The sequence below is a fragment of the Varroa destructor genome, unplaced genomic scaffold (assembly GCF_002443255.2).
Source record: "Varroa destructor unplaced genomic scaffold, Vdes_3.0 BEIS01000007.1, whole genome shotgun sequence".
Taxonomy (NCBI): Eukaryota; Metazoa; Arthropoda; class Arachnida; order Mesostigmata; family Varroidae; genus Varroa; species Varroa destructor.
In genome coordinates, this window is record NW_019211460.1 from 33394982 (window position 1) to 33683339 (window position 288358).

The following is a 288358-nucleotide window of genomic DNA, read 5'->3' on the forward strand; positions in this document are numbered from 1 at the left end:
CTCTTCAACAGAAAACAAATAGAAGATAAATTTATTGACCTGTCGTCTGCCTACCGCTGTCTTCGTTTCGTTATTCCCCTGTGTATAGGTGATTTCATGTTAGACAATCTCAGGACGACAGATTAGCTCAGAGTGCGCTATCTGTCGATCTCACTTTTCCTCTTTTTCATTAATGTTACTTTTTTCGGTAGCCGGATTAATTTCCCTTACAAGTGAACATTAGATTGTGTCAAATTGCTCCCTGATGACAGAAGTCATCCTCTTACAGCTAACGTGTTTCATATTTGCTAGCTTGCAGATAACTTGAAGTTCGGCTATTGACAATTATCTAGGCTAAAGAAAGATGCCCTACGGAATATTGCTAGGTGCCAACGGCGCAGATGTAGTGGTCGTGCCGTTGTGTAAACACCCGGAGTTCGATCGCATCAAAACAATGGGAACGGATCAGTGAGCGACAGCGTCAGGTAAAAACTGAGACAGGCAGTTAGTCAGTGAGAAGCAATTTGTGTGTAGATCCTCTATTCGTGCGAGATTGCGAAAAAGATAGCGTAGAACCAGTCGCACGTACGAGAAAGGAGCAGCACGCTAGTCATGCCATCCAGACCTCGTTTACGGACGCGTGCTATACCTATGTAAAATGGCCCAGTACGTAAAACATCTCAGGGTAGATGTATTGGTTTAGATAGGGCTCAATGTGATAGAGTCATGAACAGCACAACTACGGCCATCTATGCTGCATGCAGGAATGACAAACAGAAGAAAGCGGAGGTGAAAAGTCGATCGATCAGGCGACGACTAGTGGATAGGGAGGGAGAAAAAGCTCGGAACGAAAAAGTTAGGGAGAGGTAGATAAAGATAGAGAAAAGACAACGAAAAAAAGGAAGAGGTTCGACGGGTAAGATAGCGCGAGGGCGGGACATACATAAACACACACTCACCATATACATAGACACGAACAGGGAGAACGGACACAGAAACATAAAGTACACACACAGTTCTATGATTGGTGTTCGATACGAAAGCAACCCAGCTAAAGTGACGGACGTGCGAATCGACAAATGCTGCGCACCAATTTTCTGTTGAGCTACATAGACGCTTTAACTAAATGAAACCGGCAAGACAAACAACCACTTTTCATAGTAATTGCTCTTTATACTGAGACTATTTCGGTAGCCAACTATTGTTACGGCGAATGAGTTAACAGAAACGCGCAAAACGGACTGTCCTGCGGCGTGCAATGCGGTTTGCAATGCCTACGCCTATCACTACACGCGCATTGGATACATGTGATAGGGAAAACGTCTTCAGCAAATTGTCAAATCTATAGTCCTTGCCACGATGCCTTGCGTGGTTAGAGATGGTCGCGGCGAAGACCGATTTGCAACCGTAGCTCAGCCGCTGGCGATGAAGACGTATGGGAGAAAGCGAAATTAGCACTTTATACTAGTCGAATGTCTGCGGTGGTCTGACACTTGGATTTCAGGCTATTCACGACGACTACATTATCGGTACCGATATCCGGAAGAGTCGGGTGTTGTTTCAGGTTCAGTAACAACAACAGCAGCAGCAGCAGCAGCAGCAGCAGCAGCGTGGAAAGGGCAGTACGCTGCGGGTTATAACCGTTACAAGCCATTAAAGAAGGGCGTGTGCTTCTCTATGCCTGACGACGTCAACCGTGACGATTTGGGTGGATGGGCTTGACTGAAGTGGACAAGCTCTCCTGAGCCGAGAGTAACGGGCTAAAGGCCAAGTGTTGTGCTTTAGCCAGCTGAAACACGCGCTTGTCTGAACTGAGAAGCAAATAGTTCGTATTCATGACCGCGTGGTACCGCCAAGTGCAATTTCTTCTCGCTGTCGTTATGATCTTCAGTTTCGTTGCTACCGTTGCAGTGGCAGCGGGAGTCTGCAGTGAAGAGGCTCATTGACTAGAAGGTAAGTTTTCTTACGGCCAGGTGGCCTCAATGTGTTGCTGCCGCGGCGTGGCGTTCGCTATGTGCCTTTTTGTTTCTGCGGGCCCTTTGTCCCCCTTTTGCGTGTTGCTTGTTGCGTTCGGTCTCTTAAAGCAGGACTCAAGTTGAGGGCCTGTTGACTAGAGTACTTCGTTAATTGGTTATCATCGCGTGCATGTTGTTGCCAGTAACAAAAAAGGTGATTGCTAAAAATCGGCCTCGTCGGCATCCACTGGCAGTGTTGATGTTAAGCACCAAGCGGAGTGGCCACCACCATGTGAAGGGTCCTTCAGGCGCCGGTTGTTTGGCAGACCATCTGGGCAGGAACATTAGCCAGGCTGACGGAGGACCAAGGGCGGAGGGTGCTGGTGGATGGACAATCACGATTGCGATCTTACTCAACTCATTAACGCTACTTACAATTACAGCTGTTGCTGAGATGCTCTTGCGCACGTGAGTGCAGCGCGGGGTAGCTTTGCTGTTGTCGGAAGTACAACGTAGAGTGACAATGTAAGTGCTACTTTCATGTTACATCAACTTAAGTGCAGCCAAGTATAGCGGACAGAGGGAGAGATGAATGCTCAGTGAGTGAGTAAGTGCACAATGATCTCAGAGGATTATGGCAACAACTCCGGCAGCAATATAAACAAACAGGGACTATCACTATTACGATGATGGTACACTAACAACAACACGTAAAAAACGTAAGCAGTCTGACTTGAATGGTTTATGCTTGTGTAATTGGAGTTTTTTTTTACGATTTTCATGGTTACAGGCGTACATTTAATAAAGAAATATTCATCACAGAAAAAAATTAATTTCGTTGTATATTTGCGTGCTATTTTAAGGCCTTCACGTGCTGTTGATATGACTGATTTAATAACCTAGTTGCGTGACTATCCCAAGAACCTGCCCATATTTTCTGGTTTAAGCTATATTAAAAGACAAAATCTGAGAGAAAAGGTTGGTATGAACAAATAAACATAAGACACGTACGTTTCATCCGAGAAAATCTACGGATTGTTTATACCAAGGGAATTATCGTATAAGAAGTTAGCTTGTTTATATGAATTCGCCGGCAACGCTGATGATGCCGCCTAACCCACATTACACTTACTAGGCGAGCGAATCAGTGCCTTGTTCCCAAAACAACGCATTCAGCGTACAGAAATACAATGGGAAACGTTGGCTCGCTTAGCCAGTTTGGTTGCGTCCTCTATTCTGTGATTAAAAAACAGTGATTTTCGAGACTGTCACAACTTTGTCTGATCGCACTCGTCATGTCTAATGGTATGATATTATCATCGAATCCATCATTTAACCACTTTAAATCGCAGACTTTTCAACTCGAACCGACGTCCTAATCGTTCGAGCGGTTTCTTTCTCGGCCTTCGATTAGTTTCTGAATGTCTAGAAAGACTCAATAAACCCGCATCGCTTTCTTCGTTGTAGGTCTGGAAAAAATTGAGAATCTTCATCGTGATCTTTCAAATAAGGTCTGCAAACTGCATAACTGCATAGCGATTAAATCGATTTATTTCCGCTTGACGTAAGGGTAAGCACCTATATATGGTTCCTGGTGTTAGTACTCCTATATTAGATAATATTGTCACTCGCCTGTTTCTACTTGCTGTATACACGCGAGTTTTACAAGAATAAGTTTTCTCAGCAATAACTAGACACACCATTGCCTTTTGTACATTCATTTACGTGTTTCCCATATTTCAAAAAAAAAAAAAAAAATCAAAAATTGTTTCCAACTCATGAGTGGAATATGTCTATTAGACATATGTTGTATATTTGTCTCTACTGGTTCGTTACTTTTAGGATAACTATTTTTGTTTGCTTCTGTTGCATACAGACGGGAAAAGCTAATACTTATTGTGATTGCACCAGAACCGTCTAATACGTTTTCCTTGGAGAAACGTAGCTTTCCTCGACAGCTGTTGCCGATTATTGACGTATACTAATATAAACTTATCGATCTACTGAGACTTGCGTAATCAGTGCAAAGAAATTTTGTGAGGAATTTTTTTTTTATCTACTAGAGTTACTCCCCTACACAGCGCTGGCACTCTAGCGCCTTTAGACAGCCATGTGCTTAGCATTTGTGTGTTCATATGTAATCTCTATCTATGGCTTTTCGAAGTAAATTGATGGCAGACATGGAGTTTCTTTCATGGAGGACTCTGTGACCACACGGACTTAGATCTGGAAAGTAAGCTTGTTGAACCTAATGTTGAGTATTCCTTCGCTCAGTCCGGGCAATGATATTTAGCGAAGTAATCGACTAAATAGGCTGCGTGGCTTCCGTGCGTGCCCTGCTAACGATCCACAAGTCTTTTGAGGTAGCGGAATATATTAATTGCTTGATCTTCGGCAGATGTAGCAGGTGTCCCTGATGTTTAGTTTAAGTGCTACCATTACCTCACGCATGAACCTATTCGACACTGGCGCCGAACTCGATTTGTTTTTCGAAACGATGCCATGATATCTGATGGCTAACTGTAAAGACTGGATCGTACCTCGTCTAGGTGAGTCTATACGGTTCAGGCAGGTGTTTCGTTGTATCAGGGTTTCGCAAATGCACGTACAATGTAGCAGACGAATTTTTAGCTGATTTAACGTTCGTTCACGGGAATTCTCTTTTAGTTTACGAATTTTCAGTGTCTGGGTTATGAATCTGTGGTACGTTTCGTGTGAAATACCAGTTTTTCGTTGTGGCGATACCTTCCTGTCGACATTCCAGTTTCCATTCTTAGAATGGCGAGTTGCGTCGTCTAAAAGCGTGTAGCTTAGAAGCTGTTTAGCTTCAAGATCCGTTGGATTCGCTGGTAACACTCTAATAAAACAAATTTCTCCGGTATTGCCACTAGCGAAAACGAATGGTATTCATTACATATTACACAATGCATTTTAAAGACGTAAAGCTTTGAGAAAAAAGAATATTCGGCGGGCCTTTTTCTCTGAGAATCCCGGCCTCGTGTTTATTTAAGGAGTATCTGTGGCATCCCTGGACATTTAATGCTATTACCAGCACAAGCTATGCCGATCTCAAAAAAGTTACGGGAGACCTAATCCCTATATTTCTATTCTATCAATGTAGACTAGCATTGACACACGTTACATTTCTTATGATTGTTATGTTATCCATTGTCTGGTATGGGATCTAACTGTCATTCACTTCCATAGCTTCCATTTTTAGCTAGAGCTCCGCAGCAGCAGTTGGTTAAAGTATAGCTATTCCTATATTTCCCCATATACGCCTTGACCAAATTCAATGGACGAAAAAAAAACGAATTAATTACAAATGCTATTTAATGTATGTCGATGGTACAGCCTAAACTAGTGACCCCGAGCTTAACAACTAAGAAATTTTTGGAGGAGTATAAAACAGTGCCATTGTCTGTGTAATCCCTACCATGAATTATAATGAATAATACATAATGAAATTAGATTCCATTTGGGTTCTTAAGCGACGTGGTGACTGGAGATGGTGTAGCGCTCATTCGTAACTCTGCATACGGTGTTCCCGTCGAGCAAATTTTCGATAATTTTCCTTTCTGTACAAGACGTTCCTGGGATACGATCGTTTTGTGATCGATAGAATAGAATACGCTTCGTTAATAGCTATCCCGTCGTTGGTGTTGGGAGTACAACATTACATGGCAAAATTTTTAGTCGTCACTGTCCCAGGTTGCGTGGGTATACCCTATACAGCGTTTCAGGTGGCCATACGTGAGACAGCCGAGACTTAGTAAGTGGTTTTCACTCACGGAAGGATATGAAAAGATATGTCTATTGAAAATAGAAACAATTCGACCTATAACTGTATAGGTCGAATAGTATAAGTCCGTTTTGTCGTCCGATTTCGACACTTTGAAGATTGTCTTGCTCGTAACAAGCTGGTTTGTATAAGGTCAGCGATACCGCCGTTAATAATATACGAACACTCGGTCGCTTTGATTCAGACAATTTTTCTATCGCATTTGCCTTCATAAAATAGTTTTTTTTTGCTGAGGACTGTATATTATTTCAGCGCTAGACATAAATATTCCTATAAACGGAATGTTCTACGCACTTGCCAAATTATCATCATTATGTACTTGTTGTTATCCACTGGTGATTAAAAAGGTTATCATTCAAAATTCCCCCCTAATTCACCAGTAGCGTTACCATGCCTATCCCGTTAGGAGCGCGTTAAAATGGAATTCTATCTTTGGTAGACATTACATTTTAGGATAGCATGCCCGCACCCGCTTAATTTTTTGCCTTCAACGGTTTGACGAATTTAGCCTTGGTAATATGGTGGTGCGTGAGTAATGAGGCAGGATTGGTCGTTTGCCTTTGGCCGAGCAGTCCGCTTCCAAGGACTCTCCAACTCGAATCCAGTCACTAAAATAGCGATGCTATAAATCGTCGGGTATCATTTTCCCTAGCTATTGGGTAGTCTAGGCTCCTTTTTTGATTGGCCGACGTTGCCCGCTGCTAAGCATCGATTGGCCTAAAATCGATCCCCCTGCTGGCCGTGTGGTCTTTTCCACGCGCGCTGGCGCCTTTATTATTGGTCCTGGCCTATAGCTGGATGATGACAATGATGGCCGCGAAGGAAGCATGTTGCAGAAAACTAGCCTCGTTCGTCCGTCCGTCCGCCCGCTCGTAGTGTTAGTACCTCGATCTCATTGTTGATGCAAACATGGCCGAACGTTGGTTGGCGACCGGCCATCCGTTGCCGCTGCTGCATCAGAGCCATTTGAATGTGGTCAACGCCGATGAGGAAAGGCGGGAAAAGATCAACGTAGCAACATTTTCACTAAGTAAACTGATGGCAGAGTTGAGCGCCGTGAGAGTGCGGAGGAATGATCAAGTAGTCAGGGAAAAAGGAGGGTGTAACTGCTTTTGTTGCTGCTGCTCCTTTACAGGAGCAGCAGCCACAGCACCAGAATCTCGCAGCCGTTGTATTGGCCATTGGTAGCAGCCGCTGCATTTCGAGTGGGTACTTGAGATTTGTCGGTATAGAAGCAACAGCACATCCTGACTTGGCGGGTCGCGTCTGCTCAACGTTCTCGTCTCGTCGCTCGCTAGACCGTCACTTATGCGTTCTACTAGCGTCCGCAAGGTTCATTGCCGGTTGAGCAACTGTAACTTGTTTCAGAAGCAACAGCAGTAGCAGTTGGCGACGTCGCCAGCCGTAACAGCGTACGAATGGTGTTCGTCAGTCTCCAAGACACTGCAGCCAATCTGCCTGCGCGGCATGGAAGATTTGTCCTTTAGCAACAGGGACGAGCAAAGGCGGCTGGCCAGCGGAAATGGTCGTCAAGAAGTGGCAGGCAGGCAGGCAGACAGACAGACGGACAAATAGATACATACGAAGAAGGACAGTCAATAGCGGCTATCAATATACTATGTAAATACCCCAACTGTCTGTAGGCTTGCTAACTGTTAATGCAAAGGACTATGACGACGTCGATGATAGTAATGAAGGTAATAACAAGAATATACCATTGCTGTTGTAATTTTTGTTTTGCTGCTGTGATGATTATTCCTCTTCTCAAAATCATTTAATCCCTCGTAATCTTCGTTGCCCGATAAAGCGCGTGTCTACGCGAGCGATAACACGGATTCGAGACCGTGTTTCTGTCATTCGAATAATTTACATGTGTGCAACTTGGGACTTATTTATAATTTCCTAATGCAGAGCTGCAGATTCTTCACGCTACTCATGGTTTACCATAGCAACATAACTCGATGCAAGCGCAAACGCGGCAGTCCCATTGCAGCGGGAAAAAAACAGGCAAGTCGCAAAAGAGGAACTGTCCCAACTAGAAATAAATGATTACAGAAAAGTCCACTCAAGAGCGTATTGCCCTGCATTCGTGCACTCTAGCCAGTCGGCCTTATCAGATCATGCATTACTGGAGCTGTACCTAACAACAGCTTTATTTTTTTTGAAAGTCCACGTGGCAAGCAGCATCGGCAATCGACATTACGAAGAACGCTCATTCGTGCTCAGTTCTGGCTGTGCCTCTGTATGTAAGCAGTACAGATTCCGTGAAGATAACGACAATTATTCGGCGGTAAAAAAAAGTAGCCACTCGGTTCTTCTTACCTGTGCACTCACCCTCGTCGACCTGCTCCTCTCTCTATGCTTCTTAACTTTCTATGGGTGGTCTTGAAATACCTTAAACGATATGAAAACCGAACGCGAAACGACTTCTTCAAGTGTCCAACGGTAAGTGAATCTATCGTCTACTGAGTTCCCCATCAGTTTCCCGCCGTTTTTCCCCAATGCTCAATCAATCACGGCACTATCCTGCATTGGCACCATCAGCAATCCCTGCGGCGCAACCCATACCAGTCTCAACTCTGAGTACGTAAAGGGTCTTTGCTGGCTGTCTTCCTTCCTACCTTCCCGCCGGTCTGTCCACCTGTCTGTTTGCCTGCCGAAATCGCAAAGACCACTGAGTAATGCCAACAGAGCGCACCTGTGTTACGTCAGGCTTCAGATTATTTAGCGTTGGCTAAAGCTAAACGGATATTTCCAGCTGGATCGTACACGCCGCCACTGGAGTTGTGCTGGAGGATGTTCGCATGTGGGTACCTCTTTCTTGAAGTGGATACAATAACATGGAGTGGTCGTTAAAGCAAAGAAGTGGAATTCGTGTCTATGTTACTGTGCCTTACTGCTAAGTAAGTGCCCCCTGAGGGCTTAGGCCCACACACTTCTGGAATCAAGCACCTTATCCGTCATCAGCTGTAACCGTAGCTATAGCCACTTCTTCCGTAGGACCACGGTCGCATACACGTTGCGCTCGAAGCTAGAGAATTTATGAACGCGTAGATTGTTACAATCGATGGGTGGTACCCTCCAGACTTTTGAGAAGAACGAATGGTCTTCTCGATTTTTGAGAGTACCTCTTTGCCTATTCAGTGCTCTTCTTAACTGCAACGCTAGTGTAACAATGGAACTATTTCGATTGCTACTAGAACCATCATTAATAGCAATAGGCTACGATACGGAACTCCGTTCTGACACTCAACATTTATTTACTTACATCAAGACGTGCTTAGCATCCACTAAGAAATTCAATGGCTGATCTGCTTTCTTGTAGATATTTTCACTATAATCATCATTGTTGTTGATTACTGCAAGATGTCGGTCTTTAGTTAACCGATTAAATTGAAAACTTCCACAATACTAACAGTAAGATTATGTCGACTTGGTTCTGTCGCATAGTGATCATCGTACCAACCTGCAGAGAATGTCAGAGAATATTTTGATCCTTTTAAAACGCGTCGATCGAGACACCCAGAGCAAATGTGTTCACATGTCGAAACGAATATATATATATCTCGCTGTAGATATTCCGCGAAATCAATCATATAGCACTTATCAACATCAGACATCGCCACAAGTTGCAATAGCAGGCGTTGTTATATTGACGCTGTTGGCGTTCGATGCTGGTGGAGCAAACAGAGATATCGCCCCCGGTTTCACCCTGGTTCATTCTCTGTCAGTATGAGAGAAACGGAAGCCTGAGACAAGCTCGACTACATCTGGTACGTGATGTCGTTGGATGCCAAATGCCCGTCTGTTCCTCTTGTCCCCCCCATAAAGTCTGCGTTTCTAATTTGCCTCTACACACGCCAATGTATAGATGGAAAGTGGCTGGGTGGGTGTGGGGTGTATGCCCGGCAGTAGCGGCTACGACAATATTAACAACAACAACAACAACAAAGGCAGACTTTCGTCGCGAATGCATTCCTTTCCTTTTGCCTTTATGGGATCACCATTGCAAACGGCCGCCGTTGTTATAATTAGCAACCATTGAAGATATTGCTTGGAATCGTTTCACGCGTTTGTTTGTATGCAACTATTTCTGGCATTCTCTACTGCAGTCTCTTTTCGAGCCCAGTGACACGAAATCTAATAATAATGCTTTATTTATGAACCGATCGAAAGGTCTTAGTTATTTGTGAAATTTGCTGGCAGTGGAGATACGATGTGTTCTTAGCGCATAGCCATACAGAGGAAATAGGTATACAGGAAGTTGCGACGACACTCGAGATTTCTGTTCACGAAGAATGTCTGTTTATCTTCATAGAGTGTGTCAGTGAACAAGTGTTCCGCATCGGCGCCGGCTTCGTCGCCATTATCGCTCCGCGCCATGTTTACGCCCTCAGCGTCGTTCAATGTCAAGGATCTTTTGTCATACCCTATGGAGGCTGCTGATCCGTTGAGCGGTGCCTCGTTGCCACATGGCTTGCCTCCGTACCAAAGCTGCTATACACCTGGAACTCATTCACCGCCTGGCCAAACCCATGCACCGCAGACGTGGATTCCACAGACGCAATTCGGCTGGTCAACAGAATACAAGTAAGTGAATCCCATTTCGGACACATATACTTCGCATGGCAATCTTTTTGTTTTTGTATAAACAACGAAACTTACTAAACCAATATTCACTTGACGACAATAAGCATTACAAATGATTGAGGTGTTGATAAAGAAAACCTTGCTTTGAGGATGTTCAATAAGGCGTAGGACTTAACGTTTTGCCTACTTAAATACTTTGCCTAAATAACAGCCGCCAATGTTCGTCGACTCGACTCAGTCGTACACGTACATGAAAGTTTTCGTCAATAACACGTGCATAACCCAGTGTCAATATCGCCGAAATAATCTTAATAGCGCATTTTCCTTAATTTTAGTTTGTGTACCATATGGTTGCTGGGTTTGTTTTTTCCGTTTTTCCTTTTCTTTTATCGGCAGTGATCGTAAAGAATTTTTTTGCGTATTCACTCGATTCAGAATCAATTGTTTAAGATGTCAAAGAGAACACAAGTATATTGTGTGTTTATAACGTACCTTTTCTGCGTATTTATGTATATATGGTCATAGAGTGATGAAAATAAGGTTTATTTTTCATAATAATATAATTTTTCATATAATAATAATAATAAATAATCCTCAAAATTTTTGATGGATCTTGTTTTGAATTCTAAATTTTCTAAATGTGATTAAGAACAATATATAAAAAGAACCAACTGACTTTTTTATTCTGTAATCTTTTTTATCCTACTCCAGGGGGTACACGCATCCTATAGAAGATCCGTTAACGGGCCACGAGCTTCCTCTGGAGCGTTTAGAGGCGTCGTCGCATGAGGAACTTGGCCAAGGGATCAAGGACGAAGTAGAAGATGATAGTCAGCAGCATCGCAGTAAGTTTTATCAACTTAAATCAATGCTGTATCGAATTGCTAGATACAACGTTGATTCTTGCAACTCAACGTTAAGTCGTTTCAAACTAATAAATACGAACTAGATATTTGCCAAATGGGGAATCAGCAGGCAATTCATTGTGATAATAACCATAATTAATAATAAGAAAAAATAATCATAAAAAATTGTGACAATATATATTAGTTAGAAGACCCAGTATAAGCGGAGATAGTTCTTGTTAAAGTTATCCGTGTATTGATCGTTGAGCCCGAACATTTTTTTTTTTAATTCTTTCTCATTTTTTCATTCCGAACATTTCTTTCAGAAACGAAGCGAAAACCGCGTATTTTGTTCACACAAGCACAAGTGCATCAACTGGAACAGCGTTTTAAACAACAGAAATATTTGACGGCACAGGAGCGCGAGCTTCTGGCACAAGCTCTAAAACTGACATCAACCCAGGTGAAGATATGGTTTCAGAATAGACGTTACAAAAGTAAAAAACAACGTGAAAGTCAACAGATTGCTTCAGGAAGACAACAGTTCCCTCGCAAGGTACGTCTGTAGCACTTTAACGCGACTTCTCATTGGGCAGATGACAAAAGGAGATTCGGTGTCACAGGTGTAGCTACTTAATATAAATAATATGGACATCTTAATATAATTAAGATGTCCATAGACTTTCAGCTCTACATAATATTATGAGGCATCGAAAAAATAGGGGCTAACTGATTGTAAGTCAAAAATATGTCAATATACGAAGCACCTGCAGACTAAGCCACCTAAGCGTTCAAGCGCTCACGCCGATTTACCAAAATTGCTAGTATATGGTAAGCTGAGTATGAAAAAAAAAAAAGAAGTAAATCCTCGTGTGCAATGGAAAAACAGTAATGTGATATATGAATTGGATTGATAGTTTTTTGGTTATCGTATTTACGAAGTTATCCTACTACATTTGGTACGTATATAGGACAAGGATTAATCATACTAAAGGCTGTCCTAGTAGAGCACTCAGCTTGAACAAAAGATGCAAGGCATTACAAATATTTTAATTAAGTAAATAAGTAATTGATAATATGGTACTTAATTTTCGTCGAAGCTTGTGGGAGCAATATTTACTACATCTTGTGTTCCTCCAGATACGCAGTTACTACGTTACATCTTTAACTTTATTTGTAGTTAGGCATCGATTGTTTTTGATTCTCAGGTGACAATTCCTGTTTTGGTCCGGGACGGTCGACCGGCTTCTCCTGGCGGCCCCATACAAGATTACGGATATCCCGAACTATCATCAACCGTGATACTTCCGCCACCTTCATGTCATCCCGACGGGATGATCTTTGGAGTAGGTGTGGCGCATCCTCACCCTGGACCAACCGGAGACCCACGATGGGGAGCACCACAGCCGTCCAGCTCGCAGAGGCCCCCGCCACCTCCACCAATGTTTCAGCAGGATCCAGCTGGTTATGCGACGCCGGTCAGCGCTCATTTTATGGCTGGGCCGCCAACTGGTCTCGAACCTCATCCGCTTGCTCCACCTCCACCGCCGGTACCACCGCAAAATAACGCTTCTTTATGAGTGGCCAATTAGCCAGTCTTTTCAACTCAAGTTTGTCAACATAACTACTGTGGGCGGATAAAAACTTCCAAGTTGGGTTTACAAAAACACTTGAACGGAGGCACGCTACGACATGAGAGTTTATAGTTATAGGTCCACCCTTTCTAATTGCAAGTTTTTTTTCCCTGCAATCCATTCCTTGTACATTGAAGATGTTCCCATTTAATAGAATGAATATACCATGCTAAACGACTATTTATACGACTGAATGAAAATCGTATCTATTATTATTACTGCACATATTTAGGCGCGTTGTACTTAGATTACGATTGTAGGGGAAAAAGGATCATAATATGTTAATAAGCGACTGGTGTGGGTTACAAGGAGAGCATTTATACTATATGGCTCATGTATATTCAGCTCCATGCTGAAACTAAAGGCTGAAATTAAAATAGTGCATATGTTTTTTTGTATCATAAAACAGTAGTGTAGATTACATTTGTCAGTCCAAGCAAGGTTAGTAACTGGTAATTCGTGCCTTCAGGACGCGAAGGTAATATTAAAAAGGGCAACACGCACATTTAATTTTGGCATTGACGGACGAATAGGATTCATTCAAAGACCGTCGCGCCATCGAGCTATTGTAATATGCCTAATTACTGTTATGAATGATTTACCTATTTTAATCTTGGGCACTTTGTTTAAACTATTATTAAATTTATTATAAAAACACCATCGCCATTTCTACATAGAAGTGAAACAAACGTTAAAGCATCAAATCTCAAACATCCACCATTGAAACAACATAACATCAGACAAAACACGCACGCAACTAGGCCTACATCTATATATATATATGGAAGTATTAGATGGTGGAAAATGTCTACATGTGCATTTTGGACTTCGGTACGTACGTATTAATACTCAGCACGCTGATTCACCGCATTGAAATGCCTACACTAGTAAGGCGTATATTACGTTTATTGTACCTTTTAGACTTTGTCGAACAAAGTGTATCCACCATAAAGATGAAGTTCCTAGACTGACGTTCCTTTTTACGTACAGCTTACCAAAGAGCGTTGTAAAAATAACCAGCTGCAAACTTTTAAATAGCACGTATTTTATCAACGGTTGCATAATGCATACCGGAAAACCGTGGGACCGTCGGTTACAATATTATATTTGTGAGATTCTAAGAAAACTGTATGCAATACTATGCTATTAAGTGAAAGCTTTCTTAAAATAAAGCCATACAAATTGGTCGTTTTTTTTTTTTAAATTAAGCTGCTATATTGAACGTTTTACCCGCTGATACGGATATCAATTTACTTGAAGGACCCTTTTCCCCACCTAATTCTAGGGCCTCCTAATTTCTAAAGAGGATGCTTATTTTTTTTGAGTTAGTTTGTACACGAACAGACATGTACATATGCGACGCATGTAATATTAATTTCCTAATCAGTATAGTCGGCTTCGGTGAGTGGTATTACTGTTTATTGCTGGAGGGAAAATCCATTTATTAATATAGTACCTTGTTTACACATATTCTTCTGTACTATTATCGCATTGAAATAGTGTACAGTGTACATACAATGAAATAATAATACGCATCCCAGATCTCACTACCATGAAACAAATATACGTTCATTTAACTAAAGTGGAATCATAATATATAAAGTAGCTTTTTTCTTTCAAATAAAGTGGAACTATTAGTAAGTACGTGACTGTTCATTTTAGTATCTCCCGATCACTGTTGAACTTTTGAAGGTGAAGATCATGCTTCCAGAATTCACGGAATATCTCGGCCTAAATTAAGGATTAGGTTTTTATTGTCTGATATTTTAGGAGTTGTTACCATCAGCGAGTAGGGGTTTGCATTGTAGACGCTATATCTAAAAACAGACAACTTTAGCCGACAAAATTTTCTATGACGGGGCTGAAAGGTATCCCTTGCACGCGCATTTGCAATACCAACAGGCTTTACGAAAGCTGCAATACCGAATCAAATTCAGTTCCATATAGGAGTGAGGATAAAGATAAGTGAGGTCTGTTCTATGGACGTGCGGCTTACGACGCAAAAGACGAATAGGGCGTTACAAGCTGATCTTAAGTCAACTCGGCTCTATTCAATGGTTATGAGCCGACGAGTACAATGGTTCTATAGGAAAAAGCGTTGCGAAGACTGAACATTTTTTGTTAGATTGAAAAAATCTAAAGGTAACTACTGGCCAAGTGAGAAGGTTGCATGAATCTCTACCCCACGACATAAAGCAAAAGCTATTCAAAGTTGTTCCTTTTTTTCTCTGATAATAAAAAAAAAAAAAGAAGAAAAGAGCTTCTTTGAGCCGTTTATGACAATACCAAAAGATCTTACTAATGGGTAAATGTCAATGATCACCCAAACCATTTGCCCAAAGCGGAACGTTTTATGACCAATGAGTGAAGGGCGATACAGCTATACTTTATCATTATAGCATACTAAGCCTTTTCGTATGCCAAATCGCTTAAGATCGATTGCGAAAAAACTTATATTTGGTTTCTGAGAAAAAAAAAACATAGTGCAAAACGTATCACTATTATCGAACTGCTCAGCTCATTAGAGCTGACTTGTTCGCATGACAATGGCTGTATTATTTAATTATGCTGTTCGCAAAATATATACCCAGAGCAGATTGGAATGAGGATTCTAGCCGAATAGGTATAATTTAGAGACCAGCGAGATGAATAAACAAAAAGGCGTACTCACTCTCGCTCTCGAAATAAACACATATCGATGCACTTAGATGAACATAGATAAATAACAATGTATCTATCGTTAGCTATGTATTTTCATATAGGCTGACATTCGACTTGCCATCGGGTCAGGTATCAACGATACTGAGAAAAAGCTCTTCTACATTGAATAGGGAAACACGTCGCCAGAAATTTCTATTATTTGGTTGACCATACAAAATAAACCCCGTGGAATATTCGGTATCAAGTCAGACAATCTGCTATTTTTAGGTTAACAAAAGTTTTTTTTTCTTAGAACAAAAGCAATCAACTTAGAATGACAGAGACAGAACGATGCTTCGATGAACCCACATTTTCGTTTGAAACGGTAAACTCGAAGACGCCGGTCTTTACACGATCTTTAAGGGTTCCGAAACACAAGAATTCAAGATAAGGATCAGATTGACAAAGCCTAAAATTAATCAAAAAAAAAAGGCATTAAAAACTATTTCCGATGATCCCGGAATGTTTGAGCTAATATTAGGGACAAGATCATGTATCGCCTACAGAAGAAATTACAAACGTTGTTTTACTTGGTGCGGCATTTTTGAGCGGGATCCAAATGAGTCTAAACGAACTCAATGGTTCTATTATCGGTTACTGCCAAAGTCCCCCCGCCCTAATGCTTTTATGCAGTCGGAGTCTTCGATTGAAACTGTAAACGATGTAAATGTTAGTTGGAAAAAAAAGAAAGGACATTTATCAGTAACGTCTCTATGTGCATACGAAGAAAACGTTATCGAAATGTTATCTCTTCTTATTTGAATGCGGCCCCGTTTATTCCGAGCACCCTGTGCTCGTGACGTGACAATAACGAGAAACAACAATAGTTGGCCGTTGCTGGTTGCGACACAAAAATATGAAACAGATAAATTGTGCCATATATGCATTATAAACAAAAGCGTACGCTTGAATCAGTACGTACAATGTGGTACGTTGCGTGAAGGCGATCATGAATTGTATTGCTTAACGGTCAGTATAACGTGCATACGTTAGGTGCACGTATTTTATCATGATCCCGCCGAGCAGTGGGGAAAGGAGTGAAAATGCACACTATTCGATACACGCTCACTCAAAAGCGATCTGCATAAATTATATAAAAACTAGGCTAAGCAAAGGAGCGTGCACAGCAACAGAAGAGGTCGATCGATTTGTCAAATGTGATAGATTTAGAATTTTCGCTTATAAACGGATGAATGAAGCAGAGTCGATTATGGATCTGTATGAACGAGCATCTCTAGGATTGTCCTATTTGTCTGTGTGTTTACGTACCCTCTTTTAGAATATTCAATTGACCTTTATATTACATCTTATCTTCTATATCGCTTGGCTTGAAAAACAATTTATTATTGACTCATTGAATTATACAGCCATCGAGCTGATGCCTTCATCGGTGCGAACGAGAACGGCGACTATCGACGAGCACCGAACGAAATCACGCACCAGGTACCAGAGAGAATAAGAAACGTAAAGCACAAGTATATCGTAGAACCACTGAAATAACTGATCGCACAATAATATTAAGGGCATGCGTAAGTAAGCGTATGATAGATGTACACGTGGGGCTGCGAACAATTCGGATTTCTGATTCAGGAAATGCTGTGGAACGCTCTATCAGAAATTAGAAATAGGTATGTCAGAGCGTGAGACATAAATTTCTTAGCTGAACAATAACGCTTAATGATAACACTATGTAGCGTCATGAATTGGCATTCTACCGTTCACATCATTACCTTCCTACAAATGCTCATCAATTGAAGACGTATTCGAATTCATTTGATCCAGTTGCAAAGGAACGACAGGCGAAGGAACCTTTATTTCTACTACCCAGAAAGGACGTGCGTCGACCCGGCGAGTGAGGGAACGAATCATCACGAGAGGTTCAGGACACCTTAGCGCTGTACAGAGTATTTAGACAATTGTTTTAAGCTAACTAGAATTCCATGTACAGAACGCACCGATGGACAGTTCGAGGTCCTACAACGATTGCAATAGGAATATGTATGTAGAGATTGTCCAGATCTCAGAAAACGATCGTGTGTGTGTTAAAGCTCGTATAATCGTAACCGCGCTACCGATATAATGGCGTCTCGCATGTTGAAAGTGAGCAGACGTAGTACTACACATCACTACTAGGACAAGTTACATTTACTGGCGCAAATTAACGTCGAGGCAGAAAATCCATCATTGCGTTTATTTTCCTTTCCGATATGCCAGGTAGTGTCCGAAATGGAGCGCTGTAATTCGAATTGTCTGAACAATACGAACGCAAAGGCGCCACGGGACAAAACGCAACGACCGCAACAACAGCCGACGTGAGGTCGTTACCACCAAACGTACGAATTATCTAGGAGTACACAAAACATAGAACAAAACTGCTGTGAAGCATCAGCAATTACTGGAAGAGAAAATTGCTTCTTATCCTACTATAACCGATATAATTAAGGAGCAATAATTATAATTATTATTAGTATTGAACGGTGTGACGCGCAAGGGACGCGTCACAGTTTTCGATCTTATAGATAATTAATCTGTCAAAATGATTACGCTCTAACCGCACCTAAATCAAACAATAAATAGACAGGGAAGCGAAATCGATTTATAAATAGGTTTGATAAAAGATCTATTTGAATTGATTGTTTTGTCATTTCTAGACGCTGTATATATGGGTATAATTGTTCAGAACAACAATACAATGAGCAGTGATATACAACAGCACTATATATACGAATATAATCAGATCATCAGAAGATTGCTTGTACGGTCTATTTTAGCGTCAAACGACCTGGACCCTAGGCTAGGAAGCAGCCGATCAGGGCACCTCGCTATTACACACTCTATATGTATGGGCCTTTTTTTCTATTAAGTTCTGGACTATGCTTTTCTAGATAGGCACATAGGCCGTTTTTACTAATAAGTTAAAACGAGCGTGATACCTGCTATAGGTGGTAACCTCGTTGTTTTTGGAGGGTCTTTCCTGCTTCGACTTGTGAATAGGTGGCAAGGCAGCAACAAAGGTTCGAATGATAGAAGGGCGAATAACGCAACGTGAACGTGTAGATTTTGCGCCAGGGCAAGGTTAGCTAACGTTTAGAGGAACTGAAGAAAATGATGGTACATCAGTCGAAGTGAACCCGATGAAAATCGTTTGGGCTGGTTCACTCAGTCGAATGCGAGCATGCAGATACGGCCTCGTTAATGGCTGCGCTTTCGAAGCGTACACGTGCATTTCAAGCTATCGTCTGCTTGTCACGTAAAACAATCACAATCATTGCCATGCGCCGACCTGCTAATTACACGTATGCCGACTCGAGAAGAGGACTTCATCACGTACAACCATCGCTACTGGTAACAAATCATTCACGCGCCAAATTTTCTAACAACCGGCCCATTCGACCCAATATGTCACTTAATTATCACTTGACGAGATTCCTGGACTAAACGATCATTCAGCTAACTGCGGATCGACAAACAGATGGCCTAATCACGTTTATGCAGTGATGTAATTGTTGGCCAAAATACGCCGTGGAGGTCGCGGCCTTATTGTAAGGCTCAAGTTTTGTTTTCATGTCGCTCCAGCGTGCGTGCAGCATTATTGCTCACGATTGCATACGTAAGATCGTCTGCTACATCTAAAAACGTTTAGATATAATGATAACACAATATCTAGATACGGCTAAGAGCCGTCCTACAATACACAATGTTTGCCTCAAAAACCACCACTATTTCATTGTAACTTGTTATCGTTTCCTATGTTCTTTTAATAAACAGGGCCTGTAGATATGAAATTTTACCCATTAAATGGTTTTGTTGCTAAGTCTACTAAATTTCCGATCTTTACGCTACATCCTAGTAGTACACCATGTCTGACGCCAGTATCTGTATGCTAATATGAACTGACCTTAGAGGCGTTATTTGTCGAAGAGCACTACGAAGGTACACCTTACCATACATCGTTACCATTCTGCTCGGTTAACGTGTTGCTGGGCGTCCCAGTCCTATGGTCTACTATACAATACCGGCATAAAGTTCGTTTCTCTTTAGCCGGACTTGTCAGTGTTCCTGTTTCGTCGCTCGGACTAAGAAGGACACCAGTAGCAACCGGCTAATATCTATTCCTGATCCGAATGGCTGCGGTACCATGTCGAATTTGTCTCAGGTAATGAGTACCGTTGTAGACCCTTCTTGGACTTCAATTCACTTCACTGAGCTACTTGACTTCAAAGTGGTCTCGAGTAGTTCAGTGACGCACTTTCCAAATACGAAACGAATCTCGTTGAAACGCAGCGTATTATTACAAGCAGCTTTTCTCTACCCAACAAGCGACTGCAACGATCGACGAAACTGCAATGCTGGCACAGAACAGAACAGCGAACTCTTACTACATACCGTCATGATCGAGTAAAATGTGTTACTCTCATAGGCACCTACTAGTCTAGTAGGCTTAGTGGGCCTGATTGTTGTTGGCCTGAGTTGGATACAGGGACGGTAGGGGGCGCGGACCTCACACCTACTGCCGACTTCATCGTCGTGAGGTTTGACTTCGTTCCGCCGAGGTGCTGAAGATTTGGATGTCTTTGATTGGTGAAGGCGCGCCTGCTTTCCTTGTCAGCTTGGAATTGCAGCAGGCAGCAAGCGAGCGAGCGACCGACCGACCTATAAAGTGTGACCAATCTTCAATCAGGACTTCACATTGTCGCTTGTGAAGACCGCGGCGGCAGCAGCAGCACCAGCAGCAAGGACGGCAACTCGCCGACACGATCTCTTAATTTCGTCATTCAGGCTGTCATTCTTTCCGCTAATTCTCTGCATTTCCGCGCGGCCGACAATGGCCTGTTACACATTCACCTCCGGCGGGCCACCCGCCCGCGCTCCGTCCAGCTCACTCGTTAGTTGTAAGTGTGAAGGTGAGTGGCCAGATCTACTCTAGATCTTTCTGTGAGGTCTCAATTCGCTGAACTTCAAAAGAAGAGAACGAAAGACACCGCGTCCTCGTGTTCGGAGACCATCAATAACGTCGTCACTTCATCTGGTGCTCCCGTCTCGTATCGTCTCGTCTCACCTTAGAGGCAGAGGTGTGAGCGGAGGCGCGATTGCGAAACCCAAATAACATCGAGAAATGCGACAAGAGCCTATCAAGGGAAGAGAACGAGGGGTTAGTCAGAAACAACTGGGGACGACGCCAGCTCTTGAGCTACAGAGAGCTAGTGCCTCGACTCGAGTTACATGTCTTACGATAGGCCTCCGCAACTCACTGCAACCAAGTCAGCGTCAGTTTAGGGGAATAACACGCAGAAGGCGAGCTTTTTACGGAGGTTTTCAGACACTTTTTGCACACGGAAGACTGACTGGTTAACTGATACGCGATTATATAAGCTATTGAGACGCTTTTCGGGGGGCTTCTATTTTCTGTCGCTCTCTTAGAGGGTCCGTCTATTTCCGTGCTTTTCGTCAACATTACCTTCTTGGTAGTGTTCGCGCCACGATCATCTAATTGCCATCAGCGTCGCTATTATTATTATTATTATTATCACGTAGACGCTAAAGCTGCTACTCTCCATCTATCTTATACATCGAAGTTTCATTCGCAAAGCTTCTTTCGCGTGACACTGACGACAGCTATCCGGCTTCAGTTGAAAGACCCGACTGGTCATAGTATCAACCGAGGAGCAGTTACGGCTTAAAGCGACACCGTAGTCTAATACCGAGTTATTACGTTAAAATTACGAGCTGCAAAGGGCTAATTCCGTCATTGGCAGAGACGGCTGCTCCCGCCGCTGCAGAGAGGGATTTGATGTGATTCGTCGATTCGATCGCCCGCCTACACGTTACTATGCCCCTTAAGACAACTACAAATTTGTGACGTGGCCTTCATCAGTGGCTTTAACGATACACATCAGCCAGTCGACACAGACAACGCGCTTACAAAGCAAAGTGAGGCTATTTTTTTTGCCGTGGGTGCCGCAGCTGCGAATGTTGTACGGACGGTGATATTTGTTCAATTGGAACTGTTCTCTGTGGCGCAGGTGTCCACCTACAGACATCTATGTATCAGATCTTAAATAATGTACATTTGTCGATAAATATTGGATTATCGAAAAACCATTGGTCCTTTCTCTAGTTATATCGCTTCAGAGTCATAAATCTCAGGCAATAGGAGCCACGTCGGGTTGGCGTTAGCCTCATTCGAAGGCTGAGATTTGTTCAGACCGTTGGAATGGCCGTATTCAGACCTATCAAGAAATAGTGTCTTGAAGATGGGTAAATTTTCTGCAAAAATTTGTTACAGTTTACAACTTTATTACCCGACACATAAATATATGCCGTTTATGGTCAAGCTGTACCATGAAAAGAAAGGGGCCAAAAATGGCTTTGTCATAAATTTCGTTCTGGAAATTTTGACGTGAAAAATGCTCCTCGTAACGGTCAACCAATTATGGAAACAGTTGACGAAATTATCGGGAAAATCGGGTGAGACCGCCACGCGAGTAGCCATCACTCTGGCAACGAACCGAACGTCTACCGGCAGACGGTTCTCAATCAGTTGGAAGAAAGCTGGCTATAAAAAAAGCTCGATGTTTAGGTACCACGCGAATCGATGCAAAAAAAAAAAAGAATTTATTCGATCATAATTTCATCCGCATGACTGTACAGAAACAAAATGGAGCTAGCTCTAAGGTTGTTAATGAAGGTGGCTATCTGTTCAACACGCGATTGGCGGAATTCAGGTGAAGTCGTGCATGTGAGTTACGACTGCCTGACAAAACGATCAATGCAGACCTCTGCTGTGAATAACTAACATTGGAAAACGACGACTAAAACTAGGGAACAGAGAAAGCGTCGTCCTTCGCCCAGACAGTGCCAGACCAGGCACATAGCTAGTTTCTCAATTGAGGGAACTTAAACGGGACCTTTTGAGGTACCCATCTGGACCTTGCATTATCAAATGGTATGAAGACTCCTTCAGTGGTGTTAGCTTTGTTTCTAACAAGGAAAGACAAAAATCTAGTTTGTCTCCTAGAAACCACGGGAGTGGTGGGATTCTGGTGCTGCCAGAAAAATGGCAAAGAGTCACCGATTCCAACGGCGCATATTTAGTTTATTACGATAAATTTAAAAAATATTGTCTTTAATTTTAACTTAAAAACGGACAACAACCCAGCATAATGGTGCAAGGCATATCATTAGGATCCCATGCAATCGCGAACATAATCGGAGAGCTCTTAGTTAGCATTAGCCGTAGACTTGGTAATTATATACATTTTTTTTAAAAACACTTCATAGTACCTACCATAGAACCAGTAGTCCTTAATAAGCATCAGAGATTATGCTGAACCAAAAACACTGTTGCTGCAATAATGGCTTCTCCAGTATATATATATATATATATATATATATATATACATATAAGCGATAGTCGAGTGAGGCAAAGATTCGATCACAACATTGCTATGCTATTTATTGACGAGGAAAGCAGGTACGGTAAAGACTCGTCGTATGACGACACTCGCTTGAGGATTATTAGGTTAGAAGGGCGTAACCGTTTGCACAAACAGGATAAGCGTGTATCTTATTCAGTTTGGTTTCTAATAGTTCAAACATAGATCCAGTCGGGGAAGCTGTATATTTCATAGGATGGGGAAAAGGAGTTTGCATAAACTATCTAACCATCTTGAACACCGCCGCTCCCACATAAGTGGTGCGAGGCTTCATCCAGCATAGCTAGGTTGTTGATGTCTATCAACTTCCTTAGTGCATTCGCATGAGCACCCGTTTTACGTTGAAGTTCAGCACCGGATGGCTTCTCGTCGCAGGTGTTTCTTCCATAAATCCACGGCAAGGAAAAAGAAACTCGTTTCTGGTTCGACTCACAAAGGTACAATTGACCGACACGGTTGACGAGTAGCTGGTAACATCCTCACACAGTCCACATGCAGGTACCTATATACTATATTTGAGAAGGTTCCGTTAGACCACAAAGCACTATGATCTATTTCGCACCTAAATGCCCATTTCGCAGCAGATGGAAAAACTGGGTAGGGAGTGATAGAATGTTATAGACAGAAGCGTCTGCCTGTCGTGCGTATTGTGTTTCTTCGTTCCGAGACGGACTTAATGTTGCCGGAGGACGGCTGCATCAGCCCCTAAAGGCGTCTATCTTTCTGACCAGCGATGTGTGCGATCGAGCCCCCTAATTGACTTAAACTGTTGCTGTGCGAGACCTGGACACTAATGCAGGCTGCGAAGTCGCACGCTATGAAGTCGGCTGCCGAATAACATCATCTCTCATTGAGAATTAACGGAGAAATAAGAGCGATGAATGAATGCTCTTACAGCCAAGTTCCTGCCTTGACATGATACCGTAGCAATGTTAATGTTGTTGTCGTCAGCGGCAACGTCGATGCACAAAAATACCACTTCGTGTTTGTATTGTCGTCGTCGTCGCTGTCGTTATTCTAGCCTCTATGTAAATGCATTGCTGTTTTTGACCAACTGTCGTTGACCGAATCGCTTCTAGAGAAAGAAGACGGGGAGTTATAAGGAGTGTCTGCAGGAACGACCGTAGAGGAGATCGCGCGTAGGCGTGGGTCTAACTAAACGTTTTGAACGACTGGATATTTTGTGTAACGGACGGAATTTCCCAAAAAACCTGATGTGTATTGACGCATGCGATAGGCTCAGGCTCAGGGTGTATCTGTGTGCTGCCCAGACGACACCACTTCTCAGTGCAGGCTAGCATCACATCCCTGAGACCGCCGCGTTCGCAATACAACTGGCAACACGTACATTTACACACGAACAGATGATACATTTACGCATGTACACGTAAACTTTGGCTGGATAAAGCTTTAGGCACATTCAACGACCACTTCAGGTGTTGAACAGCGTATGTCACATCTACGGATCTGATTTAACACGCACGCGTTGAGGCTTATTGTAGCGCTTCAGTGAGCGCCCGACATATCTCAGTAGCGACCTTCTCTTATTTCCCACAGTTATTTTAAGGCAGCAGTAATTCGAACCAGCACCCCGTGAGTTGCTAGAACTTCTGAAGGCAGAAAGAGTAATAGCAATGAAGCCTGCTTTAGTGTTGAGCGTTTGCTCTGATAAACAGAAACGAAGCTGGCAAGTACAATATAACATTTAGAGTTAGATTTAATGACGAGAATCAGTCACATAGATCGGGAACAAGTTCTGTGTAGACGTGAACACTACGTACATAAGTAGATGACCATGCTATTCCAGAATGAAGAGAAAACGCTATAACTGGATGCGGGGATATCTATTTTTTTTTCTATTCTGTACTCACTGCAACGCCGTATGTTTATTACCATACTGTGTTTTCTTGTTGCACTGCCTAAGCGACTATTAGGAACGGGGATAGAAAGCGATTATCATCTTTGCTGACGCTTCATATGAAGTGCCTTCGTTCCGCTTAATAAACCTTTGTCAATATCAATAACATGCTGGGTGATAACACACGTACGGTTCATTCACGGGTCAACAATGCCCCTATTAACTGAAGTGTTTTTATAGATGACCTGCAGAGAGAGTAACTAACAAAGTTCAGAATGTCTAAGTGACTGTTCTTATCATAGTACCCTACAAGGTAAGCAGAATTTCCCTGGTTAGACTGAGAGCAATAAGCGACGTTTTCAGGTAGCGAACAAGGCACGAAAATACAGTGATGACGGGTTCGTTACACAGAGGGGCAATTATGTTTTCGTCTTAGTATCTTCGGACTATTGTTATTTAGTATTGTTTTTACTGCTAATCCGGACAACACGTATGCATTATCGGCAAAGGCTACCTTCCGTCAACGTTCCGCGTTATGACACGAGCGAGCCATCTAACTGTTCCTGCTTCACAGAAGGTTTCCACTAGTCACCTTGTTTATTTTCTTTCGTTGTGCTGTGCTTGTTCTATTAGATGCGGGCAACATACTCGAATGTTTCATAGTACGTGGTGGCGGGTTCGATTTCCATAGACATGATCGAAAGCTGCTATGGCCGTCAAATAATAGAAATACATTCTTGTTAAGCCGCGTCGCGTCCCCAGGCGATTTCGAGTGGGGTTGTTTGTAAGATTAAATATTACATCTAAGATGTGAACAACAGTAGTTTGCTAAACCGTCGAATCGAGATACTTTTTCCTAATCAGGTGAAGAGGTTCGTACACAGGATTGTGTCTTTATAGCTTCTCAGATAGCTTATAGAGGATGATACTTCAGGGATAGATAATAAGCGACAGCGTTAACAAGGCAGGCATACAAGAACACCAAGGAGCGCCGACCAATCTGGGGCTGGCGAGTTCGATGGCGGCGAAGTGAACGGCACAGGAAAGGGTGGGGGATGGGGGGGGGGGGGCTGTTCAAGTGAATAACTTGTTTTCTATCACACACCCATTTTACTCGTTAGGCCTAGGGGGTGGGGGGTACTCACAAGCAACTTACATACGCACACTGCAGATAGTCACCTCCAGTGAGGCGAACCTCACAGGAACGCACGTAGCATATGTCAGTTCCAAATTTCCCTTGGACTTTATAAATGCGTGTGTGCGTCCATGCCTTTCTTTTCTCAAGGCGGAGCGCTATCCTTTTCGACACCACTAACATAACGCTAACCGCCGCCTATTTCTTCCCGCTCCCCGAACCTCATCAACTTATCTCGAAACGACTGGGCAATGATTCACCATGATCTGCGGATTGATGAAGATCCCAGACGTTAGACTAGCAAACCAAGGCGCACGTTGCCGGGACACGGTCGAGACTCCATTCGGTTCAAGCGAACAGAACCCACCTGGACAGAATTTTCGGCGGACCGAAGACCGGGCCGTACATTTCGGGTGCGAGTGAAGGATAGTAACAAAAGCAGCGATCGAGTGGGGAGTAAGCGTAAGCGACCATCAGCAACTTCTTCTTCTGTAAAGGCTGTGCTCGACACGCCCTTTCTGTACACCTCGACGGCGTCTTAGCCAAGAAAGGAGCGTCGAACAACCCATTGACTTTCATCTTTGCCGAAATTGTCCCGTTTAAACGCATTGTCGCACGTAACAGCCAATTGTTTTGTTCATCCCGCTGTCGACATAAACCAGCTGGGCCAGACACTCGACTGTTGATCTGGAATGAGAGAGCTTCGCACTGGAGTTAATCGAGTTAGGACGATCGTTTTGTGTCGTTTAAGCGGGTCGCCGGTGAAAATGTTGTTGTTATTGGGTGATTACAATGGCCTTAGTGATCCAACATCTCGGTGTCGGCGAGAGTTCCCTCAGTAGACTCGTCACGCCGCTAGGGGACGCCATGCCTCAGAATGGCCGGCAGCCAATCAGTGGGCAGTGAGAGACGAGGGCAACACTCAGGTCAGGGCTATCGTCAAATGTTCTATCTACCCTCATTGGATCGGTATCACGCAATGGTCGGCCGTTACGGCGCCGTCAGCTCGAGCGTTTAACGAAAGAGGGCAAGAAAAGTGCAAACTATTAACTGCTGAGCGATAATAACTCATATGAACAGCGTAACCTCAAAAATGGCCATCACTATGAAGAGTCGAAACGTCGTTAACTAATCACGAGGGTATCAAGTGATTTTTCAGTGGCATTCGGTTTGCTGTAGGGAGTAGATGTCGTTCCTAAAAGTAACTGGGTCCTGACCGAGCCTTCGCATCAACCCTCATTAGAAACCCGTCATGGTTGAATGCTGAATCTGTTGCCTCATTAACTTCAAAAACGATGTGCTTAATTGAACATTTTGATAAAATTAAAATTGACTATAAACGATGACGAGTAATTTAGGAGACGAGCTATTTGATTTTGAGCCAAACTCGAAACCAACATAGCTATACTATGCAGTAGTAGACCTTTAGTTTTGCGAAGCAGATACGATAGGTTTCGCAATACAGATGGTCGTCTCAACGTTCATTTAGGAGTACGTACCACGTCCTTCGTATAAGATGCTAAAGTACGCAACTATTGCGCTAAATAATATAAACATCTGACGGCGATAACAAATTATAGCAGAACTGTTGTACATATTAAAACGAAGCGTCCCATTTCCCTGGATCATCTAATAAACAGCGTCAAAACAAACGAAATTCATCTGGACAAATTCCAGTTAATGGGCTTAGTGAAATATCGATTCGGGTTTTGAATAAATTTGCTATTGAAACTTTAGCACTAGTTTGTGAAGGTACGTATAGTAGTGCATGTAGTCGGTCCTCATCTCTGTCTTTTCATCTCGCGAGACAAACGCCTTTGAGCTTAGGTAGTTCGGTTCGCCCGGTCGAATCGTCTGCAGCTTTACTTGCTCAGCCGCCCATTTGCTGCTCCCGTACACACACGTATGTACATGCATGTATGTAGACATAGAATTTGTACTCGTCTTACTTGACATCAGCGCCGTTGCTCGCGGTTTCTGTTCTATCGTTTTGGAGGAAATGGCGCGCGAAAAAATATGTCATTTTTTGACAAAAGACGTCGCCAATGAAAAAGACGATGGCTGAAAGCAGCACCAACAGCCCGTTAGCTGGCACCAGTATGAGAAGGAGCGGAAACGTTGTCGAACGGACCCACGACAAGTGGCGGCGGCGGCGGCGGCAGCGACTGCAAACGACGAAAAGCAACGAAGCTAACTGAAGGAAAAATGAAGATCCTCGTAGCGTGTGCGCCAAATGATGAAGACAACCACTATTAGATGAATATATATATATATATATAAAGATGAGAACGATTTTGCTCTTGCAGCGACGCCGCTACAACAGCACTGTCAATGACGATGTCGACGAACAGAGGGGAACAGACGCAGCTGGAGAACAGGAAAAGGATACGATATACATATATATGAGAGAGAGAGAGAGAGAGAGAGAGAGAGAGAGGAGAGAGGCGGAGGATGAAAAATAATTTGGGAAGGGGATGACGGACAAAATCACTTCTTCTTCTTCTTGTCGTCGCCGCCGCCGCCGCCGTCGCCGCCGCCGCCGTCGCTTCAACGCCTCATCATCCTTCGAAGGCGACGACAAAGCATTCAGGGCGGATAACTGTGCTAGTAGTGCTATTCCTGAGTGACAGTAATTGTACTCGTGCTAGTATAGCAATATTAATAATAGCGTAGTAGTCATTATAACAACAGTAACAGCAGCAATGATGAATAATCGTGAATGAACGAATGGATGTTGCTAGTGCCGTCCGTGGCCTCTTATAAGCCACGATCTAACGCTGAAAAGGACGAGAAGGGATAGGGCGATGGGAGCGTGACTGATACAGGCAGCCGCAGCCGATGGATGGCAAGGCAATACGAGATGGGAGCAAGGTGGAAGGAAGAAGACGAAGGAAAATGAGTTAGGTCCCTGGTTGGCCGTTGCAGGCCAATTTCTGCTTGTCATCATCGTCACCGCAGCTATAGTGGTATGCTTTCGCAAATAATACGATGGCTGCCGCCATCGTCAGCGTAGCAGCAATAGCTCGGGTGACGGTCGCTGCTGCGCATCGTGTGAAGTATGAAAGAAAAGCGTTGCGCTCCGGTGGAATGAAGTGACGTGGAGAGGGATCGAGCGGGAAAAAAGCGGCACTGCAGAATGAATTGGTATATGAGTGCCTAGCTTGGTGCGGGCCTGTGCCTAAGTGTTTCGATGCGTTCCGATTTTTCGAACCGTCAACGACAAAAACGACGGCGACCAACGAACGAACGACAAGCGCCATTTTTCGTCGAAAGAGTTTAATTCCATTAGTGGTTGCTCTCGTCGTTGCCGTGTCTGCCGCCGGCCGCGACCCATCATCACGACGCACAACGAACAGCGGCAGCAGTAGCGCCACACTTTTTACGCACGATCCAGGCGACCAGCCTGCAGACGCATTGGCAATGATCGTTTAGGGGGTGGTGGACAGTGGCAATGGCAACAGCAGCGGTAACGGCCACAAAATGGTGAAAACTGCGAGCGAGCGGTCAAGAAGGTAACGGCAGCAGCATAGGCAGAGACGATCACTGGACAAAACGAGTAGTTAAAGAAGAGTTTACTGTAAAATAACGCTTAAAAGAGGGAAAGTAGAGGACAAAAAAAGGGACGCTGGAAAAGTTACGAGGCAAAAGCAATGAGGGCCGAGGTTAGAGCAGACGATAGTGGAAAATAAAGCATAAGAAGCTGTTTGTTCGGTCGATGAAAAGAAGTAAGGCGGACTATCATCAAACTGAAACGACAATACACGACGAAAAATTAGAAATGCGCTGAGCAAAAAGCTGCTGGAGGCGAAAACCTATGAGATCTTAGCCGATGTGGGGTTATAGCTATTAGAGCTACCGTCTGGCATGAGCGTCGACCTGAATGACATGCATTTATCATCCTTGTAAAATGATGATAATTTAGGTTGACTCCTTCGCTTAACATCTAGAAGTTTTTGGCTGCCAGACCGCTTTTAAATACGATACGACGCGGTACAACTCTCGAGATATATTCGGCAAATGTTTATCAGTTGCATTTAACTACGCGTCATTGTGGTAGCACTAGTTATGAAAACGAGTGTAGGTTATAATAGGTACGTTTAGGTAGAAAAACTGTCGCTTCCGGTGCACCCGCATATAGTCACAAGAAGGCCATAGAACGATCGGTATAGCGTCGCTTCGTTTTCGAGCCGATTACGAAATAATCTTCTTTATCATTACTAAAGACTAGCTATAACAAAATAATTCTATATGTAAACGTGTGGGCTTTGCGGAGGCCATTATTGCGCATGATGAGCTTTTATATATCTATATTCAAGTGATTTATATTGTTCGAAAATGTAAATGTTGCTCCACCAAACTATGGTAAACAAGCCACCATTATCGGATCACCTGCATGTTCTAGAGAGGTATAGGAAAGAAACTCTTCACTCATACATGACACGACGCTAGCTGATTTCATTATTTGAGCCCCCAGTTGTTAGTTTGTCAATATATCAGTATCGCCCTGCAACGATCCCAGCCAGCTAACTTTACTATATCTCCTTCGCGCGTGAAAAACCGCTGAAGTTTGCAATATTTAAGCGTCATTTATCGGTACCTAAATACTAACAAACAGGAGTTGAATTGAAGTACAGTTCGATATACCACCGCTGATAGACCTCAATATGCGTGCCTTTAGCAACCCCACTAAAACGCGCTTCCAATACAACGGCAGTCTGAACTTTTGATCGGATAGACAGACCATCGACGGTCGTAAAATCTACACCGTCAGCCAATATGGCATAAAGTTTAACCTTTTAGTCTATGTTCGATATTTTACTTTATTGTTTTTTTGGTACAGACGTTACGACTCTGGTTGGTCGTCCATGGTACCATGGCCATGTTTCGTAGCTCAATCTCGTCCAACTACCCTAAACGTAAAACGTATAACTAACGTAAGCTAAACAGCGCTAAAATGTTGTTTTTGCTACTGCTGATGCGGTGGATTGGATGGCGGCGGGAATAGGCGGAGTGGGCCGAACAGAAAAGCGAGAAAAAAGCTATTTAACCAGCGTAAATACGCCTGTTCAGCGATGGTGATAGCGAGTAGCGGTTGCTCATACCTGACCAAAAAGGTTTGAGAGGCATCTGAACGATATCGAAGCTCACGTTTAGGTGGGACGAGACGGATAGAGTTCGTAGCCTGAATAAAAAATGGTAATCGAAACATTGTGTGTGCCGTGTGTACCACTGATACTATGGTTTTTCCGCTGATGATTCGCTATTTCAATAGGCCTAAGTAAAGGACGGCGGTACTTTTCAAAAGGGAACGACCGGACCCACGAGCTTCCCGAGGTACGTACGGCATCGCGCCAAAGCGCCTGACAATTCGAACAGAGTAGCCGACAAATGAACTTCGCACGTTCAAATGTGAAGAACGGCTACGCTGAAAACGCTGAGGTTGCCGGTGGTTTGAAGTTTCTGAGCGGCTGGCTGGGCTGTTTTGCCCACTTTCCCGTACCCCTCTACCTCATGGCGGATTTTTTCTTTTCCTTCATTGTTTTCTTTTTCTTCGTTGCTCCTTTACTGTTGTTGCCTTTATTTCGAGGACGAAGGGACTTAAAGCCGATGTGTGACGCACGCACAGCTGCGGCTGCGGCTGCGGGAAATTTCGTTGAAAATTGACCCTTCCGTATGTGAGTGTACGAAAATCTGTACACTGACTCACAATGTCTTGACAGTGAGAGAGGGAGAACGAAGAAGCAGACAGGCGGAGCGCAGGTAAAACAGAATCAAAATTGAAGCATTGAATTGAGCGAACAACGCAAACGTCAGTTGTCGCTTATGTACGCACACAACCGCTTATGAGGGACAACCGATTGCCAAAGCCGCCAAAGAGAAGTAGTTTTTCCATTCAATAGTAGTGGAGCCTTCACCCTTACGTACCTATTTTTCTTTCTTTTGCTCTTTCTTCAATTGGCTTCGCCTGTGTGTGTGCGTGCGTGCGTGCGGGTCTACGTATATGCGGATGACACCAACGTAGAAATGTAGCAACGAAAGCCAATCTTGAACACAATGAGATTATTGGTCTCGTGCGTAGGAACGCCCTCTTAATGTCATCCCCAATCGGAGCGAAGTCGATGCGACCCGAAGGGATACGGTGCGCAACGGCTATCGGCGAATGATTGGAGAACCACCGCCGAAGTCGCGACGGCAATCGTTTTAAGTTGTCGATTTGGATCAGTCGGCGCAGCGATCGGTAAGACGTATTTGGTGGTGGCGCTGCTGCTGTTGTTGTGGCATCGTCTCATTTCGAACTCCGCGAAGTTGCCTTTGCCGGCAACTTAAAAGAGACGGCCAGCAATCGCCGCAGAATATACACAGCAGACGAAAATTGAGAATGGCAATAATATGTTGTGAATACGGCGCCAATGCACGTAACGGCCGCTGCCAGTAACAATGAGCACTGCTACATTAATAACAATGATGATATTGCGTAACCTTTTCATCGCTGCTGCTCTCCTGCCAATGGGCACTCCGATCTGTGGTATGAGCGGCACGCTCTCCCCATGTGGATACTACTGATTCAGTTGGATTATAATTTTACCTGCGGTCGCTGCAGGCCAGGGACAAAATCTCTGATTGAACCTGTTACGGTACTATTGCAAAATAAATTGGGGACACGTGGATGTGAGATGTGGCCATCCGGTTAAACGAAAGATGGTATCGCTGATCACTATACGACTTCGATCATTTTTAACGATGATTAGACGGATCAGTTTTCTGGCGGTGTTTAGAACTGATGGTAACAACAGCTGACGGAACAGACCGGCCGGTAGTTATATGTCGGTATCGTTCAGTTTGCACTTGAAGAGAATTGGATTCTTCTCAAAGATTCTCTCATTGTTTGCCCGATTTTTTGTTGTGGCTATTCAGGTCGGTGTCGTCAATACCCTCGTCCTATGATGAGGCAGACAGCTCTAGTTCAGTTTTCTGTCATTTTCTCTTTTCTATTCGTCGCGCTCTCTCTGGTCTCTTAGTCCGAAGACGAGCCTTCTTACTTCGATACAGAGCGACAACAATAGCTGCTACTAATAAATGCGTGCGTGCGTGCGTTCGTTTGTGGGTGTGTATGTATGTATGTATGTTTGTACATATATCTTGATGCTCTGACATCAGCGGCCCCGAATCACCAAATTCCAAGTGGAACTATGCGTGTGACTCGTGAGCTGGCTGACCATTAAGACGTTTCGAGTAGTGATAATGAGTTAAAGCATCCCCAATATGAGGCTGATATCAACGTCTACGATAGGCAATGATAGCGAGATATTATCGATATCAACGTCTATCCACATACGTAACAGTGCATGATGTTCGGGTTTTAAATCGTTCAAGTGCTGGTGACCGCCGACAGTCTTCGAAGGCAAAGTAAAGTATAGTCCACCTCGTTTCAAATTTGGCTTCAACATTTCGCCGCTAAAAAGTCCTTTGATGTCCGTTACAGTAACATTGTTCCAAATTAACAACAAAAACGAAAGACGGTGATAGGATTTTTGTTACGCACGAACGCCATCTCGATAGAGGTAAACAAAAGTCAGCTAATTTGGAAAGGTAGCGCAGTAGGCTGAAGTAATTTATCTGACATGTTCTCGAAATACATCTACAGATCTAGGTAGAAGTCTGATTTTCATAACCGACTCGCTAGGTCAGCAACAGACACTGTCTATTTCAGATACTGTCTCTGTATTATCAGTTAATATATATTTCTAAGATCTAAGTAAGGTCCAACTAATTGGCTAATTAGGGGAATAATAAATCGACTGAGCAATTGGTCTCCGTACCGTAAGAAGCCATCATAAAATAAACAAAAGGTAATGAAAAATTGAAACAGTCATTCTCGGTCACACTCGAGCACGAGCAGTCTTATGGAATTAATAACCGATAAGCCTACAATTAGGCAGCAAAAAAGCCAGCAAATAGAATGATGATCGACGGTGAAGGTCAATGATATTTTTTGTTTTTACCTAAGGAGTATTCAAATCGCTCTTGATGCGACCGAAACGGTAAAAAGCTAAACCTAGATTGCTTGAAACGAGCGAGCCGTGCTCCTGTCCGTCCCTTAATAGAGGAGAAATAGAAGAAGGCCATATAGGTGATTTATCACTTTTTACCTTCACAGTCAGGACGCATCAGAGGATTGCCCGCCGCCATTATTACCGCAGTATTAACAGGAAAGAACGAATAACACATTCTCCATTATCAGTGCATTGAGAGAAATTTACTTTTTAACGTCAAATCCGAGCGTCTTTGGGTCGAAAGTTCCCTGTGACCCATACACTCGCCACCTATTGAACATAGTTAAAATGGCTGGAGAACTATTCTGCGCGGTTCAACAGGGCATTATTACACGTAAAACATTAAATAGTAATCATATACTTCCTGAGATCGATTCTTTCTCGTTGTCGGACTATCTGGATTATATGACTATGTCTCCGTTTCGTACCATACGGCTAAATACAACATGATGTCGCACAAAGGAGGATAAGGTTCCACAATGTCTCAGTGAGCCTTTTAATCTATGCTTTGCTCCTCTGAACCTTATTTCCAGTATCCATATGCATATTTAGCTTCGTCTTTTTGGTCGTCTGTCTAGGGGACCGAAACAAAAAAAAAAAAAAAAAGGTGGAAAAGGGCAATTCCGCTCGTTCCTGTGGTACTTCTGGCCGTCTTGCAGCCAGCCCCAGTTACCTGCCATTTAATCCCCGTCGTCGATTTGGCAATATATATTGCGTGTGATGCCTTCTGTCATCTCAGTGATCGCACCAATATCAACCGGGCTGCGCTGCTACTGTGGGAACTAATAAAAATTAACCAATATGTGTCTATGATTCCATCAATGTTGCAAGTGCAACCCCGACATAGTCATTAGTGTAATGGCTTTCTCCGTTCGCATCTATCGCTGAAAATTGACTTCACGCTTTAATCTATAATTTGTGAGAACGGATAGAGGGAAGGGGAACAAGCCGCGGTAAGACGACCAATGAAATGCTCGTTTTACCATTGCAGACAATCGACGACGATGGCGGAAACAACAACAAAAACAATGGCAACAACAACGAACCTTGTTCACTTTCTACTCCTGAATCGTTGCCGCGCAAGGCCAAATCCTTTGGACCACCGCAGTGGTTCGGTTGAAAGGAGAGAGAGAGCAGTTGTGTATCATAAGATTTAATGGCTTGTTAGAGCTTGGGCTGGCTAATGGTAAACGACAGACAAATGAGCACTGGACGGCGATGGGGCCAATTAAAGTTAGCTAGGTAGCCGGTTTGCTTATACTAGTAAACGCTGTACCAGCCAGACGTGACTAAGTATTAATGGGGGAAAAAAAAACAAAAAGTATAAAAATGTACACCAGTGCCGTATTTCATAGCATAATTAGAGAAAATAATAGTGCAACTGTTTGGACAAGTCGTTATCATTTGCAGTTTGATAAATCGAACCCGCCAGAATGAAAAAACAACAAAATTAGTGCAAAGATAAAAGACTGCGTTAAAGTACTAAGCAAACGAGTAGACGGCCCTAATCATATCGATAACAGCAGGTCCTACTTCGAAAATCTACCGACAAAAATGGCTCAACTTTTTGTGGCAGGCCTTCCAAATGAGAGAGTCCTATTTCTCTACAGCGGCTGTAGCATAGCAATATACGTCAAGCAATACGTAATAGATTCCTGAATTTTTGTGCGAAGCGGCCGGTGTGCAAATCTTCTAGACAAATTAATCTCAATGACATTACGACTCGATGCTGTATCCTGGGATTGGGTCAGAGCATTACATCTCAGTACATTGTCGTTCTCAGGCAACGGTACTACTTTATGTGACTTGCGATAGGCTTTTTTTAAATGGTTTGCAATAGATAGAAGGTTCGTTTTCCGACACCTTAGCGTCACGTTTTTGAGGTAGACCCATGAGAATGTCAAACGCTGTGCTTGATAGATATTCCTTTCATCCTTTTATTGTAAAAGGATGTAGCGACAAATTCTTAATACGAGAGAGCTTGTTAGTTATGTATAATTTTTTTACGCAATGGCCTCCGATTCGATCAGCGAAAGTCCTATCCGTGTACACGCAGGAGATTTTCCAATTTCGGTTTCCCTGCAATTTCGTATACTTGAGATGTGACGAAAAGTGGAATCGATGCGAGATGCTATCTGAGAGACCTATTCATGCGTATAGCTTCCGGATACCCGAATATTTAACGAAAATTTAAACTATTGGAGACGTGAAAATCTTCAGGGTTCCTGCGATTTTTCTATCGTTCATTTCAAAATTATTTCATGTTTTTTAAACGATATCCTGTTTACCATATTAAACGTGGCGCACCTCCAGTCCTTGGTGTGGTTATAGATCGTCGTTAATAGGGAAAGCAGGCTGCTTTAACTTTTACGTTTTTTTTTTTCAAATAAGTTACACGAATAAGAATACACACGAAACTTCTGGGCCACGGGTGCACAGCGTTCCGACTTCTCTCTATACTTAGCGTTCGATATCGATATAGAACTGTTACACAGGGATCTTTGATTATGACTGCCCAAACAACGAATACCTAGTTCAGTCAAGTTAGAACTGATATATATGGGTGGATCACTTCTAATTAAAGTTTGTGTGACATAAAAAAAAATATACGTATGATTAGCGCAATAGAATTTATATTAACTAGATTGAAAATTTATGTTGAAGAGTGGAAAATTACATAATCTTTAAGCTAGTGGAAAGCATCTTAAGATATACATAACTTCTATATCGAACATGGAGAATATTTGAAACTAATTTTTTGACTAAGTATCCTAAATGGACACCTCAAGGACTATACGCAACTATCTATTTTACTGTGCTTCCCTGTGTAGGTAAATTGAGCACGATTGCAGCGTTGATCACACCATTTAGATAATTGTCGGTTTTATTATAACATTGCTGTATCAGGCCTGTTAAGCCTTCAAAGATCAGTGTTAGAGATTACCCACCTAACCACAAGCCTTATTGTTTTTTTTTAGCTATTTAAAGAATTGAGAAGCGGTAAAAGGTAACAGACATCATGCAGCGTATTTAGTATAAGAAGAAAATTGCTAAGCTGTTACTAGCAAAGTTTGAAGCTCGGCCATTTCTCAATTGGTTGATGTTTTTCTAATATACCTTACAGACACTCTCCTGCACTTTTTTCATACACTTGTCGTAGCATTCTAGCAAAGTCTGGACATTCATATACATACTATTTGCGATACTCTGTCGTTAGCTGCTTAGAATGTTTTGATAGCGAGATATGTTTGCCTACCGATTGGCTTCTGGGGCATGGAAAGCTCCGTAATCACAAAAAAACCTAAAGTTGAATTTAATGTTAGATATTCTCTGGTTCGATTCAGAAAGTAATCGAAACATGATGACGAGGTTTCGCATGGTCATCAAGTAAATAGACTGCGTGCCTTTGATTGCCGTGCCAACAGTCCATAAGTCCTTTAAGAGATTCGAGATCCCCCCGCCCGCCTGTTCCAGTTCTGGCGAGTACCTCATAACAAACGTCAATGATGTTTATTGTAAATACCACTATCTCGTTATATTAGAATATACTTGACACCGCCATCGAACTCGAAACCTTTAAAGAGCGACGGTATTCTCTCGCCTGACCCTCTCCAGCTAACGGCAAAGATTAAAACATGCCTCGTCTCAAACGACCCCAGACGCGGTTTTCGCTGACTAAAATTCCGCAGATTGTATATGGAAAACAACCATACGCATTTCCAGCTGGCCTGGTGTCAAAAGGGATCAATTGTTCACTCAGTTTCCGCATTTAGGTTGTAATTCTGTAACGCATTACGTGTGGAATGCAATTCTTGGCTGATAGAGCTGCTTTTGCGAAAAGCCTTCCTGATTGCGTCAGTGTGTTCCCGTTCTTCAGGTCCCAACAGCTCGTTACCTTCAACGCTTCAATCTCTGTCCTTTAAACGCTTACACCATTTAGATACTACGCTTTTACATAAGACTCCCTAGCCCAATGTCAACACTCGACGAATTTCCACAGCCGTGTAGCTGTCAATAAGCAAAAACGTTACCACTAAGTGTTGATTTTCGAAACTAACAGATATTTTGCTTTTTGAACTCGTGTATTCTGGGGTAATCTCAACCGGTCTTTAATCATGAATTTCTAGAAGGCTGAACCATTCGGCAGCAAAATTTCGTCTGCTAACGGCGCGTAGTTCAAAAGTTGTTTAGTCCGTCGAATTTGCTTGCAACTTCCTAATACATAGCTTTAGTGCAAATTCGCTTTCATTTTTTGTCTTTATATACAGAGATCGCATGGAACTTCCCACTGTCTGAGTATACTTTTTTAGAATAGAATTTTTTTTAGGATCCTTAAAATGATAAAAACAAATGATTCTTTCGAAACCTACAATTCTGTAGCTGTCAGAAAATGCGCCCGTCGGTTTCGATATTATCGAATATAAAGCGCGTTTATATGTTCTCTGTGTTACGAGCCGTACAAAGCGCACATGTTCCAGATCTTCTTCACATTAATATGGCTGTATTATATAACTAGTAACTGGCAGCGAGCAGTTTCTTCTTCCGTCAGCGTCTGCGCGCTTATGTTTCACTACATCAGCCGTACTTGTTAACTACTATCCGTAATTGCAAAGTAAAGGAGCGTCATGTAACAGTTTAGCCAATTCAGTTGCTCGATTTCTACTTTTCCCATCGCCTGCCTTGTTTCTCTCTCTATTCATCTTACAACAGGACTTTGCCGCGGGTCATTCCTTAGGACTCATTTGCCATCTCGCATACACTTCACTCTACATAAGCATATATATATATTTTTTTCTTCTTAATCCGTGCTCTCTGCCCACACACATACATAGCCAATATTTTTACCGCACGCGATACCGCCCAAGTTCTGCCATCCACAGCAATCATCGTTGATCTGGTAGTGACTCCCAGCCGACATCAGTAATAACAACTACGTACTCGATCGAAGCACAACCAGACTTCTATGCGACGCCGTAGATACGGTGCCGGTAGAATACTTATACAGTGCCGACGTCCGATTTAACACCAGCAGCTGTATACAAGTATATAATCAGCCAGCCGGTAAATACATACCGATATAACAACAAAAACATACATCACATTTGTTCGCTCTCCGTCGCTGTTGCTTGCGTCCATTTAAAGGTGCCATGACAATTGTTCTTCTGCGTCCGTCTGAAATTGATCAGCAAATCGTTCAGTCGGCCCATAGCCACAACAAACGAACAGGACTGCCGCACAGTCATTTCTCGATGGCCAGCATTACGCTGATATAGTTACGGCACAACAATCTGTATAATTGTTACAAGTGTAACTTTCGTTGCTATAATCAACGTGGCAGAGTTTTTATTTTACATAGAGGAGACGGTAGGCAATGGTGTGAATTATACCGCACCTTTTTGTTCTAAGGGGAAACCTTTTATTCTACCGTATAAGAGACGGAAAAATCATGCCAGCTCCATAATGGTATCAGCTAAAATTCTAAAGCCTAAAAAAGTCAGGCTGTCACATTGTTTATATATATATATATATATATAAACATACTTTTTTTGAGACCAATGTATCTAAAATAGTACTGATTAATTTTGACTTTCATGCAACAATTTTAACATACGCTATTGACATTGAAATTATTACGGTTTCTGGCAGCAGGCCTGTCGTCCAATATTTTCTCAAATCCACTTAATACACTCTCCTGCCTGTGTCATGTGGCCACAGATGTGAATTGCTAAAGCACAATTTAACAACATCAATGAACTTTCAGTGAAAAAAACACAATCGTGAGCCTATGGAAACTATACGAGATTATAGGAATACATTTAAACAATTCCAACAACATAGAATTATGCTAAGATCCACAATGTATGGTCTATGTATAAAAATACAAAACGTACATTATTAGTTCATTTCTGTAAAACTTCTTGTAGCTCGCTCGAATTCCCTAACAGAACAATAGCGTTATACGATGAAATGGATTTTTCGCGGGCATTTGGTTTGAGCTTGCGCCCTTTGTGTACACTACCTATTTGATCGGCTTGCCTCGTTCTCTGTGGTACGGCACAGACAGACCGAAGAAACCCAAAAATACAGTAGATTTAAGTAGAAATCATATTGTGTAAATTTTGCATGAGACTATAATGATTCATGTGAAAGTCAATTCAGTTACGAAGGGGGCTTCGTCACTAACGGTCAACGATGATTTACGCTCACTACGTATTGTTATACGCTTTACCGAAATCAACTTGAGGAACTAACGACACGGAACACGAACACAAGCTGTCTCGTCAGCACAATTACGTAATTGTTATGATGTACGTATCGAGTCTAGATATATTATACTGCTGCTATCCCTACCTGTAATGGCCACCCGATTTTAAACGACCTACAAGTTTTTCTTGCTTAATGTACCCATCGCTCTCTGTTCTTGTGAAACGCCTCCGGTCTCAAGGTTAAGATATAGCATATTTTTCCTCGGATATGGAATCGAATCTGCCATGGCCGATAGTCGAAGTTTGGTGCAGCAATCGATCTAAAATATAGTATAGTAAAGCAAAGGAACATTTTTCTAAGTTACAAAAGATGCTTACTAGTGACATGCATGGACGAAGTAATACGCGAGACAAATCTGGTATACGCTTCTTTTGCAGCTCCCGAAGGCAGATAGTTTGTTACGTGCACTTATTTTGTAATGCAGTGGAGCTAGCAGAGATGAGTTAAGCAACCTGAAGTTTCTGGATACGATTCTCACTAGAGGACCACTATCCAAGTTAGAAAGTCTATATTGCGGCTTTCGAGTATTCATTTTTTGATGTTTGCCCGAATGAAGGAAATTTCGAACCGACAACATGGCTATATTGGGAAGCATCCTTCGTTCGTCCCGCTAGACGCACCTGATTCGTTTTCGTGTCTTGTATTTCCGTAAAGCTGCCGTACAATATACCCTATAATGAAAAATACCTTTATCGGACGATTTGTTACGGCATCATCTGATGAAGATAAGCTACTAACAAACCACAACTACTCTAGTGAACGCCTTTAGCTGACCTGCATCAAACTAATTTGATAGTTCTAAAATATGGAAGCGTACCTTTCGGAAATCTCTAGACAAGATATACAAATAATAAAAGCGTGTTCTATTTTGAGATTCAATTAAAGTAACTACTGCGTTTGTGTCGTTATTTCACGCAGCTGCTGCTGCTGCTGCTGCTCCGCCGCCTATGAATCTTGAGCACTCTTCTGGGCCAGGGGTCGACGAATTGAGTGATCACTTTAAAAAAATGGCCGGCAGCTCTGTAATCCTCGATCGATCAGGATCAGGATCTTATCAGATCGACATGACAACCTACAAAAACGACCAGGTTTAATATTTATTGCGCACACTCAAAACTATCCAAAGCCCGTAGCGTACCCTCTATTGACATCGCAGAATCTAATAAGGACATAAAAATCTATTTGTTAGGTCCCGTCGAAAGGAAATTCGGCACGAATTTAAAACCTGTATACGACATAACAGCAACTATTTTTAGCACTGTTACGTGATTCACGAACATTTACAGTTTCGTCGCTCCGTGGCCTCGATCGACCTAGGCATCGTAGTACCAAGACTTTATTTCATCAATAGGCAATCAAAATGCCACATTGAGGTAACGATTCTGTATTACCTGTATGTATTTGATGCGACATATGTGATCCACCACGAATCGCTGGCGTCTGCATTTGTGTAATGGTTAATAGTGAGTTATGAGGGCACCTGTGTATCATTTTGTGGGGTATTCGCAGATCGCCAGCCATCGCGAAGTTCGCGTCGACAAAAAGCAGCATGAGCAAAGGTCCGGCTCCCCAGCGAACGGAATCGCCTCGTTGTTTAAGCTTCTCCCGCGTCTCGTAATTTCGTTTCTGTCGCCCGTTATCGGACAAGTCGAGTAATTAGTCTATATGAATTGATTGAATAGTTCCACAATGACGATGAACCCGGTGCTGGCGATGCGATAGCTGGCCTTCGAACGACGCTGATAGCTATGACACTAGAAAACGGCTGCAACGTTAATGAGATAGACAATGATTGGATTTTTCATAAATTAACGCGTCAAGTCATGAGTAGGGTGATTGCCTATTTGCCCACTTGCCGAAATGCCACAAAACAAAAGCCTTACAACCTAGGTGGAGTTGAAAACAAGCAGACAACAAGCGGCGAAGGGTGGAACACAAGTTAGATCAGAAGTTAGTCTAGTCGTTGGCTAAAGAAGATCTACATGGTAAATAGCCGAGCAGACATAAAGTCCAAACGAACACTTTAATTAACGAGTGAGGTCCTTTACTTAGGGGACGTTGCTGGTGATAAATTTACATACACGCTATAATCGTGCACGTTCATAGATACATGTTGCGTACAATGTTCTTATATAACTAGTTAACTGATGGAGTGCAATGCCATGGTACTTCTCTCATCCGTCGGCTACCGAAAACGGTTTGTCGTTCCGACCTTCCCTTTCATGAGTCAATTATAGAAAATACTTTATGGCTGTAGTAGCTATATTTATACTCGTATGCACATGACTTTTACTTCACGTTATTTACGGAGGCCACTTCGTTCGTCTTCGTGCTCACTCGTCGCCGTTACGATTGCTATTAGGCGAATTTCTGTCACTGCTAGTACGGTACTCGCGATGGACCGTCGGTGATACGTCTGTAACTGGATCTGGTGCTTCTGATACACTGTGCCTTCCCCCGGTGCAGAGTTACCAATGATAAAAGTACCATTTTCGATTTTCTTTACCTCGGCGACGGCGATGCCGACAAATTACCGGAATAAAGGAAGGCGACGGACGCGAACAAGTCGAGCGGCGGAAAGGCTATCGAAATGCCGGTAGTAGAATGGGTAGACGGTCTTATTTCGTTTATCTTGCCATTTGCGCCTTTGACTATCCGTCGCTTCGTCGTCAATAATAATAATGCTAATAAATAACTAACTCAATAATGGTAACGATGACGGCAGCGAAGATACACGAAGATCAGGCCGATTCTGTCGTCCTGCTGTTGATGATTTTGATAATGTATGTAACCAATCATTAATCATCATAATTAAAACACATACATATAGATAGATATCCGTTAGAAGATGAAGCGCCTCAACCACGGTTCGTCTCAGCCGAATTCATTTGCCTCTTTATCCATCGATCCTTCCGTCGTTGGTGTGTCCTTTCCACGTGTATCCGACTGACTGTGAGCAGCATCGCGGAGTCAGCGGCAGACGGCGGACGATTCATAGCACCAAGCGCTTCAGTGCGTCTTCAACAGCTTCATCAAGTACAGGCAAGCAAGTCGCAGGCTTCATACTTCTCTGCATAGAAGGCAGTATCAGACAACTGTGCCAGTTTGGTAGCAATACAACTGACGAGCTTGAGTAACAACAATGACACATTAGTAATAACGGCCACAACAACGGACCGACTGGAGAAGAGGATTAATGGAGATCCGATTTATCGCGGCGAACGTCTGGGGTGCCCCACATCTGACGCGCAGAAAGGGATACGGAAGAGCATACGCTGCTGCGTTTACCATAACTCTACGACAACGCATTCAGATGAGGACCTATTTGAGATTGGATCATTCTTAACAGACTTCAATTGAAGACTTGGCTGCGAGGTTGGTCTGGAGTTGCATACGCTAAGAAAGCAAGAACTCTGTTGTTCAAAGTATGAGTATCTTACAAACTCTATCGTATCGTGTCGGAGGCGCGTTTTTTGGTACGACATGGGCTACTTGCACGTTGACTGAAAATATCGATTTAACAATGGCCGGCCAACTTGAGAAAACATCGAGGCAGCACTGTAGAATAGCGAGTGTCTCCAACAAGCGCTGGTCCACATGTCACAACTCATGAGTAACGGCACAATCGAGTACACATAAGTGCGTATAATTCAAAGACAATGGGATCAGATTCTGGCGGCTTGTTCACACAATGTGTCAAAAGGAGAATGAGATGGAACGATGAAAACAACAGAACTAATATGAATTAATATCTAAAGAAAAAAAAATAATAACAGAACGTGTGATCTGCTGCTAAACTATGGCGACTGAGTGTCGTCCGTGTTTTAACCTATTACCTCTGAAACAAAGTGGCGGTTTCGAGAATGACGACGGCAGTCTCTTGCTGACATGGTTTGTTTCCTTTCAGTAGATGCAGACCTGAAAGTCGACTAACGGATGCAAGAGACGTCATCATCGAACCCGAAATATAAAATCGTAAAGATGTTTATTAGCAAGACTCGTAATTAAAATAACCGTCAAATAGAAGTCCCTTTCTCTCTCGGATGTCTGGGCACCCCCATGAATAGTTCAACAGCTAACAAATCTAAGTATCAGTTCAGGACGTTCGTCCTTCTCACAAGCGTTACGTGCTAAATCCGTTTCAACGGTCAGCCCTGTCGTCTGATCGGCGCTTCGAAACAATCAGAATTTTTCTCGAGTCTGCACTGCTAGACGTATAATTGCCATGTCCAGCTTGCTATATAGACCCGCTGCTCGTTACCAAAGACGTTTGGGCCATTATTATCGTCAGTGGCGTCCTGATCATTACTATGGGTATATCTATTGTGATTATGGTTTGTAACATTGCCGTCGTAACATGCTGGTTACCAAGACCAGTGTTATTAAAATGGACGTGCACTTTATTTATAATATTTGTTATTTATTTGGTTCAGCTTGCTATTACAGTACGGGTAGTAATAAACTTAATAACGATCTTGTAGCGATATTGTTTGCGTTGATGAAAATTGAGATAATGTTATCCGAATTGATTGACGATGGCTGGTTGGCAGCGAACCGATTGATGGCAACTGGTTGTCATCGTCACGATCGCTGCGTCACAGCTGGCCTGGTTACGGTTCGCCCTGGACACGTAGATTGTCTTCATCGCCATAGTCCAGCCCTGTTCCTTAACAGCGGACTTATCCACAGCAGCTGTGCTAGTACGATTATAAATTGTTAAATCGTACGTGAGCTAGCCACCGCGCTATCATTATCACGATCGCCATCAGCAGCAGCAGCTCGACCGACATCACGGGGTCGACGTGGCACCATCAAATGAACTAACGTGGAGAACTAAACTTTTTCAAGGGGACCTTTCTTTTTAGCCGGGTCCGCGGTGATTCACTGGTGCGGGTGGATCCGGCACCGCGAAATTCAGGCCCAGGCAGCAGCAGAAACAACAAGAGTATTGCCGACAGCAGCAGAAGGAGTACGCATCCTAGGAGTATGAATTGAGACAGATCCCTTTCGTTGTAAGTGAGTCTGATGAAGCTTGGGCGCGTGTGATCCAAACATGCCTACCGGTCAAGTATGCGGTAATGGAAAATCCATCGGCAAAGATTCGCCAAGATCCTGACGCAATTTTGATATGTCTCTGCACAAACGACTGTTGATGTCTCTTTTGATGATCTTGCGTCCATATACGGATCGTAACGACACGAAGCTTTCGACTGCCGCGGCTTAAAACAAAGCACCCGATATAGCTAACCTTTGCGGGGACGATGCAGTCGTTCTGCGCAGTATCCCCGTAATGGTAATCGTAGCGGGAGTGCGCTTTTACTATTTCCGCCGCCTTTTGCGCGTTAATGGCGCTTGTTACTGGGAGCGATAGTCGTGGTGATGATAGCGATAATGATTACATTGATGCTGCTGTTATTTTTACTCGACGCGTTCATTTGCCTTACGCAAAGAGGACTTAATTGGCCGTGGACGCTCTTCGAGTGTCCATGCCATGTAGTGTTTTTTTTTTCGAGAAAGAAGGAAGGAGGCGAAGTGTGATGGATCGGAGACGCGAGGCTGGGGCGGGACTGCTCAAGTTCGTTTTCTCCCTCCCCCAACGAATGCTTCAAATAAGATCGATCGAGAAGCAGCATCACTTCCATGTTCAGAGAGAAAAACTGCTTTTTTTCTTATCTTGCGAGACGATAGGTCGTCTCTTTCAGTAGGTGCACGGGCCCGCCAGCTGATCATTGATCTACAGCCACCCGCGCCATTGCCGTTACCACTAGCACCACCTTTGCTGATCTTCTATGTTTTGCTGAACTTCTTCTTTTTGCCCCAATCGAACCCCTTCCCCTTTTGTCCGATTCTGCAGTCCAATTAACAGCTCGGGAATTGATGACACCACCTAGTTAACGTCTGCCTTTATACATGTATCCACATTATAGTAGCTTGTAGCCATAGCCGCCAAACAGACTGATTTGCACTTTGAGTAGATATGGACAATAACTGAATGCTGCCGCTGCACAAGACGATGGTATGCAGTGCCGTCAGGGCCCTTACCGATCAAGGTACACGCTCAAAAAAGTATAACACAAATACCTTCCAGTAGCAGAAAATATTCAAGTTAACTGTTAATCATACAGGGTGGGAACCGTTGCTCAGGTTGAATAGAAAGATGCTGAACAGAATCGTCTCCTGCAAGCATATATCATTCATTTAAGTGCACAATAGTTAGACACAATTTTTAACAGAAAATGCGTCTTCATAGGGCTGGCCTATTTCGAGAAGGCGGATAGTTGCGCAGGTCAAGATGTTAGTCGATCTGTGCAGGCACGTAACGATGACGATGATGATGATGATCGCTGTTTTGGAGGCTTAATTTAAATGCGTTCGTCCGATCTGTTTAGCTAGGTCTGTGCTCAATTGTGTCTGAGCTGGCGTTTGTCTCTGTGTGTATCTCTAATTGGAGTGAGTGTGGGTACTTTTGAGTGCGCGAACAGGGATCAAATTCGCTAACTTTAATGGTGATCAAAAAAGGTGCATACTTCTTTAGGCAGAGGTTTAGTTAATGGGCTGTTCGTGGCCTTTGGATGATTAATGAGCATTTAGTGAGGCGCAAAAGGCATACAATGATTACATGCCGTGGGCAGATGATTGATGTCTTATTTTTGCCTTAGGATGGCCTGTAATAAGTACACACGCATTTAAGGGTACAATCAAGTTTCAGAGACAAAGTAGATGCGTAATTTTTGCGTATCGAATACACTTCGATAGAGGTTTCTGTTTTTCTATTATTTGGATGGAGCGTAGTCAATGTGCTGCTATACGGTGATTCCCGCAAGCTCAATTCCGGCTTTGCAAAATAGGAAGGTAACGATTAAACATTTAGTTGACTTTTTCAGAGTATCTGAAGTGGTAATGTTTGTTTCATAGACGCATGATACTATCGAAGTGAACGCTCTGGTTGCGGTATCGCCAAATAGATTTTTGACTCTGAAATGGTTATCATTATAGTACGTACAAAAAACACTTAGTTTCTAATAATAATTATTATTTCTTCAATGTGTCTTTAATCGATGTTAATTTATTGCAAAATCATTCCATTTGTCCTGTCGTATTCTCTCACTAACCGCATGGGCATATAACGATCAAGTTTATATCGCCTCCAGATGTCTACTATGACAAACGTCGCTACTTCTTACGTCTATAGTCGTTTCAGCCCTCCTCGTAGAAATAGTTAACGCCCGATGATCGATGACGGAAAGCGTCAGGTAGAAAACGTGTTGTCTTCCGCTATTGCAATCCATTCTTTTGCCCGTTCGTGCTATGTGCATGCCTCCTGCAATGGTGACAAGTCGATGATTGTGAAGAAAAGAAGAAAAAAAAAGCTACAACGACGTCCGGTCGCGTTATTGTTGACCGTCGGCGTCGCTGCGGGATTACATGATGCTACTTAATAGCAAGACCGCTTACAGGCACGACGTGCGGCTGTCGCGGGCAGTAAAATGCCGTCATAAGTATTGGCATTGACATGGCAGGCGCCACTCCGTTTAGTGGACAGAACGAAAAAAAGTGTAGGACGGGCGGTTCCTGCTCAGCAGCAACGGTCGCTTCGACCGTTCGGCTCCGAAGGCATCGACTGGTACAGCCGAACGTGCAAATCAAAGGGGACTAAAAGGGGTAAAAATAAAACGCCTTAAAGATAGAAAGTAAATGTACGCGCGAGGCAGAAGGCGAATCAAGTGATGAATATGCCAGGGGAATAATAATGAATACTGGTGCTGCTGCCATGTAATACCAATGACCTGTCACCCAGACCGATAGGAATGGTTATTCTGTGATTATAATATGTCTCCTACATTACTCCGGTAGTGCACTCCTGCTATTAATCCTCCTATTCCGGGCCATTGGTTCTCACCTGTTGGCATTCCTTCGACATTTTTTTTTGCTCTCGTCGCTTATTAGCGGCAGCAAGGATCATTTGGCCAAAGAAGAGTAGTAGTAGTAGTAGTAATAGTACCTTAAAGTTTCTCGATTCTTCCCCGATAAGAATGATCAAACAGAGTATAGAAATATACAAGGCGTATTCCGACGGCTGTGGTGTGCCGTTGAAATCTTCAGCTTGAAAGCGAGACGGGTTAGAAGAAGGCCGGAGCGCTACTTAGAACGCAGACGAAGTCTGGACAAAGAAATGAGAGAAGATCATGGGACATGGCAGCCGTTTTTTTCCATTTTAATTGAAAGTAGCTTACTGCCCCGGTGGCTTTGTAAACGAGTTCATATGTACGGGTATAGATATGGATGTTCTCAGTCAGTTTCCTGTCGAAAGTTACATCCATATAATGTTTGAACCTATCTTCCTCCGGAATGAGAAACCCATACTTGAAAAGTAGAACTTTAGATTCGTCTATTTTCACCGTTGTTTCAGCGTTTGAGAATAGTCGAAGGGTATGAAACCTGGCGGTTCTATCAGCGGAGAGCAACTAAGTCGATCTAACAAACAGTTCTATTTCATTCTGTTGAATTAAGTTAGTTAACGCTGTTTGTCAGTATTGTGTCAACACTGTGCTCTATAGTCACGTTTTTGTAACATCATTCTGATATTGTTCTGAAGGTATCGCGTCTGTGCCTCGCTCTTATTTCGGTCGCTTCTACTGTGACAAACTCAAAATCGCAATGATACAGGAGTTCGCTCTGAGTTACTCCCCCGATTTTATCATTTTCGACGTCTGTTTGTAACTTCGTGCAAAGAACGGCAGCTAAACTGATCGGGCCTCGACACGTTTTCGTCCTGCTTCACACCTTTTCCTTCGTTTCACTTTGCAACGAACTTTTCGTTTTCTCCTGCTCTGCCGTTGTCCTGTGCCGGTTGCATGACTGTGTTTGATCTTCGCTAAACTTTATTTTTGCTCGCACATTTAACTGCCTGCCATTAAGCAATCCCTCACAGACAGACGTTTTTCAGTATTTTTGCTGAAGAACTGGTATGCTTGAGTTGTTTCACAGTGTAGCTCTTCGTCTGTTGCTCTATTGCACGTTGGCTTCTGCTCCCTGGGTCGTTTGTACACAAGTCTGAAGATCTGACTGGGTGATCTGCGCGCCCGCCCGCCTGCCTGTATGGCCAGCACACACGCTTTCGCATAGATGTGTTATCTAATTGTTTTAGATTAGAGGCCAATTAGCACGAATCGAGCTAAGCGAGAAGTAACCGCCACAGCACGAGGCGCCTATAATCAAGTGCGAGCTATGTAATGTAAAACTGACGAATGACTGCGGCGACAAGCCTATTGCTTTGCTTCGGGCATAGGACTGGCAGAAGCTTTTTCATCGGCGACACAGGTCCTTTTGTTGTGATGCGCGATCAACACGACAATCTGTTCCTTTTCAGAGATCCGCCAATGTTAACGTTTACATTGCTGTCCCTATCCTGCCATTTCCGCGTCGACCTCAGACGACGCCGAGCACGTCGCACAGCCATATATACGGTAGTGTTTTTTTGTTCACAATGGTGCCAATAGAATAGATTCATTCTGTTCTCTTTTCCCTAGATAGGATCAAACATGTTTTTATAAGTTGGACGCCATAGGTGGCCTATGCAATTTAAACTTTGGCGCTTCGAATGCCGAGAGCTATGACAAGCGTGCATTAGTTTATATACGTACAGGCTATAACGAAGACTTAGCTAGGATTATTAGAATATTGACTCAACGACGCGTAGCTTCACCCATTTTCACGGGTGTTACAACTGTCCTTTATTTGTCATATTTATATTCTATTTATCAACAAGTTTCGTAGCCGTGTTCTCTGCATTTTGCCAAGAACAAATATACTGAATTAATTTAATTATCTTAGCTTTGCTTTTTATCTAGTAGGAAATGTATATGCAATGTTTTATGGACAAAATTTTATAGCCTGCTTTGTTTTCCCGACATCGATATTTATCTCCGGGTGTCAGCATTATTTCAGCTAATTTTTAAATGTGCGTTACTTCTGGCCAACCCTGTCGTTTTTTTCCTTCGGTCTTCGTGTAGAAGCTGTAAAAAATAAAACAGAAAAAACGCATTGCTGCAAGTTTCAACAAAAAGGGTCCGCGTGTCTGCAGCGCTAATAGACGAAGTTGACTATTATGGCACCCTGCTCATAAAAGTAATGCTGGCAGAGACGAATTACGTAATTAGAGTAAATATTCTCCGGTTCAATCTCCACGAAAAAGGGGTTTTTTTTTTTCTAGGGGAAGCTTAAAGTTTATTATAACACAGTAAAGTTGCTGCTTTTCGGCTTATTTGCACCAAGTTAGTTGAACGGGCAACAAGCACGGGGACGTCGGGGGTAATTAGAGATTAGTCTACGTTACTAAAAGACTGCGTCCTTTCCTGTTTTAGAACTTATAGAAATGTCTTTTTATGTTCTGTTTGTGCCATGTATTTTTTCATTTTGAAAAAAAAAACTATATTTTTGTGGATGTTGTCCCTATACAGTTCTTTCTGAAAACGAAACTGTATAATAGTACGGTTGAAAAGGACCACTAGTCCGAGAAAAAGTAACCCCAGTTAGGTTTTACCTCATCCTCCATTGTTAACTATAATAATAACTATTCAATGGTTGACTTCACATTAAACTCTTTGGCCTCATGGGTCCCCCTTACAATCCTGACTACATATCTTTAATAACCAGTGCAAATTAGGGCCTTATCCTTTCGTTAATCGGGGACATTATTTGGACAAAAATAAAAATGCTTGCGCGGATTCGCCCATGTGCCTGCCAAGAAGCTCAGGACTTCTTCGAAGTGAGTCAAAGGGTATAGCTAAATAATAAGTCTAACAGCATAAATTAGTTAGATTAGTACCGCCGCGTTGAATCCCGCATTAGGATAGCTTCGGCATGAAAGAAATACTCTGAATAGAGTATTGATGAATCTCCACATATCTGCAAAAACCTCCGCTTGCTACATGGTGGCTCGTATCTCGGACAGGACAACTGTCGTCGTCAGATATGGTCAAAGTGTCTAAGACATTCAGCCTATTTTTCAACTTACAATACATTGGTATTGATACCATCGTAGGATCGTGTTATGTTAAAGTGCAAAGTCTTACTGCATTACTTTTGCGTATCCGGAAGATCTAAGAGCGTGCCACCAATTAATGCTACTATACTTACGACATTACGCTTGGCTACTCCCTAAGACTTCCTCCTTTTTATGGCATTGACACCGCTGGGAGTGACGTAGGGGTCCGTGTAAATAAACCTGTTACCGTCCTAAAATCATAAACACAATCGTGGGCCATGCCTTCATCTTAAACCGTATTTTGCTTCGGACTTACCGCCTTTTGGCGTAATTCTGTCGCTTTCTTCCTCCATAATGCTTTTCCTGGCCCTTCGTGGCGTTAGTGTCGGCAATTCGGTAACTCTGCATTGCTATGCTCGACGGCCATTAATTACAGTATGAGGTCACAGCGACAGCTTGTGATGTTCCAACTGTTTGAATGTTGGCCGCTCAGAAGGCTCGAAACATCGCCTGCCTGATGCCGCTAGCTATATAAGATGGCTGCAATGAAGCCTGATATATGGACAATCATGAGAAAGAAAAATAGGCTCATTATGAAATTGTGGTTCTCTATACGTGAGGTTTTCTCTAATATATGCATGCTTGTACAGGGCTTGAAAAATTGCTTGTACGACGAACCGTTCTTATGGACAGATTTCTACCCTTAGTAATGTATTATTATTCTCAGTGCAACCGCTATGTACTATGCTTGGGTCTCGTCTGTAGACTGATGGTGTAAACTTGTGGAGTGTTAAGTTATAATGGCATAATTTTATGTAATGAAAATTCAACTTAAATACCTTTATTAGCTATATTCTATTATTGCAGGTTGCGTTCATTGTTTCACCTTCGGCGAGTATTTTATAGCAGTGGGTGCCGCTGATCTCCACTCTTAGCTCAAATTCGAAGCTACCCGATACTGTCATCAAACTCAAATTGATAATAAAGAATGAATCGTGTCTCGTTTACGGCGACGGCCATCACGAGACGGATTTTTTCATTGATGAAAGCTCTTCAAATTTTATGTTTCGAACTAGCTTAGAATCAATTCACAGGAGACCCATTTTCGACGCAATTTGCTGATTTTCAGCATTTGGGTCCTAATTTTGTTATACGTTACATGTTCAATGCTAATTTTGAGTGACAGGACATGTCTTGCTGTCATGGAAGGTCTCCTCGGTTGCGGCGATGCGTTTTTCGTGTCCGCTCACTTCCTCATTGCTCTTCAACATCAAAAGCTCCGTTCCTGATGTGCCTGCACAATGGACGCACCGTGCATACACTTAAGATCTTCTTGCCTAATATGTTTATTAATTTTCAATGGATTTCCATGTCGGCATGGCTTTCGAACGACTAAAGCCTGAACGAGAAGCGTACTTCTAAAAAATGTTTTTTTCCCTTTTGAGCTCGTTCCTTTTGCAGTAAACGCAACCGATCTTACTTACAGGCTTCCAGAGACTAAAGTATTTGCTAGTTAAATTTCATCTATTAGCGGGGCACAGTTCCAGTCTTAACGTCCGCCTGATGCGCTTATAACAATTAAACATTTAGCTACATCGACATTTTGAAGTCGTTAATATTAGTTGGCGCAGTATAAAACTTATCGAAGTTTGCAGTGTTAGACCAAAGTAACATCTCGAACTGTTGCTGAAAGGGTAAGTAATAGAAATACAAGAAAATACTTTGACGAGACCATACAGGGTTAAAAATAGGGTATTTCAGCTCATACGTCCCTAGGAAATTCACAAAATGTGGCCAGCTACTTCTCGAACCCGACATTTTAGGGAAAACTGCTGACGAAGCCTACTGCAGGAGGATCTATTCATTCGTGATCTAGCGAAGTAGTCGAAGGAATAAATTTTTTTCAAAATTCCCTTTCTTGTCCACATCTTCACTATTCGCACACCGCTAAACGCCATTCAAACGTGCTCTCTCTTTCTTTTATACCTTCTGTAACTCCATAGTGGAGTGAATTGAATTCTACCTCGATTTCAGGCTCAAGAGTGGATATTCCGAATGCAAAAAGTGGGTTTTCGACACCTTCGCTATTTGCCCTTTTGCCGAGGTCAAAAGGCCAAAGCAGCCTAGAATGTGCCACGGACGGCGACTGAGGTACCTGCACAAAGGAGGTTTGCGAAGTTGAATAGTCGCGTCTTCGTTAAACAAGAGGATGCATTCATCCTCGGTCGGCCATTTGTAGTTGATAGAGACCATCTAAAGGCTTATTTGAACGGAGACAGCCGGCAAACAACTTATGACCGAGAAGATGACCTCGACTCGTATGACTATCGGCGGACAGCTTGAATCAATTAGCTCAAAAATTGGGATCTTGAGTGTCCCATACACTAAATGAGGAGTACAGGAGAATCTTTTTTTTTTTCGCACCGTCTTGACTCGCGCCAGACGGCCTGCGACCGCAAGAACAGTTTTTGCAGAGAGTTGCTACGGCTAACGAATGGGCGTATTTTATCCACATAGGTATGATGCAGAGAAAGGAATGGACAGCTCTTGGAGACATGCCGAAACCCAGATATTTGAGCTAAATTGAGCTAAATCTCCCTCAGAAAAAAACAACACTTGCTGGGACTTGAAAAGTTGTATACTGAGAAATTCTGAAGAAAAATAGAACGGTCAACAAGGATACTTATTTAGTTTACTTCTGTCAAACGAACAGGACTATCCAGTAGAAAAGATCTAATTGATAGAGGAAAGTTGTTCTTCTCTAGTTGTCTGGAAGTCGTTTAAGCTACCCTGTAAGAGCTCGACTAGGAGGTTCTTTCGGACTCCAAAACTCGCATCTATAGGCTACACCCTTACGCAATTATACGCGAGAGAAGTTCGTAATAATAGATTTAATGAAAATAAAGAGAGTTTGAAAACCTGGTTAAACGAATTCTTCAACATCGGATTTGAACATTTTCAGCGAGATGGAATAAACATATAATTAAATTGGTTTAGATATTGCAGAGGGTCTTGGAGAGTAGTGGCGGATATATGATAAATCAATGGGTTGCTAGGACTGAGTTAAACGCTGCGTTTTTAGGTGAAAAGAGCCGTCACCACCTATGTTTCAACATGTTACAATATTTCCTGCTGTTTATGACAAGACAGCGCTCTTTTTAGGCCAATTCTGCGGGGCCTTAATCTATAATAGAGGAAACATTTCCAGATTAAATGACGAATCGTAGTTGTAATTGCAGAAGCGTAGATGGAAGGACCGCTTTTTCAATTTGTCACTATTCGGAAAAACACTACACGTATGACAATTGACAATAATCTAAGCAAAGGTTAATATTTATACTAGCGATTTACAAAGTTCTGTGGTACTCCGAAGATTCGAGGTGTGTATCATGAATGACTGTTTCAATCTGGTCATACCGATTAAACATGTGGCAAAAAGCTGACGCTCATTGTCAGTCAATCTATCAGGTTTATCAAGTAACGACAATGTTCTGCTACCCGCCAAGCAAACATATCCGTCAAGTTTACCATCTATGCACGAGGAAGCTCGCATTACTCCGGACGATATTGAAAACTAAATTTGAGAAGTAAAAGCCGTATTAGAGCAGTGGATTCTGCTATCTCCTCCACAAACCGACGCTGAGTGTCAGCAAACCCCGCAATGATGAGTAGTCATTCTTAGGGCATATTTTATTGCTTATTTTACCATGGAAAGGATCATTTGCGCATCGAAGCCTGTTGACGTTTCTGTTGTCATTGTTCATATTGGGTTTTCTGTTATCATCGGCGCTATCGGCTGGATTCTTTTCGTCATTGAGTTACCGCCGCATCGGTTCCTTGTCGTCTGGGCATCTACCCTGCTCAATCATGATTTCCTTTGTTTAGCCGGCCGCCTTTTCGTCACACGACGATGTTCAGCGCGTTCCACGCGGCCTTCAGATACTACCGACGTGATACTCTGTGAGTGCAGATCCCCCCAGCTCCCTCAAGACCACTGCCCGTCACTATTCACCTTCAGCGGCTCTGAGGATTTAAGTTATGCTCCACTAGTGTAACAGCTCTCCTTTCTCTTTCTGTCGCTTATCTGTCTTGTTCGTTTCAACTTTTGATCTCTCAGTCCGATGGTTTCGGCTGAGTTCTTTTGCCGTCCGTCGCCTACGATACCCAATTGTTGTTGTTGTTGTTGTCACCTTCGCCGAGTGACTTCGTCATTTCGTCGGATCAAGCGGACGGACAGACATACCTATACGCCGGCAAGTTATCGCCTCGTAATCTCATTTTGTCAAGGTGGAAGAGGGAGAGGAGGAGGCCGGCATGCTGACGACCGGCGCCATCTTTACAATCCTTCAGTAGTTTGTGCTGTTGCCGCTGCTGCTGGTGGCGCCGTTGATCTGCCTCGGTGCTCGCTGTTTCACCATTTTATGCTGTGATGTGGCTTTTGCTGTTTCGATGGCTGGTCGATAGTCAACCGGTCTGAAGTTGTAGCCGGCGAAGTCACCGGCATAGCAGTGGCCGGAGAAGACGAAAAACGAGGCAGACAAAGCTACTTGTCATCGAGTCGCGATTACTACTACTACTACTACTACTACTACTATTATGACGACGACGATTACGGTTGCAGCCTTGACTTCACTTACGTTAATATCGACAGCATCGGCAGAAGGTAAGGAACGCGTTAGCAGTGACACCTCGTACCCGTAATAGACAAGCCAGTCCTCGATCGGATCTCAACCAGTCAGAGAGATGATTTGTATTGACCTGAAGACTATGGCGTATGAATGCATTCCGTTGCTGATTTCGAGTTCCAAAAGGGAAATCAGTAGTAAACAGTAAACGATCGTCAGGGGAGTAAAGGACGACGAGAGGGCATGTAGCGGTAAGTAGCGCTAGCAGCAGTAGCAAGCACCATCCATTAGTAAACATATTAGATTCTTCTTTTTCTTCCCCTATTATTCTTCGTGTCGCAGTTGTAAGATAGAGGCTAATAGAGGAACATTCCACTGTTGGCTCGTATTGCCTCTGAGAGGATTCTTTTCCTCGTCAATCGAAATATGTATGCCTATATGCACAGATTTTGTAATACATACGGCAGCTAATGCCTATATATATATATATATATATAGTCAAAGATCAGGTATGTATCTAGGCTTTGTGTGTAGGCTCGTCTAAGCCGCGTCACCTGTGTGAGTGAGCGCATGCGTTGAGTATGTCACGATTTCTTATTTTTTTTTAGCAGACGCTGAAACCGACAAGCGGAATTTTTCAAAGGTAACAACACGCATACCTATGTAAGCTATGCAGACTAAGGGTGTTACTTCATCCAAGCTCGCATGTAAATAGTACCATAGCAAGAGAGCAGATCTGCTGCTTCTATTTTTTGATGTTTGTGTCAGACTGTTACCGGGCTGCATTTAATTACGCACTATGCCATTGCTGGCAGCGTTGTTTTTTTTTGATGGAACACTTGATCAACAAGGAGCGCTTACCACTCATCGTCTTTGTTACAGGCTGTGCCATCGTATGGCGTTGCCGACAGAAGAAATCGGTGGGGGAGGAGCTGGTCGTTGTATGGCAACTGCAAACAGCCGGAGAACAATTTGTATCAATTTTTGGTAGATCTACAACTGACAGTTCTATATATACATAGATGTTGCTCTTGCGTGTATATGGAAATGTGTAAATTTACGCGTGTATCTATAATAAATTGTAATAACATAACCGCTAGAATATTAAGAATATCACCACAATAAGATAGTAAGCTAGGCAAGCCATATAATACACATACATATATATATATATATATATATATATATATAGTGATATGCACAATGGGACGATAGTTTGGTCCACCTACCTCAATAAGATATCGACCAATGGCCAATTTCTCTTACAACGTTTCGGATAAACTCAATATTATGGAGGTTGAGGCCAAATTTCCGCCATAAAATAAAACAAATGCTTTCGCTATGAGACAGAAACCTAATTCTGAAATAGACTAAAAATAAACCTTAAGTGTGTAGTTTTTCCATAGTCAACCAAGACAGCAAGACGATAGCTTAGCAGTATCGACTGCTTCAAAGCAATACCAAAACAAGCCTTGGAAACATAGCGTACGTAGATAGATAAGCGTAAAATAGATAAATCTCAGACCCGCAGAAGGTCAATTCACATTGTCATAGTGCAAGCTACATTCTTACAGATATTTATGATGATTCGAAATTTGTCGCGCCTGAATAATTGTGCACCCTTCTCGTTGTATGGCAGGCATATTAATACATCTGCATAAATTGTCTCATTATATCATACATGCAATAGTATTTTTTTCAAATAAACTAATATGGTCAGGAACTAAGCTACGAAACATTCCGATTCAAACCCAGTTAACGCTCGATACTCCTCATTAACTCTTTATTTCTGTGGACTAGGACTTGTAATAGCGCCACCGGCAATCTAATAAATTTGTGAGATAACAGATATTTCCGTACAGAAGCTTTTGCTGCTATCATTGTCGGCTCCACCGCCATTGACGTTAGAGTCGTATTGTCAATAGACGTACTGGTAAAAGCTTCATAGACATAGAAGTTCCTCGTTTCATCGTCTGCTTTTCATCTATTTATTATTCCTTCGTTGCTCCGCTTTTTCGGATCTTCATAGAGCGGCCAACATTATGACCAATTTTGCTCTCCTACTGGTTTCATGTTTGCTTGTATTTCTGACAAATGGCCTAAATTTCACTTCGTATATCTCAATACGTGTCTGTTTTGCTTGAGTCCGCTGTAAGCGTCTGATAGCGGCAACGAAAGACAGTGTCGGACCTGACTACGCCTGCATAGGAGTTGATTCAGTTCCAACTTGAAATTCGGCCAACCTCGCCACTATTACAATGGTTCAACCCTGATCATCCCAATTGCCGCCTGTTCGTCTTAGGCCTGCATGGGTCTGTACGGATGGGAGGTTTATAACCACTAGGGCGTACGGAAAGCACAGGATACAATGGTCGTAGGTACTCAAGGTGAATTGACAGAGCGGGATATGGCTGCAACATTAAGTTACGATTGCATTTGCTCGTCCCTTTAAACGTAGTCCGCTCGCGAAATTTTTCAGGTTGGGGTTACATTGTGGCTGTTGATACTGCATGGGGATTCTGGCGATACGTAGCTCCGATTAAGAAGTAGGTATCGTCGCAGGGTGAGAATTTTGCTTTGGTTTCCTCGAGCTCTATTATGCGCGTTATTAAAGGATCGTTAGTGAACCTAAAATTACTAACGAGTACTGTTAAATCCTTAGTCAAGATATCCGTTTGGGCTTTAATCGAAGTAGAGTGCAAGGAAGAATTGAGCAGGTGAATTAATGACGGTTTACTTTTTTTGCTGTTGGCATACTGTTATCTCGCTCGTTCATTGTTCGACGCTAAAGCTTTGAACACCACTTAACCTACTCCATCGGCCTTGAGCCCTGCATGTGAAGATAAATTACTAAAGATGTCGCCGTCTGTGGCTATAGAGCACTATGTTCGCTTAAGCCCAGTGAAGTGCTTGACATGGATTTGCCGCTGCGCATATACGCGGCATACAGTCAACGCTCTCAATATCACACATCCATAGATGTGCGTAGACTATTGGCTTAGGCCTGTGAAAGCGTAGTACGTCTGTGTTGAAGATGTACTCGTAAGTGGTCTGTGCTCAGTCCGCAGTATCGATCCTAAGGAGAGAGGAGTTTGCATCATCAATGACCCTGAAGTGAGCAGCCCCCTGAAGTGGTCTGACGAGTCGGCAGTCTTTGACTCGGCCTCTTACAATTGACAGATTCAGAGTACAGCTAGTATCGTAGTGACGATATTGAAGCTCTGTGTGAGGTAGAGACTTTGTTCTGCCACCGAAGAGGCACGTTGGTTAAACGTGAGTGTATTCGTTTGGTTGTTTGAGACAATGGTAAGGGTCGAAGGAGAGAAGTCGGTTGACAGTTGAGCACCTTGACGCTACTCTTCTTTTTTCATTATTAATCATAAACATTTCTGCTTTACAGTTAAAGGGAAGAGGCGCATTGATAAAATGTACACATCAGTAGGCCTCCTTCTGTCACAGACGGAGAGAAGCCGGCAGGCGTACAACATGGACACGCATGCAGATAGGGATAGACACACATCGAATAGCGATCTGCTATAGATATGAGTCCTGTTGATGAAGGTAACGAAGTTAACGGCTGCAGTGAAGGCCGTCTTTGTCGTCGTCAGCTTCATCATGGTATCTAGTCAGCTTGATGCTCAAGCAAGGCACACGTTCCTGTGTCTCGACTATAAGGAAGTAAAGAAGAAATAAAAATGTTTGTGCACGGCCTGCGTTTTTCTCGTTCCCTTTGAAGTTCGCGCCGTCGCCATTGTCGTTGTCATCGTGTTGATTGTCCTTTGAAAAACGAAGAATCAGAAAGAAGAGCCAATAACAGCGACGCGCAACAGAAGCTCAATACGATGCCGGACGGTCCCCAGTAGATTTCCTTTTGAGGAGAGTGATCCACGTGCGTTCGTCTACCTCCTTCAGACGTTGTAAGCCAAACTAACGACCGATTGCTGACCTGATCGAAACAGACAGACAGACAGAATTACATACACACAGACCCACACAGATGAGACTCGCGTCCCACACTCAGACAAAGAATCAAGATGCGTCTCACTCGATTGAATAGCTTGTTGGCGCCTTACGATGATGTCCACTCCGTCAAACGTTCTTTCTTCTTCAGTAACACACGTAGAAACAGTCAGATACGTACAAATAGCGAGAAGTACGCAAGACCCAACTTTACACATAGATACAATCCTTCGCGAAGTTCCAACAGCTAACTGAAGAAACTATTCCTCTTTCTTTCTTTCATTTTGTGCTCGGAGTCTAGTTTCAGCTCTGACACACTCGCAGACAACGGCGTTGATCCCGACGTATCGGCACCCGACGATCCAGCCTACAACAAACACGATTCGTTATTTTCGAGACTTAAGACACATCAAGCAAACGGCATCTGTCAGCTAAAGTCACCACGAGGGCCTGCTTATCCTTTAAATGCTTCATTTTCATCGGCAGCTTTGGCAAAAACGCCTTGATGGGACAGAGTACGCCGTGGTGGTGAGTCAGTAACAAAGGCATACGCACCTATACGGATACACAGCTAGTAGATGTAGTAATATACGAATCGAACAGAGGGAACCAAAGAAGAAGGCCGAAAAATTGAAAGGCGGATAAAAGCAAGTGTGCCGATAGTTGATAGCCAATAACTCGTCATCACACGTCATACATTTGGCGGCCATTCAAGTGCCAATTCAATTATACGTTGAACCCCTCGGATCAGTTAATTTGGATTTAAACAGCGGAAACTAGAACACGAATGATAGAAAAATGGTATAGCTAAAGAAAAGGCATATACATGTCCCACATCAAATCTTCCAAAGGCGGTGCAGAGAATTAATGTTTCCTTAGCCGGGAGTCGTTCTTGCAGCCCCAGACGACTTGTTTCGCAAGTATGATTTATTGGATGGCACTAATAGAGGATACGTAACTTATATGTAATTGAATAAGCACACGCATCTACGTACGGCTATTCCCTTAGCAGTTGAAATAACGAAGTGTCTATGTAAACGTAACCGGAACGAAGAAAGATCTTACATAGGAAATATATTCAGGAAAACAGAACGCCGAATTCCGTCAGAGGTCAATGGTTAATCATGCCTGGCGTGGTTGATGAAGCAAAAAAGCCCTTCCGAAACTCGACGATTAAGTCGGCATGTACGACTGTCGCTGATGGGTCACACACACAATCACAATATAATACGTTTCCCTATTCTACGTTCATCCCTCACTGTCTCTTCAGTGTGTTTACTCCGCATGATACAGCTAGTGGAACAATAGATGTAAAACGACTAACCGGAGGAAATAAAGCCTTGTCCTTCTTATCTCCATCTGGCATGACTGCAGAAATAAATTTCAGTACTGTCAAAGATATATCAATCAATCAATCGCTATAATAGTTTTATCCAAGTGTGTCAGGAAAATATCATGGTTATTAATCACGTTCCGCCGTCATGATCATAAGTACCGCCACTCGGTGCAGTAATTAGCAGCGACAGCAGTATCATCGGACGGGGCCTACACGGTCATCAGTGTAGTTGCTATATTGCCGAGGAGACCCTTCGCTGGATTTGTTCTCCGTTCAATAGTGATCGGTAGGCAGCCTTGATCACGATCTAACTGACAAAACCGGCGCTTTGTTTATCCGCGTCGTATCACGTCATGGCTGCTCACTCCTTTCGTTGACCAGGCCATTTTCGTCCATTCATTGTCGATCTATCGGTTATCTGAGCAGAACTTGGCCTTCAGCTGATTGTCAGCTCAGGCTTGTGATGACCATCACGAGAACATAAGTACATTCTTGCTTTTATGTCCATCCAACTAACTACAGTTGATCTCACAGCCAGTCTGAATAGGCTCGCGGTGACGAGGTGAAATTGCTCCCAGATGTCTTGTCTGGCTATCGAAAGGTCTGTATAGCATAACACGCCTGGCGGGGCCTATTTCAAAACCTCACAGACCAAGTCTCCTGAAGCGTATTCCAACAAAGTTGCACTGGCCTAACGTAACGTGAAGGACGAGGAGTAGTCGGCTTACCACAACGGCAAGGGATCGAATGGACCGGTGATGTAAGCGACTGTCCTCAGCGGCGCTCGTTTTTTACAATCGTATGGTATCCCGCTCTGTATACAACTCAGTACGAAATATGTAGGATTAGCTGTTTCAGAAAAGCGTGTACGTTTTTTTTGTGAATGTGAAACTTATGGTTCGCTATCGCTTGCAGCAGGTAACAGATGTGCCGCACCAAAGTGTACCGTCTTCTCAACGATATAGGAAAAGGAGCACCCAATTTGCGGGTGTATATGCGCACAGACAAATGAAAGCATAAGGTACGAATAGGTTCGGTCAAGGGGCGCGTCGACAAAAATGGCATTGGTAACTATAATCGGTTCACTCACCAGCCACTAGTTTTACGACTATGTCCAGCAACATCTTTGAGCAGCGACGACGCCGTCATCCACCATGTGCTTGCTCATCGTATGGTAAGTAGTTGAATTTGCCTAGGCAAGAACGGGTCAGGAATCGTTTGGGTTGGCATTGCTGCTGGCTGTAAAGCGCTAAGACCAAGGGTTCTCGTTCTCCGATCTCCGTCATCCTGAACGTATTTTCTCCCGTTGTCAGCTAAAACGCGACTGCCGCTGTAGCTGGCGTCAGCTTTAGCGCTGTTGGCCTGCGGTGGTCGAATCATCATGACGGATCTACGTGATGCATGTCGCTTGCGGCCATTTACATTCATTTATTAAGATTTCGTTGAATCATTCGAGCTATCAGCCACCGGATAGCACCGTCGCGATCTTATTATGCCATGACTTCACCCTGAAATTGGGTCCATGACCGTATTCAGCCCTACGAACCATTCGAGACATCGGCGAACCAAGCAACTCAGCGAGAACACGGGAAAAGGGCCAAATAACTTAATTTAAATTCGACGCTGACATCATCATCGTGTCCCTTTTTGTTCTTTTTTTTTTTTCTGAACTCTTGCTGGACTAAAAGGACGGAAAATTTATTAATTCTTGTTACAGAAGGTAGGCTTTTGTGTTCAGTATACTTGCATAGCATTTGTAGGAGTTATTTGTTTCTGTACGATCGTAAGAATTGTTGACTCAGCGTTTATTAGGAGTAGATTAAATTTAAAAAAACAGTCCAAAAAAGATCCTATAAAAGAATGACACACGGGTAACCCATAATGGTTGTCTAATCTACATTTCCCACTCTTAATTCAGTATCCGAGTCATATGTTATAAATCCAATAGTTCCTTTTAGTTTATCGGGATCACAGCCGCATTCAAAAGCAGATGCGTACATTCTGTGTCGTCCGTCTTGGTCTTGCTGTACATGGAAGAGTACTCTCTATCATCGTCCCCGATGTTTAATGTTAATGTAGTTGAATGAAGGGAAGGGCAGGAAAGCAAAAGGTCTAAACTTGCGCCTTTATAGTTTACTGTTACCAGCAGTTCGACATAACTACGCAGTCGGCGATCGTTATAATATGACGTCTTTTTTCATAACTCATCGTTGCTGGAAAAATCATATAGAAGATATACCAGCTCTCGAGCATAATCTTAAGTATACTTGTGCGCGTTTTCACGAATAGAATCTAGATATTTCCTTGTTTGTTATATGTTTGTAGCAGTTTGCAGTTGGCCTTAGCAGACGTTCACGTTGACGCTATTTGATCGTTCCGGTTTCTTTCGCCGCTACCAGTTGACATTACAGACAGAAGTTCGCAGCAAAGAGGTACGTTTATAGACGTAATCTTGTCGATATCAATGTCGATTAGGCTACTAATTTTATACATCGGGGAAAGATACAAAAAGCCTATACTTGAGTTACTGCTGGATTGACAACTGTGTTGCACTATCGTTGCTCCCATCTCTGTTGATCTCTACGACACCAATAATTTCCATCAATTCGACCAACATGGGCTTACGAAGCTATATGTTATGGTCCTGTTGGCCATGTCCTCACTGTCGTGTTGCGTGCGCGTGACGTGCGATCTTTCGACCTCGCACTTCCCTGCAGCAACAGATGCCGCCGCCGGTCACCCGCTGATACTGCTATAACCAGCTTTTCGCCTGCCGGTTGATGAGGCCAGTTCGTTGTGTACGGCTGATCGAGAAATGGCGCGTACAAGGCACGATAGCACAGCAGCGACCGTAGTAGCAACCTAGTTCACGCCTCATAGTGGCTGCGCGTCTGCTGCCGACCACTTCGGCCCTCCACTTTTCAGTAGGCATCGGAGTCAGGGCATCCGCGAAAGCTCCAAAAGCAGCAACGACAACGAGAACATAGGTACCAGAATCGGGATGGGCATGCGGCGATTCTTCTGCCATCGATGCTTCCTACCAGACGCCGACCTGTTTTGCGCCTTCGTTATGGTCGTGTATTTGCGGGGAGGTGGAAAACAAGTTTGACATGATAAGGACGGCGATAGTTTCAGCTGAGCATCCAACCAACAAGCACTTGAATGCGTCGGACTCTTATTCCATCGAGTTGATGTAGTGACTGACGTTCCGCCTCCTTTAGGGGCAAATGACGGCCTTCATTGCAGACCGCGTGCGGTTGCTGGACTGGCCAACTTTGCATGGAGATACCTCGGGTTCTCGTAAAATATAGCTTGGCTGCGAACGTACAGACGCATAGCGTCGGCGCCGATCGGCATTAGCGACCACTGTAGCCGCCATGAGCGGTCTCTGTTACTTGGGGAGGCACACTTATTTTCTACCACTGAACCGTAGCTGGCTAACAAAAGCAGCAAACGTTGATGGGCAAATCACTGCATGGAGAGAACGAATGGTTATCTTTGACAGAACAATGCTAAGATTAGCTTGAATTTGTACATATTTATATTTGGACCATGTTTCTATAAGTGGTTATAGCCGAACTACTGTGATCAGCGTGATATGGTAGATGACTGGAATTTTTTTTTTCAATATACTACCCTATCGTCGTCATTTTGTGAGCCTGATCGTTCAGTCGATAGAGCAACCCATCCCAGATAGGTACACGTTGCCTCAGGTTGTGTAGCAGCTAATGCTCTCAATAAAGAATCGTTCAGGTGAGCCTTAATTAAATTCAATGATATCTAATGGCAAATATGTAATTTAATGAAGCCGAAGCTTTTCGAAAGCGTCGCGCCATCTAGCGGGCTGTGCATCATCACTAGTACGCGTCTAGAAGTAATCAGATGTTAGGCCGATGTGTGTCAGGCGCTTCCGTCACGAAATTTCAGCCGAGAGAGGTGAACGCTGGCACGTCGTCATTTACGTATTGGATAATGCGTCCGTTAACTGGCTAGGCAACCATAATTGATGTCCGGTCACGCCTGTTCACCCCTTTATTGGCTAACCTTTGATTTACAATTATCGATTATAATTACTATTTCATATTATAACGTTTGTTGTTGCGGTTGTCGCTGATGATCAATGGATCATTAGTGTGTGCGCGGAGCCAATTATCAAGCGTGTTTTTTTTTTGCCATTGATGTGTGTGTATAATAGATAAGCGGGATATACGAACCGGGAACAAGTATCACTAAGCAGAAACACACTCTATTAGGCAGGGGGCAACTGCGTTCGTGCAACGCACGATTATTAGCGAGTGAAGAGTCGACCGAAATACGGAGCGCGCCGAACGGACCATTCGCACGGGCATAAAATTAACTCCGTTTTTGTTGTTTTGGTCGTCAGAACATTGACGACAGTGGCGGCCGCTGGCACAAACTGCGCAAACCTCGTAGTGCCCTACAAACATATTGATTACGTCCAGTGCAAAACAATCGACGGTGAGCACCTTCATTTCCGGCTAGCTTGTTTCGTATGCGACCTTACTAGTTGCCAATGCTATCCAGCCATATGACAGTAGATGTTACGTACACGTAACGTCTAATAGTAATCATCAATATGAAGTTTAATCTTATCTCGATTCCGGATCCATATCCATTGGTATCTGCGTTATCGGTGGAATCTCTTCATTGCAAAATGTGTGACTAACCTTAACGATCTAGCCAAACGCCCGCTAGACCGCACTCGCAAAATATACTAACAAGACGTAAATAGTTATTATCAATACGTATGAATAACGTAGTCATAGACGAAGTAGAACGTTTACACGTACGTTTAACTTCTACCCACACAGCTTAATACGAGCGATAGTAACGTAACAGGTCTTAAAGGTTGGTCTATAATTTTTTTAATGAAGCATTTAAATATGTTTCATATCTTTGAAATTGTAATCAAAGCTAGCAGAAATGTTCTGCTAGGGTGTATGGCCAGGAAAAATATTGTCTGGCATCATATTTTTGTAGAAAACCTGGAAGTGTCTATGGCATAAGCTTTCGTATCGGAGTGCTTCGTTCAACTACTGCTCGTCATTAAAATGTATTATTTTCCCTAGTATAGCTTTTTTAGAAGACATTTATGAATTTTTTCGCGCTTTTCTTTGTTCGTGAATTATGCCCTTCACTTAACTAATGAAGAGGTAAACATTTTGATTTATCGTTGTCACGCCAACGCGATGATCGAAGGCACGTTGCGAAGTTGAAGTTTCTTGTCCGACATCACAGTCTGCTGGATGCTACTCAATTTCCAATTGGACCGTACGATATGCACAAAAGGCAATCACCTAAACCCCTGGATAGTTAAAGAAGCCTATTAGATCAGGTCTTGCTCTACCCGCTTACATTCATCATCTATTCCTTGTCTAAGAGAGTAACACGACGAAGCACGATCTTGACACGTTGAGCGTCTCTTTTACTCTTTCAGGAGAGCAGCAAAGGGCCTTGATATTCGTTCGTATTGTTATCGAAATGCTTTAAGCACGATTGATGCATTAGAGAACGCGAATTGCACGAACAGCGTGGAGTGTAAAGGATGCACGAAATGCACGTTACTATTAGGATGAACCCACTTTTATTATTTCGTTTTTTGTCAGCGTCTTCGTTGCGTGCGGTCCATATAGTGTCGCTTCCGTCTACGGAACGGAAACGAAAGAGGAAAATTTAAATGAAAATGTACAATTGAACTCAGCCATGTTCGTGGGTGTGTTGCGTTAGGTTATTGAGTCAAAGTCAATGTCTCTATATTGTATTAGCTCGTGTAAACCTCTCGCAAGCGATACGTTGCTAGAACTTGGCTTCACTTCGACTTAGTGAAGAAGGCGTCGTCTCATCACCCACCAGGATTGCTAATCTAAAAAAGAAGTTATCAACTTTAACACGATTTTGGGTACTGTTAGAAAGGTTAGCTTAAGTTGATATTATTAATTTCAATATTATTTCATGCAATAGTGAATAATAATATTTTAACTAATTTCACTTAAATATGAGTCTATGGATTGTCTCGAACATTTGTCGAACGATAGCATTGATATATTATCTTTTTTTCTAAATAATTTTGCGAAGCATATCCTCTTGGTGTAAACAATGGCATTGAAATCGGCACAGTTTGCGATCCGCTTAATAAAATCTGCTTTTACGAAAGCCAGCCAACTCGTCGATATGATTACCACCACATCCTATCTAAATATAGTCGTATTATATGACATCGAGGGGTAGCGCACGCAGATGCTCTAACTATCTCATTTGTTTTACTTACATGTATCCTTCTGTTCATATAAAGCGCTATGCCCAGACTCTCCTCCTCTAGAAATCCCATCCTTTGTGTTTACGATGGCGGGACATGTCGTGGCAGTGGCGCCAACAGCAGCCTTTGTTGGCCTGAGACATCCAGCTTTCCTGACACAGCGGTTCGTGTCGCCAGCCATCAACGACCCATGGCCGACGTCGTCAGGATCAAAAGGCCATGAGCCCGACTCATCTAGCGCTTCGCTTCCTGCACGACCAGGAATATAGATCACATATCTACTCTTTTGCTGCTTCAGCCTTGTTTCTCTTCCTCTTGCCACCTTTCTGGCGTGACATCTCGTGATCGTTTTACCTTACCTAGATAGCTGGATCCTTTTTGAGGGTAAATACTCATTACTCGGTAGGAACAGGGCAACCGAAGCTAAATCTACCGCTTCGATGGAATATTGTTGTACGTCCTTATATATACTCGGTTGTGATATGTATATATACGCCAGTTACTAGTCGGCACAGTGGTCTACATCAGACGCACTTATGAGGGCAGCTAGGTTCCATGAATATCCATAGCCTTAATGGCGGCTTACCAATCGGCTCAATATGGATCATGCAGACCCGCGCTGGCCAGTACACCCTATTCGCGAGCTGTCCATCTATAACGACTCCGGGAACAATATTTATAAAACAGAGCTGGCAGCGGCCGGAGCTAGGACAAAGAAAAGGAGATGCTGAAGGCCTGATAGGGTACGGTAAGCCTCTGCCACCGGGGCCATCGCTACATCGACTCGGCTTGCGTAATTCGTTTGCTCCACCCGATTGACTGCGTGATAACTGTCCTATTTACGCGATCTGTCTAAATCTAGTACCTCTACACGGACGAGTCAACGGTAATAAGCTGGGACTATTTTATTGAAATATATGTTCACAATTTCAATTGGTTGTACAAGGAAAATGTCCGCTGCACTCGTCTAGTGTTCTACGATTACAAAGAAGCGATTTTCCTTCCAATTAGTAAATGACTAGAGAGTATCAGTCAAGTAGCTCAAGCTGAGTTAATTAAGGAATTTGCCAGCTCGCATTAAAATTACCAACCTTCAGATGTTTAGGGAAAACATAATTTTAATTAGAATTTCATCCAGTCCTCTTTGTGTTCCAAAGCCTATATATATATATATATATATATATATATATAATTTCATCAAATTGTATATTAACAGCCCCTTTTCTAAAGGTTCCTTATGAGCACTGACTTCTAAATGGCAAAGTAGCAATAACGGCTCGCGTGACTCTTGCTACACTTCGACCAACGAGTGTTTTTTTTGCTATGCTCAGCATTGACTCATTAACACTTGATAGTCCGTACTGCGCCAATAGATGCGTTGTTCTGTTCCGGCCAAGGGATTAACTTGGTAAATCACACTTTTTCTAATTTCGTGCAGCTTTGCCCGATACAGTGGCTTACCTCAGCAGCTCTCCTTAAATTTAAACTTTCTTTGCCGGAAGGAAATACAAGACATCTGGCACCCAGTAGTAGATGACGTTCACACGAAGTAGGAATTATAGGCCAAGTTTCTATGACGAGATACAGGTGCATGGATAAGCTGATACTTCCTTACCAAATTCGGCCTGTTTAATCGAAGTAATTTCCGAGCATAATATTTCACTTCGAATCAATAAAGTTGACTCAACTTGTTATCATTACAGTTTAAATGTATCCACAAGTTAACATCATCATTGTACACGAGAGCGTATAGATGGCAGGGTCGCGTGTACCTCCTCGGAAGCTTGTTTTTGTACGATTCACCAATCAGTCCGTACACGTATTTTCCGCACACGTATTTTTCAGATTCACTCAAATAGTGCTTAGTTCTGAAGCAGCTGATCAGCCCAACAAACATCAGAAATGATCGATCATCTGGACGCCAAGTTTCAGATGTCGGGTGGAACGGATGCGTCTGCTCTCTCGTGCAGAAACAAGATTCTAGTGCCGTGTTACAAGAAGCCAGATTGTATTATCATTCGACACAGATAAGATGATAATTGACATATGGATAAAAATGTATTTTTGTTTATCTATACGCATATACATATATATACACACACACACACACACACACACTCGTTACTCTACTTGAGTAGTAAGCTAACTTTTCGGTTAGCTTTTCGGTTCGGTCGGTTAGCCTTGCAATGGGCAACTCGTCACGTTCATGACGTCTTCTTCGTACGTGCTAGTGGTCTTTTCATTACCTAGGCGGCGCTGTTACAACAGACATCTCACATTAAATACGTCAATCTAATTACAGCAGTAGACCGAAAAATTCGACTTTCGTGGAAGAATCTTAATTTTGCTGTCCAATTTTGTATCTTCATCTAATATGGTTTGTGTGATGATATTTCGTGCTCCTCACGAACGCTGCTTCTTCCTTTTAGTTCCCTGTAGATCTATCAGAAGGCGCTGGTATATCTCATGTTGAAATCTTCCTCTGTTCTATTTTGCTGTGATCTCTTGGTTGGTCGCCTGGATAGCGGCCCTTTGAAGTTATCGACGCCGTTTCGGCACGAAGCCTATTTTAAATACGTATAATATTATATTGTACTAGAAAGATTATCGAACGCTAATTTTAGCGTTATGCCACGGCTGAATAGAGTACCACACCTTAATTATCTTGCCTTCTAAAAACTAGAACGAAAAAACGCCAGTGGACGTTGTAACACTGCAGACGTTAATAGACGAAACACTACCTGTGATTCAATACACGCAAAATTGTATAAAATCAACCAAGTTATTATTAGATGCGTTAGAACTTGATTCGTAGTATTTCATAGAGTATCTGTTTCACTGTCTTCGTGGTTTTGTTACAAACGTAGATCCTTAAAGATGACAACAGTCATAATTATCGGGCGGGAAAGTAATAGCTTAAATTATACGATTAACGAAAATTGTAAAAGCAGTTTCTTCATTAACCGCTTCATTTTGCTATAAATATAGAATTTTACTTTGCACACCAGTTTTAAGTAGACTATGATCAGGGAGCACGATAAGATCACGCTGGTTGATCGAGAGCTGTACGCCCTGTACTGCTGAGACCCTGTACGCCAACTATCGCAAGAATGGCCGTTGGCAAAGACCGCTGTCCTACATGTATTCGTAGGATATACCTATCGAATGCACGTACTTCTAAGCATCTAGTTGTTCTAAAAAGCTTCGCAGTAGGGACGCGCCCGTGTCGGACTAGCGGATTCTATTCAACGAAAGTCCTTGAAGACCAATACGAGTATTGCCTTCCTCTCACTGCCTATCGGCCCTTAACCTTGTGCTATATGTGTTATATTGATACATGTGCTATACGCCGAAGAGATCACACATATTTATATTATCGAGCTAAGATATGTCAATCTTTGCGTTTCAACGAAACGTCAAATCTGATAGATGTCACCTTGACTCGTAACAGGTCCATCGCACTTTTACTGAGATACGTACGCAAATGCCTTTTCGAATTATGTAAGAATGCAATTTTGGCTGAACAGTACAGGCTTCTGTGCTCAAGCACATCGACATAGTATTAAAATAAAGCTATTCCTTCACCTCTTTGACGCGGTCTTCACTCATCACGAAGTTGCTAATCGACCGTCTGTCCAAGGACGGAGCCTCTACTTAGGCAAGGTTAACCAACGGGACCAGCTGGACTTGCCTTCGCTGTAGGGTTATGTTTTTGGATCCTGTTTATCGTTTGTCGTTTCCTTATCATGTTCTTTTTCTTCTAGGTTCGCTATTTTCGCTAGATAACGATCAGACAGAGGATGTTAGTGTAATTTTAGTACTTGTCGCCCTTGATGATGTATATAAGAGAAAACCAAATGAGAGAAATACGTTATCGTTATAATGAGCACGACAACGATCACCATCATGGACGACGACGGGCGGCCCCACATCAAGAAATTGAACAACGTTCAACCGGACGCACTCAGTGATGATTAGGACATTATCTTCCACGCCAGTTCGTTAGATGACATCGGCAGTAATGGCTGTTAGTTATTAGTTAATTTCACCACCCCACGATACTGCTGGCCGAACTAATATCGAACTATCTAACAGCGGCTCTAGCAGAAACGGTAGTTCCTTTTATGTGCGCGTATCACAATAGCTACCTAGCTATATCTACATAAATGAACACCTAGAGACAGCTATCCTATCGTGGCTATCAAGCAGAGGTCCCGCGAAAGGTCGGGAAAAAAATCCGCTCGGAATTTTGCAGTAGTAGATTTTCGACAGCAACTTCAGTGCGTGTAAGTTTGTCCGTCTCTACAATCGACCTACAATGATCGACGCGTCACGCCTAAGTTGGCCTTATTTACTCCGAGCTAGGGTTCGATAGGGTGTTATTCGTTTGCCGGAATCGACCGAACGTCAATCTATTGCATAATATAATAATAATGCAATAATAATAATAGTATAGTATAGAGGCAGAGGTGTATATATGCCTTTTTGTACTGTTCCTGCTATCGTCGTTGAGTGGAGTTTGCTCGGGAGTGTCGCGACTTGTCGCCATTAGGCAGTTGTTGCCATGGCTATCGAACTACCAGCGCTATCGTGCGTCGGCTATTGTCACAATCCTCGCGTCGTGGCCACTGTAATTGCACCAACTGAACAACCTACCCTAGGACTGATAATCGAACCGAGCTTCGCAGACCGGTTATTAGCAAGGCCTACTAATTCGGCTGGGGCTTTCTTCACTATCGGTTAGTAGCGAGATCAGTGGCCCATTGATTACCACGATAGGCAACACAGTAACATAGCGTTCCGCAACTAACGCGTGAAGGATGACGTAAGCACAAGGGTCAAATGATGGGGGTAATTCCTCTTTCGAACATTTTGCCAGTTAGCTACGTAGGGCATGCTTGATATTGATCTAGAAATATTTTAATTAAGTACTAGTTAGCCTAAGCTGATCGAAGAAAAGTCCGGTTTTGGAGAAAGCGATTAGACTATAAATGCTATAGACGCAAATATACCCGCTGTACCCTGCTTATGTACGATGTGCAGACGAGACGATCTAATTAAGATGGTAGGGCTCTTATTAGATATGAAAAGGTGCCAAGCGATGAAATAGATCTTTGTATTCAAATAACTAGGACATGCTGCCTGACGTATTTCATTAAGTGTTCTTAAATGCTTCATCTTTAGCACTGCCATTACGCTGTTTTATAATATCTAACCTTATATCATATCATAGAGCCTCACCTAAAGCGTGCAGCATGTGTGTAAACGACCGCAGTGTCAATAAAAATCAAATTATCCCTCCTACCCTTCTCATCGTTGAGGAGCTTCTGTTGATCGCTTCGACGGTATGCCAGAAACTAGCGTACTATGTTGTTGTATTCAATGCAATTATACCGGCGACAGCTTAATTAGCTTCAGTCTTCCCTTCCATAACTCTAATCTTGTCACCTAGACGCACACGTAAACCAGCCGAAGCACGCTGCTACCTTTCCCTATTTATATTACACCTACGATCTAGTAACAGACAAACCCAGCACTTGGCTTTGGGCTCGACGACGAATAGACTTGTCATCTTAATAATGCCGTTAGTACTGCTTTGGTGGGGAAGAATCAATTGCGCTACTTGCGCAGAGCCATTCGATATCGCAGCGTAAAGCGACTCTATCCTGTTGGATAGTGTCGAGCCAGTGTCCGTATCGCACCATCCGCCAAGCAGCGATTCAAAACGGCAGTATGTATGGTAAATTAGCGAATCAACTACGCCAGCAGCTGTGCTGAAGACAGCCCTATACGATTCACTATTTATATGACACTATATGGTTTCGGGCGGAAACACTTAAACTTTTCTAAGGCTTTCGCTCGTCTCTGTTCATACATACCCGCGCTAGGACTACACACACACGTTCAGACCGATCGGTCACCAGCGGCCCTATCTGTCGGTCTGTTTATCCTCGTGCGTCTGGCGCTGTTTCTCACTAGCTTGGCGTGAAGAGGTGAAAAAGAAGAGGAAAGATAGACAGCGACTCCGAGAGAGGACAACACTTAGTTGGAACTTAACTCAAAATCGGCCAACAGCAGAAATAATGTAGGTATTGCCTTTGCTGGTCCGTCAGGCATTCGCGTCAAGCTGACATCACTGCGGTGGTGTCGTGTCTGTAAAAGAAAAAAGCTTCAGACGAAAATGGGCCACATGGCAGAACTAAACTTATGAAAGTAACTTAGAACGTATAGAGGCGTCAAGCCTTGCCTCTTTGATGCGTATCAGTTATGGGTAATCGAATGGGTGTAAGCTGGGCTGTGCGACAATCCGATGCTAACATTCACAGTTTATCCAGGTATTTGACACAAATGCTGTTTTAGTCGTCTAAATATTTCAGTTTGTTCACTTAGCTAAGTGTCGGCCCCGTCAAGTTTCGTAAGGGTCGCGTGGACCGAAAGATGATATAAATCAAGCCTTATAATATTGTCTCGACTTACTTCGCTAGAACTGGAACGACTTCACACGAACTTCAACTCTTTTCTAGGGCCTCCGGTTATTTTCATTACTTTGGGGTACGGTGACGGCAAAACAAGTCGGGAAGATCAAGGCCCACAGGGTCAAATCAGTAGAAAATAATTACCGTGCCTTTTATTTACTCATGTAGAATATGATGTAACGCTACTAGAAGCAGATTATTTCGTGCAACCCTATAAAACAACTTATTCTCACAAACACCTAAATGTTAATAATATCAAACAATATTTAGACAGGGTCCGAACGCCATATCTTTCGTGTAAAAGTTGAACGCTTTATCGTATTGCCCGGACTGCTTCGAATCGTGAGCTACCATCGCTAATAATAGGCGGAGCGACACGTGAGGATAGCCAGGCTTTCACCAAAAGATTGTAGCCCAGTATATGCATACGTATATATAGCCTATTTGTACGTACATAAGATTCGCGGGACGTCTGGAAGGGAAACGTCTTGCGTGGTTTCAACACAAAAAATCTGTTCTCGTAAACGGGCACGTGCGGTGGCAGATACACTCCAACAGACGATAAACTCACAAACTTGACAGTATTACGGAGCTCCACCGGTAACTTACATACAGTATTGAATATACTTAATGTTAAGCCCAATTGGTACTTGTGAAGTAAATGTAATAGAATATAATGCGAACACGGACATTCTTTGAAGGGGAGCGAGGGGTAGGGGCTCTGTTCTTCTCGTGCCTAACCTGAAAGGCCCGGGTTTATCCCCCAACTAATATTCAATGATATTTTGAATTAAAATCAGCTTATTGCTACTGATTAGTCAAATAAGTTATGTTTTTTACCAAATAATTAGCTTTCATCGGCTAACGGGGTTCTTTATGTTAGGCAACTTGACTACTTGCAAAAATATATGTAAGGCGTTTGGTGGTTCAAATACTGTTAAAAGCTACATTTACTGAGCAACGCTATCTGAGAAATCGTCGTTGTTTGTAAGAGAAGAACAATAGATACTTTTGAATGATATATAAATGCCGCTTACTCTCATAATATCAAGTATAAGATGTGTTAGTTGTTCTTTACTAAGTACATTATACAGCTAGCAGCTCCCCAAATAAACTTTACTAAGTGCTTGCACTCGAAATAAGTTCAGCCCATGTTTTTCTAACGCTGAACGTACAACCATATCATACATTTTAGAGATAACGTTTCTTAATCTCAACTTCACTCGATTTATAGTTGGTGATCAAATAGGCTCTCAGGCAAATAGCAAAAAGTTCCCACCTTAAAATGTTCAATAATATTGCCTAAGTCTTGTTATGTTCCTACCTAGGAATGAGGGCACTATTTTATCTTTAATATGACTGTTGACATTGAACATTTATTTAGCGCGTAATATCGTAATATTTAAACCATCAGGACTTTACAGGGAACCTTTTTTTCGGCTGGCGTACCTTCTGTGTTTTTGTTGTTTGTCGTTCCGTACTAACTTCGCTAGTATTCTGTAAACCCTTTCTAATCCTTTGTTAAAATCTCTCTCTCTCTCTCTCGCTGCCTTGTTCCCATTCCCGTTGTTTCCTCATCGCGTTAGGTGTAAAAACAAGGACGACTTAATGAGTCATCCAACTCTATCATCAAAGTGAGAGCGCGAGCTATTGGCCGTAGCTGAATGCCGTTCACACTGTTACGTTGTTTTGCCGGCCTGGCCGCTCCGAGTCTCTCGCATCACCTCAATGATCGGGCAGGCCGTGGCGCACACTACTGAAAAACACAGCCCATGGGGGCCGCATAGATTGCGGAGAGAATAAGGAGAATCGAGTTTGGCCGTCCAATTTTCGTCGACATCTTCCATCACACTTTCTCCCTTTTCGTGTCTGCTTGACATTCGTAATATGTTCGTTCCTTTTTATGCGCGCGTTGTTGCTGTTTCGAAGCGTACTTCTCGTCTGTTTTCATCCATTGTTATTTAGTTCCGTTCGTTAAAGCTAGATGGCCAACCAGACCGGTACTATTTTCATCATTTATTTTCTATGTATATTAAGATTATCCTTAGTATTACCCTTATCGTTACCGCAACATCATCATTCATAATATATCATCATTAATTATCCGTTTATGTTGTCTCTACTTTAGTATCATCATCATCGTTACCATAGTCATTTGCAGTGTTGTCGTTCTTGTTGTGTCTCCTAGTATTTAAACTTTAAATTGTTATTCTCAAGTCTGCTTTACCTTACTATTAATTATTATCATTTTCATTGTTATTATTATTATTTACTCATTTATTACTTATATCACAGAAAGGAAAATAAAACTGTGCAACAGCCTACGTGATTGACGGCTGTCTTCAATCTAGCGATCGATCCTCGAAGAGTGATATTGTATTGGTATTTAGTTGTGGGCCCCTTCTGCTGCTATCTCCCAACCTAGTACACATTAGATTACATTTACCTTGTATTCATTTCGCAACCTTTGTTTCTTCTTCTTCGACGTATGCCTTTCGATGCCTTTAATATCCCTTCACCCCACCTTTTCCTCTTTCATCCCCGCCCCCCTTACGTCTTCCTCCCTGCTGCCCGCCTGCTTGGCTCAAACTTATGGCAACAACTTTTCTCGACGGAAGGGGTCGGTTGGGAAGTGTTAGTTTTACAATGGCATAAGCCGCTCGGGTTTGCGCGCCTCTCCCGAGGGAGGCCACAGCGGCGGAGTGGTATCTATTATGAAAGTGTGGTGTATACATATAGTGCAGCTTCGGAGTAGAACTGTGTGTTTTAGGCCGTATGCGGACGCTTTGAGCCTATTTGTTTGTTATATTGATCCAGGGGCTTTTTTTCTTGTGACGCTTACGGAGCTGCCCACTGGTTTTCCGTTTGCAACTAACATAGTGTAAATATCATCTCTAGCTTGTCGAATGGCCCTGGGAAAGTCATAATGCGCTTAATGAGTGACTTACTTTCGTTTGTGTGTGTGTGTGCGTGTGTGTGTGTGTGTTTGTTTGTTTGTTTGTTTGTCGATAAATGAGAATAGGTGTATGCAATTCATAAGTTATGATTATGGTAGGTTGTGAATCGGCGACGTGAAATTGTTGTTTATTCATCAATAATAATTAATGATTAGGGGTGGATTATGTAGCGCCTTATTGTTTCAGTGTTGTAGGAACTTGGGATTGCGCTTCGACATACTTCTTTCACATATATTCAGCAGTAGAAGTTATGCTCATTCATTATACAGAAATCCACCTTCAATCCGCATTGTTTCGTTTATATGGTCGCCATTTGTCTTGCTCTTTCAATTACTATATATAATACTTGGTGTATTATATAATGGGCACTCCCAATACAATGCTTCTAGCAGCCGTTGATAGTTGGCTCCCACGGATGAATTTCATTTGAATAACTTGTTTCTGATCTCGCCGATAGTCCGACAGACTTCATTCACTGCTCGACCCAAAGTCTGGCTTACCCATTCCAATATCGAACGCAATGACTGTTCTCCGCATTATCTGAGGGCTCTGTCTTCCTTCGTGCATGTATTTAGTAGGAACCGAGAAGTATCGACATCGATTGCACTGAGACGCCGCTCCGTTGCGCATGTTCCCTTCGAGCAGTGCCTTACTCCGGGGCATTATAACACGTTTCGCCTACACAGCCTCCGAGGTACCAAATGAGGTCAAAGCATCAAAGAGAAACAGCTCATGCCGGAGGCGGGCTAACAAAAAGAATTGTTTTTACTGTTTTTATTATTATGATCATCATCAGTAGTAGCAGCATCGTCGTCGTCGTCGTCGTCGTCGTCATCACCGTCTTTATTATTTGGTTTATGAAGTAGTTTATGGCCGTTGGTATCTCTGTCTCTTACGGGACGCTGCTATGTGCAAGACAGGGGTTTCCTTTTGTTAACCCAGGTCTTTTGCTGCATGATTTCCATACTCGTTACCCAACGGCCAGCAACTGTTGGGTCCGGGGGGGGGGGGGGGGGTAGATGAGACTTCCACCCATTCATAGATAAATACAACCGAGCACCTTGAGATTCAGTGATTATGCTGCGAACTCTCGCCATTGGGATGCCTGTTCACGCGTTGTTTCAGGACAAATTAGGTATGAGGCACAGGTGACAGGGTAGACTCTCGATTTTCGCTGTCCATTTTTGCCACTGGCTAACTTCCAGATCAACTTTGGGACATTTTTCTGGATACTACCTTCTCCATCTCCGCGTGTTTTTGTGGGTAGTTCGCTTTTACGAGCTCACAATTAAAATAGAACAGATCTTTTTTTTATTTTTGCATCGTATTGTCAATGATAATTATTCTCATCATCGTGTTGTCCGTAATAATCAGATCATCGAGTTCATAGACGAGTTCTTCCTGCGCTATGAATCATAATATTTTTCTATCTATTATTGTTGCTTTCTATGTACAAGTGCGTTCATACACGTATTTTTGTTTTTGCTTCTTGTTACTGTTGCCGTATCGATTCCTCGCGCAGAGAGCTGCTTCTTCCGTGGTGTTGTGTGCTATCTTTCTATGCCCGCTCCAATATAATGAGTTATATATATATATATATAATAAGCGTAATCATAATAATATTGTTGTATTTGGATCACTATCATACATACTTTAGTCAGTATGACTAATACTCGAGAGTTATTTATACGCAAAATACCGAGTTCGTCAGAAGGCCCGCCTTAGGTCGTGGCGCTAGAGTCACTATGCTGAATTCCCTCCTATCGTATCGACAATCCTAAGACGCTCTCTTTCTATAACTTTCTTGTTCAGTTCATAACGGGGTGCAACGTAAGTCTGTCGTTCGCTCTGTCTAACGTTGAAACGTTGAGAAACCATCGCCGTCTTGTATCATCATTATGACCACCATCGTCATCATGGCGATGCTGATGGTGCTAGTGCGACCGCAGAGTTAGCATGATTGTGTCACTCGCTACCTCCTTCTTCTCTATCATCTAGCGTTATTGGCCTTGCGGCGATTCCTCTGGGTTCGCATCCTTTTGTCCCTGGCCAAAAACCGGATGGCCTGAATGAACGTTTATGTTCGACTATCGCCAGCGATACAGATTGCGTTGCTCGTTTTCAGTCTGCCTGCCGATAGTTGTGATAGCAGGCGCAATGTCAGGCGCTATTGCTTCTTCATGCATGTGTTATAATAGTATATCTAAGCGCATGCATGCATAGCGCTATAAAGGAAGCTGTTTCTGTGGCTGCCGCCGCCGCCGCCGCCGCCGCGTACCGGGTTCTGGTACGGTGTGGCGGCAGCCGCCTTTCGTCTGGCTAATAACGGGCGTTTAGCCTGACACATTGGAGGGGCGGGCGCTCCGGGGGCCCCAGCGACATCATCGCCAACATCAAGAACACCTCCGCCACCACTACTACTACGAATGCAGCCGCTGCGGCGTCGTCAGCGAACCGACGTCTGAATTGGGAAAGAGGAGCCACACAGACACGGTCAGCGTCAACTAACAGAAAACGAGACAAGCATACACACAAAGGGAGCAAAATAGAAGAGGAAGATGAAGTGGGAACCGAGCCAATGAAAGGAAAAAAGAACCAAATCTGTGGGCCAGTGAGCCGCGCACTCACACACGACCACGAGAACGTATACAAACCACTGAACCCGCCTAAACGATCCTGCCTCTCCCTGTTGCCGAGCCACTCGTAGTGCCATTGCTGAGCGTATGTTCAGCTCCAGGTGCCAATCGAGAAGAGTCGCACAAACTGAGCTAAGAACATAAGAGTAAGAGATATACATATATGTGTATATATGTATAACAACTAGACACAACTCCCTATGCCGAAGTGGCAAAGCATAGAATGTTGGTTTAGCAGGCAGATATAATGCCGCGTTACTGATATTAGCGTCGTGGTCGCCATCTTTTCTTTCCTCAGCGTGTGCTCGACGTTTCGGTTCCGCAGGCGCCAGCGAGATGAGTAGGGAAGAACAACATGAAGAGGGAGGAATGACCAAATGCAACATAAACGGGGGTGACAGACGACGTCGCGAGCCAGCTCGACCTGTCGTCCGCTTCGGCGGTGATAAATGTAAACAACGCATCACACGACACAAATGTTTGCCACATTCAAAATTGACAATTTTAACTACGACTATAATCCTGATCAGTAAAACTGCGAACAACAATAACAAAGGCGATAAGTTAATATTAAATCAGTTTGGTAAACTGAAGATCCGCAGAGAAAAGCAGCTCGAGCACATGCGAAATAACTGACAGAGTGGGGTCATGGAGCTCTGCCGGGGGATTTTACGCATCGTCAAAATGAGCATCAGGTCGAATTAATGGGGGGCGTGCACGTTTAAGCAAATACAGGACAGTTCGACAAATGTATGGAAAACGCCCACATGTACAGTGTGCCACGTACATACGTACACGTACATGCATAACATTCCTGAAAGACAAAGGGAGAGGCCATACACGAATCGATTTATTCCAATCGTGCTATCTGTGTATCTCAATCCGAATACAAATCACAATCGTCCAACTAGTGAATTGGGCGCTATCAAAGGTTGCCTACCCTTTCGCTGCCCAGTCGATTGGTGTGGTTAAATCTACAAGTTTGACGAGGGCAAGCTATGATGAAATAATGGAAATATGGTTGGCCAACGGAAGTACTAACGTTGTCATTTGCCTCTTGTTTGATGCTTTGCCGATACGATAACGCGGCCATCTGAGTGTGGACACTTCAAATGCACCGTGAAGAAGAGTGCTGCGTTTGTCAGAAGTTGGCCGTGTGGCTGCTGCCGTAAGAGCGGCGAATCAAATAGCAGTGTAAAGAGGCGACCTCACTGATCACGAGTCGGTCATGGGCGGCACTTCGCGACGATGAAAGCCGTCAACACGGACAAAAAAAAAATAGGCAGACAATTCAGTTACAGAAGAAAAGGAAAAAGTCGCTGAATAGCCACTGCAGCAGAGACGGCAAGAAGACAAAGGCGGCGGTAACGACGGTAGGTCCAACAAAATTGATGCGACGACAAATTTGACTTTCGTGCGCTGCGCATTTACAACAGAGACAAACGGCGCCTGAAGAAGCCACGGTGGTCGCGATCAGGGGCAGTAGCTGCTTACAATAAGGATAGAGGGCAGGCTCTCTAGCTCTGTTGTAATTTGTACAAGGAACGACAACAGAGAGATAACGACGAGGAAGGAGAAGGGCGAGAAAAGAAAAACTCATCTCTAAACAAAAATTTGACAAAAAAAAAAACAGCAACACTTGCGGTATAAAGAGACAGTTGTGAATGAAGAGGAAGCGATAAGCTGAAGTATGTGAGTGGGGGCACCGAAAGCTTCACGGCCTCGTGCGGAAAAGCTAAGATAGGAAAAATGCAGTGGCGGAAACAAATGTAACAGCTGGACTATCGTTTGCAGTGGACTTGATTTTGTCAACGAGAGACTCGACCAACGGGTTACGTAAAAATGATTCCCGCAATTCAATAAGATATGCTATCATCTTCCAGAAGATGAGAGATCAGACACACCAGATCGCTACTGAGAATAGTTATGATCGTCGTTGGCGGATTGACGCCGTACGTATACGCTCCATTGGCTTATATCATCTATATTTGGGCGGTGGAGCGGCTTTTATCTCATAGAAGCGGATAATTGTTACACAATGAAGACGAGTAATCAGTTAATATCAAACCTGAACGCTTCATGGAAATCGGCTTACCCTAAATCTAACCATTCGACGGTGTTCTATGTGTTTATGTGTTTACATAGATAACGGAGTGATACAGCGGAAGAAGCGTGCCTCCCATAGCGAAGACAGACGACCGGAATCGAGATTGAATAAATACCTTTTGTAGGCATAGTACATAGGGTTCGAGATAATAATACTAGTTATAATCTGAATACTATTTCACAGTTTATATACAAAGGTTGGTTTCGATTCGTGATGAAGATGATGATCCGCGAGGACGAGTTTCTTACTAAAGTTGGAGAGTGGCGTCTTCATTGACTTTATTTTATTTTACTTTACATTGTCTTTATGGATTTTGCATTTTTTTTTTGAAGGTATCGATCATTGTTGTCTTCTTTCACTAAAATCAAGTGTTACACCATTAGTTAATTTTTTGGCGATTAGTCGTACGACACGTGTTCGTTGTGTAGATATCCGATCTAGATCTATGTTGTTCTTCTCCATATGCAAGACATTGATGGGTTATATCTACTCATCGATCAATCGGGCGCTCGTCGAAATAGTTCCTATGTATCCACGGAGGCTTCGTTGTCGAATGTCGCTTTGCCGATTTATTTCATACATGCATTATAAATTCTTCAAAAGCAATGTCGATAACAGTTCCTCACCAACTACTACAATGACTTGATCCAATCGTTCATCACTCAACGACGTCAGTGACTCATTTCCAACGTTATCCCGATTGATACCGCTCATCCCGTAGATCTAACGCGTATCACGTCCCGCTGTTGTATCAGGTCCATCGTCGTCATCATCATTCTTCTGCTTCTGCTAATAGCCATAGCACGAGCTTGTTGGTTCTGCTTCCATCAAATATGTGTATCGCTTCCATACATATATATATATATATATATATCGTTTTTCTCTCTTTATGTATATATAATAACAGACTGCTGCAAACCGCCTAGGGTCGGGGAGGAGACTGACTGAGCTCGTGTATCGACGGCGGTGAACTGACGGCTCTCTGGTCCGCTTCCGCAGCGGCAGCGGCTGCGGCCGCAGCGGCGGCTGCCTGCGCCGCCCGAAGTGCTGCTGTCGCTGCTGCTGCTGATGACGGCGTAGGGGCTACGCTGCCGGGCACCGCGAGCAGAGGTCCACCAGGGCCAACGGCCATTAAAGGTCCGGCAACCCCGGCTACGCTTGCACCCGCTGCTCCTGCTCCTATTGGATGTCCATGCTGTTGCGCAGCTTGGGCCTGCGCTTGTGCCACTGCCGAGGCAACTGCCGCTGCCTGGTGGAGGGCCTCCTTGCTAAAGTTGCAGCCCATTTCCTGAATGTTCTCGAGGAGGCTCTTGTGCAGAGAGTGCATTTTCGCTGCGTCCATATCCTTTTTCAGCTCCTCCATGTCCCTTTTCAGCTTGGCGCGTCGGTTCTGGAACCACGTAATCACCTGTGCATTGGTCAGACCCAACGATAACGCGATCTCATCACGGTCCGCTGGCGACAGGTACTTCTGGTAGAGGAATCGCTTCTCCAACTCGAAGATCTGATGATTCGTAAACGCCGTCCGAGACTTCCGCTTCTTTTTCGGCTGTGATGATCTTCCGCCGTACATGCCGTTCGGGTCCCGGACACCTTCTGCAAAATTGACACGGACAAGAACGCAGAAACAAAGGAAACACAATAAAGAATACAGTGTTGAATTTTTCTTGTTGTACATGTTGCGGCTGCTGTTAATGTGTTGGGTGACGGACGCCACCTACCATGACGAACATGTTCAGTCTTCGCTGAATAACATAGAATGTCTAACAACGCAATGAACAGGTTTAAGAAGACTCATGTGCTACAGAAAGATGATGCGGAAAACTCTCACGACAGAGGTCGCAACGACATGATCTCATAGTTTAATAGCACAAGCTAAAATTTGTTGTAATTATCGCTAGAATTGTTTCGGTGTGTTTTGACAGTACCGGACAGGGCGCATTTAGGATACAGGCCAAGCTAGATTCACCGTGACCTTAGACAATACGAACAGACAAGGAATCAGTTACCAGCGGCAGGACGTATAAACTGGATGAGGACAGGTCGTTTACTAGATGCGCTGGTGTTAAGACGACTAAGCATAGGTGAGCGACAAAACGATGGTAGTTCTTACATTACGGAAGATGCTCTCGACAAGAACACTTACTACAAAATGAGTACTAGGTACTGCATAGCCGCACACTCGAGGACATAGACGTGTCTATATTCTCGAATGTGCGGTTGTGCATATATATATATGCGCGTATGTAGTAGCAGAGGAACGCGGTTTGCACAGCCTGCTGCTATGGCCAGAGTCGGTTGTAACCTAAAAGGCAGTGTGTGCACTAAGAGCAACTAGGTGCTAGGCGTTACTCTACCCCCCAGCTTTGTCTCCTCACGGAGTCCCCGTTTGTCGTTTTTCCTTTGAATGGCTTTGTGTGTCAATACAACATTTGCAGCACTTATGGCAGCCAGATATACGATCGTTATGCTACATTAATCGGACGAATACGACGCGACCTGCGATACACATGTGGTTTACATTTGTCGCTCGCTAGCTGCTGCTCTTCACCCTCATCCCTACACCAGCCCAACTATTCTATCCATCCCTCTCTCTCAGAGACACTTCTTGTCAGAGAAGCTGTCAACTGTTTAGTTAGAAACTACTGTTATAGGCGACTACTATGTAACGGCGCCGATCATGGCTTCCAGAAAATAAAAAATGTATTAGCTTCTTACAGCTATGGTCGTGTAACGTTGTTTTTGCTCGAGATAAAGAGCCTATCGGTGCACAGTCCCACATGTACCTAAGAAATGTACACGCGAAGTATTTATTGAACTAATAGCACATGATCCTATGGTTGACAAATTTGTCGTAATCTGATTAAATCGTGTGTCGGCAAATGCGTGCGACAAGATAAGCTTCTGTGCTTCATATACCTACGGATCGAACCTGTACAGGTCAGCTCAATGCGGTAGGATCGACGGAACGACCTATCTAATAACCGCGCTCACGACGAAATTCGGTAATACAGTTTAAGTCGTATTAAAGTCACTTTGCAATTGAGCGGATCTGCAATTGTGTGTATAATATGCAGGAAATGCGACTACTGTTACATTAATATTGTCGGTTATTGCTGAGGTCGGGATTCACGGGCCTGAAGTCGCGTGCGCAAAGCGGAGCAAACCCGCCCCACGAAACGGACGTGACGGGGAGGCTTTGGACCCGCCTCCTTATCTCGTTACCTTGGCCATTTCACTACCATCATCATCATCACCATAACCGCCGTCGTTCGTTGTGAGATCGACTCGAATCGAGGTTACTACAAGTCTGCGTTAATATAAATGTATTTGATCGAGGCGTTTGCGTACGCCGCATTGCTCGTCGTGGCGACGACCCATTACTATCGTCTATAATGGATGAACTCGGTTATGAAAGTAGCCCCTCCTCTCGAAAGTCACGGCTGGGTCGGTGGAGCGTTGAGTACAAAATGGAACCAACAAAATCGTAGCAGAGTAACGCCAGCCGCAATAGCAACAGCCTCAGCGAAAACGGTCAAATCATTTTCCGTTCTTAGTAGCAACGACGAATGATCGTCGTCGCCCGATAGCTATTGCCCCCTTCACAAACGATTACTAGTGCTACCAGTTTGTAGGCGACGATGATGTTTTGACGCACCAATCAGCACGGAGCGATCTATGAGCGAGAGGTAGCGGCGTCGCCAAGCGAATGGTCGTCATCATAACAACAGTCGCTATGGCAGGCAACGCCGAAGAACTAGAACTGACTGAGTAAGCGAGCGAAAAAGCATATGACTATTATGCGACGACAACGGCGCTCGGTTATCTGGCAAGCGCACAGGAGCTCCTGCCGGAGACGTCGCCAGCAGCAGTCTTTCCTCCATACTTTCGCATCGTGAAGTGGCAAAGTGGAGACGAGGCACGTCATCGCCGACTGCCAAGCATCTCTTGCGTTGACCCATACAATTGAGACTGACGCGTAGATACATATATATAGCGAGTGCTGGCATCGTTAACGATAACGCTTATGGTATGCACGTTTTAGTTCGCTGCTATTCAACAACAGAGTGACAACGGCGTTATTTATTTGTCTGCTGCTGCTGCTGCTGCTGCTGCTGCTGCTGTCGTTTGACAGACTCCCGCCTTCGCGCCGTAAAGCGCTCAGTTACAGCTGGCTCTGTATGGAAGCCTTTGCAACGATGACAAAACGAGGAGCCAGCCAATCAGCCCTCATGTCGCAACGATTTACTCTCCCAACAACGACAACAACAACGCTAATAACTCAACAGTAAAAAGCAAGCCGACACATAATATGAATCCCGGTCATTTTAGCGTTCGTCGAACGTTGCTTAGAAGGTGACAAAAAAATCGACAGTGTGACAACCAACTCCCAGGATCACTCGTTGTATGGAAATACCAAGGAAGCGCCGCTGAGAGAAGAGGAAAGCAGAAGTTGGAAAAACATAACCACTGGAAGAAGAAGAACTAGCTGCCAGCGCCTGACAATTGTTAGCCCGATGTTGCTGAAGACGGACCGACAAATGAACGGATAGACAACAGAATAGCAGATTACAGCCATTTGAAAAAGTGCAACGCATTGCCATTGACGAGGAACAGAAATCTGCGCATTGTACAGACAGCGGCGGAAGTCAACGGAATGGCCATCGATATAATAGCCATTACGTCGCCACCTTTACGTAAAAGGGCGACGATTTTTCCGCATATTCTTTATTAGTGTCTGTTGCATCAATAATTGGTAACAGCTTGATGAAATGAACTCTTGTCGACCTTACCAACGAGACAACGGGATGGGTGCGAGCTTGCCATTTCGGGCACAACCGTGCGTACTGCTATGCCGTGCGACACGCTATATATATATATATATATATATATATATATATATATATATATATATGGTAAATAATAGATAACTCGACGCTATCCAATATGTTGTTTATCATTATCAGCGCCGTAAACATGGCACGCGTTAATTTTAGCGACACTGGCTGGACAATGCAAATCTTTCTCTTTGTCGCCAACAAACAAACTATCTGCTGTTTCCTCATACGTCCCCGTCGACTAATTTGGCGCACGGCAACAACATACAACAAGTAACGCCCGAACGCTTCTTGGTACAAAACGGTACGCGCGGCCCGAGACAGCCCAGCACGTAACGTAGCCTCGTACAAGTATCTCCAGCAAAATGAAAAACCCACCAAGTAGCAAGTGGTAGGCTTGCTTCCCGCGCCAAAATGGCCTAAGCTGGATTGTGATTAATTGGGATTTAATTAGTTAATTAAAGCAACGAGCGTGTGTGCTGCGTTCGCTACAGAGTGACTTCTACAAAACCTAGAATTAAAAATAACGACAGAAGTTACTACGTCGACGATGACGATTTTTCTGTTATCAATATTATTGCTATAATTCAATACTATTACCGTCATAATTATGCCCAGTGAAAACTCTGTGCAAAACGTACCACCTACGGTACCTCATTATACTTATTCAAATAGCTCTCAGACATTGTACTTTTCTACGTACGCTTCCGAGTCGTCGACCGATGGTCGATTCAGTCACATAAGATCCCGACCAGCCTCGCCTTCCGAGTCGAGTTCGAAAGACACCACTAACAAGAACGGGGGCTAATCCTCGCTTCTAAATTGTTACTTCTGTTCTTGAGGCCTGTGTAAGTTCGTCGTCAATGGTCCAGTGACTTGCCATCCTGCGTATTGCTAAACAGCTGCTGCTGCTGCTGCTGCAGCAGCTGTTTAGCATATACGCAAAACACAAGGAAAAAATACGTTGCGACGGTCGCGTGGTCATCGGACGATCGGCGGTTATACCCAGAAAGTAACTCTCGTTCGATTGCTGGTTATCTTCTTTCCTTCTTTGTTCGTTCCTATCAGAAACGCTCGACTAATTGCTGAGTCAATATTCAGCATAGTCTCTGCGCTGACGGCAACATTGCTTTATTAGGCAGCAGAGTGTCCTTTACTTCGGGCCCTTTCAATCAAATACTACTAATAATAATAGTAAGCGGCATTTTTGGCCAGCGGCCTGCGCCAAAAGTCACGCTTCCTTCAGGAGTGATGCTGCGTTCTGTGCAATCCTCGAAAAAAACGCAACGATATGATATCGCAGTGTCTGTTTGGATATTGCTATTATATATATATATATATATATATATATATATATATATACTGTGGTCTGCCTTGTCAACAAGGATTGTCTAAAACACCGAACCGCGCAACGACAGCTGATAAGTTCTTTTCAATGCATTTATTGTGTACATCGACACGTTACAACCGTAATGTCCATCCGTTTGAGGTAACACGTGGATATCTGCTTGAATATGGCATTCTGTTTTCCCTAATTCTTATGTATGGACAAATTCAATACGTAGTTGTAACGTAGTACTAGACACACAAAACACTGCGTAGACACGGACGTGAAGATCTTTACAGCATAACCATGACAGCGGCTACGGAGCGATTCTTGTCGATATTCCTATTTCATGATTATTCCCGTTCCCGGATGCCCCCGAAATACCTCATCAGTATCTGCGCGCGTCCGATCGGACCAACTAAGCTCCGCCTCTTCGACGATAGTTGGCGTGACAAGCAAAAATCAACTGCTGTCAAGTGTGTGTTCAGGATCGACTCCTAAAGGAGTCCGACCGACTGACGAATCAATCGATCGTGCACGTGATGAAAAGCCGCATATGAAATGCGGGTGGAGTACGGTTGATAGTACGTTATCAGACCGCACCAGCGGATACCACGAACGGGATATGCTTACCAGTACCAATACATAGGGAAACCACCAGCTCCCGTGACTAATAATAAATTTTATTGTACATCAGTTGAATAAATGATTTTCAAGCGTCATGACGTCCTCGATCGCGCAGGTAGCCAACCAATTAGTGAACGACGGAACAGCAGAACATAAATAACAGCGGTGCTGGAAAAGAGTACAATCTTATCTATGGTATGTTTTTTACGTATGACCTTTTGATTCCTCTAAGATTTATCAGTGAATGGAATTATCATCAACCCGAACAACATTAGCAACAACGATAACCATAACAAGCCGACATCTGATTTACCGAGGCGTAACAGAGATTGATAGTATTTCCCAGCACGCCGATGTGAGATGATGGTCACAACTAAAGTTCAACGAGAATTGAGATTCAAATCTAGTCTAATGAGGTTCAGACCAACAACGGCCAAAGTAGAGGTGATAGCGCCGCCTGACTTCACGGCAAGCCCTTCGCCAGAATTCTCGCCGGCGCCGACGCGTCTATCACGGCTATTACGTACTGTTAACAGCACAAATATACCACGAACATACAGAATCGCTATAGTGACTCTATCAGCGTTACCAGTGCCTCGATCCATTCATCCACCCACTAAAAGTGCGCGCAGAAAGCGACTCTGCACCATTACTAGAATCGCTAATTTCATTGCAGAGAAAGCTCCCGCAACGCGTATCCGTCGGCGCGACATCGGCGCATCTGTGTTAGCGCCTTCACATGTCCTAATTTACTTTCGGCGCCACCATGGCTACAATTATAGACCTGCACCAGCAGCAAGAACAGTTTACGTCATCGTGTCGGTAGCCCCAGCAACCTCTAGCGATTACAGCGCCACCTAAGCTAAAACCACCCACATCATCATTAAACCTCCATTATATCTCCGCAGTGATGAGCGGTCCAATAATCAACGATTTGAACGGCTTTGTCAGCAGCCAACAGCCCGACCGAGCTAATTCGGCCCATCCGTGACCAGTGTCAGCATCAAACCTTTCTTCAGCACCACATCTTTCCTTGTCTTGCCCCTTTTGCTTGCCGTTTTGCTGTTATTCGATGTACCACGGCCACATACGACGAAAATATCGTGTCGCGTATCTACCGTATAGTCAATTCGGTTGCTAAGGCATTTTCCTGTGAAACCGAGCTGGTGGCCAGCCGGCCAGCCGGCCGGCCGGCCACCATTCGTCCAGTCAGCCGCCAATGGCCAAAGATCGCAGTTCGCAACCGCTAACAATAAAACTTTTGCCGCTGCTGTGGCTGTTACCAGCGACGCAATATGACCGCTGCTGTAGCCTTCGGCGTCTGGCCACGGCAGTTCCGCGCCTCCCGCAAAGCAGAGCACGGCGCATTGGACGGCCGCTTAGCGAAGAAAAGCGAAATCTAACAGCAGTGGACTGCATTTGTTCGCTGTTGAAGAAGCTGTTCCTGTAAAGCGTCTATATCTCTTTTGCCTGTTTCGCTCTGCCTCCCTTCTGCACTGGGCCGGCGAGGCTATCGATGAGCATTAGCGTCATGCAGTGGCGGCAATAGCAGCAGCAGAATTAGCATCAGCGTGAGCAGTTCTTAAGGGTCATCTTCTTCCTCTGGGCCAACGGCGCGCAGGTTGCCTGCAGCGCGCAGGTTGCTTCCGCGCGATTGAACCGCCCGACAGGCTGATGAAGACGACGCTATCGTGACGATGGCTAAACAACGAAGGTACTTCGACAACTTCGGTGGTCGCTGTCAACATTCGACCACTTCACCCCGACGATTATTGTATTAGCTACAATCCCTGCCGCTACCGCCGCTGTTGTGGCTGTGTCTAGCAGCGATTCTCCTTCTGGCAGTACGAACAGCGGCCTTTGGTGCGGCAGTTAAGTGAAAATTCTATTCGGCTATAGCTATAGCTGCCTTTCTTTATCCTCTCGACATCTCTATATTAGTCTTTACGCGCGCACACACACAAATATCTGTATCCCTGTGTAGATTCTCTTGTAAGGGTATTTCGTATGTCGTTTGCTTGTGCGTTTGTCTTTTCATTGTTCTTTGGCTGGCTAACAGCTTTAACAGCAGACGCGCAGAGAAGCGTGGAATGGCACTATGGACTGAAGTAAGTGCGGGACGAATCGTAACTTGGATATGGTCGTCGACAACGAAAAAAAAGAGGTTGGTTTTCAGATCGGCTGGGCTGACTTTGATCAATGGGCTCGTGTGAGCACCTGCGCATACTTTCCACCTGAGTACTTCTTTGATATCTGCCTTACCTTATATTCTGTTTGCAAAACTAGATAATAGCTCGTCACCATTCGAAGGGCAACGACGTAACCCTCTGGCACCTAAAACACTTTCTCGTTTTCGCTGGTCAGACCGCTCGTTAATCATCGCAAACAACGCCTAAACAATGACTTTACACTTGGGCTGGAAAAGTTCGGTAGCCTTAGTGGGAATGGGTTACGTTACGAGACCAGCCTTCACCAGTTCATTCAGTTAACCAATAAGCTTAAAGAAATAGCCCATGATAGGCAAACGACAGATGTTTCTGTTATATACTATCGTAGCCCCCTCCCAGGTCCATACATTCAGTTGAACTGCATAGTCGTTTAACTTCTCCCCTTCTCTGTCTAGCTTCCCTTGTTCTCGCCAGGTACCAACTGGCTTCCTGGAGCAATAGCGTTCCTTAACTCCCGAGGTGTGCTAAGTATACAAAGGTCTGCCTTTTAAGAACGTTTGTGCCTTACACAGGAACACACACGCACGACTCAGTGTGGCGCGATATTACTCGACACATCATCAAGCGATTTACAGGAATCGATCTCGGCCGATTGTCAACAGACGCAACGACAAATGCTGGAACTAGCGCTTCCAAGGCGAGAATAACTTCAGGGCCTTTTGCAAGTGCCAAAGCATTCCGATTGCAGCTAAGTCACCAGGTCGGAAGTATTTGCGCACACGACCAAGTTCCTATCGTAGAGATGTTAGAGGATCAACAACGGCTTGCATTAGTCAACTTCCTCAACCTCAACTTACCCTTGAGTAGCGTTAGTATGTTGAATTCTGTTCAACTTTCTTTCTTTCCAGTTTTTTCACTAGTCGTTGGCAACTGAGCTGTGTTCGCTTGAGCTGCGCGCCGCCGCTCCGGGTCGTCGTATGACGACAAGTTAAGGCTCTCAGTCATAATTTGTCGCACAGTCGGATGGCCACTGAACAGAGCCACATTGAGGAACGCCTCCTTTGGCGCGCTCCTCTGGCTACCTCTAGCGGGAAGCAGGAATCAGAGCAGGGTTCTCCCAACACCAAACACTGCAGCGCGACTGCCATTACTTGTACGACCCGTTGTGCCACTACCCGTCGTAGTGGTGCTACGAACTAGTTTCACGGGGTAGTGGAGAAGACGGCGGAGAGGTGACAACAGGGACTATGGTGAAGCGAGTGAACACACGAATGAATGAGCCGAAGAGGTGTCCCTGTTATTCTATGCCGCACTCCCGCCATATACCTCCTTCCTGCGGACCGAGCGGGATAGTAGTAGTGGTAGCGATAGTAGGTGGACTCGAATCGGTCGGTCGCTCCCCCTTGTCGTAGCAGCACAATAAATGAGAACGATTAGACACACCGCCAGCCACAACCAGACGGGTAAAGCACACTGTGCGTGTAAGTGTGCTGTTTGGCTATCCCATCAACTACATACCATGCCACAGTACGATGTGTTTGTCCGCGTATAGGGCATGTGACCGTGTGCACAGGACAATGTGCACTACGTAATGAAGTTGGAAGGGCCCGAGTAAGTAGAGGAGATCGTAGGGTACGACCATGTTACATGTTATATAGACACAACATGAACAACCTGATACATTGGGTTGGATCGGTTTAAATAAATATGAAACCCGAACATGTGATAGAATAGCATTTTATACAACAGCACAATGTCCTTGTTTTAGGCCTCGCGAGTGTACGAACTGAGTAGGTATTACACTGGGTCAATTGAACCGTTGCCTAGTTCACTAGATACTGCTATGTATGTGCTATACATACATATGGCGTCCACCTTCGTTTCGATATAATACGATATCTGTTTATTCGGAAATCGTCCATTTCAATTCATGCGGTGCTATAGAGACGAGCCGTGTCCAGCGTCGCGTGTTCAACACTCACGCAGATGCTATATCCATTTCTGCTTAAGTATTTAACTGTCCAAATAAACAGCAAATCTCACAAAATTCTAAGTTGAAGATGATCTATGAACAGACACACGTACATACTCAATCAGAGAACGAGCCGCTAGGGAAATATAGGTCGAATTAGTACATGTGGAATAAATGAATTACTGAAAATCGACTGCTGAACGGTCCCGGGTGTGTAGAACAACACCCGGGATCATCACCTAGGGACAGGCTCTATGGCAGTGATGAAGCAGCAAGCGCGGTCCTACAACGCCTGCTGGTGTTATTGTTGCTAGCAAACCCAACTTGTAGCGTTCTCTGTTGAGTAGTTGTTACAATATTACGGTCGTTCTTTCTATAGATACTGCTCAATAGGTGTCGAGATAAGTTAACAAAAGACCTTTTTTCCGACGACGAGAGCAAACGCAAAGAATATGGTATGAATTTGTGTGCTTAACATCATTACAAGACTCAATGGCGTCACTACAGCCACTGCTTAAGTGGCTGTTAACGGATAAACAATCGATAGCTGCATCTTGGACCAAACACAAGTTTAAGGTAAACGATAAAAAAACATTACGCTACGTTTCCTTTATTAACAAATTTGTAGAAACAACAATTGGCTGTTTTCTATCTGGATTTGCTTCCAGATGTATCTATTCGAAGTACTAATTAATGCAGCTGTGGTTGAACTGCGTCCGATCTATAAAACGCTATTGATAACTTAAACATGGATCCAACTTACTAATCAACAACCCACTTTAAACGACTTTATTAAGGGTGCAGCAATCTCTCAACACCATTTAACAATGTATTCTGTCTGTAATGTATGCAGGGACGCGTCATGCCTTACTTGATTCTGTCTTTATTTCAGTTTTTCTTTATTGTACAGCAGCAAAAGCTAATTTAATTACTAGCTATCATTCACAATCTAAAGCTTGATGGAAAATAAACCTCAGTTTTTATCATCTGGACATATCTTTACTTAGTAGTGTCCATAATATGATTTGCACGCTCGGGCGATTCGCTCCTGGCGGATTGAACACATATGAATAGATAGCAATATATGCTGCTAATCCTGCTGCCATTGTTGGATCGCTAGTGCTGTCCGATGTGCTACTTCGTGGGGCAGGGAGGGGTAAGCTGGTGGGGTCTTGTGCCCGTCGCTAGTCGTTTCCGAAGCGACCAGTCGGAAAATACGGTCCCGCCTCCCTCTCGACTTCACACAATGAGGAGGCACCCATGCCCACGCTGTCGCCGGTGCCTCCCGATGCTGCTGATCTAACAGAGAACGCCAGCCTATTGCTGGTGACTGCTGCCGTATAGGTCCAAACCAATCCCACTGCTGGTAACATCGTCTACAGTGAAGAGAAGTCAGGCGTCTCGCAGCAAACCCCTCCTGCCTTCGAATAGTGTTATGTGATGCACAGTATGAGTCCTGAAGCATTGCCCAGATGCCGCTCGAGGGATACTGCAGCGCAAAAGGAGTGTGTATATGACTTGACGGTTAGCATTAGGCGAGTGATGCGCTAGTTGAATTACGTTCAAATTATTCTCCTTACCGCCGTTGACTTTACCGTCGTCGGCGTCGTCAATACTGGTCTGTTCGTCGGTCGTCGTATGAATGAAAGAACGACTAGTCGTGTTGTTGTTGTCGGCAACGACGACGTGCAGGCAGCCGGTGCAACAGCATCATCCTGCTGAAGGCTGAACGCGAAATATAGACCCAACAATTTTAGGCATTCGGTTACCCGAATGGTCGGGTCGACTCAACCACAAAGCGGCCAGGTCGCCTCAAGGAAAAATATTGGAAAAAGCCCTACGTCAGAGAAAGATTCGGTAGCAAGTCCCGCGACCGACCCGAGCCATTGCGACGGCATGCGATTGGAAATGTGCGTGAGGTGGACCACAATATTGTCCTACACAAATACACACGCAGACAGGCGGTCAGAGAGCTGCAATGCGATAGCAAAATCGTCTGCATCATTGCCGACGAAAATCATTCACTCTTCAACACGGACGCCGATGACAGCCGTAGCAATAAAGTGAATGAAATAGATACACTGCGACCGCTGCCGCGACGGCCCAGTCGGACTAAGTCAGCATGAGCGCGGCCTAGCGCCGGTTCAATAGCACTACACTTTTTTAAAATTATCCTATTATCTATTGCCAAAATAAGGCGCTGTGAGTTCGCGGGAATTTGAATCCGCCCATTGGCTACGAGTCAACGCCTACTGAACTAACAGATCCGATGGCAGCAGCTGTCCGGTTGTGGGAGGGCGCGTCCTCATCTTAATGCAGCAGAAATAGCAACGGCAATAGCGACAACGGTGACAAGGGGAAGCAACAACGGTGGCTACTGTAGAGGCCCGTAATTTGGCTTGGGGCATTTTGTTGCACACAGTAGATCGTAGTGGGACTGGGCAATCACTTAGTGAAATAACTGAATCGTGGCTTGCTTGTTGAGCAGCGGGGCTTGCCACGATGAATACAAGCGATTAACTCAATGAGTTTGTCGGCGGCACCGAGTCCAACCTCTTTAAGTGGACCTACGCAGCAGCACAGACAGTACGGTATCCCTTATACGGCAAAGCCTTAGGCGCCCACCTCTTCAGTCCAGCTAACAGTCGCGCAGATCAGTGTCCATCTGTCTGGGCCTACGCAGTCCGCTTGTCCATTCGTTCCTCATTGTCTAATATCCAGCCAACGAACCAGCCTGAAAGCTGGAATTGATCTAGCAGAGTGGGGTCCTGTTTTTTAAGAAGTTTTCGTTCCCCCTTGCTTCGAACGATGGTCACGTTACCATTGTTTAACCGTATTCAGCCACGTCCGTTGACATCCTAAATGATTCCTAAACCTTCCATGCATACCCTGACGATAGGTGTACACGAAGAAACATATCCCATCGTTAACCTAAACCGACAACGACGTTAAAACGCGATAAGCAATCGACGAGCGCGATGTCGACACAAGCAAACGGCGGTATAATGCATATATATATGAAGTTCTAATGATTCTCAGTTCCTGTTGTTTGTTTGTACGTTTTCCGTTGGCGAACCTTTGCATTTGTTACTTTGCTGGCCACAGCGTTCCTATTCTAGTTCACCTGACAACCCATTAACAACTACCACGAAAAGCCTCACTACAGAGGTTCTTTCGAAATGGCGTTCATAATTAGTAAAGAACACATTCCTCCGCCTTATTGCACTGTCGCTCTATAGATTCAGTTAATGGTTAGCCAGAGACCTTGCAGAGCGTTGCTGTCTTCTAGGTAAGAAAAGACGCCATATTTTTTATTATATGTTGTCTAAATCTGGCCTGCCCTTCCTGACGTTGCATCAATTGACTCGGTAACCTCGCTGCAAAGCAATGGGAACCCCCTGGGAGTTGTATCCTTGGCCTCTGGTTCCTGACTGCGACAGACGTAGGCGGGGGGTAAATGTGGGAACCGTGCGTATGGTATATAGTATGGTTACAGAATGGCTCTGCAATGGGGCAATTCTATATATCAGGGTACCAGTAGGCGCCCTGCTGCAAACTGGAAGGGTATCACAGGCTGTGCCCTCTCCCATTCGTTCGGCGCTATACTCACTGGGGCCGCCCTCCCACCGCCCAAGCGAAAGGAGAGCTGTGCCCACCCACCCACCCTTCGAACAGCGCTTGCTTTGACTCAGCAGCTCGATCCCGATACGGCTAGGATACTGCTATGTGTGGGTCACTCACCAGCCATCTTGTTCCCTCCGAGCTGCTAGTAGTCCCCGGTGGCTTCTTTCTGCTTCAAGCAGTAAGGCAGACAGCGGCATGCAGACAGACAAAAAGGGAAGGAGCGATAATCCAGTGTTGGGAGGCGCAGGTCCCCTGTCGCTGGAACGGCGACTGGCCGCCCGAACGGGCTCATTATCTCGTCCCCTCCTCGCACACTGCTATTCCTTGTCCCTTTTTGGTCCCTTCGCTCACTCAGCGGCAGGAATCACTCGCTCGGCTTGGTCGGGCCTTTGCCTGCTCGTTCTTCGCTGCTGGTTCGCTCACAGATCTGATACCCCAGCGACCTGCAGACTTAATACACTCGAAGAAGTTGCTCTTTTGGCTCTAAGAAGACTGCACCATTTTAGCTATGCGCTCGAATAGCTTCAAGACTTGCAATTAGATTGAGGCTAATGCACTGCTAGTAATAGTAATGTACAATACGAGTTTATAACGATTGCAGTAATACGATAAGAAGGGAAACATCAGCGATTTTAGGCGGCGCCAAAATCGGGAAATAAAAGCAAGCACCAACGAACCTGGGACAGTAACAATGAAAAACCAGGCAGGCAAACTAGCCTAGACGTTACGTCGGGAGTAAACGTTGCGTGCTGATTACGGTATTCAATCTCGGAAGAGAGAGAGAGAGAGAGAGAGAGAGAGAGAGAGCGCAGCACAAAGTTGTTTGAAAAAAATCGTTTGGTTCTTTGATTGGACATCTACTCTATGAAGAAATAAGCATAAATTAGACTGAACACGATGAAAGGTGTGCCAAATAAGCTTGGTAGCCGGAACGATGAAAAACAGTTGAAGGCGTGGATTACGGATAAATAAATCTATTTACATAGCGAGCTCGTAGCATCTTCTAGTGATAAGCGCGTATTGGTTGTGATGGCAATAGGGTGATCATATAGATTTTTGTTGTTATGTAGTAGTTCTAGGAAACTACCTGAGTAACCTATTTTAAACAAAACCAACTGTCTGTGAAGAATTATACACTTTTAGTGAACTCTAAGACAACCTATTGATTCGATCTATAAATGATATAATCTGTAAAGATCGACCCTGTACACTATTGATTCATTTATATCTTCTAGCAGAATCCTTAATATTTCAAGTTTTACCTCTGGTATTGCCATTAAGGCCTTTAGTTATGGTATGGGTGTATTGGGACATCGAGTTCTGTCGAGATGAGCTAATCTTAAAAGCGTCGGCATAAACCATGATTGCCATTAGATGTGCCATGCGACGATTACATCACCTGTTATAGATGAGACATCATTCCAATACAGGTCATATTATATAATATACTACTTTTTGTTATCCGGTGGCTATTTGAAGAGGCTGCATTTTCAACAAATCAAGTAGTCCTAGCATAATCCCACTCCCGTGTAGGGAGCAAACCGATAGGTTACTTGTTTATGTATATCTATATATGCATAGGCGTTTGGAGCACCAAATAAGCGCACAGAGTCCCAAGCGAGTAATGAAATGGTGAAAGTAGCACGAAGTTTAGAAGAAGTAGAACCCTACTGCAGCCACACTGACGATGTCATCGCATACGACAATAATCATCCTTCACATATGCTTGGTCTCTTCGTTTGTCCATACGACATATACATATGAAGGATAAACGCAGTTTCTCTCGTTTATTTGCAACATCGTGCCGCGTATCAAGCACCGTGGCATTCGTTCCCTAGTGCTGTCTTCAGTATTCGCTACAGACAGAAGTCGCTGCGGTGAGTGAAAAAGGCACAATGGACCTGAGCGTATACGTAGTTGGGCGACGACGTAGGGGAGGTTTGCCTTAAACTCTCGTCCTGACGTCCTCGACGCTGTCCTGGTGCGCCCTCGTGGCGGTCTACCCATGGTATCGGCGATTGCCGCTGGCACTTCCGCTATCGCTGATGCCTGTGTCTGCTGACTGAGAGACTGACTGAAACTGGGTGGGCCTTAGCGGCTGTTGGACATTAGCGGTGCATTTAGCAAATGAGGCTCTCGCTCGGCCTGATGAACGGCCATCCCCAGCCAACACTGGCTGGCCGAAACGGCCAACTATTACTACCTGGCTGCTAGTCGTAATAGTAGCAGTAACAGCTGTAGTGAGCTAAACCAACCAACCAACCAGGAACTCTGCACGAGCTATCCTCTTGCGTGGCCATGTCGTCGTCGCTGCACGTCCGCGGCACGAACAATCAAGGGTAGTAATTCAATTAGAGCTTGGCCTAGGCGGCAACAACTGCGTCAACAAGAACCAACGACTACAACACAAACTGCACGTTAGCCGCCGCTGCTGTCCGCCGCCGCCACCACCATACGGCAAACCAACAGCAGAGCAGGCGAACAGCGCTAGCTCGCGATAGACCATCGTAAGCCGCCGCCCACTAGATCATCATCGTTGCGAGTCTCTTCCATTTCCCGTTCGGTGTCGTCCGTCCGACCAACAAAGCGACGTCGTCATTCTCAGAGACATTCTCATAACGATTACCACCATCATCATTAAAGTCCCCGTCCATATCTTCGTCCCTCCTTCCCCCTCCGTTCCTCCACGACCATCGTCATCATCACAAGCGTCATCAGCAGTAGCTGGATGGTCGTCATAATCATGATCCAACCGCCATTAAGGTTTGAGCCACTTCTAGAGTGGCATCGCCGCAGCTCACCAGCCGGAGCAGTCAAGAGACAACACCTCCATCAGCATTAGCAGCGCGTCACTATTACTGAAATGGTGACTGTTGGTGACGGTGTTGATGCTGGCGGTAGTGGCGGCCGACGTAGGCAGGGATCGCGGCGACAGCGACTGAAACGATGGCGCGGCGTCAACTGCTACGAAAGCAACACGATGATGCTAGTGATGACGTTTGTGAACCATCGGCGTTGGGGTGATCTCACATTCTCCTCCGGCCCCTAAAACTAAGTCTTTCCAAGACCGGAAAACATCGGCCTGATCATCTTCCCAGTTCAGAGATGAACGCGTCGAAGAATGATAATGATCGTCAAACATGAAAGGCGTAACAACAAAAGTTTACAGCGCGGGAAGCATAATGCCAACATAAAGAACCACCATAGGCTGGCGATGCGAGCATGGCAGCTTATGTGAGTGCTTGGCTCCTCCTCATAAGTACTGCGAAGTTCGCAGCTTGTTAAAGACGAACGTCAGAAGCAACAGCAGTATCAGTTTATTAGTTAGTAAGTATTATTAGTATTAAACATGGTCGTTATGAGACACTATCACTATCAGTGAAACGTTACTTCGGTCTATTCGATAGTTCAGCATATATGATTCGCGCCTTCGTTCGTCCATTTGTCAGTCGATCGTTCGAGATTCATAGCGTTCGTATGAAATACCCTTATGATCGGTGTTCATGCCGTACGCACTCATATATTATTGAATTCCGAGCTGCAGACCTTAGTGGATTCTACTGATCTGACGCGAGCAGATCTAACAGAGATATCCATTTGAGTGGGCTAGAGTTGAGCAAGCATGAAATGCTGCTGAGTAGTACAGAATGGCTCTTTCTCTTTTTGCCGCTGACGGAGTTTATGGCCAGCAGACGTTGGCGCCACTCGGTGACGCTCGGCTACTGCGGATAATAGATAAAACGGTGTATTTGCTCGCACTTTTCGGTAAGTCAGGCCAAGGCGATTTCGGTGGCCCCTGTAAACAGTTTATCGACGACCAGTGGGTTGCCCCCAATCGCTTGGTCGAACGAGCGACCAACTATCGTCGGATCATAAAATGAGATCAGCGTAAATCATAGGCTAGATAGATTCAAGTAAGTGGCAAGGAGAAGCAACGTGACGAGGAAATGGCTATGAATTTGTTCGCTGCATTATGATCCATAGGGAAGAACAAGGAATACACTGAGGGTCGTTGTGGGATACAACGAATAATCATAATAATAATCATCGTCGTCATCATAAAGGAACCAAAGCAGTCCTTGTCTGCAGTCATTTTGCTGTTTTTAGGCCTTTTTTTAGCGCAGCTTGCAATCGGACGATTGAAATCAACAGGCTTGTTCGCTTACCAGGCCCTTCTGACTTGAAGGGCAGTCTTTGCGGAAATGGGTCGAAGATTTGCGTTTAGCTTTCTAATGGGAGACGAGACGCGAAAGAAAGAAGACAAAAGAAAATTAGTGGCTTGGCGAAAGTTGTACCCACACTTATTGAATGCGGGATAAACAGGGAAGAAGCATAACATTGCACAGAACGTGCGACACAAAAACATAACTAGGGCTTTCCTTGGGGTACCAACCGACGTGTCTAATTGTTTTCTTAACGTTCGGTGTGCTCGATAGGTGAACAGTCTGTTTCAGAAGGCGTCTTATATCGATTCGTTGAGGGAACGCTGGTATCCGCTGGTAGCCGACAGCCTGTTGTCCTTAGGTATAGGCCTTACCAGAAGTCTGCTAACGTATGAATATACATTCTCTCTCCAATTAACTTCCATGCAGTAGGTGCGTATCACATAAGTGTATAATATGTGTTTATTGTGCCTAGGTGCCAGTTCGCAGTATCCAACAAATATTCGAACATTATATTCATACAAACCTAAGCAGTTTGACTGATCGGACCATTGTCGTGACCGTAGAACTCATAGAATATATTGCCAGTTAACTGTTGTCTGTTAGAGTAACTTGGAGAAGTATGCCAGCGATGCCTGAAGCTGTCCCGATATGCCTGAAATAATTCAAGCAATAGTACATAGGTGCAGAGACAAGACGGCAGACGCCCACGGCGCATAGGATATGTTAGTAGAATGAGCTCTACTAACCGCCTATATCCACTAGGTTCTGCAGTGACGGACAGGACGACTCCGCCTGCCAAAGACTCTGTTCTATAACGCGCTGACGACCTTGCCGGTGGCTGTATACGCTAGTGCATCGGCTATGGCAGAGTGATCGTCTGCGAAGGGGTTCATAGCCGCTGTCGAAGAGGTGCTGCAACAATTTGTACTCATTCCAACATCATCATATTGAATGATAGAAAAGACCACTCCGTCTGCTAGCTGCCGCAGCTCACAGTGAGGCCATCGGGTGCCTGATACTCACTCGCTCATGCGGTACCGCCACAAAACCAACGAGCGTCAGCACTGAGACTGCAGCAACAGTAACTAGACATCGGCGGAATGGGTAAATTAGCATAGGGCGTTTTTACTAGCATCGTGCGTATCGCATTTGTAAAAACAATGCATGTACTTATAAACTCTATGCCGCGCGTATTTTCCTATACTACATCTGCACATGGCATTTCGCACATATCATCAAAAAACACTGTCACATCAAACCCACCAGTCAAACTACCCATATACCTTCCATTCACTGCATTGTCCACTGTTATTAAATGTCTATAAACCTGGTCGCAGTTGAAAACGACATTAACGACATGTATCGATTGAGGTGCCGAACTTGCTGGCTTAATCCCTTTCTTGCATTAGGAAATTAAGCATGTGTTGCGAGAATTATTGAGGTATTGTTAACGCCCGCCGATCGGTGCAGCTTGGGCTTCATCTAATTGGCTTTCAATGCTACGGCCCCTTTTCTTCTCTGGCCACCTAATTGAGAACGCTGCTAGTGTCGACTACAGAAGCGGACGAGCGAAGGCATAAACGAAGGTAACGGAACCTAAGTAATTTCTCGCCTGGCGAATCAACAATTGAGAAGTCGGCTCGTTTGTGAGGGTGAACCCCCGAACGCCGCGGCAACAGCAGCAACATCAACAATAACAACAACAAGTCAAAGACTGAGCCTCAAAGGCACAGGCCGCCATGGATGACGGCACTAGAGGTTCTGCACGAACTATCCTACAAGTAAACGAAATTAACAGACGTTCGTCGATCTAGTATCCCAGACGCCACAACCAGAAGCGGTCAACAATGACGAGCTGAATGTAATATCCACTAGCGACTCTTCAGAAACATCTATTAAGTAGGTGAACATGCGAGCTCTAGTTACCACTTAAACCTGTGCAAGTGTGAGAGTGACTATCCGTTACTCTGTCGAGCAGCCAGACAAGATCGAACGACACCTCGGACATCATTTAACCTTATACATTGCCGTGAAGTGCAATACGACTGATACATTGGGTTCCATGTAGCTATTCTTCTTTCTAGTAATAAATACGTACGTCTGTATATATGAAGAGCAAGTTTAGTCCCCTCTACGTGCTCTGCTGCTCGTATCGTCTTTTTAGATATTTGCATACTTAGTCCAGTCGTATGGAGAATTCTCGCTAGGGGATCAACAAATGGACGGTGGAGTCATAAGTTGTCCAATGAGAGCCACGATGAGGTGACTGTTCTATCAGTTTCACAGCAAAGAAAAATACGATATACTCAAGATGAGAACAAATGATGGCCAGTGTAAAACAACCTGCTAATGAAGTTTCGTATGAGCAACAGTGCAGATCACTTGCTGGTCTACGGTTTTCTCAATGCAATAAAGTTTCCTAACAAACGAAGATGAAATGCGTGAATTCCACGTCGACGCTTATGAGAAACATATAGTGATTGATAGGAGGGAAGCTTACCAGTTAGCATTAGAACCCCAAAACCGTCATGATCTTTCAAGTTCAGTCTAAGTTTGAAAAAAAGCGTGCTTTCAAAATGGGAGCTTTTCTTAAGTCATAAAGAATTACTGGCAATGCCGCCAACTCTTCCATCACAGTATTCACTAGAGCATTTATGAACACACTGGCAAACATGGACAATATAATGGAGCAAAATCTCATGTTAAAGACTCTTGTAGCGTGTATATATATACATGTTGATTTTTTATTGAATCAGCAGCGTAGAAACGAATTAAGGCTGTTATCGTTACATTGTAGAAATATCCGATGTCTTTCTGATCTGTACCCAATCATTAAAAGCTCTCACGGCTCCGGAGATCGTCGTACCTTCGAAGTTTCCTAGAACATCAACCTCCTGCTGCTGATCCGAGTTGAACGAGGCTGGTGATGACGAAGAGGACTTACCTGCAAAGAGATAACGTTGTAAGAGTTCACAGGTCACCCTGGAACATCCATCGCATGGGATAGCATCTTTCAAGAGGAAAGTCGCTGCCATCAATAGCATTGCACTATCAATACCTACATCTTTTCCAATACGATAACATAACATTTACTGCGTTATCAACAGCCAAATAGGTCTCTTGCATACATATGTTTGGCTGCAAATAACGATACATACATAAAGTGTTGCCCGTTTTTTAGCTCTTTTTTTTCTTAGCTTTAAGGGCCTATATCTCAGACGGTATGAGTCGCGTAGGCGTCGTTTGAAAGCTGAGATTTTGCAACAGTAGACATATTGGTGCCTCTATTTATACTTAAGGCAAAGGGCCTTGAAGATGGGTGAAATGTCTGTGAAAATTTGCTCTACTTTACGTCAAAGGCGCACTACCGACTAGGTCCATAGAAAGACATTTGTACTGTTTATGGTCAAGATGCGTTATCGGAAGAAACGATCCAAAGATAGTCGTGTTGGAAACTTCGATGTGAAAGATGCTCCTCGTAATGGTCAGGCAATTGCGCAAAAAGTTGATGAAATTATTGAGAAATTTGAGTGAAGTCGACCCGTGAGTAGCTACGACATCGCCAGCCGATCAGACAGCCAGCGTTAAATAGCTTTAAACCTGTTGATGTTTCATTGTCATATGAACTGACGCAAAAAACGTTGTTTGATCGTATTCCCATCTGCGAAACGCTCCACGAACGCAACGAGTTCGAGTCATTTCTAAAGCCGTTGGCCGCAAGTGGTGAAAAGTAGGCTACATGTGCCAATAAACATGTGCGTGTGCTGCAATCTGCGGCCAAGTCCAGATTGACGCCAAAAAAAAAGGCCTTCGGTAGGAATGGGAAGGGATCGTGCACTGCAGCCGTCTCGAAAAATGATAAAGTCGGCTCGTTACTGCCAATAAATCGACAAGATCATAACAAGCCATTGAGAACAATCAACCGGAACTAGTGAGTGAATAGGACAATACGCCACGACAACGACATCTTTATCTAGCCAGCGAGAACTGAGAAAGTTTGATTAAGAAACTTCGATGCATCTGCCGTATAGCTCGGATCCTGTATCGTTATGGTGTATCATTGATGGTGTTAATTTAATTTCAATAGAGGGATGCAGAAAGGTCTCGCTAATATTTTTGGTTCAGCAACTATACGAGTCCTACAACGATACGAGCGAAGTAGGACCAGAAATGCGGCGGCAGGTCATCGATCAAAAGGGCGCATATTCGGTTTAGTGATATTGTTTTACGACATGAATATGCATTGGCCTCGATTTTGACCTGAAAACGGCGGGAATACTTTTTTTTCGCAACCCAATTTATAGTGATGGCTATTTGTTCTACTACAAGCCACCCGTCAACCAGCAGTCTGTTGCCCCCAATAAATGTGGAATTGTCGTTCGAGGTAGAACACTAGCTTCCGCTAATGGATACGTAGCTGGACACAATGCTCTGCCGCTGTAAAGTGTACAATATGCTATAGATATATTGAATGCCGATTTATTCGAGACTAAATATAGCCTCCTACCATTACACTAGCATTAAGCGTTGTTTTTTCCATTGCTTACTCGTATTCGAACTACATATATAGATCGTTTGCCTTTTCTCCTTCGGGCTGGACGCCGTCCAGCGGCGGTGACGGCGCTGCAGGACAGGCATCCATTTCCCCCCCGTTGTCTCTTTTCCATAAGTATCAAACACTTTGTCTATTCCAGCTACCATTGTCATCGCATCAGCATTGTCCGATAGCCAATAGCGGAGTTGTTGAGTGTTAGCTATCCGACCGACTCGATGGTTGTTAGATTGAAACAAAAACGACGTTTGTTGCTTTTAACAAAGCAGCATTATCGAGAATTGTTTGACGATTACGGTCGATTGACGTCGTCGTCGTCATTAGATTCCTGAGCCAATAGCCCCCAGCCTCCCCAATGATTGGCTGTCCGACAACCACAGACCACTCTATAGTAGTGCGCCTAGTCGGCGCAGCAGCAACCGCCGCCGCTGCTGCCGTCGACTAATAAGAGGCCGACGGTATTGTTGTAACAGCAACAACCAACTGACCTGTCTTCTATTGCCGATGCAGAAAGCGTCCGCATTTCTGGTTACGGTTGCCTCTGCCACGTTTCTGCGCCCTCGGAGAAGATGAATGACGGATCAGTTCATCGTATCATCTGGTGCGTCTGACGTTGGATGTTGCGTGGTAAGAAGAACGGACTTTCATAATTTATAGAACGTAGCAGACGTTATCGAGGTGTTATTGAGATGTTGTTCAACGTGCTTCTCTCACATAATCTGTGTATAAGGAGGCACATTATTTCGAGCTACAGCAGGATCTGTGTGCATGGTAGCTTTATAAAGTCGGCAAGTGAACCAATTTAAACGGTGTTTTACGGTAAAATAACGAGGTGGACAAGGGAGGTTTTGAATTGGCTTGCGAGGCCACGTCCGAGAGACTTCAACTTTATTAAATGTAATACAATAATACTCGGTGAACGTCTGTAGTACATTGCTCGAACAGACGGACGCACTGACGATGAATAACTATAGTCAAAGAAAGTCTGCCTAATCAAGCTCTATTCGCTCGGTTAGCCACGCAATACAATAATCTGTATCGAGCCCTAAATCAATCAAAGCTGCAGATCGAATATTAGTTGGTACGTGGCCTTTCTTCTGCACCCATTTTGAGATACCATTCGGTAATATATGTTAATTCCAACGGGGAGAATTAACGCAGATCAAACAGCTTTATCTTAAGGAGGGTCGTTAGTTGCCTGCTAGGCCATCGGCATTATATAGCCAGAACGGCAGAATCGGTCGCAAAACCTAATCTTCGCCTGTTTTTGCTCGCGGCCTGGTTTGTGCCCACTTTAAATCGCGTCCGTCGGTAATGACTGACTAATGGGCGGTTTTTTTAAGACGGAAAAGCCAAAGGACAGATGGGGTTCAATCAAAGCCGATTTATTCAACCCATTGAGAGCTGTTGTTGGCTTCATTCAGGCAGCTATAACGCTATGCGTAGTAGTAGCAGCAGCAGCAGCAGCAGCAGCAGTAGCAATAAAAGTGGCGGTGATGGTAAGCGGCGGACTCCTGTGTCGGCTTCTGCCGATTTGGCGTCCACGTTCAATTCACCGCGAGGCAAAACGACGTCCGTCGGCGACCGCAGCGGTTGCTGGGATGATCAGAATCTTTTAGTTCATCGGCGCATTGTTGATGTTGTTCTTGTTGTTGTTATCGTCACGAGCGACCAGAGCGTGCATCAGAGCGCATCGGTTCGCTCTGGCTCTCCAGGGGCCGATCCAGCGGCCACAGTATGAGTGCCACAACGATATATCGATTCAGTATCGCCATTATCATCAGCTTGCTCGGATCATAATATGATCGACTTCGTCGCTTGCTACCAAGATCAACAATTGGCATCGTACGGCAAAGTGCAGCGGCAGCGGCGTCAACGGCATTAAACGGCAATCATCGCGTCAATGATGAGCTTTACGATCCAATTTGAACATAATGAGAATGACGACGTCAACACAATTGTGCAGATGTGTGCATCTAATTATGTGGCGTACTAATTTTCCTCTATACTTTATTTGTCCGCCTTTTCTTCTTTCGATGTCTAGTCCTAACGACGATGCTTGTTCTCATTTATCCGTTCGTCTCTACTACAGGTAATCAGGTAGACAATCAGTTCGATCGTCAGCTGGAGCATAGGTCCTGTAGCGGGAATTACCAGTTAAGACGCTGCATGCGTATAATAAATACGCTAGTTTACATGGTTTCTATTACTAGCAGCGGTTACTCTACAACAAGCGTAGCCAGAATACAGTGAAGCTTCTGCGGTGGCTCCTGTCGAGGGCTGATCGGGCCGCAATTAGTAAAAGGAGAGGGCTGGTTTGCTTTAGCGCCCCTCTCTCCGCTGGCGGGCTTTGTCCTCCAAGTTGCCTAATAGTTTCATGGGAAAGACCTATTCCAGTTGTCTCCGACCGAAAGGCATTTGAGTGTCTGCGAGTACACGTCTAATGGTATAGCAGTTGAGTCTCGGTCGGTTGCAAACTGTGTACCTACAATAAGGGCATTCGTTTCACCATTCAGAGAAAAGCAAGCTTGTTGGTTGCCAAATTCTCCATCGCCGTTGCGGTGGTAAGCTCTTTTCGCGTGGCCTGTCCTCTCTTATAGCCCCCTATGCCATTCTGCCCCGTCGTCGAGCTGTTGGCGTAAATGACATTGCCATTCGCTGAATGGGTAGCGCTAGAGGAGGTATTTGCAAACAGAGTCCCTACGCCAGACTGTGTGCCGGCTTGGGACCATAGTCTAAACCATTGTCGGATCGCACCGTACAATAGTAGTTTTATAATAACTGTTAGAGGCATCTCCGTTGCAACTTCGACCAAGCTTTTGCTACCCAGTTGACATCGCAGATAGCTCTATGGTGACGATTAGAACGCAGCGGATGCTGCGTTGTACACCCCAACGACATGTACCATAGACTAGCGAAGCGGGGCTCGGGCTACTGGAGTTCGTTAGCGGACCAACTACTGCCTGCACACATGGACGTGCCCGTCTCGACAAGTTTTCTCCGAAACGGTGGCGAAACTGAGCTTACTACGCGTTTTGTGAAAGTCGCCGCTCAGACGCCCAGTTAGAAATCCTGATGTAGGTGCTTCATTGCGCGCAGAATCCCCGCTGTTGTTTCATCAGCATCATCTAGGAATTTTTGAATATGCAAATACAAATATCTATGATTTCCTGTACAAAACACCGCATCGTTTGGTTCTCAGGCGCTTCTTGAGACAAACGCATTTTGCGTGAGGCCATTATATAGCAAGAACTACAATGACAGAAGCCGACGTTCTTGATGCTACGTGATTATTGCAGATTTAAATATGACAGATTATCTATAATTGAGCTAAAACTCTATTGAAAAGCCTTAAGCTGATATGGACATATATATTTGCATATAAATAGATGTTGGTCAGGTAGTAGAGGTTCGCCGATCAGAGACAACCCGCAAAATCCACTGCTGCCTGACAACGGGTTGCCGGCAGCGGCACGGAAGCAGCTTGATAGATGTACTGGCGCTGCGGCTGCCGCCATCGCCATATCCAGCCGGTAGTTTTATGGTATGATGTATCAAAGAGATAGCCTGCCGTGACGCTCTGATAGCTCTCCGAGGCGCGAAGTCGAAGCGCTGAGCGAGGCCAGGCAGTGCCGCGCGGCATGGCCGTTCGGCCAGTCGGCTCCGCCTCTCCTATTTAGCTCACATACAGGTCATCCGCCATCTCTAGACCGCAACAACAACGTCACTCATAGAAGCACCCCAGTAACAGCGGCAATAAGAGTAAGAATAACACCAATAACAGTAACTGCAGCTTCGCCTTCGGCCTCCGTCCAAAGCCATCGAGGCCAAAAACCATTTTGTACCCATCCTCTTGACTACTGCTGTTATTACTAACACCGCTAGCAGCACAACTGCCGCTGTCGCTCCTGCTGGCCGACCGTCGGGGCGTCTACCCAGCGCCGTCAGCAAGAGTAGCAGCAACAGACTCGAGCGGCATCAACAGTAACATCTGGAAGGCAGGCGCAGACGACAGAGCAGCATGCGGCGCGCTGCGGCAGCAGCAAGTGCTTGAGCGAAAAAGCCGATCCGGATAGAGCAGAAGAGCCCAATTGGGCCAAGCGTCGAGCATCGTTGTCCGACGGCGGAGAAGGTATCCAAAGGCGTCACAAGCTAATTACCTTCGACAGCAGGGGTCCGAAGTCAACCTGACAACCGGTCGCGGCATCTCCTTTGCGTGAGTGTTCGCCGCTGGTCATTTGCTTACTAGATTTCGATGATGACACGGTGCGATGTGGCGTCATTTCGAGAGTAGCAAATGGTCGCGTTTATGAATATAAATACGGTTGTAGCAGTAGCAGAAGACATACAAGCGTATATACTGGTAGGGTTCAAAGGCGAAGAGCCCATGACGACAGGGGGCGAGGTGGACGACTTTCTTCTGTCGAATAGACGGACCGGCTGGTTCCGATAGGTTCATGCGACAAAACGCAAGCAGAACAAACGAAGTGAATAGCAAAAACTATGAGATTATTATGTCTCACTCCTTTGCCGCACTTTCCATGTTCCGTCTGCTGCTGTGTCAGCCCCCAATATGGACATCTCACGGTCAAGCGCTTGCTTTGTGTCAAATTACTAATTGACGCAATTTGTCAAAGAAATGTATACTAGGGGTTCTGATCAGTGTATTTCAGCCTTCTCTTCGTTATAACTACTGTCCGCATCTGGAATATCTCAATAATTGGCTGAGTTTTCGTATCATGGACAGTGCCTATGTCCGATCGGCTGGACTAATTTCGAAAAATAACAGGGTGTTTCCTCATTGCTTGCTGCCAGTTCTATAGCATGCATTTAAAATGTCTTGCGTATGTGTGTGTGTGTGTGTGTGTGTGTGCGTGTGTTTGTGTACAATATCGTGATTAGCCCCTGAAGAAGAAGAAGAAAGAGAAAGAAAAGCCCTTTCACAGCGGCGGACGCACCGGAGGATCACTATTTTGAAAAACGATCCGCTGTAGCATTTCGAAATAAAGCATTTACTCCAAGTAGCACTAGCTATCGTAGTTGTAATTATGATAGTAGAAATCCGGATTGAGTACTAATAGCACTGTCAATACGTATACGTAAGATGATCAAAAACGTATTCTATAGCAATAGTACGTAACAGCCGATCGACTTGTGTAGGTATCGAAGTCGCTGGGTGATACCCAGCTAATCTCTCTTCAGGCGTTTATTTTCTATATCGCTGCTATTGGCTTCCTTTTCAGCCGGTTTGACGTGGCACTTTTACTTTTTTTGAGGCCCAGCAACAACAATAAAAAATATCATAGTTATTCGTACGTCGCCGTGGCCGAGTCATCGTTTGAATGATCAAAACGCAGAGAAGCCGCCTGACGACGACGCGAAGCAGCCTCAGCCATCGCCGCAATGCCTCCCCTTATCGGGGCAAAGCGACTAATTGAGTCATAGATCCGGCGAAGCAGTCGGTCGGCCGGTCGACAGTCCTTTCAGCTAGCCGCCGTACAGGCCACAGGGTGGGAAAAGGCTGTGTCTGCTGCTCCTACTTGGAAATATAGCGGTGGTCACTCTAGCGGAATAGAACGAAGACCAACTATCGTTCGCAGCTCGATCTGTCTTCACCTACCTCACGAAGTTCGCTTTTACAGGCGGTAGCATACATCCATGGTGTGATATGTACGTTTACACAATACATTACAGCATGCATGGTTCTGAAGTTTTCTACATCGGCGCATTGTAGAAGGAAAAAAAATGTGATCAATTTTTGTAGCTAGTACACGTAAAAGAGACATTTGTCTAATAAACGTACGCGTGAGGCGGTTGAAAACTTTTAAGAAATTTCATGCCATTAGAAGTCGATTCAGCTGCCATTTTTTACTATCAGCAACGATGAATCGTGTTTCTTTGCCTAATTCTCCCGTGTACGTTGAGATTGTTTTGCCTTGTTTAGTCGGATTTCAATCAGAGTCCTCTAGCCGCAGGCGAAGACAACAGTGCGACATGTGACGTACCCCAGGTCCGTACGCCCACACATGCAAAACGCCAGTATATAAAATGCACCCTATCGATCCCCATCCGCTCCTTTCCTCAACGCCCTTTTCTACCCTGTCTCATTTAAGTGTCTATCGTAGTGTCCCGGCAACCTAAGACCTTCCTTGGTCCTTTTTAACTTGACAAAAGTCAAAAAGGACCAAGGAAGTGTCATGTGTCGATAGTCATGTATTGCCATAGACACTACGACTGCGGCAATGTTGCTTCGTGTCCTCTTCCGTTCTCCCATGGCAAATTGACAGCGACCGCAGTGAAGGCAACGATGAGCCGCTGGCGACTTAAAATTAGTTGAGCATTGCATCCTTATAGTCGGTCTATTTCTTTTAACGTAGCGCTTCGTGCGGCCGTTTGTTTCCGTTCATTGTTGTTGTCGTGTATTTTAAGGATCATCTCAGATAGGCCTTATGGCGGCAACGTTACCTCTGTCCAAATACCTACCGCTGCCGCCATCATCTGATCAATAACAATAAACCGTCAACATAAACTCATCATAGTTGTGTAGTCATCGTATATCTGTCGTTGCAGAACAGCAGCAGCAGCAGCAGTAGCGCACAGAAACAGACAGAACGATAAAGCAACGCACACAGATTCTAGACAGAAGAAAAGGGGGCCAGCAGAAGCCGGCCCGGGCCTCTCGACCGCTCTCCGGCGACTGTGGCAACTGCCGCCGCCGCCGCCGCTAGTGGCTTCAGTTGTGTTTCGGCGCTAGTGAAAATCGAATAGTTTTCAGAGACTTCGGAGTGTCTTCAGTTCAAAGACGCCGCGCGCGCTGCCTGAAGAACAGAGCTCTTCTGATCTTCGTTTGGCAGCGACAATCATTGCAATGGAGTAGGCGACGTTTCACCTTTTTGACGTCACAGACATAGCAGCAGGTTCGCTTACAGAGACTAAGGTTGAGATGGATAGGCCGAACACAGACATCGGTTAGGTGTATGCTTGCTCACGTGAAGGCGTCTAGTTCTTCGTATCAACCGGCGGCACCTTTCGCACCAAATTGACCCGCTACTGCTGCCGAGCCGCTTCACCCAGAAACAGTAGCCATAGTTTATTATGGCAATATTTCTTTGGCGCGCGGGAAAGCTGCGATGCTTTTTGAAAAACGCTGAAGCTCCCGTTTCGATGAACCCAACTTGTTGTTGTTGCTGTCGCCGTTGTTTTTGTGTTGTTATTTCGTTCTTTTAAAAGTGCTTCATTTTTCTCCACCAACGACTATGATTCTTCTTTAGCAACTACCTTTGTTTCGAGAGAATTCGAGCAGAGATTGGGAAATGACGACGACAACTTGCCCCGGAATCGTCGCGTCAACGATATTTAGATCGTAATAGACGGACATAGAAATACTGTGAAGGAATAATAGCTAGAATGGCATTTGATAGAATCTATTTGGTTTGTAGCATTATGGAATGCTCGACATGTTTGTTAGCTATACCCGCCTGGGCCAGTCAGAAGAGTCCGAGCTAAAAGCGAACACATCACTTTGTCATTCCCCCCAACGCTACTATTTCGCTTGCCTCTAAATCTATCTAGGGCAACTATCCGTAAAATTCTAATCGGTACTCGAGCTGCCACAGTAGCACTGCTGTGCCAATAGATTACGCTAAGGAAAAAAGCTGTTACACATACAAGTATATTGGGACACCATCGCTTCTCGTAAGCGTTCCGTTTTCGCTCTTCCTCGTCGCCACGATGACAGTGAGGTGAGATCTGAAGCTTTACGTAACCCATTTGGCGAGAAAACATCTTTTTCTCTTACTGTACCGGCCCTTTCCTAGACCCCCTTACGAGCGCATGCTTGCAAATTCCCAGAGCGGACAAGCTGAAATTACGCTAGCAAAGACTCGTTCGTCCCTTCTGTGTCCTGTGACATGACGCCAGATAACTGGCGACTTGCCCCTAACAAGCCCCTTGACCTCGCTGAAGATAATCGGTCTAAACAGTCAGAATTCCTTTAATTTGACAAAGTGGTACGCACCCATGATACGTAGAGACTACATCTCATTTCCAGGTCGTTTGAACTGCTTTTAATACTATACTGATAGCTTATCGTCCTCTAATTTCCTACCCTCGCCAACCATCGTTAACACGGCACTCTGATTTCCTTTCTAGCCGACGTCGTTAAAACGAAATCAGAGAACAACATATGCTTTGTGGGGGGTGTGCATGTTAGACGGTGGTACTACGAAGCCTTGATTTAGGAGTTGGCATTTGAGTCAATTGCAATCGTCGACATCTTGTCGTTGTCGCTGTCGCATGTATCGATACGATGAATCGGTTGTTCTCGTCTAGGGACCACTATTTCACGTAGCGAGTGTACTGATGACGGTAGTAGTATAGCTGAAAAGTGTCCCTCCACCCATCCAACGACCAATAACAGCCACTGAGCTTCTACTAACAGTAAGCCACACATGAAAAACGACGGGAAGTAGAAACCCACAGTCGTGGAGTAGGTGGGGGCAAGCTTCGGTTGAATTTGCTCTTCGCACTCTAGGATCTCCTATCGGAAAACGTTTAAAGGGTGATTACTACTGGGACGAGGCTATCGACTGGTGCGCGACTATCGATTTCCATAGTTCAGATTTTCTCCATTGTTCCTATACTCGGACAACGGCAGACACCCGATCGGTCTCTAGCGACCGATGGCCCTTATCTCAGACGCGTATTCATACGAGTTAGGGGAACAGCCGAAGGTCGTCGAATCTCGTGAGCTCTGCTTTCTTATAAGATTTGAATGTCACCGATCGCAGCACAGTTCCTTCCACTGGCGGGATTCACTGTAGTGTCCGACAATTAGGAGCCTGTCGCCTTTGGCCGAGTTAGCTGCCATTCAGCATTTCTAATTTCAACTTACGTGCTACCGAGCGCAGTGTTAGTAGTGACGATAGCACCTGCTTTGCATCTCGCCTGTGTTTTACCTTATCATCACATAACTGTTACTAAAATAAGGGCTGTTTGGCCGTTCTGCGACATGAGCACATTGTGCATAGATAGAGCTAAGTGCATACGAAGACGCATTTATCGCTTCGTGCCTAAACGCCCCTACTGCTGTTAGCAATAGACATTAAATAACTTCTGTTCGTCATCGCTCGTCATTCTTGCCGATAGTGGTAGCGGCAGCGCTCCATCTATGGCTATATGTGTTGCTATTGACGTGGTCCATACGTCGACGTCGGACGCCCTGTCAAAAAGGTGGCCAAGTATATCTTATTTATGGCTCTATTTGTGTGTGTGGCAACTTCGCGCGTCGGCTGGTTCGGTCCGAACTGCAACGCGGAGAAAACAAGTTTTCGACGACGACGACGATGCCAAAGCCAAGAATGTCTTGCCCGTCAACCTCTATTCGTTTTATACTTGTCGAATTAGAGACGAATTTTCGATACCCCATCATTAATGCTAACTCACTATGGCTGCTATTCGACCACTTCGTCGCGGACGATCGCCAACAAATCGATCTTCGTTTACCTGTCTTCAGTAGATTGGCCACTGGATAGGAAAAGAGCTGTTAGGAATTAACTATCAGCAATCGCGCAGTAATCTTCTAAGGACGCCTAGGGTCGTTATAACGTAGATGCTTTTGATTTTCCAACGAGTTACCCATTCATCGCGTGTATGAAGCAAACGGAGTGGAATGGTGGAGAAGCTAAGAAATTCTGCAAGTGGCCTGCAGAGCTCGACATGCAGCAAAATTTGCCAGTCACAGTAAAGCATTAGTTCGTCAACGTTTAGTACGTGCGTGAGGTAAATCGTTCTCAACAGTTGGCGTCTTATGTAAAAGAACAAGCGAGTACGCAGCCTTAAGCTCCGGGCGTAGACACATGTGTCTCAGGTCAGACGTCAAAGTAAGGCCAGAGGTCGATTTTCCTAATGTCGCCAACTTTTTGGAAGAAGCAAAAAGGCCAAAAAAGCTGGGTTTGTAGACGCTTAGTAATCATCATAGTGTTCTGGACGGCTTTTCTCGTTAGAGTTTCACGTTGCAAAGTTTATCCAAGTTATTAGCCAGGGAAGTCGCCGACTGGCAGACACTCTTGTTCTGTTTAAGACAATAGAACATTCGTTTCAATTTCATAGCGGCGCTGTGTGTATGATGTGTGCATGATACTAGTGCATGTGCACCCTCTCGCCCCCGCTAAACACTCCATAGAACGACCTACTGGGGCACAAGCGCTCGATGACGAGATCCGAAGTTGGCCCGCTCGTTGAGAAATGCCGATACACCAAAGAGTGCTTTGAATGTGACGCTCGATCATTGTTGCTTCTGTGATTTCGTTCGTTGATTCATTGGAAGTCGGCGGCCCCTTGAAATGCGATCGGACTACTCTCACTCCCGACAAGCGGTGCCGGCCGCGTAGCTCACGAATGATACTTACAGACAGCCGTATGTAGTACACTTTGGGGAAAACTACACGAGAGTTCTTTGTGGAAAGACCAAAGTAGGGTTAGCGTGTCACTGCGAGAGTTCCTGAAGAAGGACAGACGCTAAGGCTAACGCAGGAACTACGACGACTACGGTGAATTCTCATAATGGACGTAGTTGTGCTTCGAGGAGAGAAGAGTGAGAGTGAGAAACCGAGTAGGTCAGTTATATTGAAAGACTGCGACGACAAGAGACCTGTGTTTTAGAGGGTCGAGAGACAAAGAGGGAGCATCAAAAAAAGATTCAGATCTGCAAGAAAGATGATTGTCCGGCAGTAGCTGTTCGCCGCTGCGTCGATTGCTGCAGCTGTTGGAAGCTTCTGACATCGGCGGCCAGCAAGTAAACAAACCACATGTGCGAGATCGACCTGCAAAAGGCTTCTATGCGTCTCTAATCTATCATGTCAACTGTCCTCGCTAACGTCTCTACTGAACCATATTTTTCGAGTTCTATGTAGAGTGGCAATGGTTCGACTCTACCGACTAGTACCGTATTCCAGCGCACCTCACAAGCGTAGTAAAATACCGCTATTGGACATAGAATGGAATGAAACACACAGTCGCGGTAGTGCCAGTTGCGAATTATAGACAAGCTAGGAAAGATGATGAGGTGAATATAAAAATATTTACAGCATACACACATTCAGGTGGAAATGATGTATGCACTTCATGCAAAAACCCGCCAGAGTAAGAATAAAACCAGAACGAATGTCCGTACGTGATCACGCTGAAGGCGTGTGACGTTCGGGCGACCGCTTTTCAGTCAGTCACTTGTTCTTCGAAATTTCGTCAAACAAATTCAGACTGGCGCTTCGGCTGCGGCAGCTGAAAGCTGCCGCAAAACATCGTCTCTACAGGCGTTTACCGTTGCCACGTCCAGTCGAGGACTTCGTCACTAATGGTACTATCATTGTAGCTGAGCCTCAAGTCACCTCTGGGGTTACAGTTGCCGTCAGGGTTACAAAAGATGTTATAAAGTCGTTGACGCAGTAAGTAACGTCAATAGCGGAAGAAGAAGAAGAATGAATTTGTTTATATGAAAATTATTGCCGCTTTGATTTCTGTGATTATTATCACTGACTGTAGGACATCCAGGCAGCAACAGGGCTTAGTCCGGTGGAGTTTGGCACTTCTTATGTTAATTCCAGATGCTTGGTCCGTCCACGGGATGCAACGCGAAGCAGCTGAAATCAGCAGGAACTCGTTAGCTGTTCAATGAACGGCCACTACCGTCGGCTTATTCGTTAACCGTAAAACCGCGCTAAAAGCGCAAATTTATATTGTCCACGATTCCAACAGCGACGACATGATAGTGACCATCGAAAGGTAGCGGCGCCCAAACGAAGAGTGAATCTCAACCCATCCACTATAGTTACCGATGCTTAATGAAATGTCTTGCGTTTTTGTCCTGCCTTCGGAGCCTCTATTCGATTCTTCTGGCTCACAGTTATGCGGCGTGGACGACACCGCCAGCGACTTCGTCCCAGCAACAACAACATTACAAAGGACAACTTTGCGCGCCAAGCGACATCTGTGCATAGCTTCGCCAACATTTTTCTGTTTTTTTTTCTTTTTCGTACTCACCCTGACGACAGGACAGTGTTTTTCGAGAAAGAATAATCTTCCGCTAGAAGCATTCTATATGGCCAGCCGGTTCTAACAGCAGCAGCTCCCGCTACTTCTTTCTTAGGCTTTTCCATCAACAAGAATTACGTGTTTTTCATTCGGTTAGAGCTTTACGTCAGGCTGCTGAGATTTCGGTACAATATAACGATAACATCGCTACAATAGTTATAATCGGAAACTCGGATGTCAAGCAACGTAAGGTGACGCTGCGACGTCATCACCCCCCCCCCCCCCCCCCCCGCCTCTTCAACGCCACCTTCACCGAAGCTACCGTGGGTACGAGCACGAGATGCAAGCATCAAGAAAATCTATTGCACCTTTGTTAACAACAGCAACCGGCGTCGCGCCAGACAACCGCTGGTTGTTGTTGATCCGTCTGTTCTATTGGACGCCACTGCGAGGATAAACGTCAGCGAACCGCGCTAGCGGGTTTCCTTCGACTGCTCATTGTTGTTCGTTCTTAGGCGGAAAATGACAGTGACAAAAAACGGCAGCGTCCTTTTGAAAAAAACACAGAATCCAAAAAATGACACTGCAGCACGGCCTAGACTAGAGCCGGTAATGATTTGTGTAGTCCTGCTCTGCACACTATTTCTTGTACCTTTTTTTCGAATAGTCTCTACAGCTTACGTCTTTTGTCACTGTCGCCGTCGTCGCTATTGTTGTCGTTGTTGTTTCTATGCTATAAATCATCAACTGCCTCATTCTTTTGTTCCCATGTGTTAGATCGCTCCGCTTAACTCTGTTTGCCCCGGTCTTTTGCGACATATTGTTGCTGGTTGTTGTTGAAGACGTCCATGTATACAGAGATACGTGAACTAGTTAGCGCGTATCTGCGCCAATTGCTATTGCTGTAGCTGACGGATCGAATCGTCGCATAGATTATGCTTTATATAATACGTACTGTTATAAATGACCGCCGCTTGGTTATTATGGCTTAATTCTAGATATTAATTATATGAGTAGATACGGATAGAGCAATGTATATAGTTAAGCGTGTTGTGATATGAACTTCTCTACAGTCATTAACAGATGCCACCTTGAAAGCGTCTTTAAGACAGGTACAAACGAAATTGTTCTGGCCGGCTAAGGCCGTTGAGGGAGCAAACGAGTACTTTCGCTGACGGTCGGACTAATGTCTGGGCGCCTAGTCTTCAGGAGAATTCAATTCAGAAACTCTTTGCTGTTAGCAAACGGCAATGGCGACGGACCCATTCCGGCACAGAAGATCTTCATATGATGATGTATTCTTACCATTGTAATGGCGTTAAGGCTTCAACTATGGTCGCTTTTTTGCTCAAAATGTACGTTGTTCATCTACAGAGGCGCAAAAATATTTGCGCGCTGATTTGTTTGGCTTTAACGGTAATGATCGACTACTAATTCTATGCGGCAATTGTAACAGCTTGGGTTAGGTGTTGAGCCCTTGAGCCTTCAGAACATTGTACATATTCCTTGCCTTAGTAGCGCTTAAACATGAATGCGATCGGATATATACCTAAGCACTATATGCTACAGGATTATAGCGGAATGGAAACACTGTCTGGTAGATTTGTGAAGCGTTAGAGTTGATGCTCGTTCAAGCAGATCTATCACCTACCTATTCGTCGGTCGATGATAGACAAATGAAGCTCATGATGCCTGCCGTAAACGTATAGTAATCAAGAAACAATCACGAAATGATTTGATCTTTTTCTCCCGTCTCCTACCGTCTATAGTGTCATTTTTTCTACTTATAGGGGGAAAATGCACAGCGTTGACCAAAGACGTCGGTTCGGCGACACAGACTGCCAATCGGCGATTGGGATTAGATTAGCGTAAATTTCCTGATCGTGTGTGCACGTTGAAAGATGTTTACCAGACGAACCGTTCTACCAGGATGGTGTTGTTATTCAACTTTGGCCATAGAAAAAGCTCAGAGTTTCGCTCGTGAAACCAACCGTAATAGCAATGACATTAACCGCGTCTCGATAGTCAGTCGCTTACAGCGACATCTCTCATAGAGATGTGCAGATAGGTAGGCACATACATATCAAATATTTATGTACTCCTACTTTATGTCCGTTTCGTTTATGGACGATTAAGACACAATTCGATTTGAACGGCAACATCAGCAGACGACATTAGGCGATCTGGTAGGGTACATTTTTCCCTCATATGAGCAAAATGAAACAGTCTTTTAGACGATGTAATTAATCATTTCTTATTGGTATAGTTTGCGGGAAGCTGACTTCTGCTCAACAAAACCCATTCCAGAATTCTGTTGGCCTATTAGTTCTTCTGTTGATGTCGTCTCAGGCCGATGTATGCGTTCTCAATGAACACTAGAAGAACCAGCCGATGACTCTCGTAAGCTTTCTTAGACTGTTCAACAATCTCATTAAGGCCAATGACGTGTGCGTATTTTTTTGGTGGAATGGTCCACTCCTTCGTTTTACTGCCGTGTTTATTCTGCTGCAGTTGTAGTTCAAGCAAGCTGTTTGCGTAATGTTGCAGTTGCTACTATTGGGGTACGTACGTATTGCAGTTGAGGTGGCATAATGATCTACGCGAACAGCTACCTCGGACGCTCATGCAACAGCTACAGGCAACTGCTATGGTGTCCTACGTTCCTCATTCATTCGAGTCCTTCTTGGCAGATGACCCTTTCCTGTCTTCTATTTTTCGTGAGCATGACTCCTCGAACGCGACTTCGAGCCTTGACGAAGTGGTCGGTAAAATGATTTGACTTCAACCATGGATACTGACAAAGTATATCATTATACCATCATCTCAGCTCATATAGATATGACAGGGCTTAGTCGATATGCAAATTTCACGAAAAAACGGCAATATGGACGATCCCATAGACAATCACGGTTTGCTTCTAGCCTAACGTATTGTGTTTATATATAATATATCGATGAATTGTACCGTTTTGAGTAAATGTTTTTTAAAGCAGGTGACGTAATTGTTTACCAGGACATTACTCGAATAGCTTGGATGGAATAAGTAGAAAAGTTCAGCCAACTACCTTCTATTTAGCATTATCGAATGAACGCTCCCCACTAGCCAGCGAACAGTATATTTTGCTCACACATCATTCAATACGCAGTCATGATCCCAACATACAACAATAAGCATAGGTATAAGGTAAGATATAATCTCTGCTTGGCTGTATCTCGGTGTTACTCTGCTTGCCAAATGTCATCGCGTGATGATTTTCACCTCTGGTACCTAGATGACTCGTCGATCCTACAAGACCTGACTTTGCCAAGAAACTGCAGACTTTTCGGTCCGCCTCCTATTTCTTCATCGTTACTGAACTCGCTGTTACCCGATTAAGGCGTTGTGGAGTGTTGAAAGGCAGTTGCAAGTTTGTCCAAGGGAGGTAGGGAAACGGAAGTTCAGCCAAACCGTGGCGTTCACCCAAGTGGGAGCCGAGATGGTTGTTACACTTTATGCGAGTCTAGCAAGTAGCTGCACCCCCCACTGCTAGTGAGTGCTGAAGAAAGAGCCCATCGCGCTACCGGAGCACCATGTCGGCCCCAGCGCCATCAGCGGCGCCCAACGACGCTAACTTCGCAGCAGAGGCACTTGCAGCCTCCTGCTACGCACTCACTCACCCCAGTCACTCCAAAGGGAATGAGGCGGCAAAGCGGGGATGGAATGTTAAGCGATTTCTCCTTGCAGAGCTCCTCCAACTTGTCCGAGCACTAGCTTGGTTGAATGGCTGGCTCTCCTCGGGTGAGTGGTCGGACGGTCGGTCCGTCCACCCTCTATCTCCAGCTCGATATCTGCTTTGAGGCGGGCGCGGGTCCGTGCAATACCGGCGTTTGGCTCGCAGGACCCAACCGATTTCTCTAGCTTGACTGCCTTCATGGCGGAACCTGCTCGAAGCCTGTGGCGGCAGCAGCGTCACGCGAAGACAGGACTCTCACATGGGCTTGCTAGGTGGATGGGGCAGTGGCGGTAAGGAATCGGGGGCTTTGGGGTGTAAAGCAGAAAGATCTTTATGCCATCTCAGAAGGCAAGTCACCAGAGTGGCGAAGCAGAAAGCAGCGACTGCTAGAGAGAGTCACGCCGCCTTCAAAGCCAAGGCTCTTTGTTAAGTGTTTTTACCAGCACCGTCGCCTTCGCCGCCACGTTCACTTTCTAGTGAATCCCGCCAGGCACTCAGGACGTTGCGAACGCTTCGAGCAAGTGTCCGTATACTATGGTATGTTAGTGCGCAGAGGTATTGGTGTGAGTGTGTTGATCCCATTCCAGGCCTCTCTACAGCGTTCCCTCTGTAGTGGTAGCAAGTTGCTATATTAATAGCAAGATCTTTACCATCTCAGTGCGGTTGCTTCTTATTCTTTTGCGGCCACTACCCAGCGAGACTCACTCCTCCCGTCCTCACGTGGTGTGAAACTGTAGGATTTCTTGCAGAAGAAGGACTGCCGCTAACGCTACTGCTGCTGCTGCTGCTGCTGCTGCTGTTTAAGAAGCTATACGACGACACTTCGGAGAAGGAACTATAGGAAGCTGTGGGCGGCAGCGTGTTCTGTTATGACACACGGTATGTGCTGGTTCTGACTGGCAAAGGTGTCGGGGGAAACCGCATTCTTCACAACGACTAGCGTTGTGCCGGCTAGTCCAGGTGCGGATGATTTTACCTCTGAAATGCTACCTGCCGCCATTCGCCAACCATCCGGAGCTACAGCTCAACTTGACACAGTGGTGGTAGCACTTGGCCGCTGGATCAACTATGAGGCCAAGGCGCATGAAGAACCAAGGGAAGGCATATATGGGGGAGTTCAAGTGAACTGCAAGGCTTTAAAGCTCTCTACGGCAACAAATGTCCATAGTGAGGATCCTGAGCTCGCAGACCGCAGCTTCCGCTCAGAGCCCGAACTTGTACTATAGCAGCCCTAGTCCGATGGTAGAACATACAACTCGTTGGCTCTTTGTTACTATTGAGGAGTTGGGCTTGGCCTAATATTTACTATTAAGTGAACTAGTAATGAATGTCTTAGTGTATCCTAGTCGTCGAGCGACCTTCAACAGTAACTAGAAGCCCGGATATAGAATAGCTCGCGTTGGCGCCCGAAAAACAATGATAATGAAACACGTGGCTGAAACGCCTGCCCCTGGTCGCGTTCACATTTGCGCTTATAAATCTAATCGCATGTCTCTATAGGCTCAGATGGCATAGACATGAACGGCAGGAGTCCAAAAGTCTTCGTCTATCTGACGCTTGTTCGTGTTTTCGCTTTAATTAAGTGATTAAAAAATTACTTCTGTTTTGCTTTTTTGTTCATGACACGAGACTAATAGATGCACACCGTGTCAGACTTTCTCATCAACTTCCATATGGACCTCCGCCGCGATCGGGATGGTATATCTTCATAAGAGCTAGCATACCAAGAAGATAATGTCTAGCATTTACGACATTTTTACTACAAGCACAGTTACCTCCCACTCGCCCCCATCGTGTTATTCATATGATTATATTATGGCCTTAACGAGCTTTATTGATGAAGATACTTTCCCGATTCAAGCCAGTGTGGCTTGTCTTCTTGTTGTGCGTCTCTTCTTTGCCGCGACTGTCCCGCACTCAGGACGGGCGGTAGAGGGATGACGGAAAGGATCAGCGGTCAGACGAACGGCTGTTTCAGGAAGCGAGGAAAATGTTATCCATGTAAGAACAATGCGTCGTTAGGCCAGCGCCTGTAGTAAGCCAACACAGGCTCATTTGTTCACCGGTTTGAGCCAAATCGCAAACATACCTCATAGGTTTAGTAGATACTATGTAGAAACAACGCCATACAAAGCGAAAGGTCGCACGCTAAGCGGATAACCTGCTAGGGTCACTATCAGATCCAAGCGAACACATCAAACAAGTCATAGCCGTGAGTGTGGCGTCATGCTGCGATTAACCGTTAGGTTAACTCAGGAAGCCGTCATGTGCAACGCTGGCGCCTCGCCCTCGGCACTCAAGTTTTCGCTGGTTGCTGGCAGCGGAAGTGATTCTGGGTCCACGGAGTACACTACTTTTATCTTATTTTTTCTCTTTCGGTTCTATTCGCCTATTTCAAGTTACTTTCAGTGCAAAGGGTCGCATGGTTGCTGGCCTATTTTAACGTTTTTTTTTTTTTTACATATATACTTCTACAATACGAGTATCTCACGGGGCCGCCATGGCCACTGTCATCGACTCTTACGACTTACCCCCCTCCCTCCTATTTTGCTTCTAATCTCCACTAGCACCAATGAGTCTCTGCGAGCGTTCTATCCTCCTAATGTTACGCTCTGTATCCATGGCAACGGTCCTCGAGGAGCGCCCTTCCCTTATGACTCGGTCGTGATAGCATGAGGCTAGCCATAGGTTGCCATAATATGATAGCCGGTCCGTCCAACGTCCTGATGGGTGCCGTCGCAAGGCGACCCAGCGAGTAGCGGATGGAATCGGGCCCCACCCCGCGTTGACGATAGGGTCCCAGAGCCAATCACGCTAAAATGGGATCTAACTAATAACGCTGTATCATTATAATGGTGCCTATTTAGGCGTAATGTTCGATTGGGTCTAATGTGCTCGTTACTCTCAATGCGACACGACGAAGCTTAGAACAAGGTGCAACGATTCGACGACAAGAACGTGCCTCAGGCAGACGCCTAGATAGAGAGCCAGTGAGTGAGTGCGACGGAGACAAAGAACAAAAAAGTCAAAATGGAGAAACAATACAGAAACAAACGATGACGACGACGATCATTCGGGACCGGCCCAAGTAGGATACGGACACCGCTATCGAACACAACTAGAAAACAACCATACTACAGGGGTTCGTTCGTTAATTATGGGTATACGATTTAATCCGGATACAGGGCTAAACCATGAAGAGGGGTAAGTTGTAAGAAAAACGGTGAGGCACTACATAACCTATGGCACAAACTTAAACAGCAGCGCTAAGTAAAAAGAACGACCTGAATCAATCAAATTAAATAACGTAGATTAACGTAATTGACTACCAACCATGTATTCGATACTTTGCCGGTAAGTGTACCGGCCCGAAGCACTAAAACGGTCCGTAGGGTCGAAAAGGACAAACTGCCTTTAGCCGCATGTGTGATAGTGCATAGTGCCGACATGCTGCGAGCGGTTTGCTTAAAGGTTGCCTAGATGAACATCGAAAATAATTGATATCCTTAGTTACTCGAAGGAAAAATAACACCAGGTTGATTCTCTAAATATTACTTTTTTTTTTTGTTTGTTTTTTTTTTCAGCAATAACTCGCAATGTTCCTGGAATCGGTCAAAATGGAATCAAATGATTATCATTGAGATACGAAATGTATGGCTCATAGATGGGTATCAACGAAATCTAGGCGGAAATCAGCGGAAGATAATCCGATGAATGATACGTCTTCCGATTGATGTAAACATGTTTTCCAACCTATATAGAAATGATCACTGGTTGATTATTAGTTGTTCTTCATCGAACGTTCCTTAGAAGAAGATGCACACTTTTTAATGTAGTTGGATAGAATTTGTGCGTCTATTAATAGCATGCCCACATCATCCAACTCAGTATTACAAAGAAATATATTTCGTTTTCTAAGCTGCTAGGGGGGGGGGGGGTATCTCTAGCGATTTTAGCCTGCACTACATAGCGTTCGTCTACGAACAAAGCCGTAATTCGCGTTGTCGCTACGGCTAACGCAGTGTCGTTTAGGACCCACCCATGACGTGCTGCATAACCAGCATTGAACCCATACAAGCCAGCGAGCCATTACATTGGCTGCCAGACAATCGAGAAATAAAAATGTACTTTTCGCTAGACTGAATGTTGATCCATTGCAGTGGTGATTCTAGCATCTGCAGTTTCTTCTCGTCGTATCGGTCTTCGCTCATGTCGTGTGTGCATAGATCTTCGCGTACGCTTCTATTTGTCCCTGCGTGTGTGTTCATCTCTGGCTGTATGTCGACCTTATCCATTATTACAGACGGCTGTAGATATATACGTATAGTTTGAATATACGCGCCATTAAATCAGCGAGTTGGGCGTGTTACCAGCAGGTAGAGCTGCTTCGTGTCGCGTCTCGAACGCCAAGCGACAAATGAGATCTTTTATGCGAGCAAAGCCATTAGGATATCGCCGTCGCTGCTGCGTGACGTAGCTTTTGCTACGATCATCAGTTGTCAATAGTCGTCAAACGACTGGTAGAACATATGTACATAATTTCAATTTTTTTCCTAAACAACCAAAGTTGGGCTTTCGACAATGGCTGATGACTAGTTCCATGAGATAGTTGTTATTATTGGCGTCAGTGCCGCACACTGTTGATGTAATCACCGTAGTACTACGGCAATTAGCGCCGAGACATACTCACCGTAGATTGCACTTGACGCATTTCCGTGATGTCCGATATTCTCTCTTCTGTCTTCTCTTTCGGTCCGAAGCTCGCGCTAAACGATTCGCGGTCGCCAACAGTCACGCTCTCAAACACATTTCATGCTGACGTCTACTGCAGGAGTCCAGGGTCGGCGGAATGGAAGCATTGCCGAAGAGACAGTGTAACACCACAGTAATAGCCTGCCTCTGCAGTATGGCCGCCATTTGAGAAGACAGTATCCACGCGTGGCACAGCGTGAAACAGCGATGGGAATAGGCCAGCGGCCTATATGCAATGCTCGGAGAGTCAACACGACCGTATGCCTCGGGATGTTCATCGAAGTCGGGCGTAACTAGTGGATAACTGATTTCGCTGATAGTTAATTACTAAATGAACGGGTAAAGATTCAATGCTAGTTAATCAGGAGCTCTGCGTTAAGCCGTATCGAGAAATTTATAATACAATGTAACTAAAATCTATTGTGTTTATAGCGTGCTCCGATACTCTTTCCGACAGGAAAAATCACGGGATCAGATCAACGTTGCGCATTTACTTACAAGTTGTAATTCTATTAGCTGTTCGTGTTCGACGAAATTTCCAACGGGAATGTTGGAAAAGGCCTTCTTATTCCGCGTCCCGAGTTCGGCCGGCTAGGTAACATTGGGAAGGACTGATGAGCGGGTCACGCACAATTGCCTCCGACACATTCAGAGGCAACCGCTGGTCATAGCCTGCTGTTTCACCTAGTCGGAACTCAGGCTATTCAGGTTACTAGTTCGTCATTTAAAAACGTGTTACCGTGTCAGGGTTGTCCGGTTCGATGTAGAAGTATCACACATTCGACAATGATGTTACATACACCTGACACGAAGGACCTTTGCTCTATCGGCGAGTCATGTAATCGCCAGCCAGCAAAAAAAATAGCTACAGAAACTGCGGTTTTTGATACTTTCGCTAACGTTTACGACTATTTTACCACCGATATAACTATCACATCCAATCACTGCCGTTGCCGCCGTCATCGCTGTGCAACAATTACAGTTTATGCCGCAAGCAACCCAGCCTGATCAGCTTCGTTACCAGAGCGTACATCCTATACTAGAGAACAGTAGATAAAAGATACAATAATAATACGCTTCTATAGGTCCGATAGGCTCGGCTCAATAGCTCTGGCTGGCTGATCGATCGACACGCGCTTGATGAGTTTTGAGTCCTGCCGTTCAATGTTGCTGGTAGTAATCGCGCGGTTTGTTCTGCTGCGACCGCTGCTCAATTGGACAAATCGTTAAACTGATGGCTCGACCCTAGCAGGACTGGATATTACCTACCCCGCTGTTGATGAATGAAATCTATCATTACCTTATATCTTCACCATCACGCGATCACAGAGCTACATGCAGACGTTTGATGGCATGGTGGGTATTAGTTACCGCTGTCGATGCTGCTATTGGCTCGTACACACGACGCCTCTGAATTTGCTTAGGTTTGTTGGCAGCGGAAGACTCCGCCCGCTTTCTCGTCTATCTATCTACTCATTGTTATAACGGTAGAAGAGAAGGTGGTATCGTTACATAATTTGGTATCAGCAGTGCCACAACAGCGAAAATCGTACGCATTTGCCAGACAAAATTTAACACCCATCCATACGTTTTTAGTGAGTGGCCCCACGGCGCAAAAGAACGCAAGTAACTGGACAATTACAACATCAGCCAGGCCATAAACTCATCGATCAACAGCTGCCTTTGGCTTCCATAGTTACTCCGATAATGCTCAGTGATCGACCTAGGTAGAAAGGCTCACCGTTGCTGTCCATTGTAGGTAATCATTAATAGCCGTTTTATTCTGACCTGAGGAAACGAGTGTCTCTAACAGTCGACACAGTTTCTCCAAGTACTTCCCTCGACGATATGTATGACGATCAGCTCTTTACCGTCATAAAAAGGGACACTTGCATGGCGTATCCTACTTGTTCCCTGATGCTTTATTTCTGTTGTGGAGTCTGTTGGGTTAGATCTATGCCAGTCGGCATAAACTATTACTCCGATGCACGTTTCCGAATAGATGCACACGAAACGGACGCGTTATGACAACATCGACTGACCCATTGAACGTTTGCTCCACCGCTCTCTGTGGCAGCTGTGTCTCTGTCGTCCTCTTGCTGACCCTTGTCTCTCTGTCTCTCTCTCTCTCTCTCTCTCTCTCTCTCTCTCTCTGTAGCCCGTCCTCTATGGCCACTCGAAAAACAAATACTTTTGTCAAATCAATTGTTCCTCCCGCCCTTTCCCCCGTCGTTCACATGGGGCATAGATACAACCACTTATTATACGAAAACTGTGCCACTATCGAATGACTGTTGTGTACGATAGTTGTTATTCCCCCGACGAAAACAACAGCAACAAATACAATAGTACCATTTTCACACAGATGGCACCGTTGTTCGCAACTGCCGCATAACCACTGGACAAGACAAGAAGAAAAGGCCAGAGCAGTATGTGGGGTCTGCTCCATCGCCCTTCATTCGCCCCGACCCTCGGCTTTTCGCTCGCAGTTAGGGCCATTAGGGTCATCGCTCTTATGCTTGTGTCGTCCAGATACTATTTGACATGGCGTGCCAATCCTGACATCCATGTCGGCTATCCATATTCGTCATGTATATACCCATATATTCGCCTATGATCCATGCACTTTTCTCGTATCAGAAGAGAGCGTTGGTGCTGATCGAGACTAAAGAAGTCTCTCATCTTTGCGAATGTTGATGCTCATGTTTCTTTAGTACGGTCTGCTTTTTTCTACATCATACATGCGTACACCTCATCAACGTAGCTATTTCATACAGAGAGGTGAGGTTCAGAGACACGGTCGGAGACTCGAAAGGACTAGTGACTAGACGATTCTAGTTTTGTGGATCAGACAAGGGGCGGTTAATGAAGGAAGCTCCTGCTTGATTGTTGCTGATGGTAACGTTACCAAGTCGCTGTAATGACCTGCGTATCGGCCTTTTACCAATTAATATTAGGTAACGAACCCCCGGGCCGAACGTCGGGCAGACCGACCGACCCAGCAAGCCAGGATTCGTTGCGGGTATCCGTAACTTAGCCATTCTCCTTCACTGCCATGGTAAGATGAAGGCTGGGATCTTGAATCGAAGCCAGAGTATGTGGGAGTACGGTGTAATCTGAGAGCTATTACAGATGCGATATTTTATACGGACTTGCCAGTCGGTCTCGATCAGACGTTGATGCCAATGAAAAATAAGGACGTCGGTGTCGCAAAACTCAGCTGTCATTATTTGCGTAGTCGACATGTGCAATAGCGGTTTAAGAGGGTAAAACTGGTTGGCAAACTACAATTAGCAGGAGTCGGGCTTTGAGTCAGACGATGATATCGACCGGCTGTTCAGATCTGTCTCTGTTCTGGAAAGAAGAGAAGTATGTGTCCAGAGCAGAGCAATGCAAATCAAGCAAAAAGTAATTTTTACGGTGTGACGAGTCCCCACTAGCCCAGGAGCATTCCACGCAGACATCAATTATTACACCAGATTAGCAACATTTTTCAACAAAATACAAAGTAAATTATTAATTCTAGCAAGAAGCGTATACCCGTGTGTACGTGCTTTGCGTCTACGCGTCCTAAGCCCAGCGTGCTCAAGTCAGCAGCGTTATATGTCCTTTAGATATCTAGAAAAAAACTGTTGCAATCAATCAATGTGTTGTTTAAAGGGTTTGCTTATCTGTTAATATTTTACGTTTAGAAAAAAAATTCCAATCTGGCTAAAAAGACGAAGTAAAGGCGCTTTCGTTGGCTTTTGCGCGTCTCTTCTCGAAACGTTCCCGTCGCAACGTGACGTGTAACCGACCGTCAAGCCTTTGCTGCTTACGGAATTAAAAGGTATTTATCTTGATCCTTTTCGTTTTCTCCTTTCTCTTGTCTATACATATATATGTAGCAGTGATAAACGCCATTTCAGATACGTGTGCGTTTGTTGACGTCTCAACAAAGCACGTTCTGCCGTCCTGTCTCTTTTCTGTGGTGCCTTTTAAAGTCGTCACTTCGCGCAAGGTGTAATGGCAGTAGCATTACCATTGTCACTGTCACCGCTTTCATGCAACAGAATGTGTCTTACGAATTTCTCTATGTTTATGGTTTCATCATTTTTGATCAGCCACGAAAAGCTATGGACATACTAGAAAGAAACACATCGAAGACGTAATCAGGTTGTGATGCTGCTACCTGAGTGGTAATGTGTCCTATTGGTGTTACCGTTGGTCGCGTGGCCTTTCGGACTAATGTGCACTGCCGCAAGCTATTATCTATCTCGTCGTCACCATGTTGATGAGCGATGGTGGCATTGTGTCATCGTTATTCTAAAGATGCACACAATGAGATAGTGGCGGTCAGTTGAGCTATGCCATATATTGTGTGGTGATCGCACCTCTAAAGTGCAGCATAATATATCGTCTTCATCCTATGGCCGTAGCCTATGTTTGCAATTTTTTCTAGTAAATGAAGAGTGCGCGCTTTAAGAGTAACCGTGAGTGTCGAGAGTCGAGCAGGCCTTGCATAGCCTGCTCGCAGGCCGCACTGTCAAAGCCGAAAGCACCCAGCAGACCTTCCATCAACGACACCAACACTGCACCGATCACTGGTTTAGTGTAGACTGGCGAGTTTTTAGTGAAGGGTCGGATAGCCTGCCGTAATATGGTCTTAATATCTTGCTATCCATATGGGCTCATCGGCAGGCGCGGGTTGGTAGGCGCTGCTTGATCGACAGCACAGCCACTGCTACCTGAATTGCTTAGGTATAATGTAGGTGCTAAGTCATCGCCTAAATATGCCCGCCAGAAATCGCCTCGGACACAACCACTTATTCCATCCGAAAAGTAATGATACGGTCAAAAACTGTGTTCTAGCTCGAACAGGGAGTAAAAGTTCAAATAAAGACTTGGAATTAATAGCCGATGGCGAAGAATGACCAATTCCAACCGAAGCCAACATCAAACACTCTGGTCTTGTGTTTCTCTCACCTTCCCCCTCCCTGTCGCTTTGCCCTTGTGTCTGACATTTTCTCCAGTTCGAGCTAGTTTCACACATACGCACACAATCAGTATTTGGTTTTTCTTCGCAATCAAAAAACTATCGTTATCCTAAGTTTCGAGGTCCTGCTTTAGGCACATTGTTGAATGATGTTGCTTGTGACGATGGGTCGAATTATCTATTGATTGAGTTCATACATCAAATAATAAACCACTATACTAGAAGAGCAATAACAACGACGTGAGGCTAGAATAGACAGTGAAGACTTAATGAGTCCGACCGTATTTGGCAAACATTCATAGAAAATAAAAAGTACACGGGGATACGAATCGTTTTTTGTGGTCCCTTTGGACTAGCGAGGCTGGCGATAGCAATCTAGTTAGCAATTCCTCGTTAAAGCTACTAAATCGCTATGAGTATATGAAGTATTTGTGTAATAGCTAGCCATGTATTCGTGATAGAGGGGTGGCAGGGGAAAACCCGCAGGCCTCTGACTGTGAAAGTCAACTGAATCTTTTACTATGTGAACATCGTGGATGCGCTGTCAAGGTAGTTCCGGGTCCTGCTGATAATAAAGTTGTCTAATAGAGGCTGCAGGCCTACGCTGTCTGTAATTAGCATGGCGGTCGATGGAAAGCATAAAGACGCGGAGGACAGCGTCCTCGTGAGTCGCGCAAAAGGCAGCACTTCCAAATAAACAAATACGAACTAGTCTGTTCATAAAACCTTGTCACATCTATCCTATTGAGTTTCGATTATCTTCTCGATTTATCAGTCGTCGAGCAGCTGCGTCGGATCGTGTAAAAATTTCAAGGAAGATAAAACTTACAAATTGTGTCATTTGTTTGCTTAACAAGCTATTGTATTAGTCTTCGTTGATGCCAAGGCACATAGTAACACTATAGCAGTCGTTATCGAGCACCAATGGCTATGTCTTCGACTGTTTTGCGGTCACTTCTCGTCGACCAACAATGGAAGATTACCCTTGCCCGTGACATACGAAGGGGTATCGAAATGACGCGGTGTGACCCTTTCCTCTTAATTCGGTAACGAGTAAAGACAGCTTAATTCTCATTGTCATCGGAGAGTAAACGATAAAACATTTTCTATTTATCACCAAGCAACGACCTCTGGTAAGCACTAATGGGCCGTGAGGTACCTATCACTAGGCCATCTATAATACCACGGCCAGGACCAAAGGCTGTCATCTTGTTCTATTCGCAGGGCCTAATATGTTGCTGTCTTAACCACTGCCAGCTCGCGTCGGCTCGCGTGCTCTCTAGGCCTTCTTTTGCCGTTTCTATTGCTGCTACTACTTCAGATAGCGCGCCAGCCGGTGCCGCTTCAAGCCGTTCGTTGCCCGTTGAGCTATTTCTCGGACACGTTGACGCGGCGCCTCGGCCAATAACTAAGCAATAACAGCCTGTCGAATCGGTTGCCATGTCTGATGATCCCTCTATGTACTTAAGTCTGTGTGTGTACGTGTAATACTTTGTGTTGTTGTGCGAAAACTCGACGAGTGAAAAAAAAAATCAACAGGAGAAATTGGTTGATCGGTTGGCTGGACGGACGTTTGAAGCCAAGCCATTGATTGCCGCTGATTCTAGGCCAGCTAAAACTAAGTTGGCTGTCGCCTTTGCCACAAAGGGGATCTACAGAGCAAACCTAACCTGCCAATTAACGTGCGGTGTGGTTGTATTAGTAATAGTAGTTGTTGTAGTGGCATTGGAAGGAAGCCGTTTGAACATATGCCGCAGCGGCGGGTGACTGAGAAAACACTAGTGCGCGAACAATGATCGACGGCCCAACGGGGACGGCAAGACAACAACAATCTCTGCGGCAGTCACAAAACGACAGGACAGGACAGAACAGTTGAATAGCACAGCAATCACGATAGGTCGGTCAATGCTGCCTAAACCATAACAGTCACACCGTCGACACCTTCATTGTGTGATGTGACGAATCTGACGGCATCAATGTAGGCCCGACCGCACTCGTGCTTAACCCCTGCGCGAGCCTAGTTGTAGCAGAAACGTGGCTCTCACAATGGTGGCTATGGTGGGCATCCGGAAAAGGCCCGGCAAGAAAAATGTTGCCGTCGTCATCGTCATAGCCGATGACGACGGCGACTGTGTTCAGTGCTCTTTTCCAATCTTCCGGCAACAACAACAGCAACAACAAGCCCACTGTGAGGCATGTTGAATCGTCTGTCCTTCTTTTATCCTGTTTAGCTTTACAACAGCATTAGCATCAACAGTAACGACAGCGGTAACATGAATTAAGGGGCAAAGCGAACGGCGGCAGAATCGGCAACGCTTTTGAGAGTGGGTGTCTCGGAATATTAAGCTACCAACACAGCGCACATCCGATTCTGAGTAGTCTAGACGACAGTTCTGATGTTGGTTTACTTCGGAGCAAAAGGATGGTCAATGAGTTGCTTCAAGTACCCAAGGCTTTCACAAGAAAAGCGAGGAGAAGAGTAAAGTCTACGCGCGTACTGTGCCACAGTTGACAATTAGCTGACGGCTTGTTCTTCAAGCACAGTCAATAAGTCATGTGCTACACTAGACGACTGATGGTAAGGACAAGGCAATCCTTCACCGTGTTGTGAACCTGCATCAAGAGAGCAGGTCTTCCCCACGTGTGACGCCTAGAATAAAAAAAAATTAAAAAAAAAGCGAAGACGAAAGAAGTCAACGATGAGACAAAGGTCGCCAGCATTCTATATGGTGATGACCAATGTCGGAAAAAGAGGTTTTTTTGTCTTGACATCGTCTACTTTCGGTGTTTTTTCGAACCCCGAGAGCGATTAGCACAGTTGCAGAATGGCGTACTGACGGCGTTTGTTTAGTATGAACAAAGAACAACATAGACGAGCTGGTTCTATTCAGAGTTTTACTTAAGCACTACTACATTCGGTCATCACACATAACGCTCAAGCGTTCGTTATAGATTGTGTGCTTTATCCGGCGATCGGAGCGTTTACCGATATCGCTTCGCTGATCGTATGCTGCGACGAATATCTCGAGTATATACGAAAAGCTAACTGAAGTTTCGGTTGGAACTCCACAAAGCAGAACGGCCACACCGATCGACAAACGTACACTGAGATTGTTTTTCTACGGAAATGGCAAACGGTAGATAGTTCAAAAATGGAGGCCCCAGGTGACGTAGCAGAGTAGGCCTGCGTCTCAGGCAGCGAGCGTTCGTGCCACTGAGTGAAACCAAATAAGATCATGGTACTATTAGCTAGAATCCTATTATTAGTAACTCTATATGATTATAACACCGTATATGACCGTAATATCACGATGACCGTTAGCCACCATGTGTCGATCGGGATGATGACGGTTTGTGTAATCGTGTTTACTCATTGATTGCGTCTTTTGTTTTTACTCATTCAGTGAAAACTAATGGACGCACAACACGTCGTCATCGGTTGGTCACAGATCTGTTAATTAGCCGAAATCACGTAAAATTACTATATACTCGTATCTTAATCGCGTAAATTGCTGTACTAGCTGCTGGGAAGGGTGTGCGTGTTTTGTGGCCGGGGGAACAAATCAGGTGACGTTAGGCGATGTCGTATGTAAGTGCTCGGTGTCGGCGGATACGTTCTCGTATTAATTAGAAAACGGCAAATTAAAGATTCATAGATTTTTGCTGGCTTGCTTGTTTTTATAGGACATCTCCAAACCTTTTTCTTTTTCTGTTACTCTTTTCGCATAGGAAACTACCATACCATCTGGTCTGAACGGCGGCCACCCGTTTAATTTTTGAGACGACCATGACACTACCGTTACTACTGCCGCAACAATATATCTACATTGATTCATTTCTCAAACTCTCCCATAGATGTTGTTCTACTTTTTTGCCCTAGTCGATGCCCAAACGAACGACATAACATAGGCTATATTCAATCGCAGCTCGAATGTTGACTCGAGGGTGTCAAAATATACCGAACTAACTATAACAAACAAATAAATAAATAATACTCAAATTTAATTGTTAGCACCGGCATTATATATATATATATATATATATATCTTCTATATAGATATTTGAGAAAAAAAATCACTGAAAATAATAGGGTTGTAACGTGTAGGGTAAAGCGGTCGCTGACCGCCATGGCCTGTGATCACTCTCGGCGATCGTGAGCGTGTCAAATATGATGATCACATCGATAAATCGTTGTCTGTCTGTTATAACAAAGGCACAAATTTACAATCATGCGCACGCCTTGACCATGGTCTTGCCTATTACTATGACTGTATTGTGGTTTGGCGACTCATGGAGTTTTTGTGGCGAACTGATGCGCCGCTGCTTCAGCTGCCACTGTTTCGAAATTATCCGTGCAAGCTGAGTAATCAGTCAGAGGACGTCGTCATCACTGTGCCTAATTATTTTTCGGAGAACTGGCTAAGACCAGCTACTTGGTTGAAATGGAAAGTAAGAAAAAAGAAAAAAGCTCTGTCAACGGATAAGAACAGTTTGATGCCAAGGAAGGGTTCGACGGCACACGTCTATAGCCTTAATAGAGGCAAAAAAGGCCTTCGTATTCTATCAAATCAGGACGAGACAGTCGAACGTGACGAATGGGTCATGTGCTCCCTTGGTAATACGACAATGTACGGACGTAAGCTAATGGTAGACTGAAATTCGCTCGTCCAAATGATGTCACATTGACAAGGTGAGGTAGATGTGCCTGAGTGGCTTTTGACTTTGCTGGGAGTCGATAGGACGGGCTTGTAAACGACAAGCGAGATAACAGGGATAAACTTGCCAATCCGGCTAAGCAATTATATCATGTTCGTGAGTGGAGAAGACGGATCCAACTACACAATAAAGATCAACTGGCTAAGAAGCAATAGCTGGTGTCTACACGATCGCGGCCATACGGGGACGCTAGCCATGCAGTCAGTGATTGTTGAACGGCGACAGATCTACGGCGACGCTAAAGAAGCGGTGCAGTACTTACTGTACACCCATCCAAACGAGGTTCGTTTCGGAGGAACGCCACTGCATTGTGTAGGGCATCGACTGCTGCCTGTCTGCCTGGCTACCTATCGTACAGTCAATTGAATTTATCAGACCCCTTTTTACAAAGTAGGTATACCATTTCCTAAGCAGTTCGATACCGTAACACGATTAATGCGTATATGGTCCAAGTCGTAGTACGTTGGGATGTAGCAATACATTTTTTTGCGGCAATCGCCTAGTTTAGTTACACGAGCGAGCGTTTCATTGTTTGCTCCCTTCTCTCAGTAGATTTATGTCAGCTGCCGACCCAATGGTAAATTTTTTGAGGAGTCATCAAACACCTCACTGTTTTTTAGAAAATTTATACAGTTTTATGCAAAAACATCGCTCTTAATATTGTTAGTTTCTGCATGTCTGAGACGACAAGCCTGCACTAAAGCAAAAAAGGCCCTCATAGTATAAATGTGTGTGTGTGTGTGTACGAACGGACGAAACGTTTCGTTGCTGAAGTAAAAATGCCCGTTGAGCCTGGACGATTTCACACTGTAGAGCCAAGTGGCCTAGTAGACCGTGGCCTTGTCTGTTGTTACCGTCAGTTAGACTAAACATCGCCCGGAAGCGATCACTGTCAGTGGCCAAAGTTTGAGATAGGCCAACATCGCTGTCAAAATAATTAGGTATATTTAAAGCTTTGTATCGCGAAATTGAGGAGTTCGCTTAATCCAAGACTTGTTCAAGACATATGCTTACATTAATACAGATGCACGCTAGTAAGCCACACTTGCATAAGGATAACTCTTCCTCGCTGCCCAGATGCTTACATACCAGTTGCTTTTGTTCGCATTCTATTTACGGAACTGTGTTGATCGGCCAAGCCATTGCGTAAGTGCCTACTTCATTCGTATATATTGATTACCCGTAGTTCTTACGGTTATTGTTAACTGCCATTGATAACAGCAACAACAACAAAGCTGCTTATATCCAATTCCTTCTCCAGATCTGAATTGATAGAACAGGCGTGTGAGTTCAAGCATCTACGAATTAAGACGGTCCCTTCCGTCCCGCATGTCGTTTCCAGTGCAGCAGAGAATTCATTTGGAAATGTATTCTGTGCCAAACCGTCGTGGCATACCTAACCTAAGTTGCGATCTCGACTCGCGATCAATATTCTTCAAATTTTGGCCTTTACTGTGATCCTTCTGTGATGTCGGTACGGACGACACGACGATTATACCCGTACCATGGGTTCACTTACTAGGCTAGCTGATTTTAGCGTACGTTTAGCTGTGTGTGGCTACGTCGTGCGGGAACTTGCTCATTTCCTTATTCTTTTGCTGCTGCGCGGCTTCACTTCCACATCTCTGAATTCTACCTCTATATCGTTGTCGCTGTTGCTTCTGATGATGTCACCGTATAGTGGCCGCGCGAGCAGAAGACCGGCTGGCGAGCTTTCGGTCATTTTGGCTACCTAACTCGATTTTTCGCTTCCTTCAGCCATCTTTTTACCTCATCAATTTGCTGGCGATAGCCAAAGCGCCGAACTGGTGTAACCGGCCCAATGGTAGACAGTTTACGTGGTTGCTGGCTAACTAGTCTAACTCCCCGCGCGGGTTCTATTCGAAGCGCACTCGTTCGGGCGCTCTCTGGTACGCTTCCCGACTTACAGGTTCATAAGAAGATACAGCAGTGCAGTCAGCCATCGCGAAAATCTTCGGCGTGTGAGCGTCCAGACGTTCCTTGTGGGTGAAAAAACAGCGTCTGACCAAGCAATAGCAGCAACGTTATGTATAGCTATAACGCTAGACGCAGTGAGAACTGAGTCAGTCGACGTAGAAGAAGCGGATGCATGCCTTCAAAGGCCTTCGGGGCGGAAGAATTCTTTGAGGAGTACCGCGTACGCTAGCGTCGGTTCCATCATAGAAGCAAAGGTTGCCTCTTTTCTATTCAGCAGCGACTCAAGGGGGGGGGGGGGTAGGCCTGCAGACGCTGGCCGTATTCTAACCGAAGTTCTAGGCTTCCGACTGGTAGTTGTCTGCGTACATTCGTGTTGAAGAGCAGCGGTATCAGCGACAGATAGTAACATCGTGCACAAATCGCTGATGAGCATGCCTCTGCGATCGCTTGCAGCAGCTGTTGAGAAGAACATGTTAGCTGCAATTGTGCCCAAGGACTAACCGGTGTTCTGGTGTTTTAACCTGCGGTAGAAACTGCTGTATCTGGGGGCAGGTATGTAAGAAGACACAGAGGTTTATACAACGAAAGGCCAGAAACATATTGTGTCGGCAATTTGGGGGGCATCGACGCTTCGTTCTCATACGCCGCCACGAACGATTACGGACAATCTAAATCGCTATGGTATTACAGAGGGATGCGTGGAATCCGCAACGCCCTACTCACGAACCAGCCTCCCAACTGGACAAAAGTGAAAGAGATCTAGCGATATTCAAGTGGACGTCCATATAATAGGACTGGTAATGTCTCTTAGCAGAATACAGCCGCATCATTTGAATTGGTAATGCGATATAATAGACGAAGAAAAAAGTAAATATCGTTTCGATTTCCTTCCGTCGAATCTAGCGCTAGACTTTGCTTAAGTCTGTGCAGATTGCGCAGTAAGACAATATGACTTCTCCTGTCCCCTATCCTTCATCGTTCCGGACGTTTATTTTGTCATCAAAATTTCTTTGTGAGGACACCCTTGCGTACTTGCCGTCTGAGCCTTCCGCACTCTTACGGTACACGTTGTTATTTATTTTCGTACAAACTGCCTGTCACCGCGAATCAATCACCTTCTTGACGAAGCGGGTATGGATGAGGGGCGCTAGTATACGAAGACCAGTCTCATCGCAAATTGGGACTGACTAGCCGATGTAGAAAAGTTCGATCCATTTGGCTTTGTTGCCAAACAGAAACCCGTATCGATAATCGGCCACTGTCCACTCTGATGGTGGAGCATATGTATGATCTAATTATCATAGCGTTACCATTCTATCTCTATCGTAAGTAATAACGGAATTACCGAACAAGAGCCAGCCAAGTCAAGGTGTTCTACCGGTTTCGTTCGCCAATTGGCTAGCCCACGGTATTCATGAGACTTCGATCGTGCCCTATGATATGTCCTAAGGCCAAATCTGTGTAGATAGTCTTTGCAAATCGAATACATTCATAAACGCGCAGCCTCACTTTGGTTAAGCATGCTCAAGAATCATCTGTCATTCTTGATGATCGCAGACCGAAAATCAGCTCAGCACAGCTGCTAGTGGTAGCACGTACCAAACCGCTTCGATGGATATTTATTGTTTTAAGCAATTTTAAGCCGAAGACATCTATCTATTCAGTACTTGCTGAAGTCATACACATTGCAAAATTCATTGTTTTAACCAGCGCATATCATATATATCTATAGGCAGAATTAGTATCATCATTCCCAATTCCTGGCAGTACTCGGCTCTCTCATTGCGGTTCTACGGAGGAACAAAATAATCATCGACTATGGAGTGACCCCACTGTCAGGGCAACAGTTGGGCACTCTGTCGTCGTCAGGCAACAGGGTGACAATCTTATTCTCCATCTCACTGTAAGTAAGAGGGTCAAGGAAGTCAGCCGAAGGTGCGCCGTGTGTAAACGATATAGTGATTACGGTCAAGCAGGTTTCGAGTGCATTAAGCTTAAGTACGGCTCCACGCGCCAACCCCAGATTCCGGACTGATCGTGAATCCAACCAAGATCGAGGCGATGTGTCTTAGAGGGGAAGGCAGGACAGCGGCCGCTGCCACCTCATACCTCCCCAGGTCGCCTGTTGCCTATGTAAACATGTGTTGGCCGCATCGGTGATCTAATCACCTTGTCGTTTGTCGCTCGCAACGGCTCTCAGGTTGTTGGACTTTAGGGTAGCTCTTATCATAATGTATTGGGTACGCTTCATTCGGACGATCCTTACAGCAGCGAACTTCAAGCAATTAAATCGTGTTGAAGCCTTCTTCCTCAAAAGAGCACGAAGATTACACCTAGTAACCCAAAATCATCTCTCATACCTTCTAGCCGGCTTGCTATGGCTGGACTACGTCGTCGTTTTGAGCAGCCAGTTACAAAAGGCTTCGAAATCGACCTTAGGAATTGGAAGCGAAAATTCGCCCATATTGCTAGAGGCTACTTTGTCCCTTTGCAATGAGGAATAACGAATAGAAAGGAGTAAACCGGCTAAACAGACAAGCGGTCACTCACTTTGCCGTGGATGGTATCCGCCAGAGACTCTGCAGGAAACCAGATTTCCACACCCCTGACGGTATATGCGTTTACGATGCTCCAGATGCGTATTGTAATAGATAATACGTCCTCCTAACAGCATCTTTTGGCTATCTAGCAAATTTCTCCAACTTGTTTTATAAACCAACCAAGACCTGTGTGATCGATACAACACAAAGTGTTTTAAACAGTCCGATATACTTTCTCTGATATTGAGATATCGTATTGTTGATCTGTAGGTATGAAGCTTTTGACTATTATTAGCGAAGTCGAATAAATGAAATTGAATCTGAGTATCATTATCCGAACGATCGCTCAGACCCAGCCGCTAACCCTTGTTCATCACCATCGATTCCTTCGAGAGGTAATCTATATACGTATAATGGATATATAGATATGTTATACGTTTCTTGTGCCGATCGACTGCTAGATCGTTTAGTGCCTACGTCTAGCAGCCCGTCAGTGTACCTTTTCTGATGTCTACCATAAAACCTTCGCGGTGATGGAAGCAAAATTTCTCACAGAAATTTAGCGGACGACTAAGCACCTGAACGAGCGACTTTTAGAGAGCGTCCGCCGCCGCCTGCTGTCGCCTTGTTTCTGATGTTCGCGCCGCAGCTTCTGTACAGCCCTCTTTCTTCGAGCTATTAGCGGCGATAGCCGCCAATGATTTGGTTGCTCGTTGCTTTCGATTGGCCGATTACAAAAGAGAGACGACAAATTGGCTTGGCTAATTTTCATACATAACAACGAAGGAAAAAACGCGCAGTCATACATGCTTTTGCTACGTTTTTGTGTGAGAGGAAGGACAAAAAGGCAGTGGCTGTTCTGACTGTGAGTGACACACCTATTCACATACAATACAATGTACTCCTCATCCAAATGACCTTCTATATAACTATGTAGCAACAATATGCAATACCATTATATAGCATTGGCAGATTGCTTTTTGAGCTGATGCCGAGGATGTGTATGCCAATGGAGACTCGAAGGACGCACATTTAGAAGGGAATTTTGTTGTGTTATTGCAGAAAATTTGATTGCAGAAGACAGTTAGAAAAAAAAACATGACAATCCTTTGTTAATTTCTGTTAAGCACAATCGTGGCAGAAACAGAAGAGGCCTTGTAAAGTACTATGCATATCTGATAACCGTTAGAATGTGATGCCAGGTGTGGAGATCCGATTAACGATTTGGCTTACTGACGTTATGGGTAATTTGTCGTCGTTGATTCTTTGTACGCTGAAGAGCATCGATTGAAACAATTTTGTACAAAAGATATTTGCTGTACGCGTTAGTTCAAGCTGGTGGGAACGGTCCTTCTTTTTGACAGAAATCACCACAAGGCAACCTCTTCTTTTGTCTTACCGATATCGGCAGACTGGGGGGATCGACCTCTCTACGGTACAGTCCGATCATGCATTCCGACAACCCAAATCGACCTATTTACAATTGATATTTTTCTGGGTCAAATGACGTCTCTGCTAGTAGCTACAGAGGGTAGTATGTTCCGTATCACTTACTTTCCTCTCGGCTACTTGCTCAACAAGATAATAACCTAAATCGTTCACAAATCGGCTTACGCTGTAAATTAGCCTTTACCGCGGAACCGTTTGCTTGTAGATAAAGTTTCAATATACGAAGAGACCGCTTAGAGTAAATTTGATTTCAAGCGACGCAGTACTTATCAAGCTATTACGTGTATTGGCACGCGCGCGACCTTCAATTCGCTCCCGACAGAAGCCACTGGCGGCGTTGCTGCTTTCTAAATACGCGGCGGTCCTTTCTGAAGAAAGTCGGGGTCTTAGTACTACCGGTAGTAGCAGTTGCAGCGGCAGTAGTAAGAGCCAGTGCAGCAGAAAATAAACGCTGTCCAGGACAACAATCACTTCAGCCGTAGAAGCATTTGCTCGAACACAAACACAGGCTCACGACACTGTCTGCTTATTCTGTTTAAGGTGCCATGGCCATTTAAGAGCAGTACTTCATACACATGTCGGCTTTTAATTTGTGCTTTCACTGGAATGTCGGCAATCGGCGACCCGACATTTGATTATCATAGTCGTATCATAATCTTTGCACAACTATCTATCGGCGGACGGAACCTGCTTGACGCTCCCGCGACAGCCACTTTGGCTACGTATCTTTAGCGGCAACATTGTTCATTTACGGCTTTGATCCTATTTCAGCCGGCGCAATAATGGCACAAGGGAAAAAAGGGCTTCGCAAAAAGTGACAATTGGCGGCAATATATTTGCGCCCGTTTTTTTGCGAATTTTTTCGCCAACAGCGACCCGCCCTCACTCCAGACTCTTCAACTAGCCCCGTTGACGTTTTGTTCGTCCTAGAGTCTTACGCCTGTCGACTTGTTTGTACACTGTACAGGCATCCAGGATCGACAAAACGCTGCAGATTCCCTTCACCAGTCTATCGCGTAGGGTTGCGGTGCCGCGACGACGGCGGCACCGGTGGAAACTCAGAATCCGAACAAATGGCCGAGCCGGCATTAAGCGATCAAGGTTTATTTGTTTGTGTTGTTGTTGCTGCTGCTGCTGCTGCTGCTGCTGCTCTGGATTTTGGCGGTGAGAAGGAACTCGACCGAAAGCAGTCAGCCAGTGTAAGCCGGTCCGGCTGCAAACGCCAAAATGGCAGTAAGAATCATTGTTTACGTCTCTTGCTCGCTCTCTCCCTTAGCTGAATGAGAATGTCACGATGAATATTTTTTGCAGCGCCGATAGAGGGCAGACATAGTGTTGCGGCGTTCGTTCGAATCGGTACGGGAACAAACGAAGAGGAAGTTACCCGATCGATTAGTGAATTGCTTTATTCAATGATTTTTTCCTAATAGATGCGTCATGGACCTGTCCTGGCTGATAATGACTGCGACGACGACGATGATGACGACGATTATGGCCATGACGATGAAGCGATTCTGTAACTATTTCTCAGTCATTATGTGTACCTTTGTTGGCTGAAATTGGATGTCCCACGACTGTCGTCTAAGCTATCGAGTTTTGTAGATGATTTTTAGGTTGACGTGGCACGAGGTCGGTCGGTAGACGATACCAAGAAATCTAGCTCATTGCTCATTCGTCACGTGGAGATACGCTGTTTCGCCTACGATTAGACGAAATAAGCTGCCCCTATAAACGGTTTGTGCTCCATATTATTATTGAACTACTGAGCCCTAACAGCCCAACAGATTGTGTAGCTCCTACCCGGCAATGGAAACAATGACAGTTGTTAAACTTACTAATCGACAAGAAAGTTACAATATATCTCATTTATATAACGCCGAAGGTCACTCTGCATTCAACCATGCCGATTCAAACTGGTCAAAGATAACAACATTACATTGATAACAGATCAGTTTAAGTTTATTTCTGACTTTTTTCAGATGCAAAGGTAGCCTTTCAAAACAAACATACCTGTGCTAACCTTTGTTATCGATTGTCTGATGAGTAACACACATTTTAATTGGCACGTTACAAATGGACCACATGCAGCTTTTGCAGCAAATCCCTTCAAGTGTATAATAAGTTGGGTCGGCAGACTGAACACGCAGTTTCTGCTTGTGGTTGTATCCGTAGGCTTCAAGGTGGCTCTGGGTCGTGCACGATCTCAACCATATCCCAATTTTTTGTGGATCACGAAAAAAATAGGAAATGGCGGCTCGGGTAATTATGCCGAAATCTCGTTTAGAGCTGGCAAACTATCTCAACCGGCTTACGAGCCAAGTGGTTTGACGCATTAGTCAGAATAATTTCAATGGAACTTGAGTAGGAAAAGAAAGTATCATAATAGCATTTATAAACCTATTCACTAGCCGTTGGAGACGACGAAAAGCGTCTATTAGGTACGCGACGCTTCCGCCTATTTTTGTGGCCGATCAACCACAACTATTATGACGCGACCCGTATCTCTCACATTCGCTCCTGTCGAACTGAGTCTAGCGCAATTGTTATCATTAGCATACGACTGTTCCTAGGAGCCAGCCACTAGACTAATTCCTGCAGGCTCAGAAGCCTGATCTTAGCGCATTGCCACACGTTCCTGCATTATCGTTTTTGTATGACGCTTAACAAATACCGAAGACAATATGAAAGGAAGACGGGACAATTCACGACAGCGCTCTAACCCTGCTCGTAGATCCCGGTGCTCGCCTGGGATTGCTTAATAGAAATAGAATGTTTTCTCGCTTCGTCTTTTCTACTAACAAAAATATCATCGTAATCTCGACGATGATATCCCATCGAACTCTGAATCTCTTGAAATCGAGCGATACACGCGATTCAAGTGAAACACTTAAACTCTGTTTCGAACTGGGTGTTAGTGGCTGTCTAATAGAGCTGCCAAAGCATTAGCAGTGGTTCAATAACAAACGCTTCTGGGATGATTTGGTGTGATCATTGTGGCCATCATTTCGCCGACTATGAAGTACTGGCGGTACCAATTGAAGGAGATCAACTACAAACAGCCAATCCACAACGCATATCGACCGTCTACTAGCTAGCTAGCTAGCTAGCTAGCTAGCAACACATTGAACGGTCTGTAACAAAACTGCACTATTCAAAAACTGGCTACTGAGCAACGACCATCACAGAAAAAGAAAACTGCGGTAGTCCAACTCATATGATCATAGCAACTATTGCGATCATCACTATCGTCTATGTAGATTTGCTTCATGTTCGTCCCGCAAATTGGCCAGTTAGTTGGATCAGGGATCTGAGATGAAGTGAGATGCTCTTAATGCCACCGATGGTGGTCGTGCTTCACGAGCTCCACTATCCAAAAGAAGGTGCGAAGACACACACAGGACAACATAGCAGCCTCCGCTGCTGGCTTGTGAAACAACATCTCAGGTCGCTCGAACAGCTGCTACGGTGTTGTCTTAGTTTTCAACTGCTTCTGCTGTTGACCCTAGCAAGGGAAGATCATCAATGTATTGTATATATAATGTACTCAATTGTGTATCTATTCATCTAGTGGTACCACAGTATAAGCGAAGTCGATGTCCATGATGACGTTCAGCAGTGTCATATGGATCACAGAGAATATAGGTGGCAACATACATTTATATATGATGTGGCTTGTCAAAAATGTGGCTGTTTAAGAGGGTATTTTTTAAGTGTCAGCGGACAACGAGACAGACTTTGGCATATGTACGAGGTCTATTGGAAGCAGTTGTCTTAATCGAGACGTCGGGAACAATTAGTTTTGTGGAGGTGAGTAACTGGAAGGTTGGTCAATGTAGCACCAAGCAGTTGCCTAGAATATTATTATAAGTTTAAAATAATTGGTCAAGAGTCCTGTTTGTAGGGTCCGCACGTTCTAATGACAAAAGCAGCATGAAATTCGTCCGGTCCATAGTAATTATCAATACCGGGTGTCATGCTCCTTCGGAAGGGTCTTCCCCGCCTGGCGCCCGGCGTTAAGCATCATCAGGCTCCGTCTACGCGCTACGGCCGTTGCCTTTGACTTCTACTAATACTACTACCACTACAACCACGATTGCTGCTCAAGGGGTGGCCTTCTCGATCTTCGCGGACCTCCGAGTGAAGCGAAGTGGCCGAACTGATAGAAATCCTGCCGACTCCATCATGAGCTGCTCACAGCGGGGCACCCGTGTCGGGTCCTGCTTCAGATCTCCTGGCGAATGTTTCAATCAACTTCACACTACCGAAGACTGTCTATTACACCATCGTAAAGTGCCGTTTGTTGGCTCGTTTGCCGGGGCACAGTGCACGCGAACCTACACAACCCTCTAACCATATACGGAATGGAACAGCAGTAAATGCAATGATCGTGCTCCTCAAAAGCTGCTACAACATTGGGTCAGGACGCACACTCTTGAGGTTCTACTCGCGCCTAAGGCACGCGTGGGCGAGAAAACATATTTTTAGGAAGTGGCACATCTCGACCAAGCGTTCCGTGCATAGTTCCTCCACGTCATCAGCTAATTAGCAATAACATCGGTCGGTATAATTTCGTTAATGTTACGGATACACCATATTCTAATGACTTGCCACAAAGAGCTCCATTGAACGATCATAATATTCGAGATGTCACTGCGTACGCAACACTCTGCTCACTTCAGTCTACTTAATAGTGAAGGAACACTGGGACTGCCATATATATGATTATTATTATTATTATTATTATACATGACTGCAGATGCACCATTATCTGTGTCTCCAGTTTACCATAGAACACTACTAGTTGACCATAATGATAAACGACTATAAGAGGGGTAGTTTCAAATTGGCTGAAAAGCTATTTGCCAACGAGTACCGAAGGGCAAAGCTGCTACTTTGCCAGGACAAGGCATGAATGATCATTGCTTATGTACAGGCAATACAAATAGTATTACTTCTTTGTGTAACAGTAACAATACGAGCAACCTAGGTGTATCGTGATGTTACAGATACCAGCAAGTACGGTGGCACGAATGGAACAATAAGAAGCAATAGGATCACTACAATAAGGCTAAGAGGACTTATAATTAACTAGCTTGAAGTAAATAGGACAGAGTTACTACGAGGAATAAAGGGCGCTATCATCACTCACCTAGAGCTGCTCGGTCGGCGTGTTCGAGTGTCTCGAACGTTTTGCTTGTCATTTCGAAAAGTGCGTCCAGAGGTGAGCTATCGGCATTTTGGGGGTCGCCTCCGCTCGCTTGACGTCTTGCCGCGGCCGCTGCGGCCGCCAGGGCTGCCTGGTGCCGCCGGTGGAGCAAAGCCGCTGCGGCGGTTGACGCGGGACTCTCCGGGGAATCGCTTTCTGAGATCGAGTCCTCGTCCGTGGATCGCGGCCTTCGGGGCGGTGGCGTCCCGTTTGGTGAGTCCCACGGGCGCACGATCGCCGCCAGCGAGCTCATTGCCACCGCCTGCTGAGCCGCTCTTTGAGCAGCGGCCTGCGCCGCAGCCTTGTTGCCACTGAGTATGTCCTTAATAAAGAATGATGTTAACGGCTTTGGTTGCTGATGCGCGGGTGGCGGGACCGGCTCCGCCGATGTAGACCGAACCTGGTGATGGTGGTGGTTATGATGGTGACTGTGGTGATCCCGGTCGGTACGTGCGCGCTTCGGCTGGAAGTAGTCCTCGGCGTCAGACGAACAGTCCTCGACGTCAAGAAGTTCTTCGTCGTCTTGGGGCATTGCCGGGGCAACTGGTGACATTGCTGCCACTGGAGCGCTATCCGCTTCCGACCGACTACCCGTACTCGAGCAGTCGTCTGTGGCCATTGTTCGATCAATTAACCAATTGACCGATCGGTGGATGAGTAATAGAGAACCAGGTAGACCACTTTAACTTACTAAAACGATTCGTCGGCTGGGTAACACTGGCCTAACTAAAATAGACGGACCCCCAAACCTCTTGCACTATCTGGATGAGGTGTTCTTCTGCCAGTCAATCAGTTTGGAACCATAAATGTTACTCACTCGATGATGGAAGTAGATTTCGCAAGGCACGCGCGTCGCAGTGCTGCGACGCTGTTGGCAATATAAGTCCAAAGATGACTGTCGCTGTTGTTTATCTTTATTTAACTTGTTCTTGGTCGGGCATCAGGACAGTTCACAACGACGATAACAACGACAACAACAACAACAATACAGGATAGAGGATCAGTGATGGCATCATTGTCATCACCATGACGATGTTCCTCATATCTCACACGGACAGATGGGGGCGAAGTAGCACGATGTCACACTAAAACACTCCACAGTGGCTAGAAATCTTGTTTCATGATCACTCACGTTTCTGCTGGTGCTGATGCTGGTTTTTTTGTTGAGGCAATCTCATTATTAAAAGCCCGATTTATTTTTGGTTAACACACACACACGCACACACTTACGGCCATCTTCTAGCGCTTTGACCTGCACCGGCTAGTATAAAATACACGATTTTTCACCGATGTATTAACACTTGAGCAGAAATTTTCTGGCTTCTCTTAACATCGGGTAATACTACGGCGTTTGTCTAGCTATTTTCCCGCAATAGCACTAGAGCTACTCGATCGCTCACTTTGTGCCGGCAAATGTTTTGTTGCAAAATCTTTTTTCCTTTTGTTAGGCACACACAGGTTTTTCTACATCAAAAAAAAAATCAAAAACCGTATTCTTATTTTACAGACTTTTTGTGTACTGCGGTGCGCAGCGCCGATATCTCATCCCTATGAGGTAATCTGATTTCGCCTTCGAACGATCACTCTCTGTACATCTTCTGGACAAGAACATATTTGACAATCGAACATGGCTATTGAACAGGCACTATTAGAACACCTTCTTTAATTTCGTGATCCTCACGAAGCCACAGGCACGAACATCTCGAAAGGGTTACTTGGGTACTTTCTGTTTTTTTTTCGCTACTCCTACTTGATATGCGGCGCTGTACGGTCGACAAGAAGACGCTCACAGACCGCGCGAGTATCTTAATGATGTATGGTCTTGCCTTTTAGTTACTGAAACAACAGCTTTGCGTTACGTTCACGGTTCAAACAATTGGCGTACGGCAACTCGTCGTATAGCTCGAATAGGCTAGGTAGGCAGAATCATGCCATGGATCGCTGGCGCGCTGATTTGCTATCGTCCGTCCGTCCGCCCGTCCGCCATACGACTAAGTCTGATTTCGTCGTACTTAATTAGTTATTTGGTTGTTTGCTACTCTTCTTTCCGTCAACTAGTCCGCTATCGTTGTCGCCGCCGTGACGATACTTGTGGCGCTTCCGTCGTGAACGTAGCTGATCGTCGCTCAGCGAACTAGCCAGTGTCGTGCTGGTTACTGGCCGAATCGAATTTGTTATTGGTGCTGCTGCTGCTGCTGCTGCTGCTTTTGCCTGCGTCGTCAAGTATTATCGCTAAGCTGTTCAATGCCGTTGTCTTGGCTTCTGTTCGCCCGAACAGCGCAGCCACCACTGCTGTCGACCAGTCGACTATCCGATCTGAGCAGAGAACAGATGTATGTATTCGTATTGTTAACAACCGACCGACAGCTGAACAGGTCTCTTCGTCCGCCGGCTCTGGGCGGGGCGATCGGGGCTGCTGCTGCGCGCAGCGGCAGCGCCTCATAGAATGCTCTGTTGCCACCATAGAGATGGCGGCAGCGGCAATCGGGGCGGAGTTTACGGCTGCTATGGCCCGCCCCGCGCGGCGTAGCGGGAAGCCGCCGGGTCTTGGTTCTTAGCTCCTTTGCCTCTCTTTGGCTGTCCGTTGTCGTTGCCGTCGTCGTCGTCGTTTAGCAGTTCTCGGTCCAGCGCTCTGCTGCTGGCGCGAATCGCAGGCGTACGGCAGCCTGTCAGGCTCGCCGATCCGGCAGTCGTCGGCGCCGGCCCGAGTATATTTTATTTAGCTTTAGCAGCGATGTCGGCACCTTTTTTCGATATAATATAACAGCAGCGGCAGCAGCGAGCGCCACAATGGCAACGGCAACAACGGCCGCTGCTGGTCCTGCTCCGGGTAGCAAACAGCAGCAAAAGAAAAAGAAGAAAAGGCGGTGGTTGCAGGTGCGACAGAAGCAGGGAACAAACGAATGATGATGGCCTACTGCTGTCGCCGCAACCACCGCCGCCGCCGCCACCGCCGCCGTCGTCGCCGTCGCCGCCGTCGTTGCCGTCGCCGGCGCCATTGTCGCCGTCGTTGTTGTTGTTGTTGCAGGGGAATAGTGGGGGAGCGCGCCGGTAAACCGACCGGCCGACCAGCCGGCCGGGGCCGCTATTTGCCATCATTCGATGTAGTAGTGGCAGCAGCAGCAGCAGCAATCGGAGTGAATAGTAGTGGACAGTGTGGCAGCGGCGGCGGCGGTCCTAGTGGCAAGGCCAGGGAATAAGCAAAAAGGCAGATGTTCATTGCGGCGGCTACAGCTGTGATAGCAGCGGCGATAGCAGCAGAAGATGTAAAGAAAAAAAGTACGAAGAAAACGAAAGGCCAATGGATACACAGATTAGATTAGATACAATAGATTAGATTAGATTAGATTAGATTAGATTAGATTAGATTAGATTAGATTAGATTAGATTAGATAGATAGATAGATAGATAGACTGATCATTAAAATAGATAGATAGATAGATAGATAGACTGATCATTAAAATAGATAGATAGATAGATAGATAGACTGATCATTAAAATAGATAGATAGATAGATAGATAGACTGATCATTAAAATAGATAGGATAGATAGATAGATAGATAGATAGATAGATAGATAGATAGATAGATAGATAGATAGATAGATAGATAGATAGATAGATAGATAGATAGATAGATAGATAGATAGATAGATAGATAGATAGATAGATAGATAGATAGATAGATAGATAGATAGATAGATAGATAGATAGATAGATAGATAGATAGATAGATAGATAGATAGATAGATAGATAGATAGATAGATAGATAGATAGATAGATAGATAGATAGATAGATAGATAGATAGATAGATAGATAGATAGATAGATAGATAGATAGATAGATAGATAGATAGATAGATAGATAGATAGATAGATAGATAGATAGATAGATAGATAGATAGATAGATAGATAGATAGATAGATAGATAGATAGATAGATAGATAGATAGATAGATAGATAGATAGATAGATAGATAGATAGATAGATAGATAGATAGATAGATAGATAGATAGATAGATAGATAGATAGATAGATAGATAGATAGATAGATAGATAGATAGATAGATAGATAGATAGATAGATAGATAGATAGATAGATAGATAGATAGATAGATAGATAGATAGATAGATAGATAGATAGATAGATAGATAGATAGATAGATAGATAGATAGATAGATAGATAGATAGATAGATAGATAGATAGATAGATAGATAGATAGATAGATAGATAGATAGATAGATAGATAGATAGATAGATAGATAGATAGATAGATAGATAGATAGATAGATAGATAGATAGATAGATAGATAGATAGATAGATAGATAGATAGATAGATAGATAGATAGATAGATAGATAGATAGATAGATAGATAGATAGATAGATAGATAGATAGATAGATAGATAGATAGATAGATAGATAGATAGATAGATAGATAGATAGATAGATAGATAGATAGATAGATAGATAGATAGATAGATAGATAGATAGATAGATAGATAGATAGATAGATAGATAGATAGATAGATAGATAGATAGATAGATAGATAGATAGATAGATAGATAGATAGATAGATAGATAGATAGATAGATAGATAGATAGATAGATAGATAGATAGATAGATAGATAGATAGATAGATAGATAGATAGATAGATAGATAGATAGATAGATAGATAGATAGATAGATAGATAGATAGATAGATAGATAGATAGATAGATAGATAGATAGATAGATAGATAGATAGATAGATAGATAGATAGATAGATAGATAGATAGATAGATAGATAGATAGATAGATAGATAGATAGATAGATAGATAGATAGATAGATAGATAGATAGATAGATAGATAGATAGATAGATAGATAGATAGATAGATAGATAGATAGATAGATAGATAGATAGATAGATAGATAGATAGATAGATAGATAGATAGATAGATAGATAGATAGATAGATAGATAGATAGATAGATAGATAGATAGATAGATAGATAGATAGATAGATAGATAGATAGATAGATAGATAGATAGATAGATAGATAGATAGATAGATAGATAGATAGATAGATAGATAGATAGATAGATAGATAGATAGATAGATAGATAGATAGATAGATAGATAGATAGATAGATAGATAGATAGATAGATAGATAGATAGATAGATAGATAGATAGATAGATAGATAGATAGATAGATAGATAGATAGATAGATAGATAGATAGATAGATAGATAGATAGATAGATAGATAGATAGATAGATAGATAGATAGATAGATAGATAGATAGATAGATAGATAGATAGATAAATAGATAGATAGATAGATAGATTGATTGATTGATTAATAGATAGATAGATTGATTGATTGATAGATTGATTAATAGATTGATAGATAGATAGATAAATAGATTGATAGATTGATTAATAGATTGATAGATAGATTAATAGATAGATAGATAGATAGATAGATAGATTGATTGATTGATTGATTAGATTGATTGATTAGATTGATTGATTAGATTGATTTGATTGATTGATTTGATTGATTAGATAGATTGATAGATAGATAGATAGATAGATAGATAGATAGATAGATATATAGATTTGATTGATTGATTGATTGATTGATTGATTGATTGATTGATTGATTGATTGATTGATTGATTGATTGATTGATTGATTGATTGATTGATTGATTGATTGATTGATTGATTGATTGATTGATTGATTGATTGATTGATTGATTGATTGATTGATTGATTGATTGATTGATTGATTGATTGATTGATACATAGATAGATAGACAGATAGATGACTCCGCCGCTCCTCTTCGAGGAAGAGAGGCGCAAATGACGACAGCAAGCGAGAGGGAATAGTAAGAGTAGTAAAAAAGGGGTGGAGAAAGAGGCGAAAGGAGGAGGGGGACCAGACGACATTTGAACGCTTGACCAGGCAGAGAGATCAGCGTCAACATAGCCGCTTGAAGCTCCTGCAGAAGCACTGGGTGGAACCGTCCTAGGAAAATTAACGAGATACAGAGAAAGGGAGGAGGGAGCTGGGGGGTGAGTGGGGTGTGTGTGGGTATGGGGCAGCAACAGAAAATGACACATACAGGCGTAGAAATGAAACATGCCGGAGCAGACGAGTTAACGCAGCCATCGCCTAAAGGAAGAGTGATAGCAGCAAAGATAGAAGATGTTAGTCAATGTGGACGTGAATTAACGTGCGGGAAACCTGCGTGGAATAGCAGATTTAAAAGAAGCACAGAAAAAAATATTCGCTAGGTAAAACAAATTTCTGATGGGGAATGGACCTCTAACCTTTACAGTACGAATTTATAGTCGAAGACGGAAAATCTGGAACAGAAACAGATGGTGACTGCTGACTCGATTACAGCTTCGTGCGTCATATGCAATCCTATAACTAAAATGAGTAGGACAAGAGAATTGCAACTTTAGGTCGCGTATGCATATAGTGGAATATAGCAGAATGAGCATGTGCCTATTTGACTGGCCGTGATACCGATTTATTCAGTGAAGGCAATATTCACACGTAAAGGATGAATCCAACAAAACGTACGCCGAAGTACATAGATATTAAAGCCAAACCGATGGGAATCGTTTTCTGTTTTAGAGTCCCAAGTATAGGTAGGTTGCTTCATGCCGATGACAAAGGCCGAAATAACCACTCTATGTACAGGGGCCTCAACACCCTATACCCTAGGACAAAGGAGCCCCTTGAGTAGGCTGCTGTTGTTTCCGTTCAATTCAATTATCGTTCGCCTCGGCGTTCCCAAAGTCGCGAATTCTTCACTGTTGGCGATAGTTACAATCCACAGCGACATTTCTATTTGCTTCTCGTCCGTTTAATGTTTTCACTATTTAGAAAGAGGAATTGAGGATGAAATAGGATGAAGTGATTTAAGTGACGAAGGTCCCTGTGATTTCTTTTCTTGTTTCAACGAAGAAATGTCAGTAGCACACGTTTTACCGGTAGTCGATTTGCGACCATACGTCAAACGATATCACCTACCTAGTAGTATTAAGTAGGTAGCCACCTAGTGTCGGGGTAGTCTACAGCTGGGCGAAAAAGGTAGACCACCTACTACAATATAGTTAGCGTCTGCAGAGTATGAAACCTAAACCAGGACTTGCGCATAAAAGTATTACGATGTGCGTGGACACGCACCCATGGAAAAATACAAACGAGGCCATACTGTCAGTGTACGTTTTGTAGGCAGATGAATAGGCAAAAGCTGGACTTTCCCACAAATGATCACACGGAGCAGTTTCCTGCTTTAAGCCACTATTGCACTTCTAATTTTGTTCTTATTGATTACATATATGTATTTGATATATATGATTATATGCATGCTAATGGATTTGGGTAACTGCTGAAGCGATAATGCCAGCAGTCTCGTATTAGAAGGTTTACAAGACCAAGTCGGTATTGATACGTATCATCTGACTATTGATTGTAGCATAGGATGAATTGAAAGAGAAACAAAGTAGTTTCGGGTACATTCAGTCCGTATCTCCACTGACGGGACCCCACCAAATGAAAAATCATTTGGCTACGGAGTTGTCGACAAACAGAACGACCGCAGAACTTTACATATTTATAAACTATAAACAGATCAGCTTGGAAATCTTAGATCAGAAATGCCGATACCAAAGCTGACTATAGGACCGGGTATGGCCGAGTGAACCAAGAACACAATACTATACCTAACGTATCGTTTACATGCACTTCCCAGTAGTTCTGTGGGGCTCTTGAATTTGCTAGAGACCCTATTTTGACATCTTTCTAGATCCCTTATCTCGCTCTACTACAATATTATCGCCACTCTATCTCAGTCCGTCTCCAATGGCCAAAGTCTCCCTCTCGTTATATGTATATATACACGCTCTCACGGAACGTTTCTACTTTGTGTCACTTACGAGTTAAGTATGAAAGAACGTTTTAGCTATCAATAGGAACTGGTATACAAAGTGGCAATGGATCCGGTGTCGACTGTAGTGGATTGGAAGGAATGATTCTGCTCAACGTTGAAACAGAACCGATAAAGCTGGTGCTAAATGAGCAGATGCAATAAGATAAACAAACAAAGCGAAAATAGTAAGGCATCGGTAGAAATCACCAGAAACAGAACAAGAAAGATCATGGTTTGTACAAACATGAGATCGATGAGGCCAAAGTTGAAAATGTGACAAAATTATATGATTAACCTATATATAACCTAACTATAAGTAGTTCTAGCGTATTCTGAAGCATTCCTGCATTGATTACTTTGCTTTGTTCATCCCATACCGGTATGTAAGTGTCATCAAGGACTCTGCCCAGATGACCTTTCATTCGGCGATGCGAAGAAAAATAAAAAAGGAATCCGCACAAAACAACAACAACAGCAAAAATACAATGAAGTTTTGCGGACGAGTCCAATTCCATTAAAGCATATGTCTATAGTGTTTACTCGTTTATGCATTGCTGAATTACATGCAACATTTAGACAGCATATTTCTTGACATTATTTCATATTTTATTGATGTGTTGGCCCTCGGCTGAGGCTCTCTTTTCGCCAATAGATTAAGCACAGTTTGATATGGTGCTGGTAATGGTAGGTCTTTTCCTCATTGCAGAAAGAACAAGCAAAAACAGAAGGCTATAGACACCCAATAGCCATACCCTCGTCTATGTTGGTTGGTTCTGTGCTTTGTTTTCCCAACACCACTGGCCAAGGTCATCATTGTTGGCATCATTTTCTTTCCAACTTAGATTGATCTATAATCGGTTATGTCCCATCTCTTCCGCAGGATAGCTCGCATTTAACTACGGTACCGTGTCAAATCTTTCTCGACTTACGTAAGCTCCCCAAAATCTGACGTCTACTTGGACGGGACACCTTGTGCTTTAATGAAGCGCCACGATGCAGAAAGGTGGATTGATTTTACAACGGCTAATGCCGAACAGCGCGACATTTATCCGTCGTACCAGCTCCGTTTCTTGTTTTTGGCCCATTTCTGCGTCGTTCGTACGCATTCGTCTGCGGCTACACACACTTTGTAAATAGAATAGACAGAGCGTCTTCGTTGTCGTGCTGCGATCAGACGGCTGCATTTGGAAGGGATGACGGTTAAGACCGCGACGTCAGCCGCTGCACCGTAGTCAACGTCATCAGCCTCATCATCATGCAATGATCAGACCGCAATGGATATTAGCACCACTATAATCGTAGTTTTTCTGCGGTTCACTCATTGATACTGTTTACCTTCAACGTTCACTAATACTTGAGCCGCGCTTCGTTCTTTTAACGACTAACTGCAAAAGAAATATATATGTATGTGTATGTAAACATATTCTGTCATTTGTTGCAGGGGTTGTCGATTACTATTACCAGCAGCCCTACAATTGTTATACTATATAAGGCCGGTTTGCAAGCAATACATTGTTGCTTACTTACCGTTGCCGTCATGGCCCGCGCATGACGGCAGCGGAGAGCGAGTCCTTCGCGCTTTAATCTTAACGGGCTTTGGTGGCTTTTGTATTTAGGGGGATATGAACATATCTGTATGTTTTGTGTTGTTTATATAGATAGACATCTGAAGAAATACCTTGCTTGCTATTACTGAATTATATTTGTGTCAATAGAGAGGACACCTCATGTCATAGCTATAACGAACTTGTGACTTTGAAGTTATTCAGTTACAATGAATAGGAATATAATAACAAAATCGGCATCATATTAAGTTCGGCTACGTCAACACTACTAAAACCCTTTGTCGCAGAGAAGAGGAGATAAACGCACTGAGTTAAAATGCGTTCCGTTGTGTTATGTTTTCGTGGCTTGCTTCGACCGTTGTGGAGGCGTTGCGGGAAAGCTTATATTGATAGTTGTACGTCAAATTTACGAGCAGCTCGCCCCTGTGGATCCGTGTATACCAGAATATATAGATGTGAGTGCTTGTGTTAACCATTAATATGTTCCTTATGACAATATGTCTCAACGATTGTAGGTCACACTGAGGCGCGGCCAAGACGTTCGCTCTGTCTGGACTATGTCGTCACGGAGTCGAGGGGGGACACGCTAACAGGTCATAACAGGAGGAGCAGTAACGGATGCACCTATTGAGCGAACCGTAAAAAGCAGATGATTTGTGCACGAGTTATTGGGAAGGAACGATGACGGAAAACATCATCATAGAAATACACTACAAATACGTAGAACACAGGGAAAGCTAGGTGGCTACACGGCTGGCAGCGATATCAGCTGATATGTTCAACATATGTTCCTCCCCGCCGTTAAGGTAAGGAAAAAAATTTAACAGAAACTGATATATATATAACAGGGGAATAGTCCGTCATGCGTTCCCTGCAGCACCAGATAATGGCGGGAACTTTTTGTAGATCCTATCCCTTCTGAAGAGCAAAAATGCAAGAAGGCAGTTCGCCGAGGTAAATATAACCCTTCAGCGCTAGCAGACGCAACGTAGCCATTTTTTGCTGCTAAGGAATAGTCACGCTTTGACACTGTATCATAAACTCTGCAAAAATAATCAACGATCGATTATAGCTAAAACAGAAGCCGAATTTTAGGCTTATTTGGTTAACAGCGATAGTAAGTACGTTATGGTCCTCTGATTATGGAAGGTGATATGTACGTAAGCTTAAGGAGAAGTCGACTACCTAAAAAAATCCAAATGCATTATATGGTCATGGCTACTTCATTAAAACGTCAAGGATGCTTCACCTATCCAGCCTAAATGGTAACCCTCTCTCTTTTTCACACCGACCTCGATCAGAAGATTCATTCGTCAAATGTAAATTCACGTCAGTGTTACTAGGGGATACAGAGTGTGAAAACGATACCTCTGAAGTCAACCGTGACATCACCTTTAATTTATCACTTTTCCGTCAACTTAACCATCTTGGGAAAAAAGTTTATTGAAACTGACATTTTCTCTGCAAAAAAACCTTTTGTTGTCTTTATCATCGTAATGCTTAATATGCCTTTAAGTTTTATCGTCTTCGCTTCCGCTAAGCTTTCCTAAGAGGCAGATATCTATTTTATTAACTATACGCCAAACTGGTCAAGGTGGGAACGAACGCGCGTATTTCAGATAGAGGAGATGTTAGAAACTGATCATAGAGGCTGAATAGAACGGAACACAACAACATCAAAAAAGACAACAAATTACATCAATTTGGTATCAATGGTTTGACACAAGCAGCGTGACAGCAAACAGATCAGCGAAATGACAGAAAAAACGGAAAATACACATTTCGACCTTTATGCTGCTGCCGGGTCCGAGAACAAACGGAAGATGAAAAATGACGACAATCGATCAGTCATCGATTACGTTGATTCTTCGGATCAATTTGTTAGCTAAACAATAGTTAACAGTGTGCCGCTTCGCTGGCCAATGCAAAATGTGTGAACGAAAGCTGCTCACGAAGCCGTCAAGTTTGGTGCCATTAGTTCGTCGAAATCCCATAGCAAATCCCATAGTATATAGTTTAGCTTTCTGAATTCGTACAAGCATACAATCTCTAAGGGTTTTTTTTTCCATTTCGATTTCACACTAACCAGGATTGTCGGTTCACCACGATTACATAACAAATCCACTTAAAAATGACGGTGATAATTACTTAATATAAGAATAGTGTTCACACGTTTAAATGATGGAGAAAAATCAAGTGGTTAAAGACGATTGCATGATCCACGCATTACGGTAAGGTACTCGGAACGTTCAGATCAATCTGTTTAGTTACTCTGGAGCCTGCTCTCCCGATGTATCCTTACTCTTTCTACACTTGAATCAAATGATCACCTATATAATAATAGTAAATAGGTTTAATTAGTACATAGTCATTTCTATTATAAAAATTGAATTTTCTCATGTAGTCATTGTGCCAGTCAGCCACCATTATCTCTATGCGCATTACTAAGCTATACTCGTTGCGAGACAAAACTGAGCCGTTATGGCGACAGCCGACGCATTGTCGACAGACAAACAAGGTAGGCGAGACCGTATAAACTTGCACAGTGTACACCTATCAATCAACTGAGTAAATAGCGTTGTCACCACGTTCTGGTGTGTATTTGCCTAAAGTAAGAAACGTTTTACGGAACTAGGCGGTGGCCTGAGCAGTTAGGGCTAAAATGTTCCATGGTTTAAGGCAGGCCTTCTGTCACCTGCACATACGCGTTCTAGCCAATAGGAACAAAATAGTATGATTGTCAGCGTCTTATTCTCTATAATTCGATGTATGTTGCTTCCGCTATGCGCCCCGCTGTCTGTTCGTGTGCCATCCCAAGTCGACCTATTTGTCGTCTTGGCTATCTACATCTTGTGCGCCTATAAAGCAGAGCATATTATATAACAAAGTGTAGGTATAGAACTATTAGTATTTTGGCGACGATGCTGGTCGAGCAACATTTATCGTTAGCACTTAACGACGACGAAAAGAAACTCGAACATTAGAATCCAGAAAAAAATCCTTCAAGCATAATGCTCTTCATTTTTCCTACCTTATTTTTCTCCACGCACGACCAGGATGCAAAGTATTAACGTTTCCATTTTATATCTCTTAATTTCTACCGTTTCTAGCGAACAGAGAACTGATGCCAAAAGCAAACGCAAAAGTATAGAAGTTTTAGTCGTAGGTGCAGCGGTAACTGCGGCTCCTGCTGCGGCTTCCGTTGATGTCGGTCGCCATTGCTGATACGCTGAAATGATTTACTTGTTCTCATAATATGTTTTTTTTTGGCAGCGGCGAGAGTGACGACAGGAACAACAAACCGGTTATAATATCATAGATTACGTATAATGACATATTATCTATGAAAGGATGCAGCAAAACGGTCGCAATCGCAATTAAGCTTGCTCGTTTGCCCCAGCTATTAGTGGAGGCGAAACGCATCGCAAGGGAGGACGCTCAAACAGGCCAGTAACGAGTCAACGTACAGATACACGGCACAATCAGACAAAGAGCCAATTACACAGACGGGACGAGACCAAAACGTCATAATATACTGTTCGAGCGGACGGATAGACTGGCAACTAAACACTGTCGACGCCGTCCATCGCAGTGCTGCCACTGTAGAAAAGTTGCTGGCAAGTATATCTCCAGGCCATTACGTTTCGAGTATTAGGTCCGGCGTCGTCATTAGACACTCTGTCAGATGGCCAACGAATCGCGTCCCTATGTTTCCTATGGTTCGAACCTAGACCACACCATGTACTTAAGATTAGCTGGCAAATATGTTACCCGCTAACCGATCACGAAAGTCAGAGCTGCCTGGAATAATATGAACGGTTTTAGCTTTGGCTAGTGCAATGTCAATCAAGTATCATCTGCGAAAAGGGCCTTGCTTCTTGCACCTTCGGTTTTTCGTTCGTCCTAGCTGACAGACGGCAGTTGTCGCTGACGCTTGCCGTCACCTGGTTACATCTGCTTGTGAACTGTGGCAGAACAGATATGTATAGGTACGCATCCGTAATGCTCATGTAACCAGACGACAGATATGATTGAGCAAAGAAATAGATGTAATGTGTCGTCAAATAGCAGATGACGACGTTGGCAGTCACTGGTTTTCCTTTTATTACTATCGTTCCTGTCCGTTCGGCTGATCCTAGTACCGTTGTTGCACGGTGACCGTTGCCGTTATTACGGCGGAGGCGGCCGCTGTTATGCCGTGCGCAGTCGTGTTTGGGGCCGAAGCCGGCGAGTTGACGGGGTAGGTCAGTGCTGATCCATCGCAAAACTTGTCGCGCATATAGGAACGCACGTAATCTGGCAAGCGTCAAAGCGCGGTAACATACTGCGCTAAAGGGAAAAGAAGAGAAGAAAACAGCAGACGGTAAAGGCTACCGAAGCGCTGATGCCCGCCTATGATGGCTTTCAGTACAAAATGCACGTGCCAAGAATACAAACAAATCACTTCTAGTCTACTGCGTGCGTCCGTGAACGTCTGTGTGTATGCGTGTTTACCGATACTGTGAAAGATTTACCTATTCGCTCGAGGAATATAGATCGCATCGTTTGCGCCAACGTGTGCTGTTCGGCACAATGGTAATGTTCGTAATGTCAACCGTAATAACCCACTAGCACATCATGCGATGACAAAAGCCGCAAGTTTGGTCGCCATGGACGGCCCTTGCAGTTCCGCGATACGCAGACGATGTGAAGACAGCGAAGTGCCACTGCCTTTCCAAGGAAACACAAACCAGTTACTGACAACTTATCATACCGAAAAATTCAGGAAGAAAAATCAAAGAAAAGATGTACACAATACGGACTCTACATTTAGTCGATGGAAGGAAGAACTATTTCGGTATTTTGATGTTCAGGTGTCTTTCGCCTACTTTTTATTATGAGCTATGATATATAAGAACGACTGGACAACAACCGAATGATGCATGTATATATTCAAATATGGGAAATTTGTTCAAATAGAAAGTTTGCGCCGGACTGATGATTATCATATACTGTAGTTTTTTGGGCTATTCAGCCAGGGTCAATGATATGTGTGTAACGCAATCTGTGAACGTTCGAGTAATACACAACGGGTGGAACTTGTGCCAGGAAAACTTGTCTCCTGCCGGGAAAACATCGACTGGGGGTAGCAGTAACGACCTCCAATAAGATGCAAAGGCCCGCTGCGGTTGATATAGAGTGACAAATTCAAACGGGGCCATGACAATGATTATGTCAATCGTCGTCCGGTTTACTAGTTGATACTATCTGTCATCAGTCGTATCTAGGCTGTAACAGATTTCATAGCATGGATGAGCCTTTTGGCGCGCCAGAGTGACGAACTAATCAGAGCGAAACAATATGCCGTTATAGAGAAAAATTAATAATCTACTTGGCAACAGATGTAGATAGCGGCCATGCATCTGCTTATTCCGACAGGTAGAACTGCCAAGTAGATTATTAATTTGGCTCTGGCGAATTGTTTGATTCAATAACATACTATAGTTTCATATAGAAGTAAATGAAGTACGTGCCCTTGCGTAATAATGCATGCCTACGTAAATGGCGTGCGCTTGTGTGTACCTGAAGCTTCAGCACTAGATTAGCTAAAACATGCAGCTTTTACCTAGTATAGTTTCGACGAAAAACCTCGAAACATGTCCTCCTATTAGGACGAGTTTTGACCTAACTGTTGCGTTTTTTTCGACCTAAAAAAATCCTGCCATCGGCACTCGACGCCATGCGTGTAACTAAGGGTCGATCTCCCTGAACCGGCTACGGTAAAAGTACGGTGTCGTTACATGGGGCGCCTCCGTTGCGCCATCGCCCAGCAGTCATCTCTTTGGTGACGTCGCAAAACATATCGACGGAATGCAGCTCTCGTCATCTATGTCGTCTGCAAATGATGTCCCGCTTTGGGCATTTGTCCGCGAGTTCTGTCGTCAGGCGATCTCTTTTTCGCTGCCCTATCTTTGCCTGTATTGCTGTGGCCAGCTTGATGCATTGTTTATTGAGGAAAATATTGAAGCTGAACGGCTAACGTTTACGGAGACGAACACACACACGTCCAGTTACATGCACACACTTGTGAACGGCCAGTCATCGTACACCGTTGACATCCAGACGATTTCTACAATATGCGCGTGGTAAGCACTCCCTTACAACACAGGTGAGTGGCCACGGCCTCAGCAAAACCACTACAGACCCTATCGACCCAGGCCCTCTCTCCGCAACCCAGTCCCATCGGTGAAGTCGAATCAGCATTAACATTTGAAGGTTGTCAACGGCAAATCGTTGCTGTGCGGGCAAGCCACTGACTGAGCGGCTGTTTGTTGCCAAAGTAACCGTTGACTTGACGATTGAAAATTTGAGTGGATATGATGATGCTTCTGCTGCTGGCGTCGGATATTATGAATCTGATGATTGTGCATGCGACGCGCGCTGTGGAGCAGCGGTGATTTATTTGAAAGACATAGATAGATATATGTATAAACGGTTTATTTCATTAAATAAATGATCGGGCAGACACATGCTATAGACGAGGGTAATTTTCTCCAATAGCTTGAATGCACACTCTCGCACTGAGCTGTTAGTTCCAATAAAAGTTCCGACGAGAAATAGAGAAAAAAAAAAAAAAGAAGAAATAAGATGACAAAAGTATCTGGTGGTCGTCTTCATTGTCGCCGCCGCCGCCATCAGAAGCTTCGTTTTGAAAAATAGAAACATTTATATATTAGCAATGATCGTCACAGCGTAGCGTGGTGCTGATATGAGCAGAGTGACTTCGGCGCCACGGCCCAAAATGCCTGACGCCTGCACGATCGCTGATAGTGATACATGTAATATGACGGTAACGATACGGAGAAGCTTTATGACGTCGTTGATGGCGTCAGTGGCTTGCAGCGTGGATTCACGATTTTTCACCAGGCAAAGAAAAACGAAGAAGTGAGGTCCAGGTAGGGGAGCATGGTAAATGGGATAAAAAGAATTGACAACAACTATGAACGAGGTCGGCCAGCAGACGACATTCAGCAAGCTGGCAATCGGGAATTGGCAACAATGTAGTTTCCACTGGATAACCGTCTGTTCGTCCCCGGTGACATATTTCTTCGCTAGATCATAGCGAGAGAGGTAACGCGGGAAGGGTAAAAGGGTGACAAAATATGCGCTGTAAGCAACCTGCGAACGAGCGCAAGCTTTATATATATATATATGCTTAGAAAAAAGCCGGTGCTGTTGAAGAATACGGGTCATGTATACGGTATCTTAATGCGTTGTTAGCGACTAGCCAAAAAGGAAATATTTAGTTTTCCCTAATTTTCTCACCCTTCTCCCATGTAAATCCTCGTCCTGGCTGAATCTAACCGTATTTTGGTGCTTTCTTTCTTTCTTCAAGGTCGGACAATGATAATGCATAGTAGATGAAATAATTCGCAGACGACTATATACACGATCACTTACAATGTGAGATATCTAAATTCATCAAGACCAAAAAAAATGCCATAGCCGACAACACGTTATGATCGATAAAGGACATAACGGTTTAAGCGGAGTCATCGGAAACGCGACTGCTAGCCACAGTGACAAAAACTTCCATTTGCGTGAAAATTGAAATTAATGATAAAGCTCTTTGTAATTTACGTTTTCAATGGGTGTTTAATTGATTTCAGCTTACTTGTACTGCTGCGAAAAATTAACGCAGCCAGTCGATAATCGGGTCGAGGTATCGGATCGCGGGTCTGAAGAGACCCGAACAAGTTCTTAAAGATTTTGAAGAAATTACTATGCGACTTTTATTATCACTACTGTAGTCGTCGCTGCCGCCGTCTTTCTTTTTTCGCTTGATTTTTTTTTTTTTCAATTTTTCGCCACTTTTTTACGTCGTAGTAGCGGTAATAGCAGTAGTAGTAGTAGTAGTAGTAGTAGTAGTGAAATATGGTGTGTAAATCACTTCACGTTTAGCGAAATCACTGACGAGCAGCGGGCACAGTAAATGTGTCAGCAACATAGAAAGTCGCCCGAAAAGCGGCGTTGACGCCAGGCCATAGATTCATATATTTCTCTAGCCGTCGGGAGCAGATGATACAGCGTTCGGTAGGCCAGCTAGGCAGGAGATTGGAGAAAAAAAACAGCCAGCGGACTAGCAAGCTGGCTGGTTGGTTAGGGAAAAATAATGCCGAGAAATGACTTATTGTCAATGATGTACCCACAGAGCTCTGGCCGCACGTCAATGGATATACGCGAAAACGCCAATCACCCATAAGGCCTGCGCCATGTAACGCCGAATCGAGTAGAAGGAAGCGATAACTTTCGAGCCACCGTCAATAAAGCGGTGGTTTACCTTTTTTTTTTCATTATTTGTTTTGTTCATTAGCTTTAACGACTAAGGAATGAGCACACCGGCATGCCTGGGTGAAAATAGTAAGAATTTATGTAATTTTAATGCTTTTCAGTTGATTTTTTTCGCCTGACAACTAAATAGCAAGACTCTGAGTGATGTTAGGTTTTTTGTTCAATAACCAACATCTCTACCTATTAGAAGAAAAGGGGGATTAAAGAGTCACAGACACGGTATAGTTCCAGTATAACGTAATCTAAATTTTGCAAAAAAAAAAATGTGAGCGTGCAGCATTATAAAAATCAGAGCAGATTTCACCTATATACGCAAAATGCGCGACACATGAGCGTGCTTATTTATTGGGAATTTCGCATACTTTCAGAAGTGGTACCTGAACGAAGTTCAACGTGCAAGTATGTTCATAAGCGCCTATGTTAACATGTGACGAAGATATGCCCGCATATGTGGGGGCTGTACGCAAATCCCAGATAATGGGATAGTAAGGGCATAGAATAGATCAGGATAAGTTCAAATGCGTTATTGTAAAATGTATTTATTTGAAAGCAGCTCCACAACTGTACTATATAGAGAAGTTGAACCTTTCATATAAATTGATGAGAGCAATTATCGCCTTTAAACGTTGATTTCGAAAGAGTTCTATCGTATTCAATGTTTTTCGTCGCTGCGATCGATCGTCTGCTTTCGGAGCAGACGCTCAAAAGGCAACCTTTAGCTTGCACGCGGACGGCGGTCGTGCAGCTATTTTTCATGCAAACAGTGCATTGACTTCGACCCATGCAAATATTGTACAGATGATGATTCGTGCGGAGCCGAGATAATTAAACTAGGTGTTACCAGTGAATGTTAAAATAAACAGATCCAGTCGGCAAGCCAAGAGTAGCCGGTATCTATGATTCGATTGTGGCAATGCTGAAGAGGCGAGAATCTGGCGGGTTGCTGATACAGATCGAGGTGGGCAAGCCAATAGTAGCATTATTCTAGTTGGTAATCACCTCGAACTAACTGCGACAGGACGGTAAATACCCTGTACGAGACGACAATAGTCAATGGCGAATATCCATAATGTTGTTAAAAAGCGTTGCAAAATACCTGTGTGTGCTTTATTAATCGTTACGCTTACCACAAATATTCGAAGTAGTGCAGCGTGTCTAAATTCGATGAGAAAAATCTGGCCTCAAATTTATCAAATGTTTCTGGGTGCATCGTAATTGAATTAACTATGTTTGCACTTATCGGCTATCGTCTTAATACTCTAGTGTCGTCCTGATCAGTCAGATCTTGCAGATATGCAAGACCAATTACCCTTTTCTAAGATAAACTACGACAGCTTTGGAGTGATATGTAACTAGGCGTCGTGTCTAACAATGCTAGATTTCATCGTTTTTTTTCCATTACATTTTCCTAACCCAGCACTTGGCTTCAATCAGAAAATCGTTATTCGATCGATTCTAATCTACCCGTCATGCAATAACACACGTGTATTTGTAAAGACTTTACATTTGAACCCTAGGCACAGGTTACAAATGTCACCAAATTAAATAGAAATAACAAAAGTGCGTTTTTAATATACTCGACCACTTTTCTCAGTACTCGAGCATTGCCAGCGTAATATCAATTGATGCGTTCTTTTTTTCCAAACGTACATCTGGTATGGAACTGTGCCATTTTTTATAGATCTCTATAGATATAAATCACCTTAATGTACAGCTATAAAGGTCTTAAACTGCGATAACCTAGCCTAAGGCAAGCAGCCTATTTCCTTTGGAAGGTGTGCCAATGGCCAACAATAGCACGCACACTAGTCACATTACCTTAGCACAATCAGCGAGAAGAGGCCATTACTATTCGACACACAGACATTTATAAATATACAGACACATTCGCGAGGTATCAATCGTGTACACAGAGGTACGCTGTGATGGCTTCGATCCTGTCGCTGTCATATTAATCCAGTGGCAACCCCCATGTGCTTCGTAACGTACACAGCAAACGGCCACGTCGGTAAGCATTACCGCCTAGGGAGCTAGATTACATCCGATTGCAATAACTTAGAGCCCGGCGACATACTCGGGGGTTTGGTTAGTGAATGACGAGTCATAAATGTATCGAGGTCGCAAGTATATTCTACTTGGAAATGTACGATGTACACACCCTTATACGCCTACCCGAACCGAATGAATGTTTAAACTTGTGAACAAAGCCTTTGAAGGGTTATGGGGAAAAAACCGATCAGCATTTTCATTGAGAAGATCCCATTGAGATTGAAGAGCGGATTTTTCGCATTATGCTTTGTTTAATGTCCCGATGCTAAGGTAACTTAAACGAAGGTCTTTTTAGCTATATAAAACCTTCGTGTATGGTAGGCGATTCAACTCGAACAACGGTAAATTAGCTACGATAACTTAAAACTGTCGCAGATTCGGTTGTGGATGGTGGTAAACTAGCAACGTGCAAAATGATGATATTACACGCTTATGCCTTTCCGATGATCAGTCAGAAGCGCAGTTGAATGGATTTGTCAGCGAATCTATTTTATAGAACGAATACAACAGGACCAGTCAAAGTGAGCCAGATTAGAGTAATGGCATTTTGTCGTTTGGACGAATGTCACGGCATGCTCGAATGTCTGTCTATCCACATCGCTGTGTATAGTCGTTGTACATGTTGTACACCTAGCCGTCATGGCATTCAGTTACGAAGCATTTGGTAACCGAGCGCACTACAAAAGCCAAGTTCGGCCTAATGTACATCTGTTAGATGGCCAGTGAGGTGTCGACGCTTTAGGCTGCTTCTACGCTCCCCTCCTTCGCTCTCACCCAGAGCCCTTTCGTGGCGAACCAAGCAACCCCGTTGATTCAGAACCTACTTCCTGTCGGGTTTCCGCCACAGTTGAAATCCTCAGGCAGCCAGGGCCCGCCACTAAGATTAACCTGCTTAGAACGTACGCTTCATCCGTTCGCGCTATGTGCTCAGAAGCAATTTCTCTTAATTTCACAGGAAAGACCTGGCCTCAGCGCGTCTGCCGCTGTTGCTCTTGGTATATAAGAAAAGAATACTTTTATTTAATGCCCCATCCCATGCTTTGCTGCGTTCTTCCCCTCCTACCACATCTAGAATCACTGTCGCTTTGTCGACCGGAGCTCGCAGCCCTTCAGGCTCCAAGCTCTCACTGTTGTTACACCGCCTCAAGGCATTACTGCTTCCTGTAGACAGGTGACGGCTAGCAAACTTAATAACTCGCTCCGATTCGTTTGCTTTTCCTGCGCCGGAGTATGTGTCGGTATGAGGGAGGGAGTGAAGCTCGCAACTGAAGTTGATATTAACTTGATATCCTTGATTTAACCGACAATGACCACTGCCTATTCCATGATATAATAGTGGCTTTAATAGATATTGGACTGTTTCAGATGTGAACGCTCCGGAATTGCCGGAAACAAAGCAAAGGAACAGGCGCTTTCCTGCGCCGCTTCTTGCTCAGGTAGACGTTGTCTACCAAGAAAAAGCAAGAGGATTGTGCTGCATTCTGTTACGCACGGCCAGTAGCGTCACAATATGGTTCCTCAATTGGCATAGTGGAGTGTTCGTTGTCTATTACTAACTGGTTCATACTTTGTGTATGTTGAGTTCTGGCCTCGAAAACGATACAAAAGTTTCGTTTCTATAAATTGTTTCAGCGACCGGTTTTTCCTACCTCGTACATATCTGTTATAGTGAAGTTCTTATTATTTATTTGAGTATAACTAGTAGTTGGTAGAAGTCACTTTGTTACCATCGAAACCCTCACTCTGTCACGCTAACTATAGAGGCAGCATTAGTTTCGACACTGCCAATGAAGACAATGATGGACGATCTCCTTCAGGCTTGTATCCAGTAATAGTTTATAGTTTTAGCTAAAAAAGTTTACATGCGACCAATGTAATGTCCTTTCGTTGATGATGAATGTGAAGAATATTAATTCGGTCGTTGCTAATGATGTGTCTGTGTTAAGATAAGCCAGTAACTAACTGGACATATAGAATGTTGAGCGTAGAGAGATGTCGATCAGCCTGCCAGGATCCGAGAAAGCAGCTAGTATATACCTTAAACAGTGTTTTGGACAAAGCAAAAGCAATGACCATGGAGGCCTATCATCAATACCTGTTCGAAAAGAAACCTGTCGAAGAGAAGATCAACTTGTTTATTAGCGACGAACTGCCGGCCATAGTGGAGACTAGCCTACATCGATAAGTACATTGAAACTTGGTAAGCTGTTCGGTATTGCAAATCTCAAGTTGTACGATAGACTATTGGTGCTTACTTTTGCCGTATTCCACGATGGCACCTCGGGGCCTTGATAGCGAGGCTTATCGACAACCTTAACGAGACAACGATGACAGGTGTCATCGAGTTCAGCATATGTTGTGATGTCACCACGCCACAGCTCCGGCCACCGGGCCCGATGTTGCTTGCGCGCCGTATTAGCGCGACACGAGAAAATTGGAGGGACAAAAACTTTTTTTTAGACCAGCTTTTCATTTACTTAGCCACTTGCCATAGAGATGAAAATTCAAGTTGGGGGCCATGGAAACCGTCGGCGGCCAGCATTACTATAAAGGAGCCCTCGTGGAAAACCCCTAATTTACATAAGTGGACGAACTGCACATACGAGGACGACATTATACAACGGGTCAGCTGGACAATTTGCATCCTAGACTGAGGCAGATATTTTATTTTGGCTCAATATACGAAGACCGTACCGAGGGCCTTTACGGTGGTCAAAGGAGCCTCACGGACGGGCAACAGGTACTACAACTGAAACATATAATGCGCTGAAGTGGCCGCTACGAACTCTTCTGTTTAATTTAAAACACTCGATAGTTCAAACGTAAACAAAAAAAGATCATTATAATGTCGTTATCCAGAACGATGATCTGCTTTACACTAAAATCATACCGAAATGAAATAAACAAATACTGTTTGTATTGAAGAAAAATAATTATTAAATAGAACCAAATCTTATAATGTAACTATTAAGTAAATAACGTAAGAAGTTAACTTCGTAGTTGCCAAAGGATCAACACTATCTCATTCATATATTCGATGATTCTTTTTGTTCAGGTGGTCGAGTTGAGAAAACCTATGACCTTGTAGCGTTCCAGTATCTTACGATATTATCCAACCATAGTATTTCAAGCAAGCTTGAAATTGGAAGCTTGGCAAGCTTTGGTCTTACTCTCACCATCGCACTCTGTGGATGCTGTATGATGCTGTGCCATTAACATAACCATTGTTGTTGGGCATGAATTCATAGTTCCCCAAATTATTTCATAAATTGACGGGGATTATAGAACGGACTTGTTTGCCTTGTCGCCAACGCACCACCCTTCATCGTAGATCTCTAACGCCAACTCAACCAGGGGCTAAAACGGACTGATGAGAAAGAATCACTTGCTGAGTAACTAAACGAAAACGCTAGATATGAACTTCGATACTTTTAACGTCACCCTAGACAAGCCCCAAGTAGCCACGATCCCGTCGTTTGTCGAAAAAAAAAACGCGCTTCATTCATCAATTGATTGATTGCCAAAATCTTGTTGTCCTTCGAGTTCCGACCTAACTTTATATCTTCCTTATGCATATTTTGCTTAAGTAAAGAAAAAAAATGCCTCTTTGTATTGTATACATGTAACAGTAGATGCTTGTTTGCCGTAAGCCAACCAATTTTTTCAATCTTGGGTATGATAAATCTCAGACGGGCTATATAAATTATATGAAGCGCCTTCTTCAATGTTCATCGCTCTTATTTCAGAAATGGGCCAGGTAGAAAGTAGCGTTCCCGCTCCGCACTATAAATTGTCATATTAGAAAATTTAACAGGAGCAATTAGTCGATAATTAAATACTTGTTGAGCGGAATAACAATGATGACGATGATCTTTCATAGCCAAACGCGAAATTCAAATTCGTTCAGCGGATAAATATTGGCCCGATTCCGACGTTTAGACTGGCGTTGCTTTGAGCCAATCAGTAATTACAAAACTTGCTTGGATATGTTCGCTCTACTGCGAATTATACACGCTGTTATTACTACGATATACTTTTGCGCAATCGGTGGACGAGAAATAAATTTAAAAGCTAAGTAGAATATAGTACCTGGGTATTAATGCTCGTTTTCTAAAAATAAAAAAAAACTTTTAGTGTGCCAACTTAGGACGAATAATTGTTGCGGCAATGATGATAACGCCAAACATAAAAGTTTGTTCGCAAAAAAAAACAACGAAGACCACGGTGATGGCTGCAAAAATTAAAATTATTGGGTATCATAACGCATGGCTGGGCTGGAATCACACGACTGAGGTGGAGGCCAGGTTGGCCAGAAGCTAATTATTAGCAGAAAAAAAACCAAGCTACTGCGCGCGAAACATCGCTAAGACACGGCGATTAAGACTAAAAATACATTGGTCTACCCAGACGACCAGTATTGAGCTGTAGTCAAAGACAAATTAAGTCATGGCTGCACGTTTGTGTACACGTGTGCATGTACGCTTTTGCGCGTCGACAAGCCAACAACGAATTCTCTTCAGTGAACGTTTGAAGTAATGAATCAAATAAGCATTGCACACCACCCACGACACGATGAAGATGTAATCGTCTGCTGTAGGATTACCGCCTTTCGTCATGATACGATTGGCCTCTATGGCTTCGCAGAAGCTGAAGTCTACGAGCGTGTCTAGCATAAACGAAAAGAACGATACTGTTTCAATGGACTAATCACAACCCTGCGTTGCAGTTTAAAGCCATTGGTTAATTAAATAGGTGGGTACATTTATTTTATTGTCACATTTAACCCGTCGGCGTCTATCTAGCCAAAATACAACGTCGTAATTACATAGATAGATAAATAAATGGATCTACAATCAATATAGTATATAACTTAAAGTGAAATACTAATACGAAACGAACAAGTTACTAAAGTATAAGTAGGTTGCAATTGTTGACGATCTAGCAGCTTTGTTCTCCATGCTCACGCCAATAACTGCAAGCAATTCGAAGACCCAATTTCATTATGAGAGACGCATACAGATAGTCCTCTCTTGAATAATATAGTTTCTAAATTATGTCGTTTTATTGTTATATATCTTTAGTGTCGTTATTCAAAGAAATACGCAAAGAATAGAACCAATTTTTTGTATTTCCGACCTCAGTCACCATCATGGCTATCCTAGTCATCCCCTTCAGAATCGTCAGCCAAGTCGACAGGACACCCTTATCGTCTAGCCATGGTTTAATGGTCGGTGCCCTTGAGGTTTCGTCGAAGGGGGGTCCGTTAGAGGAGCAGGTTTGATTGAAACAATTAGCTCTCATGTCCCTTTTCCGCCGATTGGTCGTTCCTAGTCCGCCCCAAGAGCTAACGAAGCTGACTTTGACAAAGCTCACCTCTTAGATATTCGAGCACCGTATGACCCGCCATCAGTCGCCATTCTTACTTACTCGCTAGCCTACTCCTGCCTCTTCATCGAGCGACAACGCGTACCCGAGCACTCCGCACAGGTCGTAGCTTAGAGTTGGAGCCCGGCAATGCTACACTGATTCGCTAACCGACGTCACACGACGCGCTGCCATTCTGCTGCGCAGGTGGATGATGGCAGACACAATTCAGGGGGTGCTGCACCCGAACACTGCTCTGGTTGCACCAGTGCTTACGCCAGCGCGTTGGGATATTAGCTTGCTGAATTCGAGTCGGAATAGGAACCGAGCGCTGGGGGTTGGATTTTGCATTCACCGACTGAGGTCGTCCTACAAGACCCCCAAAACTGGTGAGAGCCCTGAGAGTTGAGCCGAGCTAAAAGGGAGTGGTGTGACGTGTGGGGCGGTTTAATGATGTGGGTTTGCATGACAGATAGCGTCGTCGTTGTGGTCCACTTTTGTTCAACCTGCTGATGTTGTTGATGATCCCAGTCGTCGAGGTATCGAAGCAGAAACTATTCGTTCTCTCCGCCAACAGTGGCCTTCTCCACTTAGTCCGGTAGTGTCTAGTAGTCCCATAAAGACTGCACTGGCTTTGAGGCCGCTTGCACAACTAACCTCTGTATCTAAGGAAGGCGGTGCCTTATGTAGGTATCACAAAGCCTTAGTCGGATCATTTTTGGCGACTTGCGGAGCTGCACGATGACAAGAAGCTGAGTAGCAGTTTGTTGAGTACTTGGGGGTGCTGTATAACCGTGAAAACTGATAAGCATGTGTGCCCAATAACTGGCATTTACATTGCATCCCTCCTCCGTTCTCCACTGAGGAACGACGAAACGGCTAGCCAAGGGAAAGGACGAGCGAGCGTGACAAATCGGTGTAGTCAAATGTGACCTCGATGCGATGTACCGCGAAAATGGCGCTCCTAAGCGCCTCAACAAATGTGAGCCAACCTGAGCGCAGGCAGCTACCATTGAAACAATAATCCAAGTGGGGAACGGGGGGTGCACTTAGGAGAAGCTACCCATACTGCGGCACAAGAGGGCAAAGAATGTTTGGGGTAAGGGATAATGTCGATTGACACAATCAAGTGTGCCGGTTTAGAGTAGGTTAAGCGGCCTGGTGCGAACTGGGCGCGAATCGTCTAAACGTAGATACGAAGTGCCTTCTGAAGTACCTGAGGCCCACATACCATTCGCGTAATAAAATCATTGTTTGTGTATGTGTGCACACAACTCTTATATGCATCTGTACTATTTTGTGGGATCAAGAGTGAAGAATATTAGCGGGTACACAGGGCGCACGAAACTATGTTTCCTATATGAAAGCATAGGATAATACGATTCGGTTTCATTACTGAACCGTTACTCGATCGAATCCTTAATCGAACCATTACCGAGGAAAAGTATTCTTTAAATCGTATAGGTTTCTTTCGCGTACAGGTTTATTAAAAGGTTACAAGGAAGAATCTGCGCCCTTAGCTTTAGCCATTTGTCAGCGCAATAAATATCAGGCACGAATTCCCTACCTTATTGTTATAGTTTTATTTTATAATAAATCTAGTTAGTACTTTCTTTCAGTATTTGAATGAAAATTACATAATAATATAATATATTCCTTTGCAAGACACGGGAGAATAGCTTGAAACAAGGAGTTCTACCGTTTTATTGTATTAGATGACCTGTTTGTTCAATATGCAGACAGGGAAGGTCTATTATGGATGGAACAGACTCTATAGAAAATATTAAGAAGAAAGTGACTGTTCCTGCGACATATTGTTGAAGTTCTACTTTCGTCGTTCATTGAAAGACGCGAGAAACGATCTGTGCTTTCGTATTGTCAAATACATTAGGCATACAACCCTTTCTTTGTCGTTCGTTCTCATTGTTCGCTTTTAACGTGTGTAGCTCAGATTATTGGGTAGCCCAGAAAAGTCATAAATCGTACGCGCTCGTAGTGTTGTGCTGATAACAATCAACTTATCATAACTCGACATGATCTCCTGTATCAATGTGCCCGTTTGCGCTACCAAGCTAGAATAAGTTATTACGATGTTATTGATTGTGCTGAATGCTCTCTGAGTAGCTTGTTGGCCTGTGCAAAACAGTGACGCTGTTATCACAGAGAAGATGTGGGAGGAGGGTATGCGAACCCTGTTTACAATGTATACGCATGCACGGATACTCTGCCAGGATTATATATATATGCCCACATCGGCATAATTGCATGTAACGTGCAATTGAGATGGAAGTAAATTAGTTTAGATGAGCGGGTCGCGCACGTTAAGGCCGACATTGGACAGACCCCCTTCTTTTTCTTGTGGTTTCTTCTGGTGTGTAAATTATGACACTACTCAGTTGATTCTGCAGGATAAAACAAATCAGGATCACTATGGGACAGACAGACAGACAGACAGACAGGCAGGCAGAAACTGGGATTGAGTAAAGCGGAAGGCAGGCAGATATGAAAAGAAAAACAGTTTTGACTGCTGCCCCTCCGCCTTAAGCTATTCTTAGGTTCTCCGGATCGCCATGTAATCTGCATGGGTAGGCGGTGCCGGCTGAATAATTCCACGCACTACCGAGCCTTGACGCAGTCCTTTATGCGACAGCAGCAGCGGGAAAATCGGGAGCGACTCGACGCAGCAGAGATAATCACTACAGCTTTATCGTATTTTAGCTGTGAGACGTCGCCATATAAGTTGCTATCCGCGAGGTGGGGGGGCGCGAAGAGGCGAGTGTCCGCTGCGGCTGGGGGTGCTTTTGGTCGATCCGAGCAACATGGCCTTATCACTACGACTCACCGCTGCAGACGTTATTGTTATAAGTCGCTGTAAGGAAGGCCGAGGCAGGAGCGGTAGTGGTAACGGTTATTCCTATCTAATGATTTGGCTCACGAGCACAAGACCGACTCGCATCGTCGCTGCATCATCGAAGTAGCGGTTGTATCGCATGCAATCAGCTCATCAGACATTAGTAGGGGGCCCCGCCTACTGCTGGTGCCCACCCTTGGTTTCACGCTTTTACAGCACTGTTTTCTCCCCGATTCAGCCGTCCTTCGTACCATTCTGGATTGTATAATTTATTCTCACTGCTAAGAGCAGACTATTATATACCTATAATATATACCTTATTCAAATCATCGACAGTTAAGACATAAAACTGCGCGGAGCGATATGGCATATGGAATATTATGTACGATACCGTGTCTTCACAGAAACTAGAGAGATGTTGAACTTCGATATATCAAATGTTCGGAACGGGGTTGTTGGATTCGATCTATGCTGACGCGGCAATTCATAGCAGTATCGAAGACACACATATTCATACGTACCCATACAGGATAAACTTCCTTCTGCTACGTAATTAGCTACAGTGACTGGATGATCGACGAACAGCGCTATCGAAAGTTTGCTACAGATTCCCGCTGAGATCTTCATGCGCAGACAAGTTCTATAAAACTGTTTTTTCAAATACGCAATTCATACACCTTTATGAAAACGGGAAAATACGTATGTCAATAAGGGCAACAAAATGTCACTAACTAATGTTTTTTTGTGCAAAATTTGATATCTATTCTTATAATATTGATATTAGTGTCAAATGAATATTTGTCGATACCACCGATTCTGATCTCTTTATGTTGTAAGGATTGCATAAGTACGGTTATAGACAAAATGAGGTGGTGACCTGAGAGGTATTATCTGCCGCCAAACGAGGTCACATATACGGTTTAAGGGCGTCGTCTCATATTTTCCCGTTACCGTGTCGATTGTATCCGCATATCGAAATGGCAGCCGAGTGCTAACACTGACCCTGACTCCTATCCATTTCAATCGTCATCCCTCCTCGATGGCTGCGATGGTTGTAATTGAGAACAGTCCGGAATTCGTTTCCCATTCTGGCCTGCAGAGCAGTTTTCCTAGTGAAAGCGGTTTCCATTGACGTGTTGCACTTCCCCACTCTTTTATAGTCCTCTCTATGATGGCCCTTGGACGAGTTCTTCTCTAGCGTGACCACGGCTGAACGGCCAGCGCCTCGTACATTGCTTGTCACTAGGCAATGTGAGAGGACGTGGATGAAATACGGAGAGCGTAGGAACATTGGGGCGAAACGATTTTAGAGGGCGGCCGTTCGTAGCGCCGCTTGTTTTGCCGCGCCTTCAGCTAGCACAGCTGCTGCCCCCTGATTGGTAATAGACACCGGCTGGTCGTGGCTCCATCTCGGGGGAGAGAAAGAAGGAGAACGGGGGCCCGTTCGGGAGATAATCATAATACAGACTCCCAGTGACTCGGATTGTTGGATCAGGCGGCGGACCATTGTCGAAGCCGCTCCGATGACAGCGTGTCGAAAGCTGTAATGAGAGCGGCATGGCAAAACTACGACATTGGAGGAAAACGATCGGATTGGTGGCGGGGGTATACGACATAACCGTTTGTCTGCCTATGCCAACTGCGAATAGTTGGGTTAGGTGGGGAGGAATATGTCACGTTGTCCGTTCACTGTCATCGGTGTTTTCCGTAGTAGTGCGGACAAAGCTCAGAAGAAGCTGAGATGCATTAAGATTCACTAGACCACTAAATCCAGACGTGTGTAATCGCTTCGTATCGATGATATCTGATTTCTCATTAAGACGGTGAAGACGACTTGCGGTGGACTCGGCACCACTACAATATTCGGTCGTCCACCAGATGAGCCTGTAAGCGTGGCAGGCCGTCGGCAGGCAACGGGAATCGCTGCCAATACGACCAACACTGCCATCTCTCCTTGGCTAGGCCAAGCCTAGGCTGTGAGACTCCATCATCAGCTTCGACGAACGGTCCCACAGAAAGTAGATTGAGATCAGCGACGAAGAGACGACTGGGGACGTTCTGTTTTCGGTGCTAGACGGCCACTGAATGCATAACCGATTGGATCGAATGATCTGCCAGCCGCCGACGATTCTGGGGACTATTCGGTACGAGGATACAGCATGATAGGAACGCTCTAGGCACGATCATCATTCAGCAATCCTATGTATGTGTCATAATGTTGTCAATGGTCATTAAACAATTCTGCCGTCGAGATCATCATGGGTCGGGCTGCAAATGAGAAAGACCTAGTGGAAATGCTGTCGTACTGGTAGTTATATTTCGGCATAAGTGTCCTGAGTTGAGGAAGACTCGCTGGAAGCTGCGTTCGTGCGTTTCGACGCTGGACAGTCAGAGACGCTTCACGGGGAGAGCGAAGCAAGAAGTACAAATTAAAGTACTTGCAATTGCCGACCAGTAATATGAACATAAGAGCCAATACTGGAGTTGTGTTGGGGGGGAACTTCTTACACCGTCGACGTTGGAACAACAATAATGGTTTAAAGAATTTCTAAAAGCTAATATTTCGAGATACCAATACGCTTATTAATATGTGTTTTCCAGCTCAATTATTTTTAATTTAAATAGAAAAAAAAAGCAGAACAAACGTTTTAAGGGAACTCAATTCCGTGTTTACATACACGCCGATTTTATATAAGCATATATTTCTTATATTATATTACTATTTTATTTATAGAATATTACTATTTTGCAAATAACCGCATCGATTGGTTTCACTTCCTGGTCCTTGGTCCTTTAGCGAAACTTTTGTCCTTATCGTAGGTATAGCGTGTTTACCGTAGTACTATTATACGGCTTGCAAAATGCCCACCAGTATTGTTCACACAAAGGGCGCAATCCCCTCAAAGTACGAAACGTAAAATAGTATACAACAAGTGTCTCATAGAAGCTGTTTTGTGATTAGTCTGGCATGCTATGCCATGATGCCTCACGTGGTGGATGACACATCCAAGATCAGCAGGCAACAAGGCCAGGGTAGCACAAGAGCAATCTGCTATGAAAGACGCCTAGAAATTAATCAAAATATGGCCTTCTTTTACATTAAGTCGCTGTCATTTCAGTCTGCTGTCTGAAGGCATTTACATAATTTTTTAGGCATGAGAAGAGTCTTCGATAAAATTACACTGATTACCCAAGGCCGTTGGCTGACAATATGATAGTAATATCGTCGCCGCCAGCGTCGTCAAGAGATAGATGGCCTGCTTCGAGTTTGAATAAGGGCATGAGAACAACACAAACTAAAGTAAGTCCCATACAGAGTACGAAACAGTACGACTAAAATACCGGCATTAAAACTCGAAATATATTTACCAATCCACAATCTTTTAGGTACAACACGAGACGACTGCTTGCTGGAACTTAGCGAGCAATGTTTTCAAAGGCCAAACACGTTAGTCCTACCCATCAGTGTCAATAACAGCAAGCTAATAAAGGGTACGGTCCTAAGGCGCGTCAAGTCCCAAATATTCACTTCAGTAAATTAAAAAGAACTATAAAAAATCAGTAAATCGTAGAAAAATAATAACATAGATGCGATTAAACAACTACTGACAGAGGCAATTTTCCGCGTTTTGTTGAGATATATAAATATCGGCTTTAGTTACGATTTTTCCAGATGGTTTTCCAGATGGAGTTAGCATATGGATAGCAAACGAAAAGGCCATATACCTATCCAAATTTCCGCACACACCAGAGGTGGCGTTACTTAATAAAGCGAAGACAGATTTATCAGTGTGGTACGAGCTTTCTGCCAGGCTTAAGTTTTCCTCGCTTCGTTCCGACAGTGCTGTTACCATAAAATTGAACGTTTCAAGTTTTTTGCCAGCGGAAGATCGTGAGTGACTTCTGCGTTTTCGGAAGCCATGTTTGCCTTCGTTGCTGCCACAGTTGCCCAACAGGAGTCATTTCATTGAACATACATTTTGCCACCATAATTTTTCCCATAACAGCAGCAACGCCAGTTGCTACTGGTATCATATCAATAACAGTAAATAAATGTGTAACAACCGAACATGCAATGAGAGGTCTACCCGCGACGAAAGCAAACGCTTGCACTGATAAATACAATATTGTGTAGCCCAGATAGACGGCGTCGTATCGAGGCGTTACACTTTATGCGGCCGCCTGTTTTCTATAACGTTAACAGAAAAGCACGATCAAACAGCGCCTCTGAACGCTAACACTATGGTATAGATACGCGACGAGAGCTAAAACTCGAAAAGTTGACCACTTTATGCAGGAATATCATTTGACAGAGACCAGCAAATCAATGCTGTTACTGCCGCTGCCGCGTTTGTCTATGAGGTCCGATGGATTATCGAAAACTATGACATCCATGAATGGAGCAACGCACACCGGGCGTTGGTACAAGCGGATTGGCCCTCGCTCTAGCTCACACTAGCTTCGCACTTCGTTCTCAGGTGACATCTACCCAATGAGTCTCTGGTAAGGGACGTCCATTTAAAGCAGTGTGCACAGTAAACACGGTTTTATAGATGTCCTCTGGATACATTGGTTCACATGAAATACATTGGGTGGAGACTGTTTCCAAACCCTTTGATTTTACTACTACAACTATCGTTAACGTTTGTCTTCGGAAAACCACCTGCGACCTTGTGGCCATCACTTGCCAACTTTATAGCGACCCGATTATTTTATCGGTAGCTCAAATTCAAATGGAAACTCCTTGAACAACAACTGCCATCGGTATATGGGCCCCAATTGTTGCTACTTCTGCACGAATGCGAAATCATCACCCCACTCACTCGTACGACAGCCGTGTCCGTGACCGCCACCTTCGTGTCAAAGCTCGGTCGAATCATACTTTTCCAAGCAGAGAGGACGACTTCACTGCTGGACGGTTCGAGAGACGTCGGGACAATGACGATCGAGTAGGCCAACAAAACCAGGCGCAGAGCTCTATTTGCCCCACAGCGGTGTTAGCAACAAACTCTATAAGAAACTTCAATCTATCGATTGGATTAAGCAAGAGCTCAGTGGATATTGTTTTGTCTATGCTGAGTAGGATTTTGACCTTCGGTGAACGTTGTTGAATTATGGATAGAAGATGTTGTTGATGTTAGATGATGTGCCTCCGAAGTGTTGACGAACCGGTGAGCAACAAGCGGAATAACGTGATGACGAAGATTATTGAAGCTTAATTTCTATGCAATCGCTCAAACGCAACGTGTTCCTGAGTGCTGCCAATAGACATTGTGACGGATCAGGTCCTCAGGCTGAAAAACCTGTACGTACGGTTAACTAATTGTAAGTTTATGATATATTGTGTAGTTTGTTTGCTTGGGCATCGAAGACGGCGACAGCAAATGGACACGGCGCAAGCCCTCTCCAACGATACCGTCCACTAGAGACGTAACGAGTTGAAGTGTGTTATGTCTGACGTGGTCTAAACTTCCGAAGGCTTCTGAATGGCAAACGATGCATATGCTAATGCGCCTTGAATTATTCGTATACACGGTACATATGTTTACATTGAACTTTGTCGGCTATTCAACTTGGTCACCTTGCGTCTATAATAAAGATATTATACTGACAGAGACAATGTGAGCATCGAATGTGTGCAGTACGCCCGGGTCAGTACGTGTCGTTACGGGAAAAGTAGCGTAAAATCTGTTCTAGGTTCGATTAGCAGGATCTTGCTACCGCTAGTAAGGACAAGCCCGAGCGTTCTGCCTGTCATTGTTTGAAGACTTTCGTCGAACCGCGACGATCAGCGCGTTCGTACGTATACGTCCGCACTGATACGAAGCCGGTGCAATTTAATTGCCATCGCCATGACCAGTTAATCGGACGAAGCTGACTGCTCGTGCGCTATGGCGGCAACGAAAAGACAACGGCTCGTTCGTTCACCGTACGATGAATTAATTGACGCTGATCACAATGGCGGCAGAAACATCAGCTGCAGCCGTAGTGTTGCCGAACAATAGAGCAACGGCAACAGAATTACGTGAAACCATTCGTGCTGTCGTTTTTTGCCCATCGGCGGGGCTATAGCTGTCACTTCATTGGCGCTGTTGTCGTTCCATTAGCAAATGTTACTTAATTCCGCTGTTGTTGTTATCATCATCGTTATTAAAACACAGCACAGTTTACTCCAGTTCAGCTTGAATTTAGGAGTTCGCATTGCCGAACTGCCAGCGCTGCCATAACACGGGAGGAGAGGAGGCGTCCTAGGGCGCAGAAGAAGGTGACGGTCGTAGGGAAGGCTTTGTCAGCAGAAGTGACTTTTGAAAAGTGCCAGCTCGAGCGGAACGCGCACCTTAAGTTATCAATGGTGGGCAAGTCAAAGATGTTAGAAGAAGCGCCGATGCGGCTACTCAACGAGAAAGAAACGCTTATAGGCGAAGAGGAATACATAAGAGGGAAAACGAACAGACTTATTGCGGTGACCATGGGCACTGCGGATCTAAGCGGGAAGAATTAAACACTTCAAGGCTCGTGTCCGCGCGCCCGGGAGAAGCCTGATCACTTCATTAGTACGGAGTGGGTGACCGGTTCCGAAGTCAGAAGCGAAGTAAGCGATGACGATACGCGACTCAAGGCATCGCAGACGATCGCCAGATCAGTGGATCAGATTTGTCGGGTACGATAGCTTGAGGAATACAAGTCGCTGTTATTTCTGCTGCAGAAATAACAGGAGCTGGCGCAGAGGTTGCTAGCTAAGCCCAATAATAACATCAGTGCGAATAGAAATCACACCGCAATCGGGACAGAAGAAAATATGTTTTCGCGCAGACCAAACCTTTCTCTTTCGTCTAGCTCCCCACCTGCTACCCCTCTTTCTCTCATGCAAACCCTTCCCTTTTTATGGTCTACAGGGGTCGTCGTTATCGCTGTTGTTGTTGTTGATTGTGTTGCGGCTGCTCGAAGGCCCTCTTAGCAGCTAATTGGCTCAACAGTGACGGTGGTCGCTGTGGGTAACTCTGCCAATAGTGGGGTGGGCGCTGCCGACGCACTTGCGACCGCCACCTTCAAATGCTTAGTGCACAGATGATGAAAAGGAAAATGCCGCCGACAAAGTCTCAGTCGTTTGGATCGGACCGTCCACCGATCGCTCACTTCAGCGTTGGCCACTCCTCACTGCTCGCCCCACATTAACTGGTCTTCACCATTCACTTCAGTATGCGATTTAGTGTTCAGTCAACATTCTGCCTGCCATAGCCGCTGTTGCTGCTGCTGTCAGCAATGAAAGATGTGAATCGAGGGAATGCAAAGGAGAGAATGTCAGAACAAAGAAGATGGTTCTTGATGATGGCATCTGTTCCAGTTAATTTTATAATGGTGATGCTGTCAACCAATAGCATGGCTGTCTGGATTCTGCCATGTTTTAACCAGAAATTGCAATAAATACCCTTAGCGGAATAGTTCACAATACTTTCTACCTTTTACTAGGACTATGGAAAGACATACGTTGGAGAAATAAAAGACAACAATGTCAATTGTATCTAAAAAAAGGGCCAGGACACAGCTTCACGATATACCTGGGTTTTGCTTGTGCTTAAGCGAAAAAGCAACGTCGCCGCCTATATAGATGCGCATCTAATACTCGGAGGTTCGTTAAACGTAAGTATAGGAAGATAGTATAATTTTCCGTCCCTTCTTCGTATAGTACACGAAAAGTTTCGGCGTCGGAAAAAAGGCGTCCTATGTACGTCTTCTGCGCGCAGTCTGATATCTTTGAGTTGTGCTGTTAACTGTTTACATGTTCTTTTTTATGCCATGTTGTCAAGCGCATTTTGAAGCTTTGCGTAGGTGGATGGATGTATACGTATGTGCGCGCGTGCGTACGTACGTACGTGCGTATGCACGACTTAGTTGGTAAAAAGCGGTAACGAAGGGGAACGCCGTTACCTATACGTGACACTGCTGAGTTTTTTATGCGAATAGTTATAACGGGAATTCGTTAGTTGTTACTAGTCTAGTTTGTACAGGTGAGCCTTTCACCGGTACAATCTTTACCCACAGCGTATCAGCCCAGAACCCTGCCTTTTTAATTTTGTATCGAAACACCACAAACACAGATAGAAGTTTCATAGAATTAAGCCTGTGCCTACAACAATTAGATAATTTATTTTTTTAGGCAGCATTAAAGCTTTATTATTTCGTAGTGACGGGTCATAAAGATAATGCCGAGAACGACTGGCAAGTTAGTTCCCCGGCTGTGTCTCAGTGGCAGAATTTCTTGAAGAAATAAATAGCTGACACGCATTGTTTTATTGTATTTTAATCGTACGACAACAATCATGATCTCGGATGAAATCTTGCGAACTACTGAAGTATTTCCAAAAGGTAATATTCTATCGTTTTACTCATACCCTTTTACGACTTCTGCGTTCTGTGAAACCGTGAACGGCCCAATGAAATCTCGTTGTGTTTCCGATTGTCTGCATTTCAATCAAGTAACTAGCGTACCTATCTCTGAACAGGTCCGTGTAACTTCCAAAGACCTGCCTGCTCTGATGATACTTCAGTGTGTCAGACCCACAAACGAAAGAACGCACGCACGTACGTACGTGCGTGCGTGCGGCGAACGAAATCCACTCAGGTGGACAAAAATATCGTGTTACCCATTGTTTACGCGCCCGTATCTATTTGCTGCGTGTAGTGACATCCCTCGTTTCGTACCTCTCCTCTAGGAGGATTAGGGCGATAGATTCGTCATGTACTATATACATAGACAGTTTACCTGATAAGACCAAGCGGCTCAAGTGTCGGAGTAATCGCGGTAATCGGTTATAATTACTAATAATAGTAGTAATATTAAGTTGTTATTTATAACAATTATTTATTCAGTGTCACCTCGGTGATTTAGACATTGGCTAGCTAATAATTAGGTTTTGATACGGTTGTATCGGAACGTTTTTTCGAATAGTGTATAGGACGCCTAAGAGCAAACTTTGCTTGACAATGTCCGACAGCTGCTTCGGTTCGACTTGTATCTTACTGCCCGTTTCGATGGCGTACGACAAAGATAATGAAGAATTGTAACAAGCATTCAGTGATCACTCTTTAAGGTTAAGTCTTTAGCAACCCCAGTGCCAAATGGGCTGTTTGTGAACCATTATTGTATGGAAGCAGCTACTACAAATATCTAGACATATTAAGTTTGTTCAGTTTTCGGTATAGGTCATTGCCTTTCTTGTTGCTACGTGCTTCTCAAGTATATTATTAACCACTTAGAAAAACGTCTGGCAATAGTGTTTATAGTCAGACGTAAAGTACGTACGTTCGACGAGGCACGCTAAGTGCTAACTTCGAGAGGAAAGTCCTTGTCTTCAAAAAGGTCATAAACTGAAATTTCTGAACGGCGTCAATTGCTAGCCACGGATAAAGAGGGTGAATATGTTATTATGTGTGTTATCGAAGAAGATGTCGCACCGATCGTTTAAATACATTATTTTTTCACTTACTTTTGCAAGTGGCATTCTTATCAGGTTTGCTCTGCGAACAAGGCCGGCTCGGGGCCAAGGCCAAACCTCAGACCGTCGCAGGTGGCCAACTGGCGCTGTTCGCCACCGTTGGATTTATGTTCTTTCTCAACAATTGAAAATTAATATGAGGCAGCGCGCACTCAACCTGCTCTCTAGCCTCTCGTTGTTGCTCGCTGATCAGCGATCATTACGTAGGCAAACTACTAAGATATTTATGCCACTTTACTATGCTTAGAAGCCGTAAGCTACTAGTGGCGTTAGTGGCGCCAAGCATCAATGGGTCGACGGTGGTACAACACGAAGCACTCGCCTGGGGAACAAACGTAAACTAAGCAAATGACTGTTGCGAGCTAGCGACGAAGCAGGCGGGCCAGCCGTGCTAGCGTTACAATTTCTACGACCACTATTGGCATGATCGTAACGTTTAGCATAGGACGGCGCGTTCGATGAGTCGCATAGCATTTCCTGTGACAGGTCGACGGACTGATTGTATACGTTTCGACGCAGTCGCGCATGACGTACTCGTCTGGTGACAGCCGGGTGCTTCATAGGATGCAATGAATATGAGTACTGTGAAGCAGACTGCTGCAGTTCCAGGATGTAGATTGCCTGCATATAGCCAAGACGCTGTTCGGACTAGACATGATACAGTTATCGTACTGTGAATACATTTGCAGCCTCGGCCGAAATTTACATAAATGCGCTATATTTGATTACGCACGCGAGTAAACGTGTCTACCTTCATCTTCGAAGCTTACATGACATCATCGCAAACATCTGCTGAAGTATACGATTCTGTTTTTAGCGATCCCCGTCAACGGCGCATATCATAAGCTTAAATAAGGTTTATAGCAACCAAGCGGTATTAAGATTAGGTAAAGTGTATTTTCGAAGCAGCAAAAGTTCATCAACGATGACCGAATTTGGGGTCGATCGGACTGTTTCCAATTTAAATATTAAATTGAATGGTTTAGCTAAAGATCAGTCAGAAGAGGCATATTCTATGGAAATATGTCCTTCTATGGTTTTGTTTGATGTCATTTTTTCTTCTGGCCAAAAGTGGCATCATGCCGCTTCCTGCATATAAGAATGCGAGATTTGAAACCAGCTACATGCTACCCCTTATCGAGCTATTCCCGCCGTCGACAAGCAGCTAATTATCAGTGATTTAGGCTTGACCGAACGGGTTTCTACTAGGACAGACCTTCAAGAGGTAGCCACTCCTTGAAGCCTTCTCGACTCAGCATACAGAATACAATGAAGGTTGTTAAATGTTTCAAGGGCGCGACCGAATGAAGTGTCTTACGACGCCGCCGCCGCCAAATGCAATCTTGTCTAACAACTTTTTCGAACAATGCTCTAGTTTGAGCCATTATCTATGAACTCGGGCCAGATATAGTTTGCGTTTCGACCCGCGATGCTCAGACAAGCAGACGCCGATGGGCTTCTAGCGAGCTAACTAGAGGGTGCAATTGGAAGGAAAATAACACTTTTGCTTTTGGTTTTCTTGGCACTCATTACTAACGAGGACAACTAATCGTAGTACCAATACGGATTTTCAAATAGGATAACACGGAAATTTCTAGCAATAACACTGCGTATGTTAAGTATGTAACCATGTAGCAACTAACAGAGGGTTTACTTCAACTTCAATGTGTAGAGCTCAAAATAGGAGAAGGGTGTTTAGCTATATATTTGCGAATGTGTGTTCACAGATAACGATGGAAGAACAGCTGCTCGTTCTCGAATGTCATGTTTTCGATCGATAGCTGATTGCCAGTGACAGTACCTAGAAATAAACGATGAAGACCAAGGCAAAATTTGTGCGTAGCAATTTGAACAGTAAAAAATCAGCAGTTCACATGGGTGACGGGTCGAGGGTCCTGCCGGAGCAAAATCCTGAATGAGATTGCTTATACATTATGCTTTCTTTTCCAGTTACCTATTCACCTAGTTCTTTAGTCCGACGAACGGGTCAGCGAAATAGCAGTAGTAGTAGTAGTAGCAGTACCACTGGCCTATTTTTTTTTTCGAAACAATAAAGATCTGCGCATATAATAGCTATAAAGAAGTCTTATCTGCGTTCCTAGCTGAGCTTGTTTCGCACGTCATGACACCCCTAATTAGCTAGCGACAAAGGCTCAAGTTATCATCGTATGTAAAGAACTGGGGCAAGCCAGTTGGCCAGCGTCGAATAACGAATAGGACTAGTAATCCGGGCTGGTATTACACACCGGAGCCTATAACACAATGTAATGAATACGTTTATAGTGAAAGCCTCCTATTAGTGTGAGATGACGGCAAAGCTTGCCTATGAGGCAATCAGGCTCAGAGCAGATCAAGCAATTTCTGAAATGTACAACCGTCAACGTACGCTCGCTGAGGGCTCAACGCGCGAGACTACTACGAGAGCCACGCGTGAAACTAATCGCTATCGGAGCAAAATTTGAAGCTACGTTATACGTTCTCAAGAGGTCTCTTTGTTCAGTTATATCGGGCACGATGAGACAAAGTAGGTGATAAATTCGTTTAGTCATGTTTTGAGATGCCTGTCGTCTTTCAATGCCAATACCACGGGAACGCACAAAATTGCTTGCGTCCTGTTAGGGCTACCTAGGACTGATCAGTATAAAGAAAAGGTCGCCTGCAAGCGAAAGCGACTTGATTGAACTATGCCCACTAATAAGTTCTACCAGCAAAGATCATCTGGAAAGATAGAACCCCAACCACAGCTAAGTAAGTTGATAACTATGTTGTTAGCGGTCAGTTGTTTGCTTCACTACCGCGTGCGGTTCTCCTTGACGAGCTTGTCGAACGATAGAAGTTGTTTCACTTCTACAAAATTGGCTCGGAAATTGACCTTTATGCTGTATTACTCATAATTTATCGAAAGGGATTTAGCTAGCTGATTTGAAGCGGGTAATCGTTGTTTCAGATTCTCCGAATTGCCCCTAACAGAGTTGAGTCAAGGTTCCGTCGCGAGATATATGCCGTTACTTATAATCGAATTACCTTACAACCCAAAGTGTCATCTTAAATACTAGAGATTTTCAGAGAACCAATACAACTATAGCTGAATTCAATCTAACGCGCGCCCAAGTTAAAGACATTTTTCCATAAAAATATGCCGGTAATTTCCATGTAATGAAAAAAATGTTACTCAGTCTTTACGTCTATCTATGTGAAATAGCTATTACGCGTTCCAATATAACATGGTCTTATTAAGTCCCAGCTCGAAAAAGTTTACCTAACTTATAATCACCTAATTAATTAAATCAATTACGATGAAAACGAGCCCAACAAAGACATTCCTTACATAGATACGAACATTTCCATACGTTTAATAGTTCAAGTAAACGTTATGAGCTCAATAGAAAAACGCTTTTTTAAAGGCTGCCTCCGTGGAAAAGTCACAATATAGATAAGCTATGTGTGAATATAAATAATTAACACAATGGTAACCCAAGGCGAGCGTGAGCGGCAGCGCGGCCCAACATGCGATCAAAATTGATTACATTGTTAGACGAAAACAAATACGATGAAGATGATGTCGGACGGCTACAGCAATGGCCTGACTGATTCAGCTGCTTCCGCATGCCCCTATTGGCTTGTTTCTATGGTGCAAAGCTGGATAGGCAGATTATCAAGTGGGTCCACTCCATACACCAACGGTGCTCGTTATTTCACCATCGGAAAGGCTCACCGTGCCTTCGGCAACCATGACGCTTACGTACATACAATAGACGATATTGGCCGGTGGCCGATGGGCCTTGATGTAGAGTGTGTGGGCCATCGAACAATGGGACTGGTAGTAGGGATGATGAAATGAATTGCTCGCACGCCGGAGTGAAGCATTCGCTGTGAGTGTTCCCGTGGATTGCTCCCTCGCTATCATCTTCTTTCGCCGGATTCACTCAATTGTGGTCACCAGTCGTGCAGGTGATACTAGGTCTGCTAGCCGCTACGTGCCGGCAAAATCTTCGATGGAGAAATCGGCCATAGATGATCACATAGCCAGTCAAGCAGGCCCAAGTTCACTCGTTCAATTTTACGCGACCGTATTTGTGTATTGATGGCGCTGGCGGGAGCAGCCGCGCTAACGGCAGCAGTTCATTGCGGGCGTCTCCCTGGCGGGCGTCCAAGGTTCCCACGTGAGTAGCTTTGAAGGCGTGCCGAAGTAGACTCAGTGAACCGCCCAGTCGAAATCGTTGCTGTTCGCCTTTGCTATTTTTGTCATCGTTCCTAGCCGGCTATCCACTGTAATCTCATCGTTGCGTTTACCATAGCGGCACGCGGTAAAAGAAGACCTCTTTTCTTGTTGACGACGTCGTTCATGTTATTGCCGTTGTTATCCGAAGCTATTGGCGACCCGAAGCGATTCGCTAGCCAAAGTGTTTGGTACCTTTGCTGCCCCTGCGACGAGAGTGACATCTGTGTTTTGAAGCGTTCTTCTTCTGGCCAGCGCTGGCCAATTCTGGTCGACCAGCCAGCGACAATCGGTCAGCTCTGTTCACCGCTGCAGAGAGTTGACTTCGTTGATTTAATTTTTGTCATCTTCCCTTTTCGGCTTCGCGGCCATTTCTACATGAGTACATATGTAAGGCTGTGTGCGTATGTTTCTGAAGGAAGAGTGACGTTGGGCGGCGGGGAGCAGGTCGTCGTGGCGGGTTCGTAAGCGGTTCGTCAGCTAGATGATGGCATCGAAAATTGATGAAAAAGCAGCAGATAAAAAGGGGAAGAGGTTGCGGAGAAGCAAAAATCGTACATAATACGAGTCGAAAAGGGTATACGAAGACATGAAGAGTCATCGCGCGAAGATCGGCCTTTTTGAGGTTAACCGCATCGCCGCTCATCTCTTCACAGGTCGACACAGAGACGTGTATCTAGCTAGCTTACTAACTGCTAGATAAATTTAACGCTTGACCACCTAAGAACCATTTTTCTCTATTGCCCTTAAAGCACTCAAGGGAAGCTTCAAAACAGGCCATGATAGGATAATGATAACAGAAACCGAACCTAGTGCACGAACGTCAAAAAGGGAAAACACTGTTAGTAAAATCGAATATATCAATGTCAGCAACGATCTTTAATGACGGGCCAACGTGCAACGGCAGCATGTAAAGACGACTTATATCGACACACTAGCTATGAAGAATAAGTTGTTCGCTAGCTAGAGGGCCCTCTCTACGTAGTCTCTGTCTTTTTGCCGGCTTTCAGTACCTAAATGGGCACCGGCTCGACGCTCGTGACCCCAAGGCTGGCTCACGCTCATCGATCAGCATGTACACCACTGTAATGCTGATATCATGGCTGTCTCCTCTACTTTAACTAGCCGAGAACGGGATGGCTGGCTCGCATGAAGCTCACTCAGTGAAAACATGCAATTTCCTAATCAAAACACCTCACGTATCTTCACTGGTGCACTATATGTAGATACATATATAGGTGTGCGTTACCAATGTAAAGGTATGGTAACGCTTTGTCAACGACCAATCGATATTGCCACAGTAGACATCAAAGCAGAAGGAAAAAGATCGAAGCGTTGGATAATGCTAACGAACCAGGGCCTAGCGTCAGAGCAATATACATTTGGATATTTAGCGTTTTCGCAAGTTTTCGACAACCGATCCGGAAGTACAACTGGCTTGTTTCAATAGGAAAAAAGCTTGCTTTTTATGTAGGATAATCGTAGGACTAACGAATACAGCATGCATTCTAAATTAAGATATAGGCAGCACAAAAGCCGATCTGTAGAAGTGTGCGCTATTTTTTAACCGTTTCTCTTTGTGCCAGTTGTTCCAAAAAAGCTTTGACGCGTTTATTTAACCCATTATACTTAATGTTCACTGTTAATGGGTCGTGCGTGCCATTGCGTCACTGGGACCAGGCTTTGCTGCTCAGATTAATCTTAGACCACGGGTGGTAGTCAGGGGCGGTTGATTGGACAACGCACGCAATCGTCGAGTGGCTTTGTATAGAGCCACATGTGTCGCTCCGGGGTGGGCAGCCTATTCAATAAAGACGATGAAGCGCTCTAATAGTTTTAGTAGAAGCAGTAGTAATTGCGCGCCAGCCACCCCACCCCCCGCCTCCCAAAGAAGGGATCGCCCGATTTCCCTTGAAAGACAATAAAAACCCGTTCGGTCGTAGTTAACGGAGTCACGCATTTGAAGCAGGAGGCCAAATAAGGCGCGCAATTCGAAGCTGGTACCATGTTGGACAAGCATCAAGATAGGCCAGAATTGATAAATAATGCTAAATAATTATTCTGCACCAAAAGCAAGCATACAAATACGAGCAGCGAAGTCCGAAACAAATCACCAAATTCATTATTTTTGGCACAACAAATCATCCGCTACGTATCGATAATGTTAATGGCCGGCTGTGGTCCCGATTAGTACGTGCAGTAGAGGCACAATTCGAATGTAAGCTTGATGATATAAACTTATACAGCTCTTGTTAACTCGACCGATCTCTTTAATATTAGGCTATATCTGGTTCCGTTCGTGGACAGTATGTTAATGTGCAAGGTGCCGCCATAAGAAAATTATATCACTATTTAGATACATTTATTTTCTACTGCTGATACATAACCTTCTCAGCACTGCGCAGCTGTTTACCATTGTATTCAATAGAGCTGCAAATTTCTCCGGAGGCAAAACTGTGAAAAATTTAGTTTTCGGCGGTTCTAGAAAGCAGTACTTTATTAACGCTCAACTACAGATCAACTTTCTCTTCAAGGTCTTGGGTATCAGAATAGTACGCGTCAAATATGTTTGACTGAGCTCCAGAGGCTTCAACGACGAAGCAGGGGAAGACAGCACAGCTCCATCAGAAGCCTGAAATTGGCCTACTCACTAGGGATTATCACACATATGAATCGCCTTTTCAGCACGCGAGATTTTCGACTGAGCACAGACACGCGTATAATTTTCCATGCGTAAAATGTAATAGGGAAAGAAAATTTCTACCTTTTTGTATCTGAGAAAAAGTAACACTATTTGTCAGAGCATCGACGTTTTAGAAGAACACGGTTTTTTTAGATACTATTTTTTAAGAGAAGTCCCTAAGATTAGCTGTCACAGCAAAGACGGCCGTATAAAATATTAGCCGTGCACTCCTATGATATGTTTAGAGACGTGAATCTATCAACTGCTTGACTGGAAATTTTCTAAGGCACAGTATTAGGTAATCCATAAAATACAGCCAGAGCATCTCTGGTCGCGTGTCAACTGCGACCACGCGAACGTACTATATAGAAAAGTGCAAAAGGCATTCTCGCGAACCAACGATAAACCTATGTCAGCAGAACTTTCCTTACTATGATTAATCTAAATCTGGGCCAATTTGAGAAATCCTTGTCAGTGTTTACTGATGTCTGAGCCCAGTTTTCAGCGCCAAGTCGAAACTCTAGGCGAAGACCGATTAGCTCGTATAATAACACGCATGAAAATGCTTTGAAAAAACACGGTAGACCCATATCAGTAACCTAGCACACAATAACCCCATTTAAGACGAATGAAATTACGCCCAGTGGGGACGATTAACTACCTTCGGTGATAATGTCTGATTGAGCTTCCTTCTTTATGGCGTCTTCTTCATAATCACTTTGTAGTTGTAAAATATACCACGCTCGGCCTAAACCGTTTGCAACGATATCGCTTCTTTGGTAGAGTTCTAGGACGAAAAGATACGATGGTTTTCCGTAAACTATGATTATAGCGGGAAAATTAATCCGTTTCGAAATTTCCTGCGTACATAGTCTTCGGCAATTGAAGTGCACTACAATAGTTCACTATAGATTACCTGGTAAATGTAAATATTATACGAATTTTTAGTACTTTGTTTACTGACCGCTCTTCTACATCAAACAAAACTTGGTATCTACTTTCTTTATCGCTGCAATGACCAGAATGTACCATAATGCTACTTTCTGACACGTTGATGGCTGTAAGTATTTCAGTGGAGGTGATTGGGGGGGCTGGAGTTTCTGTTCGTCAGGACGGACCAATGCGTAAATTGAAGTGCAGAATATGCCTTTTGCAAACGAATGTTCAGCGTGATCGTCTATCAACAATTCCGCATCCAAATGGTCGTTATGAGTGGCATCAGTGTTCGTGATTTACAACTACTCGTGATTACACGCGGATCATAGAAGAGAGATCAGAATAGCATCAGTACAGCGTCTGGATCGCACGCAAATGAAAATCGAAGCTCTCCTCGACGGCCCAACTACAAAACAGCCACTGTAACTCACGAAATAGAACGAGACAGGTTCTAACTGTTCAGGGCTATTACTTTTACATAGGACATATGTAGGAAGGCCATCATCGAGTCCTGCGATTCCATCTGAGCTCCTTCAAAACAGCACACATGTTTCGGGATAACGAACGTCTTCGGTTGGGCTGTAGTGAATTAAGCTGTAATGCGCTGCCTTGAACGCCAACAGTTGCTTGAGACCGTAGCACGCAAGCAATGAACGTCTGCCAACATGCAGTTGTTCCCCAGATCCTTCCACCTTTTCCTTTCTCGTTCGTCGTCTCATGTCGGCCAGAAATGGCACAGTATTTCTATTAGACCCTGAGTAGGATACGAGGTCCGTCATTGCTATATTGTGGCGCTATCTCGATCGAGGTGGTCTCATTCTCTCTCTTTCCCGCTATTTCTATTTCTTTTGAACGTCGTTACTGTCGGCGTGAGCGACAAAGAGGTGCGTCGGTGAAGCGCTTCGTTCGCGCTGTTGCTAGCACAACAACAACAACAACAACAGCAGCAATATAGGCAAAACAACGTGATCGCAAATGTAGTCACAACTGCGGCACACAGCCTTGTTCCTCACTCTGTGATTATTGTCGAAGCGGCGAGGACAGGCTGGCCTTCAGCGGACGAATCGTCTAGTAGCCGCAATACCTATTCACTTCCCTATTGCCCTTGAGGGCTCCTTTAGCGGCGGTTGCTGATCCGGGGGAGATGACTGAGCCTGATTACGCGTTACGCCACGAGGGGCGGGCCGGACTGCCTCCTCTTCGCACCATTGCGACTTCAAAAGGAGCTACCGACGGACCCCGGCTGATTTAAGAAGCGACGCACGAAAAGCGCATCGAGGCGATGGTCAAGCTAACGCAAAGCACCGAAGAAGGATTTTCATTGTCAAGATCAATAGTTGACATTAGTTTAATTCCGACGATTTCCACCACCGCTTCTGGGGTAACACCTCCGTAGCAATTAAGTTAGCTACATGGGAAGATGATGCGCTGTGTACGTCTACATTTTTCCAATTTTTTCACCATTGACGATAGATACAAATCGTGATCTCATGGATTTTATTCTAGTCGCAGTCGAGATCCTGGATCGGTTTGCTATTATTTATAATATATATAGTATTTTTGACGAGGTAATGGTATCAATCACCATTTAAAGACGAAGTTGTAAAAGTAATTAGGCATGTAATGACATTTGTTTGCCTGGTCGCATGATGTTTATTTACTAATATAAACACATGCAATGTTGCATCAACATTTATTTATTTCGACATCTTGAAAATTTAGTTCTACATCATAAATTAATGATTGCTTCCATTCCTTATATTCATTACACAATGATATAGATCTTCTATAGCGACCTAGGAACGGTCTAACAAGAATGGTCATCCAAAACAAACCCAGAACGTCGGGTTGCGAAGCTGTTAACCTTAAAAAGCAACTCTCTTGTTTGTCAGGCTTTTCCTCATTTTCAAATCACGAACTGATCGGATCTTTTTGTATCGGTAATAGAACGGTTTTCTGTTGCTTGAGTTAAAATGTTCCGAGCTAAAATAAGCCCACCAGCTCAGAATCCTCTGCAAAACACGCCTAATATATATATATATGCACGTTTACAAACACGGGTAAGTAAGTATGTATTGTCTATGCGTCTATGTGTGTGTGTGTGTGTGTGTGCGTGTGTGTGTGTGTATGTGTGTATATCCCTGTCGCACACTAAATTTGGCATTGCTTAGAACAACTGGTTGACGTTAGGACAAAGAATAGTCTTTTACTGCAACGGTCGCATCGAACTTACTTCCTCTGCTCTCCTCGTTCTGCAAAAAAAAAAAAAAAAAAGGTCTAAAGAATCACCACTATCGAGTTATTTTCGCGCGTCGGAAAATAACGATAGCTGACTAGATTTTCGCGTCTGGTTGATAATGGACATTAACACCAAAAATAAAGAAAGTGATGATGATGGCTGCTACTTCTGCACAGCGTCTATCGTATGGTAGTATGATTTGAATAGAACGTCATAATTATACCATCTAGCGTAATAGAGCTGCTAGTGGTGACTCTCCCACTATCACATATGAAGACGACCTGAACAATACAACAAAGACTCTCAATACATCTAGACACGACAATATTTGCCTGATCATCACCGCGGCCGTCACCGAAGGTGCGAAATAGGCCTCCACATCGGGTAGGTCGGTCGGTCGGTCGGTCGGCCGGTCGGCTGGCTGGCTAGTAGGATGTGGCCTCCTTGATGTTGCCTGTGTTACCCTGTTTCGAATTAATAACCCTGGTTGTCGACGGCAGCAACAGTGTCACATATGTGCACGCAGTGTGCCATTGGCGTGGCAAGGAATAGTACGCATTAACGTTATCTCTGGTTGTTTTCGCATATTCCATCTGCCTTTGACACACAATAACAACACTGCAAATAAGGGAGAGCAAAAAAGTAAACGGAAAATTTCACGCGCGAAGTGGATGCCTAGGCCAAAAAGGGCTTTGAAAAGGACAAAAAAAAAACTTAGAGATTTAGCTCTTTTCTGAGTTATACGTTTCACTTAGCTACGGAATCGAAAATGTTTATTCATTATAAGTATATGTATCTCAAATTTAAGATTTTCTTTGGTATTCCAAAGTTATACCTTGATATCCCTACAAGACTACCTGATAACTAAACGAGGCCCATGTAAATGTGTACGCGAAATGGACAATACTTTGAAAGTCGGAAACCACTGAACCCTGAAGGAAATGATCTGGCAAGCAGGAGAACGAATTTCGAAAACCGTAGCGAAGCACTCGAGTTCGTCATGTCAGTCCAGAAAGATGGGTCAAGCAGTCAAAGTACACAAAAAAAATCAATAAACAATTACGTAAGGCCACAGCCCAACGCAATTGTCAATTTACATTGATTACGCTAGCTCGTGAGGGTTACCCTCTCGCCAAACTTGACTAAGACACTTTCTTAAACAAAAAAAGCAAACAACTGAAAGCAGGCAACACATCTCACACTGTTAGATAGGAAAACGTGTTTTATTTATAAGGCCATATACGCAAACAGGAACATACTAAACCAAGGGTAGAGCCTAGGGGAAACATAAGCCAAAAGTAGTACAGCCTACAGATGGAATTTCATCATCAGATGAAGAGCGAATAACGCTGAAAATATTGCCAAGTTTTCCTGCTACAGGTCCAGAGTCCTAAATAAACTGGTATCGTTACGCAGCAGTGGCAGTAATGCAAATAAGCTGCAAAAAGATGCTCTGAATATGGTTACAGAGGCGGCTTGATGGGCTCTGGCAACACCAGGAACTACAGAACTACAGGGGCTATAGATAAGTGTCAAAAGTGATTAGGCATCGTTTATTAGACATGGTTAGAAAACGTGTCTCGTTACCTTTAGGATAACTTGAACGTTACGGGGTGGAGGCCAAAGTCAACAATCGTGACGGCAAAATCTTACTACCGGCATTCGAAACATGCAGGAATGCCCCTTACGGGACCGACAATTTCATCAAAAGGTCAAATCTAAGATCTGTTTACAGTGTGTTAAGTGCAGGTTGAAGCCAAAGATAATAGAACATGTGCAGCTAAACTAACTCCGGGCGTCTGAGTGAGCGAGCGAACACCTTTCCGGTGGCTAGGACTACCAGACCAGATAGGTTACATCTGGAGACGACATAAACAATATTACTATAGCAGCCTTTTGATACGTCCGAATACATACTAGCCTGCATAGTCAAGAGGTTTTTATATGTGTAAGATGTATATACCAAAGGTTCAAAGACACATACAAACCTTTTTGACTTACATATTCCATGAGCCTTTGTGGTTGAGTTAAAATACCTTCCTAGAACGGCCTTCCTAGACCTTACTAAGCATCTGTTATTAAAATTTTGTTTAAATTTTGAAGAAATGTTTATTCACTTGTTTAAAAGTGAGCAATTATCTAAACTAGCCCGTTATAGCTAGACCAGTTCGCTACGAAATCGCTGTCTGAAATTTCGCTCAAAGCGCCATATCGACTTAGCTGGAAATAATCGTTGGGCTAGAACGTCTTCTTCTAGAATGGTGTTTTCGATGGAGCAAACGTGCGGCAGTGTGGCCTGACTGTTCAAGATAAATGAAGACTAGATAGCAACATAACGAAAGACTTGTCGTGTCCTAGAAGAAGGTACAAGCGTTGTGTTATTCTGTACACCCAGGAAGATAACGGACTAGTAATGAGTAGACGGATAATACCTAAATTAGTGACGGGATTTTTGTAGATCAGGTCTTTCTGTTACGTTATAGCGGGCAAAATCTACCGTGGCAAATGATTCATCGCTTAATCACAGGCCACTGATTGATCCCTATCGGCAAATCACATTTCTTCGCGATCCAACTGCGCTGAAAGGCCAGCATCGGCCTTGTTCTTTACTCTGGAAAGAACAGCTGCAAAATGGACCAGTCGGCGGAGTATCTGTGGACTGCGTCAGACCCCTCTATGGCTGTCTGTCAGTGTGAGCATTTCAGGGCATTTTCCGAAAATTAAGTATTCTCGAGTGACGCGACTCGACTAACCTCGTCGTAACACCCGTACTACGGAACAGGCCCCTAACCGCTACCTGGCCAGTAGCAAAGCTAAGCTTTTCCTAGCAATAGCAAGCAAACACTTCTAATAGTTGGCTTGTTCCAGCTTTTCGCTTTCTCGTTCTTCGGAAGATGAGGAATGTCTGCTTTTTCTTCAGTCTCATCTGCTTGAGCTGATGCTTCTTTCTTAAAACTTAACAGTCCGTTTATTTCCATAGCGCATCACAAACGCACGTCGAACAAGATTCACCACAGTGTCCATAGCGCCGTCATTGTTGCTGTCGCCGTCGTCTTCATTAGGATGAGCATCATCATAACCATCATTGTGAACAGGAGCATCACAATCGGTGGCATTAGCGGCATTTTCCCGATTACCGTACGGAACTTACTCAAGCTAGTTCTTTCTTTTCCTCTTGTTAGACGACAACCGAAGCACAGGCAGGCATATAGAATGTCGTTTTATGTGGCACAAGAGGCAGCGTTGTCCTGAACCGCCAAGGCATTCAAACTCTCTCATATCGCCAGTACCGCTAGCGCTGCTCAGGCCAGTGTGATATCCGCACACACTTACCTGAGTACGGCTATCCGTCGTATCGTTCAGAGCGCTCTCGTTAAGGCATGCTTGTCACCTCAGAACAGGACAAGCAGGACGCCTTGTGCTGTGCCACCCGGAGCTGCCACCGCTGCTAGTTCGGCAGCGTGTTGCGCCAACGGTATGGAGCAGCCAAGTCTTTAGTGTCTTCCTGCCGCGCCTCTTTGAACGCAGTCCGAGAACGGAATGATTGAGAAACAAAAAGCAGAAATGTTTGACTCCATGTTGAAGAGTTTTGTGCGTCCTTCTACGCCACGCACTTAGTAGCCGAATGCCGCCACTCCCAGTTTCACTCTCAGACGTGTGGAACTAGCCGCGTCGCCACCCTGGAACAACTGCGGAACAAGCGCTGCTGCCACTGCTGTTGTGGACGGTGCCCTGTGAGGCACCAGATTACCGCAGAGTAGTCGTCGCAGCAGAGGCAGGAGACCGCTTGGCACCAGCCTGGTCCCCCATCTGTGAAGGGGTGAATTACTACAAATGCAGCCATTATTATTATGTCGTGCGCAGGAGGAAGTTAATCTTACATCGGAAATAATTGAGTCTGAATTTATTGTGCGATATGAACATGTGTGCGTGCCAGAATAGAGTCACGCAGTCTGACATTTTTTACATTGCAGTGTACTCACCTCCGCCGAGAACTCCGTACTTGATCGTATACAAGCACCTAGCTGAAGGGTAACGATACATCCTGTAGGGTGGAAAACTCTCGCTGAATATAACGTAAATACCATGCTCGCATGTTTGTAAGCCTCGGCTAAGCTGAGGAAGAATAGAAATCGCGGCATTTACTCAAGAGATGATGACACACATGTTATACATTCAATACAATATATTACATGAGACTGAGTACACATTTGAATCTCGTATGACCTGTCCAGTATATTCATGCTTTGATAATTATGTGAATTGAATCTTCTGGTGAAACTTGTAATAAACGGTAAGGGCAAAAGAAAAAGGGGCAGAAAAAGAAACGATAGTTGTTGCATTGTCCGTCATACATCACATAGCTAGAGCAGCTATGTCAAGGCATGAAAATCACCAAGAGTCGCCACGTTGCGGCCAAACCGTAACTAATCCATTTTACCCATTGTACAAACATAAATGAACCAAGAGAGTCACCTATACTATTCAATTGCGCTCTAATCAGACGTAGCAGTCTATCGCAAAGATATCATTGTCTAATATGAATTATTGAGTCTCTTCATTTCCACAAAGTAGACATCCGGTCTGTACCTAATGTCCCTTGAAGCGGCCGGGCGCCGGTACACGCTAGGAGCTTTAATGGTATAATAGTACAGGTTCCTAAGCGAGTCTCGCTCGATTTGTGCGCGAGATACTCTCCGGTCTAAAGGGCAGCGTGATGTCAAAACGGCGATACAATCAACTCTGTTGCTCTCAGCTGCTCACCTCTGTTTGTTTCCAGGTAACGAACGATGCCTGAACTACTCAGATGATCTTCTCTGTTTTCCGAGTAGATCTACTGGACGAGAGACAGTAGCAGCCGTTTTAGAACGAAACGTTTTCCATTACCTTATTCTATATACCATTCGCAGTGGTGATGCATTTGCCAAAAGTTGATGATGCCAGAGTTAATTCGGCGATTGCCTGGCGGCTCTCTGAGGACACTGTTTTGGTCCGACAATTGCAACCGCGAGAGAGATTGTTCCGATAATATTTTCGATTGCTCCCTATTAGTTGGTCTAAAGAGACGATGAAAAGATGTTCAACGGTGCCTTGCCTGATGCGCGCGGGTAACAGAATATGACAGCAGAAGATTTGTCTCCTGTAGCAGCCGGTCAAGTTCAAATCAATCGTATAATACAAACCGCTTCATGGATAAAAAATCAACTGGGACAGAATAGGTGTCAGTGCTAAATAAGACGCCTTTTGAACAGTCACGAACTAACTCTAGGAACCTTTGTGGTCAATTATACACACTCGATAGACGATACGTAGTTCTACAGCCATTGCTAACAACTTGGCCTTTGCAAAAGAGGTTAGCGTATACCATAAGCTAAACTTACGCCAACGTTTGCTCCGTGACAAACAACAGAAACGATCAGATATAATGTAATATATATTTAAATTTCGAGTGAACCAACGAAGCATTTCGTCAAAAGTGCTAAATTTTTTATGTGGAAATATGTCCTATAGTCGTTATTGGTTATTTCAAGTGAAACAGCCTCTTCAAGTAAATGTGGGTGCGTCTCAATAGGTAATCAGCATCGGGCGTACCATGTGGAAATATTTACGCTGCCTCGTTCGAAGTGAGGTGCATCTTGTTTGCCGTGCGTGCTGGAATATCTAGGGAAAATAGAATGCTTTTCAGGACAAAGCCCCAGAAAAAAGACTGGAACCTATCGCTAATGACTTCTCACTAATTCAAGCGAGACCCAAGTCGAGTTATAGCAATTAGCTTAATCAAGTCACTCAGAACCAGCCGAGAATGGTAATCGACATCGAGTGACAAGGCTCGAGTAAGCAGCACCACTGCCACTGTCAATATATATATCTCGTCATCTTACACGTATATGCATTATACGTATGAAGGTAATGACGGTGAAGAGATATTCTTTCTAATAGTACGTAATCAAGTGCCGTTCGGTTCGGGCACGGACCTGCAGATCGTCTGACCAACACATAACAGCCAGGTATAGGCCTAAAAACCTGTGTCTAGTGACATATCTGATGTCCTTTCCGAAGCAATTCTGCTTTTCGAGATCTTCAACGATTCTAAAACCGTCGTGATTTACCTAAACTACTTCGCCACCTATTCTAAATGGCCTCAACGTCGTCTGTCTGCCCTCTTGTCTCTCAAACGCATCGTAAGTACTGATGCCATTCTGGCTAATGGTGTCTCCGGAGAATCTCGATGTAGTTATCGCCTCAGTCATCTTGATGACGCTGCAAGTTGTCGTCTTGCATTTATGTTTGCCCACTGTAAGCACAGAGTAAAATTCGGAATCGGGTTCTGTACCGCTGTGACAAACAGAACCGCACGGCGTAAGGGTATCCTTCAGTATGTCACATACGCGAGACTACTTCTCTATCCCGGCTTCTGTTGACCGTCCTTTAGGCGGTTCATACTCAGGTCTAAGCTTACAGGTTACCTCAACGGATGTTTAGTGAAGGATACGATCGAGATAAAAAAAAAGTTTCAGTGGTATAATTATCTACGACACAAGCGGCTGTATAAACACGACTCAGGAACGCATGCTGGAATGTCCCAATGCAAGATACCTTGCCGATGTGCTTAGTTGTCCGCTTCGTGATCATTGGTCCGTTCTCGAATCTTCAAGACGGCCGTCCTGATCAACGATACTTCGAGCTTCTTAATGCCTCTGCCCAGAATCTACTTGCCTAAAGCATTTTCTTAATTAAAACAGCGTCGACTTTCAGTCGTCGACGGCTTTGGCCTCGTCAAAAGTCCAAAAAGCAAATGACAGCTGCTACGTAGGAAGATCACAAGTTAACCGCTTGGTAAAAAAAACAGCGGAATGGACCTCGGAACGCCTCAAAAGTGACCATAAAAATAATAACCTATACTGGCTTTGACCTAGACTAACGTCGCGAGAGGTCGTAACACAGGCGATAACGGCATCCCTTCATACAGAGCTACTCGAAATCGCTGCGCAAAACATCGGAAGCGATTGATAAATTCCAATAGTTCTCGATTTTTTTTTTTTTTTTTTTTTTTTTGTTGAAGGCATTAGAAGTATTCTAAAAAGCTTTAGTTTGCCGGTATAACGTTTTCTCTCTTTATAGTTGATAGTACACTTTCAAGTAAAAGTGCTTTTAAAAGCTTAACCTATCTCAGAAATGTCCCTACGAAACCACCCATTGGGATCAAATGAGACCCACAACAGCGTTAGTTTTGTAACGAATGAATGGTTAGCTTTGTTGTTTATTCGCTGTAAAATTACTGAGACACTAACCGGCGGTCACAGCAAAGAGGGGATGTATTTTGGCGGGCAAATAATTACATCGAATGAGCACCTCCCCCTTAACTCTGCCGCCATAATTTTTTGAAGTATTTTGAAAAGAAGGATTTTTTTTGCACTCGTGCATATGAAGGTGTCCTGCGTCCGGTGATACTGCTACAAAATTATTGTGTTGTCATCCATACACATGCAATAATGTCTGTCCTATTTCTTTTATGGCTATGAATCAAATATACCCTTGCGCGGGATCATTAACAACGTGTTCCCAGTGAACGTTGATTTTTTACGCAGTAAACAACGCCTGAAAGATGTCATGTAGAAAATTTCGAGTGTGATTGGCATAATTTCGAAAATAAAAACGCTCAATCCACCTTTCTGAAGCGAAGTAGTGGATATTTTCGCTGTTAAGCCGATGATAGAAACACAACGAAAGGACAACACAATAATATACTGCATGTCCGGTTATATTAATTTTCTTCTTTTATTATTATCATCATCATTCCACCAGCTTTAATTATTTGAGCTGTGCTTTTTTTTTTTAGCTTGATTCTTATATCGGGTACGTTCCCTCGGTGGCTAGCTGGGTCGGTGTCTTCAGATTTTGTTCCCAACCCAAACGACCGCAATATATCACTCTACTTTTGATTTTTACACGCTGTGAAAATACAAATGAAAAAATCTATTAGTAATAACAACCGGAGAGCGAGGTGACAGAATTTTGAATTACAATGACGGTGGAATCCTATTGCTTGCGTGATGCCTCGCCCCACAACACCAAACGGCTATGACCGAACTACTTTCTCGGATAATAAATTATTAAGGGAAAAAATGAAGTTATACGATGATGAATATTGGACGGTTGTACGTTTGGGTAGAGAGTTCAACCGATTAGAATAGAAAAACGCAGCAAATAACGAAAAATTCCAATCGAATGTTGTCTAGGTCCACCAATCAATCCATGTGTGTGCACTCATCAAAATGCCACTTCTTCCGATAACGGATAGCTTGTCACATTTATTCTTACTTTGTTCATTAGTTAAAATTAAAACACCGAAACAAAAGCCACGATAAGGAACAGGCACAAAACTGATAGGACGCATGATGTTAGCACGAGCTAAAGTAGCACCTTGGGGCAAAGTAGTGGCCACTTCTATAAAAAAAAAAAAACTTTATTTTCTCGACAGCAGCGCCAGACAAAACGAGGAGTAATAAATGTACAATTCAGAAGTAACTAAATATTGATAGATTTACTATGCATAGATAAACTCGGATCACTAGAATGGATAGGGTAGCTTCGATCGAAGTTGTTGGTCGGACACATCTATTTTCTGGTTCCGCCCAATTTCTCGCCCAAACAATAGAGAATATAAGTATATAAGAACAGAGCAGGAAATAGGAATGTTTTCAATATACTTTATTTATTGCAGTCGATAGTTGCCTGTAAGGTACGGCAACTGCTAAGTACTTTTTAGTAAGTAAGTAAGTTTAGGATTCGATCTAAATAAAAACAAGCGTTTCTCACATGTCGAACACAGAAGGTCATGCTTATTCGACACAGGCACCACCTACTGCGATTACAGACAGCTCCAACTACACAAATTTCGATAAATGGCATTTTTCGGAATATCCCCGTTTTAATCTATTAGTACCTTTTTGATAGCAACGTGCGCTAAGCCATATTGCTAGTTGTAAGTTTGTGTAAGTGTCACTTAAATATTTTACATACGGAAATCAAATTTTGGGCTGACAGAAGTCAAAAAAGGCCTCAAAAATTCCAAAGTTCAAAATTGTTAAAAACGTCCGAACAAAAACGCGACAAGCTTCACAAGATTATCCGACGAAGCTTCCCTAAACGACCCAATCGACAACTGAAAACGTTCCTCTTTGAAACGGGCTTTATTTTTTGTATCGAAAATCAAGCTGTGGCAAAAAAGGCAGTCCTGCAAATCTAAAACCTATGGAAGATATTCCAGTTAAAACAGTGAAAATCTTTGAATTTTTCAGAAGGCGTATGAAAACTGGCAACAACGTAGGCCATCGATCTCAGGCAAAAAGTTCGTGATTTTCATAGGGAAGGAGGGTCTTTCAGCGCGATGCAATTAAATAATTAATAACTTATTTTAGGCCAAATAGTAAAAACAACACATCATAATGAGTTTATCCTAATTTAGATGCCGTACCCCGTGTGTCGGAAAATCAAATGCGTATCTTAATGTAGATCTATTATTTTACAAAAGGCGAAAACTTATCGAAATCAGTAACAACACACTAAAAAGTGAGATAGGGATAACTATCTGTATAGTTTTAGTTGAGATTTCACCTACCTTCCGCGTTGATTCCTAAAATTAGTTTTCCGTTTTTTGTCTCGCTTAATTCTTAAACATGAAAATATCATCTATTGAACAGTGGCTATTTTTAAATTTATTCGTGCATGACCCTTAAGCAGAAAAATAAACGTTCTTAATAATAATAACGTAATAGTATTTTTACTCTAGATAAAAGAACAAATTACGCTATATTGATATTCAAAAAGTCGAGAACAGAACGACAAGGTACGAGTTTCTTTCAAATTACTGGTCATTTGAACAAAGCCTTTATCCGTTAAATTTGTTCGACCTTTCCAGGTCTACTCACGACCCAGTCAGCTTTTTCGTATCTATAGTCAGTGGCGATATAAGATACTTGATGCTACCCTCTGCGATATTTGTTGAATACGCAGTTTCCATTCTTTATCGTTTTTTTTAATCATATTCCTATTCTAGGAAAAAATTCACGAGACGCAGGTAGTCGCGTCGGCGCTCCGCAACTTTGGCGGCTTATTTTTAACCAGCAAGAGCAAGCTGGTAACCCCCTTCCCCTCCCTCACCACCTCTGATTTGCCTAGGATCGCTTTCGCTTACCTTCTCGGTGCTTCTCCTTCTTTTTCTTTTTCGACTCCTTTTCCCGCGTTAGAAACAACAGTAACGACAACAAACAGAAGGACAAAAAGAAGCAATCGCTGGCGTGCCTGCTTCGCGCAAGCTCACGTCTGTCAGTCAGTGGTGAGTCCATCTGTTCGTCATTTACGTCACTCCGTAGGAACGCGATAATCATCGTGGTGACAATGATCTTCCCGGGACAAAAAGGTTCCAGTGATAATGATGCAGCAATGCTCGACTACCATGCGACAGGATGACTGAGCGATGATGATCAAAAACAAATCAAACTTTAGGTAATGAACGACCGAAGGAGCGAGTGAATGAAAAGGAAAAGGAGCAGCGACAGAGAGCCCGTGCTGGCCATTGGATCGTTCGACAATTTGTCGCGCTCGTCGCACCAGCAGCCGAATCGTTGGTCGTCGCGCCACGATCGTTGCGGCTGCTATTGTTGCTATTGGTGGTGGTAGCGGAAAGGGGAAGGGGGGGGGGTATTGTTCTTACTGTAGTCGTGGTTGTCGTCGGTGCTTAATTGAATGCCGACGCGGCCGCCTGGAAAACAAACAGTACACCCCCGACACCCCCGAATGCCAGCCAGAGCGAGCGGCTGAGATGGACGAAAAGGAACGGATTGTGGAACGGGCTTGTGAGTTTGAGATGGGTCTCAGGCTAAGCCTGAGTAGAGCAAAGAGAGAGGCCAGGAAACATCACGACAGAGGGGAACAGGAGCGAACGCTTGAACAGAATCTGACTGGGAATAATGCGAAGTTGCAGAGGTTCGGGAAGACTTTTGGATTGAACCATATTACCGCCGGGGCACTAGCAGCATAAGAGAAACGCAACAATAACAGAGTTGACGGTGGGGCGTCGGGAGCGACCAGAACAGTCGGAGAAGCTCCTATATGCAAAGTAGTTTTGGTTGCGTAGCCAAAGGCTGCGACGAGCTGGTGGAACCTGAGGCAACGCGGATCGGAGACGAATTAGGAGAAAGAGAGCACTTGAAGGTTGTTGGGTTTTTGCTTTGATCTCCATTAAAGGCAGACGGGAACTGGACCGAGTGGATGACTTTGCTATTGCAGAAGGGGCTAAGCAACTGCGTCCAACCCTGTATAGGTATTGCTTACAATATCGTTGCTACCAGCACGATCAGCAGTGCTGGTAGGGTGGGGTGATCCGCCGCTGTGCAAACTTTCAAAGACACTAAATATTTTGTACAATGTTTGCATACGTACAGATTAGAAATTACCAGAAAAGGGCATCCTTCATCCCGGCCATAATGTTGTATCATGTTTACATTTAAACAAGTCTTATAGTTCCGTGTGCTATTCAACCATATATGCTTCTTGCATCACTCGAAGTTACATTTAGCAGCCTAAATAGTAGAATACAAGTTTACAATCTATGACAATATCAGCTTTTTTAGGGTACACAGCGAGTGACGGTGGTCTAACTTGGAGTTTGATACGAATTTAGGTCAACTAACTTACTTCGAAAAGGAACTACTTCATACAGGTTTATAGCTATACGAAATTCGGAACAGTTCCGGATTTCGTATAAACGTTTGTTTGCTCTTGAAAATCATGCTAAAAATCTCCGTTTTTGTAAAAAATCATTTTCGTGATTGAACGTCCCGATAAACGTAGCTAATCGAAACGGTTGAATGGCTGTAATAGAACTAAAATAATGATAAGAAAAGTAAATGTCTGGTTTCTGTGCTAGGTCGTATTTATAGTGGCAGTGTTCGAATAAGCCTCGATGGTTACACAAGTATGTTTTTTTATTATTTTCTAATCAATCTATCTATTGTCGTACTAGGGTATGTCAGAAGCAGTTAGGAGTCGCCGCACTCCCTACTAAGCTCGCAGATCAGTCCGGCTTCTAATTTTCCAGTTGCGTTACGATTCGACAGGAGTCATCGGAAGGAAGGAAGGACTTTTCAGGATAACGGCAATAGAGAACAATAGGGAAATCGAGATAAATGTAGATCAGCCATAGCAACCCGTGTCGTAGAGGTATTCCATCTCAGGTTGTCGACAGTCTTTGCCCTCAATGTCGACAACAGACAAACAGGACAGTCGGTCCATTACAGGTCTCACGAATTAGGCTCATTTTGCAGATAAAACAACGAACATTCGAAAAGAGCCTGCGCAACTTAATGTTGAATCCCCGTACCTTCATAGACTTCATAAGAAGTTTTAATGATACTCTACGGCGGCACGTAGCCTCAACTGACAACCGATGAGATTGCATTAAAATGGCGTAGCAGTAGGGTGCATGCGCGAAACGAGGTTCAAGTGAAGTTCCATCGCATTGCTACTTAAATAGTTAAATCAGGTTATAATAAACCAGAATATCTCACAGGTGTCAAGTTAGGGTAAACGTTGAACGCTGTGAATAGGAAAACATCATTATATCATTCACATACAACTGACATACCTCCGTCAACTATCAACAGATTACAGTGTATTGGTACCATGTAGCTTTTTGATGTTTTGCAGCATTGTCTATTCTCTCAAAAAGCTTTCGCCGCTTACGCTGCATATAAGAGGGTCTGTAGAAGTCAGTGTCGGAAGTCTACTTGTTATGATATACCGATAGTCGTCTCCGACTTTATAGTTGAGCACTTGAAAGTTTGCACGCAAAGGTCAAAGTGATGTACGTGCATATAGGAGTGTGAACGTTCATCGTATCTGTTGCATTTGCACGCTAAGCATTGCTAGAAAAGCGGCTTAGATACCCTGAAGAAGCTTGATTGTATTTGGTCAGTACTCGTTCTTACAAAGTTTACCGTAATCACTCATATATACTGTTCCACCAGCTAATGTGATGATAATGTGGCGCGCAAAGGGTCGGTGCAGTACTCGATTACAAAAGTAAATTTTTACTTTCGGATTTATTGATAATATCTCTATAGGTAGTTATTATAACTTGCTTTAATACTGGTTCAAGGCTGTAACCGAAGTTCGAACAGATTACTTAAGCGATCCAACATTCTATGCCAGCCAAACCACTGACGACTAAAGAAAACGTGCTTTAAAGGAACTAGCATGACCGTGTTTTGACAGATCAATATGACCCCTATCCTCCAACCAAATGGATTATTATGCTTTAATAATTCAAAGTTACTATTTACAGGATAGGTTATATTTACACGTTAATTTTTAGTCTTACTTATGAAGGTAAGATGAACTTAACACATTTCGGCTACGTGTAGCAAAATCTGGTATATACAGAAAACACTTCTTTTCTCATTAAATCGACCATATTGAATCGCTTGATATCTACCTACCTACTCTTTTGAAACCACCAAATTGGTTGCGATATACGGAACTATGCTAAATTGTTTGCAATTCCGAAAATATCAAAAAGTAAGCTGTTATTTAATGTTTAAGTGGTAAGTTTGATCGAAGTCAAGAAACAAATTAAGGATAGAACAGGCCTCATCTAAACGGCAAGGCTACGGTCGGACTCCTTCCCACCTAGCAACGCAACATTTCGATAGAACTCGTTGACTTGTCTCAAGAAATGCTTTAATTTGGATAAAGTTGACTTGCTAACAGTAAAAGAGGAGTATTCAGACCAGCATAAACCCGTACCTTCATAAGCTTCATACTCATTACTTATCTATTTAAGCAAATTGCTTGACGTCGGGTCGGGCTTGAATTCGGCCCGAGATATATATACCAAAAAACACAGGCAGAGTAACTTCGGTTTATTGCTAAGTAATCTACGTACAATGTGTAACCTTTCCCGTACCGCTTAAACAAGTGTTTTCCGTTCTCGCTAATACCTGGCTGATAAACGTGGGCTAGTGATTCGCAAGCCTTAACAAACATCTATTAGATATTTAAACATGGCGCCTTTAGATTAGGATTAGAGCTCATCTTCTGTCGTCCGCTTTCTGGAAGGACCTTTATCTGTAAAATAAAATACGTCCACAGGAAAAAATTCATTCGATCCTGGTGACAGAATATTCTATGGGATTTCTTTGCTTATGGAAGCTAGTCATAAAGATACGCTGTTACATTATGATGGTAATCCGCGCACGCTTATTCCTGTTAAAAACGAAATTGTTGAGGAGTACGCTATCTTTACGCTACGTTATTTACGCCGAATGTGTCGTAGAGCAGATTCTTGATATAGTATTGAGTAACTGCCATCTGTTACTATACTGTCTAAGATACTGCCTAACTGATCCTTTTCGTGAAGTACCACACCGTGCTATGATGACTCCTAGCATCCCTACGTACCACGCAAATTTACAATTTTCCAACAGGCGCAATTATGTCCACTAATCGTGCCGCTTAATGGCACTCACCAAGAGTTGTAAATACTGTTTACGTTCTTCCAACACCATTAAAAAAATTTCCTTCTTCAGTCCAGACCATCTTCGTTGATAGCGGGTGCCATTGCCAGAATCTTAAGATGTGATGATCACTTCATTTGCTAATGCCGTAGTTCGTCGTAACTCTCATGTATAGTGAATCTTCTTCTAGTGGAACTCTTTTTTTAAATATTTTTCATCTTCTGGAACGTTCTCCATAAAAGTCCTAAAAGGTTCAATCAATTTTAATTCCTAATTAATTGTAGGTCGCATAAATCGATCTGCTTCAGTTTCATTTATGTACCTCTGCTATAAATTTCTACTTTCGATGAAATGTTTTTTACTTGAAAATTAATCGTAATCTGCTCGTTATTTCCAATTACATCCTAAACAATAATAACAATCAGCAATGTATGGTTCGTTAATTTTTTAAACTATACGAAGCTATAATACAATTGAGGTACTGACAAATATAACGTTGGTAGCTAACAGAATTGTATTAAAGAAAATACCGTCAAGATAAACTCATGGTCTCGTTATCGTTTCAACTTTAAGCTTAACCCGCCATTTTCCCTAAGTACTGTGCTATATAATACTTCATTATCCTTTAGTGAGACATGTCCTGTAGGAGAGAATACGGCACATCGGTAGTTTCCCATTACGAAAAATTAAAAAAAATACTTAATTTATCCAGTAATCTCATTCCTATCGCAGAGCTGTACGACACTTGAGAATTTTCTGTCCATGGAACCCAGCCCCAGGCAGCGTGCTGATTCTATACATATATATATGTAAAAAAAGTGTTTTTTTTTTATGTATACACAGCAAAATTACTTCATCAGACTACATACCTCGGACAGAAGCTACGAGGCATAATTTGTTGAGACATACAAATGTTGATGTTATCATTTCAGTAAATTTTATCATTCTCTCGCTGTTGAAATTTACATCTGAGGTGTACCCCCATCGGATTTCAGACCGTTCCCTCAACTGGCATTACAATAGCTTTAGCATGGCGTCATAAATTACCTGCATTTGGTGCTTATAAAGCGAGAGTCGATGTTCACAGAAAGAATAACTATATGTATTTTGAAATTCTATCCCTGAAAGATGGACGCATGCTAAACATATTGGTCTCCCTAATTCTATGAGGTGCGCTGAATAAAATGAAGATATCTAGATAGATAGTTCCAATAGAGTTGAAGAGCGCGCGCATCAATACTGGCATTGATATAGCGATCGACTAAAGCTGCGGTAGATGTACCCATAAAAAAATTCACATGCCTCTGTTTCCTACAAACAGGAGTGGTACAGAGTTTTTTTTATAAAAAAAAAAAAAAAAAAAAAAAGCTAATAAAAAATGAAAGACGACAGTGGGATGGTTCATCTAATTGATTTGTTAGAGACTCAGTGAGTAGTTGGTTATATTTAGCGTAGTTGGAAGAGGGTGCTTATAAGCACGATAATTCATTATTTAGATAGGGAATAATTAAATTCATGAAATTTGATTTTATAAATATAAATAGATCATGAATCACACTAGAGGATATAGTGACTCTTTGTGTAAAAGTCTTCATCGGTTCTTTAGAATAGGCAAGTTATTTTTAACGGGAAATATGTGATTTAGTTCTATAGCAGGATAGCCTTACCTGAAACTGTTGTCAGACACTAAAAAAAATTTCTGCTATATTTTTGCCCTTTCATTTGGCCATGTGGCTTGAAGAGACGAGCATCAGAACTAGCTATTTAATAATCAGTATACTGTTCGCTTAACTGTTGCCTAAGGTTCCACGGACATGGACAAGTTCACATATATTTTGCCGAAAATTTCTAACGTTATCTGTTTTTGACCAGAAGCTCTCAAAGTCAGCGATAAAACACATATCGATCGCAATTGATCGAGCAAACGTTCTCCGCTAAGATCACGATACGTGCATAAGAAACTTCTGTTCCCCCAGTAAAAACGAGTACGAGCATACAACAGACCTATGCAGGTGTAGCTTTTTAGGTGAGACGCCATCTTTGATGGCTGTTATGAGCGATTATTTAGGTCTAATGGCAAAGTGTTGTTACTTCGTCTGACGACATATGGGTTCTACTGGTGCTTATGGTGCTAGCATTGTCTGATACGCTTAAATGACGATTTGTTTTGATATTCCTCGAGCATAGTTCTATGGGTTTGGTGCTGTGAGAATAACGAGCATAATAAAATTATACTCTCCGCTATGGCTGAGAGTACTATAGATGATAATTTCAATAAACCAACCTATCCACTATCACTCAGGCGCTATAAATCTGTCATGGAAGTATGGGCATGGGAAGCGGTGTATTTTCATCCCCTGTGATAGGGGCACCTTGTATGTGCATGTTGCTTCATCAAACAATTTTCTCCTTTGCCCTCGTTTCCTTGCCTGCCGATTCTCTAAACTGTTCGATACGCACGTAGATAGTGAAGATGATCGTTTGCTTTTGCCTAGTCGGGAAGACAGTGATTGACAGAATATGTATACACAGGCTGTTCTTTAGTCATTATTAGGAAAACTATAGTTCATTGTCGTATGCGTAACTGTTTTAGAGGGTTGCAGAACTATGACATCTACGAGAATTTCGTCTAGACGTATCGGCGTATTTCAAAGTGTCGTTCCGCGACTGAGTGCCCAACTCGCGGGTGAACATCACCATTTAGCGGATCGTTTAGATGACCGCCGTCGCCGCGATCGCTGCCGCTACTGTCCAGCGAACAGATTCTTCTACCCTATCTATCCTCAATACCTACTCGGCTTAGTTCTCAAAGGAGCACTTCCGCGAGACTTTCCGCGGCCACCCGAAATCTGCATGTTCCAAAGCTACACGAAGAAATCCTGGAAAAAAGAGCACTCCGCTGGGGCCAGTTCCACCTAATTTTCAACTGCTAGTTTATTCTGTTGGCTCATAGTTAACGCCATTGCTGTTGGTGATGACACTAAGCATCGACTCAAACGTAGCTAGTACCATCAAGTTTCTCTCGAATAGTGGCACCGCGGAGTCTGCCCTCAGAGCTTGCAAATAGCTTAGACCGGTCGATGGCTGTACTCGAATACGCACTGGTCCTTAGCGCTAAACCGGCTGTTGGTGGGTCGATGACACGATGCGTCGAACTAACATGTAGACATATGCTGTCTGGAGAATGACAAACAGCAAAGGGCTTGACGGCCCATGGCCATGTAAGTGCGTATTCAGGACAGAATTTTGTAAACTTCATCGTAGAAGTGAACGAGCCCTTGAAACCAGTTCGTCCCGTAGCTGACTCTGGCTCGGTGCCGCGAGCAATTATACCTAGTTTCTCATTGGACCACATTTTTGATGACAGGCCAGGTTGTCCAATGTGTCAATCCTACCAGATCAGTATCTGTTTTTTTAGGCTGTTATTTTAGGCTATATATCTGGGCAGATATGTAACAGAGGTCTCGGGAGTCAAATGCGAACAGGAGCAACGACGACACCCGCGTAACAGCTCCACAGTTTTGTCGCTGTCCATTGTATACGTTAGTTTTACTTCCTCTCCATAATACGATCCCTGCAGTCCTTATAAAACCAAACAAAGCGTACCTGCGTTTGATGATCGCCGACCCTTCCGTGATCGCAACGCCATCTAGTTTTCGTACAAACATACATAGCAATCAGTGCGGAAGGGGATTCGTCGATGGCTCCTTATGCGTTATATTATTCGTATATTCGTCCAGGGGAACTCATCTTGGTCATTGATCTAGGTCTCTCGATGCAGTATTTCGCTTTTACTCTGCATGTCTCATTTACCTTGATGCTATCTCTCCAGCTAATCACTGTGGCTCTAAGCAGTCGTTCTTGCTCTGATATCTCATTCAGATGTTCCTCTATGGGCACACTCGTATCTTTATCTATGACTGTCTGTGGTGTTCTTTGGGGCGGGTGAATATATAGATTTGTGTATGTGTTTACGTATAAGACCGTGTACGGATAAGGCTGGCTGTTTGCATTGACATTGGTACGTTTCCATTCGAAACAGACATTTGCTTAGAGCCTGTTGTTGTTGTCGTCGTCGTCGTCGTCGTGCTGATGGGTTGATGGCCGATATGGCCGGCCGAAGAGGCTGATACGCGGCGATGTCTATCCGTTGATCTTACACGCCGTTACAATTCTGGTTGAACTCATCGTCGATTGGTCGTGTCCAACTGCGTCCGTGATGCTGATCTGTTACTACTACTGCCGCGTGTAGAAAGTAAAAGAAAGCGAGAGAGCGGCCAATGAGATAAGTGTCTGATGCCAACTGCGATTAGTCGAATGCTGAAACCGTCTCAGCCGAAAATACAATTTTGGTGTTTTTCCGATCTTCGACCGAGAAGTCATTAGGACGTTGTAGAGTACCGCGAGCATCAAATAGTCGGTAGCCAGCAGACGTCTGCGCCTGCAAAAAGCGCAACTTTAAAAAAATCTTACCTGAAAAATGTTACTACTGCCGTGATTGTTGTTGCCTACTTTACACTGAAAGACCTAAGATGGGAAAGGAAATGGCAAGGTCGAAAAAAGCTGATGATTCCTCGATGGAACTCTGACCCGCAAGGTGGGACAACTCATGAAGCCATAGTAAAATACACGATACGGCGAAATTAAAAACAAGCTAGGCAAGATAGCAGATTATGATTTAGTTTAAATACATCAATTTCTTATCTGTCTCCGTTTGCTAGCTTTGTGTCATCTTGAAACTGGGCCCACACAATCAAGCCTATGTCTGTCCTAGTGCTACTCTGTAGAAGGGAAGATAGAAACAATCGAACGAGATAGGAGGTTCTGTTAGAAGAAAGTAACAAGATCAGTTGATAAGCGAATGGTGTCGCCAGGGCAGTAATTTGTCTGGAAAGAACGTTCCCTGCAGAGGCTCCTACGCGATGCATATCTGCGACTCTGTGCAAAGTAATCTGCGTTGGTTATATTACGCTAGCACACGGATATAGTATAAACTAAAACTTTCTGATGTTCCCACATTTATCAAACACAGATAGAACTAACACGTATGTATTAGTCATTCTATACTGTGAGAATTGGCAAAAGTGTCCCTCTGTCACTATGGGCTCATGACAATACAATACATAGATGAAAACACTTAGCGTACGCTAGGTACTCCACGTCCGTCCTCGGTATACATTAAACGGTCGGGCATTTCTTATAATGGCGCAAAGTTATTGTTGTCGAACCTTGTACTAAGTATCATTATGGCTGTCGAGCGGGTGTATTTGTGTACGAAATAGGCAATCGTAAACAATAACAATTCATATATCGAAGATTCGATCAGCCGAATGATGAATGTAGCAGCAGCACAGCCGGTGTGTGTGGGTGTGTCTCTCTGAGAGTGTGTCTGTGGGTGCGTGTCTGTGTGTGTGTGTATCTGTGTGTGTGTCTCTCTGTGTGTATCTATCTGTGTCGGTTTGTGTCTGTGTGTGTGTCTCTCTGTGAGTGTCTATCTGTGTCGGTGTGTGTGTGCATGTCTCTGTGTGTGTGTGGTGTCTCTCTCTGTGTGTGTGCGTGTGTCTATCTGTGTGGGCGTGGGTGGGCGTGCGCGCGTGTGTGTGTGCGGCTCCAGAGGTAAGTAGGCAGCATTACGTATAAAGTCATATTGGCGACTACTCTTTAGAAAAGTAGTCGCCAAGTGAAATGAGTTCGATGGGTCGCTACATAGATATGTATATGTTATTCTATTGGATTGTTAGCTTCCTCTATCCTATATTGGGCAGACTCTGAGCAGATCAGACCGATCAGATCAGATCAGGTTGTTTCACCGTAAGTGAGCCTTTCCTCGAGATGGAAAGTGATAACGTGGAAAGAAGCTGTGTCCGAATTACCTTATTTTTTTTTTGTCGATTTATCTTAGCGGGCAGAGAGTGCGATTTCAGCGGTGGTCGAGGGGCGCTTCCTGAGCAATCTCTGCCGCCAGATGGATTTCGTTACTTTGCAAGTTGAAACCATTGCTTCTAGTTCAAGGTATGTAGGAGAAACCATGGCACTATTGCAGTCGGTCAGGCTGTCGTCATTGTAGAGTGTTGTTGGCACCAGCAAAATGGACGTTTTGCTAGCTCAATATAAATGATGCCCCAAAAAAACGGCAACTAGATACGTTTCCTTTTTGTTAACATCTTTGCATATTGCCAACCTGCTAGAACCTGCCGACCAGACTTCCTTATGCAGGAACATTCAGTGCAGGATGGTGTCGGATAGAAAAGGGTGATGCGACCGATTACGCCCTAATTAGTTGTGCTTACTGATTTTCGTAGTATTTTTTTTTTGCATACTATGGAAGAGATCTTTGTTATAGTTGTCCTTTTCCTTCGAATTACAATGGTAACTTTGTATAGATGATACCTTTTAGAAGAACCGGCGAACTTATGTCTAACAAGAGTTAGCATTGTACTCTAGACACTAAGCGCTGTTTAATTTTCTGTTATAGTTATTATTTAACTGGCCACGTATTTAAGTGAACTAGGAAAAATTACAAAAAGCAAATAGCCATCATCTTTATTCGACTATTCTAGCTAAGTTGAATAGGCAACTTTCTACTTCTTCACTATGTGTTTTTTTTTTAACTATGCGCTATACTGTGTTCTTTTTTTTTTTTATAAAAAGTTGATGAAATTAAGCATGAAAATAGATCTGGCTAGCTACATGTAACTAAACAGAGAAAAATCCTAACCGAAGATCCCGCTTGCCTTCCGCCTGCTGCAGTGATGATTAACAAAAGTCCTGAAACACTGTTACTTCACTCGAAGAAGTACACAAGCATGGCCGAACGAGGGTGGCAAACCAACATCATTTGGACTTTGGACCACCAACAGTTCTGCCGATCAGTAGCATCATCAGGTGAGGTATAATATTCTATGACGAAGCAGATTTTCGGTAGCAATTGCTCGCGGTTACGGTGAGAGCTTTACTAGAAGCGAGCATCAACAAAGTTGAACAGCTTCAGTCGATCACGCTCGTATCCAGCCCGATATACCCAGTCAGCTTAGAGATTTGATTCGACACTGGCCGCTCGTACTGCTTAAGCTGTTGCTTTACGCCACAGCGAATTTCAACGTTCAGTAACCAAAGCATTAGCGGCAACTTGTTCAATGTTCAGTAGTTATCTGAGAGAAATAGAGGCAAAGCGTCCGACGTTGATTCCGTCGCCGACACTCATTCTCGTTGTGTCAACAAACTCATGTCCAGCCAGTTGAGTAAAGCAATGCTATCATCCAGCCGTCCCTACATCATCTCCAGCTCCATCGGGATTTGGCTCTGATAGTAGTTGTGTCTGAGCGATGGAACAGAAATGCCATCGCCTTCTCAGCCGCCCCTGCGAACTTCGGATCAAAATATAATACACAACAAGTCGTGAGATGAGAACGGACGCAAACGTGAAAGCGATGCACTCACGCATATACACACACAAGTAGCCAGCTTCAAATAGGAAGATGGTTCATTCCGCATTTGGCTACGTAGCTATGATTTTGTTCTTATCATTGCGTGTCACTCGAGACCTCCTAGTCGTCGAGCGTTCCGCAAAGCAGTGTGCCTGAATTCTAGATGGTCAGTATAGTGAGTTCTGTCGTAATAATCCACGCATCCACGGTCACAGACTTAGAAGTTCCAGTTTCGGGCGTGCTTAATCGTAAGGCTAGCTTGTATTATGCAGCGTGTTCAGGAATTACGTGATTCTAGGTAAAATTAATCAAAGTTTGAAGAAAATTTTCCAGTAATTAAACGCTTCTTGTCAGTACTTTAAGTTATAGCAACCTAATTAGTAACTTATTCCTCAAAAACTTTGCCGTTACTTTACTTTACTTTACTTTACTTTAAAATAACGGATTCCAATGTGTCAGCTGCAAAAACACAAAGAATTCACATTTGGTTATTTTCTTTACTCTGATGATAAAACAGACTGCTAAAAATCACACACTATTAGCAAAAAAAATTGTTCAATCATTATTTAAATATTCAATAGTGGCGCTCTGTAAACATTACGGGGTAACATTCGTTCGAGAGAAGTAGTCTGCTCGCTGCTATTACTGCAAGTGTAAAGGCGCGCACCTATTTCGAATAATTTCTTCACCAAACTCAATCCGTTTCATCTGGTCCCATTTCAGTAGTAGTTGAGATTTACCCCGGCTCCGCATCATCTATTGACTCATTATTCTACGCAAAAGCAGTAATCACTTTACTACTTCAACAGCAATGAGGTGGCATTGAAGCGAGGGCAGGTTATCGCTGATATGGGGAACATATCAAATGACGACTCATTTCGGATTACTTGCCAGATTCGGTTCACGCTCAAAGCTGCGGTATCTAGTACCGTTACTCTCGATACTCCTCCTTTACGTTCTTTTCCTTTTCAAACATACATTGATGCGGACTTTATTCTGTTGGCACCACTGTGTGCATATATAGGCATATGCTTGGCAGAGAGCCGCCAACGGGAGTTTCTATGACGCGATTTGTCGGTCATTTGGACACCCATCTTGTTCCCACACTGACCCCTTCCCGTCCCATCCCTCTTATAAAGCACGAAGGAGCGCGATCAATCCGCACTGATGTCGCCGTTGCTATTGCTGACGATTTGTGACAATGGAACAGAAGCGATCTGGCTCGAAAACTACCCCTATTCCGGGCGATTGGTTCGGCACTTGCTCCATCAGACGGCGATGTTCGTACTAAAGCGGGGAAAAGACATCGGATAATATGAGGAGACAATGCGTCTGTTTGACTGTTAGTGTGTTTGGTTAAGCCATTATGTCTATCTACCCACCTCTGAAAGCTGACTATAGCGATGTCATCGACGTGTGTTCTAACGGTGCCCGTGAGCAGAACGGGAGGCTTTTTCCGGCTGGGGAGTAGGTTACTAATCGCGGCCCCAGTACTGGAGTCATAAATGCCATTTTACCGTTTGTCCTCCAAATGTCGAGCGCTTTCACTCGCGCCCACTTCATTGGCAGTCTTCGATTTAGGTGCCGTTGAAAAAGCGACAATTCACATCCCATCCCTGGCCGGCGTCGTTGCTATAACGATCCGAAACTCAGACCGGTTTTCCCGATTCCACTCGATTTGCGGCACAGCATCTTCGAATCGAAAACTGCTATAGGGTACTACTGTGGTGCACGTGTCGATTAACGCCTACCTTTGTCTGTAGCGGAAATAGCTGGAGGAATTAGGGAAAAGCTGCCTAGTATGGGGTGTTGTGAAAGGATTTTGGATAATAGAAATTCATTCCTTAGAACTACGTCTCAAAGTGAAATTAGAAAGTGAAAGCTAAACTCTCTACAAACCGTTAGAAATTCATATGGCTAAGACATATCCAATGCAGAAAGCTACATGTAAAATCAGATATAGTATTATTCATGGCTACCTATTACCTACCAGGCATGCCTACCTGACTTTGGCTGTTGTGAGTACTGTATATAACAGGGTCGTCACCTTATTTCTAACATAATCTACTTTGAACCCTGTGTAACAAACTGAAAAGACGTGACAAAGAGCACAGGAAATATAATTGTAGAAATTAACGCGATATGGAAGAACGACCGTTGTTCTTGTCGAGCTTTCCCCACAGGCAGGTTTGCCATATGATCTAAAGGCGACTTGATCATTTTAATGAAACAAAAAACAATTTAGTAAAAAACAAGATAATGCTATTCTTGTACATATACAAACCTCTTTTTCATTACATTGACTGCATTTGATCTTTATAGCTATTCTGGTTTCATAAAGGGCACATCGTGGATCGAAACTGGCACTTTCCATATAGGGCATAGGCAAACTGGGCGATCAACGTCGTCAAGAAGAAAACATTCAGTAAGGTTAAACTCCTTTTTGAAGATCTTGCTAAGATGAATGGTCTGCACATAAATATAGATAGTGTGTATAGATAGAGTGTTGTTTCGTATCGAAAACCATAAAGCATTTGCTAGTTTGGTAACGTTAATTTGCCAACCGTCAGGCTCGCTAGCGCCGGTGGCTTCCCGCTATTTTCTGACAAGCTTTTGAATCAGAACAAATGACACCAATTTTCCGGAACCAAAAAATGGTTTAAGCAAATAGATACGTTTCAAACTTTGAACCCAGAACCGCATGGCAAGAGGCGATGAGCTTCTGGCAGGTAAAACGATCTGACGTCGCTGAAAGTCGTATCAGTCGCGTTAAACCTAGACTGTTGTGTTTTTCCGATCGGTAATAAATTAACTGACGTAATTTCATTTTCTGTTTTTAGCCTCAGCGACGCACAACATCATTTGACCGTTCGGTCCAGCTAGTCCCGTGCAATTTACGGCTCTGAACGAAAACTAGTGTGATGTCGTTGTCACAAAGGTTAATTTAGCTATAGGAAATACAGTCTCGTTTGATTTTAGTGTCCTCACGCGCTAGTCTACCTACTTGTTTATCTTCGCGACCCCGTACAGCCCCTTTAGAGGCTAGTGAAAAACACGCACATTCGTAGTTGGGTTATGGGTTAGTTAGATCAGGGCTGGCCCAAACTTCCTGTGTTCGGTCTCCGGATAATAGACTTAATCATAAGCTATGTCACAAGGTGTGCTTACTAATTCTTAGTCTTCTCGAAATGTTTATTGATGACGCGGTCCAGGCTCCTGATCCCCAGGACCCAAAGCGCGGCATTTTGAATGTTATGCATTCTATGCACTAATAGATTCAGCATCGCTTGCTGAATCTATTAGTTTTAATAGCCCAACATTTTCTGATGTAAAATGTTACTTTTCCATAAATTTAAAAAAATCTCTTTAGAGAACATAGCAGAAATCAGGCTAAAATAAGTAAAAATGCGGTGACAGTAGGATATCGACTTACTTTAGATCCAGCCAAGCATTGATGCCAACCAGTTAAGCCGGTGCTAAGAACATGTCTGGCAGTTTTTCTACCATACTTTACACCTGGAATCTAGATAGGTTTTAAATTGACAGAAGAATAATTCCAACGAACGATGATGGCGCTAATGATCTTCTCAAATGATATATTTAGCATTGTGTATCTTACAAAGAAAGGCTTGATGTAGAATCCACCAAAAAACTGCAATAGTTGTTGGACAATAGTGTGTTATAGCTTTTATTAATATCGTACCTATTCATTCTGACTGTTCACAGAAGAATCGTCCGAATCAGTTGAAGACCCAGGTACGGGTGATCAAAGTGCCGATGACGACCCACTCGACGAAATTCCCTGTTGCAACGAAAAGCCGATTACGCGCAACTTGTCAAACCAAATAGATAAACTTGCAAATACAGATCCTGCAAGTAAACCTACAGCTATAACGAGAGATCAACGAAAATATAATCGTTAACGTTATAGGTAATGAATCTACAAGAGCGCCATTGACCCCAGCGAAAAAAGATGGCTCGACCCCCATTGCAGGTGTTAACAAGTGCCGGGTAGATACACCAGCATTGCATCTGCTGAAGCATTAATTGAACCCATTTTAAAATCAAACAATTAATAAAACAATCAAAACGTCTGCAATTTTATCTATGCTATATAAAATGGTACTTTTAGGCAGAGTGAACTGTAGAAAGCTATAGTTTAATTCATGTTCATATTGTTGACACATTAACCTGAAAAGCAATTAAAGGTCTAAGCTGTCTATGATGTCATCATTTGTGATAGGGCTTTCCATATGTCATTTCAGGTTATCTACTCCTACTTAAGCATGGTTATGCTCTACCTATGTCAAAGTGTCTCTGGTAGTGAAAAAATCGATCTAGAGATGCAGATATCTAAAAATAAGCTGCCCTTCTGTTTACATGCTAACACGAACAAACATTACGACTTTTGCCCCATGTAGGCGTGTGTAGTGTTTATTTAAATTAAACTTAAATCTTACCTTGCACCCTATAGGCAAAAACTAGTATATGCTAAATGCTCAGCATCTGAACGCAGCCTAAAAGCCTTAACTGACTATGAGTCTGCATTATGTTGAACTGATTAAGCTGCCCTGTTGTGTTGTATTATCGTTCGATTTGTAGCATTTGTACACGCTCAACTTAAAGGAGAAGCTTTTTGGTGCCTCGAAAATTGAAGCCTTAATCGATATTTTGACCCACATTCCTGCTACAGAAAAATGACATAAAAGTGTCTAGCACCGGTAAACCAAAATAGTCCACAATCAATTTTTCTGGCATCCGAAGCGTTCTTGGCGTGATTAGCTTCAACTGGACTTATCAATACTTGTGTTATCTCTAATCACATAATACACTTCACTTTGCATCAGTCTGACTTGCCCATAGCCTCGAATAAACCGCAGGTTCGGAAAAGAACTTCCTGTTTCCAAATTAATTCATATACTTTTTAACTACCTGCGCATAAGGTATGATAGCTCCCGCGGAATCTACACCTACCATAAGAGGCATCCTTGCTTGGGCACAGCTGGACAACCGTGTCCAGCACATGCTTAAGAGAAGGAAAAATCTCCGGATCTCGGAGAAAGTGTTTAACATTAGTCGTCCCAAATAAAAGGAAGACCCAACGAACCGCAAATCATGAAGAGAGATCATCAAGAGAAACCGTGTTTATAAACCCTTATTCGGCTTGTTAGTGCAACGGGCATTTTCTTACTGAGAAGGTTGCAAAGAGTTACGCGAGGTACAGCATCGATGCAGTCTAGGCAAATCAGCTTCAACGGCATAAAGAATACAAAAAAAACCCTACATTCTACCCTATATTCGCTGACTTCGAGGCCACGTTCGATTCCGGTTCAAAAAATCAATGTTTTGTAAAAACTCGACGAAAAGGTGTATTAGTGTATTTTGACCTGATACGGTCGCTAGTCACAAGAGGCATCACTTCCCCTTCTCGTCGACATATATTATAGGCATTATAATTATTACGAATGTATGAAATAAAGACACGAAGTTAAATATAGCGCGGTATCCGGTTCGCCATCGCCCAGAAAGAGAAACGCACTGTAACTAAGAAGACCCATAGCGTAACCCCAAACGGTAAACCACAGAAGCACCTATTTGGGCGGTCTTGCATATATCTTGTTCCTTATCAAAGTTAGAGAAATACAAGTGATTTCAAGATGAAAAAAACATTAAGGAAGGATTAAATGTGCGGATATTTTCAAAGTTTATATAAACAACGATATGCCCACAACTTTACATGCGAAATATCTGATTTGATGATTGTGATTTAAACTAACTAGACTAAAAAGACAACACAGCAATGTTTCTAAGAGAGTGGCCTTTTTTTCCAGGCCCAACTAATTTTGGAATATCTTGGACATATTTGTAACGCCTATGCAGAATAATGGCTTCTGCAGGCCAGTTCCTGCTATGTTAGACGCATCGAATCTTTAAACAGCAAAAGTTTTCAGTGGTAATGTACAGGATGTTTCAAACGTACGTCCACAGTCACAAGTCTAAACAAATGTTCCGGTTCTTATTTTCTGCAGTGCCGCTAGATATTGCTTGAGATAATTAGCGACCATCGCAGGATAAACAGCTGGTTCTAAACCCAGACCTCCACACATGTCACCCAACTTGGTAAGTAAACGCTGAATCACCACAGAATTACAGAACAAATCGTTAGGTCTAATTAATCTATATTAGCTCGATTGATGATTGATTATATAATGATTACCACGTTTTTCTCAGAGCCGATTAACTATCTATATCTACCTACTGCTGATTATGTATGCCAAAGCCGGGTAAACGATTTTTGGACAAAAAGCGAACGAAAGATAACATACTAATCTTATCAACTTATTAGTTTACTAAGTTATGAAGACTATTCATTAGGTCTCTTCTATGATTTTATTTCTACTTAGTATTGATGCAGAAGACAGACGTTACTTGCAGCGCTGCACATATGACTTCGCTTCGACGTAGAGGCGTGTGTTAATATCAATACCTGTTTATAAATACCTGTTTTTTGGTCACCCTATAATTTACAGCCAATATATTAGTTTCATTGGAGTGGTAGAAATATACTGGATGCGGTAATTTGAAAAGTCTTTCCATGTTATTAATTTTTAATTTTATAACTGTCGCGTCAGTTGGCATTGCTAACGTCTCATATAATAACAGCATTTAAGCCCGGTAGCGTGTGTTCCGACCCATTTGCTTCGATGCAAAAACGAGCCATATATCACTTATTGAAGTCATAAATAATAAGAGGGAAATCTTGGTCGACTGATTGCTAATCGTTGTTTATTTTTTTTCATTGTTAAATTCCCATATTGATGATATTAAAAATGGTATGGAGCGATTTGGTGCTTTTACGTATGAATCAAAATATATGAAATGGGCAGGTAATCCCTTCATTGGTAATTTTCACAGACATATACTAATTAATGGTCTAGTACCAGAGAGCTTCTGTAACGGCGCGCTGTTATGATCCGACTAAAAGCGATCAGCTCGTTATCAATCAGTTGATCGATCTGTTCTAGCATCTGTCACGTTACAGAAGTATAAATTCTTTTTTACGTCTAGTATTATTACTTATACTGGCAGTGATCATAGTTGCATCTAGATTATAAAGTCTGTATCAGTCAGACGTCTACATCTCACATAGGTAATTAGTAAAATAGTGACAAACGATAATGAAAATCTTCAGTCACTACACAATTGATCGGGTCGCTAAATAGTCTGATCCCTGAACACAGATAACTAGCAAAAGCGTTCTTTTTTGCTCCATCCGGGGTTATTTTAAAGGAGACATGAGCACTTAAATGAACATCCGAATTCATTTCGCCATACACCCGAAACAGCTGGCGTCTAACATTAACAGCATTATTATAATATAACGTCGACCTGCTCAAATGTGTTACGAATCCTGTCCTTCGATAATTCACGTCCTGCGCTATCTGTAAGGCACTTCAAGTAAAACAGTGCCGACACAAAAAAATTTCGCGCATAGAAGTGCACAGGAGTGTAGCTACTTCGGCTGATTGAAGCTCTGAACTTTGTGCGAGTTCCACACTGTTAGCGATAGACAAAGTTGATTTCACTCTTATTTATTATTAAGTTAACGGGGTAATAACAATCCGGATGCCCGGAAGTAAGCAGGAAACGGGCTCTACAAGTCCTAGCACCATAATCAGTATATAGTACAAAGTTACATAAACTAGACATGGAGAGCTATCTAGGACTGTGCCGCTTCACATATCATTTGGTGTTATTCCATCTGCATTTAGTTGTATTTCTCGAGCTAATTATTTCAGTTATATGTCATCCTACTATCAGCGTTTTTAGTATCCTGTAATTTAAGAGAATGTTTCGAACTTTAGTTCTGCTTACGAGAAGAAATAGTAGGCAAAGCAAATCTTAAGCCCCGTAGGCATCAGCCTCATGTCTATCGGCCCTACCAACCTCTTCAGCCTATCGACCTCAAACTTTATATTATCACGACAGTTTCGAAATCTATGTATGTCCTGTACAGGCCACGTCGAAATCGCCTTACACAAGATACACATAAATGCCGAAATAAAATTATATTATCTATTAATGCAATAGAGTAAATTTTCTTTTCACTTCCTTACCCTGAAGTTATTTTGAGGCTTGCATTATTGCGGAATATGTAACGAAGATCTTCGTTGCTTCATGACACATGCATTCGTGCGTTCCTGAGGTCATCATCGTGTATCCTTTTCTTTAGCAATCCCTATAAAAAGGCAACATTTTTCTAAAGAGTGTTTATTATACCCATAGGCATTATTATTAGCAGTCCTATTTTGGTATTCAGCCATGTAGGCCTTCGAAGCTAGCAATCCATAGTGCGCAAGATAATGATATCACTCGGTAACGCACAGCTAATTGGACATTGTAGCATTTGACAAGTACTTGCAACAATTTATTTGTTACCAAAACAACATCCAACACTTGTTGTAGATGTAGTAGAAATATTTCGTTGACCGTTTCGAACCGGTAAAAAAGAGGTCATCTCTATATATTTTTATTAAGATATGTTTGATTTACACATAAAATCTATAGATAAATAAGCATAAGCGGCAATTTGGCTTCTTGTTGCACAGTTCTGACAGTTACACGGAATACAAAAACCGATGCTCGTAACCAGTTCCGCTAAGTATGGTACTCGTTTTATGACAGGAAGAAATAGCTACCGTTTATCATTTGAAATTGCCAACACAATTATAAAATTCGGTTTTCCATGGACTGCACGACAGAAAACTGTAACAGATATGGGCAAGCAGGTAAGATTCTTATGCCTAATATAAACCTTACGGTGCCGGAAAACCTCGCGCGGCCACAGAAACATATTTTCCATTCGCTACTTCATCAAGTTAGGTTTTGCAAACATTTTGAAAACGTTTTTTTAGGATGTCCATGTTTGAACGCTTGCAAATTCGTTATCGACCTTGCATTACGTTGCTCTAAATACATATATACAGCGGTCAACTTTCTCTAGTAGGGTCGCCTAATTTTCCAAACGCTCGATGTCAGGCGACCATGTCTATATAGTATAATTATGTTAGTGCGTCCTTTGACTAGATGGCATTTATACCGGTTTTCAGGCGCAGGACAAGCTCTAGCAGTAAGATGGCCTGTAAAAAATAGCTCATCGAATACGCTCGAATACCGAATTTTTTTGGCTAACTCACAAATAAATATAACGAGACATGCAATCTATGGAACTTATCTGGTGTGCCAATTCCACGTGCTGTACCGAGCACATATTCACAGGTCTTGTTAAGAATGGCCTGGATAGGCACGCAAAGACGCACTTCAAGCTTTTTGTGAAGGTCCCTCAAGACAACGTCAGCCAACAAATACACTATTAAATATATTAATACTCACCTCAGGGGGCGAGATAAGGACTGTACTAAAGTGTTTAGCAAAGATAATGCGGATGAGCAAGACTCTGAGGAAGGGCTGCGTAGCACATGATGGCCAAATCCAAGATGGATTCAGTTATCAACTCCTTTATTGTTAATAGTTTGTCTAGTAAACAGATCGTGTTCAGGAATGATAACGAAAAGCTTGACACAAAAGGGTAGCTCGATCAGGTTTTAGATCTGGGTTTTTGCGAAAAGTTGAAAATCACGAAGCTAACACCCAAACTAATAGGTATTCAGGATGAGCATAAAAGCCGATGGAAACGAAGATAAAATATCGAGCCATTCCGTAATACCGCGAACAAAAACTTCGGATGATCGTTCAACTAGTTACATTATTGAATCGAGCCTTGCCTGTTTCCCATCCTCGTTGGCCAGACATCTTGAAGTCCACATATATTCAGATTTCAATAAGAGGATTTTTCGTTTCCAAGGAAGATGAATCAGATTGGGCGAAATGTCTTAATTTAAGCCCGTTTTGCTTCGACAGTTGCGTCATTTAGTGTATATACGTTCTTCTTCCGCGTACCCCAGTGACAAAAATTCTACTTTAAATAGTAAAGCAGGCCCTTCAGCTAAGAAAATTCAAAAAATGATTTCACTTACAGCAGTCACAACAAGGCCTCTAAGTACTTCGGCTATAACACCAATTGCAGCGAAGCCCCCAATTAACCAAATAACACTGCCTAGGCCTCCAACATCAGAGACAACTGAAGGTACAGTTCGACCAAACGAGCAATTACGTAGAGCTCAGAAGAGATTTATCAGGTATTACGAATCCTGATGGTCAGCTGACGCTAACAATTGAACGTTGCGCATTTGCTTTTGAGAAAAGGCCAGTTTCGATTTGAGTCGAAATTATAAGAAATGAATGATCATAACAGAATCGGCCAGAGAAGCCATTGCATCGATATCTTCCGATGGCTAGTCGCATCGTAAATGGCACTACATCATTATCGCAGGTGATATTACCATGGAATTGACGTTTGAAAGCAGTGGAATGTACAACTGAACGAACTACAACCTCAATAAAAAGTATTATGCGAAAAACGAAGAAGGAGATCGATTGCCAGCAGTTCTGTGACATCGATCGATTAATCGAGACCTCCTCGGCGTCCTATAGCAGGACTACTGAAAGGATCACAAGTGACGTAGAAATTGTCCAAGACGCACAACGGGATTCAGTTCTAGCCTTTTATCCACTAGAGAAGGTACGGATCGACACAATCGTAGCAGTGTCTGGTTAGACCCCGGAAGCTACAAAACGTCTGGGAAACTTCTATCGGTTTGCCTATGACCATTGAAGTTCGAAAATAAACCAGTAACTGTGTAAACTAGATGAGGTGACGTACGAGATAGGATCGACGAATTGGAACAGGTTAGAAGAAAACAATCGATAGTTTCGTCCGTATAATTGACGGTTGTTACGACAACTACCATGAACGACGAAGAGGAAATGACCTTGAGAACAACCGATCTACAATCGATAAGAGACTATCTTCGAATTAACTTAGCAAACCCCTGGCCATTGTAAGCAGCGCGTCGTTCTCGGTTAAAACTCCACAACTAAATATTCTATATGTTAGCCTTTGGCGCTCTGCCTGGCTCTCAGAAGAGCTTGTTTGAGCAATTAGATCGTTTCGGGTAGTTTTATTCTGTATCAGCATACGCAGTAGGTTTTTGGCTGGTTTTTAGATGACGCCATCTTCGATAATGACACTTTAAGATTCTAAGTTCTGTAATCAATTAGAAACCTAGCCCTTATCCGGAAGTATTGTCGATGTAGATTACGTCAGATTCTTTACGAGACGACTCTGTGTAAGGAAGAAGCAAATCGTGGTACGAATAACGCTAGAAGCATTGAATATCGTATTGGACATAGTCGTCGTAAAGTATATCTACACCTTTGATACTTCAAGTAGTTTTTGACGATACTGCGATAACGTCACACCTTTATCAAAACATCGGCTTAGAATGTGTGGGGATTTAGGGTCCTTAGATGGGACACTGGGAGGTTTCGGTTCGCTGTCGATAAGATTTATTCCGACCAACCACATTCGAAGTGATATTAACTGGCCTTAATTGATCAGTGTTTCTTTTGCGTATGCCTTGATAATAACAAAAAAAAAAAAGAGAAAAAAAAAAGAGAAAAAAAAACTGTTCCAGTCCGTAGTATGAGTTTAAAAAAATGGCTTTGTGTTCGTAGTGCCCTCATTATACCCTGAACGTTTGGCACTGTTCCCATAAATTGGACAAACCGGCAAATAAAATTTTTACCATAACTTCATCCAAACGCAACAACGTATTTAAACACCATTCTCAAATTTACAAGTTTGTGCTGATATTAAATGAGAAAAGGATGATCGGATTCTGACGGGGCGTCCCAAAAACAGTTCGAATAACTATAACTTATAACACACATAATTAAATTGCAAAAGAATATATTTAAAATGTATAACCCTTCCCCCTTTTACACATGCCAATGAAGGTGGGCTCTTAATTTCTAAATTTAAATAAACACTTCATTTGATACTGTCATGCGTTCTCAAAATCCTCTAATGTTATCGGCTTTTTGGCGCAAACTTTACGATAAAAAACTTCACCGGCTTCAAGTCTTCGTTTCACTCATCTGTTTGAAGCTCGCTGATGTTTTTGATCTTTTGGAGCATTGGCGTTAAGATCGTAAGCAATTCCGTTCGGGTAAATAACTGACGGTCGTATAGGTGGATCTACCGGAAACTCCCTGTGATATAGCATCTCTGTTACATTTTCATACTCGTATTAACATTTAAAAATACATTTCTCTTGTTGAACGGTTGATTTTTGTCCGCTCATTATTTCCAATTCCCGAAAGCAAGAAACAATCAAAAAGTTATGATCCGTTAAATAGTGTGTGTGTGTATGTGCTTTTTGGGGACATCCTATAGGTAGTAAGCGAAGTACAGCCCTCTGCACAGCTCTAAACATGTGGCTTGCGTTTTCTATGCGCAGTACCAATACGTTTCAGGTGTCTACCGACGAAACTATATAGGTCATCAATGGTCATATATATTTGCTACTTGCAGGTTTTTTTAGGTGTTTTGAAAAATAATATATAGAACACTGCAGGTACTTAGAGCCATTCTATCAACAGCGCAACAGGGAAGTAAGATCTGAAATATTTTCTTAGGCATTTACATGGCAGCAGGTGAAATACCTGCAGGACCAAGGTCGTTAACCTAATTTACTTTCCTTTAAACCGATAAGATTTGATTTGCTCACTGGATTCGCTGGTCATGGAAGCAGGTTCATCGTATCTGGTCTTAATATAATTTCTCGATCCATACGGTTTAAGCTTTGAATTGATTGCGGGTTGAAAATGTTTGCCTGCGCCCATCACTTTAAAGCCTGCAGTTTATTTTAGACATAGCAGGTAATTAATGGCTGAAGGTTGCAAAAACATGAGTTGCTAAGCCGCCCCTACTTTGGGCAGGCTCAACCCGCCTGTTCAATACGGCCGAACATTGAGCGTGTCCAGTCTTCACAGCCTTGTCCAGTATTCTAAAACTACTGATAGAAATATATGATTTTCTCTAATTACTTAGCCTCTGACCAGATCGATAGCGCAATTTCGAGCATTTAATTTTTAGCCAATTTCTGAAATCTATCAATCAACGTTCCGTTGATAATACTAAATTATTTGCTAATTATCTGATTTAGGTTCTGTTTACTCCAGAAAAAGCAGAATGCGTGTTTCAGGGAAGGAAACGTTAACGATGTGATATGCGAAAGGCTTGCTTTACTCCCAGTTATTTCCTGCCATGCTTTTAAATAGCTAAAGGCATTTGAGGCATTTTCTGGCGATATCCGACCTTTACGATAATTCTGCACCCACACTGCAATAGAAAAATAACAAGACAGGTATAAAAACCTTGTAAGTGGTGTTAAAATCTCTCATGTTATTGAGTGGTGCTCCTTGGGTAGCTTTAATAAATTACTCCATGCACATACGGTAGCTTTCAAAACGCTTTCGATATCGTCCCTGCAAACAAATTGGCTCTATTCTTCAAGTATATCATCCGAATGGAAATTTCTTTGCCGAACAAAAATATTGAAGTATTTATGTTTTAGTGGAGCCTGTTTTTAGCTACTAACGCTCGGTCCGAAACCGCAATTGGATGATCCTCTAGCCACCGTGTTTCAGATCATACTGCGGTAGCCTTCGCTGATGCTCGCACGGCTGAGCCATCTGCAATTGGGACGTTACCGATTCCAACGTGATCCCTGTTGTCCTTATCTGAAACAGCTGTATTTTTATTTCTATCCTTTAGTAGACCTGTGTCAGATAGTCTTGGCCGACTTTTTTCACCATATACTTACCCTACCCGTGTTTTTTTTATCCAACTTCTTGCAGTTCACACAAAAGATATCACTGAAGACTCGTATTTTTAACCTGACGAGTTTCTGATTTGCTGAATTTTGAGGAGAAATTCGTTTAGCATGTTCATATCTCGTTTGCTATTAAATACATTAATACACAACATCGATTTGTCATAGACCGGTTCTATGGCGATCATATTAAGTTAAATACATTGCGTGGTTCCTGATCAGCCGTTCTCTGTCACCAGTTCCTGAGCGGCCGGTCCCTTTACGAGCGATACGAGCTAGCGCAAATAGCTGAGCTTATGATTTTGAAGATACAGCCGAAGATAGCTTTACCTACAGGACCGAAATTCCGCGATTGTTCGCGACGGCCTGCGGTCGCTGTCATCAACCGACATTAGGAAATTTTAGATTGATGAAAGCCATCAGTCATGTCGCCGCTGACAATTATGCTGTAGCCTTGGCCAAGCTCGTAGACGAAATACGTTTGCCAACATTGTTTTTCCTTTGCTTCTATCGTAGAGTAATCGGGAAGTTTGCAAGCGGCCAAAGAATCAACTTCTACCCACCGTGAGCCATAGGGGGTTTGTTTCTCACCTAATTCTGGAATTAAATATCAACGAAAGTCTATTTGCTTTTACCCGCAACGTTGTCAGCCTTGCATACGGGGTAATAAAATAACGATTCGCCCCGCTTGCATTTCAAATATGGAGCTAGCTGCAGTTTTTTCTAACAGTAATGATAGCGAAATAACGGGTAAACTGTATCACCTACTATCACCGAGGTAAACCCGATAACTATTCAACGTTCTGGGGAATATGTTTATGAAATGGCAACCCATTTTTTCAATCGTAAAGCGAACCGATGGACAAAGCCGATTTGTGTTGTAGTCAGTAAATGTACCACTTCGTTGGGAGCCAAAGGTGAGCGCACCGAATTGGTGTTTTGCATACAAAATATTCTGCCAATGCCCAGTAATAGGTTGAGCCAATATCAAGCAATAATATTTTTCATATTTACGTGACGGCGTAGCGGGTAACGTAATGCTTAATGGCGGCACCGGATCGAGAATTTGAAACATCTAGTAGCGCTGTTTACTACTAGAAAATTATAAGCGGAGTATAGTGACACACGGTTAAGAGAATTCGCAACGCAGTTGAAGCCGATAATCAGTAAACTTTACGCTTCTTTGATAACCGGTAGCTAAGAGTGTAAATATTTTCGACTTACGAGAAACCTTCGTTAGTTGTTGGTCCTGCCGTGATTAAATGGGAGATTTGAAACAAACAATCTGATATTTTGGCCTAGAGTACTAGAACTTGTAATAGATATTCGCTACCTAAATAACTAGACAGTTCTGTCTACATGTTACCAGTAATTTTATTCTCCTCGTTCACCTTATGGCTGTTGATAATGCAGGTCGACTATTGTTGTCGTCCGCCTCAAACTGGACCGCATGGTCAGACCATTCATCTTGACCCAATGTCCGTGTTGTGGCTGGCAATGGGAAGACAACACACGAAATTTTTTTTTGCTTCTTTATTTATATGGTAGCGTATTACTGAAGTAGGAAATCGAAAGACAGCCCTGAATTACTATGCTTATAGTCGACCCTCAACACGATTTCCTTGTTACGCCACCAAAATTACTATGAACTATCCACTGCGCGCTTATGTTGCGTAAGCCGTTGATCACTTCCGTAATCGATTACTAAATTTGGGCTTTGTACCAGTCCACGAAGCAGTAGACTTTTAAACATTTTGTCTAGCGTTTGAACACAGAAGAGGGTGGAAAATGCGAGGAAAAGCTAAGATATGCAGATATGAAATAACTGCAGGCTTGAACGGATAGGTAATCGCTAGACATATTCGACATACGCTACTACTGTTGTCGATTTACATTTCGCGTATTCTACCATGCTGTTGCATATTCTGGCTGCGGAGCCTAAGGCCAAGTCTCGTCTCTCTTTTTTTTTTACACATATTCCTATAAAAGTTATGTGCACTGCCAACCACTCAAATGTTCAATCCCTCTTTATTGGCTGTGGTTTTGCACTTCGCATTGAGTTTCTCTTGGGTCTAGGCCCATAGTGTAGTAAATTAAGTTCGAAGCATATTCACGGACGAAGATTCTACTTTCCAAACAATATCAGGACCTACTTACGGCCTAGCTTTCCAAGTCACGTCAGGAAGCCGAATTGCATTGACTTTACCTAAGTCGCTACAACCGGATTAGGCAAGTTCATCCTTTATATTGAATGACAGACATTCGGAATACGTTGGGGACAAAGTTGCCCCTTTTTCCGAATAAGACAAATGTCGGTCATTGTTGTTCAATTGTTTAGCTAGAATGGCGTATGTTCTGATTGAACACTCCGCAAAGAAATACGCGCTTTCGTTGAAACGATGCCTTTCAATCGTATTTGATGATAGACTACGAAATTGTTTGCCAGGCTCCAAAAACGATCATTAAGGACCAGAAGGTCTTTGGCTATGGCACTGGAATGAGGAGCCGTTTGCTCATGTTTCATAGTAAGGCTTGTAAGACTGCGATGCGTGTGCGGTAGAAGGAGCCTCCCATGCTTCTTCAAAGCGATCAAGATGTTTCACCAAAATGACATTATTTGTTGCACCCCATAAATATGCTTCCCTCCAGCCGAAATACATACTAGCCCAACAACCGCTTTCGTCTTTTTCGTTTATACAAAAAAAAACACTGGTCAAAGATGCAGCCGCATTAGAAACCTCTCTGGCTTTTTTGAGACCGAACCCGTTTATTTCCATAGGTCACGATCGATTTTTTTAAAAAATCGCAAATCTGTTTCTCTAGTATTTCGTTTTCTAGCTAAAGGCAAATCAATAACATAATATTATAAGGAAGTCCGAGTTCCGGGTCAGTTTGACCTGTAGAAAAATATGGCATGTCCAAACGGACCCAGTTTAAGTATACAGTTCTAGAAAAGTAGTTAATTTTTCTTGATGAGAGTTAAGCAGGAGCTTTTATAATTCTATGGTGATTCTTGTCTATGGGAGCTCGTACCGAGTGGGCACGTGGCAGTAGAAAAGCGCCAAATGTATTGACGAATATAAATATGTTTGCCTGCTACCAGATTGATACCACCATTCTAATAGAAATAAGATGTTGAGGAGATATTTTTATATTGTCGCCACTATCGCAAATTATAAATGCTAGTTAAGGTAAAACCACTATATCTAAAGTTAGGCCATTCGGTGGCCTTGAATTATGCGACGCGAGTTATGAGCAACCGTGAAGAGATTTGTCAGCATCCTGTGCCTACAGCAGGATAACGTTTCCTGCATACGGTATGAGGAGTATCATATACGGTTCATGTATTAGAAAATGTGCGGTAAATGAGACAATAACCACAGAACCCAGAATATCAATTATATTCCCAAAAAAACAAGCATTCATCTCGATAGCAGCAGCCTATCTAAGGAAGCCATCGAAGGGACGGATAGCAGTAACTTTGACAAACTTTTGGTCTATTGGTTTGTAATAAATGAAGTATATATAACCAAGGGTAGAAGACAATATTGGAAAAATCTCTACCAGTTAGTAAACTAGTATGTACATATTTCTGATCACAAAGCGTTTTTTGCCATAAACCATTATTACTTGGATTGGGTAAAACAAAAAAAAGCTTTACTAAAAAAAAAATACTAAATATTCGACGATTGTTCCTAATTTAATGAATATGGAAAGAAAATAGGAGTATAGGTATATGATATGAAGTATCGGAATAGGTGTCGGCCACATCGTAATGCTGAGTTTTTCTCTCAGCAATGTCCCCACCAACGATATGTTGCTGGCATGACGCTCTTTAGTTTGTTTGGTGCGACCTATGGACAGTGTTAAATGAAGTACTTTATTAGATTATAGTTCTGCGAAGCTAGCTTCAGATAATAACCTCTTTATTTTTAACGACAACCTTACGTTATACAGTTAATCCAAATCGTTGCCAGCCAACACCGGTTTTACCATCTAGATCCGAATGTGGAAGCTTGTGGACTCTGAACTTCCATGAAAAGCTGTTTCACGACCGAGGCCTTCGTTGGGATCGGGATGTCATCGATGCCCCGATGGGATCTCGATGAGAAAGCGCTTTGTCGCTTGCTTCCGTAGCTCGTTTCCTCCAGTAGAATAAAATTCACGGTAATTAAAATAGTAGCAGTTACAATTCGATCAGCTAAAAACTAATATGATATTAAGCCTTTAGGTGACAGTCCACCTATTTTTGACGGTACAACGGCTGCTCGGCAAGAGCTCTTCTCAAGTTTAGAGATGACTTCTTCAGAAACGGCAAAATCTACAATAACCATCTGCGGTTCACCGTTGACCTTAAATATCAGGTCGTCTGCAGATACTTGCTTGCCTTTAACTAAAATCACAAGTACAAAAACAAATTAGGCAGTTCAGATATGAGGCCCATATAAATACATATTTTTGTTTATTGCACGTGCATAGCTTGCTACTCTTTCCATCTACTCACGGTGTGACTTAACGATTATGCTCCTATCCATTGTAGCCATCGTACGCGCGACAAATAAGGCAAATAGTACTACGATAAAAACCAGTGTACGCATCTAAAATGGGTTAAATCAACAAGTAAGTGCTGATAATAGTATTGATGATTAGAGACTGGGTTTTTGTGCAAGCAGGAAATCAAACAATACCCATAACACGTATACATACTTAGAATGTTGTATGTGGCCCTGGAATCCTTCCCGTTAACAAGAGTAATGGCATGTGGAGTCTTTCTGTTATCTTCAACCACTAGAATTTGAAGAAAGCATTTGCATTTTTAATTAGAGACAACTTCGATAAAGGGCAACGTATATGTGTATGTGTGTACTGATAAATTTATGACCATGCAGCAAAGCGTCTCGATCCATACGGTGCAATGAAATTGAAAACAGAACTACGGTATTGGAGAGCGGACAAATGAGCATAACAAGATCTCCGACTCCGAGTACGGTATTTGTACTTAAGACTTCAAGGTGCCATATGAATCAAATCACCTTGTAGCTTGACTGCAGATGATTTGATGAAATACGAAGGACCTAAAGAAATATGCGTTTATCCGTTCTAGGCTAGCTTCTCTATTAGCGGAACAAATGAAAACAAATGTTTACGAGATTTGCCTTAATATCATCTACCTAAGCAGTTCAGCCTGTATTCTAACTTTTTACGTAAATAAGAAGAATATATATAAAAAAAAAGGATTCGTCATTAATAAGCACTTAATAATTCAATTTTTTTAAGTTCAGATTTTCAAGTATTATTTTCATGTGAACAAGTCCTTGAAATAATTTCTTTCCTGGGTGTGGCATCAAGGGGCTTACTAGGCTTACCTGGAGTTTCTCCAATAGGCCTATGGAATGGTATGGCAACCATACAAACAGCTATCAATATTAATAATAATAATTTTTCATTTTTCCCGATGCTAAAGCCTAAACCAACATGGCCGCATGCTTGTTAGTTACAGGACACCAGGGCGACGCATACAAAAAAAAAGTAACGAACCAATACCATGCCGCTCAATTCATGTTTCAGGTAGCACCCTTCACAGATAGACTATTCCATTGTTTGCTTTTCCATTATAAATGTCTGCGTTTTTGCAAAGCTATTTTCAAGCCATTAAACTGGAGAAACGTTTTGTGTATTCACAGGTTGTTGACGTCTATTTGTTGGTCTCTCATATGCGCAGCTTAGGCTCTTGTGCACAGCCTCAATTCTGTATGCTTCTAACAATAAAAATGGTTCTATTCGTTGCAAATCTAAAAATGCATTTCTATAATAGCTTTATACCATTTAGTACTTAAAAGAATAAATAATTCGCTTTTTATTTTTAGTTACCTCTGTGTTTCAAGTTTTATGTCCGGTATTGCCGTTAGGTTTTCTACGTCCGACTACGAGCCTAGTCAAAACGTGTCCCTAAAAAAACCTGATAAATTTCTACTTACCTTCAATATCGACCATTCCGGCAAGCGGGCGACCACGGATATCTAAGGAGAGTGCCCGGAACAGTTATATAGTAATAATAATGATTATAATGAATCTCACATATGCACAGAAGCTATAAAACTTCAATCAAGCCAACTTTGCACAACCCTTTGGCATTTTCCTTCTACAATAACAGATAGCTTTCTATTTGCCCGCTTCTTATCGTTCGTGTTAGAAGGTACAGTATAATTTTAGGTTACGACTCTTTTTATGCAACAATTCATTTTTACTGTTTTGCGATGGTCGTTAATATAATGCTTGCGAGCAAGAGATACAGCCAGCACAACCATTATGTTTAGGGTTTCCATTGTAATCATGTTTTGATGTATGCAGCGCCGCAGTCACACGGGATTTAATTCGAATTTTGCGCGAATGCGTTCATCCTGACTCCGAATGTTTTTTTCTTTGACAAATAAATTAACGTATCACCAGACAACAAATATGAACGATAAAAGGTCTAATACACAGTGGCCCCATTGTGACAACAAGAGATATTGTTTTTTCTATATACCTTTCGTTTGCATTTCGTTAAGCCTAATCTTAGAATAGTTCCAATAAATACTAAAAAAAAAAATATGAATAATACTAACTGTACGCCCTCTCCTGCGTTTAAATCTATTTTTTTGTACGTTTTTCCGCGTATTTGGAGTCTTAAACAGTTTATCATTGGATTAGCTTAAGGTTGATCCTCTAAACACCAAAGTAGAAATTACACAAGGTAACGTTCTTAGCAAAGACCATATTCGTCATCTATAATCACAACGTTTACCTTATATAGACGCTCAATTAAAAAACGTACATGATTAGTTTATTATTATTATTATAATGCGTTCATTACTCGAATCGAAGGATCCCTATAGAATCATACGTATGAAAATCACGTCCATAGGCTTCCGACTGTTTGCTTTAAAGCAATGATGTTCGTTAGCCCAATTCGGGTGCAGCTTGAACTAACTTACTTTGAAGATGTATGTTTTTACGGTCTTTGAACTGTTAAGGCAATAGAACTTAAGAAGCGTTCGTCGCTTCGAATATCCTATTTTCGTAACGGTTTTGTAACTAGAGAAATTTGACAGATCGATGATATTAAAGCTTCGACCACAACTGAACAGTAACTGTTGTTCTACTGACTGTTACCTGAGAAATCTTCTATAGGAAACGTCTTCATAAATCGTCTAATAGTACTTTTCAGTCAGAACCCGGGTTAAGCCAAAAGCCACCTAGAACCACCTCTTAACGCACCTGTTACTGTGATGCCCTCCACGGGCGCCGCATTTTCTCGAACTGTAAGCAATATAAAATACTCATTGTTGGAGCACTAATTAACTCATTTGTGTTCACATGTTGCCTAGACGATTTTTATCAAGGATATGTTGGATTTTACCACAGAAGGTTTTCAAGGAACTGTGAATACTGCCGGAGAGTTATTACAGAAGGAACATTTTATATTTATAAATTGTTTCAGTGTTTAGCTCGCAGGTGTGCCATTTTCTGTTTTGCAGTTCATCTTTTAACTCCGAGTGAAAGAAACGGACGCGACTTTGTTACTTACTTTCGACGCTGAACGTGTAAGGTTCAATCGGCCCTCCATTCACTGCGGTTAGAAGTAACAACATCGAATTAGAAAACATATGACTAAGCACGATCTCGCATTTCATATACATGTTTTTTCGAGACTTCTAAGACGCTAAAAATTTGCCGAGTTTATTGAACTTCAGTGACTTTTCTTCATTGGTAAAGGTTTATCCATCTAATTAACTAATTTGTATAGCATACTGATACGTTTCGTGTACGTACTTTGAAATATAGCAGTTCCGGTGGGGGGGAACTCCGTGCCTACGAAAAATAAGGCCCTTTGAATTTGAGCTGTGATACGTGAAGCATTTTTAGCCTCTCCAGGCATTCTTCGACGTAATTTTGAGACAAATTAATTGGAGAATGCTCATGAATTCGTGTAAGATTTTCCTTATCAGATGCATATATCCAAAATAATGACACAAATGAAAATGTAACACGTAAACATCTGCCTTAGGCATCATATATGTTCGCTTGGTAAACAGAATTTGACAGAAACTAAAGCGAAAAAAATCAACATGTATCTCATTGTAAAGCAAGCACTTTACCTTTGTGCTTGGTAAGCCCTTATTCAAGATGGTGACCCCAAACATACTTTGTATTGTTGGCGTTAAGCAATTCGATCGTTCTTCCTACATGGCATACTTAAGATTGAGAACCCTTTACAACTTAATCCCTTCATGCTGCTATGAGACCGGATATTATACCGTGACTCACCTACTCTATCACTGGACGGAAACGTAATCGCATCTAAGGAAATGTCACCCAACACGGTCTGACCATTCACTGAAAATCAAAAGCAATCGGAGACAGGACGATGATCTTTTCTGATGGGTAAAAGCGTCTTTCTACTATCAACAACTTTACAGTTCAAATACAGAATCATAGAGCAAATCACTGAATTGAAACAACACGCCGAAGACTCGATTCTTTTATAGACCGAACATTACTGCTAAAAAGTTCTAGTGAAAAGGAAACCGCTATATGCGATAGCCGATGGGGCAGTCTGAGGTGTTCCATCAAAACTTCATTAGCCTTTGCTGATTGTCATCTTTATTGATCGATATCCTATTCTTCGTGGACGTGTTCGCCTTATGTCTAACGGTCCAAAGTACAACTATTTTGTAGTCGTTACAAAAATAAAAACAGGTATTTGCTTCATTCTGTTAACAAGTGGCGATTAGCGCAACAACAACAACTACACATTTATCATTCAACACAATTATCATTATCATATCAGCACGTATGGTAACATCCTTATCCTTTTTTTTTTTGTTTTTTTTTTTGTAGGAATACTTCATACCTCTGATGGATACTGTTCCTGGTGGAATCAATTTGTTTTGCACTGAAAACATAATGATGGCATTGATGTAAATTAACAAGTTACAAGCTCGAATATAAAATATTCAGTAATCGCTACCTCATTATATAATTAGATAAAGTATTTTAATTGATGCAAGAAAAACTGATTGCAAAAACATTTCTCTCATAAAAAGCATCATACGATACTGTATTTTCGAGTTGGTAAAGTTGTGTAACACATAATGCTCCTCCTGCCGTTCAACTATCAACTACTGACGCTGTAGCCTTGTACTTAAATAGGAAGTAGCTTTTTGGGGAAAGCTTAGAACTATCGTACATGTCAAATTAGATTCATAAATTCTGTCTACTGCATTTTAAAACAAGCGTGCTTAAATGTATAATAAGCATCCTTAAAATGGCCAAAAGAGGTAAGGAATTAGCCAAGGATAGGGATTCTCGTACGAAAAAGTTTAGCCCCGTTTCGAAATATGCTACCACTGTAAGAACTTCAACGGTGACATATCTAGAATGAGTCTGCACACGCACTTCAGACTCACTACTAATAATAATAATAATATACTAATTAACCAAGTTGTTTTATATCAACAATAGCTATTACTTAATTTTCATATCAACTAAGTCTGCAGAATCAGTTTGGGAACACTTTGCACTTCTATAGACCCATGGAAACTGTTTCGAGAGTATGAAGCGGACGTTCCTAGTGTTTGTGAACGGTTCTTGGAAGTTTATTAACATAAAAAGAAATAACGTACGCGCGCGCTGTTGCTGTGCTTGTGTTCAAACTAGCTGTACTATAAATATTCCCGTAATTAATTTAGACAGCTTGAAGTACGATGAACACAGTTATACAAACGTTCTGTAGAAGTCATAAACTCAATTAGCCTTTAGAAACAAGAATTGTGGTCGAAATCGACCCCCACATTAACTTCAGACGGTTGATTGACTGGCAGTGTAAGTTTGTGATTTCATCATACCTTTATAAAGTTGCCGTTATAATGATTATATCACTTTTCGAAAGTAATGCTTACAAACAAGCGCAAATTCATTGCGAATGTCTTCTCCATTGAAGAGTACCGTAATCCTTTGATCCTGTTTGTGACTTGGCTGTGGTCGATCTGTGACTGAAATATCGAGCAAATCATTCGAGCTGAGAATTGATTGCGTTTCTATTGTAACCGTTCGTCCGAACCTTACGTCTGCTTCTATGACAGTTATCAGTAGTAGTAGTAGTAGTGAGGGACGCACAAGTATTATGTAATATGTTTATATAAAAACGTTTATGATTTTTTAAAAATGAACAATATAGAATATGCCGACGCACATACGTTTAGAACTGAACCACTGTTATTCAGGCTACTGGACTAAAGTAATTCAGAATAAAACAAGCTTTATCAATGTGATACACGCTACGATTGTATTGCCCGATCATGTCAATTTTCGGCAGGAAACTCTCGGATGTGCTCTCATGATGTCCAGCTATATGAACTTTTTATATGTTATCATAAGCTATTCAGTGGGATAATATAAAAATAAGTGATAATAAAAATGTAAACCTTTTGCTACGATAGCCGATCACAGATCGATTTCCGGGAAGATCATATACTAAATCCGGGAGTCGTAGGCCGAGTCTACCCATGGCCACGTAGTTTGGGTCTTACTCAGTACTCTAATATAATCACTCTCATTATCTGCGAAACTCATTCAGTCTGTTGAACAGTACGCATAAAATGCACCCTTAAAACCTACTATTATCTTCAATCAGATACGTAGTACTTCTATTGCTAATTGTTCCTTACCAGTTATCTCCACCGTGATGTCAGTTGAAGGATACTTGTATTGGGGAGGCACTGAAAGGAAGCTTGAAGTATTTATTACCTATCATATTTTATAAAACTATCCAACTTAACTTAGAAAGAATGTAGCGTAAGTTTCATAATGTAAGGAAACATTTTTAAATCGCCCAAACATATCGATAAACAGGTTGGACTCTAAATTTTAAGTTCGTTTTAAAGATTATTTAAATTTTTGCAAGCATATCATCTATTCTAGAATATTATTTATAACATACTGACCTTCTTTCTATACAAAGCTGTTACATGAATTATAACAGCCTGCATTTCCGTCAGAGGGCCACTCCTTTTTCTATAAAATATAACAGTTAAACTACTCGGGATGTCGTGAGTCTGAGGCGTACTGGAAAATAGCTAATTCACAGTAGATAAAATCTAACATTTTCCTTCAGTTGATTACTATTGCACAAGGTGGTGTTTCACGGTGGGGTTCTCGCTTGTTCAGCTTGTTGTTCCGCTAAAATGTTTTGAAAAAATATTTTCTTAATGGTTCCCATTATAGCTATTTACTATAAAATAAAATGTACGTTCGAAGTTCGACATAAATAATACTGATTTACACAAAAAAGCATTAGAGATCATTTCGCCCTCTGACTAGACTTCACCAGTACAGTTAGATGTATTTTTTATGTCGCCTTGCGCTTTCTTAGTTACGCGGGGTGCAGATGAGCACAGGTAGAAAAGCAGACCGTAATGTCGTCATTTAAAAGACAAACCGAAACTTCCGTCGTCTACACGGGAAATGCGTTGAGCCCTACTCATTCTGATAATATTTGAGCTTAATAATACATGTAATAGTGGATCTATAATACGCCATCGCAAAACTTCTGGTAGATTCCTAAGAGAACAAAAAAAGCTAACAAGTTTACTCGAATTTTTTTGAGCTAACTTGTAGCTGCAGTAGCGTATCGGATAATCAGCTTCGAATGGACGTTTGGCTAATGGTAAATCAATATAATTATATTGATACTGGTGTTTCTATCATTGTACATCCTATATAACTAGCCTAGCTTACGTTGTCGCCGATCGTTGAGAACGTCTCAACATATGGCATCTGTGTATTTTGAATTTTGTTCGATTTTTTGAAAAATTGTTTCATGTGGGTTTCCGCATGTGGTAACCTTTGTCTAAAAAACTTACTGTGGACATCCAGATGCTGAATAAGGAAGGCCCTGTCACTTACTGAAAATGCGAAAAGAAGCATACAGAGCGCAATTTATATTTTAAGTAGGTGTTACACAATGATCTTTAGTAGCAGTACATCTATATGCTGATAAAAACACATTTGACATGGATATATGTTTCATAATCAACATGCAGCCAGTGTCATTGGTTGAACTAGTATAACATAAGCTTTCCCTGTGGACTTGCTATTAACCGGTATGGCAACAATTGACAATATCCACTATGGCTCGATCCTGGGACATATAACCGAAAGTGATTAATAGTGCCTTAAGTAACTACCTGTCAGCGGTTCGCATTTACAAGCGGAACAGTTAGTTCCTCAATAGGTAGCTCGTTATTCTGCCTATATCCTCTGATGACACTAAAACAACTATTACAAACATCAAATTACCACACATTTTACAGTAGAAAGGTACAAAAGCAACGAAACATTGTTAGATGAGACACTTCGAAAATAGGACGAGTCCTATAAACACTTTCTTTCTTTCGGTCTGAAAGAAAATTCCGAAGTCGCAAGTATATGAAATTCTTAGAACCCGTTGTTGTATTTTTCCGCATCTCCTGTTAACAGTTTAGATTTCGATCGAGAGGGAAAATAGTGAAATATTATTTGCTCAAAGATGTGCAAATGTATTTCGACATCTTATTCAAATACGCACAGCAAACGGCTGCTTTCTAACAACCGTCTGAATGAATCCAAATGAAAATGGTCTTTCTTTTAGTCTTAATCTTAAGTTACCTGTGCCAAGATCGTGATATATATATATAGATCTCTGTGTGTGTGTGTGTGTGTGTGTATATGTATATATATCATATTTTTGCTGTTCAAGCCCCCAATCTTGATCGCTGTTTTCAGAAAGAAATTATCTCAACAAGGTCTATACAGGATCTAGATGTAGTTACCGCCGCTTTTCAAATGCGCTGCATGCATGTCATAGATGTTACAGTTATTGTCACACGAACAGTCGACTGGACGATGTGAACGTTTGTTCTAATGAACTTTACTCACAGCTGTGTGCTACAGTTAATTCTTTTTGTCCTATTATGTCCATTGTTTCACTACTGTGAAATATAGGTTCAAAAAGGAGAAAAGCTATAATCTTGAAAATGCGGAGGAAGCTTTATCCGATATGTTGCCTACTGTTGTAGTATCAAACTGCATGATGTCGCTTGTAATGATTTAACTCAATTAATAGAAAAAAAATAATGCGAAAATGTCTAAACGAAATAACAACAGTGCCGACCGCTTCTTTTGCAGGGCTTGACGTATACTCAGAAGGGTGAAAACACGCAAGGAAAAGCTGTTATAAAGCATATTGTAGTCAAAGATCTGTTTACTTGGCTTACAAGCCACAACTTGCGACACTAAACTGTAAATGTAGAATAAAGGTTGTTATTATTATTATTATTAGCAATGACCTTCAAACTCTCGCCTTGTCTACCTTGAGGGCGACACATGTGCTCACAGGACAACCTGGCTGATCCTCACCGTATTCACACAACAGTCGGAATACAAACGTGGCCAGTGCAGAGAAATAGTACAGACCTCAGATGGCTTGCACTTGCATAAACCATAAGTACACAAAAAAGAAGCGGAAGCGATGCAGGCAGCCAGAATAAGTGCCCAGTAACTTTAGCATCAATTACACTAGTGCCATACAGGGTGTTTACGATGGCAGGCCACCCTATAGTGCCGGACACACAGCTTAGGCTTACTTTCTTCCACACTACGTACTTCTACGTATGTAATGTAAAAGTGAATTGAAGATTGTTTAAAGACCACGTAAACACTATAGATTCTTATGTGATCTTCAAGCACATCATGAGGGAGCAAGGAACACTATTAGCAAAGAATTCAGCGCCGATCTCACAAACAAGAGCATGTCCACTCGTTATGGAAAGAACCGTTTGTCAAGCACTTTCGATTATACTCTACTTTCGTAGTGGTTAGTGGCTCAAAGACATTCCCGCTTTATAACTTGGTACTATATGTTATGGCATTAAGTTCACCCCTGTTCATTTAGAACCTGTTTCGTGTCGATATCTGAATGGTTCTGATGAGCTTCGTACGAAGCCCCAGTGACCGACAAAGGGTCATATGGCGAAACACTATGTTGAATGCGATTAGCCAAATTGAAGGACGCGAAAACACGCTGATCTTAATGATAATAATTAAGTCTTCTTTCTAAGTTGTAATACAGATTGTAGACCCTATTTGTAAAGGATTTTAAAATAGGGTTTCAAAGCGTTTGACTTTCAGTGCGGATGCTCAGCAGCAGCAGCTGCCCTTACTACCAATATATGAAGCGAACGCGGCGTCCATTTTGGCCGAAATGGAATAATAGCAATCGACTAGTGATGGCAACACGACAGACTTGCAATAGGCTAACACACAAAATAGTTATTCTGTCTCTAGCCCCTACAGAACGTATAGCAGATCAAATTGTTAAGCCACGATAATTCTTTGCTACATACATGTTAATCACTTGAAAGCGAAGCCCTCTTAAATAAATTGAAGAGCGACACTTACGTATAACATAACTGCTGCCTTGCATTAACGCATCTCCGTTAACTGTAAATAATAGGGTAACAAACAAATATTATCTTTAATAAAATCATTATCTCAAAAGAATCATTTTTTTAGTGTTAACAATATCAAGGCGTTGGCAAAGATCGATAACGATAATAGATTGTAGTAAGCTTTTTATTCTGTTCTGTTCGTAATTTTTGGAGCTGCAGCTCCTGGACTTGTGAAGTACATTTATCGTATAGGTTATTAGGCGTTTAAGTCGACTTCGTACAGCTTTTCAATAACAAATTGGACTCACCGGTAACTGTGGTTGCTACGGCGCGTGAAGGTTCTAGGTCCATCAGGCGAAATGAAGGAGGCTGCATATTTTTGGTGACTAGAAAAATATGTTTTTGACGTAAGGTTACAACAGCCCCTTATGAAACCGACATAATTTTTTTTCTCCAAATCGTAGGTATGTATAGAGAAAGAGAGAGAAAGCGATATCAATGTGAAGACGAACATCTACATTTGTCCCCTGCCGTCTTGCTTTCGAGTCTGGCGCAATTATATCCTCGTACAGCTTCGTAATATACGTACCGAACTGTAGATTGGCTATGACGTTGTTAGCCACCCGCGATACGGCTGTAAGTTTATACAACACACGATACGAAAAGCCGTAAGGCAAGCTTTGTTTTTATTCCAGTTGCTCAGACGTTCTTTCTATGATGAAAGATAATGGTATTTATATATTGTTATTTACCGTATGTATGCATTTTAACCTGGCGGATATACGATCGACACCTATAATTGACGTTGCTATTAACATTTAAGTCACTGCTAACTTGTTCTACGTTATTAACATATGTGTTTAAGAATGAAGTAATGATTAGTGCTGAAAGCTATTATTTAAGGAAAAACAACAAATTAAGTAATAAATAACGAACAAAGCCAATTTTTGTTTCAAATCTGCATAACTGCGATCTGGCAACAAATAGGGGCATTATTGACCTCAACTGGAGTACGACTGTTAAAAATAGAGCGCGTATATTTTACACGAAAATACAGGAAAAATTAACTATCAAAGGAAATTTTTTAGGGGTTTTACCAAAAAGAACTGTATCCATGAGAAATACACTGCTTCTAATAGTGAACCACTCAGACGACAACTACATTGAAAACATACACGTGAAGGTTTGTTAGTGATTCATTTGTATTATCCAATGTGATATTATAGCGTAAGCAAACTCACATTTGGTGTTTTCGATGCTGCTGAGGTTGATGTTGTTTTTGGTTATCGCTGTATAGAAATTAAATAGTCAGCAGTTTACTTCAGGATGTAAGCCAAACAACATAAATTTATAATTGGACAAATCAAAAAACAAATCTTTGAGATAACCGAAAATGATCGGTCAATTTTTGGTCAAGAGCAATTGGCAAAATTTTAATACTGCTTAAGAACAAGTGCATTTAAACTAAATCCGTTATCATTCATTGCAAGACATATGTCAAAGTAGCGGAAAAAATATCCTGCCATTTTGACTGCTTTTCTAATCGCTCCCTACAAATAAGCGTGATGGCTATTGCTCCAACCGCTATAAACGAGTGAGTTTATGTAAAACTTACAAACGTTAAATAAAATTTCTTTTCACTATATTCTGCGTAAAAGAATGAAGTTTTTCAACGTATTCACTATCGAAGTTGTTAAACATGTGACATGTGGTGGTCTATATTTACCTCTGGTGTTTCCCACATTGCTTAAGTTATTGTTGTTGTTGATAACTAGATGGCCATCACACAATGAGGAGACTGCGTTAGAATTATGGAGTAATATATTCAATAACTAAAATGTTATGAATAGAACGAACGACTTAAAAGGAAAAGACAAACTCCAAAGATTCGTTTAAATGTTTCATTCATATCCAAATGGTTTGCTAAAGATAAGCAATCATTTTTATCTAACTTGCTTTCTGTAGGTTCACTTGCTGATTTATAATCTTATGAAACGTGTTCTCAAACGATAAAGCACGTAATTTGGAACAAACATGTCCGTCTGAATGACACTGCTCTGGTTAAAGAGTTAATAGTAACGATAATAACTATTATTACTATTATTGTGTCTGTACAATAAGGGATCCGGATAAATGCTACATACTAAACGAATTGTAGACAGTTGGTGATGATAAAGATTGTTGTTTTCTGTGTTGTCTTTCAATCTTTACGCTGTTTCTGCTGTCCTTACGGCGTCCTTTACGTCGACGACCGTTGCTGTCATAACGAGTAAATTTGCGATCATCGAAGTCACTGAGCTGTCTTGCACGGTTTGTCTTGTAGTAATGACCCTGTCCATAGCGATAATCGTTGCTCAGAAGAGGTGGAACAACAGTCGTTGAGGCTGTTGTTGTCGTCGTTGTTGTTGTCGTTGTCGAGCTACTCGACCCCTTTCCAGCGTTAGCCAATGCTACAGAACAAATATGGCTCCAATTATCAGTGAGTATTTAGACATAATAGAAACACATAGAAAATAACAATGAATAAATAAATAAAGTCAAACATACCATTGTAAAGCTAAGCTTTTATCATAAATACAATTTTTTAACACCGATGACATGTCACAGGATAAGTACAGGGTAGGTTTTTAACGCAACCACTAACAGAGAGAAAGTAAAAACGCAAATAACATAGATCAGATCTATTTTTCGTCTCTAACTTAAAAATATCTATTTATTTAATTTTTATAAATACTTAAACATATCGATTTTACATTTTTGATTAAACCTATTTGAAGTACTGTAGCTAGTTTTATGCTTCTTGTTATCATTAAAAAGCGATTGCACATCAAATTTTCTGAATAAAATTCCAATATTTTTACGTAGACATAATATAAATGAAATAGATTTTCATTCTATAGAATCTCATTAAAGGACATGATTACTATAATGTGTCGATATGTTTCTGAATACAATGTATCTTCACCTTTAAATAGCATAAGCGCAGCTGGAGCAGCTACACCGCCGGCAATGACTGTAAAATGGATATAAATCAATTTAATTATCTATCTCTATAATAAATGGTTGTAGCGTTTGTGCTATACGTATGAGAAGTATTTGTAAATACTGTTGCTTTATCGCTGTTGATTCTTTTTGGCCAGGGCTTAAACAGCCTAGAACTAATAATACACATAATGGCCTGATAGTATACGTCTACAAGTCGTTCTCAGATTGTATCTAAACGACAACAGATTTTGGACAAATCTTTTTGTATGTGTCAAGAACGTCATTCTGGACGGTCATGATTATTCAATATAGCCGACATTCACTCATTAGAATATAACCACATTTTCAAAATATATCTTCTTTAATCGACAAACAACCTTGTAATAGTAATTGTGCGTCACGTGATATGGCTAGCTACGAGCTCATTGAGTTGCCGGCCGAACATGCTACTTACAAGAAATTGGCTAGTCAATAGGCAGTCAATAATCTTCTTTTCAAAACGACCGTTTATTTCTATACAGAAAATTACTTTTTGAGTCATTTTGACGAATTTTGAAATGTACGAATCTGAAACTTATTGAGGATTTTCCGACTTGTCTCACAGAAACCGTCCTCGAATTTTTTACGCTGTTTGAAAACTGAAAACTGCGCAGATTAGTAGGCGAAAAAGGAAATGCCAATCGTTCGTTGATAGTGAGAACGTTGAGTGACAGCTGATCTCTAAATCTGCGAAAACAACTTTTTTTTTTCGTTTTGGTGGATTTGCTGTCTGGTCCTAGAAAAAATTGGCTTTCTTCTAGTACCACGAATAGAACGTGAACGCCTGTCTACGATCCGCCAGTTATAGATTTAACCGGATCCAGGAGAGATACCCTATACGCAGAGTCGAGGTTTGGTCAGATTTCAAAGGTCTGATTTCAATATCCGCGAATAGATATATGTAGTCTTATTCAAGGGATAAGTTGTCTAAAGCAATGTTTAACTGCAAGTACTGCACATAAGATTCGAACTGTCTATTGATTTAGTCAGACTTCGAAGCAAAGTAAAACCTCCACATTTTTGTAGTGCATATGGGTATATAGCTGTTAACATACGGACAGAAATGTAAATAATGACAACAAATAAAAATGATCTTCTGTACTATGTTGCTGCCAAATAAAGGCTAACTTATACCTAAGTATATAGGGGAACTCTAAGTTCGTCGCACCAATTAGATATGTTGCAGCAGCCTGCTCTATTTTCCACAGTAAATAAGTGTAGATGCTGTAAAAATTGAAGCATATGCAAAATAGTGACAAAATTGTGTTTATAAAAACCATTTTCAAAACGTTTGGAATTCACATTATTCAAAAAATATTTGAAAATTTTCTTCCGTCTAAAACTTCGATATTTTGCTAGATATTAAGGAGACCGTTACTATTATCTGTATTAAGGATTTAATATACTTGAAGTAAATGGGGATAGATCTATTATAGCTATATCATGCAAGCTCCTATAATTATACTGACTCTAAAAGTCATTTTTATCAACTTCTATAATTCTGCCATAAAACATATACGTTTGAAGAGCTTCAAAGCCCCACCTGTGTACATGCGCCCTTTTGAGATTAGAATTTCGAATACATCACTATAAATGAAGATCAAGTAGGCCTTTATGGAAACATCGTACTTACCGGCTGGGATAACACCGCCACGGCAGTGAGTTACCACGCAAAACAGAATCACAAAAGAGCGCCAAGCGTTCGCCGAAAACAGCCACATTCTAGAACATACGGTCGATTTGTTCTACTGATGCCACCCACAGCGTGATCAATAAAACCTTAGACTACGAACGTACACCGTGACCAACTTCGGGCTGCGGGAAAGCATCCGGCAGAACTGAGTTAACCCTCTATACAAGTTAACGAATAAATGCGCGCTTCTAATGTTGTTCAGGTTATACATACTGGTGAAAGATGGCATGGAGTATTCTGAAGGAATACCTAATTTCGTGCTCTGCAAACCTAAATGTATAGTGCTAATCTTAGAAATTGCCGAGGAGGCTAATTTTCGATTTATATTCACTACTACAACTGGAAGCACACATATGATCAATTCAGCGAATAAGTAGGGTTCGTGACTAAGACGGTCACTGCTACTTGTATTAGATAGCTCCATAGGGTTGAGCATTGGGCATGGTGACATAAGCTGCGAAACGCATACGTTGTAAATGGTTGTTGTACCTTCAAAAGAATCACCGGCATTTTCCCCCGAAGTTATTTGAGATAAAGACACCATTTAAAGAAACTATACTAGAACAGAACATCTTGGGCGTCGATAAACTGAACGATGTCAAATCTTTATGAACGTTAAGAATCGCGCGCTGCCATGGTGCTACAAAAGAATATAGACGATTAGCCCGTTGTGTTACCAATTGGGTGGTTTAAATTAAGAAACCCTAATCAGGTCAGTTAAAAAACCAGCATAATTTTAATAATTTTATTATTCATAAAAGGTTTAGTATGTTTACAGAATCACTGCATTAGGAAACGAGTAAATTTACTTTGAAATATCATCAAGCTTCCTGAACTGCTGTACCTAAAGTTGGGCTAAAGAGACTCGTTGTTAAGTTATATCTGGAAGTCTGATCGCATAGGAAGACCGAAAATAAATCATCAGACACCATCTTACTTCTTCGTGAAGCGATTTCAGGCATGAACTCAATTTGAGCACAGAACGAATGTATATCTCGCCTGCGCACTACGCAACGTTATCTTTTGAAAACATTTTTACATCTTATATGTTTACATCTATAGGAAGATCTTTCGTCCATATACATTCTTTTTTAATTATTTAAAACTTTATTTACTATGTTTTACATTTATTACATAGCATATTCACTTATAATGCGGTAATAACTTTTGAATAAAAGTGTTTCAACCCTAAACGACAGAAAGTATAATTCCGTGAGATAAACTTTGGAGACGTCAAGGTTAACAGTTCTATGTTGTTGCCGGTTAGCTTAGATTTCGTCGAGAAATGCGGTGCCATTACTACAGTATACTAAGCAGAGTACCATATATATATAGCTCAAATGAGTGATAAAAAAAAATCGTACTTTAATATCTATTCTGAATGGTTACGGTCGGCGCAGGAATATTTTGGATGCCTTTAAAATAGGGTATTGTTTGACGTTGAAGAAAAGAGGTATAGTCCTTTTTTCACATGTGAACATTAGTGATTTCGTATAAAAAACGCAGCGCCACATCACGAGTAGAAGGTGACGGAGCTAACTGTTTGTTAAATTTGCCGCTTTTTTTTAAACAGGCTCCGGGGGAGCACTCAGTGGCCAATAATAATGAGACCCCGAAGCTGGCCACATCCTGGTAGTCTTTCTGATTAGCTAATATTCGAAAATTCCGAAGAAGTGGTTGATAACGCCGAGTTGTACCGCAGAACTTTACTGCTTCGATCGGCGGTATTCTTCTCGCCCAGAGAGCTCCGCAGTACATCACCCAGGCCCGACTAAGGTGATACTCTTTTGATATGTTTGAAGGTATTATGACCCGTACTAAGGAAAATTCCGAATTAAGGAAGGCTCGAGCAATACGTTTCCTCGGGTACTCCAAATCACAGGTGCAAAGTATTTCGGGCATGGCTTTAACACCGATATCGTAACGTATCTGTCTTTGTATATCTGAGAATTCAACAGATATGTGCCCTCGCGGCACATATGAACACGGGTCCACGGCGCAATAGTTTTTGGCAAAACGGGAGCATATCGCGGCTTCATCGGTGTGGTCGATTGTAAAACGAGGTGAGTATGCGTGCTGAACGATTAAGTAGATGAGCAACCCTGCAGTGATGAGAACTATCAGTATACAGAGAATTACAAGCGCAACCCAAATGGGTTTCCTTCTTCTGCGGTAAGGAACCCACCTTAATCGAATCCTGTCGTTTTCATCGGACGGACGCTCACTGCTCTCGCTTACTATTCTGATCCGTGGATCAGCAATACACTCATTTCCTGCGGTCGTCATTATCATCGACGCAACCTTCACGTCTATCACTACTAGAACACGGAATTAGCAGTAATAACCGTACAATGAATATGTCGCACAATGGAAGTATCTGGGCTTAGAAACACGCGTTTCTATTATCTAACGCTTATGTGTACAATTAGAGTAACGGATTTGCTTAAATTGACTGGCGTCACTCTCCATGTGACCAGCTGCGATGTATTTGCCTACGGCACTTAGAATATCAAGGGAGACGATATAGCAGGAAAATAAAAACGTTTTATCTAATCTAGATCTATAATGACATTCGAAGGTCCTCTGGGCCACTACATCACTGTTTCAAAGCTAATGGCAACGACCAAATGCACGATTTACCCACGCAATTGAACAATTCCATTCTAATCAAATCGATATGCCATTCGAGCGCCATTAATTATCTTGGCAATGAGGTGATTGCATGCGTTTTTCTAAATAGGTCGTGTTACTTTAGTTAAAATAGCTGTATCTGAAAGAAACTTTAATACCTGCATCATGCAACCATCGATGCGACCTTTCAGAAAGGCACCCTTGGCATAAAAAAAAAACGTTTTTGTTATCGAAAGCAACACGAAAAGGTGAATTATTTTATAACCCGGACACGCAGCAACGTGAAAACAAAATATATAGAGAACGTTCTTTGCAGTAGAGCGCAATTATTATTTAACTAAAATTTCATTTTGTTATTGCTCTTAGATATTATTACTGCCATATGTATCACATCTATACAATCTTTATTTTTCATATATAATACTGAATTAAAATGAACAATTTTGAAAAAATTATAAAGTGAATACTTACTCTGTTAATGCACAGTGGCCGAAAAATTGATATCAGCTTGATAATTTTTGTCAATAGGAAACATCTATTAGTGACAGCTACTTCAAAAATATTGCTGTACAATATCCGTTACTAACGGATGTTTGCTGTGTCTTAAATATCGGAAATTCAAGTTTGCGACTCATTTCCCAACCGTATTTAGGAAGCAGATACACTTCTATCCACAAAGTCAATCAACTGCAAAGAAGTATTGCCTAATATTGGGTACTGGAAAAAGTAGGCCTACAGATAAGAAGAATCTATGCTTACATTTACGTTGTACTTGAGCGAAATATTATGTTTTTCCAAATATAAAATTTACAGAACGAGTTACCTAATATCTTTATACATACTCTTTATCTACTCAATATAATTAATAAACTCGTACATTAATATTAACAAGCCTGTTTATGCAATCACAATACCATCATATAACAAAAAAATTATATGTACAAATTATAATTATTTACCCATTTCTATATACCTATCAAAGCCAGACACACGCATGACCGGTGCTAACAATCAGACTGTCTCATAATCGTTCATATGTACAGCTGGATATGGTATGAGCATCTTCATTCGGACAATTACTCCCAGCGAATATAGTTTTGCTCAAATACTCTTAAGATGAAAAGCGTTCACCCTCTAGCTTCTCACATGTCCTCGGTACTCCACTTATACGCATGCTCTTCTTTAGCCAATTTCTCGTTTTTCACAGCAATGATCTTTGCCTCAAATCCATTGGAGCGATCAACGCCATCCCAGCGATATCCAGGCCAAATTCTAAAGCGATTCGGCGGAGGGTCTGGCCCATTGTACCGTGGCCTTCCATCGTTGTTCTGTTTCTTTTTCCTAATGAACGCCAACATTGGGTCGTCGGCATGCACAACCTGTAAATAAATAAGGAAGGAGTAAAATCTTACTTCTTACTGTAAAATTCAACTACAATACCTTAAAAGGCTTACCCTGCATTACATAAACACGGCGGACGCCAAGGTAAATTTCGCTTGTAGGTAAGCCACGTATATACTAAACTTCACATAGTTAAACATGCACGATCACGTACGCAGCGGAGCCTTTCATCAAGGTCAGCATCATCCGCCGCTCGGGCTAGGGGCTTTGAGGCTTCATGTACTGCATCTTCAATAAGCTGTTCCCGTTGTTTCCTTTGAACCACTCCGGAGTTCCATTGTTCATAAACCGCTTTACGACGAGCTTCCTTTTCTGCTTGCTCCTTTTTGGCAGCTTCAGCCGCCTGTTTCTTGGTGTTCCGTAAGCTTAAACGAGATCAGGAAAGAACTGTGTTAAATACATGTTCGATTTTTTGTATAAGAAAATATCCAAACATTGCATACTATACTGTTTGTGATTTTAAAGTAAAAAAACGTCGAACTTAAAGCTCAAACTGAGGCTCGTTAAAACATTTTACCTGATAACGTCGGGTGTATCGAGTACTTCTGCTTGCGTGATTTCTCGTTCAGGTCGTTCCGGGTCGCCTCGTTTATCATTTTTTCGTCGTCTACGAGGCGGGCTGCTATCTGCTTGACGGCGGCCCTCATGTCCCTCCTCATTTTTCTGTTTCTGCGTATTCCAACGGTCCATGCGGGGAGGACTGGCATCTGAGTCAGTTCCCACCTTTGCTCGATTTCTTGGAGGGCTTTCGTCTGAGTCTCGTTGCTGTCTAGAAGGGCTATCGTTCGAGTCCCGTCGCTTTCGTAGGGCACTCGCATTTAAATCTCGGCATTTGCTCTGGTAATTTCGTTCTACGTCCCGGCAAAAATTAAATAGAAAGAGACGAGTTATGTGTGACTATACGTACCGTGTTTTTGAATCACATAACAAAAGTCATTATTTTTAAAAATGTTAGCGGATGCTCCGATACACAGTCGTGTTGACAAATGAAGCATTAAAAAGGTCTTACAGTTTACGTATTAAAAGCTTACTATAACTGCAACTACTTATATTAATACTACCGTTCCGCATTCATTATACAAGTACTTAATTTACCTGTAGTTTTTCTCAGAGGGCTTTCATCGGACGATGAATCTCTTCGTTTCCGACGCCTGACTGGACTAGCATATGATGGACTTCTAGAATCACGACGACATGAGGAGCTGGAATCAAATGAACAGTTTAGTAGGTTAATTTTCATATGCAGGTAATACACAATTATGGATATATTTCTATGCGGGAATCAGGTCACGGAATTTTGATACAAGGGCATGACTCTGTGTCCTTTGCACAACGAGTTCTAGCAATTAGCACTGCATCAGTTATCAATGCCACCCTTCGTAGCAAGAAAATAAACGATAATATACCGGTTAATTTATTTAGTATTTTTCATAAAGATCAACACCATTTTTTATTTGGTCAATTGTGATCTTGAGATATTGTACGTATTATTAGTCCAAGTGGCCTAATTGACCTTGCATTTTGATGTGAATCCTTTTCGATAAAAGGCACCTCCCTTAAAGTTTTACTAAATGAGCGCATTTCTGGGGGTTGTTCGTCAACGACGGCGGCCACCTGCGGAGCATCTTCGCCTAGACTCCCCACATTTTCCGACTCCTCTGAATTTGAGCCTGTAAAATTCAATTCGATAATTATTCCTTACTTGCGTGTTTTTATATGCAAATGCGGTGGCTTGAACGGCTAAATTTCTCGCTGAGAAAGCCAGAGATCGTGAATTCAAGCCCCACCAATGACATACACTACGTAATGGTGCAAATAAACGAAAACGACATGATATCTATTTAATTCTGTTTTAAAACAGGTGACAAAGCTCGCAGTGATAGAAGCATGCTTATTTTAATTTCGAATATACTTTAAAACAACAAATTTCTTTGAGTGTTAAAGTGTCTTTTAGCAATGTTTATTTTCATGCAACCTTGCTAGGAGATAGAATTTGGCGAAAGAATCACTGAATTGCAATTCTCTAGCTAAAATAAAATACAAGAATTCTTATGTAATCTGGTTTGTGAAATTGTATGTAATATTATTATAATATATTGAATAGATTTATTTTTGTACCGATCTTGTCTATTATTTGATTCAAACATGAAACCTACCAGTCCTGACGTCTTTCATATCGACGTTTGCATCAAAAATTTTTAAATTCGGTAGTTTCGCCAATTTGACCTTCTTTCTAGTTTTAATTTTTTTCTTCGGCTCCTCAGGTTCCATATATCGTTTTAAATAGTCCATTTTCGTTGCCATATTTGCCGTTCTTCACACACTGTGCAGCCTTCTGTAATAAACAAAGTTACTATGATTATCTTTTTTGCACGAAATTGCAAAACAAAGTTTATTCACCACTTTATTTTGGACCAATACACAAAATCATATTTTCATATAGTACAAATAGAAACTACACACACATTTACATACATAAATAAGCTTCGAAGTATTTTTATTTCACTGTGAAGAGATGGAATATTGTTCGGGCCGCTTTATTCCAAGCAACAAATAGCAGACGATGAGTACGAATGCAAATACAACAACAACAATGGAGCATTTGTGCTTATTTCACTATATGCTTTCACTAAGGGTGTGTTGTTAAACATACATAGGTATATTACATATATATAGTCAAGAACGAGTAAAACATTCATTCTTTAGGACATCAAAGACAGAACGTATCATAATATCTCTATCGAGTACATTGTCGTCTGCTCACTGTCAATAAACAAACGCTGAAGTGAGTTTCTTTTTGTGCTGCGGAGCCTGTGCCATACATAGACCAGGTAAAAATTAGAAAGTTCTTCAAATGGCTTTGAATATGATGTGTAACTATGCGCTGAACTCTAAGAGGGTTAAATAGTAGCTAAGGCAGGGGTATTGTCTATTCAAAGGTATATTTTGTGTACCGCACTCTTCTTCAAAAATTATCCTGTTCAAAAATCGAGTCCTAATGACAATCTGCTCTGATTTAACAGTTATATCTAAGTCTCTCCTTTTTCTTTATGATAAAAAGATAGGTGACCAACGAGATACACAACGACAAGGTTAAGGTGAACAACCGTATTCCAAAAATACGAAGCATTACCTTTAATGTTGGCAGGAATCTTTTTCCAATGGTTGTTCGGTTCAAATAAATTGGAAAAATTTTATGTGACATGAAGATGTGGATTGCGATCATCGAATGTTTGCATATTCACGGATAATTTTGTAGTCTTACGCGTGTGCTTTATATTGCAGAATTGACATACGATGGACTTCCAACATCGTGTTGGAGGCAAGACAGGCACGGGCGGTGTCGCATCATGGAGTGAAACGAACCGAGATCGTCGCGAGCGACTTCGGCAGTTGGCGCTCGAAACAATTGACCTTCACAAGGATCCCTATTTCATGAAAAATCACTTGGGTAAGAACTAGTCGGCTATAAGCTATGCTTATGTAAAATCAATAGCTGCTGATTGTCATTTGTTCTTTATAACTGTTATTGTAAGTACACGTTTCTTTGTTAAAACATAGCAGTGTGTAATGGACAGCGATATCTTGGGAAACAAACCCTTACATAATGTGATGATAATCACATTGTGTAAGGGTTTATGAAAAATTGTTTTATGGAAAGATATCTAAATAATTCAATAACCATTTGAATTACATTTATTGGTCTAATGCCGTTTTTGCTAATATTATTTCAAATACAAGGATAACAATTCATAAATGTTTATGACAGAATTTCTCACTGTACGTACAAAGCTAGGTGAGCATTGAATTGGATATGATAGATACGCAAATGGAAGGTGTTCGACCATGCGAGCTGGAAATGATTTACATGGTTATTCCATGATTGCCTAGTTATGTTTTGAATTCTGTTTGCAGGATCGTACGAATGTAAACTCTGTCTGACGCTGCACAATAATGAGGGTTCGTATTTAGCGCATACCCAGGGCAAAAAGCATCAGCAGAATCTTGCTCGACGTGCTGCAAGAGAGGCTCGAGACAACCCTATCCAGCCAGCGCCGGCAAAACCCCGTGTCGACATTAAGAAATTTGTCAAAATCGGACGTCCAGGGTACAGGTTAGCAGAAATTATGGTAAAATGGTAGCACATGCATGGAAGTGCTTCTCTTTAAATAAAAATCTATGTGATTTGTATCGGTCCGCTTTGAATGAAACAATCACTCTTTTACTTACTTATTGCATTATTACTATATTTCAATTTCAGAGACAAGAATTCATCCTAAAATTTTTCTGCGCATAAATGCATATTTACAGGGTGACAAAACAGCGTGATTCTGAAACCGGGCAGCAGTCCCTGCTTTTTCAGGTGGACTATCCAGAGATTTCAGAATCGGTCGTGCCTCGCCATCGATTCATGTCCGCTTATGAACAGAAAATTGAGCCGCCAGACCGTAAATGGCAATACCTTCTATTCGCCGCAGAGCCCTACGAGACCATCGCGTTCAAGGTATAACATTCGAAAATCAAAATTAAGAAATAATAAGAAAAGTTAGTGTTTCTTTATGGATTGCCTGAGTGAATTTCGCCATATTGGGTCTGATTTTCAGAAGTACAGAAATTCGGAGTAACTATAACAGTCACTACGACAAAATGCGAAATGCTATTCATACGCCAGTATTCTTCCACGCACTACTTTGCTTAATTACTTATATACCGAACTTGAGGAAATATATAGGTCTGAATGCTGTATGCTTTGTCATACGACATCTTTATGATATATAAGTTACTTCATTTATTATTAAGAGAGACATATTATAGTAATGGCTACTTTTATCGTTTTCCTGTTTGAGTTTAGGTGCCTTCTCGTGAAGTCGATAAGAGTGATTCAGAGAAGTTCTGGACGTTGTGGAACAAGGAAACAAAACAGTTTTTCTTGCAGTTCTCATACAAGCTGCCGAAAACAATGTTTTAGCATATCTTGATCAAATTATCGTTATTTGTATTTATGAATATATTTAATAAAAGCCATTTTGTATTTCTCACAACGCTTACTGCTATCATCGCACTATATGTGTCAAATAACGCTAAATAATAATTTAATTTATAAATGTTATCTTCATTTTCACTTCACTTAAACCTTGCGCAGTTCTAGAACATAGTTAACATCAGTATATATTCACTTCTACAATTATCCCAAGAGAATCGGTTATTCAGTCATTTCTTTGAAGACATGGATAGCATTTAGTATTATTAGAAAAGTGTCTTACATAGATGGATACTGAGACGAAGTAAGTTGTAGATTTAGTCCAAACTCCATAATGTCACGGCCATTGAAATAGGGTCCATTTGATGGCCATAGCGCATCTCTTAAAAACGTTGTGTAAGTCGCACACTTGTAATTCTCTAAGACGTTTCGGTCCTTGTGAAAAAATAACGATAACGTTTTTGAATTTCAATTTGTGCAACGTCCGTGGTTGCCTAATAAATTGACATTTTCATACTTGAAATATACTACTTTTATTTATGTACTAGTCATGTGGTAAGTTTTCGGATATCCTGTGTTGTTATAACAGCCCATCATTATCCTTGAGGCGGCTAACAAAAGCCTGATGACACTGTTTGTTTGTACTGCACCCACTTAATAAACCTTCAGTAACTACAGAAATGTCTACTGGAGCTAGCGTATTGCGAAGGTATCGGCACCGAAACGTATCAAAAAGCAGACGATGAGAGGAGAAGGTGCATCAGATTTGTTCATAAGTGCGAGAGTAAATCAACCTTTAGATTAATTATAATATTAAACATATATCTATTATGCATTTTTCATAATCTGGCGAGGTAGTAATGACCTATTTTACTTCATAATTGCTATCCCCGTTTCGTATTGTAGCCTGAGATTAAATTTCTGTTTTTCTCAAAGTAATATTGGTGTCTATGTGACTGCTCGGAATGATTACGTGTTGCCGGTATGGGTGGCATTGAAGGGCAATATGTGGATGGCCCAGATATACGCGGATTTTGCAGATCAAATCTAGAACGTTTGTCTGATATTTTGATTACCAGCGAGTAGGCCAATTGCAAATTGTATAGTAGCCACTTGTTAGTTTTTCTCACTTGCGTCTAACTAGTCTAACAACATTATTTCACGAGTTGCATTTGACGGCTATGTAAAAGGCTAAGGTCAAGTTATTGACAAAAAAGAGGTTGTGTGGGCAGAGGTAACACATCAGCCTGGCCTCTGATTTCGGCCGGACGGGGAGGTAAAAGATTTTTTATTTCGTTTTGAATCACACTCGTTTAGTTTACGCGAAAAGAATATAGGGCGTTTCAAGTTTCATATCCTTCCATAATGCTGTTAGGCGTTGCTTCAGGCGACTGGCTCCCAGCACGACACGAGGCATGTGTGCTCTCGGTCTCAAAACTAGATCGCCTCACGTGTTCCTAAACTTAGTAGGTTGATATTCCGGGGCACGCGAGGCGTATTTTACTCGAAGATCCAACTCTAGCGAAAGCATGTTCTTCCGTTACCCGTTTCTTGCTTGTTTTTCAACGAAACAGATTATATTAGGTAATTGTTGCATGTAATGTTATAATATATTAAAGGATGTTTCATGCACAGATAAATAATGCACGACTGATAAGAAATATAGAAATCAACTTTTATTATAAACATTGTACGCGTAAATACTGTCTCGGTTTGTTTGATGGAAGGTGCGTGGTGGGTTATGAAGGTAATGTTAAAAGAAGATTATGTGCTATGAACGTGTATAGTGGGAAATCAATCATTAAAATAGCTGTCAAATATGGCTTAACACCTATTGTGCGTATTGATCAAATTACGCAGGTAGTCATTCTTGCGTAATTTTGCTGCTGCGGTATATGTCGAGGATATTGTTGAGGCTGACGTCGACGGTGCTTCCTAGCCAGACGTTGAAGATCTTCTTGGCACCTAATAGTGTAGACAGGACTAAAATCATCCTTACGAACACGAATCTCGTCGTCTTCCATCCAGCAGTACTTGAAATCATGTTCGTATGTAAAGCGTTTTGCTTTTCCAAGAAGAAGCTTAGTTTCTAAAGGTAATTGGCGGTTGACGGTAATCCTCACGCTCGGAAATGTCCTGTCAATATCCGTGGCGTAAACCATAAAGTCGTTCCATTTCCAGTATGCTGTAACACATGCCAGGAACCTGTCACGTATATCTCTATCCGCAAATACGGCTACAATATCAGGCGATCGAGAATAAAGCCTGTACGATTTCTGAAAGTGGAAAAATTGTAAGGGCTCTCGACAACACCTTTCAATCATTGATTCTTCTAGATCAAAGCCAACTACCCGTGCGACTGCAAATAGCAACTGTATTGGCTGCTCTTTTGGCTTAATGGGGAAATTTATAAGGTCGACTGTTCGACCCATTAAATCGCTAGCATCTTCCACAGTATCGTATATGATCGGAGATTGACACCGCGACAACTCTCGTGGCATACATTTAACAGTACCATCGAGAAACGTTCCACATGCGAGGACGTTCCACTTTGAGGTAACAATTAGCCGTGTTGGATGTATGTCATTTATCGCCGATATCGGCTTTCGAAAGTGACCAAGGACTTTAAGCAGGTCGACGGACACATTGAGGTTAGTACATGCTACAATACTGCAATGTAACTGGCAAGTATCACGGTCTAACAGGCTTTTGCCAAGGTCACGGAAGGCTTTTTCAAGCGCACGTTTAAGTTCCTCGATCCGTTTACGACACGCGGGGTCTAGGCACGCTACAATGTACCTCGTTTCTGTTTTTGCTAAATAGGAAAGCTTATTAAAACGAATTCGCAGGTTTGTAAAGCGTCCACGATTATCGAACATAAAGGCCTTTAAACGTTTCTTAAGCACATCTTCGCCAACGCGCAAATCGCAAGCCCATAGAGTAACATGCACTTTGGATTTGTTGTACACGCTGTATTTTCGTCTCTCTTCACTAGAATTTGTACCAGGCCACAGCCTCATCTTTAGGTTTTCGGCCACATCGCCTAATGCGTCCAACGATTCTTCGTCATCAACTGGTAAGCTTATGTAAAATCGACGCAGCTCGGACTCCATCGGAATACCCATGGCCCTGGCTGCCGTTTGTAAATGGAAACAAGTCCTCGCAAGTCGCTCGTGGGTTTCAACCTGCAAGCGCAAGGCGGGTGATTGCTAAGGTATTAAATATGTATATATATGTGTATATATATTAAATTCATTTTTCGATCAGAAATTACTGGCTGCTTTGCGCACGAAGTAACGACATGTACACGATACTTCGCAATTAAGAAACACTTTTAGTATGTTTTGGATTTTATAGTTATGAGTGAAAAGCTCATTAAAAATTGAATCCTTCCTTCGACGATTGAGTGAACTGTGTTATAGATCCTGCTGAGTAAGCACACCCCAGTATCTAAAAACCGAAACGGTTAGTTCATCGTCGGAAAATTACTTGGAGGTAGTGTTTAGAGTCTGTCTTATATTCGTGGTCACGCGAAAATCGTAACCTTTTCAAAGTTTAGCAGGCTTAGGTAAGAGGTATATTTTTAGGATTCACGCACTGCTGATTAACATTGCAAAATCATTATTCCTTCTTGGAATTTTCTCATATTTTTTTGTGAAAAACAGCGGAGTTGTTCTATTTTATTCTGAACCTATGACTGTGGACCATAATAAGGCAGAGATATGCCACTTGCCATATGAATATAACGCTGGACGAAACACCAGCTGAGAAACGGAGCGATATACACAACTGACGAACAAGAAGAGGAAGAAAGAGAAGGAGACAAAAAAAAAAAAAAAAAAGGTTTCCAGTTTGTTTTCGCCGACATAATTCTTGCCATTGTTTCGTTTTTTATCGTACATCTAAGTATTTGCGCAAAATTGATAACACGCATATTCTCACCTTGAGGTTAAAAACAGGTGCAGAGTCTGCTCTCGCTGCCTGCGAGCATCGGAGCTTCGTTGTTTGTCCACACGCGTCCTTTTTAGTGCGATTCTTAAATCTTGATTGGCGAAGTCGATTAATTAACTTATTTCCTAACAAGCAACTTTATTTTTATATGTCCAGAGCATTCAGATAGCCAACCGTTAAACTGTTGAACCTATACTAAGGTCTCGGCTCTTGAATAGTTAATCCAGGTGACATGTAGACGAATTTTAGTCGCTTGGAAACGTTATTGGCAAATCGGATACGGGAAATTGTGAGTTCCCTTTTAGCGCTATCGTACTTCAAGGCTCTGTTAAAAGTTGCACGGCTAAAAACAGTATTTTTGTGATTCTCCATATCAAAAGATATCAATACGGAGAATGCCACCTCAGGAGATGGCCAAACAGATCTGTGGCAGTTTCCTAGTTTGCCGTTAATTTACACGCGTGGAGAGTATTGCAGACTCAGCAAAATCGACTGTTGGATGACACTGTGTTGGTCGATCTGTCCGCAAATTTGTCAATATAGTGAACGGATTGCAGGAGAACAACTAGCGTTTTTAGCAATTAGCTTTGACTATTCGTGAAGTGGCACTTCATGTACCTAATGGAACGTTTAAAATATGATCGCTCCGACATGTCGCGCACCAGATCGTGACGTGTCGTGGACACGGAACTACAGCGGTCAGCTAGTTGAAAATACGAATTTTTATTGTGGCAAACAGCATGCAGAAAACGACGAAACTAAATAAAGAACTGTTTATGGTGGTGATTTGACCAGCAAAGGATAAAGGGTAATGGTATCGATAACCATTACAACTAAATGGAAGAAATCTAACACGATGTTACAAGGAGTGGTACCATAATATTACAAACTAAATAATGTAAGTTTTTGTACATGTGAATGACGCCGTACAAATTAGACATTCAGTCTCAGAAGTATTTTATAGACAATAAAGCAGCTGATCTACTGCGTAATACAAATCGTACCAGCATAATAATCTCTTGGGAACTCAAATTAACAAAAACTATATCAGTATATCTGTCTGCCTATATCTATCTATATATACCTATCTATCTATATAAATAAATTCTATTTTTTTTTTTTGAATAACAGTATTTAAAGTCGTTCTCTTTTTTGCGGCTTTTTCTTCCCGGGAAATCGTGTAGTAGCGATGTCCGTTTTGGGATGAACTGAAATTTTCTTACTTGACCAATGACTGTCCGCTACGATAGCTATCACTTCGTAACGATGATTCTTCCAACACGCACGGTCGATTGTTTCAAATATTATTGCATATCTGCGATTGAAGACTGGATGCTTAGACAACAGGAATTATTCCCACACAATAACGAAAGAAAATGTTGACCTCGATTACCGTTGCTCTTATTAGAACAAGCCACGATACAACAGCACAATTAATTCTCGTCACGAATTTTGAAAAATCATCCAAGTCAATAAACTACAATGGTGCGGTACAGTAATATAAAACTGAATATTTCGTCTGCCAAAAGCTTGATTTTTTCCACCATGTTTCAGTAATGAGGGTTAACGATCGAACGCACAGAATTATATTATGTTTTCATTTATATTTATATCACAGAGAGCGTCACAAGACCCTATCCTAAATCGTTTTCTAATTATTAGTGGGAACTTATTTACTATGCAGACGTTGTAGAACTATAACATGAATACATAAAGCCATCCGATAGCAGGTAACAAAATTTTGTGTTTTAAAAAAGACGATTTTGCACAGCACAAAATTTAGGCCGGCTTTTAAACCCGGATTTCACTGTACTATAGTCATTAACTAAATAACTGAAGTTGCAACTATCTCTAAGGCTAAGTGTTGTCTACGTCTTACCATACCAAGTATGCTAGTAAAAATTGGACTGACTAGTTCCTTCTACGACATAGGTTTAGATAACGATGCCACGATGTAAACGATTAGAAGAACCAATACCCAGAATGCGCCCCGAGGCGTGTGCACCTAAATGTTTTCTGCATCGGCTTGCCTCTTTAATCAAAATTTCCCTTCAATGAGAGCAGACGTGGTACTACACACGTTTGGCACCTTAAGCTTCAAACTCCAACAAGTTTCGCACTAAGCTACCATCTTTCCGATCTGTGGGCATACGCCAGGGCCGATATAGAAGCGCTTTAGTGCTTGCTGAATAGTTTTTCGAATGTCTGCATCTACACCCGTCTTGGAGGAACAGGACATGACCGCATCTTCAGTTTGGGCTTACGCGATCTGCAACAGCGCTGCGTTCCCGTTAATTTGATACAGGAGCCCGTCAACGAGTATATATGCAGGAACACCTACTCCTGTATCATTTCTAACGATAACCTCGTTTAGATGAGGGTTTGCCTGTTGCATGTGCTTGACATTGGCCGCCTCGAGGCCCAATAAGGGCTTCCAGCTGATGTGCCGCAAGCGATCCAGGGCCAGAATTCTTGCTATTTCTAGAGAGTCATTACATTAACCGCGATAACGCGCCCACGTTAGGGTTTGCCGGGTCATATTCTGCCAATTCCAGGGCCCACCGGACTTGTTGGGACAGAGGCCCTTCTTCAATGTTTTAGCTAGTTGTCGCTACAAATATTTCTGTTATTTTCAAATTTGTACTCTTTGCAAAATATAAAGTAACATTTTCTTTAATCTGTGAACATACATATATCCCGTAATACAGTATCAATGAGTTTATTAACAAAGACTAAACATTTTTGTCAATTGTTTCCGTACTGAATATGAAAAATTAGAATGGAATAAAAAAAAACGCTTAGTCACCAGGATATTAAAGGAGTGCACCCATATGTTAACTACCCCGAAGTTTATGATACAAAATCATTGTATCTACACAAATATTATTTGGTTTTATTACACGTGCAGTAGTTTACTATTACGATTCACATAGTCGGAAACCATTTTCGAACCAGAAGATTTCCTTTTTGCTAACTTTGTTTTCATTTAACCCGTTTATAGCTTTAATCGCAAGCGCTATTGGATGTTGCGTTGGGAGTAAAGGACACTCAAATTACCATATCTATCAACGTGTTCGTGAAATGTAACTGCCGAAATCTAAAATTTTGTCGGATAATTATTCCTGCTCAACTTTGTAAGATGCATGGTTCTATTGACGTCTACAGCCATAGATTAAATCACCACTGAATACAACGCTTATGCAGTTAAGCCATTGGACGGAAGTTTCGCTTTTGATCGAATCTGTGGCATGGAACATAACTATTAAGTCTTGTTAAGGAAGTTGTTTGTTGTTAGGTAGACCACAAGGACTATCACAGAACATTATTCTGTATGAACATAACTTCGTTCACAACTCTGGAAAGATGGTTATGGTGCTAGGTTTTCTAGTAAGATCACATGGAGACAACGAAAGCTGTAGTTTCTATTACATTGATTCCCTTGTGTGAGTGGCACGTGGCTTACGGTGGAAGCCTTGCATCGTTTATTTAGTTACAACATGGCGATCTAAGCAATTCGCGACACTCATGCGTGATTCAACGTAACTCCAGATACTCTATGTATACTTTTGCAAGGCCTTTCGAGTCGCGAGGCATTCGTTAAAGGTAGGAATACGCAATCGTCTAAAATATCATTTGAAGTTCTCTATCGACAGGCGCGTTCCAACGAGGACGTAAATAAGCAGATTTTGTATAGTGAAGCTTGGTTCGAAAATATTATCTAGATGCTCCAAAGTAGACGTTTTCCCATATCCTCTCTACGTCGTAGGTAGCCTTTAGGCTATGAGAAGATAAAGAGTGCTGATGGTAGACATCGCTACCAGGGTCTTTCTGTATCTATTCCAAGCATGCATCTACCGTTGAAATTTTTTTCGCCTTCGTGGGCGAGGGGACGGTCTCGCAATAGAGATCGCGTCTTTTTGCGTAATTTTGAAGTGAACTCTAATTTTTGTGGTTGACGAGACCATCGGCAAACTTCACGGAACTCAATGACAAACGTCTAGTGGTATATAGTCGAATGATAGCTGGTCTGTGTCTCGGCGGTAACATAACCTACTACCGATATCTGGCGCAAGATTTCGTAATGTTAATTTGAAGGAATTAAATATTGAGTTTTCGACTCGCTGACATTAAGTTTATTAGTTGCTGCTGTTTTTCAAGGCTCTAGAGGGAAAGTCACAGTAAAAATTTTTTTTAAACGCACGTTAGTTTCCAGTGCATGCCGGTCATTTAAAACTCTACGCCGGTAGCGCACCGAAAACAAACGGCAATACGTGTCTGGTACTGTTTACCGGAAAAATAGACGCCTGTGTGGCCTCAGGGTACTCATTGTTTCCTTCACAAGGGCTCACTAGTCCTTTTAATTTACAGGACTAATTGCTGTTTCCTACAATGAACGTCCGAACGCCCAACGAATGATTTTGAGCGTCTGTTGAAATCTACTTGCAGGCTAAATTTCTGACACGTTAGATATTCTAGCCTCATGACCAGTCCAGGTCATTTTCGCAGATCATGACTTGGCCTTTCGAACCGTAGATGCACTTCGGAAAATGCGGAACGTGCGCATCGATTGTGGTCCTATATAAGCAATAGCAAGCGAATAGCAGTGCAAAGAGGACTATTGTCACGTAAATGTTCTGCCACATATTATCTACCGGCGGCGGCGGTGGCGGCGGCGGCGGCGGCGGCGACTGTAAGCACGAGCTCTCTACTGACGTTTTTCGTTCAGCCGCTTCCAACATCGCCCTGTGGGAACAGAACGCTGGTTGAGGCGTTGGATTTTGACCGCCTGACTTTACGATCGAGTGAAGTTTTGAAGTGTTATATATATAAACATACATATATACATGTATGCAATGATAGAAGTCCGCTTGCACACATACTTCGACAATATGCAAGATAGCATAGAACGTGGTGGTTAAAGATTCAAGCTGAGAGATAAAGGGTGCGGTTGGGACCAGATTAATGAAATGTACAAGCTAATTGCTCGATACCTAAAAAGGAGAAATGTACTAGTTAGATAACAGAAAAAACGAATACACTCATTATTTACTGTATGATGTTGGGTGGATTATGCACGGCGTTTCGCTATAACAGCGACGTGGCGAAGATCAATCTGCAGAATCAACGCAAAGAACAAAGTTTGAGAATTACTAGTAGTAGTTTTTGCAAATTATCGTATTTCGCGACTTTTTTTTTTTCGTTGTAACTTATTCGGATTTTACGTAGGAACTTGACAACTGTTTTCCGATCCTAGTAATCGATTATGCAGAGAGGACAATGTAAGCTTCTCAAATGGTCAGTTATCCAAATAGACCTTCGTTGGCGCGTTGCAAACTCAAAACCAGCCAACTCTGTGCATAGTAGGATATAACATTCTGTTGTTCACTATTTCTATTAATGTGCATCCTAACAAAGGCAACCTGCCAAGCTAAGTTAAATATGAAATTCGGTTATGGTAGAGCACAAACAAAGTCGTGAGTAACCAGTTGCTTTGATGGGAAAGATTTTCTCCATGTTTTGTTATGAGCCTAAATAGGTCGCATTCGTAGTCCACTTCTTCCACTAATAATGTCTATTTTATTTTTTTAAATAGTCTCTTACAAACTCGTATGGCTTCTGTTGAAACCGTGCTTTTCTAGATTGAACGTTGTGATTTTTTCGATTATTTACACGGTGTCTTGGACAGCTAAGCCTCTGGTGAGATATAAGGTGTCGCTGCTTCGAGTTCCGTAAATAATCCACAAATAATATACAGAAATTTGTTCAATATAGAAGTTATTTATTTAATATTGATTTTTAATACTTGGCACGGACGTTATTGATCCAGGGTACGTAGTGTGACACCAGCGTAAAAACCGCTGGATGATTAATGGAGCCGCAGAGAACGCCAAAGCTGGTGACACCGACAAGCTTATATTCGCCGTTGCTGAGGCAAGCAAGGGGGCCACCAGAATCACCATAGCACGTTCCTGGCCCAGGGGATTCCACGTAGCCAGCGCAGATTTTTGAATCGGTGATACGGACTCTGTGTATGTTACGGTGTTGCATTTCACAGATCGCGCTGAAGGTGAAACATGGGGAAAGCATGTACGTAACGTCTAAGTAAGTATAACCTTGTCATGAATACATATTCGTCATTGTCGACCACACATAATCATTAAGGATTACCGAAATTTCAACATACTTGCTTACGATCGGCTGGTCGGCCTTGAGAAGCACATCAGAGAGGCTACCTCGGGGGCTTATTCTGCCCCAGCCTGTCGATACACAGATAGAATTTTTGAAAGCGTTTTCATCTGCACTGGTGGGCAAGCAAATGGGAGCTGCAGTGTCACCGTCCAAGGTGATGCTTCTGTCGACCTTTATAAGCATAATGTCATCCTAGGGACAGGTTCAAAGATGCACAAAGAGACCACAACGATTAGTAGGTAGATCTGGTTAACAGCTGTCCAGACGCGAGCACAATGTTCGAGAGTCGATCACGGAAAAGCAAATCAGAATTGTAGTCTTTTAATATTCGCTGACAGCGGTAAACGTTCTAGCTAAAATCTATCTATGTTGCATGCACTAAACCTTCGTTCATATTTTTTTAGAAGAACTCAGTGCAAAAAAACGGAGTTCGTTAGTACAAAATGACCAGTTTTTTTTTATGAAATGCACACGTGTTTGCTATTGCCGCTAGTATGCAGAAGTGTTGTTGGCTTTCCAGTTAAGATATGTGAGTTAGCACGGCGTTAGGGAATATGGATTTATAGAAGAATAACTAAAAACCTAACTACATTGCTATAGAAGCATTATCAAAATCAATCTAGAGCTGCACTTCTAGTAACACTGCGAGGATAAACGTGACAGCGTATTTATTGATTGGTGGAACTATCGTTTTCTATGAAGTACGTGCATGTAATAATCTGCAATCGTATGGCAAACGTTCATAAACTACTGACCTTCATAAGGTGCTTGTCCCATCCCGGATGGTGGACAGCTTTCTCAATCCTGAAAATTTGGATGGTGGGTTCTCTCTTTGTCAGGTTATGGGCACCGACTATGATGCGGTAAAGCCCATCGGAGGTGTAGCAATGAGCTGCGGTCAGGATCCATCGGTCGTCAATAATAGACCCACCACAATTGTGCGTCCATTTGTTAGGTTGCCACCAGCTTTTATTGTCGAGGATCTGCGATTAAGTAATGGATTTTTACCTCAGTACAGTTCTTGTCTAGGAAACAATAAAGGAGGGATGGCGAAGTTTATCTCTGGATCGATCCAGGGATATGTCAAAATGGCGGGGTCGTACTGTAAATGTAGACTGATCTCAAAAGTGCCCGCATTCTGATTCTCCCTATGCGTACATATCATGAAGAGATCATAATGGAAACAATAGAACACACAAGATGCCCTATTTCATTGACAAATACGCAGCAAGGGTCAAATTTGTGGCAAGTGCTGATCAGTACATACCTGAAACGAAACTTGCCAAGGGAACTCGTGTGGAATTGCTTCCTGACCACCAACGATGTAGTTGTAATCTTGATCAAATGCACTACGCTGCGGTAAGTTGCTGCGTCTACCGCATTTTTGTCCTGCAGCAAAGGCCGTAATCATCGCCATGAAAACGAAAGTGATCTTCATTCTGTTCAGCGCCTTTGTATTTTACACCCAAACTGTAACTGCGGGCATATAACCCTATGTCACGGTTAGAGGGCTATATATACAAAGACTCCATCTTATGATTTATAGCGATAAGGTGTTGTATATCTTTTTGTATTTCCATTCATGTGTCTTCAACGGCGCTATTTGTTCGCCTTTACGCAGGTTATGGATGTAAGAGTGACGCGGATTTAATCAGCTACACAAATTTTGATGGCTGTAAATTTTGATTGCCGAATAGTGTTCAATTCTTCCATGGTAGCGTTTTGCCTATTAAAGGTTGATTCATGACTGCAATGTGCAAAGTGGTACGACCTTAATACCACACAAAATGGACCCGTAAAATTGTCACCTACATTGTAAAACAATGCAGCATTACCCGGAAATATCTATGTGAAGTATAGTCCTAGTGCGAAATGTCAAAAACAACAGATGTAGTTTAAAATCTAAAATCTGTCAACTATATCTATGGATTTTTAGCTGAGAAAGCACAAAAGGTTACGAGATGTGTTTTGCAGATTTGCCAGACAGCATACGTGCATGATGTTTCGTGGAAAAGACCTTATGAAAAATTAACGACATTTTTTCCTAGAATTCAAACTCCAAATTTCAAACATCGAGGCTAATTATCTGTCCCTTAGATCAATAAGCACCCAGTTATTGCAGTGGTGCAAGACATATTTACCTGCGTAACGATGACGTTTTCTTCTGTTAGTGAGCTAAGCCCATTTCTTATTATCAAACGCAATGAAATTATTGTACCGTTTTACTGCTAGATTATTCTGAGGATGACTTGCACAATTACTAGAGAGAAAAAGTAGTAATTTTTGAATAGTAGATTTTGAATAGAACATAAATAGTTGACAAGCTGTACGGTTATTATGAATGTTATTATAACAATATTCATAAAAAGGATCTGAAGGCACATTTTAACAGTGGGCCTGTGTTTTCAGTAATCGCTAGTGAACGGCAACATACGGATGATGCCGCTGCTTTAAAATCCGTTGATTAATTAATCCGTTTAAATTAATACCGTTGCTTTAAAATCAGAGCTAAATCGCGCTGAAAGTGTCAAGCACTTGATTTACTGTGAAGTGTAAAGGCCTTTTAGGCCCTAATTAGGTACAAATAGGTAGGCTGAATTGTCGGCGTGCTAGAACCAGACACTCAAAATGATCATGCATTTGTCGTAATTACTGTCCGTTTATTTTTATTACCTCATTCTATTCCTCATCTATTGGCGACCACAGATTATGCTAGTAGATTATGTTACTATGAGTTACATTATGTGTAGTTACAGGCCTCGAAGGCAAAATCCTTGCCTTATTTAATTTCCGTTGATTTTCTGCTGCTGCTATCGTTCGCTTTTCCCTAGTGGCCATCCATTTATCTATCATTACATATTAACATGTATATTAACACCACATTTGTCTGATTATTCCGTTTCGTATTTGGCGCAAATGACGCTTTCCCTCGTCTTCTAATGCAAGAGCTATTGTTTACAAATACAAGAAGTGTACAATGTTTTTTTTGACGTTGAAAGTTTGAGCCGTTGTTCTTAAGGTTGCGAAAGTCAGCAATAATTCAGTTTTTTTCAATATCCGGCTAAACGATGCAGGGACCATGATACAGTACTAGTCATTAATGTCGAAATGTCATACAGTAGAAATATCTAACAAAGTAATTGTTACTATAGTTATGGCTGTCCTTAGCTTTATAGATTTGCTAAAGCTACAAAAATCACTAAAACTCTAATAGAAAGCGTTGTTAAATAACATCTAAAGCTAATACATTTGCTGATTCGGAAGATAATCCTCATTAGTCCATGAATACGTACTTGGGTCGGTAATGGCTCAATATCAGGTTGGGCCTCACTGACATGCGATGTGGTCTATGGGAAATGCACAAATACATCCGATCTTTATTGTATATACTGCGAAGGTGTAGTGACCTTTTGTCCGACGCCCGAACTCTGTGACACCTCAAAGTATGCGCAAATATCGTTTCCGATCGAGTGCTGCTTCAAAGTGACTTAGGAGCTAACAGAGAACTTCGGCGCTGCTAAAGTCTAAAGGTTTTTATACGACACAACTTAAGTTGCCAAAGGAGCCAATGCATGGCACGTTGCTATCTCTGTAAACGTACCCACTGTTTGCGGAAAAAAGTTGTTTTTGGGGTCGAAAAGCTTGTAATTTTGAACTTAGCCGGATATTGGCAATCCTTTAGATATTGAAACTAAACCTCGAACGCAATGCGGCTCTCAAAATTGGATACCACTGCTAATCGTTAAATTATCGACAAAGCGGCTCCGTTTTAGATTTAAGTTTGATAATATAGATTGCAGAGGAAGAAGGCTACCGCTAGGAAAAAGCTACGTTTGTTTTCTGTTATACATAAAATATTGGAAGGTCAATAAGCCGTTACACACTGCAGTTAGATCTCGGGAAATTTTTTAATAGACAGAAGACGCTCCATGGCGAAAATATACTTTCACCACGCTCAATCATCAGTGAGAACTTAAAGCTTTGGAGTCAAAAGTAATAGTAGCACTTTTGAGCTCCATAAGAGAAATAATCAGCTATACCGTCTATGTTTATTCAATTTGAGAAACCATGTATTTGGAAACCGGCAGGAAATCTAAGTTAATGAATACGTTATTATGCAATAGTTCAATGTGTTATTAAATCAACACGAAAGTACCGTGCGATGTGTCCCACGAACAAACCTGGGCAGTATTCGCATTCTACTGTGGGCGTACAAGGGCGTGTTTGCATGTTTTCGGTATTATTATTTAACCAGACACTGCAATGTAGTGAGCTGCCAACGTAATCTATTTGAAGAGTGTTCCACTGAAGCTGTGGAGCTACTCCTTGACGGCTCAAGAGTTGTCGCAATAGAGCATCTATTATAGGAGCCATCAGAACGTAATGATTTTTTCATAATGAAAATTGAAGCTCAACATCGACAAACAGATTTTTACATGACATCAAAACATTTTGAAATAGTATTTGAGTACGTTACTTTGAACATTGTCGAACAAAGTTATCAACCGTTTCCGATGAGTTCTAAAACTCGTATGATGCATAACAAACAGTATGAAACGCTGGATGGATGTTCGTTTGGAAGCAGCTCGGTGCTTCCAACAATGTAATTACCGCAAAAGCGTGGGCGGCTTAGCATATTGATTGTGACAGGATGCAAGATCGGTAAGCTCACAACCTATAGGATTAACAAGTGATGATTTTGAAGCATAGTACTTTAGTAATAACAGTAATAAACTATAAATAAAAAAAATATAAAAAATAAATACATTGAATGTAATCAATTTGATTCTTCTATCTTCTATTTTGGGCGTCCAGAAAGATAGTGCTATAACTAGAATATTAGTACGAGCAGTTTTTTCTTTGTTTTGTAAATAGTTATTCATATTTCTTGCGATCCTCATGTCAAGTAGAAACACATCAAGTGTTTATCAAAATTCATTTTGTTAGATTTAAAAGATGATACTAGGCGTTTTCTATGTTGGCAGCATTCATCTTATTTTCGTCCTTTCCGTCGCTAATTTCTCAAGTGCAGGAAGGTGCATCAGTACGTGGCTAAACAACACCGAGTTACTTGTCACACCAACGCTTGATTAGTTGAAATCTTTTTTGTTTTCATTGTGGCTTGAAGATCAGAAGACGTCACAGGCTGACAGTTGGAGTGATAATTATTATACTATAGTGATTAGATATTTATAATGAAGATGAACAGTTAAACTATGCTATGCGATATAAGCCTACACCACTTGTTTGTAGTGAGCTGAAAACTTTAGAAATACAAACAAGTTAACCGTACAAGGTTACAAACAAGTTAACGTTGTTATTTTTTGTTGGCCAAGTGTCACGTACAAGGTTACACACAAGTTAACGTTGTTATTTTTTGTTGGCCAAGTGTCAAGCCTAGCCTGAACGGTTCTACCGCAATCACTACCCATTAATCTCTCTTGTACTTTGCGTCGAACCAATGAGATTTTATCTTACAAACCGAATTATTTCAGGTTTGCCTAGCAACGGCTCAGAGCGAGTTGGTGCACGGTGCCCCATAGATACGTAACCATAGTGTGATCATTTTCTTAAGCATAGACCGTCCTCATTAACGTTCGAATAAACATTAAAGAAGATAGATACGTGGCGTTTTGAATTAAGGTTGGCTAATGTACAGTTTCTCATAGTACTAGAAAATTCATAAGAAATTTGAAAGAGAAAAAGGAGATTTGTAAAACGTCATATCACAATTAACTTTATTATTATTTATTATTATAATACATTAATTTCATTTGCTGAGCAATGGCGATAGATACTCGCCTAAACTAATTAAGTCGGTTTTCTAAGGGAATTTAGAAAACGCATTCAACCGATCAAAAGAAGGCATTATACGTAATATTTTGTAAAGGCCGTTCTGTAATGATTTATTATAAAGAAGCTAATTTATATACAAATCGTATTGACTAATATATGAATGTATGAGCCTATATATGCGTTAAGAAAAAGTACAATATGCTTGTTATACATGATAAAATCCGCGTGTTTTTCTTCTACTGTCTCTCCGGCTTTGTAGCACTCTGGGTCCATATCGCTCGGTTCTAGTTCGGATTCACGTGTGAATTATTTTTGAAGCCCTATTTTTTTCAAATCGAATCACCGGTTCAGCTCCTTAAAAAATCAATATTTTTCACAAAGTAAGTCGACAAATTGATCTCTAGCCAAAACATGAAGGCCCAGGATGCGCCTGAAGTAGGCTGGTGTTATGCGGTCGACCCTTAGTCAATGCGACGGCCAACGAAACTGTCAGCGTTTTTCGGGCAATGTGAGTTCTTAGTTGATTCATGTAGACCATCACCTGAACGCCACCTTAGAAAGTGCAATTCATTTGAATTGTGGTTGTATTAAAAACTGTCAGTGCCGACAGCGAAACTTCAACAGATTTTTGTCAGTCAGCCGTTAGTAATTACTTTTAATTTGAACACAGGTTTATGTGCACTGTTTCTTAATGCTGCGAAAAGAAGACTATTAATTCTGCCAAAATATAGGTCGAATAGCGGCTTTTATGTATTAAGCTAGATTGCTAATTCATGTCGCAATAAGCTGATAAAAACAATTGAAATTGTATACATTTTTCACCGTCTAGGAGAAGAAGCTTTGGCATTTCCTGATAATATCGTTAAATTATTTGAATTGACTGGCATTGAAACTGTCTGAAATATTATACAAATTATAATTTTTTTTTTCATAAGACAAACAGTAACTAGAAAGCTGCTCATAAGCGTATAGGACAACAACGAACGTATGCGACGACAATAAATTATATTCACAGTTGTAACTGTCGTAAAATAAGCTAACTGTTCTCTTTCAAAATAGAAGGGAAATTTCTAGTTTGATAATAGAAGTTGGACCGGATAAGTGTTCCTCTGAAAATTCTATTTGATGAAAGAGCGTTTTTTTTTTGTTTTTTGGTTAATTGCAAATGTAATCTCCTGTTGCCCTCCGCCCTGTTATAGCTAGTGATACTAAATATGATTGGAATGATCTAAAACATTGATCTAATAACGTCTGCCCCTCTTTTCGGCCAATAGAGATCACCTTCCGTTAAGTCATGACCACAAACGCTGAAACACGGATTGCTTACTTGTACTTAATTTTATGAAAATTTTTATAAAAATTAAAGTTTGTTACCTTGAAATTAATGTGGCACTGATTATTTGAAAACTATAACTATTAGAAATTGCCAACACAGAAATTGCGTGCTTCGTTTCGAAAAGTAACTCATTGGACGGAACTACTTTGCTGACACTGAGAACTTTAATTTTATTAGTTATCCTATTAACAACATAGATTGAGATATAGGTAAATACCGTGTGTATCTAACATATTATAAATTTTACAAATGTATTCGAAGCTCAATACTTCTTTGCTTTCTTTGGTACAATGTGCAGAACGTCTTCATGCAACATAGATTGCGTTGACAATGTATTGGAAAATTCAAGTCTTCTCCGGGAGACTTGAGAGGCCTGTTACACGCAAAGTGACGATGAGCTGCAAAAAGGGGCACTATATTATTTAGGCAATACAGACCGCATTAAATATCGAGACGAAAATCGCCGACAGTTCAGGACGAAACGAAGTAAAAATCCGCAAGTGGATTTTTTCGAGTTCAAGGTGTCTCTTTCTAACACCGTCCAGGTGTTTACTAAACAGGCATCAAGGATCCATATCGAAACTGACTACCAATGGAAAATAATGGAGGAAATCTAGAGCCGGCTAGGGCAACCTAGGGTGAATAATATTTATATAAAGTGCTCTGTTCTTGGCACTTCTCGCTTCCGCTCGTACAAAAGGTATTGATAGTCATCGAATGTGACCGAACGAGACCACGAAGGGCTCAAATAGCCTAGGGTTTAATGGTACACTATTTATCCGCCATATTCGAGATGGAAGTATCTGCGAACTATTCTAGGACATGCCAAAAGACGTCTCCGTCGACGACCATTGAAGAACTTATTCAGTACTTCGAAATCATGTGTTCCACTACGACACCCGTAATAAATCTTTGTTATTACAATGCCAGGTTGGACGATCCAGGATGCTCGCGGATTTCCGCTATTAATTTGTTATTCGTTTTTCATTATCCTAATTTTGAAGAGTTTAAATGAGTGGTTATGTATTAGGTATTTTCGCCTAAAATAACTATTTTCAGGAAGAGCGGCCATGGGTACTGATATACCCGTATTATCAATAATACCTAGTTTCAACGCACCCAACTCGAACTACCTGGACTCCCTAGCTTCTTCCATCAAGCAGGTTCTTTCTTTAGTCTTGGCTTAAATGTGGGCGAAGACACAAAGACCGTCGAGGAAACCATTATTCCTCAATCGCCGAAACAAATCGAATCAAACATAAGCCTTGGTTCGGTTCGACCTGGCTATAGTGCTCTGTACGAAGTGATAACGTTCTTTTTGCTGAATTGTAGCATAATTTAGAACCTCCGGCTGTCCCTAGCGAGAAATGGTGCCCATAGATATATGGAATACGACGTCGGAAATAAGCCGCTATCCCTAAACAGCCTTACGAATTTCCAGGTAACACCCAGATTTTGTACGTAATCTGCGAGACTAGTCGAAACTTACCAGTGAAACCTCCATATCAGTGGATACTGTATTGTGGACCTCGTAGCGTTATTGTAAGACCTAGGAAAACAAGAATAATGAGAGATTAAGTAGAAAACGAACTCGTAGTAACAAAAATCGTGGCTTTTCTTACGCATCTTCATCCCTAAGAGACTTCTACAGCAAGCAGTGCCCAAAAAATGCAGCGTCAAGAAATCTTATTGTCTGTTTCCTTTTAGACGGCTTTGTTAACGCTTGACTCTACGTTGGCTGCGTACCCCCAACATGAGGGATTACTTTTCGCTTAGTTATCCCAAATGACAGTAGAAATCGTATTACTAACTCGAAAGCTGGCACCTGTGAAAAACGAGTTTTTATTACAAGCCCCTCTTAATAGTACCTTCGATAAATAAATGCCTGGACTTACGTCGAGTACTGGCTTTATTAAGCTTTGTTTCAGACAGTTGGCTAACGGTACCCAACGAAATGTACCTTCGACCGGTTTGGACCTAAACCACCCACCACCATATGTCCGCAAATTCGGCCGGCAGACACGATATCACTGCGCTATCACAAGAATAGCGGTACTTACAGACTTATAAAGTTCCTTAAAGCCGAACAGGCAATATGGACCCTTTCGTAGCCAATTGACGTTTGATGTATAACAGATTCTTCTAAATGGCAACAAACGTGCTCTGTAGAAACTTCGTAAGTACCTCTACTTCCTTTGGTCCCCTAGATAAGATTATCGCCAAACTGGCCACGACGGAAATGGCAAACAATATTCCCGCGGCCTTGCTCTCACTGCTGCAGGCAAACCTAGTCTTTATCGAAGGGGATGTCGCGAGGTTAGGGTCTTTCCTGTGATTGCAGGGTGCGTTCAGGGGGATAACCAGAATGCGTTGCCTGTTTGCGTTAATTTCAGACCAGCCAAAATTGGCGACAGGCCTGCGACAGCTCAATAATACGTTACTGCCTGCTGACAATGTCGCTATCATTTAAGCTATACGTGGATGGGAGAAGCATCCTAGAGCTAAACCCGAGAGAAACAGCCATGACGTTTAGGCGGAGAGGCCGTAAGAAATGACTACATAAACGTACCGTATCAAGGTATATTTCCTTTGTTTGATAGCCGCATCTTCACTGAACATGCGAATAAGACAGTTAAAAACGTGAAGTATTTGTCTTGCAAAAGACAGAAGTCTGATGTGTTTTTTACAGGCTGCGCTCACTTGTTTCATTACATAAGTAGTTCTCGTTTCTTAAGCGTTGAAGCTAGATCATATCAACGCCCCAAACGCTCTCTTAGTTTCCACGCGAGCTCTCTCAAGAGATTCGCATCCTTCCGTTAGGATATCTATTAAAGTCATTTACTGTAGAGCCTTCTTAGCGTTCAGTCCACGTGATCACAAAAATTTCAGGTGGCCACTATATGAGCACGAATAAGTTCGTAAATGTTGATTGAGGGTGCGCTTCCTCGTTTATTCCTTTCGAAATCACTATCAAGAGGTCAGTTCGACTACTTTCACCCTATTTAGGACCGATATGGGGAACAGTAAAGAACTACTGGCTACGCATGCAAATTGGTGTTTTGAATACTTACTTTGTTGTACGAAGTTGTCCTGGAGCATGAAACGGGATTCCGTTCAGGACTTAAGAAAAATTGCTCTGCTCGCTGCAGTGCGAGAAGAGCAACGAGCATTATTACTAGAACATTGCCGGCCAGGCTAAAGCATGTATAATAACAATCCGTCTACAAAAGCGATTCACTAAATTATGGCTTTAAAATAGGCAGGCTAAACCTTTGGATTTCATTCTAGCAGCTGCACGTAAGTTTGCAGTTGGCAATAATGCGACTTCCCCCCGTAATCGGACGTTCCTATTAGATTATCAAGTTTTTCTTTCTGGGTAGTCGCAAACAACAACAACCTTCCTGCTGTTCGTCTGCTCGAACAGACATAAACGGTGAGCCTCCTAAGCGGAATTGCTGCTTTTGACAGGTTGCAAATACGGTGCAGCGCTGAAAGGACGGCCAAAAGTGTTGTCTTACAACGTCTAACCTTAGATAACTAGATAATTCAAGGAGCAACTGTGTAATTAATAAATTACTGTATATTCAATCTCTGTATATTTACAGTTATCTTTTTCATTGAAAAAAAAAGTAGTGTTTCAAGAACTTGACTTTGTCTATTTTTCAAGCGGTAAACAACGTTGTTAGCCCATAGACCTGTTGGGTCGCACAGATCGCCAAAGAAAACATCACTTTTTTGCATAATGCTCAATTTATATTTAGGTACTTTTCAATCTCGCTTTAAATGTGGGTTTTTTTTTTCTCATCATTATTACATTAAAACAATGATGTAAGGTCATCATTATGATTAATAGTATAACTATTAGCGTTATTGTCATTATCAGCATCATATTTTTCCCATATCATTATTTGCTTGCGTTTGCGCCCCTTCCGTTTCCCTATCTGTTTATCTGTTACAGTTATTTTCTTTTTCAACGTGCACTACTATCTCATTACTTAGGGAACCCATCTCGTTCGTGCAGCATATACGTATTTTCCTCGCATTGGCGACAACGGTATGATTATTATTACATAATCTTCGCTTTCATTCACTTTTTTAACCTGCCCTCCTGTTCGCTTACGAGCAGTTTTTTTTTACGTACATACTCGTACCTTTTTCGACTGGATTTTGCTTATTGCGCTATCTGCGTACTGCTCGCACCATAGACGACCTATTCGAGAGTTTCACTGGCAAGCAACGCTGCTCTCATTCTTATTGCTATCGTGTTAAATCCCAATGAACACCGCGATTAGCGTAAGTCAGAACAGCCCCCCGCTACTTTCGGGGACCGTATTGCTAGAAACAAAGAACTTAGCCAGAAACAAAAAGCCGACCCTGGTCGACATTCACTGGCGTCGCTTGTTCTGTACTCCTGTCAAGTTCGCTTCCTCTCGAAGTGGCCTCTCTTTCTCGTAATTTCCTTTCGCCATATTATTCGTTTCATCTCATTTGTCGATCTTTTTACATCAACATATCACGAACTACAAATTGTTCTCGTCAGCTATCACTAAACCTTTGCTAAAATTTGTGTCATCATTCTTCATTTATTTGATGTTCTACGGATGCATGCACTGAATATACTATCTTGCTGCCGTCCGTTCTAAACAGACAGACGTAGTTTGCTACATAAATTTGGTAGGCCGGTGACTGCGACTGTCTTACGTCGATCTTTTTTGCTGTCTCCTCCATTCTAGTAAAGTCGTTTCTACTCTTTGCCATTTTGCTTGTTCTTGCTTCGGCGGTCGTCTCCACTCATCCTTAGCAATGCCATCATCTCGTTTCAACAGTCTCCAGAGCGACTTTGGTTTCTACATATTTTTTAACTTAGTTAATTTAGCTCCCACACGAAAAAAAACAGACTTTTTCGTGTAGGAGCCTATGCGTTGTGTACCTTGTTTACATCTGTACAAGAACATCTGTATAGTAGTGTGTATTATTTCTGACTCATTCTGAACACCGTAACGAAACCCATAGCGCATTGTTGTAATTAGCAAAATGGGCAGTTTTACGATGATTTTGCTTCCTTTCTAATTATTCCGGTCCTGCTGGACCTCACCATGATTTGCTTGCTATACGACAAAGAAAAATATCGATACTAACAAAAATGCATTTCATGAGTCGTCGTCGTTGTATATAGTATAATAACACGTGTTGATTTTTCTTTTATTAGCTTGGTTTTTTTGCGTAACTGACTCCGTACGATTTTCCCTCCTGTTTCGTCTCAATTTTATTGATCCATTTCCGTATAAACGGTGCGCAAGATACGAAGATAATATTAGTTGTGCATTTGTTAAGTAATTATCTAGAATGTCATTTATGCGGAGTTTTGTCGCGAATTCGATACCAGATATAACTGTGGTTCAGCTTGTCTCTATAGACATGCTATCATGTTTTGGTTCGGCCCCATGAATTCCCGCTCCCGGAAATGCTACATGTAATTATTATACATGTTTGATTTGATAACAAGTGTCAAGGTCTATTTGTAGTGTCTGCTCTGATTTTCGTGCATTGTAGGTTTCGTTTATTTATAGGTTTGTCCCATGTTATTAATAGACAACTATTATATAATAACGGTGGTGGTCGTTTCAACAGGGTGAGGTCGCTGTCGTCGACAATTAAATGGCATCACGCAATAACATAGCGTATTTAGTCTCTTTTTTGCGTTTGTTTTAGTTGTTGTTGTTGTTGTTTTTTGCAATATTTATCTAGCAGTCGAGTGAATTGTCAGTACGCCTGTGAATTATTGTCACTATAGGTTCCTACATCTATGTGCCTCTATTGTTTCTACCGATGGGGCAACGTTAAAGTAGCTCTTGATTGACTGGTCAATGAATCACTCTCTACCATAGAATAATATTAGGTATTGATCATATAACAGGTCGGTTTAGACCATACTGCAAATGACGAGTTCATTAGCGAGTGTGTGGCATAAAATACATCAGTAAATCGCGTGTCTTCCCAACCATTTGATTTAAATGGCCTGAGCTTGTAGTAGTTTCAGGTCATCGTTCTCCCTAAAAATACGCTAGGTGTTTCTGCTGTCACACATCACATTTTCCCGCAACCTTTCCTAAATACTATTTAGTATTATTTGCTTAGGTCCACATCCACTCATAAAACAGGCGGAACAATAATTGAATTACGGACATCGTTGAGATTTTTCAAAGTTGTCTATGGAAAAATAAACATACTAGTATTATAGCTGAATTCGGCTATTGTAGTGCTACCTGGATTGATACAATCTACTGGCGTATGACGATAGCAACTTGGTTCACTAAACGGTGATTTTTCATTATTTTTCTTCCAACCAGTAGCGCGATGAGCTAAAAGATTCCAAGTTCCTACTTACGAGCTTGCAAAAATCATAAAGCAGTGTTGATGGGCAGCTAAACGTACCCTTAAACAGTTTCCCTTAGAAATGGTCTGGTACGTATTACTTACTCGTTTTCAAACTAAGCCAGGCAGTGAATTAATTACGTCATCATTTTGATTCCTATTCTTATCGATTTGTGTTCGCAGACAAAAATGGAAAGGATAACAGGATAGTAAACACATACACTATTACATAATGGCAGGTTTACGTTTCCTCTTGTTTGCTCATCGTCAGAACGTTGGGGTAGTGTTAGCAAGAATGTTCCTTAAGGGACTATATAGACGGGGTTCTAGCTGTCCGTGAAAGTTTAACAGGCGAACTCTCTCGGGCGGCGTGTATGACCACTTCGTGGCGAAAGGCAAAATGTTACATGGATTATTATTAACAATGAACACCCTTTTTTGTCGCCGTTACCGTTTGTCTGTTTAGATTGTACAAGCTGCTGCTCTAGAGTCGGCAATTGAAGAAGCCGACCAGAATCATTGTATCGTCATGATCATGCCCTATGATATTTTATCTTCGTCACTCATATAATTCTTCGCTGCGTTCCCCTTCGCACTGCAGCGTTCCGTCAGTACACCCGCTACCGGCTACTCATAATGGATTCATAACCTTTAGCCTTTGTCGATTTTCATCCTCTCCGATAAGTTAAACAGTCATGTTCAGTGATGTCTCCTAGTGTATTCTGCTTTTATTGTTGCTCGTAAAACATGTATGCGATATCAATAATAACAATTACCACTATGAGTGTTTATTTTCTCCGCTGTAGCGTACTCCATTTGATCGATGTCAACTTTATCGGGCCAGTCAACGAAATGAAATACAATTGTGCTCACTGTGTCTCTACTTCATCTTCACTACCTTCGAGTGTTGTCAGCCGTCTGCTTATACTGGACTTTGTTTTATCAGCTGACGTGGCGATTAAGCAGGATCTCACCTATCGACAATTCTCAATGTATGTGGTTAAATAATTTACTTCGAAGATGAGAGAAGGCTGACGCAGTCCTGAAACGTTTTAAGGAATCAACATAGGCCTAGTTTGTTGGCTGCAAAATGTGTTCAGTACGCAGGCAGTTTTGCGATTAATGCTAGATCCCAGGACTATGTGACATCACTAAAAAATTGATCGGAATGATCATGCTTCATATTAGTGCTTTTGTGTTGGATCCATATTGCAATTATCTCATCGTGTCACTGACCTGCAGAGAACGTTAGTCGATTTACTAGAATAGTTGTATCACGTCCTCGAGTCTTGCATAAGCTTCTGTGTGTGTATACACACTGTCAATTTCAATATTGCGAGCTTTTTAACGCTAGCCCGTACTTCTACGAAATGTCGGGAATAAGGGTATTCCAACTAATCACCATAACTTCTTCTGTATCTACACCATTTGGAAGAAAAAAGCGGAAAAATAATAATTTCACTTCATTATCCTGTTCTTTTCTGCCGCTGATGATGACGTGGGGGCGAGGAGGAGGGCAATTTCTTCTTGTTCACTTGTTATGGGGGCTTCGTTCTTTGCTTCAGTTGAGTTCGACATATATATCGGAAGCGATGGCGATGACAGCAGATAAAGGGCCAGCTTCAGATTGTTGTCTACCATTATTTCAAGTGTGATTGCGGACCGTGCTTTCAAAGAACAAGGGGCTAGCGACACCGCATTGTCCTTCGACAAACCTTTGTTTGTGCGTTGCCTTGAAAAAAGGAAGACGAAGAGGAGGATGACGGGTGACACGAAAAGAACCTGCTGCGGCCCCATTGTCTCCGTACAGTCTCCTGTTATTCTCGTTTTTCAGAAGGCTTTCTGTATAGCTTTCCTATAACTCTGTTATTACTCTATACGTTCGAAAGGTATTTTTCGTTAGTTTTTTTTTCTCTGTCCGGGCTATGGCAGAACGCTGGAGAAGACAGTCATCATATCAAAATAGACGATCAACTAAAATCTACTTTCCCCGATAGATTTTTCCTTAGCGTTGCAAACACAGCTTTTGCTCTTACCTCCGCAACGCTCCATCTGTGCTCCCCTCATCTCTTTCCTCTATCTTTTCATTTGAAATGTAGCGCTAAGGCGACATTAGATGCCGATAAAAATAATTTGATCAGCAGCGGGAGCAATTTTGCTGCGTGTAAAGCGTCGAGCTATTTCGAAGACGAGGCATTTCGGCGAAACAGGGGATTCGAGTAGCGGCGTGGTCCGCTGACACAGGCTCATAGAAAGGAAAAGTGCACCCGTTTTTTGCAGCATTACCAAGCTGACGCTTTAAAGACAATGCCAATATAGAATTGCACTATAATATTTCTATGTATTAGAACCTTGTGAGCATTAGTGAAAGCCAATTCGACGTAATGAGATGTTGCACCAGTAATCGATTTGGCGAAACTAAGCACGTGGATAAATCTATACATGTCATGGTTATATTGCATTACTTGCCAATAATACATATTATAGACGATAGGGCACCGTGTTAAAGTTAATCTGCGCTGTAGGTCCTCTACTCTGTGACATTCAGCTACCAAGAAGCGTATCTCTTGGACAGTCGTTTGTGTACTCGTCTTAGGGGAGAGTCCTTTTACGTATAAGCGCCTTGGGTCGGTTGCTGTTTTCAGGCACGAACGTCACGTCTTAATAGACGAGTCAAGTTACTGGGCTGATGGTCGTGGGGACAAATCGATAGGAAAATTCGTCGACGAGACTGACTTCTGCCTACTTTCTGCACAACTTCAGTGTAGCTATATCGTATGGCCATTTGGTGTGGCACATTCGGCTGCCACAGTCACCACATTGATCGTTCAACTAGAACGTGTCTGCGTGCGTGTTTTGGCTAAAGGACGTATCGACTAACGACAAAAATTAGTCGCTGCTATTGTCTGGGGCGCAGAGAACGCTCGATCAAATGCCTAATAAATACCTTCCTGAGTACCTAGACAGGTTAAAGGAAGACGACTATCATCCACTGCTTTCATCCAAAGCTGCTGGCTGTCTGAAGAAGGCTTTAGACGTTGGTTGTGGGGGGCGTATAATATATGTGTAGGCTAAATCGCGCAGGTACGTACAAGACAGCGCTAGAAAAGCCAATCCTATTACCACTATCAACAGCGGACTCGTAAGAAACAAGGTTGCTTTTACTGCTTCTTGCCAGCGGAGAGTCGACAATTTTTCTTCTAAGAGAAATATTCTATACAACTAAAAACAGAGAATAAGCGAAATCCCCCTGTACATATGCAATCAGCGATTGCCCTCAAAATAGCGGAAAAGCTCCAAACTATCCCGATGCTGCGGTCGGCCTGTTTTCCACATAAAGCTGTACTTTCGTCGTCCATCGAAGGCTAAATTGGCCAGCTACACGTCGTCGTTGTCATCGGCTATAGGTACTTGTACTGGCTACAGAAATGTCATCGGCAGCTGAAACAGTGACAGGCATACAACTCGTGCTTACCCGTTAGCAACTGAAACAGGGTTGACAGCAATGAGGGCTGCAGTTACGACCTAGTTGCTGACGGATTACACATTTACGCTTGCACCCAATCTGTTACCTCCGCCCATTACCCAAGTGCTCGATGGTCACTCGTGGTCGTTCTCTCGTTAGGGTCCGTTGCAAGGTGATTGTTACGAACTCGACAGCTGCAGTTGTCGCTGTCTCTATGACGAGCGAGGAACGAAGGACAAGGAAAAAGGATCCGCTTCGATGACTGCCAATTCTGTTGTTCCGCCACTTGCCGCTTGCTCGCGAGTTCGATCAGCATCTTGCTGAACAAACTCTTGTTATGCCTTCTCGACGTGGCGCTAACGATCGTTACATACCACTACAGTCAAAAAGGCCAGGCGCAGAACAACAAACCTGTCAATGACGAGTTGATGTACTTCTTGTTTCTATATCGTTCTGATTTTTCATTTTCTCATCACTTTGTATTCGGCGATTTTTGGGTTTCAGACCATTTTGAAGCAGCCATCTTCGTCTCACTCGTTTCTTTTTCTGTATTTTCTTGTGTCTTTAACGTTTGTTCGGGTTCGGCGGAAAAATGTATTAGCCTTATAGGATCACAAACGTGAGGTAGCCATAGAAACGATTCTTGCGTTCGCCGCAACAGCCAGTCGTTGGTCGATGCAGTTAGAAAGGGAGTCTGCTAGCAAACGCGGTAATCGGGAAACAAGAACGGATGGTCAGGCGGGCGTTCAACAGGCCGCCTCGTGGGCAAAGCAATTGGATAAGACAGTCTTTAGAAAAGAACACTGTTGTACCAGAGTGCCATATAAGGCAGCAGATGGGAGTTGCTCTCTGGCTGGCGGGCGGTCAGGTGAGCATCTGAGTGACGAGCCGGCCTGTTGGTGCGCGCTAGCCACAAACATGTTGTTTCTACCACCTTATTCTCCTCTCAGTCGCATAATGGCTTAACCTGGTGCGCGCGCGTATATCTGAAGCATCTCTTCCCGTCCATCGCTTTCGTTTGGACTCGTTTGCTTGGCCACCCGCTCATGGTTTGCTTGCTGCGCACTCGTTTTTCTCTGCGTCGCTATCTCTTAGCCTTTAGGATAACTCAGCCAAGCCAGACTAGCACACAAGAATAATTCAACTGAGAGACAGACCGGCCGACCGACCGCCCAGGTAAGTATCTATTCAAGCCTGCGTATTTCCAAGCCGGTCATAATGAAACTGTCGCCCAGAAAAGTCGTTTCAATTCGTTTCGTTTCGGGGCAATTCCTGGCACACACGAACTCCTTTGCCTGATCGTTTGCTTCCATGCTTCTATACACATCTCATGCCGTGCCTTAGTCCTTCTAGCTCTTGTTGTGCCTTCTCGTCCTCTCTCTGTATTCTGTTTCTAGCTCTGTCCTTAGCTCAAAAGGAAAATAGCCACGAGTAACGGGCAGACGAGCGAATAAGCTAGCCAGGTAGTGGACTGTTTGTTTTTCAAGTGGAAGCTGAAAGTGACGACAACTTCTCTTCAGCGTTTGCTGTAGGAGAGTCTTCGGTACTCGCACGTTCCTGTGCTAGGGATGCAGCACAAAGCTCACAACTACCAACCCCTGCCGTCTGGCAGGCGCTGAGCGAGCAGATAGCACTCTGTATTTCGCCTCCCTATCTTAAACTTTACAAGGCCGCTGCCGTTTTAGCCTCTTATTCGCCTTCGATTTGCTTTCTTGATCTCGGCTTTTGTCAACTCCTCCTCTTCTTGGTCTTTTCAGCGCTCTGTTCTCTGTTATCGAAGCGCTCTACCGGCAAACGTCTGCCACTAACCCGTTAGAATGTGCCTAAGCCCACGCCTATACGCAGTCTGAACCTAGAACACACTCGCTTCCTGGCAATGTAAAGACGATTTCGGCCCCGGGAACTAGCGAAATAATTCAAGAGCTTGTGGGGCGATGGACGGCGCCAAACGATACACTTTGTATCAGGCGTACATACATGTGTGTGTCTTCAGTCTATCCTGTTTTTTTTTAGCTTCCCCGCTCATTTTGCCGCTTTGACGTCGTCGTCAGTGTTTCTCTACGCTTTTTCTATAACCGCTAGCTGCGTTGTCTTTACCCCTATTCGCTTAGATTTGCTCGCCGAGCCCTTTATCCCCAGATCCCTCTACGTTTGCCCGCATGTGTACTCCCGACACTGCTCCCATCCAACAAAACATTGTAATGATCCACCGTTGATTCCGTCCTCAACATCGTACTCTGCACTTGTTTTTTTCCACAATTTGGTTCCTGCTTTCTTTCGAAGAGGAAGCTTCAGAGGACGCTGGCCCCAGCCGGATCAGGTTCGCTGCGCGGCCGTTTTTCAGCGCTCTTCCAGAGAAAGGGCACTTCTAGAGCAGTATTCTATGAAAAGTTCTGTATGGGGTAAAGGAGGGCAGCAAGTAAGCGCGCGCGTCGCCCAGTGCATATTGTGCCCGTTCCTGCCTTGGACGAAGCCACTAGGTATCAGAAACGTCCATAGCGAACGATTATGATTATGATAACGTTATAGGAATCTTGAAAACAGTAGTTTTTCCCTCGAGCGTGTCTGCTTCGAAGATGACGCTTGTTCAGTATTAGCGTACACAGATAGCCATATAAACGTAGACGTACGCTTATGTGTCTGCTTCGACACCAACACTGGTCTTCATGATGATTTGCGTAAACGGAACGAATCAAAAGATTATGACAAAACGAGCCAGAAATGGGTCGGACGCGGAAAATATATAATTCACAGCTAGACGAGTTGAATAAATTGGAACTGAAAGCAGACAGTCCGTTGACGATGCGCAGGAATATCGAAGAATTTGGAATAAGCTTTTGTTGCGTGCCTGTATGTGCGGTTATTTCTTTTAGCCTTTCCTTGCGGCGTTGTGTTTAATTAAGGCACAACAAAATTCAGCAGTAGGTAATACCAGCAAAAAAACCACAGCAAAGCGAGATACGAATTACAAACCAATATAGCGAGTAACGGAAGTGTTGGCTGTATTCCGCAATACCCTTCCAGCTGTCATTTGCAGACAGACCACCGAGTTCGCTCAGGGTCCTGGATGCGGGACGTACAAGCTCGACACCGTTCTGCCGTCTGTGTTACAACGTTAATTTGTTCGTGATTTTCCCACCATCAACGACCCTGCCAGCACAAAGAAATCGATACGTATTCATGGCGAGCTAATGGTTGCAGGGTCGACCGGGTGTGCTGTCTTGTATGGCATAGTGGTAGATGATTTGCGTTAGATAGAATACGGCAGACAAATAAGCGTTTGTCACTCCTAGATAAATATCAGGATTTAGTAGGCCCTAGATAATATGTTAAAGGTCAAAGAACGGTTTAATAAGGTAAGTCTAACGAAGAACTTAAGTAGATAGCTAAATGGTTGATGGTTGGAATACAAATC

General features: G+C 42.8%; 8 protein-coding genes and 5 long non-coding RNA genes across 50 annotated transcripts in view; 6 read left to right on the forward strand and 7 right to left on the reverse strand.

Annotated features, from left to right (window-relative positions):
• The first annotated feature begins 1508 nt into the window (after positions 1 to 1508).
• On the forward strand, positions 1509 to 13990 carry LOC111254495 (homeobox protein Nkx-2.5-like). 11 transcript variants are annotated; one of them, XM_086974212.1, is made up of 5 exons: positions 1509 to 1932; positions 10055 to 10326; positions 11038 to 11171; positions 11498 to 11727; positions 12356 to 13990. In XM_086974212.1, exons 2-5 carry the CDS (start codon positions 10118 to 10120, stop codon positions 12749 to 12751), a joined length of 969 nt encoding a protein of 322 aa, XP_086830338.1. In that variant the 5' UTR covers positions 1509 to 1932; positions 10055 to 10117; the 3' UTR covers positions 12752 to 13990. The 11 variants fall into 11 exon arrangements, with proteins under 11 accessions (XP_086830338.1, XP_086830337.1, XP_086830339.1 ...); XM_086974211.1 differs by lacking the exon at positions 1509 to 1932 and adding an exon at positions 2439 to 2459; XM_086974213.1 differs by lacking the exon at positions 1509 to 1932 and adding an exon at positions 2504 to 2653.
• Positions 10985 to 18996, reverse strand: LOC111254497 (uncharacterized). 2 transcript variants are annotated; one of them, XR_002675051.2, is made up of 3 exons: positions 18439 to 18900; positions 17236 to 17849; positions 10985 to 17005 (listed from the first exon to the last, which is right to left on the reverse strand). It is a non-coding gene; the product is annotated as an uncharacterized LOC111254497 (long non-coding RNA). The 2 variants fall into 2 exon arrangements; XR_015316492.1 differs by having other exon boundaries at positions 10985 to 17849; positions 18439 to 18996.
• A 36251-nt stretch (positions 18997 to 55247) lies between these two features.
• LOC147754611 (uncharacterized) lies at positions 55248 to 56960 on the forward strand. The gene is made up of 2 exons (XR_015317246.1): positions 55248 to 56118; positions 56750 to 56960. It is a non-coding gene; the product is annotated as an uncharacterized LOC147754611 (long non-coding RNA).
• Positions 56961 to 75258: 18298 nt separating this feature from the next.
• On the reverse strand, positions 75259 to 148725 carry LOC111254603 (uncharacterized). Of its 3 annotated transcripts, XM_086974640.1 has the most exons (4): positions 146152 to 148725; positions 103205 to 103282; positions 82562 to 83212; positions 75259 to 82402 (listed from the first exon to the last, which is right to left on the reverse strand). In XM_086974640.1, the coding sequence occupies exons 1-4, from the start codon at positions 146825 to 146827 to the stop codon at positions 82389 to 82391; spliced, it is 1419 nt and encodes a 472-aa protein (XP_086830766.1). In that variant the 5' UTR covers positions 146828 to 148725; the 3' UTR covers positions 75259 to 82388. The 3 variants fall into 3 exon arrangements, with proteins under 3 accessions (XP_086830766.1, XP_022671345.1, XP_022671346.1); XM_022815610.2 differs by having other exon boundaries at positions 75259 to 83212; XM_022815611.2 differs by lacking the exon at positions 103205 to 103282 and having other exon boundaries at positions 75259 to 83212; positions 146152 to 148724.
• On the forward strand, positions 143955 to 220050 carry LOC111254172 (uncharacterized). Of its 7 annotated transcripts, none has more exons than XM_086974642.1 (5): positions 143955 to 144809; positions 156231 to 156521; positions 214306 to 214415; positions 215154 to 215288; positions 219557 to 220050. In XM_086974642.1, exons 4-5 carry the CDS (start codon positions 215156 to 215158, stop codon positions 219751 to 219753), a joined length of 330 nt encoding a protein of 109 aa, XP_086830768.1. In that variant the 5' UTR covers positions 143955 to 144809; positions 156231 to 156521; positions 214306 to 214415; positions 215154 to 215155; the 3' UTR covers positions 219754 to 220050. The 7 variants fall into 7 exon arrangements, with proteins under 7 accessions (XP_086830768.1, XP_086830770.1, XP_086830771.1 ...); XM_086974644.1 differs by lacking the exon at positions 143955 to 144809 and adding an exon at positions 145092 to 145559; XM_086974645.1 differs by lacking the exon at positions 143955 to 144809 and adding an exon at positions 153919 to 155784.
• A 12296-nt stretch (positions 220051 to 232346) lies between these two features.
• On the reverse strand, positions 232347 to 249322 carry LOC111254834 (uncharacterized). 11 transcript variants are annotated; one of them, XR_002675215.2, is made up of 20 exons: positions 248758 to 248939; positions 247066 to 247113; positions 246245 to 246550; positions 245827 to 245871; positions 245342 to 245389; positions 244690 to 244734; positions 244409 to 244486; positions 244111 to 244152; positions 241536 to 241577; positions 240342 to 240392; positions 239574 to 239666; positions 238526 to 238567; positions 237940 to 238008; positions 237445 to 237483; positions 237200 to 237241; positions 236890 to 236931; positions 235608 to 235649; positions 234337 to 234417; positions 233623 to 234022; positions 232347 to 233483 (listed from the first exon to the last, which is right to left on the reverse strand). XR_002675215.2 is itself a non-coding variant. In XM_086975683.1 (20 exons), exons 2-20 carry the CDS (start codon positions 248843 to 248845, stop codon positions 233838 to 233840), a joined length of 1428 nt encoding a protein of 475 aa, XP_086831809.1. In that variant the 5' UTR covers positions 248846 to 248939; positions 249031 to 249171; the 3' UTR covers positions 233539 to 233837. The 11 variants fall into 11 exon arrangements, 10 of the variants coding, with proteins under 10 accessions (XP_086831809.1, XP_086831813.1, XP_086831811.1 ...); XM_086975683.1 differs by lacking the exon at positions 232347 to 233483 and adding an exon at positions 249031 to 249171 and having other exon boundaries at positions 233539 to 234022; XM_086975687.1 differs by lacking the exons at positions 232347 to 233483; positions 234337 to 234417 and adding an exon at positions 249307 to 249322 and having other exon boundaries at positions 233539 to 234022.
• Positions 236503 to 238567, forward strand: LOC111254835 (uncharacterized). Of its 2 annotated transcripts, XR_015317699.1 has the most exons (5): positions 236520 to 236615; positions 236830 to 236933; positions 237150 to 237215; positions 237838 to 238056; positions 238513 to 238567. It is a non-coding gene; the product is annotated as an uncharacterized LOC111254835 (long non-coding RNA). The 2 variants fall into 2 exon arrangements; XR_015317698.1 differs by having other exon boundaries at positions 236503 to 236933.
• A 3004-nt stretch (positions 249323 to 252326) lies between the features above and the next one.
• Positions 252327 to 255468, reverse strand: LOC111254582 (uncharacterized). 3 transcript variants are annotated; one of them, XM_086975691.1, is made up of 7 exons: positions 255325 to 255468; positions 255006 to 255181; positions 254363 to 254519; positions 253945 to 254051; positions 253367 to 253700; positions 253004 to 253214; positions 252327 to 252827 (listed from the first exon to the last, which is right to left on the reverse strand). In XM_086975691.1, the coding sequence occupies exons 2-7, from the start codon at positions 255151 to 255153 to the stop codon at positions 252591 to 252593; spliced, it is 1194 nt and encodes a 397-aa protein (XP_086831817.1). In that variant the 5' UTR covers positions 255154 to 255181; positions 255325 to 255468; the 3' UTR covers positions 252327 to 252590. The 3 variants fall into 3 exon arrangements, with proteins under 3 accessions (XP_086831817.1, XP_022671295.1, XP_022671296.1); XM_022815560.2 differs by having other exon boundaries at positions 255006 to 255184; XM_022815561.2 differs by having other exon boundaries at positions 255006 to 255184; positions 255315 to 255419.
• Positions 255469 to 255538: 70 nt separating this feature from the next.
• Positions 255539 to 257891, forward strand: Sf3a2 (splicing factor 3a subunit 2). Of its 2 annotated transcripts, none has more exons than XM_022815562.2 (5): positions 255539 to 255680; positions 256135 to 256300; positions 256765 to 256963; positions 257161 to 257353; positions 257702 to 257891. In XM_022815562.2, the coding sequence occupies exons 2-5, from the start codon at positions 256147 to 256149 to the stop codon at positions 257816 to 257818; spliced, it is 663 nt and encodes a 220-aa protein (XP_022671297.1). In that variant the 5' UTR covers positions 255539 to 255680; positions 256135 to 256146; the 3' UTR covers positions 257819 to 257891. The 2 variants fall into 2 exon arrangements, with proteins under 2 accessions (XP_022671297.1, XP_086831820.1); XM_086975694.1 differs by lacking the exon at positions 255539 to 255680 and adding an exon at positions 255766 to 255788.
• Positions 257892 to 259484: 1593 nt separating this feature from the next.
• LOC111254581 (uncharacterized) lies at positions 259485 to 262310 on the reverse strand. The gene is made up of 2 exons (XM_022815559.2): positions 261773 to 262310; positions 259485 to 261015 (listed from the first exon to the last, which is right to left on the reverse strand). The coding sequence occupies exon 2, from the start codon at positions 260953 to 260955 to the stop codon at positions 259678 to 259680; it is 1278 nt and encodes a 425-aa protein (XP_022671294.1). The 5' UTR covers positions 260956 to 261015; positions 261773 to 262310; the 3' UTR covers positions 259485 to 259677.
• A 222-nt stretch (positions 262311 to 262532) lies between these two features.
• Positions 262533 to 288358, forward strand: part of LOC147754612 (uncharacterized) — a 28527-nt gene continuing 2701 nt past the window's right edge. Inside the window, exons 1-3 of one of the 3 annotated variants that reach the window (XR_015317701.1) lie at positions 262533 to 262679; positions 277020 to 277278; positions 277496 to 277680. This is a non-coding gene — a long non-coding RNA (uncharacterized LOC147754612). Of the gene's footprint in view, positions 262680 to 267742; positions 267884 to 277019; positions 277279 to 277495; positions 277681 to 288358 lie in introns of those variants that run through there. The other 2 variants (XR_015317702.1, XR_015317700.1) reach the window with 2 other exon arrangements.
• LOC111254487 (elastase-1-like) lies at positions 267540 to 269428 on the reverse strand. Its single transcript, XM_022815382.2, has 4 exons — positions 269238 to 269428; positions 268726 to 268953; positions 267966 to 268162; positions 267540 to 267842 (listed from the first exon to the last, which is right to left on the reverse strand). The coding sequence occupies exons 1-4, from the start codon at positions 269406 to 269408 to the stop codon at positions 267578 to 267580; spliced, it is 861 nt and encodes a 286-aa protein (XP_022671117.1). The 5' UTR covers positions 269409 to 269428; the 3' UTR covers positions 267540 to 267577.
• LOC111254488 (uncharacterized) overlaps positions 269599 to 288358 on the reverse strand; it is a 21324-nt gene continuing 2564 nt past the window's right edge. The window contains exons 1-3 of one of the 3 annotated variants that reach the window (XR_002675047.2): positions 278174 to 288358; positions 276592 to 276651; positions 274325 to 275500 (exon numbers count right to left, since the gene is read on the reverse strand). The exon at positions 278174 to 288358 is cut by the window's right edge and continues 2564 nt beyond it. This is a non-coding gene — a long non-coding RNA (uncharacterized LOC111254488). The other 2 variants (XR_015317696.1, XR_015317697.1) reach the window with 2 other exon arrangements.

Bases quoted from the DNA above. Each gene is read 5' to 3' on its own strand.
- LOC111254495 (XM_086974205.1), top strand. From the start codon at position 9,408: ATGCTGGTGGAGCAAACAGAGATATCGCCCCCGGTTTCACCCTGGTTC. The intron at 10,327-11,037 runs GTAAGTGAATCC...ATCCTACTCCAG, and splicing joins GGCTGGTCAACAGAATACAA to GGGGTACACGCATCCTATAG. The intron at 11,172-11,497 runs GTAAGTTTTATC...CATTTCTTTCAG, and splicing joins TGATAGTCAGCAGCATCGCA to AAACGAAGCGAAAACCGCGT.
- LOC111254603 (XM_022815610.2), bottom strand. From the start codon at position 146,827: ATGGCCACAGACGACTGCTCGAGTACGGGTAGTCGGTCGGAAGCGGAT. The intron at 103,283-146,151 runs GTGAGTGATGAT...ATCTCTTTGCAG, and splicing joins CGCCGACCGAGCAGCTCTAG to GTAAGTCCTCTTCGTCATCA. The intron at 83,213-103,204 runs GTACGACGATCT...TCAATTTTGCAG, and splicing joins TGTTCTAGGAAACTTCGAAG to AAGGTGTCCGGGACCCGAAC.
- LOC111254172 (XM_086974642.1), top strand. From the start codon at position 215,156: ATGATTAACAAAAGTCCTGAAACACTGTTACTTCACTCGAAGAAGTAC. The intron at 215,289-219,556 runs GTGAGGTATAAT...GACTGTTCACAG, and splicing joins CCGATCAGTAGCATCATCAG to AAGAATCGTCCGAATCAGTT.
- LOC111254834 (XM_086975683.1), bottom strand. From the start codon at position 248,845: ATGTGGCTGTTTTCGGCGAACGCTTGGCGCTCTTTTGTGATTCTGTTT. The intron at 245,390-245,826 runs GTAAATATAGAC...ATTTCTATACAG, and splicing joins CAATGTGGGAAACACCAGAG to CGATAACCAAAAACAACATC. The intron at 238,568-239,573 runs GTAAGCATTACT...TTATGTTTTCAG, and splicing joins CAATGAATTTGCGCTTGTTT to TGCAAAACAAATTGATTCCA.
- LOC111254582 (XM_086975691.1), bottom strand. From the start codon at position 255,153: ATGGCAACGAAAATGGACTATTTAAAACGATATATGGAACCTGAGGAG. The intron at 253,215-253,366 runs GTAAAATGTTTT...ATCTCGTTTAAG, and splicing joins GATACACCCGACGTTATCAG to CTTACGGAACACCAAGAAAC. The intron at 252,828-253,003 runs GTACGTGATCGT...ATTTATTTACAG, and splicing joins TTGATGAAAGGCTCCGCTGC to GTTGTGCATGCCGACGACCC.
- Sf3a2 (XM_022815562.2), top strand. From the start codon at position 256,147: ATGGACTTCCAACATCGTGTTGGAGGCAAGACAGGCACGGGCGGTGTC. The intron at 256,964-257,160 runs GTTAGCAGAAAT...GCATATTTACAG, and splicing joins ATCGGACGTCCAGGGTACAG to GGTGACAAAACAGCGTGATT. The intron at 257,354-257,701 runs GTATAACATTCG...GTTTGAGTTTAG, and splicing joins ACGAGACCATCGCGTTCAAG to GTGCCTTCTCGTGAAGTCGA.
- LOC111254581 (XM_022815559.2), bottom strand. From the start codon at position 260,955: ATGGGTATTCCGATGGAGTCCGAGCTGCGTCGATTTTACATAAGCTTA.
- LOC111254487 (XM_022815382.2), bottom strand. From the start codon at position 269,408: ATGAAGATCACTTTCGTTTTCATGGCGATGATTACGGCCTTTGCTGCA. The intron at 268,163-268,725 runs GTCAGTAGTTTA...ACCTGTCCCTAG, and splicing joins GGGACAAGCACCTTATGAAG to GATGACATTATGCTTATAAA. The intron at 267,843-267,965 runs GTATGTTGAAAT...TTTCACCTTCAG, and splicing joins GACCAGCCGATCGTAAGCAA to CGCGATCTGTGAAATGCAAC.